At 40.0% G+C, this 257,378-nt stretch overlaps 8 protein-coding genes across 10 annotated transcripts; 3 read left to right on the forward strand and 5 right to left on the reverse strand.

Annotated features, from left to right (window-relative positions):
* Positions 1-1,269: 1,269 nt before the first annotated feature.
* Positions 1,270-45,182, reverse strand: LOC135466375 (E3 ubiquitin-protein ligase MARCHF5-like). The gene is made up of 7 exons (XM_064743817.1): positions 45,170-45,182; positions 43,980-44,132; positions 39,136-39,341; positions 37,975-38,105; positions 24,550-24,736; positions 2,328-2,491; positions 1,270-1,416 (listed from the first exon to the last, which is right to left on the reverse strand). The coding sequence occupies exons 2-7, from the start codon at positions 44,018-44,020 to the stop codon at positions 1,270-1,272; spliced, it is 876 nt and encodes a 291-aa protein (XP_064599887.1). The 5' UTR covers positions 44,021-44,132; positions 45,170-45,182.
* A 13,049-nt stretch (positions 45,183-58,231) lies between these two features.
* On the forward strand, positions 58,232-74,305 carry LOC135469331 (cytoplasmic polyadenylation element-binding protein 2-like). Of its 2 annotated transcripts, XM_064747955.1 has the most exons (9): positions 58,232-59,262; positions 61,124-61,223; positions 61,953-61,976; positions 66,614-66,799; positions 67,300-67,389; positions 67,788-67,906; positions 68,422-68,536; positions 68,765-68,946; positions 69,714-74,305. In XM_064747955.1, exons 1-9 carry the CDS (start codon positions 58,309-58,311, stop codon positions 69,939-69,941), a joined length of 1,998 nt encoding a protein of 665 aa, XP_064604025.1. In that variant the 5' UTR covers positions 58,232-58,308; the 3' UTR covers positions 69,942-74,305. The 2 variants fall into 2 exon arrangements, with proteins under 2 accessions (XP_064604025.1, XP_064604027.1); XM_064747957.1 differs by lacking the exon at positions 61,953-61,976.
* Positions 74,306-95,243: 20,938 nt separating this feature from the next.
* LOC135467949 (transmembrane protein 128-like) lies at positions 95,244-156,427 on the reverse strand. Its single transcript, XM_064745894.1, has 4 exons — positions 156,332-156,427; positions 153,629-153,824; positions 136,205-136,372; positions 95,244-96,978 (listed from the first exon to the last, which is right to left on the reverse strand). Exons 1-4 carry the CDS (start codon positions 156,423-156,425, stop codon positions 96,873-96,875), a joined length of 564 nt encoding a protein of 187 aa, XP_064601964.1. The 5' UTR covers positions 156,426-156,427; the 3' UTR covers positions 95,244-96,872.
* Positions 156,232-174,166, forward strand: LOC135467947 (sideroflexin-1-like). 2 transcript variants are annotated; one of them, XM_064745891.1, is made up of 11 exons: positions 156,232-156,250; positions 159,197-159,382; positions 163,384-163,554; positions 164,303-164,401; positions 165,041-165,116; positions 165,502-165,587; positions 165,778-165,905; positions 169,347-169,396; positions 169,849-169,898; positions 170,209-170,256; positions 170,658-174,166. In XM_064745891.1, the coding sequence occupies exons 2-11, from the start codon at positions 159,225-159,227 to the stop codon at positions 170,752-170,754; spliced, it is 963 nt and encodes a 320-aa protein (XP_064601961.1). In that variant the 5' UTR covers positions 156,232-156,250; positions 159,197-159,224; the 3' UTR covers positions 170,755-174,166. The 2 variants fall into 2 exon arrangements, with proteins under 2 accessions (XP_064601961.1, XP_064601960.1); XM_064745890.1 differs by lacking the exon at positions 156,232-156,250 and adding an exon at positions 156,525-156,571.
* LOC135467584 (uncharacterized) lies at positions 174,163-202,282 on the reverse strand. The gene is made up of 20 exons (XM_064745357.1): positions 202,209-202,282; positions 197,645-197,741; positions 195,770-196,162; positions 193,484-195,235; positions 192,854-193,004; positions 188,869-192,277; positions 186,261-186,377; positions 185,967-186,034; positions 185,439-185,571; positions 184,603-184,700; positions 182,138-182,298; positions 180,739-181,806; positions 180,446-180,483; positions 179,917-180,000; positions 177,807-179,446; positions 177,285-177,535; positions 176,540-176,714; positions 176,210-176,273; positions 175,854-175,953; positions 174,163-175,622 (listed from the first exon to the last, which is right to left on the reverse strand). Exons 1-20 carry the CDS (start codon positions 202,250-202,252, stop codon positions 175,575-175,577), a joined length of 9,891 nt encoding a protein of 3,296 aa, XP_064601427.1. The 5' UTR covers positions 202,253-202,282; the 3' UTR covers positions 174,163-175,574.
* A 34-nt stretch (positions 202,283-202,316) lies between these two features.
* On the forward strand, positions 202,317-208,182 carry LOC135467948 (protein D1-like). The gene is made up of 4 exons (XM_064745892.1): positions 202,317-202,647; positions 204,200-204,298; positions 205,754-205,832; positions 207,243-208,182. Exons 1-4 carry the CDS (start codon positions 202,432-202,434, stop codon positions 207,449-207,451), a joined length of 603 nt encoding a protein of 200 aa, XP_064601962.1. The 5' UTR covers positions 202,317-202,431; the 3' UTR covers positions 207,452-208,182.
* A 1,112-nt stretch (positions 208,183-209,294) lies between these two features.
* LOC135467965 (probable chitinase 10) lies at positions 209,295-227,921 on the reverse strand. Its single transcript, XM_064745923.1, has 14 exons — positions 227,843-227,921; positions 227,602-227,684; positions 219,487-219,896; positions 219,077-219,201; positions 218,392-218,521; positions 217,691-217,876; positions 216,277-216,399; positions 215,058-215,256; positions 214,199-214,650; positions 213,866-213,990; positions 213,000-213,117; positions 212,048-212,233; positions 211,543-211,662; positions 209,295-211,072 (listed from the first exon to the last, which is right to left on the reverse strand). Exons 2-14 carry the CDS (start codon positions 227,675-227,677, stop codon positions 210,698-210,700), a joined length of 2,625 nt encoding a protein of 874 aa, XP_064601993.1. The 5' UTR covers positions 227,678-227,684; positions 227,843-227,921; the 3' UTR covers positions 209,295-210,697.
* A 23,362-nt stretch (positions 227,922-251,283) lies between these two features.
* LOC135467585 (uncharacterized) lies at positions 251,284-254,313 on the reverse strand. The gene is made up of 2 exons (XM_064745358.1): positions 253,141-254,313; positions 251,284-252,936 (listed from the first exon to the last, which is right to left on the reverse strand). The coding sequence occupies exons 1-2, from the start codon at positions 254,311-254,313 to the stop codon at positions 251,284-251,286; spliced, it is 2,826 nt and encodes a 941-aa protein (XP_064601428.1).
* Between the last annotated feature and the right edge of the window lie 3,065 nt (positions 254,314-257,378).

The raw sequence follows: 257,378 nt of genomic DNA on the forward strand, positions 1-257,378 counted from the left end.
CCTCTGACATGTGTTAGAGGAAGGTATGATTTCAGTCACAGGTTAACCACACCGGGTGAATAGTTTACCTGGCTGTGGAATGTCCCCCAGAATGTAGGTCTCCTCAGGGTCACACAAAACCCACATGTATGAAAGACCAATCTTTGTCACATAGCCAATATGTGCAGCCCTATCAGGGACTGCACAGTAAGGCCTAAAGAGTCACGCATGAACACCTGACAAGTCACAGGAAGGCCAGGTGTTTTAAATTTGCCCACCTGCTTCCATCTCATCAACACTGAGGATGACTTAACATTAAAAGTTTGCCTTAATCTGAGAATTCCTTTTGTTGTTTGTAAGGTAGGATGATGTCCTACTGGAAAGTGTAAGTTTCAGTACCAAAACTAACATTTTATGACCTTCATTTGTTAAGTGGGCAAATGTTCTGGGTAAATACTGTAACTACATGTATGTTATAATAAAAGTTGGAATTTTAAGTCCTACTTTTTGCTTCACCCTTATCAACACCATATATCTCTTAACTCTTACTACTGAAGGGGAAAATGAAATCTGAAGTACCGTCTCCCCAACTCCAATTAACAGATCTGTTTATAAATAAATGTACATTCACAATACCAGTGTGAAAGTTAACAGACACTATGAACGAAGGATGACGTAAGACTAAGGGCATAGGCTGAATATCTGTACACAGCATGCAGCCATCACAACCCTCTAACTGTACTGCTCTGGTCAACTAAAACCCCTGGCAAGTTTGAGCTTCATGACCATAACCCTGCAAACACTTGAAATCATACTGCATTAATACATATACTAAATACAAGTATTAAAACAAACCCCAAAGAAACAACCTAGTCTTCTTTTTTCCCTGCTAGGTTAATCCTGCTGATCTACAATAATTTCATCACACATGCACACTTATAAAGTACAAAGTCTTACAAGCCTTTTTTTTCTGTGCATTTTCTCATTTATGAACATTTTCTCACTTATTAACATTCCCCCAAAAAGCACTCTCAAAAATAACTCACTTGCTCAACTGAAATTCAGACCACCTGATGTTCTGTCAACCTGACTTTATCACAAAATCATAACAATGCAACTACCTTTCAAAAGGTTTATTAAGAATACAAAAAATTTGTGGTCTGGCAAATCATGGTCGACATTAGCAATTTCACAATTTAAGACCACAGGAAGATAACACATATCTGGGATTTGGTTTTATAGCTGAAAGGCAGCCAAAGTTGTCTCCCCTCCATGCCGAGTTGTCTTTCATTACTGGTGTGAACTTGGCTGAGCCTGCTGACCACCAGCCTCCTCCTCTGGGAAATCCAAAACAACACGGTTTATCTGTCGTAAGTACTGTTGTTGTTTATAATACACCTTCAGCACACCCTTTATGGTTATAAAAGCAATTCCACCCTGGTGAGAAATAAATTCAAACGATAATTACATGTCTTAAAGGGAAGCAAAGCACTCAACGTCTAAGTTCACAGACACAAATTTGATTATTTATTTATTTGTTTAATGCCATACTCAAGAATTAAAAAAAAAAAACAGTCTAAACAATGCATTTGATATAGTTGGCAGTTAGTTGCCATGAAGTATATTTCATATTAAATGCTGATTTATGCCACAGTAATATGGGCACAGAGGTTATAATCTATTTTATTTATTTATTTGATTGGTGTTTTACGCCATACTCAAGAATATTTCACCTATACGACAGTGGCCAGCATTATGGTGGGAGGAAACCGGGCAGAGCCCAGGGGAACCCCACAACCATCCGCAGGTTACTGACACACCTTCCCACATACAGCCTATAATTTATTTTACTTGCTGGAGTGATATGAGCAGAGGGAATAATTTATTTTTTTCTTGCCAGAGTAATAAGGGCACAGAGGGTATAATTTATTTTACTTGCCCGAGTACTATGGGCACAGAGAGTATAATTTATTTTACTTGTCAGAGTACTATGGGCACAGAGGGTATAATTTATTTTACTTTTCAGAGTAATAAGGGCACAGAGGGTATAATTTATTTTACTTGTCAGAGTAATAAGGGCACAGAGGGTATAATTTATTTTACTTTTCAGAGTAATAAGGGCACAGAGGGTATAATTTATTTTACTTGCCGGAGTACTATGGGCACAGAGGGTATAATTTATTTTACTTAGTTATATTATTAGTACAAAATACACTATACTCCAAAAATTTTCACTTCATTGATGGTGGCGAGGTTTATGGGCAGGAGGAACTGGAGAGTCTGCAGTAAAGCATCGCCTTTCCTCAGGTAGTGTGTAGTATTAAGGTTCAAACCCAACCAACACTTACCAGTAGTGTTCTCTGGAAATTGGACTGGACATTGCCATACATGAGTTTTCCTACAATGGTAGCTATAGTGGGCAGAATTAGCGCCCCACAGAGCACCCTGGTGGCTGACATAGGATCAGAGACATTAGAGACTTCTGCTGGTGTCCTGACATTACGGGATAAGTCTGAAAACAAAAAAACCCTGTTATATGCAAACACTCAGCCAACAAAAACAATGCAGTATGCTCTTCAATCAGCAGGGCATGTTCAGGAATACAGCTACTGTAAAATCTTCAACCTTTTTAACTACTAAATTACTTTTTCAGTGGAATTTATGCCTATTATGAAAATGATGCCGAAAATGACTTGTTTGTGTCATTACAGATGTAAGTTTCATAGAACTGGGCAAATTGTACTTCTACATCCAATAGCTCCCTCAGAATATTTCAAAATATTGGCTGCAGAGGTGGTTGAAATGGTTGAAGAATTAGGGAAGTTAAAAATGTACCTTCCAAAGTAGTCTCCCCTTGTTCATTCAGCAAACACAACCAGTCCTATTCTATGGAAATCTTAGTATCATCAGGCATAGCAATAACTATGAGCTACAGAAAGATAATTACTATTCTGTATGAAAACAGAATAAGGCTCTTTCTGATAAATCAAATCTTCTTGAGTACGTCGTAAAAGACCAATCAAATAAATAAATAAATAGATGTAGATTTACATGTACATGCACAATGTAGTTCAATCCATTCTGGAGCAGGCAGTAACAGGCTCACACTATGATGGAAATTTCAAGCCATTCAACCTGACATTACTCATTAATAAAATATGCAAGTTACAAAAAATGGCATAGGTGGTCATATTCTGACCCAAAAAAACCTCCCCCGAAAAACAGTCCAGGTACCACATGTGCTGTTATTCTACTGAAATTTCAGAGAACGATTGCTCTAGAAAAGAAGTGGCAACACTTGTACTATAATTCCAGCAAAGAGGCATGATTGACATTTAATGTGCATACAGTTAAAACAGACTAGTTACAGCCACCCACATCATACAGTCATACAGTACTCAGCACACGGGGAATATTACATGTGCATACAGTTACAGCTGACTAGTTACAGCCACCCACATCCCACAGTCATACAGTACTCAGCACACAAGGGATATTACATGTGCATACATTTACAGCAGACTAGTTACAGCCACCCACATCACACAGTCATACAGTACTCAGCACACAGGGGATATTACATATGCATACAGTTACACCACACTAGTTACAGCCACCCACATCACACAGTCATACAGTACTCACCACACAGGGGATATTACATGTGCATACAGCTACAGCAGACTAGTTACAGCCACTCACATCCCACAGCCATACAGTACTCAGCACACAAGGGATATTACATGTGCATACAGTTACAGCAGACTAGTTACAGCCACTCACAACACACAGTCATACAGTACTCAGCACACAGGGGATATTACATGTGCATACAGTTACAGCACACTAGTTACAGCCACTCACATCACACAGTCATACAGTACTCAGCACACAGGGGATATTACATGTGTATACAGTTACACCACACTAGTTACAGCCACCCACATCACACAGTCATACAGTACTCAGCACACAGGGGATATTACATATGCATACAGTTACAGCAGACTAGTTACAGCCACCCACATCACACAGTCATACAGTACTCAGCACACAGGGGATATTACATGTGCATACAGTTACACCACACTAGTTACAGCCACCCACATCACACAGTCATACAGTACTCAGCACACAAGAGATATTACATATGCATACAGTTACAGCTGACTAGTTACAGCCACCCACATCACACAGTCATACAGTACTCAGCACACAGGGGATATTACATATGCATACAGCTACAGCTGACTAGTTACAGCCACCCACATCACACAGTCATACAGTACTCAGCACACAAGGGATATTACATATGCATACAGTTACAGCTGACTAGTTACAGCCACCCACATCACACAGTCATACAGTACTCAGCACACAAGGGATATTACATATGCATACAGCTACAGCTGACTAGTTACAGCCACCCACATCCCACAGTCATACAGTACTCAGCACACAAGGGATATTACATGTGCATACAGTTACAGCTGACTAGTTACAGCCACCCACATCCCACAGTCATACAGTACTCAGCACACAAGGGATATTACATGTGCATACAGTTACAGCTGACTTGTTACAGCCACCCACATCACACAGTCATACAGTACTCAGCACACAGGAGATATTACATGTGTATGCAGTTATTATACATATATGTGATTTCACCTATATTCATTGGGTCAAAAAGCAAGTACAAATTTTCCTGCTAAATGGCCACAGGCAAAACAGAGAATAGTGAAATGGCAGCAGGCACACGTATGCATACATACGTAATTATGTAGTAGCTTGGGACTACCACTGCTGAAGTAAGGTGCTAAATAATTAATTTAGCATATTAACTCTGTTTTCTTTGTTAATGAACTTGCAGTACATTTACCAAGGTTGATCTTCAAGGAAGTTGTGAATTTTTTTTATTCCTTTTGGATACTGCGAAGCATGGAAAGTTGTACAACTTTTGTTCAGTCTCTCTTCTGAAAGATTACATAAACTAAGTCCAAGGTTATTTTGAAAGCTAAATGTAATATAACAGTATCTTAAATTACGTGCAATTGAGCTGTGGATCAATACATCCTAGTGCTGTTGCCATGCCTCATGTTGATAAACTAATGTGGGATATATGATACTGGAGTCAGATGTAACAGTGAGATGGACTGACTGAGTTTCACAGACAGAAAACATACATATCAAATGTCCCCCGGCAAGGACACAATTGGGTACAGTCAAAACAAAGAATGTGCACCTAACTGAAGACATAAACTTTTAGGGTTAAATAAATGTAGAAAATGTGACCCTTATTATTAAATAAAGCTCCAAAAAGCTGCTTGCAATGAAGTGGATTAGTTTCCAGTTCATATAAAGGAGGGTACTCCAAAGGTCTCAGCTCCTTTACTCCAAAAGTCTCAGCACTATTAAAGCACTGCTGACAATATTTTTTATGACATTATTCAAGAGGTTATTGTGGTCATAGAGAGTTTCATCTTAGTTTCCGCATTCATTTGACAGAGAGAGGTTACAGCTGAACATTATTACCTGTGCAAAACCATTCAATGCGTTTTTCCAAAGAAGGTTTCCACCAGTCATTTGGAGATTGTTCCTTTCAGTGAGAATGAAGAAGACTTAAGCAATCGGATCATTACATGCCTACATCCAGATACGCTCTGCTGAAACTGATGGGAAAAGCCTGACAAAACATTTGGCTGCTCCGTGTATACACATGGGCATTTTGTTAGGAGTATAAAAAATGAGCTACAAGCAAACATCGAAGAAAAAAATCCAGAAGTGAAATACCCAATGACATGGCCTATGCCCATATATGATGAATTTTTATATAGATATAATGTTTCAATTTCAATACATTTCTGTACTGTATCCACAGAATTTGTACCAGTGTAACTGTATATGTCTGGTCCAAGTATGGAATGAACTGTTCCACTTTAGCCAATGAATACTCTAGTATCTGCCCAGATAAGTGTTGAACAAACTCTTCCACCTTAACACTGTGCCCAAAGTGTTGTCTGACTTCAGAAATTTAATCATGTACTCCTGCATCTACCCCCAAAAATTGTTCTACCTTAGGCAAATGTATATTTCTGTGGTACAAATTCTTTAATTGTAGCAAATGCATACATGTGCATGTACATGTATCTGTCTGAAGTGTGGTACAACATGATCTACGTGTATGTATGATTACAGGATGTATCTGTCTGAAGTGTGGTACAACATGATCTACGTGTATGTATGATTACAGGATGTATCTGTCTGAAGTGTGGTACAACGTGATATACGCGTATGTATGATTACAGGATGTACATGTTTGAAGTGTGGTACAACATGATCTACGTGTATGTATGATTACAGGATGTATCTGTCTGAAGTGTGGTACAACATGATCTACGCGTATGTATGATTACAGGATGTACATGTTTGAAGTGTGGTACAACGTGATATACGCGTATGTATGATTACAGGACGTACATGTTTGAAGTGTGGTACAACATGATCTACGTGTATGTATGATTACAGGATGTATCTGTCTGAAGTGTGGTACAACATGATCTACGCGTATGTATGATTACAGGATGTACATGTTTGAAGTGTGGTACAACGTGATCTACGTGTATGTACCATCACAGGATGTATCTGCCTGAAGTGTGGTACAACATGATCTACGTGTATGTATGATTACAGACATTGTCTTAAGGCGCAAGAGTTCATTCGCTTCACTTCTGACTTCCATGATCAATTTCATGACGAAACACGAGCCCAGTGACATCTCTGGGTTACAGTCCTCAATATGAGTGAGCATTTAGAAGATTGCTATTGGAGATGGACTAATTATTGTGACAACAAAAACAAGTCTCTCCTCTATGAAAAGTGACACTGTAAACAAAAAGACAACATCATCAGCCTAAGTACCCTAGCACACACCATTAGCTAAGTCCTTCAAACACCCCAAAATGAATGAGATATTAACAGCTGGCATTATTGATACTGAAACCAAACACTTTTTTGTCCAGAAATGCTTCATGACAACAAATGGAGATGAAGACCTCAGCTGAAAACCACAGTCCAGATGACTGCTCCAGCCATCCATGGTCATTCTCACTGGTCAATCAGCCAAAGTCTGGCCAGTACATTATTCATATTTAAAATATGGTCTAGCTAACTAGTTTAGTATTCTATCCTAATGACCTGAACAGATGGCCTGGGGGGCTCAAATCCACACTGACCAGTACACAAAGGTCAGTGGACAGTGTCCAGTCTGAGTGACCCTAATTCAAGGACAGCTGCACTGATCAGTGTGACAGGGAATACATGCAGGCTTCTGCCAGAACAAAGGGTGGGGTTTTGGCTAGTAAACAGCAGTGCAGTGGTCCATAAAGTCAATTAACACATATGAGAGGGCAATACCCCAAATGACTGCCCTGGCTCTTAAAATTTAACAAGGTCACTACAGGCTTATTTAGAGGAAACAATGTAAAGAATGAAATGGATAACCATGGATACCCACAGCGATTAAGACAGAAATATAACTCAGAAACAGACTCTACAAAAAATCATGTCAATTTCTGTCTGAAATCAATGGGAATGCTTTCAAAACACAAAAGAACCAGGTAAATTCTCAGAGTAAGAAAGCAAAACAACTCCATGAAGAAAAAGTAACTGAGAAAAAAGAATCTGGAAATGTTGGGAGTAAGTTCTGGTGGAAACTCACCTAATCTCACCTAAAAAATAGCCACACGAATGTTAGTCCAATCCCTCCTCTGGTCACAGAAAATAACACCTGTGAATATGATCATGTGAATAAGGCAAACTTACTGAATGACTTCTTTTCTAGTGTATGCTCTCTGTATGACTCAGATGTGGAACCCCCCAAAATTGCATCTGAGATCAGTAACGAATTAGTAGGTATTACCGTTGAACTCCGTTATGTACTTGAGGTGCTGAAGTCAACTGATACAAACAAGGCTACTGGACCAGACGGGATCAGCCCCAAAATGTTTTCTGAAGCCAGGCTGGAAATTTCTCCAATCTTGACGACCCTTTTTAACCTGTCGTTAACTACAGGAAAATATCCTCCCTCCTGGAAAATTGCTAGCGTTACATCTATATTCAAAACGGGAGATCCATCGAAAGTCGTAAACTATAGACCAATTTCTTTGCTTAGCTGCATTAGCAAGGTATTTGAACGCATTGTGTTTCGAGCAGTTTTTAGCCATCTTCGTCCTGAGATATCTCCAAATCAGTGTGGCTTCTTACAATCAAAGTCAACAACAGCACAACTCGCTGACCTTTATTTTGACATTGTTATAGCTCTAGACGATGGGAAAGAAGTATTTTTCACATTTTTTGACATTTCCAAGGCTTTTGATCAAGTCTGGCACAAAGGCATCTTAGCTAAGCTGAAGTCACTTGGAACAAAAGGTGGAATGTTCAACTGGTTTGTGGACTATTTACAACATCGACAACAAAGTGTTGTACTGAACGGTTTACGGTCAGATCTCAGAGCATTGGGAGCTGGAGTCCCACAGGGCTCTGTACTAGGCCTTTACTGTTTCCTGTTTTTATTAATGACCTTCCGCATGAAATTATTAATAGTATTAAGTTATTTGCTGACGACACTTGTCTTTACGTTATATCCGACGAACTGACATCAGAATACATCAATAGCTCTATAAATGATGACCTAGAAAAAATTGTTGTTTGGGCCAAAACTTGGCATGTTGAGCTCAATGTGAAAAGGACCGTATCGCTTACTGTTTCAAGATGCAGACAACCGTCACAGTTAATATTTAATTTTTCAGGTGAAAGTATAACCCATTCTACATCACATAAACATTTAGGACTAGTTTTTAGTAATAATGGAAACTGGACCTATCACATAGGCAAACTCATAGAAGCTGCAAATAAAAAACTATCCATGTTAGGAGCGCTTAAATATCGTCTGAATCGAAAGTGTCAAGAAATTATGTAGAAAAGTTTTATAAGACCATCATTTGAATATGCAGATATAGTTTGGGACAATATTACTGAAGGTTAAATAAGTACCATAGAAAACATGCAAAAGGACACACTACGCATCTATTGGTTTAACCAAAAGTGTTGTCTCTAGCCTGCTCTACGAAGATTTGGGATTTATACAGCTGCATAAGAGATGCTACATGCATCGCCCGGTGTTCTCCAGGAAGCATCTAGCAATGTATTTGAAAACAAGCTTCCGCTACCAACACACCAGCGTAATCTGTACCAAATTAGATCAATGGGCCAATTAACAACTTTTCGATGTAGAAAAGCCACCTTTAGTAAATCTTTTTTTTCCACAAACTGTGCATGACTGGAACAGCTTGCCATATTCGATTAGAAGAATTAAGAATTATCAAGAATTCAAAATAGCTCTAGAAAAGATATTAGATCGGTCAATTCCAACACCATGCTATTATACTGGAAGCCGATGTTTAAATATTATCTTGTGTAGATTAAGAAATGGATGTAGCTCGCTAAATGCCGATTTGTATAAAAATTTTATTACTCACTCTCCTAAATGTATCTGTGGCAAGCCGCTAGAAATGGCAGCTCATTTCTTTTTAGAGTGTAGCAGATATGTTGTCCAGAGGGAGAACATGCTTAGAAATATCAGACAATCTGGTTATTTGGACAACATTTCTGCTACCACTCTCCTTTATGGCTGTAGTCTTCTATCAACTGAACTGAATATAATGATTTGTTTAGAAGTCTGCTTCTACATTAGCAATACCAAAAGGCTCTAATGTTTAAATTTTTCACCCTGTTTCTTCTATTTGTACATAATATATATATATATATATATGTGTGTATATATTACATAATACATATTATATTATACCTATACTTATGGGATAGCTACTTTGTTATATACAGTTACATTGTAAAAGCTCTTGATTAGACCTTGTAGCACGTCAAGACGGCCACCAAGCTACGGCTGTGTATATACGTTCGTGCATACACGTGGCTGCGCACGTGCACATATATACATGCTTTTATATGTATATGTGCTTATTTGTGAGTATATACACGGAGGCACGTCCAAACGTGCATGTGCGTGTATGTACGGGTTTATTTATAAATGTTCATATATGCGTATGAGTTTATGATTTGTGCACATGTATACACAGATCGGTATTCTGTATGTATATATAAATACAATGTTTGTGCATGATCTTGTAAACAATTCCTGTCAATTTTCATAAAAATAACAAAATGCAATTTTGCCTCTTTACAAAACTTACAATGTACATAATATTACGATTATTACAGAATATAAGCCTATGGCTTCCTGTGTAAACAACTGAAATAAATACCTTAAAACCAAGGTATGAAAGGTAATACACAAAGAATCACCAGACTGTACCATAACCATATAACACCAACTTGAAAACAAAAATGTAAATTCTTCACTGAACATTTGTACATGTTTTTGCTAGTTTTGTTCATAGAAACAGTTATTTTATAAATGCGCTGCATCCGTTCCGTAGTATCAGATATAAAATATATATGTCACATAAATATACATGTACATGCACGATTTGAGTACATATTTTTTGCAGAACAAAAACTTAATACTATATTTTAGCTGAAGCTTAGCCTTTATCCAAATTAAACATGTTGCATGATTTTGACGGATTCATCAATTTTAAAAGGCCCTGTGAATGTCTGATTAGTTTCTATCAGTAAAACTTAAGTACATCACTTCTAGTAAAGTAGAAGTAGAAGCTGATCAGTTACATAATTTGATGTACTAACTTATGCCACCCTTACACTAGCTCTAGACTACAGCACAGCTATGATTTTCTTCTTTACCTAGATTATTCTTAACCCTTACATAATATATGCAGTTTGAACAAGCAAATATCTGATTTGGATTCCACTAAAACCGCCCTATAAATCTATATTTAACGCTTTGTAGGCCAGCAGGCAATACCCCCATTACCCATTTAGCCTTATCAGAGCCTGGTACAATGCCACATACATTCTGAGGGGCCTGGTCAAGCTAGCCAGAGACTTTACCCTTCAACTCATTTATCAGCAAACTAGGCTGGAGCCAGGACTTACAACACTGGCTGTAACAGCCTGTGGCTAACTTACCCCCTACAGTACAGAAATACATCCCCTCTCTAATACTCATATATCATCCCACTGTGTCAAAGAGTTCCTTCAGAAGCCATTAAATACTTGAAAACACTTCCTTGGATACAATCTCCCTAGTATCTTGCTACTAGAGAAAAAAAAACGCCTATTGAGAAGATTGAAAACTGTTGGTCATTAGTGTTCCATGAGGTAGGGGAGAGATGCTTCAGCTGTGACAATGTGGGCTGGTTCTCCTAGAATCTGACAAAAAGCCTGATCTCATGACAGGGTTTGTCCACTATGCCCTCACTATATTGGCCTCCATGACCAAATCATGTTAACATGGCAATATCACACAAGCAGTATATATTAACATAGGACATGGGACTAGCAATGCTCGATCCAAAGACTACCACTTGGCAAAAATATGACAAATGCAATTTGTATTCAATCTTAATCAAACTGTGATTTCAGTGCTGTTTCACATATGTTTTAATACAAAGAAAATAACTCATTGTGATTCAGTCAATCAGAGATCAAGCTGGTTAATGAAATGTACAAAAGACCTTTCTAAATCTCAGCATAGCTTTGATAAAATCATATGATGGGGGGATATTTCTTACAGTACTTAAAATACAGTAATATTGGTGCAGATAACTACACGGTTGCAATCTGATCTGCGTGTACAAAGATAAAAAACACCCACAGAATGTCCAATACAGTTCGTGAATACAGATAAGGCTCTCCAGCCAAATTGGCAACTCCACTTGATTCCTGTAAAATCCTTATAATCAGGCAGTCAAATTACATGTAATCATTAATTATTTTTTCTGACCTATGATAATACTGAGATAGAGTACCCAGAGTGTACAACACAAAGGTCATACGGAAAGTGATAAGAAATTCCCCCAACATGTGGCAGTAATTCATGGTAAAAAACATTGCAATTAGGATCGTAAATGTAGAACAGTCATTTCAACTGGTTAAATGCACTACTACTCCATAATGCACCACAACGAGCACGTATAAAAATGCTGCAGTGTGACAACAACACACATCCTTTACATGAGCACCCAATCCATGTCTAATGGATGAATCTATCACCAGCACATTTGACAGTCCAATCACGTGCCTCACACCAATTACAAACTCGGTTACCTCCCCTGTGAGTTGGGTTTCTTCATACATTTTCAATTGGCAATTTCAAATTGGCATTATCACTTATTGCCATCCTGGTCTTCCCAATGGAGACCTGTACAACGTATTTGGCTACACATACACATGGTACATGTAAAACAATGCACAACTATTACTTACATGTATACAGTATACAGCGACATAATAGCCAAAAACATTCCATATTTCACTCTGGTTTGTCTGCTGCCTTAAACCAGGGGTTAGTCAGGTACTAGCAACATCTAACAGGCATGTTATACTTTAGTCAGGGGTTAGTCAGGTACTAGCAACATTTAACAGGCATGCTGTACTTTAGTCAGGTACTAGCAACATTTAACAGGCATGCTGTACTTTAGTCAGGGTTAGTCAGGTACTAGCAACATTTAACAGGCATGCTGTACTTTAATCACATAATGCGAATCCAGGTTTGAAAGTGAACACTACATGTAGCCAACATATATACATGTAAAAACAAAATTTTTCTATCAAACATTGAAAACCTGGCTGACATTAGACAGGTAAAATATTTCAGAATTATTTATTTGGTCACATTAGACCAAAAATAGTACTCAGCCATCATTCATTGTAGTTGTCACATATGTTAGGTTGCTTCTACTTGGCTGTCTGAAAGCAAGCCTCAGTGGCTGCAAGTTAATGCAAGCAGGTCTCAACATCATTAATTATCATGATACTGATATTTTTTCTATTGCTATCAGTGGACCATTCCCCCATGCTCCCCCAAAAGTGATGCACACAGGACCTGATCTATACAAGGTTGAATTGGCACAACTGTTGTGTATTATCACACGATGTTAATCAGTTTTCCTGTGGCCAGCCCACTGCATACATCACCAAATGTATTGATGCTTTGGGCTACATAAATGCTCATGATTAGCAGCGCCTCCAAATGGCACAGCAATTAGGCACTCTATGGTAACCACAGAGCTAATGAAGGGAAAGGCGACATTGGAGGGGCATCATGGTCAGGAGGGGTGAGCAGGAACGGAGAGGGGGGGGGGGGAGGGAGAGAAATGTGGAGCATGATAGATTGAACAGGAGCAAACAAATCGGAGGTTTTCAGAGACAGGCTCAGTCTGTGTAGAGCATTACACAGTAATTAAAGAACAATGAAGAGCACTTTAACTGCACCTAGCAGTACCTGGATTCTGCCATAATGGCCTGCACCTATCAGATTTCTACCTCTGATTGGCAAAAAGTCACAATAACTGATGGAGCAAAATAAAAAAATCTTCTACAATGCACAATGCCTGGTGGATATGATCGCTTGTGGTGACATCCCTGCCTCGCCTGCCATTGGCAGTGTGCCTGTAGGCAAGGTGGCAGGATAATGGCAGAAACTTCCACATGGCCACAACTGATGGATAGAGTACTTTTTCATGTAAACAAGTCATATTAACCAGGCTCAGATATGCTTCAGCCAGGTCGCTTGACTTGATTCACCTCTTTGACCAGCCTTGCACCACTTTCTAGACCAACTCCACACCAAAAAGGCCATAGGCCTCCAGTAAAATACAACCATGTGTCAGATCCCTCTTTGATCACAATGGCACAGCATATTGTACCCTAAACAGCTGATACATCTACAATGATCCCTGCTGTCCATGTGAATCTGGTCCAGTAATATCAGAATCCTGAAGTTATTAACAGATGTAAACTTCTGCCTACACTACCCAGAACAGATCTGTCAACTGTCAGCTGTCAACTGTACACCATAAGTACACCAATTCCTCCAATTTACTCTCAGCCTCTCATGCAAACACAAATAAGTTGTTCATATAAAAAAAATCAAAACAGCTTTCAATTAAAACTTAATAATGCATGTAACACAAAACTGCGAAAACTTGGCAGGACAATTTTTTCTTCTTAATTCTGTCAAAATTAAATTATTACAATTAATACACTAGATGTGAAGCTGTTTTGTATTACTGCTGTCAATCCACAAGAAGTAATTAATGCAGACTGATCTATTAACACAGCTATTTAGTAACGAGGCCACGAGCTGATGGAGAGATAGAAGCTAAACAATATATTTATTACAGGCCTTTCCTTACCCACATGATGTCAAATGTATGGATGGTTTTAAAGGAGGAGAAAACATAAAAATGATGCCAAAATCAGATGAAAGAGCATCGAAATTTATTTACAAATATGACCTTTAATATTTTTTTGAATTTTTTTTTTCAAGAGAAAAGGGTATTTGAAAACATTTTGTATGGTGGGTATTTCGGACCAGCTTTTGGTATTTATCATTGTTGCATAATAATGTTCTAAATAAGAATGTGATGCTTGTGTAATTTATTTGAATGTAAATTTGTTGTTTATATTGAAACATATGCATTTAACCTAAATTATGATCAAATTTATGAACACATTAAAAATATAAATTTGATCCAAATTGAGGTTTAATACATTTGTTAGCTGAAAAGAACAAATTCTAGTTATTAAACCTGTGTTACATCCTCATTTACAACATTATTAAACAAAGACTATAAATACTAAAAGGTGGTCCGAAATACCCACGATATAAAAATTATTTTCAAGTGTCTTTTTATCCTTTAGGAAAAATCAGAAAAAATACTGAAGACCACATTCAGGAATAACTTTTCGCACTCTTTCACCTAAACTTTATGTCATTTTCATGTTTTCTCCACCTTTAAGTCAAGTTTCTATAAATACAAAAGACTGCTGGAGAAAAAATATGCCAAAAGGAAATGGGGTAAACTGCATGTGTGTGTGTAAGTGCTGGCCACATGTAACATGGAACAGACATGGGATGACAGCTATTCATTAATGGGAGTAATCAGGGAAATTGTTCTGGACCTGGAGGTCATAAGCTTCCTGTGGCGTGAGGATGAATGACGTCAGTATCTGTCACACACACACCTGCCCCACACTGAGTTAGCCACACAGAACAGGTGTGCTGACAAAGCCTGCATACAGGTACATGTACATCACACTTATCCATCTATGTTAGACTCAGCTGGACACTGATCCACATAAGCTGACCCTTAATTATCACACATGTCTACTGTCACCACAATAAGCTCGCTGAAACATACACTGGAAAAATTAACAATAATAAAAGAGGATTCAAACCCCTAAATCCCTGGAGCACCACTATTAACTAAACACTGCCAACATTAATAGTCTGAGAGTCTGAGAGAAAATATCTAACCTTTTCAATTCGTTGTAGTAATATATTTAATTTTGCGGACTAATGCAAATACTTCCATGCTCATATTGCTTTTGTAGGTTTTTTTTTCTTCTGAATAAATAAAAATAAAAATAAAATACATAACACGGTATCCTAATTGTTTGGTTTTGGACATCACACTGCATTGCCTAATAGGAAACTTGTAAAACTCCTTCCCACTTGTATCAAGACGGTTCCCCAGTCGTGAACTCATTAATTCTTCCCTTTATTACGTCACAATTATGGGTGCATGTGCGCTCATAAAGCTCCTTCCCACTTGTATCAAGACCGTCCAAAGCTGAGAACTCATTAATTTTTCCCTTCATTACATCACAATTATGGGTGTATGTGTGCTCATAAAACTCCTTCCCACTTGTATCAAGACCGTCCAAAGCTGAGAACTCATTAATTTTTCCCTGCATTACATCACAATTATGGGTGCATGTGCGCTCATAAAACTCCTTCCCACTTGTATCAAGACCGTCCAAAGCTGAGAACTCATTAATTTTTCCCTGCATTACATCACAATTATGGGTGCATGTGCGCTCATAAAACTCCTTCCCACTTGTATCAAGACCGTCCAAAGCTGAGAACTCATTAATTTTTCCCTTCATTACATCACAATTATGGGTGTATGTGTGCTCATAAAACTCCTTCCCACTTGTATCAAGACCGTCCAAAGCTGAGAACTCATCAATTTTTCCCTGCATTACATCACAATTATGGGTGCATGTGCGCTCATAAAACTCCTTCCCACTTGTATCAAGACCGTCCAAAGCTGAGAACTCATTAATTTTCCCCTGCATTACATCACAATTATGGGTGCATGTGCGCTCATAAAACTCCTTCCCACTTGTATCAAGACCGTCCAAAGCTGAGAACTCATTAATTTTTCCCTTCATTACATCACAATTATGGGTGTATGTGCGTTCATAAAACTCCTTCCCACTTGTATCAAGACCGTCCAAAGCTGAGAACTCATTAATTTTTCCCTTCATTACATCACAATTATGGGTGTATGTGTGCTCGTAAAACATAGATATAAAAATGTGTTATAGAACAAGGTAAATCATCTTCATGCAATGTTTCCGGTGCAAAAAAATTACACTACAGTAATTGCATTACTGTTACATCCGACAGAAACCTAACCCTAAAGTACATTGTTCTTTACCTTCCGTACAGGTATGTCATGAACATTACACACCTGCTAAACTTACACACTGTCCATAGAAATGTGTAAAATCCATGAACTTGTGTGTCGCCCCAGCCTTGCTAAATCACAGGATGGCTACAGACATTCACTGCATCCTCCCAGAGATTTCCACAAATCATTAAACCCTTCATCATCTATTCGGACAGCATAAGGTGAGCTAATGATTCTGACCACAACTGCACCATTTGGATTCCTGTACTGCAGATAGAACAACAAACACGCTCGCGCAGCGTAATGGCCCAGGAGTCTCTCACCAATGCGGTCACTGTGAGTTCAAGTCCAGCTCATGCTGGCTTCCTCTCCGGCCGTACGTGGGAAGGTCTTCCAGCTGTGCCCGGTTTCCACCCATCATAATGCTGGCTGCCGTCGTATAAGTGAAATATTCTTGAGTATAGCGTAAAACACTAATCAAATAAATAAATAAATAAATAAACAACAAACATGGCTAATTACATGTACGAGTATAGAACACAAACCCCAACTAGGTATGGGCAATGGAGATTTCAAACAATAAAGTTACATGTACATAATGGAACAGGATGCACAATTCATAGAACTTGCAAAATTGCCAAATCTGCATGATTCTAAGTAAGACGATGTAGATGTATTCAACTTAATGTCCAGTTTCATCCAATCTGGAGATAAAACAGTGTGGCAAACCTAAGGCAAACAACCAAGGTTATAATACTCTTGAAAAAGTATTCTCACATACAGTTACACATTGTAGATCAACATTTTTATGTAGATATAATCTGAAACAAACTTAACATATTTTTAAATGTTCACTCATATTTTTCAAGTCATTTTCCAACAAGGGGTGGGCAGTGTAAAATAATTAGTGCTTTAACAAATACATTTTGTTGTCATTGTAATGCTGTTTTTGTACATAGCCTTTTCTGGAAACATGAATTGGAAAAATAAACAAAATAATTAAAACCTGCATCATTATATTGAAGTTTTTTTATGTTTCATCATAACAACAGGAAATTGAGGGAGTTGTTGATATTTTTAAGGCTTGCGAGGTGGATGAAAAACCTCTAATAAAACCTGCTGTGCATAGAAATAGAGTGGTTAATGAGGGAAATAGCAGTGTATTATTGGGTTATTTGTTGTAATTAATTACAACTATTCACACTGTTTCAACAAAAAAGCTGTCAAGCTGGGTATTAAGTATCAAAAGGTCAGAAAAGTAAAGAGGAAAAATGCTTGAACAAAAAGTCAGATTCCAGGCAGAAATAACTCTCAAATATCCAATTTCAGCTGATCGATTTTTGCACGCAAACAGCAGACTTCAATATGCTGGGCATTGAAAAGCAAATGTGAATGGAGCCTATCTAAACTGTTTAAAGCAATGAGGCGTAAAGCACTGCAGCATAATAAAGGCTCTTGTGTGCCAATCAAAAAGCTTTTGTGGGTTTATTTGAAGGCATGTTATTTTTCCTTTATTGTGGCTAAAGGCAGCTGTAAGCCAGAGCATGTTAGTTGGATGAGGCAGGGGATTAAATCAATTGTTTTGACACGTCTTCATATCAGTGGTGCTCCAATTCCTCCTGCTGCCTTATTTCCTCTCTACAGCACAGCCAGCAACAGATTTGTGACGTTAAGCTCTAGCGACCTTGACGGAATCTTCACCCTGACTGAGACACTGGTGCACCTACAAACAATCGCTACAGTCCAGGTCGGGGGCAGCTACAGAAGCTGCATAAACAGCAGATTACAGTTAGAATCTCTCACAAACAAATTGTTGCCTTGTTACCACAGGCATATCAATACATAGCTTTTCTGCAACAAACCACAGATTTGTAAAGCAGAACTCAACCATCAGAAACTAAAAACAAAAAAACCTGTAAACCGTTTTGCTGACAACCAATAGTACAAAAACAATTGTATTTCTGAGCAAAAAATAACTTTATGGTGGATGGAAAACTGCAACACTTAATGAAACTGTAGGTGGAAATATTCTGAGCAACATGGATCACCTTACAATGTGGTTATGATTATTAAATCATAAAATTTGCTGATCTACTGCTGAGGATTATTACGAAAATGACCTTCTATCTACGGGCAATAGTTGAGGTTTCTACTGAAGACTGGAAATGATTTGTCACACCCAAAACTCTTCACTGACTGGCCCTCTCAATGTAGCACTTCTGCTTTTCGTCCTTTAGCCACATGTCGCGTTGCGACATCATATTTCTGGTTCATATAACATGCATGGCGAATTTCCCCATATTTATAGATCAGTTACCAGGCAAAGCCTAATGGCTCTGACCATTTAGGTTTCTTTCCACACCCTCTTTTGAAATAACTAAGCTTATATTATTTATTGTCTTGCAAGCTTTGCACTTAAAAAACAGCCACCTTGCACTTTCTGTGAACGTGTGACCAAGTAGATACTTGGTGTAACCATACATGAATGCCTAAAACCTCAATTTGGCTTCAACTGGAACACTGTAAATGCTGACTGGCAGGCAGTGAAAATCTTAGGTACACATCAGGGAGAAAACAAAGAATAAACCAACACAAATCCATGGAAATTTTGCTATTATTTTTAAATGGCTCAAATATATTTACCTTTCACAAAGTATCAGCACCACCTGGGCAAGAGTTAACATTCAAAATTAATAATAAAGTTCGTAAGATATATCACGCAGATTGCATTATTACTTTTTAAAACTTTTGAATCATTTCAACACTGTATTAATATAGTGCAGGTACATTATAAGAGTCTGATATTTACTGAAAGGCAATAATTTGAGCTAATGTTGGTAAATACAGAAAATTTTATCTGACGAATGTGTTTTTTTTGTTTGTTTTTTTTTAGGCCAAAAATCTCCAGTATAACCTCTTTAACCACCAAATGAATATAGATGTTTTAAAAGACTGCTTCCTGTACATGTAGGTCTGACTACATCTATCTTTAATGCAGAGCTAAAAGATATTTATCTGTCCTGGGTGACTGTTAGACATATTAGAATCATCATAATACAATGTACAAGTGTACTTTCACCAATGCCAAACAGCATCCGTAGTTATTAAACTACATCCTTTGTCTTATACATAGCACCACTAAAAAAACTACACCTTTGGCCTTGTAAACAGCACAAGTCAAACTATACCCCTTTGTCTTACAAACTGCACCACTAAAACTACACCTTTTGCCTTATAAATAGCACCATTAAAACTACATCTTCTGCCTTACAAATTGCACCACTAAAACTACACCTATTGTCTCATAAATAGCACCACTAAAACTACACCTTTGGCCTTGTAAACAGCACCAATTAAACTAGACCCATTTGTCTTACACACTGCATCACTAAAACTACACCTTTTGCCTCACAAATTGTACAATTAAAACTACACCTTTTGCCTTACAAATTGTACCACTGAAACTATACCTTTTGCCTTACAAATTGTACCACTAAAACTATACCTTTTACCTTACAAATAGCACCACTAAAACTAAACCTTTGGCCTTGTAAACAGCACCAGTTAAACTAGATCCCTTTGTCTTACACACTGCATCACTAAAACTACACCTTTTGCCTTACAAAATGTACCATTAAAACTACACCTTTTGCCTTACAAACTGTACCATTAAAACTACACCTTTTGCCTTACAAATAGCACCAGTTAAACTATATCTTTTGCCCTATGAAGTACATGTAAGTGTAACAAGATTTTGAATGGCAAAGCCCAGAGCTTAATATGCACCCAGTTGTGAATAGGACAGGTAGGCATTCAGGTGTTCCATGTCACTCCTGCAGCTAATCCTTGGGTGTCAGGAATACCATCGTAAAGGGGCAGGCTGGCAAACACTCTACTGTGGCCTCAACACTGTGGGATGGATTTCCATTATTGATTGATATCCCAGGTATAAATATAATCAACACCTGAATAGAAAGAACACACCATTAATGCAGTCGCAAATGTATAGTGTGTTCAGTTCTCATTTATCATTCTGCTCTATATCAGAGATTGAAAGATTGCTGAAAAAAACTTTGCTTGTTGGCATCTTCCAGGTATAGAACTACCCGAAGCCATGTCGCAAAATCATGAGTTCAGCCAGATATTAAACCAAACAGATTTGGTTTATATTGAACACATGCACATATATTAAATCCTACAATTTGTGCTGGTAGTCAGGCATATGAAGTATCTACATTTTCATTTCTTAATAACTGTGAGATAATACTGTATTTGTTTGGTGATGAAAAAAAAATCCCAATTTATTTCTGAAATAGAAAAAGAACCCTCTAAGTTATCTGTTGTTTAACACTGATCTGATGTAAATTGGTTTGTAACTGGCTTGTAAACTGAAAATGATGGAAATGGATAAATTTCACAAATTTTAAATTGGTATCAGCATCAGAAACCAGAGTACTGGTATTTAGAAGGGCTGCTCATCATAGCAGAGATATCCAACATGCAGAATAACTGCACAACCAGGCTATTTGGAAAAATTACACAAACATTTTAAGTCTACAAGTACTGGTATTTAATACGAGAGAAAGCAGACATAAGCTAACTTTCCATAATTCTTTACTTCCTGAAAATTTCTCTGACATTTGACAAGTGCTAAAAATCCTGTTTTGGTAATGAACCAGGCACCTTTGTGCAGCAAGCATACCAATGACTTGATTACTTTCACTAAAGGTCATCACATGGTGTTGTTTAATCTTTCAACCTGAAATGTTGAATGTTTGTACTGACTTAAGTCAGACATTCATAAAATTCAAAATACCAAATGATTACCACGAGACAAAAGACAACAAGGCATCATTTTTTCCACTGCTGTATAGGCATCATTTTTTTCCACTGCTGTATATCTAAATGTTAGTTGAACCTTAGCTTAATATGAAGATGATCTTTCATAATCTTTTTCATTCGCATCTTTTGTTAATTCCAAAAATTTCATACATACTTATTTCTTTAACTGAGCATACATGACTGTATAATGTGAAATAAACAGTCAGTCTCATATTTACTTTTCTGACTGGTGTTTTATCCTGACTGTACTTAAGAATATTTGAGTTCAAGGATAAAAGTTTGGGCACCCATACAAACCATTCAAGTGCTCAGTAGGGTTGACAAGAGAGTTCCACATGTCTGCTGGATCTAATATCAAGCCACACTGTTATGTCTGCTGGATCTAATATCAAGCCACAATGTTATGTCTGCTGGATCTAATATCAAGCCACACTGCTATGTCTACTGGAAATAATATCAAACCAAACTGTTATGTCTGCTGGACGTAATATCAAGCCACACTGTTATGTCTGCTGGATCTAATATCAAGCCACACTGTTATGTCTGCTGGATATAATATCAAGCCACATTGCTATGTCTGCTGGATCTAATATCAAGCCACACTGTTATGTCTGCTGGATCTAATATCAAGCCACACTGTTTTGTCTGCTGGATCTAATATCAAGCCACACTGTTTTGTCTGCTGGATCTAACATCAAGCCACAATATTATGTCTACTGGAAATAATATCAAGCCAAACTGTTATGTCTGCTGGACATACTATCAAGCCACACTGTTTTGTCTGCTGGATCTAATATCAAGCCACAATGTTATGTCTGCTGGATCTAATATCAAGCCACACTGCTATGTCTACTGGAAATAATATCAAACCAAACTGTTTTGTCTGCTGGACGTAATATCAAGCCAAACTGTTTTGTCAGCTGGATCTAACATCAAGCCACAATATTATGTCTACTGGAAATAATATCAAGCCAAATTGTTATGTCTGCTGGACGTAATATCAAGCCACACTGTTTTGTCTGCTGGATCTAATATCAAGCCACAATGTTATGTCTGCTGGATCTAATATCAAGCCACACTGCTATGTCTACTGGAAATAATATCAAACCAAACTGTTTTGTCTGCTGGACGTAATATCAAGCCAAACTGTTTTGTCAGCTGGATCTAACATCAAGCCACAATATTATGTCTACTGGAAATAATATCAAGCCAAATTGTTATGTCTGCTGGACGTAATATCAAGCCACACTGTTTTGTCTGCTGGATCTAATATCAAGCCACAATGTTATGTCTGCTGGATCTAATATCAAGCCACACTGTTTTGTCTGCTGGATCTAATATCAAGCCACAATGTTATGTCTGCTGGATCTAATATCAAGCCACACTGCTATGTCTACTGGAAATAATATCAAGCCAAACTGTTATGTCTGCTGGACGTAATATCAAGCCACACTGTTTTGTCTGCTGGATCTAATATCAAGCCACAATATTATGTCTACTGGAAATAATATCAAGCCAAACTGTTATGTCTGCTGGACGTAATATCAAGCCACATTGTTATGTCTGCTGGATCTAATATCAAGCCACACTGTTATGTCTGCTGGATCTAATATCAAGCCACATTGTTACATAAATGTATACACATTCCTATGAAGGTTTTCTAAAACAATTTCATGCAAAACGAACGAATTATTTTCAATTTATCTTTTCATCCTGAATTTTAATTTCTTTTTCAACCTTGTTAGGCACCCAAACTATAATGTAGACATGTAGTTTAAATCCTCTTTGTCAGGTTCAAAATCATCCTAGGCCCTATACCTGTACGAGAAGGTAAGAAGCCAAGTTTGTGGAAGGAGCAAAATCAACCCACAAGAAATCACCGCAGGATGCCAGCTCCTGACAAACCTCCTGACCAGCCTCCTAACAATCCTCCCAACAAGCCTCCTGACAAACCTCCTGACAAGCATCCTGACAAACCTCCTGACAAGCATCCTGACAAACCTCCTGACAAGCCTCCTGACAAACCTCCTGACAAACCTCCTGACAAGCATCCTCACAAACCTCCTGACAAGCCTCCTCACAAACCTCCTGACAAGCCTCCTCACAAACCTCCTTACAAACCCCTGACAAGCCTCCTCACAAACCTCCTGACACAGAGCCACAGCCAAACCAGCAGGCACTCGCATGAGCTCATTTCCAGCTGTATATATAAGTTTAAGTTACACAAATAAGCCAGTAAGGGCCAGCTGTTTAGCAGACAAACACACAAATGAATGGACAGACCTGCCTGTCATACATGACATAAACAATATCAATCAGTCTTTCACACTAATGGCCAAAAAGTTTTCAAGGCTACTTTTACTTAAAGGTCACTTGATGAAGAGCCAACATAAATATAATGTACTAGTGTGTGTTCAATACTGACGTTTTATGGAGTTTTAAACCTTACTTTATGTAATACAATGATCACTTCATTTGATTACAAGAAATCTTCCCAGTAAATCCTTTCCTACTTTATTTAATTAAATTATTCAATTCCCCCATAAAATAAGTAATAAAACTTTGAAATAAGATTCTTTTTCTGGCTGGTCATCACACATACAGGTTTTTAGAGACTGGATAGCTTATTTTATTTTATGAATTTTTATACCACTCTTTATAGCCAGAAATGTAGCTATCACCTTTTAAAAATTCCCGAAGTTTATAATCAAAGTCGGGAAAGTTGAAGAATAAAGAGAAAAACCATCACTATAAAATGAACAGTACTTAAAAAAAGGTGACATTAAATCTGGGGAAAAAGAATAATACTCAACATATAAATATGCTCCCCCAGCAAGTGGCTGAAGGGGGAAAAAAAAGCTCACCCAATAGACTAAGATGTATCTCATGGCAGCATTTTTATCCCTTGAATAGCTCAATTAGAAAGAATCTAAAATAAATGAAATTGCCCAATTGCAAAAGATTAATGAACGAACTTGGATCAAGGGTGCCAATAATTAATGGCAGGGGATGGAGAGATGAAGCTCTTGATGCATAAAGACAGGTCACAATTTATTGGGAAAGCGGAAAAAGATATTGCACCAACCTTCAGAGAAGAGGTAATTGAGGAGGGGAAGCTTGGATGAGTGCTTCCTCCAGAGTCGAAGAATGTAGTCCTCCCAGCGGACCATTTTGCCCAGGATCAGCATGATGGGAATTGTCGGCAAGCCAATCAGCAGAAACAATGGGTCAGCTCGCTCCATTACATTCAACCCCTCTTTGTGCCCCAGAACCTGCATGATGAAAACAAGGCATTAATTGAAGACTATATTAGGATTTAATTACAGCACCACAGAAGAGTCACCCAGGAAACCTGCAATGGGATAGCTGGGTGTGTGAGGGCTGCAGTCACCAGAGAATGTTGGGGGATGCCATGATGTGTTCTCCCCAAAGTTACCATAAAGATTCAATTACAGGTCTCTTGCCTCAACCAGATGCTCAGCAATAATGACATATTGTTACGAATCCAATTTCATTGTGCTATAAACCAATGAGCAAAGCAGCCAACTCCAGGCCTTAGAGTCAACCAGTTGGCTCAGCATGGTTGGGTATGGTTGGTTACTGCTGGGTCATGGCTTACAGATATACATCAATCACTCAGAACTCATAAATCAAGGTCCTTCGAGATAACTAGAGACAATTCCAGACATCACAAGTTATTACAGTCACATCCACTATCCATCATCATATCAGCTTGCCTCACTACCCATAGAAAAACAATTTTCACATTGCTCCAAAAATAATTTTCCGATATTCCTCTGATGTGATTAGGCAGTCTTTCCATCTCTGTTTAATATTTAATGAACAATGATAAACTAAACAATTTTAGTGAACTCCATCTGAATGATGAAATTCCAGAAAAATACCAATACACTATTTTTTTACATCCTCATGCAAAATGAAACTTTTTCATCAATGACAAAGTTCAAAATGTTTTCTTTCCAGAAAATTTTCCAAAAGTGCATTACTTGGTTATCCGAACACCTTTTACACAGAAGCACTTGTGCAGTTGCCAAGCAACCTCAAATACAGATCCCAAGTCAAGTGGCACTTAAAGAGAAAGCCATGACTCAGAGTCGTCAATACTTTACTATAACCACAGGGTATTTTTTGTTCTGTGTCTTTTCTCTTTCATTTTCTGAAAAAACGAAGTCAGTATCCATTCTACTGAGAAAAAACATTCATACTCTTTGAAAAAAGTCAGCTTACAAGTCATATGAAAAAATTTAAAAAATTACAAAACCAACCAAAAATATACATCCACATACTGACTAACTGATTTTGCCAGAGTCATTCTCAAGACGAGGCTGCCCAGAGAAACCGGAGTGCCAAGAGAGGTGCTAGTATAAAAAAAATTTTCATGTTATTTGTTAACTTTCCTAAATGTGACATACAGACTTGCACACTGCAGACTTGTGATGTCTGAGATTCACAAACGTAAGACTGTGCAAACAACCATACAAGTACAACTAGGGCAAGGAGAGCCAGGATTTTCCAATTTCCGGTTTATGACCAGGACTGAATTAAGTCACACCTCATGTGCCTGGTGGTTAACAGTCGGACACCTAACACTGACCTACTTGTACATGTACATCCAGCTCCCATCAATTTACAACAGAGAGAGATAAAACTACATGTAGTTCTTTTATTGCATTAAATCTTCCAAACTGGACTTCAAACTTGCCCTTCATATTGATTTAGTTACTTTGTGTTTGATTGGTGTTTGATGCTACATTATTCTGAACTTATCAGATTGTGGTCATCTCTGGCTCACTAAAATGGTGCAGAGCGAAACATAATCCACATCACAAACCTGCATGTAAAACCAATGTCATGCCAGCATATGCTTGACCTAAACATGTCATATACTGAACTGGTCAAGGCACAATGGTCTGATGGTAGAACACAAAGCCAAGAAATGACAAAACCCTAAAACTGTATACATGTACAATTGTGTTTCCATTATAGTCAGTGAAGAACATGTAGTTACACAAATACAAAAATGTATTTCAATAAAAACAGGTCAGCCAAATGTCAGTATATGATGAGTTGGTGTGTGGTATCTTTTTGCCATGACATTTCAGTGTGGCAGTAACTGTGCTCTTTGCATTTGCTACTTTATGATATTATACAGACTGAGACTATTGGGAAAACCCAATATTACTTCAATAAAAAACTCAGTTTGTAATATGGGTGTAAATCATGTTAACTATGAAAACATTCTGAGCTTGACCTACAGGTAAATCAATAAAATCTGTAGATGATGTAAGAAGAGACCACTCAGGCCAAACACAATCACAGCAAAGGAGACCACTTTCTCTTTCCAAAGAATAACCATTACTTTAATAGTCCATAGTACTGCTGAACTTGAGCTTGCTAGCTTCTCTACGCCACAAGAATGCCATGAAATACTGCAGCCTTTGACCCCATTTAGGGACAGTGTTGCATATTTAGCCCAGAAAGTGAAGTGATCTTTTGTTCACTCCCACACTACTCGTTCACTAACTTCACCATGTTCTAAGATGGGTCTAGTCCAGGTCAGAAATATGCAATCACAAAAGCATCCAGAGCTGGTTGTCATTAAGAAGAACCACATTTTATCAATAGCAGGCTTGATTGCTCATGGTGGAAATCCATTTAATGGAAGCTGAAGCGTGGCTGCTGGGCGTGGAGTGGTGGCACAAGCATTGAGCAGCGCTAAGCACCAATGAGCCGGCATGGCACAGCATGACCACCTGTGACGTGGGGTTCTGATCTTTGCTGACCCATAATAAATCAATCCCTCAACAAAACCCCTACGCTTGCTCAAGACAAAGCGCCTCCTGGCAAGCATTTGCTGCCCTGAGACTATGGGACGCTACCAGCCATGATCAAACCTTTAAAACCAGTGTAGGAATGTTGAGCTCAACTCCAGACAGTTTAACCCAGAGGGCTGCGGCCGTGGCAAGCAGATTCATTGATTGGTTTGTATCTGGGTATAAAGTAGACGACTTGCAGGGCTCATCTCTGCAGTGTCCTATATGTGGATGAACTGTGCGTAGTACTGATTACATGCCCATATATCTGAGGCTTAATCAGACACAGGCAGCATAACCCACATCACATAAACATCGCACACTGGCCATAACATATACACTGTGCTATTATTCCATGAGTGCAGAACGATTTCTATGTGCATCATATGCACATAGAACCATTCATTTATTCCTTGTACATCTTGTCACTATATGTGTATCATTGTAATGTGTAGAGAGCGGCCAGAACCATTCATTTATTCTTTGCACATCTTTCCATGATATGGCTGTAATGTGTAGAGGGAGGCCAGAACCATTCATTTATTCCTTGTACATCTTGTAACTACATGTGTATCATTGCAATGTGTAGAGGGAGGCCAAAACCAGTTATTTGTTCCTTGTACATCTTGCCATTATATGGTTGGAATGTGTAGCAGGAGGCCAGAACCATTCATTTATTCTTTGTACATCTTGAAATTATATGGTTGGAATGTGTAGAGGGAGGCCAGAACCATTCATTTATTCTTTGTACATCTTGTCACTACATGTGTATCATTGTAATGTGTAGAGGGAGGACAAAACCATTCGTTTATTCCTTGCACATCTTTCCACTATATGGCTGTAATGTGTAGAGGGAGGCCAGAACCATTCATTTATTCCTTATACATCTTGTCACTACATGTGCATCATTGTAATGTGTAGAGGGAGGCCAGAACCATTCATTTATTCTTTGTACATCTTGCCATTATATGGTTGGAATGTGTAGAGGGAGGCCAGAACCATTCATTTACTTTTTTTACATCTTGTCACTACATGTGTACCATTGTAATGTCTAGAGGGAGGCCAAAACTACTCATTTATTCCTTGCACATCTTTCCACTATATGGCTGTAATGTAAATGTAATTCATTTATTCTTTGTACATCTTGCCACCATAATCATTCATTCCTTTCAAATCTTGTCACAATATGGCTGTACGGTGTAGTGGAAAGCCATAATCATTCATTCATTCCTTTCAAATCTTGTCACAATATGGCTGTACTGTGTAGTGGAAAGCCATAATCATTCATTCATTCCTTTCAAATCTTGTCACAATATGGCTGTACTGTGTAGTGGAAGGCCATAATCATTCATTCAAATCTTGTCACAATATGGCTGTACTGTGTAGTGGAAAGCCATAATCATTCATTCAAATCTTGTCACAATATGGCTGTACTGTGTAGTGGAAAGCCATAATCATTCATTCATTCCTTTCAAATCTTGTCACAATATGGCTGTACTGTGTAGTGGAAAGCTATAATCATTCATTCATTCACTCCCTCCTAATCTGCAGATGTTGTAATCAAGGATGAAATGAAAAGGAGAATCACAATTCATGATGTGCTCATTTAAAACTGCACACTGCAAACTGTGTACAAGTAGATACACTGTACCACGCACACTTTGAGTACAACTACATACACTGTATCACGCACACTTTGAGTACAACTACATACACTGTATCAGGCAAACTCTGAGTACTATCAGATACTAATTTTCTGAACAATAATTATGTCCAAGTGCAACTTTTATCTTCCACTTCACTGTGCAAAGCCTCAAATATCTGAACCACAGACACAATTCATCATGAGTCCAAAAACTGTACCTCTTCACATTTTTTGTCAAGGCATAACTGAGACTCTATATTTGAATCGCTCAATACATGTTTACTGTCTGACACCAGTCCGGTTCAATCAATACGGTGATGTCACTCACACAGAAGATGGTTCATACACGTTAGATATGGGCTGCAGCAAACTCCAGCAGCTTACCCAGTAACACCACGGGGGTTATCATCACTGGAACATGGAGGAGAGTAAACAGGAACATTACATAATACATAACATACATTTAACACCATGGGGGCTATCATCACTGGAACACGGAGGAGAATAAACAGGAACATTACATAATACATAACATACATTTAACACCATGGGGGCTATCATCACTGGAACATGGAGGAGAGTAAACAGGAACATTACATAACACATAACATACATTTAACACCACGTGGGCTATCATCACTGGAACATGGAGGAGAATAAACAGGAACATTACATAATACATAACATACATTTAACACCACAGGGGCTATCATCACTGGAACACGGAGGAGAATAAACAGGAACATTACATAATACATTATACACCACAGGGGCTATCATCACTGGAACATGGCGGAGAATAAACAGGAACATTACATAATACATAACATACATTTAACACCATGGGGGCTATCATCACTGGAACATGGCAGAGAGTAAACAGGAACATTACATAATACATAACATACATTTAACACCATGGGGGCTATCATCACTGGAACATGGAGGAGAATAAAAAGGAACATTACATAATACATAACATACATTTAACACCATGGGGGCTATCATCACTGGAACATGGAGGAGAATAAACAGGAACATTACAAAATACATAACATACATTTAACACCACGGGGGTTATCATCACTGGAACATGGAGGAGAATAAACAGGAACATTACATAATACATAACATACATTTAACACCACAGGAGCTATCATCACTGGAACATGGAGGAGAATAAACAGGAACATTACATAATACATAACATACATTACATAATATCCCACTCGCACTGAACATAAAGTTATCACCATGAAGTATCTCATGTTCCAACTTAGACAAGACAAATTTGTTAGCAGGGTCCAATCATGCTCTGGTTATCCTGATGAATTTGTATGGCATAATCTGAAACCAACTTTATGCGGACCTTACCAGGTACATATACCTTTCAACTCTCAACAGGCAGATCAATTAATGAGCAGAAGGCTTGTTCAGTTATGATTTGAGATATCATTAATTTCAGATCTTCAACCACGCCTATCACACTTCCACGCCTATCACACTCCCATGCCTATCTCATTCCCATGCCTATCACACACCCCACACCTATTACACTTCTACGCCTATCACACCCCCACACCTATCACACTCCTGCGCCTAACACATTCCCATGCCCATCACACTCCCATGCCTATCACACTCCCATGCCTATCAAATTCCCATACCTATCACACTCCTGCGCCTATCACACTCCCATGCCTATCGCACTCCCATGCCTAGCACACTCCAATGCCTATCAAATTCCCATACCTATCACACTCCTGGGCCTATCACATTCACATGCCTATCACACTCCCATGCCTATCACACTCCCGTACCTATCACACTCCCATGCCTATCACATCCGCATGCCTATCACACTCCCACACCTATCACACTTCTACACCTATCACACCCCATGTCTATCACACTCCTGAACATAACACCTAATGCCTGAGACCACAAAAATGTATGATGATTTCTGGGTGGGGGAGACTGGGTAGAAGCCAGAGGAAACCACTGCACCAATACCAGTCCTCTACCAGATTTAATGCTTAGATGAACTGAGAAAACCCAGACACAGAGCTACCCATGTAACAATAACCTCGTCTTAACCAGTGATTCCTTGCCAATTACCTACAAATGTTCTTGCAACAACAAGGCATTCAGAGAATCCCACCAGCTTGCCTGCTATAGCAGTCAACTAGACAATGAAAACAGAATAAAAGTTGTTGTGGTGCTATTGTTGGGAGTTCATGCACAAAATGGAGGCAGTGGCCTATGATTTGTAAATTGTAAAATGCATGTGGCAATCCACGAACAATTCCAATGCTGTGAATGGCTGAGCAAATGTTGAGCTATGGTAGTAAATAAACTTCATTGTGGGGTGTTCAAGGTCCAATTCACTGGAGTAGTCTTTGATATGCAAATCCCATCCCATGCTTTCTACAGATACTGTGTATACCATGATAAACTGGTATACTACAAGGTAAATTCTTGTACTTTTTGTAAAGGTACAAAAAGCTTATCTAGGTACGTGATTGCATAGGAAACTGTATCCCTACAGCTTGTCGAAATCCATGTAACAGGAGAACAGAATGAAGTCAATCTGAATGTGTGCATGATGTCCACAAAACAGGAAAATGGTAAAATCATCACAGGAACCCAATACTCTTCTTGTTCTCCTTCATGCAGGTAGTCATGTGCATAAAACTTGATTACAAACATGGTAAATCTGGCAAAGTCCATAAATCTCATTTCTACAAAACATGTTTACTACAGAAAACAAATTGAAGTTTATATAACTGGTAAATCTTTTAATTGAAAGTCTATCAATTAAAATCATTAAAATATCATTCACAAAGCTTATAAAACTAAACCCTTGTAGATGTACACAGATGAAAAGAAATATAAAAAAAAAACATAACCTTCTATTGCTGTGCACTGGAGATCCACGTATGATTTCCATTATACAGGAGCTAAAAAACAAAAAAAGCTTAACCTGCCATCTGGGAGTGTGCATTTAAACACCATACCTTAAACTACAAATTGGGGCCTCCGTGGCTCAGTTGGTTAGCGCGCTAGCGCAGCGTAATGACCCAGTAATCTCTCACCAATGCAGTCGCTGAGAGTTCAAGTCCAGCTCATGCTGGCTTCCTCTCCGGCCGTACATGGGAAGGTCTGCCAGCAACCTGCGGATGGTCGTGGGTTTCCCCCGGGCTGTGCCCGGTTTCCACCCACCATAATGCTGGCCGCCGTTGTATAAGTGAAATATTCTTGAGTACGGCATAAAACATCAATCAAATAAATAAATAAATTAAACCACAAAGTAAAAAATGATGCCTCACCTTTAATCCAAGTGCGATAGCCCAATATACAACAGCTAAAAGAAAGCTTCACCTTTCATCAAGAATGTGCATTTACACACCAGACATTAGACTGGGGTGCAAAAAAGAAAGGCCTAACCTTCAATACATGTATGACAGCCCGATATACAAGCGCTAAAAAAAGGCTTAACCTTCCAACCGAGCACGTGCATTTACACACTATACCTTAAACTAGAGATCCAAACAAAACAGCTTAATCTTCAATCAATGAATGAGAGCCAACTCACTTGACTTTAATAGAGTTTAGTGTTTACTTAGCACCTCTCACAATACCTCACCTTACTTCATACAGGTGAGCTAAAAATTCCAAAATAAAGTTAATGTTGCAATATCTCAGACACACTGATCCTGAAAAAAATAGCTCTGAAATCTACTTGAAATCTACAAAATGCTAAATATGGCCCTTGACGAAGATCAGGGGCAGGTTTCATGAAAAATTTTTAAGTGGGATTTTACACTTAGCTTCCCAAAACCGGCCCCTGATCTTCGTCAAGGGCCATATTCAGGATTTTGTAGATTTTATGTAGATTTCAGAGCTATTTTTTTCAGGATCATTGTGTCCGAGATATTGTAACATTAAATTTATTTTGGAATTTTTAGCTCACCTGTATGAAGTAAGGTGAGGTATTGTGAGAGGGGCTAAGTAAACACTAAACTCTATTAAAGTCAAGTGAGTTTCATCAAAGTTTACTAAGTTCAAAACGCACGAAACTCTCAGTTAGCTTGAACGCAGATGTAAAGTTGGCTTAGAAACAAAATGGCAGCAATTCCTTCAGTGTACTTAAAAGAGAGGCTCACTGTTGACTTTGGCCATCAGTCAGCTGAATGTAACGTGCGTTAGTCGGTCTTCTCATCCAAGTAAATTAGAAGGTGAATTGAGGCGTCACAAACAGGTAAATGTCACATCAAGTGAGAAATACATCCTTTGAGAACAAGTTTTCCGTTGTCCTTCAAACAATTAATTACTGTTTCCACCAATTAGTTTAATTATTCCCCCAAAAGAATGTAATTTTCAGAATTACAATCCAAGTTATTTCAATACAACAGCGCAACAACACAGGCATTTTTCCCTCTTAATGTAGAAGAGTTCTGTGAAGGCCCCATCTAAGATTAAAAATAATTTCACTTAGCTAAGTTTACTTGATAATGTTTGGTGGAATGCAATTTCTCTGACTTAAAAGTACACTTCGGTAAGTAAGCTTAGAAGCCACTTGATCTAAGCAAACTTCCATTAATACAGTAAATAAGGCAGAAACATTCTGAAAGTGCATTTTTATGTACCGGTACCAAACTTCGGGTGAAATAAACAATTTAATAGGTGTGAAGAGATTTAAGCCTAACACATGCAGACTTTGCAACTGGCAGCTAGTCTGTAGTTTTGGCAATTGGAAGCTCATCTTGGTGTCTGATCAAATTAGTAGTCGACCAGAGCACTCCTGCGGACTTGAAGTGGTGGGGTGAGGAGCTCTTGCTCAGAATTGAACACAGTCTTCTTTCCTCTGATTCTATTTTAATAAGCATTCAACTACATGTACCCAAGAATCTGTTGACTTAGACTGTGCATGCTGTTTTCACCGACAAAGTGCACATACGTGTTCTCAACTGATGCCATACAAGTGTCAAACAAACTAGGCCAATGACACCAGAACTTATCAAATTTGTTCCTCTGTTCCAGACGACTTTGTTCCTCTGTACCTGAAGACTTACCAGCAGTAACTGTAGGACCAACAATATGATAGTATTTACAAGTTATTCATATATTACTCCTCCTCATGTTCAAACAGATATGATATTTTATTGGTACTCAGTGACTACAAATTATTCCATCAGTTGAGGCTGTATTTAATATTCTCCCAATGAAAGTGGGACTCATTAAACCCCTCTAGTCATTAATGCTGTTGACATATTTCTGTTATAGCTAACCACTGCTGTTGCTGAGACCAAACACTGTAGGGTTAAAACACATGTAGCAGAACAACAAGACAACAAGGGTGATGTATCCCTTGAGTAATCCTGTATTTCTGGGCTCAAACCAGCAAAAAGTAATATACTTTAAATGCTGTCAAAGATGTTTACTAAGCTTTATGCACCATTATGTATTTCATAGTTGACATGTCACATGAGCCTGCTCAGATACGAGCTGACGGTAAATCTCCCACCAGCGCAATCTGACTGAATGCCCATCTTTACCACCTCATGATTAGCAGCTATGAACTTTTGACACCCTGAATCAATACAAAAGCTTCATCTAAGACGATACTAATGAGGACTATCCATCGTGTCCAGCCACCACCAATAACAATGGATTATTCTGGATTAGTCCCATGTAACTGATAAAATTAACCTAACTAATTAAGCAATTCAATAAGGATGTCTCCTACAACGCTGAAGGAAATGGACCGCTAGCTGTGAAAACACTACCACCTAGGCCCCAATGTACTTGACAACACCATCCTCCTTCTTCCTCCTGCCCCTCTGGGAAGGTTGATGGAGTGAAGCATTAAGCAAGGTTGAGGGTATCTAAGCTCCACAAGCGATGTCCCTTCCATGGGTGGGGACCAAAGCACTCTAGAGCAACCCCTCACATTTTATTGATTGATTGATTTGTACTTAACACTGTCACCGGCTCTTGTACCTGGGGCAACAATGATTGTATGTGTGTCCTTGTTTGTGGAGCGTAGAGGCCCCACCCTAGCATTAATCACCTCCCCAGCTACCTATGGATGGCAGCGCCCACAATTTGGTTCTGTCATCAATTTTCAGTGTGATCATGTTCACACCGCATCAGACAAACCATGTCGGCATGACCTGGTCTCATCAAGAATTAATTTGGAAAATAAAAGAACATGAAAACCACTGCCTTTTACATGCCATGCAAAACATGCATAATTAGCCATTGGTCTTCAATGGTGTTACTGCAGATGGCTGCTGGAAGGTGCATCAGTGATAGTTTGTCATGTTACCTGACAGCAGCGACATTTCAGTAAACTGATACAATTATACACGCAGTTTTGTCTTTTCCTGAGTCAATTTAAATTTTTGCAAATTTAGTGGTAAAAATGCAATATACATATACCTCCAGGCTTATGACGTCTACACAGTATTTATGTATTTATTTGATTGGTGTTTTACTCAAGAATATTTCAGTTATATGACGGCGGCCAGCATTATGGTGGGAGAAAATCAGGCAGAGCCATGAGCATCTACACAGTACTAATTGTTTTGTAAATCCTATTTCAGAAGGACACTGTCATAAATAGATTATGCTTCCAAGGAGTGGTTTAAATACTTTTGTTGACAAAATTCATAGGAGAAACGCAGTGAGCTGCCATGAACACAACAGCCCAGTCTACACTGGTTCTCATGTGTAATTACATGTACATATTCTACACCATCAACAAAAGTACTACATACACAAGCACATATTACACACCATCCACAAAAGTACTACATACACATGTACATATTCTACACCATCCACAAAAGTACTACATACACATGTACATATTCTACACCATCCACAAAAGTACTACATATACATGTACATATTCTACACCATCCACAAAAGTACTACATATACATGTACATATTCTACACCATCCATAAAAGTACTGCATACACATGTACATATTCTACACCATCCACAAAAGTACTACATACACATGTACATATTCTACACCATCCATAAAAGTACTACATATACATGTACATATTCTACACCATCCACAAAAGTACCACAGATACATGTACATATTCTACACCATCTATAAAAGTACCACAGATACATATGTACATATTCTACACCATCCACAAAAGTACTACATACACATGTACATATTCTACACCATCCACAAAAGTACTGCATACACATGTACATATTCTACACCATCCACAAAAGTACTACATACACATGTACATATTCTACACCATCCATAAAAGTACTACATATACATGTACATATTCTACACCATCCACAAAAGTACCACAGATACATGTACATATTCTACACCATCTATAAAAGTACCACAGATACACATGTACATATTCTACACCATCCACAAAAGTACTACATATACATGTACATATTCTACACCATCCACAAAAGTACTACATACACATGTACATATTCTACACCATCCACAAAAGTACTGCATACACATGTACATATTCTACACCATCCACAAAAGTAATACATACACATGTACATATTCTACACCATCCACAAAAGTACTACATATACATGTACATATTCTACAACATCCACAAAAGTACTACATACACATGTACATATTCTACACCATCCACAAAAGTAATACATACACATGTACATATTCTACACCATCCACAAAAGTACTGCATATACATGTACATATTCTACACCATCCACAAAAGTACTACATACACATGTACATCTCCTGACTTTTGTTTCTTTGGGTTCAGTTTTCTGTCATTTTTAAGACTCGAGTTCAAGGGCTGTGAAATGGGCCTATTGCTCTTCTTTTATTTTCATTTTTCTTGTAACTAGAAGACCAATGGTCTTCTAGTACAATTCATTGGTCTTCTCCATCCACAAAGGACGTATCAGTTATTTCTGTCTGTAATAGAGGGCCCGGCCTCAAATCATTATGACATGACTTTAAAGAGAACGCAATGCACCAGAACACCATATTATGATAAACTGTAAGACTGTACACATTTTCCCAAAATTGTTTTTTGCAACTAAGTCATTTACATTTCTATTTGTTCGGTTAGTATGAGCATGAAAAATCTTCATTATTTGTGCCACTACCGTATGTGGCTACAGATCAAGGCAACAAACCATAATACAATACATGATTAGGTTCTTACATTGTATAGTTGTATTCTTTATTTTCACCATTCTGGTGACTAAAAAAGCGCTCAATTGCTGTAAGATAGGTCTAAATATTACTTGGAGCTGTTAAATATATGCCTACCTTACATGGTGTAAATCTTTTCGCTACATATGCCATCAAAGGCAATCAAGGTATGTGACATTTACCGTTACATTCCTCAAAATAGCCAAGCACATTCGATAACCTTTTGTGGCACGAAAATAAACGAATAATAAATGAAAGCCCGACTCCAAACAAAATTAAAATTTTTGTTCAATGTAAAATCGTACCATATAAATCCCAACAAAACAATGAAGAAAACATCCTGAAAGGAAGTTAATATTTGACCATAACATTTTGTTAAGTACACTGACATGTAGTACTTGGGGCAAACTACTTCCGGCAATTTCTTCACATTTTTTCATGCCTCTATAATGAGCCTCTGCCGATTCTCACCAACAGACCCACGTGCAATATCTTCAACACAAAGAAAAGAGCCGAAAATCCCTGTGCCAAATGGATGTCTTTCTTATTAAACTATTAATAAAAGTGAAAAAGAGACAGGAATAAACATCAGTGTTTGATGCTACATCACCTCGTACTAACAGCACATACAACATGTAACTACATATACAACATTAGTGGCAACAGCAGTTTGCAGGAGAGGTCTGCATCAAGCAGTGCCTATGCATGTACACATAGCTGTGGGACAAGGGTCTATTTTCTGGAACTTGCTCACTTTCCAACATCCTCATTTGAATGTACATGCATACACCAGAGAACAAAAGGAGAAAAACTGTTCACATATACCTGCATGACTGTCACAGCTCCGTATGTGACTGCTGTCCAGTAAACTGACCCAATAAATATTCCTCCAGCCACAAATGGACACATCTTGTAAATAATACGGTCCACAACATCCATCACATACAGAACTGGTCCTGTAACAATCAATCGTGGTGTCAATTAAGAGGGTTTTACATGCAAGAGGGTCTAACTTCTAACTGTTCACTAAAGATTCAGTATTTGATGATGTTGGTGAATCTCAAGAAAGAAAAATGTGGATCACTTTAGCATAAAGGAGGACCCAAAATATGTATTTATTTGATAGGTCTTTTACATCATACTAAAGAATATCATGTATACATGTACATTATGGTGGGAGGAAACCAAGCACAGCCCTGGAGAGCTAGAATATTCAACCTTCACAACTACAAAACTACAAGTACATTTATTCTGAAACTATATAACAAGTCCAGTTTTCCTAGCATGACCTTCCATGGCTTTGTATCAGAATTTGTTCCAGAACTCTAATCAACCTGTACAGACTGTGACTGTCAAATTAAATAAGGAATGTTATTAATAACTGACATAGCCTACTGTGAATGTTGAATATTTCTGGGTATATATAAAATAACAATGATAAAACTAATTTAAAGCATACACATAATTCAAGGTATGGTTATAAGTGGTATCAAACATATCCAGCCCTAACCTAGTACTGTTCTTTTAAAAGAAAAGACAACAAATAATAGAACTCATATTATTTCGGAAGAGGGACAGAAAACAACCTAAACAGCCAGAGGCTTTCTTTTCTGATGCGCTTTGTAATTCTATAAATCAACATTTAATCTAGGATTCTTACCAGGCAATCGGATATACCATGTTTATAGACCAACCTGAAACACATTCCTGCATCACTCAATCACGTGACCAGAAACAGCTGCATGTTCCAGTTTTAGAAATAACGAATAGAAACAATGGGTTACAACTGATAACGTGAAGGTGATTATGACTATCTCAATGCGCAAAATTTTCCTCACTATATCAGAAAAAAAATCATTAAGGTATCCTGTGCTTTTTAAACTTTCTGTGGCAACATTTTATGCTTGCTTAAATACATATGATGTAGTGTTGTTTCTTAAAATGGTTTCAAGAATGATAAATTAAGATGTACAGCATAAAATTTACCTAAAGTTGGAAAGACAATTAAATACTCTGTGTTACACTGTGGACAGCTGACTTTGGTAGTTGTGTTTCCCTTTTGTTTCTCATCGATCCATCGCTGTAAACAACACTGATGAACCCATTTGGTTGTGCCACGACACCTACAGGGGCGTGTCCACGGGAGATCACGATCATCTTCCTCAGTAGCAAAACAAACCCAGCAGGACCTCCTAACACAGAAATCCATTCAAATGTATCAAATACTGTACTAAAACTGCACCAAATAAATGTCTATATATGTAATGTTTGATGACCACTTCATACATAATGATTTAAGAGAAAACAATAATATCAGTTTGTGGATACAAGCAAGACCAGAGCAAAATTCAAATGTCATGGATATTATCACATTTTTGGGGTCGTCTTAAACATAAACAAGAGTTTCATCTATAAATATAACCTGCATTCCTAAATGAAAATAGCATGTTCTTAAATTGGACTGGCACAAAAATTATTTTCTTAAATCTTCTTAAACGTTAAGACAGTTTAAGAAAAGTTTCATGAAAATTAAAAATTCTTGTGTGACCCCCTTTTAAGAAAATCTTGTTTGTATATAAATATGGGGATACAAAAGTGACTGTATTGGACATCCCACAAAAATACAACACATTATCTCAGTTCACAGAAAATTTGAGACTTGATTGGCCAATCCACATTGGATAAATTACCGCATTCGCTGAACTGGCGAGGAACAGAGCCTCAAGAGTTGAACATGAACACTTTCTCTGTATGGAAATTTTATGTTCTGCAGTCACGCATTCACGTGCCAGCAAACAGCAATGCTTGTCGACAATGTACCAGTCAACAACTTTCCCTGCCTTCATTTTCAAAAGAGTTCTCATATGATTCAACAGCTAACACCAACAACATGTGGAAAAACTTCTCGAACCATTGTTTTGAGACAATTTAATTGCATACCCTTGCAAATCGAATCATAAATGACTACCTAGCAGAACACAAAAGTAATTTCTTACACCTCAATACAGAGTGTACACATCTGCTACAACACAGACGAACATACAAAACATACAGATCTGCTATGGCACAGGGGTACAATACAGAACGTACAGATCTGCTATGACACAGGGGTACATACAGAGTGTACACATCTGCTACAACACAGACGAACAAACAAAACGTACAGATCTGCTATGACACAGGTGTACATACAGAGTGTACAGATCTGCTACTACACAGGGGTACATACAGAGTGTCCAGATCTGCTATTACACAGGGGTACATACAGAGTGTCCAGATCTACTATGAAACAGGGGTACAGTACAGAGTGTACAGATCTGCTATTACACAGGGGTACATACAGAGTGTCCAGGTCTGCTATTACACAGGGGTACATACAGAGTGTCCAGATCTGCTACGACACAGAGGAACGTACAGAGTGTACAGAGCTGCTACGACACAGGTGTACATACAGAGTGTACAGATCTGCTACGACACAGAGGAACGTACAGAGTGTACAGATCTGCTATTACACAGGGGTACATACAGAGTGTACAGATCTGCTACGACACAGAGGAACGTACAGAGTGTACAGATCTGCTACGACACAGAGGAACGTACAGAGTGTACAGATCTGCTATTACACAGGGGTACATATAGAGTGTACAGATCTGCTATTACACAGGGGTACATACAGAATGTCCAGATCTACTATGACACAGGAGTACATACAGAGTGTACACATCTGTTATGACACAATTGTACATACAGAGTGTACACATCTGCTACGACACAGAGGAACATACAAAGTGTACAGATCTGCTACGACACAGATGCACATACAGAGTGTACAGAGCTGCTACGACACAGGTGTACATACAGAGTGTGCACATCTGCTATAACACAATTGTACATACACAAAGTACAGATCTGCTACAACACAGATGAACATACAGAGTGTACAGAGCTGCTACGACACAGGCGTACATACAGAGTGTACAGATCTGCTATGACACAGATGCACATACAGAGTGTACAGAGCTGCTACGACACAGATGAACTTACAAAGTGTACAGATCTGCTACGACACAGATGCACATACAGAGTGTACAGATCTGCTATGACACAGGTGTACATACAGAGTGTACAGATCTGCTATGACACGATTGTACATACAGAGTGTACAGATCTGCTACGACACAGATGAACTTACAAAGTGTACAGATCTGCTACGACACAGATGCACATACAGAGTGTACAGATCTGCTATGACACAGGTGTACATACAGAGTGTACAGATCTGCTATGACACAGATGTACATACAGGGTGTACAGAGCTGCTACGACACAGGTGTACATACAGAGTGTACACATCTGCTATGACACAATTGTACATACACAGTTTACAGATCTGCTACAACACAGATGAACATACAAAGTGTACAGATCTGCTACGACACAGATGCACATACAGAGTGTACAGATCTGCTATGACACAGATGCACATACAGAGTGTACAGAGCTGCTACGACACAGGTGTACATACAGAGTGTACACATCTGCCGTGACACAATTGTACATACTGAGTGTACAGATCTGCTATGACACAGATGCACATACAGAGTGTACAGATCTCCTACAACACAGACGAACATACAAAACATACAGATCTGCTGTGTCAAAGGTGCACAATACAGAGTGTACAAATCTGCCATGACACAGAGGAACTTACAAAGTGTACAGATCTGCTACGACATAGCTGTACATACAGAGTGTATATACCTGCTATGACACAGGTGGACACACAAAGTGTACAGGTCTGCTACGACACAGATGTACATACAGAGTGCACAGATCTGATACGACACAGGTGTACATACAGAGTATCTGTCACAACACAGGTGTACATACAAAGTGCACACATCTGCTATGACACAATTGTACATACAGAGTGTACAGATCTGCTATGACACAGGTGTACATACAGAGTATCTGTTACAACACAGGTGTACATACAGAGTGTATAGATCTGCTATGACACAGATAAACATACAGAGTGTACACATCTGCTATGACACAGATGTACATACAGAGTGTACAGATCTGCTATGACACAATTGTACATACAGAGTGTACAGATCTGCTATGACACAGGTGTACATACAGAGTATCTGTTACAACACAGGTGTACATACAGAGTGCACACATCTGTTACGACACAGGTGTACATACAGAGTGTACAGGTCTGCTATGACACAATTGTACATACAGAGTGTACAGATCTGCTATGACACAGATGTACATACAGAGTGTACAGATCTGCTATGACACAGATGTACATACAGAGTGTACAGATCTGCTATGACACAAGTGTACATGTACATACAGAGTGTACACATCTGCTATGACACGATTGTACATCAGAGTGTACATATCTGCTATGACATAAGTGTACATACAGAGTGTACAGATCTGCTATGGCACAATTGTACATACAGAGTGTAAAGAGCTACTATGACACAGGTGTACATACAGAGTGTACACATCTGCTATGACACAATTGTACATACTGAGTGTACAGATCTGCTACGACAAAGAGGAACATACAAAGTGTACAGATCTGCTACGACACAGATGAACATACAGAGTGTACAGAGCTGCTATGACACAGATGTACATACAGAGTGTACAGATCTGCTATGACACAGATGTACATACAAAGTGTACAGAGCTGCTACGACACAGATGCACATACAGAGTGTACACATCTGCTATGACACAAGTATACATACAGAGTGTACAGAGCTGCTATGACACAGTGGTACAATACAGAGTGTACAGATCTCCTACAACACAGACGAACATACAAAACATACAGATCTGCTATGACACAGGTGCAAAACACAGAGTGTACAAATCTGCCATGACACAGAGGAACATACAAAGCGTACAGATCTGCTACAACACAGATGAACATACAGAGTGTACATATCTGCTATGACAAAGGTGTACATACAGAGTATCTGTTACAACACAGGTGTACATACAGAGTGCACAGATCCGCTATGACACAGGTGTACATACAGAGTGTACAGATCTGCTATGACACAATTGTACATACAGAGTGTATAGATCTACTATGAGACAGGTGTACATACAGAGTGTACAGATCTGCTATGACACAATTGTACATACAGAGTGTACAGATCTGCTATGACACAATTGTACATACAGAGTGTACAGATCTGCTATGACACGACTGTACATACAGGGTGTACAGATCTGCTATGACACGATTGTACATACAGAGTGTACAGATCTGCTATGACACAGGTGTACATACAGAGTGTACACATCTGCTATGACACAGGTGTACATACAGAGTGTACAGATCTGCTACGACACAGAGGAACGTACAGAGTGTACAGATCTGCTATTACACAGGGGTACATACAGAGTTTACAGATCTGCTATTACACAGGGGTACATACAGAGTGTCCAGATCTACTATGAAACAGGAGTACATACAGAGTGTACAGATCTGCTATGACACAGAGGAACATACAAAGTGTACAGATCTGCTATGACACAGAGGAACATACAAAGTGTACAGATCTGCTATGACACAATTGTACATACAGAGTGTACAGGATCTGCTATGACACAGGTGTACATACAGAGTATCTGTTAGAACACAGGTGTACATACAGAGTGTACAGATCTGCTATGACACAAGTGTACATACAGAGTGTACAGATCTGCTATGACACAGATGTACATACAGAGTGTACAGATCTAGTATGACACAATTGTACATACAGACTGTAATTACAGAGAGCTAAAACGAGTACCTGTTTTCTTCATCCTGAGAATGTGCTCGACTCATCGCCATGATGAACTGGCTATTTACACCAACTGGTGATCAGAACAAACAGCTCCAGAGCACCATCCACATCCAGATCCACTGCTGTATAGAAATATTAAGACTCTTGCTGCAGGTGATCCTCAGGAAAAAATACAAAGGCTGTGATTTTAGTCACTCTTGTCAAAATCTTATTAACTTAATTTCTCATACCAGGGCATAGTATAAATATTTCACCAAAATTGTACTACTTAAACTGTGGCATAAATAGCTATCATTACAGACATACAAAATGTACTTCAGTTAGATCATTACCTGTGCTGAGGTAAAGAATGCCAGAAAACCATCATTCTCAGTCATATGTCAACCAGAGATAGGAATAGATATTTAAATATTGAAAATCTGTTTTACCCTTGTGATCTCTGTCAGCAAGATGCACAGTTTTGCCACCATCATGTGTTTTTCAATTCAGATTTTTGTCTCGATCATTAATAAATCTGATTGGTGTTGAGTGCCATAACCAAGAATAGTTTAGTGTTATGGGTGGATGAGGCCCAGTGCCCAGAGTAAACCAGTCATTTACAAGCCACCAGACAAACCTGCCATAAAGCTGCTATAAAGCTGTTGTGAGAACTATACTCTGTTGGATTTCTATTACAGAATTGTGTGCAGTGATGGGAAGGCAAGATGTTACAACATGGATTTGATCATCTAGAGAAAAGTTGAGTGGTTATTCACGCTTCAATATGTTTCTCAACACTGTCATCACAAGTCTCTGACTAGAGATTGAGCAGCCATGGTTATGATGTATCCAAATATTTCTCAACCCACAAGACAGTCAGACTATGTAAATTGTAAGTTTTGAAACTGTGCCACTCGTAGAACATTTAACATTGGGTAAGGTCTAGATGACAGTCAAAAAGACGTATGGGAATAGAGCCATTCGCCAAGCATGTCATCGGAATAAAAATATGAGCCAAAACTTATGTGCCAAGGTCAGAAGTCTAGTGAATTACATTTCCCGGTCTTATGGATAATTTTTATCCAATTCTGTGGCGTAAATGAGTGGTAATTCCATGATCTCTAACTTTTGTGCCCAACTCACAAATGTGACAATGCCGTCATTTGACAAGTGTAGCTTTTGTTTTCATGCACAATGCATGCACACATGTTACTGACCTTTCGTTCCACAGCAAATCAAATCTGTCAAATAGACAATTTCTTGTCAACTTGAAAACATCTGACACTACATACTTCTACTTCACTCTAAAATAAGCTTTCAAAACAACATTGCTGTCCACCTTTGCATGATGAGTTGGTCTACACAATGGAATACTTAAAGACAGTTGTGACATATTGTTAGATGATGTCAGTTTCTCAGCATGACTGAAGTGCCATTTCAAACGGGTAGACATGGTTTCTCTTGACAAGAAACTCAAAACTAATCTTAGTTTTGAGTGTGGCTGAGATTTTTGGAGGAAATATCCGATAAAGGACAGTCGATTGTTGCAAAAGGTGCATACATGTAAATGTCTTAGCTTGCGGATAGAGCATGTACTATTAAAGTGGATTTGGATATTAAGTATCGTGTTTGCAGCGAGCTTTGCCAATAGGATAACTAAATACAAATACAATCTGATAATATGGTGCACACACAGTCTGTCTAAGGATGGCAGCAGACTCCGCGTATCAGTAAATGTAAGCCACCCTTAGGCCGGTTTTTCGGGCAAAGCCAGTCGAATCAGAATTACATATTTACAACTAAGAAAGGGGTCAATGACTAACAATGTACAGTAACCTCAGATTTACAGCACACCCTGCACTTGCTAAAAAGATGAAAGCTAGTGCGTAGGAGAGTAGCAGGATGTCATTCTGATGAGATTCTCTTGCAAACTTCTTCATGACAAACTGTCGTTGTTGTTGTTTAGCTGTGACATTCTGAACTAACATCATCGTCTATAGAATACCCTATTCTCCAATTGTTCGCTCTCACATGTAGCAATAATGTCCAAACATTTTCTTTAACTTCTGCTGTACTAACGTAGCTTGGATAAGTGAAAGTGAAAATGATAAAACAGATTTAATTAAAATGCCGAGAAATAAATACCTGACACCGGATGCGATACACTCTTCAGCGTGGAGGTCGATTTAGTCTTATAAGATTTTGGCCACTTGGTGTCTTGACGCAAACAGCCGCATTGGGGAGAAAACCAACACTGTACTGGTAGTTTAACTCACAATACAGTACAAAAAAGGCTTAGACCATAGAGTAAAACCAAAGCAACGACGACAGTGTGATAATAAAAAACAATGGCAAATAGTCACGCGCAATCAATGAAGCATGGCCTCCTGTCACTTTACCTCAGTTAGGGTTATATTCTAACTCTTCATGTAAATGTCTGAATAAAATACATGTAGACCTAGCAGCAATTTCCACGCACCCAGCACCTGGTTTAAGCAACATAGGCAAAAAAATAATAATAATAATAATAATAATCCGGGTGTGTTATTTGTAATATATTAGACGTCACTAGTCTAGAATTAATCAGAAAGCTGTATTGTCATCATATTTAATATGCAAACTAAATTAAAACAATGCCTCGAGGCAGATAGGCCTCGGGGATGCTCAGTCCACCAGCAGATTCCTGGTTTAGGCCCTATGTAGCTCTAGTTGCAATATATGTAACTCATTTATCTATCGAGTAACACAGTGGCAACGCGACAGCCTTCCTAAAATGTCGACTTTCTGATTGAAGACACTTATGAATTTTTCTTTACCCTAGCTCAGAACAATGGCTTATTTTTGAAGATATTTAGCCTACGCATAAATATCCTCGATCATAAAGTCGACAATTTAGGAACGCTTTCGCGTCACTAACACAGCGGGGTAGTGTTAGTGAAGATGTAGGGCTGTCTAGAGCTAGTTTAGTAATATCGTACGATATAATCATAAAGACTTACAGTTATACAGATTAAAACCAGAGCAGCGACGACAGTGTGGTGCTTGGCAAATAGTCACACGTAACTGGTGAATTTGTGGGAATCACATGGATTATGTTCCAGCGCGTACAAAGGTCTATTTCTTCCACTTTCACTTTTATTATAATTTATTTCCTTGTAAACTCCATAATAAATGATGTTCGTTCACAAGTAATAGATTGCTATTGTTTTTCGACATAGGCTTATTTGCTAGTGAGAATATCTAACAACCCTAATTGGAATTTAGGAGCTTTCATGGGAGCTGGCCGTACGTCCAAGCATGGCCAAGGTGCTGGCTCTTAACTCGCGAAGTCACCCGTCTAGATGGGCCTAGGTGGGTTCAATTCCATCCGGACCTGCAAACTTTGGACTTACATGACGTTCTCTCGAGGCATCTTCAACTGCATTTCTCCAAATGACCGAATATTCGCCATTAATTTGTCAACGATTGGTGGTTTTAAACGGGTATGGCGTTCAACAACTACTTCTGTATCAAATAAAATATAATTTCACTTGTTCACTTTACCTTTTTATTACTTGTATAGTTATGGTGTCACACGTGTACCTGCTGTAAACGTTCCATTCTTCTTGCTTCTAGTAAAAATGTTAATAAAATTTTCATAAAATTACAGATGCTGTAATCAGTAGTTCATGTGGTTATTGACGGTATTAATTCGTGTCACAGCCTGTGTTGACGAAATCTACATGTGTAGTCCGAGATTAAGTAAAACTATGCATGTGATGATGGAATTATATTTGCTATGTCATATGTTAATAAGTGGCAAGCTTAAGTAAAGTCATAGGCTATAAATAGTACTTCAAAATGTAAGGTTCATATATCAGGAGCCAGGTTATGTCCGGTCTAAAGCCTAATCAATTAACGTTGTGTTTTTAAATGAAAACTTGTTTTCCTGATCCTTTTTGAACTTCGATGAGAATAATAAAAAGAACATAAAAAAACAATGCATGCAGGCACACCCGAAATCTATTTGTATAAAAAAAGTTTTGACAATACAAGTAAACACAAAAACGCCTGGTAAATTCAGTGAACACGTAGTATCAGTCTGGTTAAGAACTGCAAACTGGTTTCAAATCTGTTCAGGTGTATTTTTCATTATTTTTTTTTCTGTATTGAGCCAAAATGCATGGTGAACACTGAGTGTTGCACGGCTGAAGTTCAAATCCACGTGAAGCCTGTGTTGTCGAAAGTCACATGACTTAGTGCGTGGATGAGGTCAGAAGATAGAGAGAGAAATTAAGGGATCAATCATGGAGTATACACAACTGCAGGAAAAACTGGTATAGCGGATAAATGAAATGCTGTCTTGCGAGAATGGTATATAGTATACCACGAATGTATAGAGATTTCCTATATTGTGGGAGCTTAACTGTGCGACACGACCTCAAATCTTGGAAAATGTAGACACTACAAAGCCACCCAACACGTGTATAGGCTATAGATTCAAATCTATCAGATAATACTTTTTAACCTGACAGATGTATAGAAACTCAAGAAAGCCTTTAATTTTGCTACAGTAAAATATAGTTTAAATTATTGACAGCTTCACCGCTATATACACCCATTGCCGCTGTGACGAAGAAGTGGAAAGATAACGGTTTTCTACAGCTAAGGCCATATGTCTACGATTTACCCAAAGAAGCGTATAACGTGTGTGTAGGTATGTGTGTATACATATCAGGTATATACATGTATATGATATGACATAGGTTCAATGTTTCGCGACGATGCCATCTGATGATGGATCTTGTGCGGTAGACTGGAGTGGGTGTATAGGCCTCTACTATGCGTCTGATCATCATACCATTCAGAAAAGACACGAAGTTCTGTTTTATCGACCGTCTATCGAACATGCAATCCCATGGCATGCATGTACACATGGTCCGTTCATTCACTTAATGCCCTTGGCTCCTCTTACTATAGAAACCAGCACTGATCTTATGAAATATTCATCTCAAGAGCCCCCCCATCCCAGCAGCCATACACCTAAGGCTGGGGGCGGAATTTTATATAGCTATACCTGTATACACGCTATAGAATACAATCCTGAGGAATTAAAGTGAAAGAAAGCTCATCAGATAGTCAGCAGGCTGAAAACGACTTGTAAAAAAAAAAGTATGCATATATAAATATATACATATTTTTTTAAGAGAGTTAAATTCATTCAATTCTCTAAATTTGATAATAAAGACATCTTTAATGTTACAATTCAGAGATCAGATTTCAATTAATTCAATGGAAAAAAGACCTAAAAAATTAGTAAACCCATTTTTAGAGACAGTTTTCAATGGCCTTACTCCTGTTGCCCACTTCATTTTTCTGCGCTCTTACAGAACACGCACGTGTATGTATATAGATATTAAGCTAAATTTCGTCGTTCGTTTTAACCCAGCACCCTATTTCACAACGTGAATGCATATGTGTCTGAGCATATATGTTTACTAGCGATAGGCAAAATACATTTCCTCTCCCTTTTAAACTTCGACACAGGTACATTAGTGTAGCGGAATTACTTACCACCTATATATGTACAAACACAACTATAGACTATATTGTACCCTCATAAACACATAATTATACATACTGTATATACATATATATTCTCTTTAGCTCGAAACGACATCAAGGCGAAATACAGAGATTATATAGGAGTAAATTTATACTCATCTAGTTTAGCCGACATACTGGATGGATACAAAGAAATCATTCAGTTGGATTACATCTATCTTTTCCTTATGCTAAAATACTGAGACACCTTGCATTTATTTATTTATTTGATTCGTGTTTCACGCCGAACTCAAGAATATTAGGCACCTTGTATGCCATACTAACTGTAAATACATGTATTAATGTGTAATCATTACACACGGCCGACATCATGGCGATGCATGTAGTCACACACCTTATCGATTATCCAGATTACGTCATTGTCTCCATAAAAGTATTTCGTTTGCAGTATATATGTATATGTAATGTAGATTATCGTGTTTTCGCTTAAAAAAAAATTCATACGCGATTAAAAATCGAGACATACATGCTGTATTTATAATGACAAGTATTTACGATGTCATGAAGACAAATGCCTTGAAATCGTCCTGTCACATTACCAGATTATAAATGCCATGTTATAAACTATATATATGTTCCAACTGGAGTTTCAAATTAGAAGAAACAGAGAAAGATCCCCTGGTGATAATAAAACACCTCCTCAACTTTCAATATAACAGAATGTAGAAAGTTGAGAAGGCATTTTATTGTTTTTTTTCCTGTGTAAATTCTGCTCACATGGGGATCTTTCTCTATTTCTTCAAGAAAGAATATAACAGAATGTGAAAAGTTCGGAGGGCGTTTTTAATATATTTTATATAACTTCTATTTTCTTTTGTTATGACCCCGTAACATTTGACATAAACAGCTCTGCATGCACCTGCCAAGGGTAAGATGATTTAGTTTAAACAATTTATGTGCTGAAATATTGAAATACAATGACTACCCGCGTACATATACAAAAACAATACAGGAATATATCGACGTATTAGAAACAATATATTGTATATTTACTAGACTGCTCATGAAGTTTTCACTTGTGTATCGCGTCGGTAAGATTTATCGGTGGAGGAAAGCAAAGATTTTCGTTGTATATCTGACAAACCTCGTGAATTCATGCCACAGCCGAATCACGTATATGCGGCCATTAATTCTAGAGCCACCTATATAGACTGCTATAGTTGAATTCAGTCATCCTGCGTGTTTGTTAATAATTAGGCAACTATACTTTCAGTCCTCGAGACTACGTTACTTTGAGTCCTCGTGACTATGTTACTTTGGATGCTCGTGATTATGTTACTTTCACTCTTCATGATTGTTACTTTGAATACTTCTGATAATGTTACTCTGTGTCCTCCTGACTATCTTACTTTGGATGCTCATGACTATGTTAATTTCACTCTTCACGACTGTTACTTTGAGTCCTCCTAAGTTACCTTGTGTTCTCGTGACTGTTACTATGAGTCCTCTTGACTATGTTACTTTGAGTCCTCCTGACTATGTTACTTTCAGGCCTCCTGACTATTTTACTTTGAGTCCTCCTGACTATGTTACTTTCAGACCTCCTGACTATGTTACTTTGAGTCCTCCTGACTATGTTACTTTGAGTCCTCCTGACTATGTTACTTTCAGACCTCCTGACTATGTTACTTTCAGATCTCCTGACTATGTTACTTTCAGACCTCCTGACTATGTTACTTTCAGACCTCCTGACAATGTTACTTTCAGACCTCCTGACTATTTTACTTTCAGAAATCCTGACTATGTTACTTTCAGTCCTTTTGAATATGTTTACCTACGGCGAGTCAGTCCTCCACTGACCGCCACTCACATATCCACACATTGTCATGATCACATGCATGGACTGAGAGGCAAAATATCTCGTAATTCCACCGGCTCCAATATATATATATATATATATATATATATATATATATATATATATATATATATATATATATATATATATATATATATATATATATAGACAGCCTTTCGAATCCAAAACACGATGAAACTCCAGCCAGCTCACAAGTATCCCACTGGATATTATATGACCAAAGATCCCACGAAAGATCTTCGCTGCAAAATGCACTACTCACACGCCGTCTAAATAATATAAAATTATAGTCTTCTCCAAATTTACATATTCTAGAACACTGGCTATACGGTGACTAACAGGCCGGTTGGCTAGGCCTTGCTTTCGCGATGAAATCAACAAACCAGTTACCAAATATATACATTTAAATTTACAATGAAATAAACCTCAGTATTTAACATGACTTAATTTGTTAAGAAAAGGGTTCGTCCCGTGATTACACATATTCGAAGTATGAATGATGACATCTTGATGAGATACATAAATACAATGGACATAAGTATAAATACTTCAGTACGACATCTGTTTATACCACTGTCCTAAAACGCCCCACTTTAGCTAATGATGTGTACACCACTGTCATTCACACACACTGGCCATGAAACCATGCGGCATTAGTATAAGGGCCAACTTCACACAGATAAGAGGTATATTTAGGGTATATGTCGGTAAAGGAGTACGTGTATAGGTGACAGAAGGCACGCAAATGTTCCATATGTAACATACACGTTAACTGTCTTCACAAGAAACAAGTCAACCAGAAACATATGTCACAGAAATCGATAGTTAACACATTTAAATCAGCCTGTTGTTAAGGCTCAGTAATTTAATCCACCCTAAAGCTCCTAACCTCTTTTTTAGACGATATGACCGACAGATTAGCGCCCAGCATCTGTCCTTGCAACAGCTGACGTGTAATATAGCAGCTAGCACACGCACGATGCATACACACCTCATGGCTGGTGGAAAATGCCCTTTTTTCCTTACCGTTTGGAATTTAATATTACCTTGGCAATATATGTAGCAATATATGCAAGTATACAGTATACTCTATAGACACATACATATATCGTGCATGCAGCACGTGTTGGCATCTGCCGTATGTAATCACCATACAGATTTGACGTTTGTATCCTAAACTCTATGCATTTTTACAGCTTGAATGAAACACGACTTTATTTCACAACTAAACCTGGTATGTACTATCAGTCATGGTGGGAGGAAGCCGGACAGAGCCCGGGCGAAACCCACGATCATCCGCAGGTTGCTGACAGACCTCGTGGATTATAATGTATTTGGTCCACACCATGACAAGTAAAAGTAAGTTTGAAATTTAATTTAAAATTTCTGCCCAATGCATCAGATTCGTCTTTTATCATAAATTACTTCCCACAGTTTAACTTCTAAATATATATTACGGAATGGATTCCACACCATCATTTTTGACTATCGAGTTAACATTTAAAAACTTTTAAAACAACATATTTCGTGGCCAGCAACGGAAGACGAAATTCCGACAGATTTTGCCTCAGTGTTATTCACTTATTTTCAGTATTTACAATAAACGCAAAAGCAGAAGAGCTAAGGATTTGGGACAGTTTACAGATTTGACTTACATCTATAACCATGCATATAAAGAGGGCTAGTGTTAGGAAATCACATCCACAGTTTCTTCGACTTTGCAATGACAGCATACAGATCGGATTTACAGCATCCATGACAGCACTAGTTCACGGTACAGTGGCATCTGGTCACACATCAAACCATGCAGTATTTGGTCCCACATTCTGCAATGCAGTATCTGTTCACACGTTACCAATATCTGTTCACACATTATATCATGCAGTATTTGGTCACACGTTACCAGTATCTGGTCCCACATTATACCATGCAGTATTTGGTCACCTGTTATACAGTGCCATGCAGTATATGGTCACACGTTACCAGAATCTGGTCCCACACTAAACCATGCAGTGTCCGGCCACCCATTATAAAGTACCATGCAGTATCTGGTCACATGTTACCAGTATCTGGTCACACATTATACCATGCCATGCAGTATCTGGTCACACGTTATACCATGCAGCACATTACCACGAGTTACCAGTATCTGGTCACACATTATGCCATGCACTACCTTACCACGAGTTACCAGAGTCTGCATGCATTGTCACACATTACTTGCATCTAGTCACAATTCACCAGTATCTTCTGACATATTATCATATACAATGTGGTGATGCATTACCATGCGGTGTCTGGTCACACATTACCATGCAGAATCTTACTTCACATTATACCAGTATCTGGACACACATTAGCTATATCTGGTCACATGTTATACCAGTGTCTGGTAACTCATAATACTAGTATCTCGTTACACAGTACACCATACAGTATCTGGTCACATATTATACCGGTACATGGCCAGCATCTGATCACGTGTCCATTACAGGTATATCAGCTCCCACTTCACCAGAATCTAGTCACATCATGTCCATTACCCGTATATCTGCTACTAAATGATCTGTACCTGTTCACACCTTAACTGTATATCTGGTCACACCTTCCCCGTACATATCTGGTCAAACATAACCCGTATATCTGGTAACACATTACCCATATTCGTTCCTACATCACCAGTATCTGCTCTCACATCACCAGTATCAGTTACAACAGTATGCGCTCTCACATCACCCGTATCTGCTCTCACATCACCAGTATCTGCTCTCACATTACCAGTATTTGCTCCCGCATCACCACTATCTGCTCTCATATCACCAGTATCTGCTTTCACGTCACCAGTATCTGCTCTCACATTACCGGTATCTACTCTCATATCTGCTCCCACATCACCAGTGTCTAATCCCTCATCACCAGTATCTGCTCTCATATCACCAGTATCTGCTCTCACGTCACCAGTATCTGCTCTCATATCACCAATATCTGCTCTCATATCTGCTCACACATCACCAGTATCTGTCCCCACATCACCAGTAACTGCTCCAACATCACCAGTATCTGCTCCCACATCACCAGTATCTGCTCCCACATCACCAGTATCTGCTCCCATATCACCAGTGTCTGCTCTCATATCACCAGTATCTGATCTCACATTACCAGTATCTTCTCCCACATCACCAATATCGGCTCCTATATCTGCTCCCACATCACCAGTATCTGTTTCACATCAACAGTATCTGCTCTCACATCACCAGTATCTGATCTCACATCACCAGTAGCTGCTCCCACATCACCAATATCTGCTCCCATATCACCAGTATCTGCTCTCATATCACCAGTATCTGCTCTCACATTACCAGTATCTGCTCCCACATCACCAGTATCGGCTCCTATATCTGTTCCCACATCACCAGTATCTGTTTCACATCACCAGTATCTGCTCTCACATCACCAGTATCGGCTCCTGTATCTGCTCTCACATCACCAGTATCTGATCTCACATCACCAGTAACTGCTCCCATATCACCAGTATCTGCTCTCACTTCAGCAGTATTTACATACATGGTCACATTAATCCAAGGCTCTTACCAGTATTAATTAACATATTTTCACGTCGGTAATTCAGACTTTTATTACACATGAGATGTTATTTTCATAACAGGTATAAATGCCTGCCTGCGCCATACATACCGTTTATATAAATATAATAGTCAAATGTATATATCACGCCATTGGACGGTATATAAAAATTGTCAAGTGCATGTAATCCTCTGTGTGAGAAATTCTATTCTACAACACTGTGGTATCATGGTTGTTTTAGCTACTTCTCTTTGACTATTTGTTGAAGGACCGTTGGTCTATTGTAGGAGTATCATAACCAGTTCGCCCAGAGTATTGTCACATTGGTATATGAAGCATATATATGCCAAACTCACAAATCAGATGTGAGACCACACAAACCAGAGTAAACTATATACACAGGATCAAACTGTCTGATGATAGTACATGGTGATGTGAAACCACCAAAGATAAGTTAAATACATGGATATATCAATGTAACATTCCAAACCGTCAAGCGCGCAGGTAGAGAATACACGAATGCAGTGAGCTTTGGTTGACATCTCCACATGCAGTATATTTTACCTTACATTGCTGATTGTTAATGTCCATTGCTTTAAGATGAGTCATGTATGTATAAACGCTATACCAGATGACACTCTCAAAGTACATTAGTGTTGTTCATTTAGAAATCATTCATATATTTTCCTTCCAAAGAGCCACGTGTCTCTTGGTTCTCCCGTTTTTTCCATGACACTCATGTAGGAATGATAAATGATACGTACGTAGGTCTACCAAGCAACTTGCCAAATACATGTACAACCCCAGTATAATGCTTGCAGGCAATGAACATGGTAGAATCCGCTATGGTATCGTCATTTTGTCACCATATATTATAAGATACATGCATGGTGGGTGTATTATGGTACCCTGATATAGTCAATTACCGTGTCGGATGAATGGGTTTAGACATGAGCTGTCGCGTGCCAGAAACATACAACTCTCTGGCGGCACGTGCTTCCCCTACACGCGACAATGACGCGGGTATTTTTTTTTCGTGTCATGCATTGTAGCGTGAGCACGTGCGAGGGAGGCTGGCAGGCGGGTTTGCCAGCCGGCTGTGGCAGGCAGGGCCTCAACCGAGAGCCGGAGATGACCACCACCACATGGCTAGTACAGATGACCGTGGGATACCGGGTGAGGTCAGTGACAATCAGCTGGGCTGGGGCCACACAGCAGCTGATGGGGGCACAAATGCAGACCAGTGGACAAAGAGATGAGTCATTCCGACCGGACATATAATGCAAGAATGAACCATCAATAAATTCTCTCTTTTCTCCAATTCATTAGGCCTGCAGAAAGCACACATGCATACCATAACAGCTGCATGGATGCGCAAACATGCAGTTGCGCGGACATGCACGTCACGTGATCTGATATGAATTTTATATGCATTTTCCCAGAGCCTGTGATTTCTGACCATTTTTTATAGGCCATATCATGTTTTATGAATTATCGGGGAACCTACATGGTCCGTTTTATAAATAATCAACACATTTATGAAAATAATAGTTGCAGACCCATTTTTTGTTTGTTTTTTTGTTGGCTTTTTAACTTATTTTTTCAAAGTAGGCCTATATGTATTTAGGGTGGGCGGGGGTGGAGGGTGCTGACTATAATACACTACATATGTTTGTGCTTTGTTCCGTGCGCAGATCAGTACATACAGAGATTAATATAATTATTTGCATGTTTGTTTTGTGGATTTGACTAGGTGGAAAACACTTCGGTTGAGTTCAATTGTTGAAACTGTTCAAATAATTATCCTTAAATATTGTATCTAATTCTTAATAGGCCTGTATTTTAAATATCCCAGATAAAAACGCAAGGTTTTTTTATGTTCCTTTCTTATTTTTTTCGTGATTTTTTTTTTTTTTTTTTTATCAATATCAATATTTTTTTCTTCTTCTGCGTCGTCTTCTTCTAGGGGTCTAGATATTCTCAGATTAATTATGAAGCTTTCCTCTGGCAAAAGGCCTAAACTCTTCCACACTAATCATTGCCAGATGTCCAAATTTATGTGCGAAATTTGATTGGGTCAAGCCTTGGGTACAGACGAGGTTTGACAATACTAACAAGGTTATGTAATCTTTCACCTGGCACGCGCCACCAGCACGAGGCCATTCACTATAGTCAGACACTATGTAAACCGTTAAACAGGCATCTCGTTACAACGGTCAGCTGTTTCATCTTTTATACAATACAGAGCGTAACGGAAAGTCATTATTTTACACATGGACCGGACAAAGGCTTATACGTCTCTACATGGCTAGTCTGAATGGGCATTAAATTTTAACGCTTTGAAAACCTACTTACGGTAAATTTCTTGCATGAGCTGATGTAAGCCTACACGCTGCATTTATATTACAGAGGGCGCACAGTCAAAAAGAAATAATCATAACATGTCTTATGAAAAAAGGCAAAACTAAAGTAATGCTTGATTAGTAAAATGAAGGTGTAAGAAAATTTACGAACAGGGGGAATATACAAAAGAAAAGAAATTTTCCCGTATAAAACAAAGAAAAAAAAATGAAATGTGTAAGGGAAAATAACATAAAATTATTTATATATTTTTAAGCATAGATAACAGACCAATAAAGACAGCGAAAAGTATAATGTCCCCATCTTTCAACAGAAACTTATCTAGCTATGTTCTGTACACATGTAGTGGCAGGCGTGTTTAACATGTAGGCTACAAATTTAATCAATACGAAACATCGATCAACTTGCTGTTGAACATTTACTGATTATCATAATAAATTGCTAAAGCTTTAGATACACACTTATGTACAGCTTCGTTGTTGCATGGTAATTTTCTGAGGCAGACAACATATTAAATATGACATTTGGCTCTTGCTCCATCAGGTTACAGCTAAGGATATTATTATTTCATCAATGGCATTTGGGGAACATGCCGCAATGTTGTGTCAGTGGGCCCGGGAACGAGCACTGCTCTGGTCGGTTTCTTGTGTCCCATTTTAATTGACAGGTATTGCTATAATTCTCTTGATTATCGTGTATGGGATCTTATAATAGAACACAACGATGTTAATAAATAGTAGGAAAATATGTCAGACAACTTTGATCAATTGGGAGGGAAATAATGTATTTCCTGTGGCTACACATACACAGTTAGAGTTCTCACGCGGGGCTCTAGAAACCGCTGCGAGAACGAGGACAAAAGCATCTGGGCTCGCGAGTGCAGTTCGTTCGTTGCAGCTGTGGAGCAGACGTGGCAGAGCAGTGTCGGTACAAGCGGTCTGCTGGAGATCGTTCCCCCTGAAAAAGAAACTATAAGTGCTGCATATTCTGATGGGGGATTACGGATTTGGACTGAACACGAACATAAGAGCACTTTCTCCTGTAGACTTTGATCAGTTGTCCAACAACCAGTCGTTATTTTCACCCGATTTTGATTCTCCGCGTACGATGCAAGATGAAACACTGCTCGAGAAACCTGCTGCTAAGCAGTCGCAGCAGCTGTCACCGAATACAACCAGCAATGGCTCCCACCAGATCTTGATAGAGGACTCGGTGTCGAAGAGAGGTAAGACAGAGAATTCTAGTCCTGTGAATGACGAGAAAAAATCCGAACCTTTGAGCTCGGTGTCCTCTCCGTTACAGTTAGGTCTGTCAGAGCACGGCACCTCAATCAACACATCTTTAGCTTCTGCTCCTGCAAATTTTTGGCCTACTGCCACCCCAGCGGGGCCAGATGATACATTTTTACAGGGATTCCAGGCCTTGAACGGAACAGTTACCTTTCAACATTTTCCTCCTGCTCCAAATACTGTTTTCAACACCAATTTACCACCACATATGGGAATGAATGTACCCCAGCAGCAGCCGCATCAGCCAAGGAGAGCCATTACTGGCCACCACAACTTCCCTCAGAACCAGAGACAGCATCAGCAATCTAACATGATTTTGAATAATTCCAAATCATATCCAACATGGAGTAGTGCTCCTCAGCAAACACCATCATGGACAGGGCAACAGAACCAGGCTACCTTGTCGCCGTGGGGAGGCATTCAGCAGCAGCACAGGAGATCAGCCCCCAACCTGCAGGGTAATCCCATGGCTTCTTTGAAAAAGAATTTCCCTCAGAATCTGAATCATCATCATTCATCCATCATAGCCCCGTCCAAGTTTCGTCGGAGTACCTCATATCCTGGGCATATTCAGCAAGGACAAGTTGGTTCGAAACAGTCTTATGAAATTTCAGGAATTGATGACTTTCATAGAGACGGAATTCCCTCTTTCCAGGTAAATAACCTTCTGATATGTAACATTCATAACATGGTTATGTAAGTGATATTGAGCATGTTCAGGAAATCACATCATTGTACATGTATCACTGTTTTTGTTGTTACCTGATTATATAATGTTAACAATATTCAGTCATTGTATAAAAAATTTGCTGCTAACTGGTATTGGATAATTCAGCTTAACATGTTAAGGCATTAATACATGTCTTCCATGGTAACAGTTTCATAGGCTGTGTGGAATTCAGGCTCCTGGGGGTTTGACGTTATTTTTAGATCACAACATTCATTACATTGCTGAAATTATCTTAGGAAGAAGAACTGTAAATTATCTGACAATCAGATGGTGCGTTTGTAATAGTGTAATCGTATAAGTTTATGGATAACTGGTAATGGCAATATGGTAGGCTGTGTTCATCTGTGCACTTCAGTACACCATCCACTGTTTGTAGTGTCACATATAACACGCATGTACATTTACAGATGTGATCAGAGCTTCTGGACTTCATAATTTTCCAGTCATTCAACAAACTGAGCACATTGTGAGCATTAGGCATTTAGCCTAGGTTAAACAGTGTTGATAAATGTTCACTTGTCATGTGATTTAAACATGTGAGTTGCTGGGTGAACAAGGGTCAGTGTAACAGTTTTTCAGGTTACACAGTGTTAGGGAGTAGAGCCAGTACTGGTGCTCTTCAGTACATATATGTTCCCTTGCCTATATTGATCCTCATGCCAGTGTGTAGCTGTAACATAAGGAGGGTGGGTGGAAATGGGGGAGTGTGTGAGACTTACTGCTAGCATGTATAAATGGAGGTGTGTATGCAAGAGCAGCTCTCCTGGTGTAGTTTGAAAACCACCAGCTGGTTGAGTCTCAATAGGTGAACAGCCTACAATGGTTACTCAGTATTGTCGCACTGAACTATTTCTCTAATTGGGCTTTCTGTTCATTAATACTTTAATACCTTGAAACCTGAAGTTTATGGAGCAGCTGCCACAATGGGCATGCCTCTCATAAAGTCATACCCATGAATCGATTAGCACTGTGCTCTACATAGCATAATATACTGATAAGTTTGCAGTAAACTGCACCCTCTCCTACTGTAATACTTTATAATTTGTTATTTTGTTCACATAGTTTTCCTTTATTGTTAATGTATGCTACAGTACAGTTTTCAATACATAGGTCATTTGTTGCTGTAAGTTAACATATTCACTACTGGTTTATGGTAATGTTGAGAACCTATTTGTAATGAACTTTTTGTTACACATAACGTGAAAACTGTAGAGTTCATATGACATACATGCAATAAGACACTTATCTCTTTTCTTAGCCGTAAGAGGCGGCTTTTATGGCTTCAAGGGGCACTAGGTTGTATGTTGTGGTGTTTGTAACAGCATGCAGCATGAAATATGAATGCGGCTTGTAGCATTGGTTTAAGCAATAACTATAACTATTTATGATTTGAGTATGATGGTTGCAAGTACATAATTTTGCAGTAATTGTTGAAGTGTACATGGGAAAGTTGATGAATGGATTTTGGTAATCCAAAAACATTTAATGAGTGTATTGATAACAACCGAAGTAGAGGTGAAGTTGAGTTTAAATTTGGTTCATCTATTTAGGTATGTATTAGAGCCCTATCTATCATTGAGATTAGTCTTACATCTGTCGCATTCTGCTGTGGTAACACAGTTTGATCAGGTGGCTCAGGTGGGAAAGGTTGATCATGATGGCAACACCTTTAACAATACATCCTAGTTGTTGAACATTAGGATTATTAGTTCTGTATATTTTGTGGTGACATTTATAAGGGAATAGAGTTATAATATTACATATGTATTTTCATATTTTTGAACAGGACCGCAGTGGCACATATGACACCATGCGATTTCCATCTTTGGAAAGCCATCTTCTAGACATTATGCGCTCAACAGCTGATTCCTCAGAACACATGAAGGGTAAGATCTCAGTGTATAAGTTTTGTTTTGAGGAGTTTAAGGTAGTAGTTCCTTTACATGTAGTTTGTATTAATAATTTGTACAAGTTGCAGAATACAACGTTTGCCTTCAGACTGAAATTTATAATTGGAGTACCCGCTATAGCTTATGTTTGAACTAAAACTTAATTCTGTTTGCCATACTGGGTTTGTGATGAAATTCACAATAGTTCCCTAGTTTCAACATATAAAGTTTGCATTGCAAGTTGTACGTGTATGTCTCTTTCCCCTTTTGTGATGTCTGTGATTTGTGGATTTCAGTACTCAGCATTCATGGAACTGATATACAGTATGTTCATGAAGATGTAGACGTGTGAAAATTCCTTGTTTTGTGAAAACTTGCAATACTGTAAAGGACATGAATGAAATGTATTTCAAATAAACTCACTCTTCACTACTTCGTGGTGATGCAGCAAATACCAGGATTAATGATACTCATGCCCATGATGTGGTATGGGTAAGATGTAGAGCAGTCTGTTTCTAGTTTATTTTGTACATTGAAGTGACCCAGGAACATTTACTTCTCCACATGATGTGTCATACAGTTTGAATTACAGATACATATACACATTTGATTCCTTGCATGTCTCTGGCAATGTTCACTGACGGCTCTAATGGAAAGTTACACACAAACTACATGTGAAAACTCTCACTCTTGCTTACAAATATCTGTTGTGCTTCATTCAAGCAGCCCGGACTTATGGAAGAAGACAAGGTATTTAATACACCAGATCAATTACATCTTTCACCTCAAGTTACTCTTTTTTTTGGTGTTCAAACTGTTGTTGTTTTTACAGCCCTCAGTTGTATAGGGTCTCCATTTAAAGCTTTGTTGAGGTCAAGAACTAAAGCACATGTACCAAATGCACAACTGATCTGTTTCTAGTTCAGATGAATTGTTTGTTAGTGGATCTGTTAAGGTTATGTGGAAATGGTCTACATTATTTTACAAGTCTATGAAATAAATATACCATATCAAAATTGTTCTGAAACAAGCAATTGGTAATTTAATAAAGGAAACATTTGAGATATGGCGTTAGGGGTATTGAGATATTTCAGCCCACTCTGGTAGGGCAGATGATAGGTTCTAGTTGAAGTTCTGCAGGAGATTTCTTTCTTCCATGCTTACCCAAACCAGATAATAGTGAAACTGTTGAGGTTCACATGCTGAAATAAACATCGTATAATCCTTCAGGTGGCAAACATACGTAAGAGACCTTTAAAGGCTGAGGAGCATACATTTCCTTCTCTGTTTTCTTTATTGCATCATATAACAACCACCATATTTGTATTGTGTTGTTTAAATAATAATACTGCTATCGTGCATTAAGAGAAAAATTCTTGAGACGCTAAACAATTATCAGAAATAGAATAAATAGTAACATCTGTAAAATGTAATGTTTACCAATGGTGTATTTGTATCACTGTAAAAATTAAATGGAAGTACATGTGGTTATGATATGAAGGGCAAAACTTATTATCTCATGGTTTGGAATTCTTCTGTACTGGTACCTGTAATTTCCTAAATGTAAATGCTTATGTAGAAATATAGCTATCGGGGTCTAGTTACAGTATTCGTACATGTAGGTGTGTTTATCATGTATTATATTAGTCCCAGGTATCATACACAATACAGGTATCGTGTACAGTATTGACCCTTTTTTGTCCTCTTTGCCTAATTTCACTGCTCTTCTGACTTTATTTATTCATTCAAGCAGTAAAGGCAACTTACTTTTCATCATGTACGTACTAATGTTCTGCAACACAGTTGCCTAGTTTGTAGAAATTATAGCATCTTGTGATTGTTATTTTTAGACCCAGAGGCATAATTATTTGACTACCCTTGTAGAACTGCTAACAGAGAAATGATGAATGTGTAAAAAAATGTCCTTTCTATGCATTAAATGAGCAGAAATGGAAAAAGAATCAATACTTTGCCTCTACACGTGTTGGGAATTACATATTTGCCCTGAACAACTTCTGCCCCACCCACCAGCTTTCCCATATATGTTAATGCAGCTGTTGCAGTAGTGAAATTGACTAACTGTACAAAGTAAAGCTGAAATACACTTTATATTCTCCATTTCATATGCATGCAAATGTGAAAATGGTAATTTCTTAACAGCTTTATAATGGTATGGGTTCTATGCCATATACACACACAATAGTTCTAAAAGATCTCCAGATAATCTGCAAGAATTTTTGTCATAAAAGTAATCTTTGGCCCCAATTTTCAGTTTTTTGCAGCTGTAGAATTTACTAATACTTGCCTTTATATGTATGGCCATCACACTAGTGATGTTAGTTTTCTTTGATATGAGTGACTTCAGTGTTAGTATTTACGTTAATCTGGGGACGGACCATCCATTGATCTCACCATCCAGTGTCTGTAGGCATGCAGCCATACCATGTTGCTGGGTACCCTTGTAAGGCAGTGTAAATGCTTGCCTGGTATAGCAATCAATATGCTGGCCAGGATAGAAACATTCTCTGGGGGCGTGATCAATATTCCAGGCTACAGATTGGGTCAGAAAATCAGCTGCATGTTCAGTGCTCCTGCCTCTGCACAAGTAGTCTTGATTCTAAATGAGAGCTGCATTGCCCTATAATCTGGTACCAGGATTAGGTGTACATTTATTTATAAGAGAAACGAAAAGAAGTCTCTGGTCTCTGATTTACAGTGTACAAATGTGTGCAGAATTTTGAGATATTAGATGTAGCTGTGTTATGTCTTTACAACAAGTCAAGAGTGTTGCCGTATGGTTTATTAAATGTGGAATGTGATATGATTACAACAATACCACAGCTATTCTGAGAAACTCCTCTTACAGCTCAAAGGTAATTTGCATTTCTTGTGTTGCCTGTTACCTTAACAATACAACAACCATGTAACATTTTTTATTATTGTACACGTTTTTTTCTTATAGTGTATGATCAAAGGGAATTGAAATTAAGTTCATCTTGTTACTGTTCATACTACATGTATATGGGTTAAAATTCATGTACAATTTTAACCATGGCCATTTATTTATTGTTTATTTTTTTCTTGAGGGCTTGATTTTGAGGACTCCAGTGGTGTATATGCATCAAAAGTGCTAACCACCTTGTTATCGCAGTGGGACAAAGAGGAATTGCAATGCCAATACATTAATTTATGCATTGATGGACAGTGCTACATGTACTTTACAAAGGAATAGCTGAGAACCTGTGACCTTCTGTTGTGTTCAAAAACACTTGATTTGTGCTTTAAAATGTCATTTAAAACATCAAATTATGACTTACCTATTATATTTCAATGGGAATGGTTTGTGTGAATGCTTCATGCAAGTGTACTTTACACGTACTCATGACTGCAACTACAAAAAACATTGTGTGCATACATGGCAGTGCTTTGGTAATAGACATGTAAAGTCAAGGTGCACATTTAATTGCAAAATTATTGTATGTAGTATATAAAAGGATCTTGTAGTTTCTTAAAAAAAAAGATTTTTATGGCAGTCTTTATTTCTGCAGTCGGTCTTTATGTTATTCTGGTGATTTGACCACAATAACTTAATTTGAATTGCATGTGTACTGATGGTTGTCAAGAGACTGGAACTCTCAGTTGCTTGAATGAGAAAACCATATGGCTATCAATGTTGGGATCACATTGCAGCAGGCATTTGGTGTCATATTCATGCACAATTATCACACATCACGTGTTTCATTTTCTTATAAACTTAGCCCAGGAAGTTTTAAATAGTACTGGTTGAGAAAAATCTTGTTCTTGTGTGTGTTCACTCCTCCTAGGACTCAAAACAGTCTGACCTAAAAACTCATAATCATGTTTTTGTGTAGTTCTGTAGATCTAGGGCATGATATCGGTTTGTGGAAATGTAGGTCATATACATACTTACCTACATACATCTGCCATTAGCAGTACAAGTGGCACCTCACTTCTGGGGAATTGTTGCAGATGTATTTGCATGGTATTTATGGGATCTGACACTAATAAACTTTGATATGGCTGTTCTAAAAATGCACAGATATATTTGTTTTGTTCCGATTTAATTAACTTGAATTTGTTATATTTTGGCTTAGAAAGATGGGTGTTTTGAAGAAGTTAATATTGTGAATGAAAAAATAAACCCTTTTATCAAAATTTATTATAGGGCTTATTTTGCAGGGTGAGTTGGGTTATGCCTAGAACATATTTTTATTTTCTTTCTTTCATTGATTTTTTATGCTGTACTCCAGAATATTTCTCTTATATGAGGATGGCCAACATTATGGTAGGAAGAAAGAGGGCAGAGTCCAACTTAAAGCTATGATTATCCATATGTTGATGGCAGACCTTCCCATATGTATGTATGACCATACAATTTCCATGTATATTTGAATTCACAGCGATTAGTGAACATAATTTAATGATAGCCTTGTGGTGGTTTAATTCCTGTCAATGGTTTGAAAAGTCACATGCTTTTTCTCCTTGGGTAGTTAATCTTAGCTGTCATAATTTCATCTCATCTTTCACCTCTTTTCTTACATAAGAATATAGAGTTATGTTTAGATACAATCTATTCATCTTCACTATTTGGTTTTGGTGGTCTACTATGTTGACTGTGTTGGCTGTCTATAGGGCACTGCCATTTTAGCGAGAGAGTTGTCTTCAAAGAATGTATATTAGAAATGAAACAGCATATTTGAAGATGTGCAGATGGTGAAAGAGGGTGTAGTGTTCATCTCATTCTAAGCACATTTGTTGTACTTTCTACTGCGAGGAATAATGGTGGCACATTGTTCATTTCAAGATCAGCTGGAAGTTAGTGTTATAATGTACGTACCTATAGATCATATTGTGATATATGTAATTTGTGTCCAATTCTATTTTGGTTATACATTATTCTTTATTATTAAATATACTTTAATAGTTTTAGTATTTAGCACACACAAAAAAAATGTTATATACATACATCAACCTGTATGTACATACGCTGAAGTAATAATTTTACAGAAAAGAGAAGTTGTTATTCCTATAGCTTGGTCAAATTATCACAGAGCAGTTGTATACAGACCTGTATCTGTGTTCATGTATATAAACTGTATGCTGGATTTTAAGTGTGCAGCATTGTATTGAAAAGTTAATTTGTCAGTGTCAGTGCAGTGATGCCAACAGTTTTAATAAGTGGTAGGATGCTTAGGTGTTTTTATGGCTTATCGTACTTTGGCTATTTGTTGTAGCCCTGAGTGAACATTAATGCTACTGATATCAACAGAACCAGAAAAGTATCCAGCTGTGACTCCTAAAGATGAATCATAAACTGTTTTTTTTTTAAACTGTAATGTGCTAAAAATGTTTTCTTATCTTTGCAGGAAAGTTTCCATTCACTTGTAATGCTTTCACTGAGGAGAATACAATACTTGATGACAGCTGTTTGGATCAGACAGTACCCAACCTGTCTCCTCGTGGCTCCCCCAGTTCTCAGCCTGGAATGGAAAGAGTAGAGCGGTTTTCTCGTAAAGTTTTTGTTGGGGGGCTGCCACCTGATATTGATGAGGGTAAGTTTGGTTACATTGAAAATAGTTACATGTTTATAGTAAGTTATGAAGATCATTGACGTAAGCACAAACATATATGAGCATGACAGAATTGATGGGGCTCAATGTTAGTGGATAATCAACAATATTCCCATGCACATGTATACAAGATGTCAGCTAGCACTGTTGTTAAATTCTGATTCATGCCTCCTTTGACATTCATTTTTAGTACTGTGTGTACATGTACACGTCACAGGTACAAATGTAAGGCTTCTGTTTTCAGCATTTTTCCTGAACATTTTTTTTTAGTGATTTCCATCTTGTCAGTTTGATGAAGGTTTCTGCGAACAGCACCATATGACTCATGTGTTAATGAAATAAACCAACTACTGAGCTGATTGTGGTATTATACCACTGTTATTACTTGCCTTTGTGAGTCCTCCAGTATGCCTGCACATGTTGCATGTCTGTTTGTATTTGATATTACTTGCATATAAGCTTCTTTGCTGTTCTGATTGCAGAAGAAATTACAGCAGCTTTTAGAAGATTTGGGCCTCTTGTGGTAGATTGGCCACACAAGGCTGAGAGCAAGTCATATTTTCCCCCTAAAGGTGAGCCCAGGAAGTTTGCTGGAAAGAAAGACTTAATTACAGGAAACTGATGCTGTTGCTGCACTATTGATTTGTGAAGCTGAAAGGTGTATCCATTATCCCTTATCAGAAATGTGGTTATCACATGTTCTTACGCAGTGTATTGATTTGTTCGTTGTGGCAGGTCATTCTAGATAAATTGATTGTAAAACTTCATGTTTATTGACCTGGGAGATTTTGCTGACTACCAAAGGCTAAAAGTCCTTGTTGCGTAGAGTAGATCATTGGGCCATTGTCGGGGTGTAACCACAACTCAGACTGCTTGGTTGCTGAAACAGAACTGAAGAACAGAAAGCTCTGCTGCTTCCATATTAGTCTGCATCCAGCAAGTATGAGAAAGATGTGGTCTTATTTTACAGGTTACTGTTTCCTGTTGTTCCAAGATGAAATGTCTGTCCAAGCCTTGATAGAGTCCTGCATTCTTGATGATGACAAGCTGTACTGGTGTGTCTCCAGTCCCACAATGAAAGACAAACCAGTAAGTAAAACTGATAATGATACTTCATATACAATAACATTTATCATACACCGAAAAGTCAGTCATTATGCATTGTAGTTTGAACATAATCATTGCATTCATAATTTATCATAAGTAGTATTTTTCCTCAATATATGAGGCAACTGTAAGGTTAGAGAGAAAGTGTACATTGGCACACTAGTTCAGAAATGGGAAGGAGGGCATTTTTTAATGTCGATTCTGACAGATTCATTCAGAATGTGGATATGGGTGAAGTTTGTGTGAAGTCTGACTCATGAAGCCATTTTCATGTCAGAATTTGAAAAGTTATTGAATTGCTCAGCTTTTGGCGCTAAGAGATCAGATCTTGAACTTCTGGAAATGCCCTACTGAAACAGGCTAACTATAGGCCTTGGGGTCTCTTTGGGTTTTCTTCGTTACCGGTATGTTATCAGTGCATAAACAGCTGCTACTGGATGGCATCAGTAAAGTATTTTCTAATGTTCGCTTTTCTTTTTTTTCCCTCTTGTAAATAGGTTCAGATACGACCATGGAGCCTCAGTGATTCTGATTTTGTGATGGATGGTTCCCAACCTCTTGATCCCAGAAAGACAATATTTGTTGGAGGAGTTCCAAGACCTTTGAGAGCTGGTAAGGAGTCTTCTCAAATTTACACTGTCAGAATACAGTTACATGTACCAACTAGTATGCAGGCTTAAGTATAAAGCACGCCTGAAATTATCTTTTCCTAAAGTTTTAGCCAATGTTGATACACTTGGCTTCATCTTGTCAGTATGGATAAAACCCATACTTTATTTTCATATAGTTAAACATCTAATATATAAACCAAAAAGCTTATTGTTAGCCTGTGTGTTTCAGTGGAGTTGGCAATGATAATGGACCGTCTGTACGGTGGGGTGTGTTATGCTGGTATCGACACAGATCCAGAGCTGAAGTATCCTAAGGGGGCAGGGAGAGTGGCCTTCTCCAATCAGCAAAGCTACATAGCTGCAATCAGTGCTCGCTTTGTTCAGCTGCAGCATGGTGATATAGATAAACGGGTAAGGAGGATGCATCACAAATTCAGTTTTCTGTTCTTCTTATGAGTGTCAGGAAACTTATCACATCCATTACTCTGCACAGATACCATTTCCATGATCAGGGGTTGACAAGTGTCAGATTTAATTCAGCCATTTGAAATGATTTGTTGGTTATGTGTGAATATTAGTGCACTTGATATCGGGGGTATAAACTGACTATAATTTGTGCAGTTTCTCTCATTTTAGCTTGTGTTTTCTGTTAACAAGCCTTTATGCATAGTCTCCTACACATGGAATATATATAGGCCTTCAAAGTGTTTTAACATTAGGCATTTCTTGATAGTTAAATGTAGGACTGCTTTGTTGGCCTTTATTTTCTTGTATGAGAACATCTGCAGTATGCTGAATGTACACGTAGAGTTTACTTAAATGAAGTTGCTAGAACTTTAGGTTTTTCTTAGTGTAGGTCAAAAAAGTACTGATATATATTTATGGGTCAAAAAGCTGCAATCTTTTTAATTTCATTTTTGATCACATTATGCTGGTTATATAATATTTATTATTTAATTTGCCTTTCAGGTAGCATTACTCTTAGTAAGTAAACACTAATGTTTATGCAAGGTTGTGTGTCATTGTTTCTGCAGAGGAACAGAGCTTTTTGATTAATGAACATTCCCTGAAGAAATGTCTACAGAAAGAAAGTTTATGGTAATAAATAAGCTTTTGAGATATGATGGTTGACTCCTTTCTGGCTGCTTTGTAACATCTTTTCTCTGTTCTTTTTTTAGGTTGAAGTAAAGCCTTATGTTCTGGATGACCAGATGTGTGATGAGTGTCAAGGGGCTCGCTGTGGAGGGAAATTTGCACCATTCTTCTGTGCTAATGTAACTTGCCTGCAGTATTACTGTGAACACTGCTGGGCCCAGATTCATTCTCGCCCAGGACGGGAGTTCCACAAACCTCTAGTCAAGGAGGGGGCAGATAGACCCCGAGCAGTTCCTTTTCGCTGGTGCTAGAAGTCTTTTCAAGTCAGCTTATTACTGGTGATGATAATTATTACATATATTAACTAGTCCTCTTACCTCACTAGCCTATTTTCACATACCAAAGCAATTACTACGGTGATTATTAATATATATGTTGATCCAGTGGTTTCTCTTGGTGTTTGTGCCATTCGGGTGTAAGCAAATTTCTTAAATGTTGTTATTGATTGTCTGAGTCAGAGATGTTGCAAAGTGCAGCTGTATTTTTATTATTCGTATTTATCATCTTCGTCACATTTGTTCGTATTGGCTGTTCCAAGTAAAACACCTGCTTATGCTTTGTCTGATCTAGAGAACAAGCCAGAATTTAGACTTTATTTTTCTGACCACATTGCTTGCCTATGTTTACTATTTGTTGACTGGTGTATTGTCTTGATCTCACTATACCAAAGACTGTTTGTGGTACTGTGTTCAAGCAGATGATTCTTTTTTTATCTAGTCAGAATCTGAAGTTATGGATGCACTTTGTGCCACTTGGTTGATGAGTATCTACTATCTTTCAGTTCTATTTCGTTGCCTTAGTTGTAGCTCTGGCATCACGGTATTAATTTGTTTTAAGTCTGACACTCATGGCTACATTTTAATATAGCTCTGAAAGAGGGTATATCAAATGTAAGAAAAACAGAAAAAAATATATAAAAATATTTATAAGTATTGCTTTATTAATATATATTATAAATTAGACAATCAATTATATTTTTGTTTCATTATTCTCATACAAGTATTTATAGTAAAGTTGTATTTTATGTGAATGATTGCACATTGGAAGTTATTTCTAAGGATGAGTGAGTTCTGTCTAGTCAGAAATTTTCAAATCAGTGAAGTGTATGTTTTTGTAGAGAGGTTGGTCAAAGACATACCGTTGTGGGATTATAGTATGTTGATGGCTTTCTGCTTTCAGTTGGTGTATATACATTTGTGACCATGGCTGCTTTCAGCAGTCCTCACAGCAGTAGTATTTAATATCCATTCATTGTTATATGACATAAATTAATCTGAATTTCTAACTTTATGAGATACCTAGTTTTTACTGATGTTAACCAAATCTTCCACAGTTTTGCAAGCGTTTTTTAATCTTCATTAAATTATCACAAATTTTGACTAAATGTTTATTCCGTATAAATGTTGTGGATTGTTTGCATTTGTATCTGCATACTGGTCGTGTATGTGGTGGTAAATCTAGGCTACGTAAAAACACCCGAAAGGTTCAGTTTTCATATAGTGATGGGCAAGAAATGGATATATGGATATGTCTACATACTTCTCATTGTTAGAATATGACCTTTCTTTTATACTACAGTTTTGGTCAGTTTCTTGATGTATATCACCAGTAGAAAGTGTCTTTTTTTCTGTTGCCAAAACATGTGGTTGTAGGTTAAAGATGTGTTGTATTACAGGTGAAGACAGTTCATTTTTCGATCCAATAAGTTGGAATGTTTGTATAACACTTCTTGTCCTTCTTTTATGTTTGAAGGTGATATAACAGTATGTGTGAAAGAGAAATCCTTCAACACAAAGTTTATGTTTAAAGTTGCTCAATGGCTTATTTTATTATGATACATAGTGATAGTGTCCAGTTTGTTAAACAGAATCACCATGGTAGTGTCCTACCATGTATATTTATTATACTTATTTTCTTGTTGTATATCTGTTACTTAGTGAAGAATCTTCTTCGTAGCCTCTACATATCAATATAGGCGTGCAAGTTGTTCCTGTGTGGCTGGTATATGTGTTGTGCAGTTGATGATAGCAGAGTAAGGTGTGCAGAGTTGTAGGATAAGAAATTGTGTATTTTTACTGGTATCTGTAATTTCACTTCAAAGGTGTATATGTGAAAGGTAGAAGAATATTGTGCAACGGTTTGATGTTGACATAACTTGTCTTTGTTAATATTAGGGCTGTTTGGAAAAGGTGATTTGCTTTTGTAATACAGGTGGTTTTGAAATCTGGAATTCCAGTTCCCTACTTTCTATAAATATTCCACATGATGTTCTTCAATGGTGTAGTTTGAAAAGAATCCCAAACTAAGTGTTGAGAGTAAGAAATGTACAAAAAACAAAAAAAAAAATTTAAAACAAGATTGAGGAAAATGGAAAAGTTATGAGGAGAAAACTGAGAAAAGAACTACAATTTATGAATAAATTAGCGCTTTTTATTTTTCATCCCACATTTTGCATACAACAGTGAAACAGTTTCAGCTTTTATGAATTTTTTATTGTTGAATACCAATTTCAAAGTTTGATAATACTTGACAGTTTGTAATTTATGAAGTTCCATTTTTCAAACGTTTGTAATATTCCACAATTTTGTACTTCAGCATTTTGGATTTCTGGTGAAAAAAGAAAAATACATAAAGGAAAAAAAAGTGTTATGAAATTGCCACGTTTGACAGGAATTTTTAGCATTATTAAATTATTGTATTGAATTCTTTGGTATATGGTGCTATTTTGTTGGTAAAGTAAGAAAAAGACTTGGCCCATTTATGACAATTTTCAGTCCTCATGGAATGTATGTAGAAAGTTTATGTTGTACTCCTTTATTTTTGTACTATTTGACTTGAAGATTTGCCTATGCCATGATGAGAATATTTGAACTGATCTGTGATTACTTATGTCAAAATGCTGACCTTTGCTCCAGGCCTCGGCATATCACCCTCAGTTTTTTTCCCATTTGTATGATGGTGATGGGTCACGAACTATCACAAAAATCCCCTTGGCATGTTGCAAGACCACTTTCTGTAGAACTTTCTTGGGTAAACCTTTCAAGTGTAATGTGATGTTCCTAGTCTGTGATTGCAGCAGGATGGCCTCAGTTTATTGTATGTTAGTAAATGTTTGTTCTGGACCCCTACTGATGTGTGCTGATGCAGTCCTGTCAGCATTTATTGTAGCCTGTCCAGACAAAACTTACGAAATCTTTCGATTTCAAATGTAGTGATAGATGGAAGGTATTCATGCCTTTATTAGGTTTCCTTTTCATTGTATTATGATTATCTAAACTATACTTGTGATGCGTGGCTCTCCATGGTGTTCGCTGTCTGCAGTAATCTGACTGTACTGAGCAGAGACAGTGTTGTGCCTACTTCCCTAACTCCATGTGGCCATTCGTTGCACAACCACAAGTGTGCGCTCCATCGAAATCCCCAGGTCCAGAAAATGGGCCAGGTCCTTCATGTACTGTTGTGCAATACAATTTACCACAGTCAGCAAGTATACTAGTTTTGTACTAAAAGATGAAACGAAAACAATTCCAAGTCTTGTGCAAAACAGACAGTCCAGTGCTGGTGTGCAACCGAGCATTTAACAAATCCAGTCTTGCATGTTGATTTTTTTAATATTTGCCCAGACATGCGACTTATGCCTTTTCATTGTTCTGATGATAAAGACAATGCTGCCACCTTTTAATAGTGGTTGGTTCATTAATGTTCCACTTATTTTTGGTATTGACTGTAAATACATAGATTTTTCCAAGAAATTTTGTCCCACTTAATATTTTTTGGTATACTTTTCATCAGTTGTATCATTATTACTTATTCTGGTCAGTGACGTGTTTGTTTACTGATGTGAGAAGTCAACATTTTTTTGTGACGCCTTTGTCTCTTCAGTAGTTAATCCATGCAGTTAAAACTAACTTTTGAAGTTAAGATTTGATACAGTATTAGTATTATGTCATGTTTTCTGGGATACATTGTATATGATTGTGTTGATAAAGCTGAGTTTATTTTCTGTTCTAACTTGAATTATTTTTGGAGTCATGATTTTTTTAACATTTAATGGTTAAGCAAATGCTTTCCTGTTAATAATTAGCATTTATAGTCAGATTTGTGGTAATGTGTTATTCTGAATATGAAAGTTGGTCTATGGATCACATCCATAAATTCACACTAAAGCACAGGTTATTCTTGTCCATTCATCTGCATGCTTGAATAATATATCACAGTTTATTGACCAATTTTCATACCAGTTGTGTTTTGTATATGGGAAGTTTTCTTAGTTATTTTCCGTTGTATGCAGTTAATGATATCCCAAAGTTTCTATGTTTTTTAAAATAATAAAAGCAGTCATTCTTTTATAATGGATATCACTGGTGTCTTTGGTGGTTTATTTTGGACATTTACCATGATTTTCTATGGAAGTACATATATATATAAGTTGAACTAGTCAATGGTCAAACCATGTTGGTACCGTGGTGTGGTATTTCCATGGTCAAGTTGATGGTGGTTTCATGTTCTCCAGCTGCCATGTTATTTATACTTTCAATTAATTTTTAATATCTTTCTAACACTTACGTTTTGTGTAATGGATTCTTTGGATTAATAAAGCGTTTCATCTGCAAGATTCCCATTAGTCGGCTTTAATCACTAACCCTAAGCCAGTGAGAGTTTAGTGCTTCATCTCCCTCCTCACTGGTGCATGGATACCTGTGTGCTTCTGACTTACTAATCTCAATGTCTACATATACATAAGCCAGCATGCAAATCGTGTAGGGAAAAGGCTCGGCTGTGCTGATCCCATCACCGTCTATCCTTGCTACATGTACCTCCGAGATTGGGTGTTATATTAGTCTCGGCTATCTTACTGTCTCTGGTTATGCTTGTTAACTCGATGGTGGTGTGTGCATGCAATCTGACACTGTGATAACCGACCTGTAAGCTTACATTCCATGACAGTTTGGCCCTCCCTTCACCCTATATGCGCACATCTCTCCTTAAACATTCTACAGGTGAGTTATATAGACACCTGAGCCCGTCACTAATGTCAGAACCAATACAGCTGTTGTATAATGCAATTTTCAGTGTTGACAATCTTCTCCACACAGAAGTGCTTTAATACCTGCTTGGTTATATTGTCATATAATACAGGATCTTGTTTGCTTTTAAAATTCAGTTGTTCAAGAAGCCTTGTAAGATCGATTTTTACTCCTGAAGTACTTTGTTAAAGACAGACTCGTCGCTGATTCGCCTATACACGTGACTAAAGTTAAATCCTTTTCACTGGTAATGCTGTACATGGAAATACACATATTTTTGTTAATTTGGGACAAACCGACAGCATCGATGTATTTTTTTTTTTTTTTTACCAACATGTGCAGCAAGGTAGCCTATTTGAGTTGGAAACAGTCTGTGTATATAATTACTTACGTTTTCAAGTTGTACTCCAATTAAGGTTCCCTTTCCGACTAAAAACGGTTAATGACTTGACTTCATATCTGATTTGGTGCTGCACTGAAAGGTTTCTCTTCCTGTCGAAGGAAAATTGATCATTACTGTTGGACCGGAGATGAAGACATACAAAGTGCTACACTGGAACCGGCTACAGAAAAACAGCACTCCGACTGGCGGATGAAAATTGCCAGCGCGACTACTTTCCCAGGCCGTAAAAGAGATAAAATGCCGACTCAATCTAAAACGAAACTTCTGTACGACTTAAAAACGAATTTCCGGACTGTTGCAAATTATTACCTGGAAAGATCGATACACGGGGGTATTAAACTCACTTCTTTCTTATTTGTATTAAAATCAAACTTGAGGCTGATATCACGTGACCTCAAAATAAAGTTCGGTAAATGTCAAGTGTAATAATCTTAAGTGGCCTTTGAGGGATATGTTGGCTGGGAGGGGGGGGGGGGGGGGTGGAGTGGATACGCCAATGTGCCGTGTGCGGAGACGAGTGTGAGAAATATCATGATAAAAAAATATCAGAAATCAATATATCAGAATTAAAATGAGATGGGTTAAACACATATCAAGTCGCGATATATGTTTAAGTGGCCTTATGTAGAAAATAAAGTTTTACATAGTTTCTTGTTACGTGACACGTTTTAATCCATTTCGATAAAATGTCTGTGTGATCAAGATGAGTCAAAACGATATAAAACTTAAAAAAAACAACAACATATTATATGCATAGTAAGGTAGTTAAACCGAACAGTGACGTCATGCTTGTCGTTCGACATCCGCTAATCTGTGACATTACCTGTGAAAACAAGAATATGGATGCTAATTATCTTTACAGCGAGTTTTGAATGCATGGCTAAACGATTGATTTAGATATAATTGCAAGTTAGGATGGTGGCGGGTGGACAGTTTCGGTGTGGAGGTGACAAGCAAAGTAATTAAGAAAAAAGACTGCGAATTAGTGCATAGCCTAACTACATGCACATTATTATCAAAACCACTGCGCTGGCTACCGGAGTGCCGGTTGCCGAGTTGAAGTATGTAATGAAAATGGTTTACGGAAAACTGATTCACCAAGATTTGCAACCATAGATCTAGGTTCATTGAAGTAGGCCTATGAAATCAAAAACGTCTTTCCGAAAAAAAACGGTCAAATACACTTAGTGCACCCGGATATGAAGTAATATATCCATAAGCATTATCATGAGCATTATCATGCCACCAAGAATAGAACTTTGAAACATAACCCATGTATTTTACAATGTTGACTCACGTAAAAAAACAGGAGTATATATACCACCTGTTAATTTCTACAGAACTACCAACGGTTCCTTCTTACTAAATGCGTTTGACTTCGGTCTAACCGTAATCTTATAAAGGCATATACTCCATGCCCGTTTACGCTCTCATACACTCCATTTACTGCTGACTTAAACGACTTAATCAATACAGATTACTCGTGGAATGATATACCATATGTGTACACCATAGACGGTGATTTCAGACTACCACATTGATTTTCGGATTTCACGGTATGGGCTATACAGCCATAGGTCCGTGACAGTAAACGTGTATAGCGTTCGCCTGAAGCCCGTGTACAAGTACGTACTCACGTGTTGTAACCGTGAACATATTGCGTGGGATCCTACCGTGACGGGTCTAATTAGAGACAGTCTATATGTTAACAAGAAAATGTAGAGATGGTGCACATGTAGGCTATCTGTAACGCGCTATCGACATCAATGTTATAATAAATGATCTGTATATTTAAGTAATACATTTACCTAATTGCCAATTGCAAACTTAACTATAAACCATCGACAAATGCAAACATCACAGTATTTATCAAGTAGAAAAGACAATACTGCAAACAATGCGTAAGAGAGTAGAATTGAATGGTAATGATTTGGTTCTATTACAGGAAGTTCCCTTTGGTCTATTTGCAAAGGTTGTTGGTTCAAACCCCAACATGGTCGCCCGTCACAAATTAAAATAGTTTACTACACCCTCAGTGAAGTTCGATACATGCACTTGTCGAAGTACTTTTCAGTTTTTTCGAACGGTACATACATATATTTACAAATTAGCTTTCAGGTTTCACTATTGTGGCTTTAACGCTGGCAGCGTTCACTTTTTATGAACGTCCATATATGGTTTATTTGGGGGGACATGTTTTGTTGCAAGCATCCAAGATATTGTCAATCGACTTGAAGTATTCACCTGAAATGTGCAATATGAAATGTTTAAATGTTCAAATCAAAAGGACGTGGCTTGCACCTAAATTGCAGTAACCCATCTGAGTTGTAAACATAAATGATAAAAACAGCAGAGCGATGTTACAAATTTGTTAGGTCGTCCCCCCCCCCCCCCCCCCCTCAAAAAAAACAAAAAAAAACAAAAAAAACAGAGACGCTTGCTGAACCACTTGGAGATTATTCCTAGGTCGGCTAATTCCCTCCCAAAATAATGGGATGTTTTCCCCTTTTTATTCAGAAAGATAACAAACCGTATAGCGGTTACAAACGAGATGTTAGTCTTCAGGAACGAGTCCGCCGTCTGCATAACCGCTCTTTCTGCCACGGCCTGAAAACATATTCACAAAAGACAAATTAAATCTGCTGTCAGTGAATGTGATTTTTGTCCGCCAGATTTCAATCAATAAGCCCAAGTAAGCAACGTGTATTCCTCTCACTATGGCAGTTACTCTGTCATTACTGATAATGAAATGAATCAACCAACTTTTTCATTTAATTCCGATTTTCCGTTAGCACAGAATGATCATTAACACAAACTGCAGCCTTCTCTGATCGATTATAACTGTAGCGCATTACAAACATATAAGAAAAATCTCATTGTGGCTGTCTCTTTATAATGACTAATGCTGTGCAGTAGCCGGGGAGGGAATTTTTCCAAACAGCGACAACATGTTATCAGATATACCTCAAACCCAGCCTGACATTTATATTGAAAACAAGTTAGTGCAAAAAAGTTACACCTCTTTTTTTTCAAAGTTGCCCCGTTCTTCAAAAAGCAAAAAAATAAGTTAAAATTGGTGATTAAAATCGGTAATCGTTGTTGACTGTGGCCGAATAGAGTGGCCTGTTTGTTCTCAGATAAACTGTGGCTGACTTGTGAAGGCTGTCACCACAGAGTGCATTCTCCACAGAGTATATTCTCTACCAAGTAGACAGCCTGGACACGTCGAGTCAGACGAGTTATAGTTAGTGTCATTAGGCTAACAATGCCGAAATGCAAATGTAAACGCACATCTATGATCTTAGACTGTAGTAGTATATCTAGTATACGCAACAATGCGAATATACAGTTCCAGGCATGCATAATAACTTTCATTTTCCTTGTTGTTGGGACATCCATCTTGTGTTCGTGGCGATACGATTTTACTCAATTTCTGTCTCACAAGACGTTGATAAGATGTTTAACACGCTATACTCAATACCTTTGCACTAATACAACGTTCAGTTTCACGAATGAAGAACACCGAAGTGCGCAGATACTATCCCATTCTCAAAAAGGAGAGTAATACCATAGGCAAATGATACAATGCTCATGCAAGCTAACATTGTGAGCTTGTCAAATTTAGCATAGCAAGCATGTCGCCTTTGACCCACAGCTTGTCACCTTTTGAATTGCGAGCTTGTCACCTTTAGCATCGTAAGCTTGTCACCTCTAACTCATAGTTTGTCATCTTTATCATCGCACGCTCGTCACTTCTAATTCATAGATTGTCATCTCTAACCCATAGCTTGCCATCTTTATGATCGCATGCTTCTCACCTCTCAGTCACAGCTTTTCAGCTTTAGCATCGCAAGCTTGTCACCTTTAGCATCACAAGCTTGTTACTTCTGACTCATAGCTTGCCACATCTGGCATGCGAAGCTTGTCACCCTTAGCATCGCAAGCTTGTCACCTTTAGCATCGCAAACTTGTTTCCCTAAGGCATAGCAAGCTCCTCAGCTGTAAATCAGCTCCTTGAAATGTTTCAGCTTTCTCCGATTGGCCTCCAGATTTCAGCATAAAAAAACAAGTAAAGAAATCATTAGACAAAAGATCAGTCTCAGATCTATCTTATGTATATCCGTCTATACTGTAGCTGGATAAAATTTTGTTCGTCTTATTCGTGAATTATTTGAGTGAGTGAGTGAGTGCATGAGGTTTATCGTCGTACTTAACAGTTTTTCAGTCATATGACGATGAAGGAATCCTTAGTGAATGATTCAGACAACACTTCTCAATACGTAACACCCATTGGTTAAACGCACAAACTCTTCCTATGAAAGGTCACAATTTTGCGTGAAACTACCAGAACACTGTCCTTCATTACCGACGTCAGACCTATCCAATCAGGACACCATCCTTCCTCACTGACTTTATACCAAGCGTACCAGAACACGATCCTTCATTACTGACTTTATATCTAGCGTACCAGAACACGATCCTTCATTACTGACTTTATATCTAGCGTACCAGAACACCATTCTCCATTACTGACTTTATACCCAGCATACCAGAACACCATACTTCATTACTGACTTTATACCTAACGAACCAGAGCACGATCCTTCCTCACTGACTTTATACCAAGCGTACCAGAACACGATCCTTCATTACTGACTTTATATCTAGCGTACCAGAACACGATCCTTCATTACTGACTTTATATCTAGCGTACCAGAACACCATTCTCCATTACTGACTTTATACCCAGCATACCAGAACACCATACTTCATTACTGACTTTATACCTAACGAACCAGAGCACGATCCTTCATTACTGACTTTATACCTAGCGTTCCAGAACACGATCCTTCATTACTGACTTTATATCTAGCGTACCAGAACACGATCCTTCATTACTGACTTCATAACCAGCGTAGCGTTTATTACAAACTTCATACCTAGTGTCGCACAACACTATGCTCTATTACTAACTCCATACCGGAACCACCGAATTTACATGCAGGTCTCTAAACGTTCCACCATTACTAATTATGAGTTACATTCTACAACGCAAAGGCACCACTGAGCTGTGTACATTTATACGTCAGCAAACGTGTTCAGCCGGCGGTTGTGACTCCAAACTCTCTTCTCTTTTGTGATTCCCTGAAGACAACAAATGTTTTAAAGATTTGAATGTTTTTCTCTTTCCAACGTATAGTATGTTTTTATGCTACACCTCTGCAGGTCCGACCAGGCAACGGCCTTGCGATAAAGCGGTCCACATCGGCACAAACAACAAGTGCAATAATGCGTTTACGGGACACTTCTACATGGTAATGGACTCCATAAAAAGCGACTTTAAATTCCATTAGATAAAATGTCACTAAACTCAACCGCTAACTCCCCATCTATTCTGTATACAGTGGCAATGGACGAGTTCTCTATCGCCATAAAGAAACAGCTAAAACGGAATTAAGCCCAAGTAGTTCTATTTCCATGCAAATTTTTCCATTAAAGACACAAGTGGGCAAATATGTAAGTCGAAAAAAATATTCCACATGGTTGGCAAGTGTGAAGGACTTGGATGGGATTTTTGTGTACAAGCCAAAGTGTCTTTGTGATGTGCTTGTGAGGAGGAAACGAAAACACTTTGTCATTGACGAATCAGATATGTGACCATGGTTTGGGGTCACGTGATGCCGTTCTCAGCCATACAGTCACCACTGTACTCAGTAAATCGCCATACTTTAGCTGTCCATAAGCAATTCTACACACAGGCCTTCATGGTGCGAAATGCTTTATCACCTTTATTGCTCACAGAATTACAGAGTCCATATAAAAAAGATGAAGGGTAATATCACAGACCTACGACTTTCTCTCCTGCAATATACGGTGCCACTAATCAAGTATATGGCAGCATGAAAAGATAGATATGGAATGTTGAATGAAATTTTTAAGATATACAAAATATATTTTCTCAAGCGCATCGAAGAAGGCTTATAAGCAAAGCTCGACGTCTTGGAGCTACACGACTTTATATGCTCACTGCATTGCGGTCTCTACTATACATATAATCTTCTCTAACCATGAGAGTGACAGTATAGTGACATTGCTGATGAGTGAGACACGATAAGCCCATGGCAGCTGGACCTGGTTCCCACCAGACTAATTTAACGACGGTTTCACTATACTGGTATCCCACCACGTTGAGTGTGTGACTATATTTCATTATTTCCAAGTCCCATCAGACTAAGATATGGTGGCATCACCATGCTGGTATCCCACCACATTGAGTGGCTGACTATGTGTGCCTCAGGGTTCCACCAGACTAAGTTAATGACGGCATTGCTATACTGATATCCCACCACATTAAGTGTGTGGCTATATTTCATTATTTCAGACTCCCATAAGACTAACTTAATGACGGCATTACTATACTTGTATCCCACCCCACTGAATGGGTGAATACATATGCCTCAAGGTCCCACTAAACTAAATTAATTGGAGGCCTCATTATACTGATATCCCACCACATTAAGTGAGTGACTATATGTACATATATACTTCATTATTCCTTGAGGTTTCACTACACTAATTCTCGATAACTTTTTCATTACGAATCCTGTGATGTCGTCGATGTCGGCTTCATTATATTGGAAGAGCAAGTCACACTAATTCTTGACAGATTCAGTGCTTTAGGATCCCGCCACAATAAGTCCGCTATATTTTGTCTGCCAAGTCCATAAGTCCATAACAGCTCAACCATTTCGAGGATATCTAAAATCGCAAAAAATTATGAGTCAGAAATGAAAATTCAAAGTACCGTGCTAGGTTTTAGGATATACTTTGTATGCAGTATTACAAGGGATAGGGTCCTACACATGGATTCAGTCGCATCCCCGCAGCAATTTTCCCTCAAGATAATGAACCATCCGGACGTCTTGACAAAATTCATGCAGCTCAAGTTATTTTCCACGACAGATAATTCACAATTACTGAATGCTAAAGAGGCTACCGTCATCACCTTATGTGGATATGCCATGGTAAATCTGTCTATATATCTGACCTACCTCAGTTTCAATAAGTCGTCAGCACTCACCATCTACCCTCTATCAAAGATAATTTATAATTCCAGACTAAGAAAGCATAACTCTCCACCACAATGACTGAATGTCAAAGCGATTGGCATCGAACCGTAGATACGAGTATGATGTCAGTTTCTGTGAATTGTCCGCCATGACATTATCCGGAGTACAAGAGACAAGAAGACCACAGAAACAAGGTATAAGAAATTCCAGGGCTATAGAATTCAGTTTGAGCCGAAATGTACTATTGTCCAGGACTCAAAAAGTTCATCCAAGATGAAGAAGCACATGTGATTCCACAAATACTTCCCGTGATTCATTAATTCATTTATTTATTTGATTGGTGTTTTACGCCGTACTCAAGAATATTTCACTTATACGACGGCGGCCAGCATTATGGTGGGAAGAAAGAAGATGGTATTGTCTATGTGAGTTGGATCATCACCCGAAGTCCAGTTTTACTCATCACAGATGGCGAGATTCACACACGTGTGTTAAACCTAACTTAGAACAGACGTCTGCATATAATGCGTCCGCCATTGTCAACCATTCTGACAAAATGTCTAAATTGTTCTTAGAGGAGTCCGCGAGTTAGATTGTTTTTCAAACGCTATTTGAAGGACATAACCATCAGTGCTTAAAAAAACACAATGTTTAAATGACAGTGGATACGCATCTCTTAAAATGTGAAAGAACGAAGGATCAGAAATAATCATAAATCAAAAAGCTGACATTCAAACGTTGATTTCTGACATCAGAAAATCTTCACAACTTACATATAATTATCAAAAACGCGCTTGAAATAATTTACACTTTGTATGTTTTGTCTCACTATACCAGTAATACACCACATACAATTACAAACATTTTCAACTTCATGACAGCCACAAGAACAAACTTTGGCGAATGATAACGCCCATGAATTCAGATAAAGCTGTCAAATAGGGATGGGGATACGGATATGTTTACATTTTACACCGTGTATTGGACATCCGTGAATATACATTTACAGTTATCCGTGATATGATCAGATAACTGTAAATATAAAGACTACAGAAAACATTAACTGAGGATTACATCAGGATTACTAAGATCTGTGCGTGGTATTCCTATATTTGTCATAGCAGTAGTAGATATACAAAAGTACTGTTGTTAGGTCTGTCTAACATAAACCCCACAGTGGTCGTTGCTTCGTGATAAATGTAGCCCAAGACAAAAAAAAATCACCACGTCAGCAGCGAAAAAAATGGCTGCAAGAATCAGACAGTAGAGTCAGAGAGCATTGGAAATCAGTTTAACAGGATGATAACGAGATACATGTACATGCCATTGACAGAAAGAGGTACAATCAAGGCATATAAAGACGCACTTATGAAGAAAACCTGACGTGTTCCAAACTTTGCTTATTGTGTTACGTAACAACACACCGCCTTACTCTGCGAGCAACTCGTATAGCGGTGCAGAGCGTGATTAATTTACAGGGAGTGAGATGAATGTAGGGTAGCGACTGTGGACGGACATAAGGCATTGAGAACATTTGTCAGATCGGAGAGTTGTAATCTGACAGGCTGTATGGAGAAATCATAGTACTGTAGCGGCTAATCTTCACCATACCGTGCCCATGGAAGATGGATGTCACGGAAATGTCCAAGAAATAATCTTCAAAGGCGTTAATACGCGGGTATTGCTACGGCTTCCGGTCCTCTAACTTCCGTTTTAAGCTTATAGACAACAGGAAGTGTTGCGAGAAAAACGGGATTTTCTTCCAAGCAGATTAAGTTACAGAAAGCGATTTTTTGTTCTCAAAAACTTTTGCCACATTTGATGTAAAAAAAATCCGGCAAAAACAATGCAAATGGATAAGAATTTCAAACTGAGACGATTCGAAGGGAAACAATAGCATATGCCATTCCCGTGCAGATTGATGCTAAATCGATCAGGTGGATATGGTTAAAAACACACCTGACAGCTATCCCTCAATGATCACTGAGGATAATGGCATTAGCGTTCATTAATCTCAAAGAAAAGTGAGTCCTAATCTGAAAGTGATATTGTCAGCAAACCGCCCAAGTTGCTCAGGGGTTAACTGGAGATCAGTCCGGGACTCAGTTATTTAAGTACTCTACGGTAATACGAGATCGTTTATTGTTTAGTACGATGAGAACTCCGATCGAAAAAGGAACATTTGGCAAGGAGACAACCAATTAAGAGCTCCGCTTTAACGGCTGCGTTTCATTTCAGTCAGGTAATGACTACCCTCGGAAGTTCGACACGTTCTGGCGGGGTTTTTTCCTCAAGTTATCTTCCTTGGCGTGCTTGTATCGGCGTGTTTAGGGAGTTCAGATCGAAGACTATGGGCTTTTCCTAATTTAGTTGGTCACACGGACTGATTAATCTGGTTACGTTCTTATAAATTTTGAGGCATCTTTTAAAGCAGCGCAATGCTTCCACAGTAGAGGCATGGTTACCAAGGCTCGGCACTATTGTGACGAAGCACACTCCTCAGCGTGGCCAACGGAATCCAGCTAAAGTAATAAGATGTAACCTGGCAATACACTCCTCCACTCCGTGCTTTCAGTTGTGGGAAATAAAAAAAAATACCTCGTCTAGATGAGTTTCGTACAGAGTGGAGTCAAGGACAGAATATCAGCTGACGAGATGGGGAGAAATATACAAAGAACAGGACAATGTGGTAGACATTGAAGTGCTGGGCAGATACACGGACGTCCGCAAACCGACAAGAAGCAACGTAAAAGTTAAAAAACAAACAGATAGTGCATTATTCTCTTGATACATGTATATGTATATGTACTGTGCCTTGAATTATACCTGAGCTGTTGTTGTTAAGTAAAACATGGACATGCATCACCTTCATCGTTGAGCCAAATGTAACGCCTCTCTTCGAATCCAGAAAAGCCCACCATAACCTGTGCGGAATACACTGCACATTATTCAATGTCTAAAATACCCTAAAACACAGAACATAGGAATTCATTATCTCTACACCCTGTCAAGTGCCTAATGAACTCACCGAACACAGCCAAGAGGAATCTATCACACATCATCATGTGCCTGAGGAACTCACTGAACCGATCCAAGACAAATCTATCACACCTTAAGGTACCTGGGGAACTCACCGGACAGAGCCAAGACGAATCCACCGCACCTCGTCATGTACCTGAGGAACTCACCGAACACAGCCAAGACGAATCCACCGCACCTCGTCATGTACCTGAGGAACTCACCGAACACAGCCAAGACGAATTCACCGCACCTCGTCATGTACCTGAGGAACTCACTGAACAGAGCCAAGACGAATCCACCGCACCTCGTCATGTACCTGACGAACTCACTGAACAGAGCCAAGAGGAATCCATCACACATCGTCATGTACCTGACGAACTCAATGAACAGGGCCAAGAGGAATTCACCTCACCTCGTCATGTACCTGAGGAACTCACCGAACAAAGCCAAGAGGAATCCACCGCACATCGTCATGTACCTGACGAACTCACTGAACAAAGCCAAGAGGAATCCACCGCACATCGTCATGTACCTGACGAACTCACTGAACAGAGCCAAGAGGAATCCATCACACATCGTCATGTACCTGAGGAGCTCACTGAACAGATCCAAGAGAAATCCATCACACCTCGTCATGTACCTGAGGAACTCAATGAACAGGGCCAAGAGGAATCCACCACACCTCGTCATGCACCTGAGGAACTCACTGAACAGAGCCAAGACGAATCCACCTCACCTCGTCATGTACCTGAGGAACTCACCGAACAAAGCCAAGAGGAATCCACCGCACATCGTCATGTACCAGAGGAACTCACCGAACGGAGCCAAGAAGAATCTATCACACATCGTCATGTGCCTGAGGCACTCAATGAACAGATCCAAGAGAAATCTATCACACATCATGATGTGCCTGAGGAACTCACTGAACAGAGCAAAGACGAATCCACCGCACCTCGTCATGTACCAGAGGAACTCAATGAACAGAGCCAAGAAGAATCCATCACACATCGTCATGTACCTGAGGAGCTCACTGAACAGATCCAAGAGGAATCCATCACACCTTGAGGTACCTGGGGAACTCACCGGACAGAGCCAAGAGGAATCCACCGCACATCGTCATGTACCAGAGGAACTCACCGAACAGAGCCAAGAAGAATCTATCACACATCGTCATGTCCCTGAGGCATTCAATGAACAGATCCAAGAGAAATCTATCACACATCATGATGTGCCTGAGGAACTCACTGAACAGAGCAAAGACGAATCCACCACACCTCGTCATGTACCTGAGGAACTCAATGAACAGAGCCAAGAAGAATCCATCACACATCGTCATGTACCTGAGGAGCTCACTTAACAGATCCAAGAGAAATCCATCACACCTTGAGGTACCTGGGGAACTCACCGGACAGAGCCAAGACGAATCCACCGCACCTCGTCATGTACCTGAGGAACTCACCGAACAGAGCCAAGAGGAATCCATCATACATCGTCATGTGCCTGAGGAAATCACTGAAAAGAGCCAAGAGGAATCCAATACACCTTGAGGCACCTGAGGAACTCACTGAACAGAGAAAAGACGAATCCATCACACCTCGTAATATACCTGAGGATATCACTGAAAAGAGCCAAGAGGAATCCTCCGCACCTCGTTATGTACATGGGGAACTCACTGAACAGAGCCAAGTAGAATCCATCACACCTCGCCATGTACCTGAGGAACTCACTGAACAGAGCCAAGACGAATCCACCACACCTCGTCATGTACCTGAGGAACTCGCTGAACAGAGCCAAGAGGAATCCACCGCACATCGTCATGTACCAGAGGAACTCACCGAACGGAGCCAAGAAGAATCTATCACACATCGTCATGTGCCTGAGGCACTCAATGAACAGATCCAAGAGAAATCTATCACACATCATGATGTGCCTGAGGAACTCACTGAACAGAGCAAAGACGAATCCACCGCACCTCGTCATGTACCAGAGGAACTCAATGAACAGAGCCAAGAAGAATCCATCACACATCGTCATGTACCTGAGGAGCTCACTGAACAGATCCAAGAGGAATCCATCACACCTTGAGGTACCTGGGGAACTCACCGGACAGAGCCAAGAGGAATCCACCGCACATCGTCATGTACCAGAGGAACTCACCGAACAGAGCCAAGAAGAATCTATCACACATCGTCATGTCCCTGAGGCACTCAATGAACAGATCCAAGAGAAATCTATCACACATCATGATGTGCCTGAGGAACTCACTGAACAGAGCAAAGACGAATCCACCGCACCTCGTCATGTACCAGAGGAACTCAATGAACAGAGCCAAGAAGAATCCATCACACATCGTCATGTACCTCAGGAGCTCACTTAACAGATCCAAGAGAAATCCATCACACCTTGAGGTACCTGGGGAACTCACCGGACAGAGCCAAGACGAATCCACCGCACCTCGTCATGTACCTGAGGAACTCACCGAACAGAGCCAAGAGGAATCCATCATACATCGTCATGTGCCTGAGGAAATCACTGAAAAGAGCCAAGAGGAATCCAATACACCTTGAGGTACCTGAGGAACTCACTGAACAGAGAAAAGACGAATCCATCACACCTCGTAATATACCTGAGGATATCACTGAAAAGAGCCAAGAGGAATCCTCCCCACCTCGTTATGTACATGGGGAACTCACTGAACAGAGCCAAGTAGAATCCATCACACCTCGCCATGTACCTGACGAACTCACTGAACAGAGCCAAGACGAATCCACCACACCTCGTCATGTACCTGAGGAACTCGCTGAACAGAGCCAAAAAGAATCCATCACACCTCGTCATGTACCTGAGGAACTCACTGAACAGAACCAAGAGGAATCCACCACTCCTCGTCATGTACCTGAGGAACTCAATGAAGAGAGCCAAGAGGAATCCACCACACCTTGTCATGTACCTGAGGAACTCACTGAACAGAGCCAAGTAGAATCCATCACACCTCGCCATGTACCTGACGAACTCACTGAACACAGCCAAGAAGAATCCACCACACCTCGTCATGTACCTGAGGCACCCAATGAACAGGGCCAAGACGAATCCACCACACCTCGTCATGTACTTGAAGAACTCCCCGAACAGAGCGAAGAAGAATCCACCTCACCTCGTTATGTACCTGAGGAACTCAAAGAGCTGAAAAGAGCCAAGAATAATCCATCACACCTCGCCATGTACCTGAGGAACTCACTGAACAAAGCCAAGAGGAATCCACCACACCTCGTCATATACCTGAGGGACTCACTGAACAGAGCCAAGACGAATCCATCACATCTCGTCATGTACCTGAGGAACTCGCTGAACAGAGCCAAAAAGAATCCATCACACCTCGGCATGTACCTGAGGAACTCACTGAACAGAGCCAGGTAGAATCCATCACACCTCGCCATGTACCTGAGGAACTCAATGAACAAAGCCAAGAGGAATCCATCACACCTCGTCATGTACCTGAGGAACTCACTGAACAGAGCCAAGAGGAATCCACCACACCTCGTCATGTACCTGAGGAGCTCACTGAACAGAGCCAGGTAGAATCCATCACACTTCGCCATGTACCTGAGGAACTCACTGAAGAGAGCCAAGAGGAATCCACCACACCTCACTATGTACCTGAGGAACTCACGGAAAAGAGCCAAGAGGAATCCACCACACCTCGTCATGTACCTGAGGAACTCACTGAAAAGAGCCAAGAGGAATCCACCACACCTTGTCATGTACTTGAGGAACTCACTGAAGAGAGAAAAGACGAATCCATCACACCTCGTAATATACCTGAGGATATCACTGAAAAGAGCCAAGAGGAATCCTCCGCACCTCGTTATGTACATGGGGAACTCACTGAACAGAGCCAAGTAGAATCCATCACACTCCGTCATGTACCTGAGGAACTTACCAGATAGAGCCAAGAGGTATCCACCACACCTTGTCATGTACCTGAGGAACTCACCGATTAGAGCCAAGACGAATCCACCTTACCTCGTCATGTACCCGAGAAACTCAATGAACACAGCCAAGAGGAGTCCACCACAACTCGTTATGTACCTGAGGAACTCACCGAACAGAGTCAAGAAGATTCCACCGCACCTGGTCATGTACCTGGGGATCTCACCGTACAGATTCAGCTAATTTATTGATATTTCTCATAGGCCTACAATCAACGCGGGGGACTTCTTGAGGACATTAACTCTTACACAGTTCATGTGGATTACCAAATACTAGTATTAAATGAATAAAAATTTACATAGCAGTTTTGCAGCCTTTAAAGTGCTGAGACAACAATAAAGCACAGCGTGAGGGGAATATGTGTGACACGAATCACGACTGCTGGCGAGGACGAGTCACAGTCCAGCACATAAAAGCTATAGGCAGATAACGAGTATAAAACTTGGTCTCCCCACCTTTCGGCTTCCTAACAGGCTCTTTGTTGAATGCTTTAGACATTTCCCACAAGCCTTCTGGTCTGAACTCAAGGTCGTTCTAAGAAACATCGCTATGATGCTGCGAATATCAAACGAAACTCCACAGGCGTGCTGATATCGAATCTCATTCTGGGTGCTGTTAGTTAAGACCAGACCCATTTTTATCCCGCAAATGTATAATTTGCCAGACGACATCTTCGCAGAAATCCAAACTATGCGCCAAGGACAAAGAATGATTATATGAACACATTCTTCAATCTACTTATCCCGCTATAACGAAGAAAGACAGCGGATCTCCGCAGCACGCAATCATTTGCCAGTGCTTTGCTTTTATTGAATGCCACGAAGCCTTTCCACCGGAGACCAATATGAAAAATTATGGCGGCTAGCTCATATTCTTAAAATTGGAGTTTTGCACGAAAACAGTTTTATCTTATCAAGTTTTGTAATTTTGTACAAAAACATATTCCAACATAGGACAGAGTTTAAAAATACGTTTATGCAAATGTATTGCTGAAACATGTATATGCAATTATACTGAGTATATGTATATGGCATTCCACCACACATTACTTATATGTAGATAGCTATGTCATACCTTGCACAATGGAAAACACTAACGAGCTCATGATTACAATAGCTGTACAAGTGCAGGGAGACAACAACAATGTTTCATGATAATCTTTTTATAAAACAGGTAAACGGGACCATCATGGAATTCCCATTCATGGAAGAAATGTGGCGGGGTGGGTAAAGAGTTATCTTATAGAATTGGATGTTTGCTGAGAGCAAAGGAATAACAAGGAGAAAAATGTGCTTTAACACAACATTATGTGAACCCACAAATGAGGTCTAGTGCGCGAATGAAGACGACAGTATTCCACAAATCTTGAACAGTACCGGTAGGTATACAAACATATACATGTATGCTGGGTACAGTCTCATCCCTGAACGCATTTATCAGGAGAGATACCTCGTTTAGTAGCACATATTGTAGATGACAAATACGTATTGAGCGGGTTAAAGCGTGACTGATTTCGTCCTGCTGACTGGAAGGCCAACTGATGGGTGGGTATATCAGGATGGAGGGAGCATACGCCGGTATAAATCATCCACCTTTACCAACCTTCCTTCCGGGAACACCAGCTTTTCGCCATCTTTAAACCACCGTATGTGTTTATGACGCTTGTGCACGCTAGTGTTTCTATGGAAATTTTGAATGGAGAAGGTCTATTTGCTTACCAAGGTCTAACAAGATAACTGGCCAGCTGCACACTTGAGATGATATAATCATAAAAAATGTCAAAATCAGAAATCAGATTTTCTCTACTTTAAAATAACTTGTTGCTTTTCAGAAAATATCAGACTCGTAATTGCTCTATATATAGTGTTAAAATAATTCTTAAGTATGGAAAAGTTATAAAGTGGCCCGCGCCGTAAATTTTACTAAATGAATTACCGATTTTGAACGGAAACATGAGCACAGACGAATCTATGGTTGAAACAGACATTCCTATACCAGTCGTCAACCAATATGGACTTTTCAGGTCTATAATCAAGGCCAATTAACAAAACGACGTTTAGCACAAATCACCAAAGAACTAAACAGTACCGTATATAAAATATACCGTAAAGGCTGCTCTTTGTACAATTTAATTTTGTGGGCTATTGTAAAATATTATCAGAAATTCATTCAGATTTCCTCTGATCCATTTTTGCTCAAAATCTCTGATATAGTCACTTTAACCAAGTGAATAAGAAAAAGTAATCATGAAAAACTACGTTGGGAACCAGTCATTAGCCGGGGACCTGATAAACTTCATTATTTATTTATTTTTTAAATTTCTTTTATGTTTCTTTATTCAAATTACTCTGTTATGTTCATCATAATTTTGATTGACGTTGTACGCCTCAAGGATTCACACAAATGTTCTAAGAAATATTTTCAACCTAAATTACGTCCACTAATGAATCTGATCGAAAAGTTCTCTGTAAATAAATTTCTGTCTTCTCAGTCTTCATCGATCAGGGGAGTGCATGTTTTACGTAGTCGTACCACTACACCAAGCGTATTTACATAGTGATGTATCTCTTAGCATATATGTTTACAAGGAAGTTATGTCATGATCACTTTGTGACCTGTTTAGTAAAACCGGCTTCTAACAAATATAAATTCATGTACCAATCGTCAGTAACGATGGAAGTTCAATGTCAATATGTTGAGCATGACTTTAAACCCCAAGCACTCACTCACTCACTCAATGTCAAGAATAGGCCAATTTCAAGGCCAATTTCAAAACCAATGTTTAACACAGATCACCAAAGACATCATGAAAGAATGTAGTAAGAGATTATAAGACGGGTTCAAACAAAAACAAGCAGTAAACAAGGATTGTGGATGATTGTAATATATGGGTTTTAGTTCATCAAAATTATTTACCTCATACAGTTGCTCTTTGATTGAAATTGTTCACATACCCAACGTAGTGATTTTAGTCCGCACAATACATACATGGAACCCCCAGTCAAGAGAAATTAGACACAATCATGAAGCAATGCGCCAAAACTTCTGGACATTTCGTCCATATTACTCACGAGAGAATTACACTCACTGTAAAATTTAAAGAACTTAAGATGAATGTATGTACATCAGTGAGTATCCCGGACACAGTAGTTTTTAAAGTATACTAAATAAAGGAGTTGGTTGAAATTGTTACACATCACAGGCCCTAGCAAACACTTCAAAGTGAGAAGTGTACACGCCATATTCTGGACCTTGCGATTACTATAATCCAAGTAAGGAAAAAGTAAACTGAAACAATCCATCTTGTAATCCGGTGTGACAGGCAACCGCTGTCGTATTTGTGCAAATAAAAGTCTCTGTGTAAACAGATGCCCAACTTAATATATCACCTGAATCTATCTCTACTTCTTAGTTTTTATTTCTGAATGAATTATAAACCGTAAGTATTTTGCCAGACTAGAGGAAGAAATAAGCATAGATCGCTAATATGATAAGCACAGACCGCTTATATGGCAAGCATAGGCGGCTGGAATGACAAGCACAGACCGCTGATATGACAAGCATAGGTCAGTGATATGACAAGCTTAGACCGCTGATATAACAGGCATAGACCGCTGATATAACAAGCATAGACCGCTGTTATGACAAGCATAGACCTTTAATATGACAAGCACAGGCCACTGATATGACAAGCACAGGCCACTGATATGACAAGCATAAATCAGTGATAAGACAAGTACAGATCAGTGATATGACAAGCATGGGATGCTGATATGACAAGCGTAGACCGCTGATATGACAAGCATAGACGAAATACAGAAAATCTACCTCTACCATACGTATATACATGCTGTTGTAAGCTTATTTCATACAGAGCTATGGTTTTCCATTTCATACAGCTAGTTTTCTATTTCACACAGAGCTAGTTTTCTATTTCTTACAGAGCTAGTTTTCTATTTCACAGAGCCAGTTTTCTATTTTACATAGAGCTAGTTTTCTATTTTGTACGGAGCTAGTTTTCTATTTCATACACAGCCAGTTTTCTTGTTTCAAGCAGAGCTGGTTTTCTGTTTCAAGCAGAGCTAGTTTTTCAGTCTTGTTTTATTGAACAATAGGTCAGGAAGACTGGGACCTTCTCTCAACACGTGCTCACAGCTGTCCTATACTTGTCTCCACGCTATTCGGTTACAAGGTTTCATGCTGGCCGTAAGTCCACTGGGAGTAATCTTTGAAATAATGCAAGTTTTCACACATACTATTTGCTATACGAGACAGTTTTCTGAAAGAGTTGGCTGTGAAGTCGTATTGCTGTAGTCAACTGACTTTCCCTCCGCCACCCCCTCCACCCACCATACATCTGTAGGAATGTATGTCTTGATAGCCAGCAACGTTCCCGGCTTAGTAGTTTCCTTATATCCTTAAAGAAGATTAGCTTGTCTAAACCCACTTTAACAAAAAGCGATTATTCGTAGCCGAAAGAAAATTCGAATGATAATCTAATCCCACCATTCCCCAAAGCGACTACACAAGGAAGTATGTGGCCGACAGATAGTGTGACTTAAACCGTGCATGGGAGTATTTGTGTCCACGGCATAATTCACTGTGATTTGCCATCTTGACAGTTGCCGATACCCCATCAGCAGCTCTCATCAGCTCCACGCACACATCCATGTGTACAGAAAATAATAGTACACATCTAGTGTTCGCCGCCACTCAAGGTTTGCACATAATACTCGGTCTCATTATAGCCAGTATATATTAATGATACGAGACTGCTCTTAACCGCCAGAGTTGGGTGAAAGAAGTTTTGCACCTCATTAGGAATCATTCCACATGAGCAATTTGTGACATCATTCTGCACCATTTTAGTCGTTAGTAAAGACGTTGCTGCTATACGTAACACAGATGTGAGACAGAGGGTTCTACACTGACAGGAAGCAATCTACATGCTACTGGTACTCATTTATTTGGTAGAGGTTTAACTTCGTACTTAAGAATATACATATATGACGATGGTCAGGTTTATATGTGGAGGGAAGTTGGAAATGTCCGCAGAGACTACCTGCCATGCTTAAGCACGGAACAAATCTCCTAAATTAACACTTGTAGCGGTGTGAAAGATGGTTCTCTACGATAAAGAATCATTTTGCATATTGTGATGAGCATCACCACTTCCAAGGTTCCTGGCCTTCCGTCTGTTCACAAATATGGAGGCGTATCTAACCAATGCCTCTGCTCATAAAGAAGGGATATCAGCGTGAGGCATTTGGGAAACACTGTCTAACTAGCTGAATAAGTCTAGCAGATGACAATCACAAGCCTTCTGTGATGGAATGCCTGCAAGTAACTGTCAGGAGAATTCCCTAAGAAATGTCAAAGCGATTTACACCCGTCTTTCGCTCATAGCAGATTTTCCCGCCCGGAAAGGTCAGAGTTTGCCTCCTGAAACTGTACAGAACGGTCCAGGCACCTGGTGGAAATAGCCAGCGATGACCAAGTGATTGTGCCCCAGACATCGGGGTATGAAGAATCCTGTTAGTCAAAGGCTGTCTCGTTCCGGTGTGTGTAATAGCTCGCGATGGACCTCTAATGCTTCTACGTTCACATCACCATGTAGTAAAGCCAACTGATGTTATATAGCCAAGGAAATTTTAGGGTGTAATTAGCACAGAAAAACAATGAACCAAGGACGTTCCTCAACCTCCCTACAGTTCCAGCAAAAAATATTATGAACATGCCCATTTATAGGTAAAAAAGCTACATTTAATTCAATCTATCTTCGTCTATTATTCCCTCTTTAGAACTAAAGACATATGAATAGCGGGATACTTTTTCTGAGAGGTCTTTGGATTCCCATGGTGGATATGTTTTGAAAAGACTCTTTACAGTGTTCAAAGTTAACAAACCATAACGTTGCCAATGGGGTCTGTCATGGTGGAACCCACATGAAAAAATGCCTTTTATAAGGCCTAATAAAGACAGTGAAAACCCTTTCAACAACTGAACTAGTAAGGAATAAAAAATGAAAGAGGCTTTGATGTTCATAAAATAAATGAAAAAAAACAACATCTTTATTCATTACTGCACAGAAATGTATCACAGACACAAGTCAATAACAAGGCAAACAGACTGGTGATTGTAAGAAACATATCTCATCTCAACATTTATTTACATTGCACAGTGAAACTTAAGGAACAACCAGTTATCTTGACCTTTCATATGTTGTGTTTACAAGGTACAGTAAAACTTCAGTAACAACGTAACCTTTCTGTGAAGGATGTTAGGCAACGCGCAACTAGAACACAAATACAAATTCTCATTCTGAAGCTTCAAAAAAGGATAAAGAGGCTTCGCACAGAGTATGAAGAAGAGCAATACTTAATGCATAAATCAAAGGACTTTGCAACCTTATCAAAGTTGTTCAGGTTGGGAGTAATGCTCCAAGCTACAAACAAAATTGAAATTGATTTTCCTTGGATCTGGTAAGGGTGATAGTGTCTGTGCGCTCCACACTCCACTTCGACACAGTCAAAGAGATATATGTGTATGATATATCACTGTTTCAAATACAGATATTCCATAAATCAATCTGCCATTTTAGGTTCTCCTTTATATCAATGAGAACATTTACTCTTCTATGCAAGCTTAGCTTATTACATTATACACACTTGGCTCGGCTGCATGCGCCACCTTAAGCCACCAGCTCATACGTCTTGGGTAAAACAACGACATCCGTGACCAAAATGAAATAGAAGATTAGTATTTTCTCCATGCTTATATCAAGGCCACCACAAGAATAGCAATAGGCTAGGTTAGTTAACTTTGTCAGGAAGGGAAACTAGCTGAAGATGGCTTTGCATTAGCTGAGCACACAGTGACGGACAATTTGAGAATAAAGCACTGATAAGTATAATGCTTAGAAAGAGGTCGATCAAGAACTGATTGAGGGGACACCTGATCAAGGGCAGAGAGTTTATTGTCAGATATACAAATAATTTCTTCACTGCCTTCTCTGAGCTACAGACAGAGTGATGGACTGACAAATTAACTAGATTCAGCCACAGATTTCACATAGCCACTTGCACATAATGGCACTCTCCTGAACACCGTGGGTGGCGGGTCTCAATGAGCAAGTGAATCTACAGCCTCTGGGAATGCTAAGACAGAAACAATCCACGTCCTAAAATCACTGAATCAGTGCAAATGGGGGATACAGAATAACTCTTGGAATCTCTTGGCCACTTTGTCCCAACTTCATCAAGGCTGTGTTTAAACCACAAAACGGCCATCAGTTAGTGAGAGTTCTCATCTAGCTTAACAGAGGATTCCTGTAAAGCGTTCTCCACAGCCATCACAAACAGGGAATTGAAGCAGGTGATATATTACTTTCAGGCTCAGGCCATGAAGAATGCCAGGTCTTTTAGGGCTCCCTTCACACAGCTGAATGTGGGCAGTTCTAACGCAAGACAAACTTGGTTTGGGCCATTGGGGTGCTTTAAAAACAACAGTACTAGCTTGGGAAACATTTTCTGGTATTTCACGGTTGTTCTAACCACCTTTGTTCTGGAAGAGATATGGCAGATGTAATTGTGGCTGGTCCTGGGGTTATGTAGCAGCTTCATCACCCTGTCTGCTGTAGTCCCTTAAAGGCTTGCAGGAAGTGGTTTGGCTTCAGAAGTTGGGGAACATGGCCACTGTCACCACAAATCCCATGAAGAGAACAGCCAGGATAACGGGAGTGAGGATCCTCCATACTGGCCACAGGCCCACAGTCAGTCTGCAAACACAAAAATATGTTTCCATTCTATTTCACTATTTCTGTTTCATTCTCAGATATCATAATTACAGTTAGTTCATATAAGAAGCATTATTTAGGGCCACATGATATGTCAGTATGATAAATGTACAGTGTTTTAATTTTTTTTCTAGCTGTTCCACTGGTCAGTAATATACATAGGTAGTGTAAACATTATGAATGCTTCAATATGATTCGATATTTTTCATTTTTATTTACAAAGCTATTGATGGCAAAAACAAAAGCCACCAAATACATGATGCCTTTGTCTCGTATATACAAAAGCCACCAAATACATGATGCCTTTGTCTCGTATATACAAAAGCCACCAAATACATGACGCCTTTGTCTCATATATACAAAAGCCACCAAATACATGACGCCTTTGTCTCGTATATACAAAAGCCACCAAATACATGACGCCTTTGTCTCGTATATACAAAAGCCACCAAATACATGACGTCTTTGTCTCGTATATACAAAAGCCACCAAATACATGACACCTTTGTCTCGTATATACAAAAGCCACCAAATACATGACACCTTTGTCTCGTATATACAAAAGCCACCAAATACATGACGCCTTTGTCTCGTATATACAAAAGCCACCAAATACATGACGCCTTTGTCTCGTATATACAAAAGCCACCAAATACATGACGCCTTTGTCTCGTATATACAAAAGCCACCAAATACATGACGCCTTTGTCTCGTATATACAAAAGCCACCAAATACATGACGCCTTTGTCTCGTATATACAAAAGCCACCAAATACATGACGCTTTTGTCTTGTATATACAGTACATGTGTAATACTATATTACATGCTGCCTTTCAACAAAACATTGTTTCAATTTACAAGCTGTTCTCGCCCATAAAATCTTACAATAACCATATCATACTCATTTCATTCATCCACTTGATATAAGCAATTCTGTAAATATGGTTTCAATCCAGTCAATGTACACACTACAAACCTTAAGAAATGTTTCACATGGTAACAATGGTTCGTGTATCTACTGTAAACCATCAAGTAGGACACAAGTAAACATACTGCATTTTCTGTAACACTTTCCCTACAAAAAGCATTTAATAAAATACAAGTAAAGATTTTTAAAATAACTTTACCCAGGAGGATATCATCCTATCTTCCAATCAAAGCTCTGAAGTACATGTGTGTCAAGGAATGAGACTGTGTAACATGGCATACATGTACATTACTATTCCTCTTTGAGCTATACTTAAGTCTTCCGAGGGTTTAACACAACTCCAAACTGGAGCTTTTCCCATCGGGTTTGCCATAGGCTAACAACACTATTAACCTCAACTGAAATGCTTCCTCAAACCAAAGTTCAGACGGATTTCCCAAAGTCCTGACAAGGAAAATCAAGCAGTCTCACAAGTTCTGCTTCTGCTTATGCATGTCTTACCAGTTCTACCTGTACCTGTACCTCTAAAGACTAAAAGCTGCACCATGGATGTCAATGGAAAACAATACAGATTTGTGCTTGATCATGGGTCAGTTTGGTAAGAAGGTAATACTGATATAGGAGACCAATAGAGCAGATATCTATACAGCTACCACACTGGCTGTTAAAAAGCAAAAGCCTTAATAGTGCCTTGCTTTCAGTGTCTCCTTGAACAGGTTAACATACCACATTCCTGTCAGTGACAAGTATATTAAAGCGAGTGGCCAACCTTGGAGGACTAGGGCATCAGCAAATCTCAATCTGTGCACATGGTGTATATATTCTACCTAATAGGGGAACGGATCAGTTAGCACTTCTTCCCTCAATCCTTAATCACATCAGAAAAAAGGCAGGCAAATAAATATTTCACCTACACAATCTCTGTTCAGATTGAGATGCCAGCTGTAAAACTGTGCTTTCAACTTGTCAAAAGAGAGAAAGGAGTTTTCATGTCAATTAGCTTTCAGATTGGACAGGTATCTGCTTGGAGCTACACAGAGGTTTAGACCAAATACTATTATCTCAAGCCCAACCACACTGTTCACACACTATCCACTCCTTTATTCATCATCAGCATTTGATTACAATGATGGAAAAGAAATTGTCATGTTACCAGGAAAAATTTGCTGGCAAGATAAACATGTTATTACTGGTGGGATGGGCCCAGTGCACAGGACGCTTTGTCAATCTCATCAGTCTGGTCACCATGGCAATTCTTGTATTTGTATTTACAGCTACACTCTCGAAGACATGATGAACTAGGACATAAAACCTGAATTGTGTAATGTGTATTAAACACACAAATCCTGATCATTCAGCTGACTTGAACAACCTACGTACACAGATGAGCTACATATAAATGTGACCTTCACACATCTATATTCTCCTCTTCATCAACTCGAAAATGTGGTCAGGTGTGACACAAAATTATCCTGCTAAATCACTCAAACTTAATCGCTAAACAGCCAAACACCTGCGATCAGTGTTAAGCCAGCCTACAGCATTACTTCATTTACATGTAGCTTATGTGTCCATGTGCCTTGTATTTTTGTACAAGACATGAACACATCCAAAGTAGATACATAATTTTGAGCACAAATCACTTATTCTTATTATTCATATTAAAATAACATTGTTTACACACATCTCAAAGAACACAAAGGAAAAGGTAGGTAGCAAAAGGAGCAAATGCTGTCATTAAGGTGTGGTGGATTTAAAGGCAGTGCATAAACATACATTCCACATTTGGAGTGAGCACTTAAACTGTTACAATTATACATCCACTAAAACCCGACCTTTACTTTCAAATGTCTGTGAACTGCATGTCAATTCTGGGTGGTTATTAAAGATGGCAACTGATAGATCAGTTGAGAGAGTTACTGTTGTTGTTAGCTAATGTACACGTATCTGAGCAGACTTGTGCAGAGGGAAGGTGTGTGTCACCCAGACTCACACTTTTACCAAGTCAAGTAAAATACATGTACCTTAATTCATGAAGCGCAATCCTCCATACAATCCTCCATAGTTGTCATCCAAACAATGGCTCAACAATACCCAGTTCCCCAGAATAAATAAACGCCAGAAAACATTGCCTCATATGGACATCATTTCAGGTTTACAACGTGAAATTCAGTGAAATCTTAAGTTTTGCCAGCTGACACAATACAGCATAGTGATAATGAATTTGTGAATTGCTTGTAGATGTTTTCACTTTAAGGACTGGAGTTGCAACATGATCATTAGTGAAACAGGGGCTAGATATGAGTTAGGTGTTAATTAATCTATTCACGGCCAAACTGTGGCATCTCCTCCCTTACAAGTTAACTGATCCAACCAGCATTCAGCCATACCCAACAACACAAGTGGTGTCTACTCCCTCACAAGTTACCTGATCCAACCAACAGGAGTTCAGCCATACCTCACAAAACTGTGGCGTCTCCTCCCTTACAAGTTAACTGATCCAGCCAGCCAGGTGTTCAGCCATATATACCAAAACTGTGATATCTACTCCCTCAGAAGTTAACCGATCCAACCAGCTAGGCGTTCCGTAATATATACCAAAACTGTGGTGTCTACTCCCTCACAAGTTAACTGATCCAGCCAGCCAGGTGTTCAGCCATATCTAGCAAAACCGTGGGGTCTACACCGTTAATACAAGTAATCTGAGCCAACTAGCCAGGTGTTCAGACATACCCAGGCAAAACTGTGGCGTCTACTCCCTTACAATTCATCTGATCCAACCCGTTAGGTGTTCAGCCATACCTTACAAAACACTGTGATATCTACTCCCTTACAAGCTAACTGAGCCAACTAGCCAGGTGTTCAGTCATACCCAGACAAAACTGTGGCGTCTACTCCCATACAATTCATCTGATCCAACCAGTTAGGTGTTCAGCCATACCTCACAAAACTATGGTGTCTACCCTCTTACAAGTTATCTGACCCGACCTAACCCCCTACAAGTTTTCTGATCCAACCAGCTAGGCATTCAGCCATATCTACCGAAACTGTGGTGTCTACTCCCTTACAAGTTGAATAATCCAATCAACCAGATGTTCAGCTGTACCCCACAAAACTGTGGTGTGTACTCCCTTACAAGTCATCTGATCCAACCAACCAGGTGTTCAGCCAAACCTCACAAAATTGATGTCTACTCCACAAGTTAACTGATCCAGTCAGCCAGGTGTTTACCCATATCCAGCAAAACGGTGGACTCCATTTCCAGTTATAAGACCCATACAATGAGCCTGGTGTTCTGTCGTTTCATGCAAAACTGTGTTATGTTTTCAATTACTAGTTATTCTACCTAACCAGCTAGGTGTTCAGCCATGTAGTTAACATACACCCTGACCTGACCAGCCAATTCATCCTATTTACGGGTGTATTTGGCCCCATCAGCAATGTGTTTAATATGAGTAAAACATATGGCTTATACACGTAAACCAGTGTCCAATCTGTGAGCTGCATGGTGTTCAATTAAATCTGGCCAAAGTTTCAATACTGCATGGTTTATGTCATACATGTTTTGTGGTATAATCACAAGCTCAAAAATACAGAAAAGGGAACAGAAAAAATGATGTAAAACATTTCTCACACTCAAATAGTATAGTGGATGTCATGTACATGTAATTTGTGCAGATTAAACTGAGCACAAGGGGTGTAAGGATACCCAAGAAAGGTGTGTTAGTAACAAGGCAGTAGGACAACCTTGTACATGTAGCACAGAGCTTTGTACATGTAGCACTGATCCTTGTAGATCTAACACTGATCTCAGTACATGTAGCACTGATCCCTGTACATGTAACTCTGATCCCTGTACATGTAGCACTGATCCCTGTACATGTAACACTGATGCCTATATGTAACACTGATCTCTGTATTTGTAGCACTGATCCTTGTATATGTAACACTGACCCTTGTACATGTAACACTGATCCCTATACATGTAGCACTGATCCCTGTACATGTAACATTGATCCCTGTACATGTAACACTGATCCCTGTATATGTAGCACTGATCCTTGTACATGTAACACTGATCCCTGTACACGTACCACTGATCCCTGTACATGTACCACTGATCCTTGTACATGTAACACTGATCCTTGTACATGTAACATGGATCTCTGTGAATGTAGCACTGATCCTTGTACATGTAACACTGACCCTTGTACATGTAGCACTGATCCCTGTACATGTAACAATGGTTTAGCTCTGCCACACTAGTCCTCTAACAAGTCCAGGACCAGCAGGTGGTTTATGTTATCGTCAGATAATGACACAATTACCTTTCCACCTGCAATACAACAACCAGACCACAAGCTATAATGATGAAACAGTTTAATTTCCAGTCAAACATTAAATTCACCATGTTTCTATGGGAGCTGTTTGGTATTCCAATCACGTCCAAGTACACTGAAGTACCGTACTAACAACAGGAAAGTTCTGAGTGTGTGAATGACCAACAGCGGTGTTCTGGGTGTGTGAACTACCAACAGGAGGGTTCTGAGTGTGTGAATGACCAACAGGAGTGATCTAAAGTGTGAACTACCAACATGGGTGATCTGGTGTGTGAACTACCAACAGCAGTGTTCTGGGTGTGTGAACTATCAACAGGGGTGTTCTGGGTGAGTGACCTACCAACAGGGGTGTTCTGGGTGTGTGTAGTACCAACAGGGGTATTCTGGTGTGTAAACTACAAGCAGGAGTGTGCTGGTGTGTGAACTACCAACAGGAGTGATCTAAAGTGTGAACTACCAACAGGAGTATTCTGAATGTGTCAACTACCAACAAAAGTGATCTGGTGTGTGAGGTACCAACAGGAGTGTTCTGGTGTGTGAACTACCAACATGGGTGATCTGGTGTGTGAACTACCAACACAGGTGTTCTGGGTGTGGGTAGTACCAACAGGGGTGTTCTGGGTGTGTGAACCACCAACAGGAGTGATCTGGTGTGTAACCTACAAGCAGGAGTGTGCTCGTGTGTGAACTACCAACAGAATTGTTCTGGGTGTGTGAACTACCAACAGGGGTGTTCTGGGTGTGTGAAGTAACAACAAGGATGTTCTGGTGTGTGAACTACCAACAGGGGTGTTCTGGGTGTTTGAACTATCAAAAGGGGTGTTTTGTGTGTGTGAACTACCAAAGTGAGTGTTCTGGGTGTGTCAACTACAAACAGGAGTGTTATGGGTGTGAGAACTGCCAACATGGGTGATTTGGTGTGTGAAATACAAACAGGAGTGTTCTAAGTGTGGAAACTACCAACAGGAGTGTTATGAGTGTGTGGACTACCAACAGGAATGTTCTTAGTGTGGGAACTACCAACTGGAGTGTTGTAAGTGTGGAAACTACCAACAGGGGTGTTCGGAGTGTGTGAATTACCAACAAGAGTGTTATGAGTGTGTAATCTACCAACAGGAGTGTTCTGAGCGTGTGGACTATCAACAGGAGTGTTATGAGTGTGTGGACTACCAACAGGAGTGTTCTGAGTGTGTGGACTATCAACAGGAGTGTTATGAGTGTGTAATCTACCAACAGGAGTGTTCTGAGTGTGTAATCTACCAACATGAGTGATCTGGCTTTGTGAACTACCAACACAAGTGTCATGAATATGTGAACTACCAGCTGGAGTGTTTTGAGTCTGTGAAGTACCAACAGGAGTGTTCTGAGTGTGTGGACCGTCAACAGGAGGGTTTCAACTACCAATAAGAGTGTTATGAGTGTATGGGCTACCAACAGGAGTGTTTTGAGTGTGTGAACTACCAACAGGGATAGAATGAGTGTGTGGACTACCTACAGGAGTATTCTGAGCGCATGGGCTACCAACAGGAGTGTTCTGAGTGTATGGGCTACCAACATGAGTGTTTTTAGTGTGTGAACGACCAACAGGGATGATATGAGAGTGTGGATTACCAACAGGAGTGTTCTGAGTGAATGGGCTACCAACAGGAGTGTTTTGAGTGCGTGAACGACCAACAGGGATGATATGAGAGTGTGGATTAACAACAGGAGTGTTTTGAGTGTGTGAACCACAAACATGAGTGTTCTGAGTGTGTGGACTATTAACAGGAATGTTTTGAGTGTGTGAACTACCAACAGAAGTGTTCTGAGTGCATGGACTACCAACAGGAGTGTTTTGAATGTGTGAACTACCAACAGGGGTGGTATGAGTGTATATGAACGGACAATAGGTATGTGTGTGTGTTCACAAAGTGGATATGTGACACTGAACATATCTTCTCAATCTGAAATGGCACATTTAATTAACATGTCTGCTGCAGATGTGCATGCCTTCCAGCACTGATATTCCAGTTGTATACATAATTGTTGTTGGAGGATGTATCGACCATACTTGTGGCACAGGTTGGGTGAGTAAGGCCACCTGAATGTGGTGAGACTATGTGAGAAAAGCCACACATGTACAGTGACATTACATAATCCGTTATCTACTACCAAACCCTCACTTAACAGTTGAGACCATTACACCATTAAATTCAGACTCCATTATATGCCTATGGGTTTCCTGAACTGCTCATACAACACAATATAGACATTCACACACTCAGTCTATTGTATGATTTTTGGCACAATAGGGGGAATGAGTATCCTTTTTTTAAGAGGCTATACCAGAGATTTTGGCCAAAAATGACTTTGGGAACTGTACTGTACATTTAGGAACTAGTGAGTCTACTCACAGAACTTGAGGAAACTTCGGAGGCAGTAAGTTCACACTCTGGTCTCCTATTTTAAGACACAGGAGCTTATTTCAAATATATTTTCTGACTTGTTCTGACAGTACCAAAACAAAGAGGGATGAAAAATAAACAGAGGATATACAATCAATGACCCAGTGTATCAATTTTATTAAAGGAGTGGTGTAATTTTCATTTGTTCTGAGCCTTACAGAGTTTAATTACATCATGAGTTTAATAAATTTGATATAATGGGTCACGAATTGCAAATCCTGTTCATCCCATAATTTGTTTGGAACGGTTTTAGGTGATTGATAGAGATGACAGCCTCTGTTTGTTTTCACAAGTATGTAAATGATTTGTGTACTGATATCAATATACGTCAAGCGGTTGGAGCCAAAGTTCACATTTAACTGAAAACAGTTCTAGAAACCAGGGGAAATCTGTGATTTCTGTGAAGAGATAGCACAATACAGTCCATTAGTGTGCTATTAGAGGATGAGCTTTGATTTTTTTTCTCTTGAAAATATCAGCATTCATAACTGCTCATTTATTGAAACATTTGGTTCCAAAACTGTGACCTACATTGTAATTCTAGGTCATATCTCAATGCCGTCATGCGATGACTTGCAGGGTGCGAAAAACAGTGTTTTCGAAATCATACTGAGGGAAATATTCAAATATATGCTTTCAACTTGAACAATTCGCCTCAAAACTTATTTGTAGCAAATAGAATGGACTAGACCTAAGAATAATCTTGAGTTATATCAGTTGCAGACCAGTTCATACACGAGACAACTCTTTTGTGCTCTACAAAGTTGTAAGGTAAGTTTGTAGGTGTTTAATTTCGTGAAAATCTGATACCGAGGCATACTGCTTTCGTTGATGGTTGAACTTCAGTTCACTGTTTGTGAGTACTGGTGCCTTGCATAGGCTTACAGCGTCAAGTGCCTCATTTCCTTTCACCAAGCTTTGCTATTTTTGACATTTCATGAAGATAAATTTTATGGCTATCTGGCGTCCAAAAACTTAACTGTTTGGTACCAAGAACTGCTGTCCCAGTGCAGTAAGTGAAAGCTAACCTGGCTTTTATTCCCCACTGCAACAAATAACAGAAGTAGTCCGGGATGCAGTTGTACTTTTTCATTGGATAAGCTTGTCAATGAAAGTTCAGGTGACCAATCAAAACTTTGGGTTATTTATATTTATGTGGAGTATTGAAATTTACATCACTGCTGTTATATCACTGACACAGGCAAATAATGGGATAAACAAAAATACCATACATCATATTCTTACATTTGATGTTTGTATGAATGTTACCAATTAATCTTCATCTCTTCTGCCAAACAATATGCAAAACCAAATGAAACCAGTACTGAACAAGCTTAGTAGCTGGCTGGTTCCTCGCTACTCGCCAGGAAATCCAACAGCAGCCAGACTAGATTACGTAAGTGATTGATGAAAATCAATCCAAACCATCCCAACAATTTCATTCTGATGAAATTCAATATGATCATCCAAACCAGACATGGCTTCAGCCATTCACAAAGAAAATCTTTGTCATTTATGACATTTCCATCATACAAATGAACCAAGAAGAATACATTGTTTGAGGTTCTTGCCTTCATGCGGTCAGAATTTAAATGTAGAGTATTTATATCAGGTATTGAATTGCAATTTTCTGGTAGAATAAGTTCTACTTGATTCAAGTGGGCAGGCTGACATACTCATGTCCAGGCAGTCCTAAGATGACTGGAAACTTGAACAAAAAAAAAGCCCTGGAAATTCTTCCCACTTTTGCATTGATCAATGTCAATTGGTATAATCATTGGAGAGAAACATTACATTCTGAACATGTCGCTGGGAAATGGTGAGAAAGGGTGAACACATGGGATGAGGGAAAGGCAGAAATGGCCGGCTGATTAGATCAGGGAGACAGATGAAGACAGAGGAAATAAAAGCTCTCTTCAATTAATGTCCTCCCAGAAGCCAGACTGACCAGTGTCCAGCACTCTTCGATTTCCCAGCAGTCAGTCTACCCAGATTGTCGACCAGTGGTCACAATTTGACAGGTTTCTATAATTATACAAGTGCAGTAGTCGTGGATCTTCATTTACTGGCTGACTGGACTTGTTGGTGTCTGCCTGTACAGCATGTATAGAAACACGCCGTCTCAGCACCGATGCTGCACAAGCCTAGTCTTAATCACACATTCATACTCTCACGGTGGATGAACCAAGTCACAACAGGCTACAGTACACAGGCTACACAGGCTACATTACACAGGCTACAGTACACAAATGACACTCAAGGCAAGATATCCATGGAATATTTGCAAATATTGCACTGGTAAACTACACGTATACATGTATATGCTGATCACAGCTAGCACATAATGAGATGTAGACAAGGAATCCCAGCTGATGTGCATGGATATTGATATGGGACCATAGGCAATGAAATGGGACCATAGGCAATGAAATGGGACCATAGGCAATGAAATGGGATTATCAGTTGCATGGCAAATATGAGACAAAGGACATGAAAATTGAACTCTTGAGCTCATCAACCTGTATCCAAGCCTTCTCATTCTATCCACATAGCATTACAGATCAAAGGCTTGAGGACTACAATGTATCTAGTACAGGTGTCTGTACGTACTTGTAAATGTAGAGGTGCAGGTTATACACAGGGATGATACAAACACAAGAAAACAGCACTTCCCTTGTTCAGACTTGTGTGTGTCCGTGTAGCTGGTCCTCGACTCTCCCATTGTTCAGACTTGTGTGTGTCCGTGTAGCTGGTCCTCGACTCTCCCATTGTTCAGACCTGTGTTTGTCTGGGTAGCTGGTCCTCGGGTCTCCCACTGTACAGACCTTGTCTGTGTCTGTGTAGCTGGTCCTAGAGTCTCCCATTGTTCAGACCTGTGTTTGTCTGGGTAGCTGGTCCTCGGGTCTCCCATTGTACAGACCCTGTCTGTGTCTGTGAATGGGAGACCTCAAGTCTCCCATTGTTCAGACCTGTGTGTATCTGTGTAGCTGGTCCTAGAGTCTCCCATTGTTCAGACGTGTGTGTGTCTGTGTAGCTGGTCCTCAAGTCTCCCATTGTTCAGACCTGTGTTTGTCTGGGTAGCTGGTCCTCGAGTCTCCCACTGTACAGACCCTGTCTGTGTCTGTGTAGCTGGTCCTAGAGTCTCCCATTGTTCAGACTTGTGTGTGTCTGTGTAGCTGGTCCTCAAGTCTCCCACTGTTCAGACGTGTGTGTTTCTGTGTAGCTGGTCCTCAAGTCTCCCATTGTTCAGACCTGTGTTTGTCTGGGTAGCTAGTCCTCGAGTCTCCCATTGTACAGACCCTGTCTGTGTCTGTGTAGCTGGTCCTAGAGTCTCCCATTGTTCAGACTTGTGTGTGCTGTGTAGCTGGTCCTAGAGTCTCTGATTGTTTAGACCTGTGTGTGTCTGTGTAGCTGGTCCTCAAGTCTCCCATTCTTCAGACCTGTGTGTGTCTGTGTAGCTGGTCCTCAAGTCTCCCATTGTTTAGACCTGTGTGTGCTGTGTAGCTGGTCCTCAAGTCTCCCATTCTTCACACCTGTGTGTGCTGTGTAGCTGGTCCTAGAGCCTCCCATTGTTTAGACCTGTGTGTGTCTGTGTAGCTGGTCCTCAAGTCTCCCATTCTTCACACCTGTGTGTGTCTGTGAAGCTGATCCTAGAGTCTCCCATTGTACAGACCCTGTCTGTGTCTGTGTAGCTGGTCCTCAAGTCTCCCATTGTTCAGACCTGTGTGTGTCTGTGTAGCTGGTCCTCGACTCTCCCATTGTTTAGACCTGTGCGTGTCTGTGTGGCTGGTCCTCGAGCCTCCCATTGTTCAGACGTGTGTGTGTCTGTGTAGCTGGTCCTCAAGTCTCCCATTGTTCAGACCTGTGTTTGTCTGGGTAGCTGGTCCTCGAGTCTCCCACTGTACAGACCCTGTCTGTGTCTGTGTAGCTGGTCCTAGAGTCTCCCATTGTTCAGACTTGTGTGTGTCTGTGTAGCTGGTCCTCAAGTCTCCCACTGTTCAGACGTGTGTGTTTCTGTGTAGCTGGTCCTCAAGTCTCCCATTGTTCAGACCTGTGTTTGTCTGGGTAGCTAGTCCTCGAGTCTCCCATTGTACAGACCCTGTCTGTGTCTGTGTAGCTGGTCCTAGAGTCTCCCATTGTTCAGACTTGTGTGTGCTGTGTAGCTGGTCCTAGAGTCTCTGATTGTTTAGACCTGTGTGTGTCTGTGTAGCTGGTCCTCAAGTCTCCCATTCTTCAGACCTGTGTGTGTCTGTGTAGCTGGTCCTCAAGTCTCCCATTGTTTAGACCTGTGTGTGCTGTGTAGCTGGTCCTCAAGTCTCCCATTCTTCACACCTGTGTGTGCTGTGTAGCTGGTCCTAGAGCCTCCCATTGTTTAGACCTGTGTGTGTCTGTGTAGCTGGTCCTCAAGTCTCCCATTCTTCAGACCTGTGTGTGTCTGTGAAGCTGATCCTAGAGTCTCCCATTGTTCAAACCCTGTCTGTGTCTGTGTAGCTGGTCCTCAAGTCTCCCATTCTTCACACCTGTGTGTGTCTGTGAAGCTGATCCTAGAGTCTCCCATTGTACAGACCCTGTCTGTGTCTGTGAAGCTGGTCCTCAAGTCTCCCATTGTTCAGACCTGTGTGTGTCTGTGTAGCTGGTCCTCGACTCTCCCATTGTTTAGACCTGTGCGTGTCTGTGTGGCTGGTCCTCGAGCCTCCCATTGTTCAGACCCTGTGTGTGTCTGTGTAGCTGGTCCTCAAGTCTCCCACTGTACAGACCTTGTCTGTGTCTGTGTAGCTGGTCCTAGAGTCTCCCATTGTTCAGACGTGTGTGTGTCTGTGTAGCTGGTCCTCAAGTCTCCCATTGTTTAGACCTGTGTGTGTCTGTGTAGCTGGTCCTAGAGTCTCCCATTGTACAGACCCTGTCTGTGTCTGTGTAGCTGGTCCTAGAGTCTCCCATTGTTCAGACTTGTGTGTGTCTGTGTAGCTGGTCCTCAAGTCTCCCATTGTTCAGACGTGTGTGTTTCTGTGTAGCTGGTCCTCAAGTCTCCCATTGTTTAGACCTGTGTTTGTCTGGGTAGCTAGTCTTCGAGTCTCCCATTGTACAGACCCTGTCTGTGTCTGTGTAGCTGGTCCTAGAGTCTCCCATTGTTCAGACTTGTGTGTGCTGTGTATCTGGTCCTAGAGTCTCTGATTGTTTAGACCTGTGTGTGTCTGTGTAGCTGGTCCTCAAGTCTCCCATTCTTCACACCTGTGTGTGCTGTGTAGCTGGTCCTAGAGTCTCCCATTGTTTAGACCTGTGCATGTCTGTGTGGCTGGTCCTCGAGCCTCCCATTGTTCAGACCCTGTGTGTGTCTGTGTAGCTGGTCCTAGAGTCTCCCATTGTACAGACCCTGTCTGTGTCTGTGTAGCTGGTCCTAGAGTCTCCCATTGTTCAGACTTGTGTGTGTCTGTGTAGCTGGTCCTCAAGTCTCCCATTGTTCAGACGTGTGTGTGTTTCTGTGTAGCTGGTCCTCAAGTCTCCCATTGTTTAGACCTGTGTTTGTCTGGGTAGCTAGTCTTCGAGTCTCCCATTGTACAGACCCTGTCTGTGTCTGTGTAGCTGGTCCTAGAGTCTCCCATTGTTCAGACTTGTGTGTGCTGTGTATCTGGTCCTAGAGTCTCTGATTGTTTAGACCTGTGTGTGTCTGTGTAGCTGGTCCTCAAGTCTCCCATTCTTCACACCTGTGTGTGCTGTGTAGCTGGTCCTAGAGTCTCCCATTGTTTAGACCTGTGCGTGTCTGTGTGGCTGGTCCTCGAGCCTCCCATTGTTCAGACCCTGTGTGTGTCTGTGTAGCTGGTCCTAGAGTCTCCCATTGTTCAGACCTGTTTGTGTCTGTGTAGCTGGTCCTGGAGTTTCCCATTGTTCAGACCTGTTTGTGTCTGTGTAGCTGGTCCTGGAGTCTCCCATTGTTTAGACCTGTGTGTGTCTTCTTGTTTTTGCTTTCTTCTTCAGGATTACATGTATATACATGTAGCTGTGTCAATGTTATATCTATCCACAAAGTTTTTAAACTGCATTTCAGGAATGCAAGGAAGAACTCTGTTTCTAATGATGCAGAATGCTACTCTGATGCATATAAATGATGTGTATAGTGATAGTCAGTAATACAGCATATGTATACATGTAGATGGTAACCATCAGCGTGCAGCTAGGACAGACAGGCAGGTAACAGAGATCTATAATGTACATATACATGATAACCAGAAGCCTGCAGCTGGGACAAACAGGCAGGTAACAGAGATCTATCATGTACATTTACATGGTAACCTAGCAACCTGCGGATGGTCGTGGGTTTCCCCCGGGCTCTGCCCGGTTTCCTCCCACCATAATGCTGGCCGTCGTCATATAAGTGAAATATTCTTGAGTACGGCGTAAAACACCAATCAAATAAATAAATAAATACATGGTAACCATCAGCTTACAGCAGGGGGACAGACAGGCTGGCAACAGAGATCTATAATGTGCATGTACATGGTAACCAGCAGCCTGCAGCTGGGACAGACAGGCAGGCAACAGAGATCTATAATGTACATGTACAAGGTAACCAGCAGCCTGTAGCTAGGACAGACAGGCAGGCAACAGAGATCTATAATGTACATGTACATGGTAACCAACAGCCTGCAGCTGGGACAAACAGGCAGGCAACAGAGATCTATAATGTACATGTACATGGTAACCAGCAGCCTGCAGCTGGGACAAACAGGCAGGCAACAGACATCTATAATGTACATGTAGATACATGTATAATATGCTCAACACGGGATTTATACACGACAGCAGTTAGACCAAAGTATCTGTGATCTCTCCGCAAGCCGCACTGAGCATTCTGCCCATCAACGATGGTATCTTGGACAAAGAACACCACTAGCTAGCATTCATATATATCTAGTTTCAACATTTTGACACAAAACATGTTATCACGCAATTAACAAAGATAAGCACTTTTCTCGGCTAACAAGTATTAAGTATGCATCACAAGAATACAGAAACTAGGCCCTAGACAGGGAATTTGTAGATTCCCTCTCCTTTTTGTGGGAACTAGGGGTCAATAACTTGTTGACGACACTCATGTGGCCGATGGTTTGTGCGGTTTGATGTTTACTGAAAAACCACAATTATGATGTGCATATCTTTATGATACATGCCAGTAACTTGGCAAGGGTTGTTGGTTTATGCCAGGCACTCTGTTTTGACTATAATACATGAACAGGCATATATTCATATAGAGCATGCCATATGAATAAATGCACTTGTGTCTGCATATATACATAAGTGTGTGCATATATACAAGAAGCAACAGAGACTTATCTAAAACTGTTACATGTAACAGTTACTAAAGAAACAGTCGCATTACTCAGCTATTCATAAAGAAAAAGAGCAAATGGGAAGCCACACATAAGAAATCAATACAGTCTGTGCCTGTTTAATAGGAACAAGGTGCCACAAGGGAAATAACCCAAGGTATGCGCATGTTTGCGATCAGTTCTACAGGCCTGTGGAGACATGGCTGGATGCACAAGGCTGCACAACACTGTTCCATCAGCACGATGGAGTTAGAGGGGTTGTCTGGAGACAGTTGCTGGTCCCACAGCCAAGCAGTTTTTGAGGGGGTGGAAATCAATAGAGTGGTTGGGTCCATACTATGCAATCCTGGCCATCAGTTGTCTACCACTGCATGAAATCCTCCAGGAATGTGAAGCTTTCAATGCGTCAGCATGCAAGCTACCGTGCACCTCCAGCACTGAAAACCTGCAACACACTGCTGCATGATTGGACGCACGTGTCGTGTCCTTTTATCTAAGCAAATTAATTATCTAACTCAGAAGCAAACTAAAACCTAAAATGGAAAATTCTCATGCAAAAAAAGATTTCGTGACTACAGTAAATTTTCTTCACTTTATTCAAAAATAGCTAGATGGCAATTCACCGGGACACATTAACATTCATATGAATATGCATATCAAAATGTAACACGCTAACTTAATTCAACGAACATCAAAATTTCTAGCGGTTGGCTGGTCAGAATAAATCAACCATCCTGCCAAAAACTGCAAGTACATAAAATATATTTCTTTCCTAAGCACATTAAACTGTGCACATTACAGTGTGAATTGTTTATAGTGGAACCATAAAGCACATTATATCACCAAAGCCACAATTAGTTGTGTATCGCTCATGAAGTAGGAGTGAACTGCTTCAGTTCGGCATGACAAAGTCAACTGTAGCCATCCATATTTTTCATACTGACATAGCAGTTTTCACTGCAATTTATCCACATTTTTACTTCTGACTTAATTTGAGACAAAACTACATTGGCTGAATTGGCCACTTTCTGTCAACACAGAATAATGCCTTCAGAATATGCCTGAATAAACACCTTGCAAACAAGCAAAAAGGTTAAAGAATTACAGTAATAGTAAAAGCCATATACTAGCTATGTAGTTTTAGAAATGTTCAGCATCAACAGGATGTATTTGTACTCAGTATTTAAAAATGCTACATTAAAGGAATCAAATGACTTCTTGCGCAATATGGACTTCCAAGGTGGGAGATAACAATGAAAGGCTGGAATCTCATGATTTCTCATGGAGCCATGAATGAACAATGTTATATAGGTGTATTAGATAGAAGAGTGGTCTGCAGGACAAACCAGCAGGACATCTTGCTTTCTGAGTTAGGTAAAAAGTCCTCCATTACAGGCAGTTATTAAAGACACAGGCAATGACACTGCTACACTAATATCAGCTGGTCTATGACATTGTTATGCTAATATCAGCTGGTCTATGACACTGCTACACTAATATCAGCTGGTCTATGACATTGTTATGCTAATATCAGCTGGTCTATGACATTGCTATGCTAATATCAGCTGGTCTATGACATTGCTATGCTAATATCAGCTGGTCTATGATATTGCTTTGTTAATAACATAATAACAGCTGGTCTATGACATTGCTATGCTAATATCAGCTGGTCTATGACATTGCTATGCTAATAACAGCTGGTCTATGGCATTGCTATGCTAATATCAGTTGGTCTATGACATTGCTATTCTAATATCAGTTGGTCTATGACATTGCTATGCTAATATCAGCTGGTCTATGATATTGCTATGCTAATAACAGCTGGTCTATGACATTGCTATGCTAATATCAGCTGGTCTATGACATTGCTATGCTAATAACAACTGGTCTATGACATTGCTATGCTAATAGCAGCTGGTCTATGACACTGCTATGCTAATATCAGCTAGTCTATGATATTGCTATGCTAATAACAACTGGTCTATGACATTGCTATGCTAATATCAGCTGGTCTATGACATTGCTATGCTAATAACAGCTGGTCTATGACACTGCTATGCTAATAACAGCTAGTCTATGGAACTCAGTCTTCAAGCAACATGCAAAGATGTACAACCTTGGTGATGACAATATCATGTACTTAAATATATGTGAAGCCATCAATAATGATGAAATGAAGAAGTTGTCATTGATATTTTAGTATTCTTATTTTTTTTCTTTCTTCCTCTTGCTTGAGAAGGGTTCAGTATATAGTGTTTATCAACATTTATCAGGTTCATATCTGGAGCCGTTTCTAACAAGAACAGTCATGTAGGTACAAAAATAAGATGATTTACCAATAAAAACTGTTTTCATATAACTTTCTTTCACAGACTTAAAAGCTCTCAGAAAGCATCATTTTAATTAGCATTTTATTCCACAGTCACTATGTCACCTTTAAAGTCTGGTATCACAACCTTCAATTTTTTTTCTAGACATGGCTTACATAGAGTATACATGTATGACATCCAAACAGACGGAGCAAAGTGCTTTTCTGATATGGCTTAATCTCTCATGCCTTTCAACTTTAAATATTCAACACTGCATACCCTCATCTCTGCAGATTCACTGGTTATGGTTGAATAAACATGTAAATAATTTAATTAGTATGAATTCTACTATGAGTGTGGACAAGGCCACTTCAGTGTGCAGCCAGAGCTCAGTGGATACCTATGTATCAACTGTACACAACGCCAGGCGCTCTGCTAAGTGCAAAGTGAAAAAGCCGCAGCGTAATCAAAAAACACAGAAGTAGGGGTTATTTAACAAAGGGGAGAAATATTGCTCCAGGCAGCTGTTCCCATCATAAACATTGCAGACATAAAGTCAATAATCTGAACTGAAGGCCTACAGTCTCCTTCCTCCTGGCTGATTGAACCTAGTCCCTGCCACATGGTCAATGTCAATCAATTCAGGCAGAAACCTGATTATCAACTCCATATGCTCAGGTGAAAACCTCCTGTCCAGTTCAGCCTCACCTAGCTGTGCTAGCAGGGAGCAGCTGACACATGGTCAATACCTGGCTTCCACCTTTACAGCGTGAAAATGGACACTTGACCAAATGTACGCTGACTACTTTATTGTTTCCTCTAGCTTTCAACCGCATCAACCTACAGTGTATGGCTGTACAATTATAGGAACAACTCAGAAAAATATTTATTGCCTATGCCGTCAAAGTTGGTATATGGCACTGCTTCAACAGAAGTAATTTGGGGGCAACTGGTCACTACACATATTGACGACCCCAGCATAGCTTGCCCACCAGATAATGTTTAATTGAGAATAACATTTTAACAATAAATCAGGACGCAAATCCAGTTAGTCATTACAAGTTCCCAAACTAATTATTCTGATTGGTTGATAGAAAAAGCTATTAACCAATACAGCTTTGGTGTATATTACAGCTGTATCTGCACACTGAAAACACTTCTTTAGGTACTAAACTCCAGCCTCTCAGAAAAACAAACAGGGACAATCTGTTAAAAACTGTGTCCTTGTAATGATGCCTTAGGCAGAAAAGCTAGAAGCAAAGCCAGAGCTGATTTCCCATGTGGAGCAAACTCACAATCACTGGCTGCAGCATAGTCATAAAACCTCTGAACATAGAAGTAAGGGAAAGGCTGTGATCAGAGATGACAAAGACAAACAGCATCCTTTGATCTTCTGCTTCATTCCTCACCAGGCCTTGCCACACTCAACCCCCACACACTCTAAAAGCATACTTAAATACTGTACATGTGAGGTAAAATGGCCAAAATGTTTAATGCTGCGAAATAAAATTGAGTTTATTATTGGAAGTTAAATCATTTATCCTTAGCAAGGATGCTGAGTTCCTTAGATAATGCTTCACTGAAAGACTAAAGTGTAGATGAAATGGCTTGTAATCAGATTATTGACAATTTACTTTGTCTATGAATTGCATATTGCATAACAGAATTGCAGTAATCCATGTCAGTTTGTTATGCTTTTGAAGTGTATGTGTAAGTGGATTATTACTGTGTGCAAACTGTACATACATGCATGTACAGATGTAATTTCAGTTGTATCACTCAGGGCATTACTGTGTGCTCATGGCTAACTGCTGTCATGCACAGTTGTCCAGCCTACAGTGGACACTGGCCAATCTGTGTGGATGGTAGGTCTCCTAGACATGGGTGTAGGCAGTTGGAGTACCAACTGAATGGAATCGGTGGGGCACTTCACCACCCCACTAACGGTTGTGCAGGAAAGCCTGCTAATGATTGGTAATCAATATGACATGTGTTCAATAATACAGGTGATAATCCACTCAAACACCACCTGGCTGCTCTCTACGCTATAAATACATACATGGACATTTAGGTCTTATACAAAAGGGTACATGTGTATCAAACATATAACTGTTAAACAGTTACTGGAGATGTTCAGTATTTCACCAAATAATACAGAAATGAAGAAAAATGTTGGGATCTACATATATATGTTTGCCTGGTGTAACCTGTACAGGTATAAACCGATGCAAAGTCTTAGTAGTCCTAGCTTCCTCCACTCTAATATATGTATTACCATGTACATGTATAATGTAGTTGTTTTATCATACTCTCAACCTACATGTGTGTCACGGACAGTGGCTGCAAGCATATAGCTCATTAACTATTAGGCTGACAGCTAAGAGGCAACTGATGAAGCCATCTCAGCATAGTATACAGAATTTCTTGTTCTGTCCTTATTCGCTTCTTGGGAAGAAAAATTTAATCAGAATGCACTGGAAAAATACAGGTTTCACTAACAGCACTACAAAGATTTCAAAGAGGCAAAGTTTGTGTCTTTACCTTTATGTACAGCACCTTTCCAAAACTGGATCATCTGGTGCTAACAGCTGGTATTGCATGTACATGTATTTGTGTCTTTACCTTTATGTACAGCACCTTTCCAAAACTGGATCATCTGGTGCTAACAGCTGGTATTGCATGTACATGTATTTGTGTCTTTACCTTTATGTACAGCACCTTTCCAAACTGGATCATCTGGTGCTAACAGCTGGTATTGCATGTACATGTATTTGTTTCTTTACCTTTATGTACAAGCACCTTTCCAAACTGGATCATCTGGTGCTAACAGCTGGTATTGCATGTACATGTATTTGTGTCTTTACCTTTATGTACAGCACCTTTCCAAACTGGATCATCTGGTGCTAACAGCTGGTATTGCATGTACATGTATTTGTGTCTTTACCTTTATGTACAGCACCTTTCCAAAACTGGATCATCTGGTGCTAACAGCTGGTATTGCATGTACATGTATTTGTGTCTTTACCTTTATGTACAGCACCTTTCCAAACTGGATCATCTGGTGCTAACAGCTGGTATTGCATGTACATGTATTTGTGTCTTTACCTTTATGTACAGCACCTTTCCAAACTGGATCATCTGGTGCTAACAGCTGGTATTGCATGTACATGTGTTTGTGTCTTTACCTTTATGTACAGCACCTTTCCAAACTGGATCATCTGGTGCTAACAGCTGGTATTGCATGTACATGTATTTGTGTCTTTACCTTTATGTACAGCACCTTTCCAAAACTGGATCATCTGGTGCTAACAGCTGGTATTGCATATACATGTATTTGTGGCTTTACCTTATCTACAGCTCATGCTGGCTTCCTCTCTGGCCATAAGTGGGAAGGTCTGCCAGCAACCTACGGATGGTCGTGGGTTTCCCCCAGGCTGTGCCTGGTTTCCTCCCACCGTAATGGTGGATGCAAATATTCTTGAGTACGTCATATAAAACACCAATTAAATAAATCAAATAAATTTATGTATAGCACCTTTCCAAAACTGGATCATCTGGTGCTAACAGCTGGTATTGGATGTACATGTATTTGTGTCTTTACCTTTATGTACAGAACCTTTCCAAAACTTTTGTAATCAGTCAGAAGTGAAAAAAAATCATATTTGGTAGCAAGGCTAGGAGACACATGAATTCAAAACATCAGCTTAATACATAAAGAACACAATGAAGGGTATAAATGATGGACCATCCCTCTCAAGTTATTGTGCTTTAATGTATGCGAAACCTATTGTGTTTTAATGTATGCAAAACCTAAACTCAATACCTGTAGTACTATTTGAGATACCACACTAATCATAAGAGATCCCACAGAATGCTGACCGCCGTTGCGTAAGTGAAATATTCTTGACTACGGCGTAAAACACCAATCAATTAAATAAATAAATCATAAGAAAGCATGCAAATGGTGAATTTGTAATTTACAGTAATTATCAAAGATACATGAAGGGCATCAATGATGGAACATCCCTCTCATGTTATTGTGTTTTAATGTGCACAAACCCTGAGCTCAATACATGTAGTACTTTTTGAGATACCACACTTGACAATGAGTGATACTAAAGTTGGGGACACACCAGGCAGATTTTTTTTCTTGTTTGTAGGGACAAACTTAATCACCTGCAAAATATGATATTTTCAGCTTAGTTGCAGACACACAAGGTGGATTTTTCTGTTGATCGTGGTAAGTAGGTTATGTCATGTGATGTGGTGACCCATGTAAGGCCATGTGATGGTACATGTAAATTTGCAATTTACAGTAATTAGCATCCACATCGAGCACTAATGATGAAACATCCCTTCATGTTATTATGCTATACACGTACATGTATGCAAACCTGAGCTCAGTACATGCATGCTATTGGAGATGTCCCATCTCTAACATTTACCTTAACAACATTGATTCTGATACAACAGAGGCAAAGTCATGATGTTGACACTCGCAGTATGACAACATAAGCTCCTTGCACAGTTTACAAAATATGTGGTGAACATTCTGTTTAAACGTACATATGCCATTTCATCAAGATTCTCACAATTTTTAATCAAGCGGTAAGAAACACAGCAAAAATTGAAGCACTTCAATTCAACTAAAGTGATGAATAAAACATAGAACACACCTAAAGTGTAATTTTGCCAAAATTACCATAATGCATATCCATGAATGTATCCCTATATTCAACCTGATGACCACAATAAAACTACACTGCCTGTAAAACATACCAGCTACCTTGACCAGATCTAGTTCCACGTATGAGGGAAGTGAGCCTGAACTTTATTATTTCTGGAAGCCATGGTCTCACAGCTGTTTATCACAAAGGTGGTAATTGAGAGCCACAGTGAATCACCCACCAAAGGAAATATGAGAAATCTACCAACAGACTGATATGAAACTTCATATCAGGGTACAATTTCTAATATTCACCAACACAAATATGACAGATGTAGTTTTAAACAGAGTGATTAGAGTTTGAGATGAAGTTCCAAAATGTGAGTGTGTGAAAAAAATAAACATACAAGTAGCATATGCTTTTAAATTTGACGATCACCTGTGTATCTGCTCATATATGCAATAACGAATGAATTTTGTTGAACACAATACTCACTTTTTTTTTTGGTAGGGGAGAGGAAGGGAAGCTTTTACATACAGGTAAATGCACAAAGAAACATTCTTGCATATGCACAAACACGGTACAGCTAATTAACAAACAGCTGAATGAACTTGGACATCACACTTGCTCTTTTCTTTACATTCTACATGTTCAAACAAACATGCATTCTGAAAGTACTATGAAGATATTCCCTACTGAAGTACTTAACCGAATTGTCAGACTAATACATGTATCTAAATTTAAATCTGATCAAAAGTTATATTGTCTTGGAGAAGCCATGTACCAAATTTCAAATCAGAATTTGAGAACCATTTTGTAAAAAGTTTTGGACACTGTCAATGAAGTCCCAAAAAGGACATAAACGACCATACTTTTGTTGGAACAATGAGAACCTCACACTTGATCTGTAAGACCCATGTACCAAATTTCCATTCAATACAACAAACCACTATGAAAAAAAAAGTCTGAGAAACTTTCAAATCCCAGGCGAGGTGTACACTATACAGGCCCTGCCCTCCACCCTACTCTTGTAGGGGATTAATACCACCACAGCTAAACCAGTCCAAATACAAACACATATACCTCTTTTATTCTTTAACTAATTCTATATTTTCCATAACATGTATTGTCCACCTCAAAAGCATGCCATGCGATGTAGGAGATAGCATCATTCTGTATAAGATCTAATGACATTAGACAGTTCACACCCATGACCATGTGCAAATGGCAGGGAGTGTTTCAATACTGCTAAATAATCCTTTATTAATTCTCCTTCAGCATTCGTTTCAACTGTCAATTATAGACGGCAGGGCTGTGTACATTTCACAAAGGGACATGGACAGAGAAACTAGGGATTGGGCCAGCGGTCAGAGGCAGTATAATCCCTCAGAGTGGGCATGAACATGCACTGCTGCAGATCATGAGCAGGAAATCTGCGGCCACGTGGTCAGTGCTTGTCTCCCGTCTGCATGATCGACCAGCAGAGTGACAGAAGAATGAAATCCCGAACAGTATTCATCCTCTAACTGATTGCCCAGGAATTAACAGAGGTCTGCAGTAACATGCTAATATGACAGAGGCTGGAGTCTGTGAGCTAGTCTGTGAAGGACTGAAAACTGCCTCAGGGTCAGGTGTCATGTCCCATGAGCTCCAGGCCAGGGGCACTCTTACTGGACAACCACACAGCCTGACAAACCCTCTTAAGAGTCTTTCCTCTGCCACTAGGAGATGATCTCATCCAGATGAATGAGAAAGCCACAGTGATGGCAAATAAATCTGAATTCCAATGCTCTTAATTAGAGAGCCAAGTACTCCAAAACGGTTGCAGGTTCTCCACAGTCAACCAGGCTGGGCCTATTGTATTGTGATGGATGACTATCACTTCTAAACACATATGCAGTCCCGTTGCTTATGCTTTGAACACTGCATTCATTCCTCAAGAACAAAAAGCAAGCATTAGTCTGATGTTTAATTGAATTAGTCTTACATGTAAGTGACATTTAATGTACATGTCCATATTAGGAAATCCTGCAATGACACAGCAAACTGTCAGAACAAAAATGTATATCCATGTACATGGAGAGACAGACGAATACACAGTGGTAAATTCTCATCTGGGCCACACTACATCGCATAATGATAGTAACATATGTCAGCTATAGCAAATCTGATGTACATGTAGAGACAGACGAACACACAGTGGTAAATTCTCATCTGGGCCACACTACATCACATAACGATAATAGCATATGTCAGCTATAGCAAATCTGATGTACATGTAGAGACAGATAAACACACAGTGGTAAATTCTCATCTGGGCCACACTACATCACATAATGATAATAGCATATGTCAGCTATAGCAAATCTGATGTACATGTAGAGACAGACGAATGCACAGTGGTAAATTCTCATCTGGGGTACATTACATCACATAACGATAATAGCATATGTCAGCTATGGCAAATCTGATGTACATGTAGAGACAGACGAACACACAGTGGTAAATTCTCATCTGGGCCACACTACATCACATAACGATAATAGCATATGTCAGCTATAGCAAATCTGATGTACGTGTAGAGACAGACAAACACACAGTGGTAAATTCTCATCTGGGCCACACTACATCGCATAATGATAATAGCATATGTCAGCTATAGCAAATCTGATGTACATGTAGAGACAGACGAACACACAGTGGAAAATTCTCATCTGGGCCACACTACATCACATAACGATAATAGCATATGTCAGCTATAGCAAATCTGATGTACATGTAGAGACAGACGAACCCACAGTGGTGAATTCTCATCTGGGCCACACTACATCACATAACAATAATAGCATATGTCAGCTATAGCAAATCTGATGTACATGTAGAGACAGACAAACACACAGTGGTAAATTCTCATCTGGGCCACACTACATCGCATAATGATAATAGCATATGTCAGCTATAGCAAATCTGATGTACATGTAGAGACAGACGAACACACAGTGGTAAATTCTCATCTGGGCCACACTACATCACATAACGATAATAGCATATGTCAGCTATAGCAAATCTGATGTACATGTAGAGACAGACAAACACACAGTGGTAAATTCTCATCTGGGCCACACTACATCACATAACGATAATAGCATATGTCAGCTATAGCAAATCTGATGTACATGTAGAGACAGATAAACACACAGTGGTAAATTCTCATCTGGGCCACACTACATCACATAACGATAATAGCATATGTCAGCTATGGCAAATCTGATGTACATGTAGAGACAGATAAACACACAGTGGTAAATTCTCATCTGGGCCACACTACATCACATAATGATAATAGCATATGTCAGCTATGGCAAATCTGATGTACATGTAGAGACAGACGAACACACAGTGGTAAATTCTCATCTGGGCCACACTACATCACATAATGATAATAGCATATGTCAGCTATAGCAAATCTGATGTACATGTAGAGACAGACGAACCCACAGTGGTAAATTCTCATCTGAGCCACACTACATCGCATAATGATAATACCATATGTCAGCTATGGCAAATCTGATGTACATGTAGAGACAGACGAACACACAGTGGTAAATTCTCATCTGGGCCACACTACATTGCATAATGATAATAGCATATGTCAGCTACAGCAAATCTGATGTACATGTAGAGACAGACGAACCCACAGTGGTGAATTCTCATCTGGGCCACACTACATCGCATAATGATAATAGCATATGTCAGCTATAGCAAATCTGATGTACATGTAGAGACAGACGAATGCACAGTGGTAAATTCTCATCTGGGGTACACTACATCGCATAACGATAATTAATAGCATATGTCAGCTATGGCAAATCTGATGTACATGTAGAGACAGACGAACACACAGTGGTAAATTCTCATCTGGGCCACACTACATCACATAACGATAATAGCATATGTCAGCTATAGCAAATCTGATGTACATGTAGAGACAGACGAACCCACAGTGGTGAATTCTCATCTGGGCCACACTACATCGCATAATGATAATAGCATATGTCAGCTATAGCAAATCTGATGTACATGTAGAGACAGACGAATGCACAGTGGTAAATTCTCATCTGGGGTACACTACATCGCATAACGATAATAGCATATGTCAGCTATGGCAAATCTGATGGACATGTAGAGACAGACGAACACACAGTGGTAAATTCTCATCTGGGCCACACTACATCGCATAATGATAACAGCATATGTCAGCTATAGCAAATCTGATGTACATGTAGAGACAGACGAACACACAGTGGTAAATTCTCATCTGGGCCACACTACATCACATAATGATAATAGCATATGTCAGCTATAGCAAATCTGATGTACATGTAGAGACAGACGAACCCACAGTGGTAAATTCTCATCTGGGCCACACTACATCACATAACAATAATAGCATATGTCAGCTATAGCAAATCTGATGTACATGTAGAGACAGACAAACACACAGTGGTAAATTCTCATCTGGGCCACACTACATCGCATAATGATAATAGCATATGTCAGCTATAGCAAATCTGATGTACATGTAGAGACAGACGAACACACAGTGGTAAATTCTCATCTGGGCCACACTACATCACATAACGATAACAGCATATGTCAGCTATAGCAAATCTGATGTACATGTAGAGACAGACGAACACACAGTGGTAAATTCTCATCTGGGCCACACTACATCGCATAATGATAATAGCATATGTCAGCTATAGCAAATCTGATGTACATGTAGAGACAGATAAACACACAGTGGTAAATTCTCATCTGGGCCACACTACATCACATAACGATAATAGCATATGTCAGCTATGGCAAATCTGATGTACATGTAGAGACAGACGAACCCACAGTGGTAAATTCTCATCTGAGCCACACTACATCGCATAATGATAATAGCATATGTCAGCTATAGCAAATCTGATGTACATGTAGAGACAGACGAACACACAGTGGTAAATTCTCATCTGGGCCACACTACATTGCATAATGATAATAGCATATGTCAGCTACAGCAAATCTGATGTACATGTAGAGACAGACGAACCCACAGTGGTGAATTCTCATCTGGGCCACACTACATCACATAACAATAATAGCATAAGTCAGCTATAGCAAATCTGATGTACATGAAGTTGTCAAATCATATATGCAAATGCTATATTCCATGTGATGACAATGACCACAAACAGTGTTCTGAAAACTAATTTGTCAACCAGGCCCCAGGTACTTAAATTGTTTACGAGAGCTGGTAACAAAATTAAGCAGGCCTTTCCTATTTGATGTGATCCCCGAAGGACAGAAATCAGAAACAATCAGTGAGTATGGGTCTCACCATAAAATCACATTTTTGGTGGTTTCTAAGTAATTCAGTGTTGGAAATCCAATAAATTCAATGCCTTTTTCTACTAAACTGAAAAAACTTATTTCTTATTAGTACATCTACATGTCACAAGACGTACATGCTTACCACTAACTTAAACAATGTTTCATCATCACAGCTCTGTAAAGGTTAGACTGACTGGTATTCAAATAAAAAACACAACATAAACTGTTAATTCCAGTATAGCTTAAATTAACGCAAGAACTATATGTTGATGTAGAAACAAAACCAAAAGTGGCCTACATGTTGTGTTCCTTGTCAGTGACCATTCAGGCCAATATGGATAGGTCAGCTGGCCCCTCGGACAACCATGCCAGTCACGTCCTCTAATTTAAGCCCCGAATCAGCTGTCAATTTCTGATATTGTATCTAAAATGGGACATCATACAGTTAGATCGTTAACAATCTGATTCCAGCATTCCAGCATGTCCTAATTGGCAACCTTCTCCACTGCTGACGGAAATCATACAAGAATACACATGTGGTAACTGGGACAAGTATTACAGTGAGGCTTCACAAACGACTGTCATGAAACAGACCCAGCTAGACCATGAGCTAGTTTATGCGACATGTCACCCAGACAGTTTATGAGCCAGGTTTATTTGACAGTCCCGGCCAGCAAAAGAGCCAGTTTATGTGAAAGATGGTGTGACATACCCAGTCAGACCATGAACTATATCTGACAGACTCAGCCAGACCTAATATGGCAAACCCAGCCAGGCCATGAGCCAGGTAAAATGACACACCCAGCCAGACCATGAGCCAGGTAATATGACATTCCCAGCCAGACCACGAGCCAGGTAATATGACAGACGCAGCCAGACCATGAGCCAGGTAAAATAACAGACCCAGCCAGACCATGAGCCAGGTAAAATAACAGACCCAGCCAAACCCTGAGCCAGGTAATATGATAGACCCAGCCAGGCCATGAGCCAGGTAATATGACAGACCCAGCCAGACCACGAGCCAGGTAAAATAACAGACCAAGCCAGACCATGAGCCAGGTAAAATAACAGACCCAGCCAAACCCTGAGCCAGGTAATATGACAGACCCAGCCAGGCCATGAGCCAGGTAATATGACAGGCCCAGCCAGGCCACGAGCCAGGTAATATGACAGGCCCAGGCAGACCATGTGCCAGATCATATGACAGACCCAGCCTGACCATGAGCCAGGTAATATGACAGGCCCAGCCAGACCATGTGCCAGATCATATGACAGACCCAGCCTGACCATGAGCCAGGTAATATGACAGGCCCAGCCAGGCCATGTGCCAGGTAATATGACAGGCCCAGCCAGGCCATGTGCCAGGTAATATGACAGGCCCAGCCAGGCCATGTGCCAGGTAATATGACAGGCCCAGCCAGGCCATGTGCCAGGTCATATGACAGACCCAGCCAGACCATGAGCCAGGTAAAATAACAGACCCAGCCAAACCCTGAGCCAGGTAATATGATAGACCCAGCCAGGCCACGAGCCAGGTAATATGACAGGCCCAGCCAGGCCATGTGCCAGGTTATGTCAGAGATCCAGCAGGTATATGTGCAAGATTATGTCACAACTATAGCCAGGTTATGAGACAAATTGTTTGACAGACAAGGGTTGTAGATCAGTCAAGTTGTGTGACAGCTACAACACCCATAGAGTGCATGAGCCAGGCTGTAGATGAATGTGACAGCTACAACACCCACATAGTACATGAGCCAGGCTATAGATGAGTGTGACAGCTACAACACCCATAGTGTACATGAGCCAGGCTGTAGATGAGTGTGACAGCTACAACACCCATAGAGTACATGAGCCAGGCTGTAGATGTGTGTGACAGCTACAAAACCCATAGAGTACATGAGCCAGGCTGTAGATTAATTGTAGTTAATTTTTTAACTCTATCAAAAAATAAAATGTGGCATGTTGTCATAAATGTAAATTATGTTATAAATATCTAAATACATACATGTTTATTTACATAAAATCATGTTCTCGTGCTGACTTTTGAATCTGACTGAGCAGTCCCAAACTGTATGCCTTATTTAAGCTCCTATTTCATAAATGGTAAATCTGTGGTGGAGGACTGACTGTTATGAAACATCATCAGGAAGAATCAATTTAAGCATGAAGGATGGATTCGCGGAAATGGAAGAGGTAGGCAGTATGGGCCGATGGATTGTCAGTGTGATAAGCGACTCGTCATCACCAGGTGAACAGCTTCATATTTAACCTGCTTCACTCTCTATCGGTCAACCCTCAAGGGTACAGTAGTCAATATCATGGTGGATGCTATTACAGGAACTGTGCACACCACTTCTCCCACACCTATCAAAATTCATCCACGCCACCTTGCTTCGCTGGTTTTATGCAAATACCAAGATAGATTCAATTCACATGGCGAGTGTGTTGGATAAGCGTTCACACTGCTCTCATATCTTTCAATGTTAATATTCCCTAAACTCACCATCCTACACGCATTAAGGTTCCATAGAGACAAACTGCTGACTTTACCAAGACCCAAACACAAGATGCACTATGTAATTGTAAGCATTTACACGTATAGCAGTAGTGACAGTTGCCTGAAGGTCGCACACACAATGTTCAAAGACAAACATCATGCCAGCCTGGGTCTATGGCTCATCGGCTCACACAATAACTTCATATAGTATTCTCCTTCATCATATTTAAAGTTTTTCACACTAGTTTTCTTTTCAGGTTGCAGCTTTCATAACTTTGATCATTGCGACCTAGCAGACCATTTATTATGGATCTCAAGTACCTTGGATGGCTAAGATAGCAAAAAATCAAATGAATAATAGAAAAAAATTATAAAAAATAAAAAGGTCATATAAATGTATAAGGATATTAGATGTGAAACAGGCAAGAAAAAACAATGAGGTGAACAGTAAATTGATGGCATTCCATCATGCGACAAAATCATTAACATGACTGATATTTATTACTTGAACTGCATGGCTGCATGCATGTTAATACACTCTTAAACTTATCAAATACATGAAATGAAACAATTTCCAAAAACTAACTGCAATTAGTGTGAATAAATTCACTTCAACTTCTGTTTAAAACGGTGTTAAGCTCCTAAAACAAAGAAGATCAAAGCTTGATTAAAAGCTGTGAAATAAACTTTAAAATTGTATAGCAACTGTGAAGACTTGTTTACAGACTCTTTTTAAGGGATGGAGTGTGTCATTTGCAAACAAAATCCGCTGAATGTGAAAAATGGCTGGTGATGCCAGCACACACACACAAGACACCCACTGAGATAAGAGGGAAGCATGTTATTAAGGGGAGGTAATCTGATGGGAGCCATCAAGACAAACAACAACCTCACCCTATTTCTCTGAGTGGGTGTGCACACATATCTAAGAGAGCAAATGTATTCTGCAGCATGCACAGACACCCCTTAGGCAACAGTAAACCATAAGCATTTCAAAACCTAATTATTGGTGGCTAGGTACAGGTCAATATCGCTGAGGTCTAAGCCTGTTTAGTGATGGCTGCGTGCTGGATTTGGCAGACCAATCAGATGGAGTTCTGAGGCTGTAGTCCCATGCTGGCAATCCAGCTCTCAAACAGAGGCTTCGTAAATAGTGGTTGCCATTAACACCTGATTATATTTGAACACGGAACCAAGCAAAGTCAGTTAACAGAGTCAATAGTGTTGCGGCAAACTAGGAATTATCGCCCGCTAATCATGATTGCCAACTGATGAGGTTGGCGGTTCCGCCCTCATTGGATGGACACATTGCGATTTTATCTTGTTTCGGACATTGTGAAGCCAGCGGTGCCTGTACTCTTCTATCCATGGTTCATTTGTACATTTTCAAACCAAGCATAGTTGGACTGCAGTCATCCTTACACCAATCCATCAGGTTAACATTGGCACTATTACACAAACATCAATTCTCCAGCATATATCAATCTTAATGTTCCCTCCACAGCATGAGACTCCTTACAACCCCGCTAAAAGAACACTGGCTATACTGTCTTCCATCTCAGACCAGCCACAAAGCACACATTTGGTGATAAGTAAAGATTGTAATGGTGACATTTTTTCCCCTAGCAGAATGCAAAGAAGATGTTCACAGTTCACCATTACAGTTATATCATCAGTTCCAAACTCCTACAGTACCCATCATGGATTTCCATGGGTGAACTACTCACTTTCTCTAGTGTCTGGAGAGATCAACCCTTGGAGAATAAGCTATTTCTTGTATCACCTGTGTTGTTGTGAAGAAAGCTATTTAATGTAGTTCTGAAACCATTTGAAATACTGACATGAAAGACATGAAATGACACTATACACAGTATGTCCAGGGCTCTTTGAGAAAAGCTTGCAGCCAGGTCAACAACTGGCTAACAAAACTTGCTCTGAAAAATATAACATGGAAATCAAAGAAATATCTTTCAAGCATATGAGGATTTTGAATGGTTTTCAAATGTCACTTTTAGAAAGAGTAATTAACGTCTCTGTGTAAATGCATCAATAACAATGAATGTGAATATGCCTCTGCCTTGAAATATATAATTATGTGCCTTTCTTGTCATGATTGTTCTGTGTGACGCCATCTCAAGATAATTTCCTTTCAAAAGATAATGCATCACGTTAACTAAGACCTATAAATATAACACATTAAACACATCCAAAACTGCTAAAATCAAATAGGCTTTGTTGTCTCTGTTAAACACTGATAAAACGATGGTCTTATAAAAGGCACCATAACTATAAAACATATCTAGTAGTCACAGGTGATTGATCTCAAACTTAAGACAATGTTTACACGTATCCTGGATTTGGCCACCCTATATAAAAGTGTTTTGAAATCACTGCAAACAATATACATGTATACATCTGCAGGCTGTAAAACATGAAATGAACATCATGTGCGCACATATTAAATGGAAAAATACATTCACGAATAGCAATTTCAGAATTTGATCTCGCCTAGACATACATGCAAGTGTACTAATGCAAATTAATGAAAAACAAATACCTTTTGATATCATTCACTTAAAATTAAAAGTCTAAATAATCACAGGCTATTAGATTTCATGGTGTCCAAGAAAATGTTTGGTGGTCCAAACATAAAAGTACAGTCAGAGAGCAGTGTGAGTAGCGGGTCTAAGGTTCCTATAGTCTATTAACCCAGAGAATTCAAGAAAACCAAGAAGTTGTACTTTGTGACAATGGCTGATGGCTTTGCACAGAGCTTAACACTTGTAATTCCTTATCCCCTGAATCTTTCCTTTCTGAACTCAGAATATTCAAGAACCACAACAGCAAAAAATCATTCTTGTTTTCTTTCGTACTACTTAATCTGTAAGTTGTCATGGTGAAGCCACATTCCAAGTTACAACTCTGTCTGAAAAACTTTATATCACTGTTTATAACTTATCACTGAGTTCACAACACAAGATCACTTCTTCTGTTCACAGATTTAATACTCCATTTGCCACAGCAAAATACAACTGTTCACTTCCCGCCTACTTCCTACCACTTGCGTGATTTTACGTTGGTCTCCTAACTCTCCTGTGTTGAAGGTATTAAAGTAACCATTAAACCCAGAATGTTATCATTTTAGATATCCAAAACAGGATAAAAATGCTCATAACTATGTTAAAAATGGATGAAAAAGGCCCCAACTCAAACTTCATCTCTAACTTGTCATGGCCAAGCCAAGTATGCAGCTTCAATTCAATACAATGAACCATTTTGAAAAAGAGTATTGAAGACTTATTCATGACAGACTGACAGAGGATGTGTCACGTCAGTACCAGTGGGAAGTCAATCACTCAATCATCCAGATTTACATCTGTTTTCCTGTCATCAAGGAAGGCATAATATAATTTTTGAATATGCATTTTTTTTCTTCCTTTTAGAGTATTATCCTGAGAGATGGGATCAAACAACATCAACCAAATGAGACTTCATCAAATTTTGTCCAGTGAAAGCTGGTCATACTGTTCATCCAATGGAACTCAACGTCTCTGCTTTGTATTGGTGTGGAGAGGTCCTAATTTGGGTTCGTCCATCAGCGGATATGGCTACACTTCACAGCTCTGCGCCAAATCCAAGTGACAGGGCCAGAAAGGAAACGCGCAGTATAATCATGGTGAATTGAAATCATCTGAGGTGGTCTGGCCGAGGAGTTATTACCACTCAAGTGCTCCTCAGAATGACTAGCTTTAGTCTGATTAGGTATAGCAGTCAGGAATAGAGATAATACTTTAACCACACGTTCCAAACACAAATATCTGATAGAAAGACCCATGATTAAAAAAAAAAAAAAAGTTACAACTGTTATGAGCTTAATGATATTTTCAAAAAGATGAGTTACATTTAAACTTAGTTTTGGTTCCGTGTAGAAAGTGCTAATCAAACTCAGCGTGTACATGTAGCTTCTATGAAGGGGAACTATCCTTGCAATATCCCCCTGGGACTGGTCAAGTTACAGCACTGAAGCCATAATGTAACAACAGGGAAGGTTTTATTCTCAAACCATTGTTTGTCAGCCACATTTGAGCAAGCCACTCTACATCCTTCCACACTGTGTACTGTACAGTTCTCAAGGTGATACACAAGTCAGTCAACAAACATCCTCTTCAACATAGTTCATAAACACAGATTCAGTGGTGTTACACAACAGACACATGCATGTGTAGGTCACTGCCAAACAACCATACTTATCAATTTGAAGATTTTTAACCCTATACTCAAGGATTATTCACTTCTATGATATGGTGATCCATTTTTATGGGTAGAAGAAGTACATGGTGTAAAACATCAACCGTCTGTACAATACTGATGAACTTCCCCATGTTTCACCTACTGTAGGAAGACAGTCTTCCATGAACATACATGTACATAAAACAATTATTGTCACCAAGGCCCAAATAACAATAAAAATTCCTTGATGAAGACAAGTATTGAACCAGCTCCTTGTTTGCCAGAGGTTTGGTGCCTTAATTATCACTAATTATGTCTACTCCCCATACACACAATAATAATAAATCAGATACGAGTTATCCTTTAATGAAAATATTTTCTTTAGCAGAAAGTAACATTATTTTGGGAATTCTTGAATACATTCTCACGCTCTCTGCGTTAACAGTGAAAAAGCTGATTGAGACCAAAGCTGTACTGATATTATACTAGTATCTAGGGAAGTATACATGCATGTACTGGCCACTGAAGTTCATATCTACCAATTCACTGAAGTTTATAGATACCAATTCACTGAAGTTCATAGCTACCAATTCACTGAAATTCACAGCTACCAATTCACTGAAGTTCATAGATACCAATTCACTGAAATTCATAGCTACCAATTCACTGAAGTTCATAGCTACCAATTCACTGAAGTTCATAGATACCAATTCACTGAAGTTCATATCTACCAATTCACTGAAGTTCATAGATACCAATTCACTGAAGTTCATAGCTACCAATTCACTGAAATTCATAGCTACCAATTCACTGAAGTTCATAGATACCAATTCACTGAAGTTCATAGCTACCAATTCACTGACATTCATATCTACCAATTCACTGAAGTTCATAGCTACCAATTCACTGAAATTCATAGCTACCAATTCACTGAAGTTCATAGATACCAATTCACTGAAGTTCATAGCTACCAATTCACTGAAATTCATAGCTACCAATTCACTGAAGTTCATAGATACCAATTCACTGAAGTTCATAGATACCAATTCACTGAAGTTCATAGCTACCAATTCACTGAAATTCATAGCTACCAATTCACTGAAGTTCATAGATACCAATTCACTGAAGTTCATAGATACCAATTCACTGAAGTTCACTACCAATGCCAAAGTTGGGGCAAAAAAGCAAAATACAAACTATGCTCTCCACATGAAGTTGATAGCTGAAGTCTACTTAATAGTAAAGAATTTGTACACAGACTCAAGCTTGTGTGATAGGCAGTTTTCCTGTATGCATCAGTTACAGTTATATGTATATATACCTGTTGAAAACTATCAAGGCTGTCAGTTGGGGAATTTCAGAAATACATAAGTCAGGTACATAAATTTGGACAGTTTTTTTTATATTTCTTAAATACACAACTTGAATTCCAGCCCAGAACTGAATACTATTTCCTGTGCCCTCCCTTCAGTTCTCTTGGAACTCCTGAATGATTGGGCATGGCTTGGTTGACTTCTGATTGCAGCCTTCAACCGAGAACTACAGCTTTATGTAATATGTTTCTGAATTTATAATCTGTCTGAAGATACCTAAACATCCAAAGTTTCCGACTTTCCACAGAGTTTTGTAAATGACGTCTGTTCCTAACAACATCTATGAAGCACAACATTTAATAGTGAGGTTGTCATACATGTACATGTACATGTCCATTTACTACACTACAGGAACAAAACACTGCAGTGCAAGATAAATCTAAAAGCTGAAAAAAAGAAGAAAAAAAAATAAAATAAAGTAAAATAAACCCAGGCATACCCTGATACAGAGAAATTTAGAACTAATGGTTCTGCACATTTAACCAATCTGCTGTCAAATATAACAACACAGAGTTACAGCAATCCCTGATTAAATTACTAACAACAAATTGTTGCAATTTAATCACCACAGAAATGGATTTTTTGTGTTTGCAGACCACATATATGCATTGTCACAGAACTACCAAAATTTGAGGTTAGTGAGCTAACACATGGGTGGTGGGGTAAACCATTTAGCGCTTCCGGAAAGGACAAGCAGACCAAGAACTGTCAAGCAGTAAGTACACAAGGCGAATCCAGGACAAAGCCCCAGTGGACAGAAACCCCATGGACAAAAGCTCTGTCGTATAAATTAACCCAAAAAAATTTTTGACAGTCTAACAAACATGATGTTAAATATCTGTTGACGGGAATTCATATAGTGACTTTATTTTCCATCTAAAAATTTGCCATCAAAGTGCATCCCGGTCTGTCACTTGGTTTTGTCATCAAAGCTTAATCCAGTCTGTCACTCAGCTTTGTCATCAAAGTGTATCCCAGTCTGTCACTCGGTTTTGTCATCAAAGTGTATCCCACTCTGTCACTTGGTTTTGTCATCAAAGCTTAATCCAGTCTGTCACTCAGCTTTGTCATCAAAGTGTATCCCACTCTGTCACTTGGTTTTGTCATCAAAGTGTATTCCAGTTTGTCACTCGGTTTTGTCATCAAAGTGTATCCCGGTCTGTCACTTGGTTTTGTCATCAAAGCTTAATCCAGTCTGTCACTCGGTTTTGTCATCAAAGTGTATCCCACTCTGTCACTTGGTTTTGTCATCAAAGCTTAATCCAGTCTGTCACTCAGCTTTGTCATCAAAGTGTATCCCAGTCTGTCACTCGGTTTTGTCATCAAAGTGTATCCCAGTTTGTCACTCGGTTTTGTCATCAAAGCGTAGCCCAGTCTGTCACTCAGTTTTGTCATCAAAGTGTATCCCAGTCTGTCACTCGGTTTGTCATCAAAGCGTAGCCCAGTCTGTCACTCGGTTTGTCATCAAAGTGTATCCCAGTCTGTCACTCGGTTTGTCATCAAAGTGTATCCCAGTCTGTCACTCGGTTTTGTCATCAAAGTGTATTCCAGTCTGTCACTCGGTTTTGTCATCAAAGTGTATCCCACTCTGTCACTCGGTTTGTCATCAAAGTGTATCCCAGTCTGTCACTCGGTTTTGTCATCAAAGTGTATCCCAGTCTGTCACTCGGTTTTGTCATCAAAGTGTATCCCAGTCTGTCACTCGGTTTGTCATCAAAGTGTATCCCAGTCTGTCACGCGGTTTGTCATCAAAGCGTATCCCAGTCTGTCACTCGGTTTTGTCATCAAAGTGTAGCTCAGTCTGTCACTCGGTTTTGTCATCAAAGTGTATCCCAGTCTGTCACTCAGTTTTGTCATCAAAGCGTATCCCAGTCTGTCACTCGGTTTGTCATCAAAGTCTATCCCAGTCTGTCACTCGGTTTGTCATCAAAGCATATCCCAGTCTGTCACTCGGTTTGTCATCAAAGTGTATCCCAGTCTGTCACTCAGTTTGTCAACAAACCGTAACTTAGTCTGTCACTCGGTTTGTCAACAAACCGTATCCCAGTCTGTCACTCGGTTTGTCATCAAACCGTATGCCAGTATGTCACTCGGTTTGTCATCAAAGTGTATCCCAGTCTGTCACTCAGTTTGTCAACAAACCGTAACCCAGTCTGTCACTTGGTTTGTCAACAAACCGTATCCCAGTCTGTCACTCGGTTTGTCATCAAACCGTATGCCAGTATGTCACTCGGTTTGTCATCAAAGTGTAGCCCAGTCTGTCACTCGGTTTTGTCATCAAAGTGTATCCCAGTCTGTCACTCGGTTTTGTCATCAAAGTGTATCCCAGTCTGTCACTCGGTTTGTCAACAAACCGTATCCCAGTCTGTCACTCGGTTTGTCATCAAACCGTATGCCAGTATGTCACTCGGTTTGTCATCAAAGTGTATCCCAGCCTGTCACTCGGTTTGTCATCAAAGTGTATCCCAGTCTGTCACTCGGTTTGTCAACAAACCGTTACCCAGTCTGTCACTCAGGTTCAACTGTTTTCCTCTCATCAACGTTGTATGCACGTTTTGAAAACAATATCACCAAAAATGATGGTGATGTCTCTTCATCTTCTTGTTTTATTCCACCACTATAATCTGTCCGCACTACACTCAATTTGTTTGGCTGTGGTATTTCAGCATGGTATACAGGTTATAACTTGCTATAACATATTTATCTAAAAATTTTGATTCTTTAGAAATTTAAACCAAGTCATATTACAGTTCACAAGAAAAATATTATTTTTGAATACTCTTAAATAGAATTTTAAAAAAATTATCTTTATACTGTGTATTTTTTTCTATTTTATATGCCCTACATGGATGTACATGATAAAAGGAATCAGTGATCTTAATGTTATCTTAATTGGCAGCATTCTATAATAATTGCATAATTAAAATTTATATATTATTCCCCGAAATTGGAAAAAAATTAATGTTGGCTGCATGTTTCTGAAGATCTACACTCTGAAAGATCAAAAGAGGCATGTTTTCTGAGGTTAAAATCATCACTGCTACACGTTTTTTGCCATCCCCCATTTTCCTTAGAGGTGTTAGGCCATAGCGTGTAAATTATATATCCGGGATAGGAATAACTGACACATATATATGTAAGATTTGTGTTCTTAGAATAGGAAAAAAGTCTAACACAAGCTGCAATACAGCAATTGCTTACCATACTTGTAGACTTTAGTTTTCAGTTAAGCCTGGAATGAAGGTCGAGCATTATGTGCACTGCTGAGAAATATATAGCTCTTGCCGATGTCATCAAAAATGGTTACCATACATGCACAAGATAGAACGAGTAAGATGGGTTTCTACTCATTGCAAACCTATATTGAAATCTGAAATCTTCAGGGAGAATGTTTCAACTTTTCTCAAACAACTTATGTCATTTACCATATACACTTAATACTGATCGAGGGGCTCCTTTGCGCCGGGGATTTTGCCCATCAGGGCTTTAGACCATCCCCCAACCAAGGCACTGAGCAAATACTGTTTTTATTGACCTGCCAAAGAATCAAAGAGCTGTTGTGATTGGCTGATTACTGTCCACTGATGCCAATAATGGTGAGATAATTCTGTGTACCCGTGAGCGCCATGATGTAAAGGCTTCTTAAGAGCTTGTCTGCTTCACTCAAAAGGAAAATTAAAAACAGAGTGACATAATCACCACTTGTACTTACAAAATCCCACCCAAGATGAAACATGCAGTTGCTATGGGGATGGCAGCCGGGTACCTCTTCTCCCATTGGTCAGTGGTCAGTTTCTTCACATAATTCAGCCAGAGGATAAGGAACAAGGCAATGGACACATTAACCCCAATCAGCAGCAGACCAATATTGAGCCAGAATCTGAAAATACACATAAAAACACTGATAATTAACAGCTGTTTGCAAAGCAGTCCAAACAGAGAATAAAAAGCAACAGCCTTGGTGTAATTAATAACGAGAATGAAAACAACAAGGTTTGTTTGAATGCAGAGTCTGTGGTCTGCCATTTTCTCCTGAACACACGGCTCCAAAGCGTACTGCATGAATCACGTCTGTTGAGACACTGCTCAATACTGCCTGGGTCAAGATCTGCACATGTTAGGTACACCCATACTGCACATGTCGCTCCATTCAGCGCAGAGGGATGTTTAATTTTATACAACACGATTGCAATAATACGTTTTCCGACATATTTACTTTAAAGAAATCTTGAACTTAACTCTCTGGGAGAAAAAATCATACGTCACAAAACCTGTCTTATGGTAAATATTTACTTAACTTGAAGAATGTGGGGATATGCATACAGTATACTTTTCCAGAACATCTGTAATTTGCTGACAAGAAAAATGTATATTGTTAGGTCTGTCCATGTACATACCTTGTAAAATGTTTGTCAATTAAGCCAGAATAGCACACAAATTATGAACATATGGCATAAAGACCTGGGCCCAATTTGTTAAAATTGTATTACCTAATACTTGTATTAAAGTCATATTTTATATTTAAAATTCCAGCCAAACTCAGCATGCAATGTAGTTGCTCAGTCAAAGTATAACAGCAGTAATTTTAGTTTATATGTAATATTTATTTATTTATTTGATTGGTGTTTCATGCCGTACTTGAGAATATTTCCCTTATACCACAGCAGCCAGCATTATGGTGGGTGGAAACCAGGCAGAGCTCGGGGGAAACCCACGCCCATCCGCAGGTTGTTGACAGACCTTCCCACGTATGGCCGGAGAGGAAGCCAGCATGAGCTGGACTCGGACTCAAGTTTATATGTAATACAATGTTATACAATTTTTTAGTGTCACAAAGTATTTCAAACTTATTCCAAAATATTTTAAATCCTTACCCAGCTATGACATCCTCAACGACAACTGATTACCACAAAGTTACATCAGGTTTCATTTCATATTTCTGTTTTTACAGCAATGAAAATTAGCTGGAATGCACATAAATGTATGTTAGGTATCAGAACTCTTTATTTTTTAAACATAACATATCTGAAGCACATATAAAAACTTTAAGTACTTATATCCACTAGTGTAAGTCTGTCAGAAGGGATGTTTACATATTAATTAGCAGACCTTTGTGGGGGTGCACCTGTACCCTAGAATAATGTGGGCATTACCCTAACTCTTGTGTGAGAGGACAGAGGAAAAGAACATAAAAGCCATGGCACCCTGTACATGTACTGTCTTCGTTCTTTTTTTTTATCACCCTAACTGTGTGCAGATGGTTATAGACTGGTGGGCACGCCATGGCTTTCTGTCGTCCTAACTGTGTGCAGATGGTTACAGACTGGTAGGCATGCCATGGCTTTGTCGACCTAACTGTGTGCAGATGGTTATAGACTGGTGGGCACGCCATGGCTTTCTGTCGTCCTAACTGTGTGCAGATGGTTATAGACTAGTGGGCACGCCATGGCTTTCTGTCGTCCCAACTGTGTGCAGATGGTTATAGACTGGTGGGCACGCCATGGCTTTCTGTCGTCCTAACTGTGTGCAGATGGTTATAGACTGGTGGGCATGCCATGGCTTTCTGTCGTCCTAACTGTGTGCAGATGGCTATAGACTGGTGGTCACGCCATGGCTTTCTGTCGTCCTAACTGTGTGCAGATGGTTATAGACTGGTGGGCACCCCATGGCTTTCTGTCGTCCTAACTGTGTGCAGATGGTTATAGACTGGTGGGCACCCCACGGCTTTCTGTCATCCTAACTGTGTGCAGATGGTTATAGACTGGTGGGCACGCCATGGCTTTCTGTCGTCGTAACTGTGTGCAGATGGTTATAGACTGGTGGGCACGCCATGGCTTTCTGTCGTCCTAACTGTGTGCAGATGGTTATAGACTGGTGGGCACCCCACGGCTTTCTGTCGTCCTAACTGTGTGCAGATGGTTATAGACTGGTGGGCACGCCATGGCTTTCTGTCGTCCTAACTGTGTGCAGATGGTTATAGACTGGTGGGCACAACATGGCTTTCTGACTGACTTGCCCTGATGAGAATAGACAAACAGGCCTAGCTAGCAGAGGAATTCTGGGAACTTTACCACAGGTCCATTGCTATCATATATATATATTTGTAGTATATGTATACACTTGCTGCTTACACAAGTTGCTCTTGCCTACAGCTAACAGAACATGTACCCTTGTATATGTAGTTGGGGAGGGGGGGAGAAAAAAAAAGAGGCAGTGTGTCAGTGGAGGTTGCATTCAGGCCCGGCTTACTCATTTGAATGCACACCTGATAAGGCAGCAGAAGAATGCAATGAACACAAGAGGTGCATGGCAGTTGGTACCCCACACCCAATATGCAGAGCGACTGAGCTAATTTGGATGGTGGCCAGTCTGAGAATGCTGTATGCTTCACCTTTCTATATGTCCCTTGTTACCAGAAACTACAATCAGCCATATGGATCGAGAACCTGATCAGTTATGTGCTAGCTTCTACAGGCTGGGTATGGATACACCGTGTGGTTAATGATGGAGTCTCCTATTGCACAATAACAGACCAGGGCCACTCCCCCTCCCATCCGCCATGGTATTTCTCAAACCCAGTGGCATTTGATAAATCTGGGAAATGCAGCCTGCCAATGGCAGCTACAGAGCAGATTAATGTATTAATAAGAACATTCAAAGCTAATCATGATAACGCTTGCATACATGTAGTGCGGCCTTCAAGACAGACCAGATCAACCTACATGTGCATGATAGCATCAACAGTGCACTTTATGCATTTGGTAACATCAACTAGAATCTAGAGCTCAATACATCAATGCTGCAGATGAGGCATGGGCAGTGCCTGGGAACAAACATCTTTTATTATTACATGTACACCGGGTGTCGCGTATGATTTATGACCAGCAAACTAAATCATAAAGATTGTGAGTCATTATCATTAACTGTAAGAAATTTCTCCATTTAATGTCAACACATTACATATATTCAAGTAGGATTTTTAGATTATACAGTTTACCCAAAAAGTACTTTCTCTTGCCATAATGCTGATCACCATCATATAAGCGAAATATTCTAGAGTACGGTGTAAAATATCAATCAAATAAATAAATAAATCAATATATCAAAAAAAGTATAGAATTACATAAAATTCAGATGGGATATCTAAATTAAAACTTTGTGTCTACAGATGCATTTTAGGTTTTTCTTTAAATTACATATTATTTTAATTAGTTGCAATAATCACCCTGTAAAGTGTTGCCGTAGAGAAACATTATGTGAAGGACACCCATCATGACACTTTGCCAAGACATCTAGGGAACATCAGACATGACACCTTACTAAGTTACTAAGTCTATCTACAGTATAATGTCTCAGGCATTTAGTGATGGGAAGTGGAATTCTCACTTTCTGTTTACAGTATAATGTGAGAAAGTACATGTATGTCAGGTATTCATAGGGGAGATGGAATTATCACTGTCTGTCTACAGTATAATGTGAAAAAGTTGGCCAGGTATTCAATGAGGTGCAGTGACATTTTCACTGTACATTTACAGTATAATGACAAAAAGTTTGTTAGGTATTCAGTGAGGGGCAGTGCTATTCTCCAAATCAACATGCTCAGTAACTGAGTTATGCTTAAAGCTTGATCATATTTTGAACAATCTGAGATATAAATTTGTTTCATTTAAAATACAATTTGCGTGCATTTAAGCAGGTGCAAACTACTGGCTGGCTTGTTACACAAACATGTGACAGGTAGACTGTGAACAACACAGAATTGAGTTCATACTGCATCACGTTTATCACACTTCCCAGCTGATGACTGCAGTACATTATTAAAGCATATAATCAATAAATTCAGGGAATTATCTAATAACTCCAATATATATTAACTGACAGGCTGGATGTCATAAATGATACACTGTGTGGTCTTAAAGCAAATGGTCACATTCATAACGGGAATTCTGCAAATTGAAATTTTATCACGTAGTGACGATAAGCAAGTTAATTCATGAAATAAATATCACTTTCTGTCACATTTTTGATGATGAAGAACGTAATTTGGAAGCAAAAATGAGCCATGTGGTTATCAAGGCTTTTCCACATGGACCGATTTTATAGGCAAAAGCACTCAAAAAATCCCTCCATGAAAGGCAATTCATGAATTCCCAAATGCAAGTGGGCATTGAGAACAAAATGAAACTATCAGAAAGCTGTGATATAAATTTCATATTCAAGTATCAAATTTGTTATAAATTCTAGCTTAGATGGTTTTGACTACAGCACAGGCATCATGAACAAGACAACAGATTTCAGTGTAAAACCATCTTGGGTGGCATCAGGGACCTACCAACGTCCGCATGTCTATATGGGTGCTTGCTAAGTAATATAAAGGAGACAAGGTGATAAAGCATTCTTCATGGCCACCAACTGAATTCAGCTTTGATAATAAAGGCCACACTGATCCATCATGAATGAGATGAAAACAGCAGCAGAAATTTTTTAGAGCCATGGGCATGCTACATAAAATATAGTGAGGACGCTAATCAGGTAATTTGCACAAATATACAGGAGGGGCTGAAGTCAATAGCGGGAACAGTTGGCCGCATGCCCAACCCCATGCCGACGGGGTACGAGAGTTACGTGAGAACAGTGCAGTATTTCCCTGAAGACAGCATGGCTGATTGGCACAGCAATACCGGACCAATACATGCTCAGAGACAAGTTAGTAGACTCGAGTATTGTGCAGACAAACATATACCACATAGAGCCTTGATGACCCTGTCCATGTAATGTGGAAACCATTTTGCCCCCAGCACGTTCCATGTTGGAGGCCCCCAGCAGCACTCATTGAAAACTGGGAGATGGGTAATTTGGATGTGGGCAATGACAATATGCCAGTGTTATTCCTGTCAGTCGTACATGAAACTTAGGGAAATTTCTGATTGGCACCTCTCCAATGCCATACCTTTATTTACCCTATGGACGGCATGCTAATGGATTTAGCCTGCAGCTGGTTGTTACTATATACATAACAAGTCTGAACGTCATAATCCAAGGTTAGTACCTTGTAGAAAGACTCAATAATTGACAATTACATATACATGACTCTTTTTAAACAGAAACCTGTAATCCATGGCCAATAAACCAATGATCAACATCGTTTTTTTTTTCTTATTTCATCTCGTCGTCATGGTTACAGTTCACAGGGGTTACATATACACATCAACGTCATGAAAGTAAAACCACATGTGTATTTCACTACATACATGTAAATGTCCACCTTATATTCATACACATATGAGAATTACCTAAAAATACTGTATATGATATGTCTGTATGAAGTGCAGATCTGCTTCATGGTATGATGAAGAAAAATCACACAGATAAACATCAAACCATGCTTCAAAATGAACGTGAGCATTTCCCCTATAAACTGTCAAAAGAACTTTTCTAACATGACCATGCAAGCATTCCCAAAATATGCATGTACTTTATCTTACTTAAAACTTTGATTACCTGCAGACACATAAAGATATACAGTGTCACTTCAATATAAGACAGAAACATCAATCCAGCAGGGGTTTGTATCATGCGTAACTTGGCTGAATGTCCAATACTGTGGTCGTTACACACGCCTGGTCATACTTAAATTCTGATAATCACTAACTACACAGGTAAGTATACATGAATATATACATTTCTACAGGGAGAAGCGTGTTGCCCACAGGTTAACCTTTCAACTATTGCTAAGAAACACCAGGCAAGAGTTCAATACTAGCCTTGGACAGGGGATTTTTAATTTTCCTACTCCCATCATTCATGGCATATTTCTGTGGCAATATAAGCTGACAGCACTTTGGTGGCCATCTTCATATTCAAAAGATATTTCTAAGACAAAGACAACTTGTCCTTCATGAGCTTTGTTGGTAATTTGCCAAAGGTCAGCTAATTATCCTTTGGAAAAATGTGTGAGTATGCAAACCATATTAACTGTCAAATACCTAAACATAACAAGTATAATATACATACACCCTTAAAACTTGTCAACATGTTCACATTCTTATTTTGTCCAGACATTTTTTAAAACACGTTACATGTCATTGGCATGAGGATCGGTGGTTGTGTCTGCATAAGGATCGGTGGTTGTGTCTGCATGAGGATCAGTGGTTGTATCTGCATGAGGATCGGTGGTTGTATCTGCATAAGGATTGGTGGTTGTGTATGCATGAGGATCGGTGGTTGTGTCTGCATGAGGATCGGTGGTTGTGTCTGCATGAGGATCAGTGGTTGTATCTGCATGAGGATTGGTGGTTGTATCTGCATCAAGAATATTTCGCCTACAGTTCATGCATGTACAGCCACCCAATTTTACACCAGAAGGAAGCCTGGCTGAAACAGGGAATGAAACTACGTCTAGTTGCTACCAGTATAGGACATCTAGCAAAAGGTAAAGGCTGAGCTGCAGTAAACTGTATTTTACTAAAACACACATTGTATGTATTGGTACATGTAATTTAATCTTAACTGTCAGACGAACAGACAAACGTTTCCTACTTTTAGTTTATAAACCAAAGTATACAGTATGAGGGGTACCTCAACCATGGCAGATCATGATAAATCAAGTTAATTATAATTGTAGCAAAGTGTGTGGTTGGCTGGCTGGCTGGCTGTTCATCATTAACATTTGGCATAATGCTTAATCTACGGGTCTCACTCACTGCTATATTCATTTCCCCTGATCAATTACATGAGCACTGTAGAACAAGACATATGGAATTACAGCCTGACTCTACCAATGCCCAAATGTCAGATGTAATTTACACTTAATCAGCCTGTTTACCACACTATAACTAGGTTAGGGGATATCTTTACACTTCACTCTGCCTAAATGGTGTTGAGTTTCCACTGGTTTTTATGGCTTCTCTTAATTACATGGAGGTTGGTAATTTAAAAACCGTGTATGTAAAAGTTTACTTGTAGTCTATGACAAAACTGTAATGAAAACACAATGGGTTAACCTTCCCCATGTTGTACATTCAAAAGAATTCAATTCTCGGATCATCATGCAGATACATATTGTATGTTAACAGTCACCAAGTCTTACAATGGGTATATATATCTCCCTAGCTACAACAGACCTACGCATACATGTACCAGCATGTATAACATAAAATATATACCGCCTACATCAGTGCTCTAAACACTCACTCAATGGAAACCAAACAACACATGTACCAGTTAGTACTTTCTATATCTGACTGACGTAAAGATAGAAAAAATACAATCAAAACATAAACAATATGGCAATCATAAATTTCATGTGACAGTCCTATATACATGTATATTAATGTGTGCATGTATACTGTATATATTCGTAAGTGTGAAATTATCATATGGCCATTAAGTGACTTAACATCACTGTCTTCAGCTGTGTCCTTGGGGCCTTATATATGTTAGTACATGTACAAGATCATCAGGCTACATGTATGTGGCATAGAGATCTTAGTACACCCGCCTAAATCCTACACAGAGGTCATGCTGTGTATTTCATCAGAACTGAATTTAAAATGAGAACAGCATCAGGCTTAAAACAAAAAAGTACAAACTTGGTGATCTAGCTATGGGACAGTAGGGACCAGATACTTGTACAACCATAATTCTGAGTAGCTGTTGACAGGAGAAAGCCAGTATAAATTCATCTTAACCCAGCAGACAAATGGTGGAGGGAATAGACCAATTTGCAGGTGGTACTCTGGGAGTTGGATAATCTGACTGTGCGGAGACCAACATGGCTGTCAACAAGACAGCTGACCTAGAGAATTGGAGGGGAACACTGTTGACAGGTGGCTGGAGGTCTGAGCCCCGGACTGGACCCTCTGATCTGAATATAACCACAGCAGAGATCCCCAGTGAGAGACACCATGATATCACATCTCAGATATCCCCAGATTACAGGAGCATATGGCTAACAGTTGATATTAGAAGTTAATCAGCTTGTTTGTCACCAGTGTGTTTGTCTCTGAGCTTGTTACAGAGCTAATCACTCACAGCATGCAATAACTCTGACAGTTTGAGGACCTTTTTAAGTTCCTGTAACTGCCACACTGCTTATCAAGTCACGTAATTTGTCAGGCTGTCCCTGAAGAACCAAACACCTGTTGCTGAATAACAACCTTAAAATAGAAACCAATGGTGTGGATCTTAATTTACTTGTCACTTCTTATAGGAGTCTGGTGCTCGCCACCGTTAAGGAAACATATTCTTTCTGAAGTCAATATCTTTAGCACACAATCATTAATACATATTCCTCAAGGCCATCACAATGTTAGCATTTCATTTTTAAAAAAGGTGTACATGTTTACTGTTACCTCAAAAATGTCTGTTTTCTATGAACTGTTATTTTATGCTACATATACATGTATATGTTTCATGTAAATCCAAATAAAAAGCATTCAAACACTGATCTGATCAAATCTTAGAAGACAACTACAATCAGAATCATTTTTTAATGATTTTGAAGATGACCAGGTTTTGATAATGAAGCAATTTGTTCCACTAATCTAAAGGCTCATCATTGAGTAAGTTCATTAAAATGATAAAACCAATAAAATGTTTTTCGATCGGTTGATCTGAGCCCAATTTAACATTCTTGTACTAAATGGTACACGTAGTCAATGTAGTCAATGTCAGCAATATAATCTCATTCTGTGGAGATAAAGGCTATGGAGATTCCACCCCATAGAACAAATCCATTTTTCCACATGCTAGTTCAATCCCACCCCCCCCCCCCCCTCTCCCTTTGCACAATTTAGAACCATGTTCTTCCCAGCATAATACTGTACTAGTATACAAGAAGGATGAAGCACTTAAAAGTCCCAACCACCAAAACCTGTGTGGAAACTCTTTTCAAGAATTGGTATCCAGAACAGTACAGGTACAGAGGAATCTTGCCGGCTCTACTCCACAATACAGGACACGTACAACATACCGGCTCTACTCCACAATACAGAACATGTACAACATACCAGCTGTACACCACAACACAGGACATGTACAACATATCGGCTCTACTCCACAATGTAGGACATGTACAACATACCGACTCTACTCCACAATACAGGACATGTACAACATATCGGCTCTACTCCACAATACAGGACATGTGCAACATACCTGCTCTACTCCACAATGTAGGACATGTACGACATATCAGCTCTACTCCACAATGTAGGACATGTACGACATACCGGCTCTACTCCACAATACAGGACATGTACAACATACGGGCCCTACTCCACAATACAGGACATGTACGACATACCGGCTCTACTCCACAATACAGGACACGTACAACATACCAGCTCTACAACACAATACAGGACATGTACAACATACGGGCTCTACTCCACAATACAGAGCCCGCTACTGGCTCTACTCCACAATACAGGACATGTACAACTTACCTGCTCTACTCCATAATACAGGACATGTACAACATACCGGCTCTACTCCACAATACAGGACAAGTACAACATACCGGCTCTACTCCACAATACAGGACATGTACAACATACCGGCTCTACTCCACAATTCAGGACATGTACAACATACCTGCTCTACTCCACAATACAGGACATGTACAACATACCGGCTCTACTCCACAATACAGGACCCGCTACCGGCTATACTCCACAATACAGGACATGTACAACATACATTACATTCATGAATGTAATGTGCTTATAAGGGCACTGGTTAAAGTGTTAACAACAAAATGACATAGAAAAAAAGGAAAAAAGGTGCTACATTAGTATTTAAATGATGAGGATGTTCTTTACATGTGTACATCTACAGTCAACACATTGTCACACAATTTTTTCCTTCCCTTCTTGATCATTCTATATGGGATAGACTTCCACTCAGAATTCAGCTAGCAAGATTTATCAAGAGTAAAGCAGATTCACTAAATTCAGCTTTACATAGCTTTCCATGCATCTTACTTTCTAGGCCCTTGAAGACAGGAGACAATGCAGGGATCAAACCCTAGTTGAGTCATACCAAAGACTGAAAAAATGGCACTTGCTGCTGAGAGGTTAGAGCAAGGAAACAAGAATTTCTGGCCTGATATAATGTTACTGAGTGGGGTGGTGTGTGGTGTCTTTGGACACCATTCTTGCCCTGCCACAAGAACACACACCTCGTCATCATGTGCATGAAAAATTGTACGATGTAACACACCACGCATACATCCATCCGTCCACCATCTATCCGTCCACCCGTCCATCCATCCATCCGTTCATCCGTCCATCCATCTATCCCTCCATCCATCCATCTATCCCTCCATCAATCCATCCGTCCATCCATCCATCCGTCCAACATCCATCCATCCACACTTTCTAGGCCTTACTATCTCCTGCTACAGTAATTTATGTTATGTCTACATCAATAAGCAGACTCCTGATGTAGCACATACACTGAACAGAAATGCGAATATCACATGTGTTACTTTGTGTCCCAAACATACCCATACGGAATAAAGTGTTTTCCTGGTGGATAAATCTGGTTTATGGACAGAATGAGTGTACCCTTAAACAGGATTTCACATTAAGGTGCACTTGGTGGACCCGTCACAATAAAGTGTTGCCAGTTTTTGATTTCACAGGGACTAACCATCTCCATCCACACTGGAGCTGTTCAGTACTGTGTATGCCTCCCTCTCACATTCAAAACAGCAAGGCAACGTTGTCTCAATGACTGCCTAACACCCATGAACACAGCATTAGGCAACCAACACCAAGCTCTTGAACATTCTGGGGTTAACATCTCAAGGTATGAAGACTTCTTTCAAGAAAATCCCATACATGTTCCAAGCAAATTAAGGACCCTATTCCATTTGTCTTGCACATTCATTACGGTTTACCGGAGTCAGAATCGGCCCAACATAAAGGCGCCAGGCCTCAAGTTGGGCAGCTCGCATGTGGTTTTGAATGATCTGTGAAGTTATGTGACCCCTAAACAGTGCATTACTGGTTGTTGTTGCAGTCGTAAAACAATTACGCAAATGACGTAGCCGAATTTGACTATCCTTAGCACATGTATCCGTTTGATGCACACGTCATCAGGTCATGAACTGTCTGTCTACTGCATCTCACGCCATGTGCATGCCAACTGCACAGTCAAGTTCAACATTAACAATGCGTGGCATGTGTTTATCTCTCAAGGATAATAATGTTAGCTTGTTTTTTTCTGATCACCAGCACATTCTGCACACGTCTTGGTGCTCAGACCACATGAAATTGTGGTCACATGACCTTGCACAAGTGCAGTTCATCTATTCACAAAAGAGTTCACTGCATGCACCCTGCATGCAAAGGTCGGGTGTGTCTGGTTTAAGACCTAGCCTAGACCTAGTCTTGTACCACTCATTTTCAATATAATTGAAAATGTGAATATTGTTTTTTGTTCAGTCTATGTTAGCATCAAACACTTCAGCAAGGGCATCCCTAATCGAGCATCTCAAACATAACAATTGCAATGCATGAAGCCTTGATATTTACCATCACTTTCACCATTATTTTCAGGGACAGATGATGGTATCCCTGTAGCAAGATAGTCTTAATCAGGTGTCAGTGCTTATCCAGACTGTGTGTTAGATGTATGCCACACCCATGTCAACAGGGCAGCCTGTGAGTACTTGTGCTACATGCAGCTCTCTGTGCTGGACATCACCTGAACACAGTAGGTGTACCAACAAACACCGCCCTCATGCCTACCAGGCACATGATTCAAGGCACCACAGTCTGGAGTAAAGCTGAACGATGTAACAGACTCAAATAAAAAAGAAAAAATAAAGCAGTTTTTTTTAAATGAGCCTCATTTAATGATATGGTCCAATAAACACACAGAAAATGTATAGTGTTTCATTTATGCACACATACTTGTAGTAAAGTGGTTCTGGACAAAGTCTGAAATTTGCATTAAGTGTGTGTGCTTGTGTGTTTTCTGTGACTCCTGCAATATTGTATGACAACATCGGATAGCCAGCCCTATGGTGGCTATCCTGGCTGGGGCCGTCTTCAGAATCGCTGTTGTGGTTAGTGCTTTTACTACATGTAGATCTACCTCTAAGATAACCGCCGTTCCCAGATTTCAACATCTGCTATAAATGTACATGTAAACTGTATGTAAATATGTAAGAATCACAATAAACACAGAAAAACAGTACGCACATAATAACCAATAATATCCTTCTGTTATTACATGTAGCAATTCCCTTGACAGAATCCAATCAAACATGTAAAATTCACGGCTAAGTTAATTAACTTGAGTACATGTAGATTAAAAGCAGCCCATGTGCATGTACATGTATGTGATGTAGCCCTGTCACTGTGTAGCCAGCCCAAATAAACGTGATAATATCATTGAAATTTTAACTCATGCCCAAGATCCTGGTCGTCACATTAGTAGTCTTCCACCAATGATGGGTATGTGGTATACCTGTATATTAGTGGACACCACAACATGTACATTTTGACAAATACACCTACATTACAAACTTGGAGAAGAGGCTACACAGGCCAGAAGGAGCTGGATTTGAACTTGTGACCTTAGCAACCAGTTAATGTGAGTTAAGTTAATGGGATACATTATCTTACAAAACGAAATGTATAACATGTATCACTTGGATTCATACTGTCCACATTATATAGTAGTACATGTACCTGTTAACAATATGAATCTCTGACAGCTGGGCATGGCTACAATGTGATACATTATCTTACAAAACGAAATGTATAACATGTATCACTTGGATTCATACTGTCCACATTATATAGTAGTACATGTACCTGTTAACAATATGAATCTCTGACAGCTGAGCATGGCTACAATGTGATACATTATCTTACAAAACAAAATGTATAACATGTATCACTTGGATTCATACTGTCCACATTATATAGTAGTGCATGTACCTGTTAACAATATGAATCTCTGACAGCTGAGCATGGCTACAATGTGATACATTATCTTACAAAACAAAATGTATAACATGTATCACTTGGATTCATACTGTCCACATTATATAGTAGTACATGTACCTGTTAACAATATGAATCTCTGACAGCTGGCTACAATGTGATCAGTAATCCTGTAAGACCTCTGATATCATCTCACTCTGTGGTAAACCTTACACTGTCATTGTCTTGCACAGAGCCAGACTTATTTACATGTAACTTTAAAACTGTGAACAAAAACATTGTGCACTGATCAGCAAATTTAGATATATATACTGAGGTACAATCCAGTTGATATTATTGTACGGATTAAACTGGCACTATACGGTACAATACATACACATAACAATGAAGAATTATACAATGGTGGTCTGCTTTAAGGTCATAATACAGTCATACACACACACATACATAACTACTGCACATACACATAAATAAATAAAAGATGGAAAAGATAAGATAAATGAAAACATATAAATCAAAGTGAAGAATAAAAACTTCTTGGTAATGCTTTAATAGGGTTACACATGCAAGTAATTTAGTAATAGGTATTACTTATACATTGTGTGTACATTAAAGTTACAAGCATGCAGCTTGTCACATGTTCAGGTATAAGGAAGAACGCACATATAGAATTTAAACAAAACATGTATGTGCTATGCAAATGTTGCCGCTGCATACTTCCATAAAATTTTCCATGCGTGTACATATATTTCATCCAGAAAAACAAATTTATACAGGAAGCATACATGTATGTACTGACCCTGACAAGTTCACACAAAATCTCAGGCACCACGAGCACTGACAGATAAAATGGCCCTCTGAAAAGTGATTTGTAATCCACTGATAATAGCAGGATGCATGCAGTATGTAGACATGTACAAGGGCATCTAAGCAATGTGGCAAAGTATGGAATAAATGACCATGTATACAAATACATATGCCCTGATACCCTGCATTTCTACTATAGTCTTTATTTATATGTAGCAATAATTCTCCTACATTAAAAGCTGATTCAATTTTTTCTGTCAATTTTGAACAACACCTAAGTATACAACTAGTACAAGTATACATGTAACACATTTGCTAGGTGGATGTCTGTTGTAAAGCATGGTAATGTCCAGGCATGTGGTGTGGTACACAACAGCAGGTTCAGTACAAATCTGTATTGAAACAGGAATGCGTGAAGGAGCACCTGCCACCCTATCAACCATGAGAATACTTGTACACTGTACTCACACAGCAGCAAATACATGTATACCCTAAGTGTATGTCTACTAGGCTCTTGTGAAGTAATGCTTCACCTTAAGCACATGGCAGATTTTTTTATAACGCTGGAATGATGTTGCTACATGATGAACCCAGGGTTACATTTCATTCGAAGCACATACTGTAACCTGATTACTTATTCCATGTTATCAGAATAAATCTTTTGAAAGCATCAATTTACAATGAATTACATTATTAATTATTAGTGGATCAGTCAGTTATGAGGCATGCATGTAGAGATTCGCTGACTGTGCCCACCAGAACCTCAGCAAATTGCATGTCCACCTTTAGCAAGTATGCATGTGCATGTCTTCATGAACTCAAATATATCATATTTGTATAGTATATATCATATCACTTTTAAAAAAACATTTCAACGACAGTCATGTCTTAAAGTGAAAGGCAGCACCTGACTAATGTTTATGTCCACCTCAAAAAGTCTTAAACCGGCATTAAATATTTTATAAGATTTTTTTCAACCCAGCAAAAGTTTAGAGAAACTTCGCCTTAACACATGTCAGCATGTCTCCACTGTCGAAGGCCAGGTGACGTCACCTTTACTCTAACTCTCTAACGTAGAGGGTATTTTCCATATAGTAGTCTAAGCAGTAGCCTATGGCAGATAAAAGTTGTGGACATCAGGGACGAAGGCCCATGTGATCAATACAGTTTTCTCAGAAATCAGACATACTGGCAGAACATTTCTTCCACTGCTTGAACTGTTGATACAGTAGGCCTACCATGTCATTACCAGGAACAGCGACCCTGTTTAAATAGCCTAGCTGCAGGTGCGCAGGTATTCCTTGTTCCGATCGTAGCCTCTGAAGGGGTTGTGCTGATGATTTGGACCATTATTAAATGTTTACAAAATTACAATAGGATCGTTGTACAGGTAGATTAATGCTCAATTCTAAAGCAAATAGAAATAAATCTAAGCATCTCTGAGGCTGATCTAGGCACTTGATTGTCGCTGGATTTTATGCTTTAATTTTTGTAGAGGTGGTTTCTAGGATGAAAGCAGTGGTGACATGGACGACAGAGAAAGCACCTTGGCTTCAAAAATAATTTTACTGTATTTTATAAAAAAAAACAGAAAAAAAATATCCCGAAAGACAAAGGAGCAAAATTTAAATTCTTCAGTTGTAGTAAATTCAAATTTAAATATTAAATATAAAAAATTATATACTAAGATTTCATTAATTTTAAGTGTTGTCCAGTGAGATGCCATCTTCTCATTCCCATAAACCTTCAGCATCCCTAATGAATTTTGCACTGACTCTGATATTTGTTATTTAGAAACTGCTGACTAAACGCTAACATGAATGACAAGTAATGTATTTGGGGAGATGAATGCGGTTTGGGCCGAGACGGTTACTACTATCTGACATAATTTTAGACACTGTAATTGTAAATCAATTGATTTTACGCCTGTGGTGGTCCATGAATGATACAGACCTGCCCCACAACACTTTGTGAAATGGCCCGTCGGCTACACGTGACTAAATCATTGTACACGATCCCAAAATTATGTCTAATGCAGTAGTTCTGTGTTACCATATGTCACTTCATGGAGTGAAGGGGCAAGGGCTACATCACAGCTTACGCCCTGCAATCTGATAGCAATGTGTCCGCATGATTGGATAAAATTCTCAAGATTTGATTCACACCAGCCATTTCTGCATTTTGTTTTACATGTCATTCGGTGAAATCTCATTAATATACTTAAGTATGATACTTTTAGAAAGCTTGAACATCCTGCTTTCAAATGAAAAATGTTTTAGCTTGGTGCTTTTTTGTCCTTAAAGGTGAAATCTGTTCAAACATTATGGACAGTGACAGTGTGTTAAACTTGTATTCGTATCAAATGAAAACACTCAACAGTCAAAGGGGTATAACTCTATCCGCATAAAAACCATACAAAAAACATGGTACCAGGCACAGATGTAAAAATACTGAGTCCATAGCCCACATTTGGGTGTATGTATAACAGAAAATCAATTTCCCTGCCTGCCATTCTTTCTTAGATAGCTGCTGGTTCTCTTTCCAGCCTTACAAGGGCCATAATCAAATGCTATATTAAGTATAAATATCTGTAGATACATCATTACATGTAATTCACATTCACAACTCAGTTTTGTTCTTTGTTGTTTTTCGGTTACTATTAAAAAAAACCTTCAGATAAACCTAGTTACAATATCATAAGAGGATGTGAAGTTTGCAATGCTTAGATGTATGAATGCTTATATTTGTACAGATGTGCCAAGCAAATGAACATGTATAATACACTGTATATAAAACAATACGCACAATATGAAGTTTTTAATGACCCGTAATTATTAGTTCAAATACACTTTTGGTACACTTAGAATAATTAGTGTAAGTGTTTATATGTATTCAAATGACATTTGTTCCACTTTTTAAAAATCAAATATAAAACAAAACTGGCATGTGTAGTTGAAGTCTTACATGAGTGAAGTAAAAGTATCAATCCTGTTATGTACACATAACATTAAATAATTCTTTACTTTGAAAAGTTTAGGGAAACTGATAAATATTGTTGTGGTGTTTCATAATTGACACAAAGCTGTCAATCCTGACTGGTAAAACAAACAATGCAAAGGAGGAGGTTCCAATCATAAATTTGGAGCATAAATATGTACATGTAGTTTCAACAGAAATCTGAAAATTAGTCCATGATGTGAGACACCACTCCATTGTCCAAGGCTCTGAAGTTTATACCCTGACCAATGAGGTTGTAGCTTCAGAATTAGATCTCACATCAAGGATTTATTTTCAACAGATAATGCAGATACATGACTACATATGTATACATGGCTGAATAGCTATACTAAACAAGTAATACTCACCTATTAACTTTTGGATCATAGCGTAAAACCAGGTAAAAATCTGTGTAATAAAAAACAGCCATCGACACGATCAGCCAACATACATTTTGTATTGTGTATGGAGAGCTAGTGAGATTCCTCTTATATTTTCCATATTTGTCTTCAAACCTCCTCCTTGTTTCTGAGTCCATTTTAAGTTTATCCTCTGGAGCCTCATCTGAAATAAACAAACTAATAAATAAAATAAAGTACATGTAACAAATCTGACTCTGTTCAGCGGCTTCAGTTATAACCATTGCATTATTGTATTTAACCATATGTACTAGCTAATACCAAAGCCATCCTTCAAAAAATCTTAGCCTACGCAATGAAAAAGGTAAGGATTTTTAGGTGGCAAAGAAACCACAACCTTGAGAAAAACAGAAAGCACAAAGGAAATCATTTTTTGTTTTAGGGTCGTGTGGGTTACCTCTTACTCCTAGAGAACATGTTTTTAATAATGGCATGACTGATTTCTTAAATGAGAATTTTTGCATCTCCTGTACATGTAAATTATCTTTGGAAGTTGAAGACTGATGATGAAATCTGCAAGACTTGCGAGGGCTGTAACCATATATTACTGCACAGTGCTATCTTCTTCCTGACGCTGTTGCATGTTATAGATTACAATGTGTGAAACTGAATATCTTTTACACACAACTACAAATGCTGTTTCATGATATCAGTGAGCTACAAGGTTTATACAACAATCTTATCATAGCTTATCCTAGGCATCACCCCTATCCATTACTGAATCTGTCATTCCAAAAGCTGTACATTTAGTTAGCTAATTAATTAGCAGGATATAACATCCCACTTAAGAACATTTCACTTTATATGGTTTAAGGGTAGAAAATTCTGGAGAAAATCAATGCCCTTGAACTAGGTACAATGTACATGTACTTCACACACTCCCTGACTTTAAGCAACAACCAAACACAGATAGCCAGGGGTTGTATTCCAGTATGCAAACTCACTGGTTGAGACCTCCATAGTTGCAATGAGAACCTTAAGGAGTGAGCGAGGGATTGATGATGATGACATTAATGTCCATGCATGTGTATGTGTGACAATTTCCATGTCATTATGAGTTCAGAAGAAGATTTCACTTGCTCTATTCCTGAAACGGTTTGGGTATTTTTAACATTTATGTGATCACTATACACAAACCAGAACACCTTCTCAACAGTACTCTTCCACTGTTGCATTGCACTACTATAAATGTAATACATACTTGGAAATCTAGATACAGGTCACAGCACATCACTCCTGGACATTAAGTACATTGGATGATTGCAGTTTGAGTTTTTAACTGAACACCTGATAAGTGTCATGCATGATGGTGTTGTAAACAGATAAGGGTAAACACTCGAGGTATGCCACATTCAGCAACCGAATACTGTGGTATGATTTGTCAAAACAGGGATGTCATTAACAGTCAACATGCCTTTGTTAATGCATCTGTGCATGCTTGGGGTTTAACGTTGTACAATTAAATTTGACAATTTTTCAGTTATATGACCCCGAAAGAACAGTTTCATTACAAAATTAACCAGACATATTTTGACAGCTTAATCTTGATGACAGACTCGTGTCGTTCGTGTCTGTTTTCTTAGGGCCGAAGGTTGAAATTTAAACACTTTGGTCATATAAGGACAGTGTTTCCCTGGAGTGAAATGAAATTATCTCCAATGTTTGAATAAAAATTACCCCACAACCAACCCGTAGTACTAGAAGAGCTACTTCAATGGAATGACATGCCAATGACACCACATAGACAGCACTCTCCAGCAAGTCATCATAATGACGCCAGGACTGAACTGACCAGTACTTGGTGACATTGGTATATCTTTTTTCTTCTTTACACTGTGCGTCAAGCCAAGGATTTAACAAGATTGCTGATTTTACAGTTTTAGCTTTAATAAACCATACTAAAGAAGTTCCACTTTATCAGTTTTATGGTCTATAAAATCTATAGGAGCACCACATTGTTAGAAGACGAGTGGTCTTCAAGGAATGTGCAATGAAAGTGCAAATATAAGCACAAGAGAATCACTGAATGCTTTTCATCACTAAGGCGCCACAAGCAGTGCCAGTGTCTTGGGTGGGGGGGGGGGGGGGGTTAGGGGTGGTGGATTGTGATCTCCAAATTCCACTTCCAACTTAGAACATGGATCTTATGTGTCTAAATGAATGAAATGCAAGTGGATACATCTATGTAACCACTAGTAATAAGCGTTAGACTACAGTATGTATCTACAGTTTTAGAAGTTCAGTTGGCTTGACTCGAAATGGTTCCCATTAACTTTGAGGACAACAATTCTGACATTAGTCCTGATGCAACAAACATAGCCTGGAGATCAAGTTAGCACTGCTGAACTGGTAAATACGCTTGCATAGGCTAAGACGCTGAAGCATTCTGTAAAGGGCAGAGTGGGCTATTCGTTGGCAGATAGTCAAAACACGATCTGATGAAACAGGTGTGTCGGGGGTGTGCCGTAATACTTCACTTCTATTGGCTGCCAGACAAGATTGAGCTATCCTGCCAGTTGTGTGGTGTATAGCGTCGTCGTTGTTGTTGTTTTGTGACAGACAGGAAGAAAGGTGGGTCTGACTTATTCAGCTAATAAGTTGATCAGGCAAAGCATATGTTTAACTTGCACATTATATTAGTCACTTAGTTACCTGGCTGCATTGCTTTGAGGTAATGACCTGCAATCTTGTGCTGAACTCGTCTGTGGAGTTCATTTTGATAATCACCGCCGTCGCTAGCCGCCATCTTAAAACATTCCTTGAATGACGGCTGAGAATTTTAACCAATGGAATCAAGTGAAAATTGACGTTTCTCACACCACTTGTGACCTAGTTTTAGGTCGCACGTTGAGGCAGGATTGTGACGTGAAAAGCTGAGGGCAGAAAATAGAGGTCAGTTATGTTTCAAGGATTCTCGTTTTTATCTGAGAATAATCAGCAATGTGCATATAGGCCATATTTTGATACTGAATCCGTATATTGATACATCTCTGTCGACAACCACTTTTATACTTTTGTCAATGGCCTGCGATCAAGTGTTAATCTCACGATTAAGAGACACCCAGCATGTAGGTAGTCTACAGCAAGCACAGTTGCCAACGAAATATAGTTATGAAAATGTTATATAATATCTAGTATGGCTGAATAATTATTACATCATATCCAGACCTAAAAGTTTATTCAAAGGAGTCTGGAGTTTACTCACAATATTTTACAACATCTCGAAGTACATGTATGAGTTTCAGAATTATTTCTGGTAGAACCAGCTGTGGTGTTCATTGTATTACTACAACATCTGCCATTTACATGTAATTAGTAAAGGTAAGATTTATGATGAATAAGCTGACAGTTTCAGTTATTAGTTTGCATGTTCATTTTCAGACTAGGTGGGATATATCTGAGGCTATTATGTATAGGTCTGCATACACCTTAGCATAAGCAAATATATAGTGTATCATTCTCTGATAAAATCAAGTAAAGTGTGTGTTGGCTGGGGGTGCTTTGTTGGGGGCCGGGGTATGGCCACAGGGTTACGGTGCTTGCAAGTCAGTATAGGTCGCCCTGTATGGCCGGGTTCAATTTTATTGGATAAGGACATTTTCAAGATTTACGCCGAAATATGTCAGGTATCAATATGAACACTTCACCAGTAACATGCCATCGAGTTGCTACTCTGGCCCCTGTGGTTTCCTTCACCCATAAAACTCTCTGCAAACGTCAGATGCTTGTAAGTGAAAACTTGTTGAGTACTGTACAGTATGCTGTAAACAACAACCAAATGTAAATTGTTTGATTGAATGATTTTTTTATATACGAAAAACCATATATATCATACAGAGGTGTTTCGATATAGGACAGTATTGGCGGGAATAAAGCTCCACACAGCTTGCTATATCCCAACGTTGTTATTAACTTATAATGATGACAGTAATTGCTAATCATATAGTGCAAATGATCCATATGTGGTAGTGAGCCAACTCTACATAAATAACATCTGTTGCAGGAGATCAGATTTTAGGTTTGTTATAAACATGTAGAAGTCTGACTCCTGGTTTGTGTTAATAATATTATTCCATGAATAACTATTAAGAATAGAGTAGGATGCCCTGTTTTGATATATTTACATATCATATGTATAAATAGTCCTAATATGAAAAAATTAGGTGGTCTCTGATTATATGACATTTAGAACAATTGAAATCTGCATGTATCAAGAAAATAATCACTAAAATTATAGGTGGTGACCGATGTCGTAGCTGAGTTTTAGAGGTTGTAGGCTATACAGTGTGCCACACTCATTAAAATAACACTTTTTCATTTTCACATCAAACACATCTCGTCTGATGTCTGCAAAGAAGGAGGGATATGATGATAATGGGAGTGGTTGTGTCATGGAAAAGATTGGACATGATAGTAGTGTAGAAATGGCGACTCAGTTTCGCAGCTTAAGACTGTGGTATTTAAGTATGACTGGAGAACGCACTAATTGTGAGCAGCGTCTTACTCCATTTCATTTCAATTCTGGATGAAATTTATAGCAGTAGAGAGATTCTTCAGTGAGTGGTTATATTGACTCAGAGACCTTGAAGGTTGAGACTCATCATGAGGTTATAGTCAGAACTACAAGAGCACAGCCCTGACATGTAGATGTACCTCATCGTGTACAGCAGGCACAAGGTGGAACATTGTCATGGGTTGATAATGTACATGTAACATTTTGTGTATATGTAGGTTTGTGTATATGTTATCACACTACTTTCTGTAGATTGTGTTCAGGGGAGATAACTATAGTCAGTCAGCAGGTGGCAGGCTCTCAGTCAGGGTGACAGCTGGTGACTTTATTTGATAGCTTACAGGTACAGGTGTATAGGTGGGTCACACACGTGCTTGTATGAAGGAAAATGTATTAAGATGAAAACATGTACTAGGAGCTGTACAGATGCTTGTTTCATCATCAGACAACTAACAACGTTACCTGTGTATTACTGAATGATGACACCTATATCTAGAGAAAGAACACATTATGTCTTATAGTTAATATTTATTTTTTTACTTGATTGGTGTTTTATGCTGTACTCAAGAATATTTCACTGATATGATGGCAGCCACATTATGGTGGGAGGAAACTAAGGAGAGCCTGGGGGAATCCACGACCATCTGCAGGTTGCTGATAGACCTTCCCATGCATGGCCAGAGAGGAAGCCAGCATAATCTGGATATAGCCTATGTAGTGAAGTTACAAAATGAAAAAGATGTTGCGATGAACATGTGTTCTAATCATTTTTCATGATGACATACTTTTTGTGACATATTTTTTAACTGTTCTTCAATTAAAGTACAACAAATTTGTCTAACAATGAATGTGAGCCCATAGTGCTATGGGCCACTAAGTGGCTATTTACTTTGCCATTGTGGAGTGATGTGATCTTTCTGTTGTAACTGCATGGAGAAAATGTATCCTGGTCATATGAGTGTATAAATATCCTTATTTGGTTTGCTCTCATTCTTTACTTACAGTAAACGGTCCAGGAAATAATCAGGGAATATGGCGTCTTCTCAGCGTATTAATCTTGATCAACCTCGTTATGATCAGGGGACATTTGAAGGCCGTGCCAAACATTTCTTCATCACAACTAACCCTCTGAACCTGTTTGTGTCTGGATCAAAGCTGGATGAGGCCAAGTCCATAGTGGAGCGTTACAGGTGGGTCTGACACCATAAGCCCATAGTGGAGAGTTACAGATGGGTCTGACACCATTAGTCCACAGTGGAGTGTTACAGGTGGGTCTGACATCACAAATCCATAGTAGAGCATTACAGGTGGGTCTGACACCATATGTCGATAGTGGAGCGTTACAGGTGGGTCTGACAGCACAAATCCATAGTGGAGCATTACAGGTGGGTCTGACACCACAAGTCCATAGTGGAGCGTTACAGGTGAGTCTGACACCACAAGTCCATAGTAGAGCATTACAGGTGGGTCTGACATCACAAATCCATTGTGGAGCATTACAGGTGGGTCTGACTCCATATGTCCATAGTGGAGCGTTACAGGTGGGTCCGACACCACAGATCCATAGTGGAGCGTTACAGGTGGGTCTGACACCATCAGTCCATAGTGGAGTGTTACAGGTGGGTATAACACCACAAATCCATTGTGGAGCGTTACAAGTGGGTCTGACACCATAAGTCCATAGTGGAGCGTTACAGGTGGGTCTGACACCACAAATCCATAGTGGAGCGTTACAGGTAGGTCTGACACCACAAGTCCATAGTGGAGCGTTACAGGTGAGTCTGACGCCACAAGTCCATTGTGGAGCGTTACAGGTGGGTCTGACACCATAAGTCCATTGTGGAGCGTTACAGGTGGGTCTGACACCACAAATCCATAGTGGAGCATTACAGATGGGTCTGACACCACAAGTCCATAGTGGAGCATTGCAGGTGGGTGTGACACCACAAGTCCATAGTGGAGCATTACAGGTGGGTCTGACATCACAAATCCATTGTGGAGCATTACAGGTGGGTCTGACACCATAAGTCCATAGTGGAGCGTTACAGGTGGGTCTGACACCACAAATCCATAGTGGAGCGTTACAGGTGGGTCTGACACCATAAGTCCATAGTGGAAGATTACAGGTGGGCCTGACACCACAAATCCATATTGGAGTGTTACAGGTGGGTCTGACACACAAGTCCATAGTGGAGTGTTACAGGTGGGTCTAATGCCACAAGTCAATAGTGGAGAGTTACAGGTGGGTCTGACACCACTGGTCAATAGTAGAGCGTTACAGGTGGGTCTGACACTAAATGTTTATATTAGAGTGTTACAGGTGGGTAGGGTTAGGACACCAGAAGTCAATAGTGGGGCATTACAGGTGTGTCTGACACCACAAGTTGTAGTGGAGAATTACAGGTAGGTCTGACACCACAAGTTCATAATGGACTGTTACAGGTGGATATAACACCATAGTGCATAGTGGATCGAGTGTTACATGTGGGTCTGACACCATAAGCCTGTAGTGGAGAATTACAGATAGGTCTGATACCACAAGCCCATAGTGGAGTGTTACAGGTGGATATAACACCATAGTGCATAGTGGATGGAGCGTTACATGTGGGTCTGACACCATAAGCCTGTAGTGGAGAGTTACAGATGAGTCTGACACCACAAGTCCATAGTGGAGCATTACAGGTGGGTCTGACACCATCAGTCCATAGTGGAGCGTTACAGGTGGGTCTGACACCACAAATCCATTGTGGAGCGTTACAAGTGGGTCTGACACCATAAGTCCATAGTGGAGCGTTACAGGTGGGTCTGACACCACAAATCCATAGTGGAGCGTTACAGGTAGGTCTGACACCACAAGTCCATAGTGGAGCGTTACAGGTGAGTCTGAGGCCACAAGTCCATTGTGGAGCGTTACAGGTGGGTCTGACACCATAAGTTCATAGTGGAGTGTTACATGTGGGTCTGACACCACAAGTCCATAGTGGAGCGTTACAGGTGTGTCTGACACCACAAGCCCATAGTGGAGTGTTACAGATGGGTCTGACACCATTAGTCCATAGTGGAGTGTTACAGGTGGGTCTGACATCACAAATCCATTGTGGAGCATCACAGGTGGGTCTGACACCACTGGTCAATAGTAGAGCATTACAGGTGGGTCTGACACTAAATGTTTATATTAGAGTGTTACAGGTGGGTAGGGGTAGGACACCAGAAGTCAATAGTGGGGCATTACAGGTGTGTCTGACACCACAAGTTGTAGTGGAGAATTACAGGTAGGTCTGACACCACAAGTTCATAATGGACTGTTACAGGTGGATATAACACCATAGTGCATAGTGGATCAAGTGTTACATGCGGGTCTGACACCATAAGTCTGTAGTGGAGAATTACAGGTAGGTCTGATACCACAAGCCCATAGTGGAGTGTTACAGGTGGATATAACACCATAGTGCATAGTGGATGGAGCGTTACATGTGGGTCTGACACCATAAGCCTGTAGTGGAGAGTTACAGATGAGTCTGACACCACAAGTCCATAGTGGAGTGTTACAGATGGGTCTGACACCATTAGTCCATAATAAAGCATTGCAGGTGGGTCTGACACCACAAATCCATAGTGGAGCATTACAGGTGGGTCTGACACCACAAATCCATAGTGGAGCATTACAGGTGGGTCTGACACCACAAGTCCATAGTGGAGCGTTACAGGTGAGTCTGACACCACAAGTCCATAGTGGAGAGTTACAGATGGGTCTGACACCATTAGTCCATAGTGGAGCATTACAGGTGGGTCTGACATCACAAATCCATTGTGGAGCATTACAGGTGGGCCTGACTCCATATGTCGATAGTGGAGCGTTGCAGGTGGGTCTGACACCACAAATCCATAGTGGAGCATTACAGGTGGGTCTGACACCACAAATCCATAGTGGAACATTACAGGTGGGTCTGACACCACAAGTCCATAGTGGAGTGTTACATGTGGGTCTGACGCCATAAGTCCATAGTGGAGAGTTACAGGTGGGTCTGACACCATAAGTCTATAGTGAAGTGTTACAGGTGGGTCTGACACCATAAGTCCATAGTGGAGCATTACAGGTGGGTCTGACACCACAAATCCATAGTGGAGCGTTACAGGTGGGCCAGATACCACAAGTCCATAGTGGAGTGTTACAGGTGGGTCTGACACCACAAGTCCATAGTGGAGCGTTACAGGTGGGTCTGACACCGTATGTCTATTGTGGAGCATTACAGGTGGGTCTGACACCACAAATCCATAGTGGAGCATTACAGGTGGGTCTGACACCATATGTCCATAGTGGAGCATTACAGGTGGGTCCGACACCACAAATCCATATTGGAGCATTACAGGTTGGCCTGACACCATAAGTCCATAGTGAAGCATTACAGGGTCTGACACCACAAATCCATATTGGAGTGTTACAGGTGGATCTAATGTCACAAGTCAGTATTGGAGAGTTACAGGTGGGTCTGACACACAAGTCCATTGTGGAGTGTTACAGGTGGGTCTAATGCCACAAGTCAATAGTGGAGAGTTACAGGTGGGTCTGACACCACTGATCAATAGTAGAGCGTTACAGGTAGGTCCTGACACTAAATGTTTATATTGGAGTGTTACAGGTGGGCAGGGGTAGGACACCAGAAGTCAACAGTAGGGCATTACAGGTGTGTCTGACACCACAAGTCTGTAGTGGAGAATTACAGGTAGGTCTGACACCACAAGTTCATGATGGACTGTTACAGGTGGATATAACACCATAGTGCATAGTGGATCGAGTGTTACATGCGGGTCTGACACCATAAGTTTGTAGTGGAGAATTACAGGTAGATCTGACACTATAAGTTCATAATGGACTGTTATGGGTGGATACAACACCATGGTGCATAGTGGATCGAGTGTTTTATGTGGGTCTGACACCATAAGTCTGTAGTGGAGAATTACAGGAGGGTGTGACACCACAAGTCCAGGGTGGAGCATTACAGGGTACAATGCCCACATACTGTAAGTGAAGTACAAGTGTTAAGTATGATGTATTTGAAGTTGTGTGTAATATGTAGACCTTTACCTATTACATTTTACTGTTGCATTACTTTTCTAAATAAGTTTGTGGTGGCAAAGTACCTGTATGTGGTATCTGTTCTGTAACTGCTTGATGTTTTGTGTATTATAGAGCTGGAGAGAAGCTGTCACACCTGACAGATGACGAGATCTGGAGAGCTAAACACCTGTACGACTCGGCATTTCATCCTGACACTAAGGAGAAGATGTTTCTGATTGGTCGGATGTCTGCTCAGGTTCCCATGAATATGACCATCACAGGCTGTATGATGACCTTCTACAAGTGGGTGCAAATCTCCATCAACATTGTCATTGAAAAATTTAAAAATTATTAAAAAAGGAACTCACTTGCTTCGATGGTAAAGCTTGGTTGTTTATTTTTGGACGTTCTGGTTTCCTCCACCCATAAACCTAACTGCTGTCAAATACATGCAGCTGAAATGTTCCTGAGTACAGCATTAAACAACAACATGCAGCTGAAATGTTCCTGAGTACAGCATTAAACAACAACATGCAGCTGAAATGTTCCTGAGTACAGCATTAAACAACAGCATGCAGCTGAAATGTTCCTGAGTACAGCATTAAACAACAACATGCAGCTGAAATGTTCCTGAGTACAGCATTAAACAACAATCAATCATTGTATAAAGTAGAATACTGCATGTCAAATAGATCTGTGATTTGGGGTACAATGGTATCATTACTTTTCCTGACATGGGAAGGTCTGACTGCAATCTGTGGATGGCGATGGGTTTCCCTTTGGCTCTGTGTGGTTTCCTCTCACCGTAATGCTGGCTGTCAGCATATTATTGGGTATAGCGTAAAACACCAACCAAATAAATCTATTTTTTCCCCATGAGTATATACACATGTATTCAACGGGAAAATGCCAGGTAAGTATATTCGCAGCAAAGTCAAAATATGAAGGTTCAAACTTCAGTAATCAGTGTGCATTTTTGGTTCTGATAGAATGCGCAGTAATTTGATTGATGTTTACAGTATGACTCCTCAGACTCTGTGTTTGTTTACAGAACTACCCCTCAGGTTATATTCTGGCAATGGATAAACCAGTCATTCAATGCTGTTGTCAACTACACCAACAGAAGTGGCGACTCGCCTATACCTGTGAGGTAAGCAACACCTCGCTGTAAGTCTCATTAGAGTTCTGCAATAAAACAATGACGGCAGTACTTATCAATCTGGCTCCCAAACAGAAAGAAATGTTTATATACAAATGTGACATGTTTTGCTATATTTTCAGTCTCCTGTCTACATTGAGTACATGTAGCTGTGGTGCGCTACTCTGTAAACGTACCAAAACATTTTCGGTTGCTCACAGTTCCTGTTCCTCAAGTTTTGTGTGTGTTAGCAGGATTTGCGTCATGTACATATTTTGTGTTTACGAGGTTGAAAATCAGTGTGTGAAATTTTGTTTTGGAAATCAAATTTTACGAAGAGAAAATTTACATCCATGCAAGTTTTTTTACAAGTGAGTTGATAAATGAGGGTACTCCTTAAAAGAAATGGGCTATGTGTGTAACAAGTGGATGTGGTCTGGGCATTCTTTTCAAACAATCCCTGAGAAAGTATTAAATATGTGATAAAAATAAAAAAGGAACTCCTATTTTTCACAAGTATGGAATATTCATGTAGATAATGTAGCTGGCCATGTGCTGTGTTGTTTCCATGTGTCATATATTACTTGGGTGCTGTATGTTGTCATATTCTTGCCCGTGTTTGGAATTCTGTTGATATTGTTCTTCTGACAGACAGCTGGGAATGTCGTATGTTTTGGCTACGAGTGGAGCTGTGGGCACAGCCCTGGGTATAAACAGTATGATTAAGGTGAGCTTCAAAATACATACATGTAATAGTCACCTGTAACTTAACGAGGAACGTATGCCAGATGGGTCTGTCATGTCTGCTGTGAATTTGTATTATTGAGTTCAGATGAAATAATTGTATTATTGTGTACACGTTAAATTTTATCCTCAACTATACAATACAACATTTATTGTTGTTTTTTGGACAGAATAAAATAAGTCCATGAAAATTAATATTTTAACTAAAAACTCTGAAGTACAAAATAGTTGTAATAAATAATTTTGTTTCGATTTCACAAAACTTTAATAATAAGAACAAATATGGCTACTATATGTTGTCTAGTCAGAGTCTGTCAGTGTCTAATGAGGAAGCCTATAGTGATATTTGCCTTTACTTGTGTTTTCAGAAATTCCCCCCAATTTTAGCTAGATTTGTCCCTTTCACTGCTGTAGCTGCTGCAAATTGTATCAATATTCCATTCATGAGGAGCAGGTAAGAAATACTAAGTACTTGTAGAAGAATGGCAAGTAGTGGAAAATAAAAATGAATATAAAGTCAAAATTAAGTACGGTTTATGAAACAGATAACCATGGTCATGTTAGTAATATTCTGTTTGTTTGAAATACATGTATATATTTAAGTTGACTACTTCCATTTCATTTTTCTCACGTTTTAACTACAGAGAACTGACTGAAGGCATTCCAGTATTTGATGAAAATGGTAACAGATTAGGAAATTCTACAAAAGCTGCCTCCAAAGCTATTGGTCAGGTTGTGTTTTCACGTATTGCCATGGCAACACCAGGAATGAGTAAGTTACATTTGTTATTATCTGCATGAGTTAGCCTCTAAACCTGGTATTAACTGGAGAATCTTGGAGAGATTAATGAAGGTTGTAAAACTGAACAAACTTTAATACAGTGGCACTTTTTTGCGATGACAGTTTAAAGTCTCAAAAATGTTTTTGTGGCTTTGTGTCATAGCTCATAATGTTTTTGTTCTTCTTTACCCCCGCCCCCAAAATACATATAAAATTAAAATTCAGATATTGCTGGCCAAACATCAGTTATAAATTAAACTTACAGCTGTTGTCCAACAGCTTTGCCAGGGTCCAAGCTACTGGTCTTTTACCACCTCTGGTAGCCTTATGACTACAAAGGTCATGATAACAGGAAAAAACACGAAAAAAATGGAAAAGAATGTACGGATTTGAACCCAAGACTGCCTTATTTACAATTGGCCAAGTAGTGAAGACTAGTGTAGTCTTCTGCTGATAGCCATGGACAAAAGACAGAAAGAATACATGGTTGCAGAGTTGATGCCTGTTCCTTGCATTGTTTCATGCAGTCTAGCCGGAAGCTCACATGTTAGTTACAAAGGACGGTTTGTCAAATTTTTGTTGGTTTTTTGGTCATAACAGGAAGGCAACACAAAGTACAGAAATAATTCTTGCAGATTTGTAATTGTGACATCTAAGGTCACTAGGTGGTGTGTTTGTTTTTAAGCAGTTTTAAAAATTGATCTACTTTTGAGCCAAGTTCATAGGTTAGTTTTTGGCATTATTTGCATATCAAACTAAAAGATTTTTACAATATGGGTAGGGTGATGCGCCTAAAAACTGTAAACAAAAAGTTTATCTTTCTCGATAGGTTTAGCTGTTTTGGAGACGAAATTTTTAGCTTATCAATAAAATTCAAAATGGCTGTGATTTAATTCATGCGAATCATGGGACTCCTAAAAGAGCACAAAACGTCAAAACTTGCTTTGTGCGTTCCTCATTACGACTTGGTTTTTCTACCTTTACCGGTTTTCGAGATAGTGCAATAGTACCAGTTGTCTGAGAGTAATAATAATAATAATAATCCGAGTGATTTCAAGAGGTGTCGTGCAAGGGTACTAGAGTGGACCAATGACACGCACAAAATAACAAAACTACCTACAACGACCATGCGTACCAAAGTTTGTGTCAGAGATCAAAAAAGTTTCAGTAAATTAATCATTTAAAATATCATGGCCTTTTGCCCTTTGACTTTGGAACATCATAATAGTTATGGTTGTAATGCTTCTGTTGATCAGTTTGTTCACGCACATTGTTTAAACAATGTACATATTCTGTACACAAAATCCATGTAAGTGGCACGAATGAAAAGATTTAAGTGAAAGGAACATGAGTGAGCGTGTTTGAAAACAGCAGTTGTGCAAATGTTAATGGCTTTCATTTAACTTTTCATATTCAGAGTAATGAAATTTACCATGATTAACACTACAATAGATCATAACAGCAGTCTTACACATACATGTCAGTTTCATGGTGTCAGTGGTGGATCCTGGCTCGAACACACAGCATGAAATGGTTTATTCTGAAAATTTCATTAGAAATTTTGAACTTTTTCAGCTTCTCTCACTTCCTGTTTTTGCCGTGTTCTGGTTGTCAGTCATCAGCACCATGAAGGCATTAAGATCTTCTTACATGAAGTTCCTGAGAGATCTATTTATTTATGTATTTATTTGATGGGTGTTTTACGCCAGACTTAAGAATATTTCACTCATAAGACAGCAGCCAGCATTATGGTGGGAGAAAGGCAGGCAGAGCCCAGGAGAAACCATCGGCCATCTGCAGGTTGCTGACAGACCTTCCCACTTCCCATGGCCGGAGAGGAAGCCAGATGAGCTGGACTTGAACTCACAGAGACAGCATTGGGGGAGGTTCCTGAGTGATTGAGGAGGACCCCTTCTGAGAAATGATTTGCTGTCCACCAGTATGTCACTGTAGCTGGCCTTCAAATGAGGATATCTGCTCCACATGTGAGGAAGTTTGTTTCACATGAGAAACTTTGTCTGTTCCTTGCCAAATGGACATGGTTTACTTCACCTATAAAACTGACCATGGCTGTTCTTGTTATGGTGTTAAACACCAGTAATTCTGACCTGTCCGTTTTGTTCTGTTATGGTCCGTGGGCAGGGCTCACATGGTGCCTTGAAAAGCCTGGAATTTGAAAGTAAATTCTTCAACACCCAAAAAGCCTGGAAAATCAGGCTTTTCTTTACACTAAGTAGCCTAGATGAATGTTGGGCTTCACAAAGCATGGGAATTTGAAGTCCAGGTTATAAGTTGACTACAGATGAACCTTGTTCCTTTTGTCTATTATCCAGGTTACAAGTTAACAATAGATGGGTTCTCTTCCTCTTGTCTACTATCCAGGTTACAAGTTGACTACAGATGGGTTTTCTTCCTTGTGTCTACTATCCAGGTTACAAGTTAACTACAGATGGATTTTATTCCTTGTGTCTACTATCCAGGTTAAAAGTTAACAATAGATGGACTTTCTTCCCTTTGTTTACTATCCAGGTTACAAGTTGACAACAGATGGGTTTTATTCCTTGTGTCTACTATCCAGGTTACAAGTTAACAACAGATGGACCTTCTTCCTTTTGTCTACTATCCAGGTTACAAGTTAACAATAGATGGACCTTCTTTCCTTTGTCTACTATCCAGGTTACAAGTTAACAATAGATGGACCTTCTTCCTTGTGTCTACTGTCCAGGTTACAAGTTAACAATAGATGGACCTTCTTTCCTTTGTCTACTATCCAGGTTGCAAGTTAACAATAGATGGACCTTCTTTCCTTTGTCTACTGTCCAGGTTACAAGTTAACAACAGATGGACCTTCTTTCCTTGTGTCTACTTTCCAGGTTATAAGTTGACAATAGATGGGTCTTCTTCCTTTTGTCTACTATCCAGGTTACAAGTTAACAACAGATGGGTCTTCTTCCTTGTGTCTACTGTCCAGGTTACAAGTTAACAACAGATGGACCTTCTTCCTTGTGTCTACTATCCAGGTTACAAGTTAACAACGGATAGATGGACCTTTTTTCCTTGTGTCTACTTTCCAGGTTACAAGTTGACAATAGATGGGTCTTCTTCCTTGTGTCTACTGTCCAGGTTACAAGTTAACAATAGATGAACCTTCTTCCTTGTGTCTACTTTCCAGGTTACAAGTTGACAATAGATGGGTTTTCTTCCTTGTGTCTACTGTCCAGGTTACAAGTTAACAATAGATGGACCTTCTTTCCTTTGTCTACTATCCAGGTTACAAGTTGACAATAGATGGGCCTTTTTCCTTTTCTCTACTGTCTAGGTTACAAGCTGACAATAGATGGACCTTCTTCCTTGTGTGTACTATCCAGGTTACAAGTTAACAACAGATGGGTCTTCTTCCTTTAATATTCATGCTTCTTTCCTTTCTTCCAGTGATTCCTCCTATAATAATGCAGAGTTTGGAGAAGAAATCTTTCTTGATGGTGAGTTATGAAGTTATGAATGGGAATTCATTCATACTGTAAAGTTGTATATCTGACAAATCTTTTGGAAAATGACTTGTCTAGTTTGTAAAACTGTAAAGTGATGTGCATTGTAAACATTTTGTGAAAGGGGCCAAGTACTCTTTCCGTCTGCCCTGGCTTCTCTTCTTGGCTCTTCCCTGCCATCTCTGCATGACTTTTCCCTTCCTTCTCCGCTTGACTTTTCCCTGCCTTCTTCGCTTGACTTTTCCTTGCCTGCTCTGCTTGACTTTTCCCTGCCTACTTCGCTTGACTTCGCAGTGGCTTGTGCGCTTAACTTTGCCATGTCTTCCATGCTTGACTTTTCCCTGATGTCTCCACCCAAAATAGCTGGAGGATCGCTGTGACAAAAGTAAACTAATCTTGGGTTTGGTTTACTTCACCTTGAAGTGTTTCATGTCTGATTTCTTCAGAAATACCCATGGATGAATGCTCCAATTCAAGTTGGCCTTGTGGGACTTTTGTAAGTATGAGCAATTTTGTCCTTCCTTCTGTAATGTAGTAAATAATGCTATACTAACATTGTTATTATTAGAATTGTTATAACCATGATCATGTTTGTTAGTTTCATGTAGGGCTTCTGTAATGTAGTAAATAATGCTGTACTAACATTGTTATTATTAGAATTGTTATAACCAGTTGTTCTTTTTTTTTAACTTCCTTCAGATGGAATACAGTATGCTATGGTCCTGACTTTCAATTCACAGAACAATGATCTCCTTGGTAATCATACTTTGTAATCAATTCTATCACTTATATGTGTATTTTTTCAGCCTGGTTTTCGCCACGCCCTTGTGCTGTGCACTTTTCCCTCAGAAAAGGTAAGTTTTTGATAACTTTCCCTCAGAAAAGGTGAGTTTTTGATAACTTTCCCTCAGAAAAGGTGAGTTGTTGACAAATTTTCCCTCAGAAAAGGTGAGTTTTTGATGAACTTTCATGTTGGTTTGATCAGATTTGTTGATTATTGTGGTTTGTTATTGCAGCCATATTTTATAGCTAAGATTTGTCATAGCATTTTTAGTTCATAAAATGTGAAACCAACTCTTGTATATGTAGTACATGTGTGTGAGGTAAGAAATAATGTGAAAAAAATATTGTTATAAATTGTAAGATATTTGTTGAATAAGTATACATTGAAAAACAGTGACAAGTAGCTGACATTAGGTTCTCTGATATGAGGTGAAGTTTGTTTTATGAGTTTGACAACCATTTCAACTTTCAGCTCAATCTCAGTGTCACATTTGGAACCAGAAATTCGGGAGAAAATTCAAGCTCTTCCCAACTCGCCATTGACTGTCTACTTCAACAAAGGCTTGTAGGAGACCACCCTAGGACTAACAGAGATTCCCATCTACATGAATATGCACAGAGCAAGAGTTATTCATCCTTTATGTTACTCAGCATTTTTCTTCCTTTGATTGTTACCTGGTTGCTTTGCTTCCCCAAAACACTCAGGCATTACAGAGACAATAGATGCAATTTTTCATTCATGACTTCTTAGTATATAGTACAAAAATTCTAATACTGGTTCGTATGTACAAGGTTATTGAAGGTGATTTTTAATTTTGAATCAATCTGTAATCTCTTGTGGCAATGTAACTTATATTTCATCTTTATTTATTAATACATTTCTAAACACATGCGGAGAATTTCTTAAGTTGAGATATTGTCATGAAACCTTTTGAGGCAATTTTAGTATTACAGTAGTACTAATATTTTTATCTTATTAAGATATATTTTTATTTTATTAAGATCTGATAAAGATTATTCTTGTCCTGTTGAACGAATAAGTAGATGGTAACTGTTCACTTTTTCCAGTTTCGGTTGTTAATTTTTGTTTTTCTGAACCTGGGGCCAGTCTTACGCACTTTCGTAACATGTGTCTGGTACAGTATCCCTAATGGCACACAGCGAACAGGGCCTTAGCAAGGAAGGGTTCTAGGGTTCAGACATCACCATTCACGCAAAGTTCCACCTTAATTCAGAAAGTTTTAGGCTTTGATTGGTCCATAAAGCGACCCCCCCCCCCTTCTCTCCCCTTTAGAAAGCTACAGGTGTGATGAAGACATACAGGTATGTTATCATGGTACATACACTGGATACAGCATTGTACCTTGTAAATCTTGCTCCAGACCCATTTTTGTGTTATTTATAGCAGTTTGATGCGTGTCAAATATTAGTATGTTTGAATCAGTGTGTATAAAGTGTAAAGATATAAACTCACTTTTATTGTTACACATCACACTTCAATATTGTTATGCAGGTTTGTCAACCTCCCATAAACCTAGTGCTTACCATATTTAAAACTGGTCATTTTTCTTTCCATTGTTTTTTTTTTCAGCAAGACCATATATCCCAGAAAAGGCGAAAAGATATATAGCCGATACCTTTCTAGACAACATCAGATATTGTTAATTACCTCTGAAAGTGTCATGCAGCTTCATTGGACTTTTACAGTATCTTTGCAAAGCGGAGATATACAGTGATGTATGTGCACGAGTGCTACTCTGATCAGATTCTGTAATTTGTACATGTATTTGTAGATATGATAGCTGAAGCTTTTTGTGAGCTTATGATGCTCCGTTGTGAGCTTATGGTGCTCTCTTGTGAGCCTATGGTGCTCTCTTGTGAGCTTATGATGCTCCGTTGTGAGCTTATGGTGCTCTCTTGTGAGCCTATGGTTCTCTTTTGTGAGCCTTTGCTGCTCTTGTGAGCTTATGATCTCGTCAGCTTGTATGATGGATCTCTGATGATCTCTATAATGACGTGTAAATATGTACATGTAATATAGTGCATTAATCAGTATTACACCGTTTACCTACTTTACTGCTATCTCGTCTTGCATGAACGTATCTGAATTCTCATACAGACTCACTGTAAATGCTGTATGTATATGATTTCTGCTAGGAAATCCGGCTGAACTGTACTACCAGGAGTAGCAATAAGGTGTACAATGGTATGTATAGCACATGTGCATGTGTCGACGTGTTTATAAAATTTAAGACTGTCTGCTGACCATGAATACGTTGAGCAGATATCTGCCAGGATGTTGTCATTTGTTTGTGTGGTACATAATGTGACCTGTTTGTGCCATGGGCAGTTGCATAGTTTATAGTGCTAGGGGCAAGAAACTAAGCAAAAAATTCTGAGATTTGTGTCTTAATCTTCACTACAAGTACATTCATTGAAATCAGGCTGCACTGTACATGTTGTGTTGGGTCTAGCGTTGTCACAGGTAAAGCAGTGTTCAGGCGATGTGTTTAGTTCTGTTGACTCATCAGATTCAGATAGGACAAGTCTGTTCATGAGCTGCATTCAGCCAGTGTGATTGGTGTGAAAGTGTTTGTCCAATTGTCTATGACTAGTTTGATTCGACACTCTCACCATGTGACCACACCTTTATAATCATAGTGCTTTCTGGTTGTCCATAGCATTGATTTTTATAGTGCTGTCAGGCATTATAAGCAGGGACTGGTTGGAGGCTCTTGTCCCTAGTATTGATGTTTGAAGTGCTGTCAGGCATTATAAGCAGGAACTGGTTGGAGGCTCCCGTCCCTAGCATTGATGTTTGTAGTGCTGTCAGGCATTATTAGTACGGGTAATAATAACTTGCCAGAGTCCGCTAGTCAAGGTATAGTAGAAGATTGAGCATAACTGTGCACAGTTTTACAAAACCTGAATGAGCTGTTAGTTGTGGTAAATCATGTATGCTTGTGTTTGCATAAAGGGAGTTGCTTTTTTCACGAAACCGTATGATTGTGAGTGCAAATAACTAGCCATGCATTTTTAAAATGTTATTCTAATGTATGCCTAGAGAGTCAAATGTCCTGTGTGAGGTGAACTAAAGATAGAGACTGGAAGTGAAAGCAAGTTTATTGTACAGTTGTGTATTCTCTTTTATCAGATATCATTAAATCTATTCTAAATCTTTATGGAATCTGTTGAGTCAGCCTCTGAAATGATCTTAATGCAATGCGTGCTAAAAGTCAGTCACATAAACATGCAGGTGAAAGATGTCAGAGTTGCGAGTCATATTGTGCAGGTTGCATCAAAACTCCTGTTTACTGTTCATGTTCAGCCAATAATCTGACACTGGTATTAGAAGGCATACTGGAGTTCTGTATGTACAACAGGCAGTTGCTTTAAGTGAAAGCCATGATATCAAAAAAGGTTTCATTAACTTAACTGTACACTAGTTAGAAATCTGAAGATCTCTGTATTTTCCATTTTTGTGAATACATGTAAAAAGATATTGCTACATGATTATACCAAGACCAGCCTCATCAGTGGTTCATCTCAACACTTCTCTCCATTACACCATGTGAATAATGAATAAATGGTTAGGGAATTGCGGCATACAACTTTTATCTCCTCATGTCTCTTTTATACATGTAGTTGTCTATATTTTTTGGTTTTGTTTTCTGGGACCGGAGTTTAGAACCCAAGTTTGAATTACAATCCTGGTGACAAGCAAATGTAATCTTCTTTATTGTGTTAAAGTCCGGGGTTCTGAAGAAAATCCATCACGGATGATGGATTGTAGACCACTGCCAAACACCTGTGGGTGAAAACTCAAATTGAGAGCCAAGGCAGTGTATGCATCAGGCCTAATCGGAACGTGAATCCATACCTTTTTGGTCAAAGTCTGAAGATAATCCACTGACATCAGGAATTTAATAGTATTCATGGTAACATGTCCGTGTACATGTCACAGGCTGGAATCCCCAACATCTACAGACTGTCTGCCTGGTACAGGTACACAGTTAGCCAACAGGTGACCAAGAGAGACGGCTTTTACTGTGTGAATATAATCTCCGTTCTACGTATATGTTAATATTCTGGCAGGGTCGGAAACTGGTACTGTGCGTGAATTGGAAAGGAATAGAAACACCTGGGTTACCAGTAATACAAAAGTATTTACTTACAAGAAATAGTATCATCCTATGCTTGACCATGGCATATTACTCTCCCTAATACTTAGCTCAAATTGGCAAATATTTACATTGTGTTACTAACTATACATACAACTGAAGTTGTATTATCACAGACAGATAATTGCTAAACTAATACACCCTTATTACATAAAGAGGTCTATATATATAAGTGGACATAGGTAAGTAACATTGTGTGACTTCAGTGAATTCAGCCAAGAGCAGGACATTCACACCCTGGTTATTCATCAGGACTTGATAACAGAAGCACATAGTTAAACATCAGAAAAAAAGGCAAAGGGATACTGAAAAAACACTCTTGTTTTTATGAAGATTTTATCATTATACAATGAACTTTCAACAAACTTTTAGGATCCTGAAAATGTTACAAAAGGAGGAGGACTCTTTTTGTCACCATGGTGATTGGTTCTGCTGACATGAGAGTGGCTACCTTCCCCGTGGCCACAGAGTAGGAAATGGCAAGAGATGACTGCAATTTACTGTTGTCAGTTAACAAGTCAGTCAGCTGAAACTACATGTATTAATTATAATAGCGAAGAAAAGTGCTTAATGCTGTGAAACTGAGGGGTAATTTCAGGAGCTGATTATTACAACGATGGTCACAACTGGACAAAAAAGCCAGACCTTAAAGAATGATCATTGGTGAAAGCCTACACTGGAAGAAAACACAACTGCTCATTGGACAGAAAGCTCCACCTTGTGACTGCAAATTTAGCAGGACATATAGCCATGTTTCTCTGAAGTCTTTGCTAGTCAGATTACAATGTACACATAAGTACAGACTCACTTCATACATCTAAATGTAGCAGGTGCTCTGTGTACATTTTATGCCTAGACACACAGTGCTGCTGTGTAGATATTATGCCTGGACACACAGTACTGTTGTGTACATTTTATGCCTAGACACACAATACTGCTCTACCTACAAGATCCGGCTTACATGTACCTTACATGAACACCAAATGTATGTACAGTAGACTCAGACATCCACATGCTTGTAGGACCAAGCGATCTCCTAGCTACTGATTATAACATAATAAATTATTTATATTTAAATTCATAATCTTAGCACAGTTCAGCACTTTCATAAATAATACTTGTCCTAACCCAGATTTCATGTACTGACTGTATACTGGGCCTATCTTCCTAACACTGGGTGTATGCAGCAGGGTCTTGTGGAAGCCCTCTCATGCGTACCAAGGCGTGGGCTTTCCCAGGACACTGCGCTGGATTTTCTGTGATAAACATGGACAAAAGATGAAAAGTTAACATGGTCATATGGAGGTAACAATACATACATTCAAACTGAAATGGCTAGATTTTAATTGTATTAAGTATTTTACTATACAAAACGTAAAGCTTAAGAAATCTCATGTTAGAAAGCCATCATGTTGAGAAATTATCATAGGCCTGCAAATGTGAAGATTTTACAGAAGCCTTTGGGTGAACGACACGACTGTACTTACCTTATTGAACATCTTAGCCCGTATCCTGTTCACCTTGTACTCGGCCAGTCTCTTCTCCTCAAGTCTCTTCTGTACCACCTCAGGCAGTCTGTTGTACAGCCTACAAACAACAGACACATATGTGAATGTGAGTACAAGACAGCTGGCTAGGATATGTACAGGAACACAAGTATTGGATAGCTGGCTACAATACATCATTAGTGCATTACAGGAACATAATGAAAGGTGGACTGAACTAAATTTATCTTACAGGGTGCTACTGTTGTCATAGGAATTCCAATCTAGGTATGAGCTACACATAAATAGCTTACCTCACAATTACTATTCCATACTTTTGTCCACTCCTATCCACTCACCTTGCTGTTAATTCTTTCATTTCTGACTTCGACATGGACCTTTTTCTGGGCTTGAACAGATTTTCTACAAAAAAGACATACAAAATACATGTATTAAATTAAATCAAGAACTGGAGAACGTAAATACTTTACCAGCCAAACAGGTGGATCAAAAAATGACATTTAGGGAAAAAACTCTGTAAAAGTACAGAATGTCCCGAACAGATTACTTCAACACTTTCTGTAAGTTCCATGCACTTGTACACTTGCTACAAATACATGTATGGACAAAATACAGTTATTTAAGACTGGAGGAACATATTATGTACAGAGACTGTCCTATAAGCGTACCACTGAGAGGATGGTACTGCATGATGACATCCTGGTAACGCTGATCCATGAACAACTGCGCACGCTCTGCACCCAGCATCTCCTCCAATTGCCTCTCCTTCGATGCTAGCGCTATGCGCCTCTGACGGGCTTTGGACCGCGATACAACATCAGCCTTAAACTTCAGGAAAGCTTCCTGCAATGTAGAAAAACAAGGCATTCATAGAATTATGAAAACTAAACCTTTCACAGTATGATGAACTTTTTAAAAGTGTGGCCTTACAGGCTGCATGTGACAAATTGTGGGCAAATGATCAGCAGATCTGAACACGTAGTACCTGTTCATCTGTATGTAATACCGTTAGTACAACAACATCAACAAGTAGGGCGTTGAGAAGTTCTCCTACATCCTGATGTGTTCTTATTATCAGTAGATGCTTCATCAGGGTACTGACCAACACGGCCAAATACACAGGCTTAATTTGTGCATCATTTGGAATTTAAACTTTCCGGCTAAGTTAAAAAAATATTATCTATTTTATGCCACATATAAAACTTAATAATGGCAAAGAATTAATAATCAATATTTGTCACACTTTTTAAGACCAAACTGATCAAAGTAAACACATTTTAAATCATTTTGACCATCATCTTGATTTGGGTGGTACCAACAAATTAATTTCACCTTGACAAGAAAACCTTCCACCAGCTGCATATTTTATCTACAGTTTAATGTTTGATGGTCTGTGGTGACCATGTGCCTTACCTGAAGTGTCATTTTGGAAAGGGGTTTCTCTTCCTCATGATCTTCACTGGGCTCTTGGTCAGATGAAGACTTCCTGGACTTTGTCAGGTACATCTCCATGAAGCTCTCCACCTCTGAGCAGTCATTCTCTGGGAGTGGGCGGGGCAGGTCAGGGTATTGGGACAACGCCAGGGCTTGTCGCTCTCGGAGGGGCTTCCTCCATGGCCGAGGGTCATCCATGGGCACAAACCAGGCCACTCCGGGGCTTCCAGCTGCGAGTGTAGACAAAAGACACAGTGACACTCGGCTGGAGTGGACAGACACCAACTAGCATGGTGGATCAGCCTACATATCTCTGCTTATACATGTAATATTGTGGATGGGCCGTGTTGCTGAGATGACACGAACATATTTCTCAAACAAAGACTATTTCAACTGTACCAGGAATGGATGAGGGGCTTAACACCACACTAGCAGTATTTCAGCCAAACCCTACAGCATGAACTTCAGTGCTTGTAACTGGACAATAAAGTGTCACTTTACCTGGTAAACTGCGTCTGGTTTTTCTTGGTGGTTTGTTCTCTCGACTGTTAGACCTATGAGGTTTGGGGGAGGAACTCCTGTGACGAGGTTTCTCTCTCCTCCGTTCCTTACTGGGCATCCTTTCGCTTCTGACCGGATACCGTGAGGGAGATGGGGACCCTGACCTTGATCTCTGCCTCTGGTTCAGGTGTGGTGTAGTCTGTACACTGGAAGACACCATCTCTGGTCGCCTGGACTTCCTGGGCGAGGGAATCATGACAGAGACATCTCTGGTGGAACGCCAGCTCATATCCTTCTCCACCTCTCTATGTGAGCGCTCTGCTTTCCTGCCATGGCGATCCTTGCTGGGAGATTTACCTCCTCTAGACGGGGAGGGAGAGGCCACGCGCTCATACTGGACCTTCTGAGTGACAAATGGAGGCTCATCCATTACAGCTTTCTTTTTCCTGCTTGGAGACTTTCCTTCCACCCTTCCATTCCGTACGGGACTTTTATACTTATCTTTCCTTGTCTTCACTTGTTCCACAGCCTGTGTCTTGTCATGCCTAGGTTGCCTCCCTTGCTTGTCCTCTGTTCTTTCGCTGCCCTTGCGGTAAGAGGAGATCCAGGCCAGATGTTCCATGGTGCTGTCTTCCGAGGTACTCCGTGGTGTGAGAGTGGCTGAGGACTGGTCACTACTCATCTGTGACGACACAGCCGTGAAGTCTGTGCTTCTCGGAGATGCTTCCGAAGACATCTCACTTGAAGATGCCTGCACAGTGCTGGAAGATAAGTTGGCAACTTCTTTCTCAAAAGCTTTGTTTGAAATTTTTCCAGATTTCTTAGCTCTCAGCAATTCTTCAAGTCGTTGAATCTTTGCCAGTCTCTGAACCTCCTTTCGCTTTTGCTTCTCATATTTGAGCCTCTGTTTGGAGATTTTGCTTTTGAGTTTCTGCATGTGTGGGTCAATAACATTTCTCTGTCTGCGTGTGGGCCTATGTACTGATTGGAATGTGTCTGAGGAAGTAGATGGGGAATGCCCCATGTCCATGGATGGGTCTTCAGGTATAGAATACAAGGTGTCTATCACAGAGCTATCGTATGACAATTCTCGCTGGTATGGCTTTAGCGATGAATCATCCAGCTTTCTGACTCCACGCTCATCTCGGCTACGCTCTGAGGAATATCCGTTACTCTCCTCCAAAGTCTCCGAGTAGCTGCCGTCTACAATCTTCTGCCTCTTGATGGCATTTGCATGCCTCTTCCTCTCGTTCTCCTCCCTTCGTCGCTCACCCCTTTCCTTCTCCACCCAGGCCTCCCTGTGTTTCCTCTCACTCTCCTCCCTGCGTCGCTCGCCCCTCTCCTTCTCCACCCACGCCTCCCTATGCTTCCTCTCACTCTCTCGATCCTGCAGGTACTGCTTGACCACGTGTCTGGACGGGTTTCTGATGAGGTCAGCCAGTGCTCCCAGCCTCTCACTGCTCATACTGCTGTCAGAGTCCGTGTGTAACTCCTGGAACCTCTCCCAGTATGTGTTAACATCCTGGCTGAGCCCAGAGGCCAAGCTCTCATTCTGGTGTAGGGAGTCCTGTAACAGTCTGGCCACTCTGCTGATGGGAGCCTTGTCACAGTCTACCAGCTCAGAGCTCACATCCATTCCACTGTACAAGGGTAACAAAGGTAGAACCCAATATAACTGGAGCTACGACAATCAATGATGTAGTGGTAGAATTCATCAGAGGGGTATTGCCTAGCCTTATATACACTGGGACAACTGGACAACTCTTTTATAGTCTAAATTGATGAAAAACTTAAATCACTGAATACATCTCAATTAACTTAGGGGTGTCTTATGCATATGCAAAGGAACGACGGGGCTTATTCATCGCATGGAAGACAGGAACACTCATGGTGACAACTTTTGACCTGTCTATGCTGGTTTGATTTGGGTGTTTTCACAGCTGGCAGCCCCGAAATGAAAACATATTTGAACCAATTAATCTTAATATTATGTTTGATTTTCTAAACAATAGATCTCATCTAATGTTTTTGAATGACTTTATTTCAGAAATCAAAAATTTCACTTTGAGATTCACTCTCATTGATGGTAAATACTGTATAAAGTGCATACCTCTCATCTCTCTGCCTATCTCTCTGAGAGCACTGCTTAGGTAGATTCCCCATATACGTGTGCTGTGGTGGTGAGGCACTACAACTAAACAATTACATTGGCTCTAATTTCTACAAGATAGTGTTTATTTATTTATTTATTTGATTGGTGTTTTATGCCGTACTCAAGAATATTTCACTTATGCGACGGCGGCCAGCATTATGGTGGGAGGAAACCAGACAGAGCCCGGGGGAAACCAACGACCGTCCACAGGTTGTTGCAGGCCTTCCCACATACGGCCGGAGAGGAAGCCAGCATGAGCTGGACTTGAACTCACAGCAACCGCATTGGTGAGAGGCTCCTGGGTCATTACGCTGCGCTAGTGCGCTTACCAAGTGAGCCACAGGGGTCCCCTATAATATAGTGATCTCAATTACTGAAGAATGAATCAAAATACTGCTAATGTATCAAACATGATGTGCTGGCTGAAATCTTTGATGTCTAAGCTTATAGAACACTATGCATTCCTGGCAGTCAGTGGTTAACCTACCTTCTCCGGGGCTCCTTCAGGATGGGCTCTCTCAAGAACTGCACACAAAAAATGCGAACTGTTACAAAGCATGAGCAAATCAACAGCTATCAACAAGCAAAAGGGATAAATGACACAAGAGATTCACGATCTAAACACAAAACCCAACAAAATAAACAAGGATTATTGCAGAAAAATGAGCTGAAATTATTCATAGACCTGACAAACTTTGAGAGACAGTCAACCTGGAATATGGCTTATGGCTAAGTTATGCTAATTCAAATTAAGAATATAGACAGATTAAAATTTCTTACCCTGTCAATATCCACAGGAAGGGGAGACAACCCTGTCAGCTTGTTCCTCTCAGCCACACTGACATACTCGGGTAAGGCATGACCTGAGGTGGGGAGTAGGTGTTCTTGTCTACCCAGTGACCTGGCATCAGTCCTGGATGGGGAGTGGTAGTCTGAGGACTGGGGCAAGATAGGGGAGTGATGAGGGGAGGGTGGGGAGATGGCATGGGAAGCTAAGGATGAGGAGCCCCGTCCCCTGTCCTGGGAGGTGAAGGATAAATCCTCTAGGGAGCGGGAGATAACTCTGTCTGCCGGATAGCGGGGCTTATGGTACAATTGTTCGGAGCTTGACCTGTACTCGGAGAGGGGACTACCTGGCCCTGTCACCCTGACCTCATCTTCCCAGCAGCGTGTGCGGCAAGTAGAGCTTGCATTTTCTCCCAGTGGGCAGTTATGGGTGTGAGCTCCCCTGGGACCCTGCCCCAACCTATCCTCTGGTAAAGGCCTGCGGCCAGGTAAATGACTACTACTACTGGATTTGGCCTTCCCCAGGTCAGAACCGTACGTCTCCTGTCCCACCATTCTGGTTGTGCTCACAGAAGAACTGACATGGACATCTGACACCGAGTTTGTTGTCAACCCTCGCCTGATTTCACCATTACGTAAGTCAGTCTGACTATCCCTTCCTTTTAGTGATTTGTCCTCTCTGGAGTTAATTGTGGGTAACCTGTCATCAGGTGGCACCCTGGAATTTGTGGTGGGTAACTTGTCTCCTATGGGTAACCTGGGGTTAGCACCCGCCTGCCCTAAGGGATCTCTGCCTCCTTTTCGACTGTTCCTCCTGTCATTGTCATCATCTCCATTGTCAAATTCAGGATTATCTCCCTTCACTCTCAGCTGACGTATTTCCTGGGTCTTGTCCTCAGTTTGTGCGTTCTGCTGGAGGGTGTGATCCATGTGGTCCAGCAACTCCCGAGTCCTGGGGGAGGGGCCTGCCTGTGGCTCCGCCCCACGACTGTTAGCACACCGTCTGACTTTCTCACTCTCACACTCTAATGGCTTCCTATAAGGGGGATGCTCCTTATCATCCTGACAAACACAAAAACAGCAAAGTTATTTACATGGAAACTATTACAGATTAAACTTTACTACCACTAGCACAAAAAAATCAAATCAGTTTGAAAGCAAACATAATTTACACATAAAAATGATCTCACATGTAGGTGTTAGATGGCATCATGCTCAATCATTCATTACTTAATGGTGATACATTTAGGATGCTTAAGAGTTACAATCCTTAGATTTGTCACTAACTTTACCACTGACTTTTAAAATATTGTTCATAAAACTTCAAATAATTAAAATATGTATCTGATTTTCGTGGATAGAGAAGACTTGTAGTCTGCAGTCCTTTACTCACTGCCTGTGACTTTTCCTCTATTGTGGACAGACTTGTGGCACGTTCGACATCTTTCATGGGTCCAGTTTTACGATTGCCATACACACCCTGGCTGTTGACACCGTCCGGTCTACTGCCCAGGACATGCGCCGGGAATTCAGGGCCTCTCGCATCATCAGAACCTGCACCAATCAACAACACCACAACTATGTGAAATCAGGTATTCATCATGCACAAACGATGTCTTAGGAAATGTGTGGTGTCAGTAACCAATATGAAGGTTACTGACACCATATATTTCTGTATCCTGCCACTGAGTAATAATGTAACAAATTTATCCTTCAAAAGGCGAATCGCTTCAGCAATGTGACCGTTCTTTTCACAACCGAACAAAGGGAGATAACCTAATAAGCAGACACATATCATGGGAATATCCACGTCCCCACATGACTATTGCTGTCCAGTGAAACTTGCACCATTTTGTCTGATGTGAGATACTGGGATATACAGGTAATATGTAGATGTGCATACCTGGATGATTACTCTCTACAGAAGTCACACTGTATGTTCCTCACAAGATGAAAAGTGGGGTATTTTGTCTGATGTGAGATAAAGGGATATACAGGTAATATGTAGATGTGCAAACCTGGATGATTACTCTCTACAGAAGTCACACTGTCTGTCCCTCACAAGATGAAAAGCAGGGTATTTTGTCTGATGTGAGATAAAGGGATATACAGGTAATATGTAGATGTGCATACCTGGATGATTACTCTCTACAGAAGTCACACTGTCTGTCCCTAACAAGATGAAAAGCGGGGTATTTTGTCTGATGTGAGATAAAGGGATATACAGGTAATATGTTGATGTGCATACCTGGATGATTACTCTCTACAGAAGTCACACTGTATGTCCCTCACAAGATGAAAAGTGGGGTATTTTGTCTGATGTGAGATAAAGGGATATACAGGTAATATGTTGATGTGCATACCTGGATGATTACTCTCTACAGAAGTCACACTGTATGTCCCTCACAAGATGAAAAGTGGGGTATTTTGTCTGATGTGAGATAAAGGGATATACAGGTAATATGTAGATGTGCATACCTGGATGATTACTCTCTACAGAAGTCACACTGTCTGTCCCTCACAAGATGAAAAGCGGGGTATTTTGTCTGATGTGAGATAAAGGGATATACGGGTAATATGTAGATGTGCATACCTGGATAATTACTCTCTACAGAAGTCACACTGTATGTCCCTAACAAGATGAAAAGCGGGGTATTTTGTCTGATGTGAGATAAAGGGATATACAGGTAATATGTAGATGTGCATACCTGGATGATTACTCTCTACAGAAGTCACACTGTATGTTCCTCACAAGATGAAAAGCAGGGTATTTTGTCTGATGTGAGATAAAGGGATATACAGGTAATATGTAGATGTGCATACCTGGATGATTACTCTCTACAGAAGTCACACTGTATGTCCCTCACAAGATGAAAAGCGGGGTATTTTGTCTGATGTGAGATAAATCGATATACAGGTAATATGTAGATGTGCATACCTGGATGATTACTCTCTACAGAAGTCACACTGTCTGTCCCTCACAAGATGAAAAGCAGGGTATTTTGTCTGATGTGAGATAAAGGGATATACAGGTAATATGTAGATGTGCATACCTGGATGATTACTCTCTACAGAAGTCACACTGTCTGTCCCTCACAAGATGAAAAGTGGGGTATTTTGTCTGAGGTGAGATAAAGGGATATACAGGTAATATGTTGATGTGCATACCTGGATGATTACTCTCTACAGAAGTCACACTGTCTGTCCCTCACAAGATGAAAAGCGGGGTATTTTGTCTGATGTGAGATAAAGGGATATACAGGTAATATGTAGATGTGCATACCTGGATGATTACTCTCTACAGAAGTCACACTGTCTGTCCCTAACAAGATGAAAAGCGGGGTATTTTGTCTGATGTGAGATACTGGGATATACAGGTAATATGTTGATGTGCATACCTGGATGATTACTCTCTACAGAAGTCACACTGTCTGTCCCTCACAAGATGAAAAGCGGGGTATTTTGTCTGATGTGAGATAAAGGGGTATACAGGTAATATGTAGATGTGCATACCTGTATGATTACTCTCTACAGAAGTCACACTGTATGTCCCTCACAAGATGAAAAGCGGGGTATTTTGTCTGAGGTGAGATAAAGGGATATACAGGTAATATGTAGATGTGCATACCTGGATGATTACTCTCTACAGAAGTCACACTGTCTGTCCCTAACAAGATGAAAAGCGGGGTATTTTGTCTGATGTGAGATACTGGGATATACAGGTAATATGTTGATGTGCATACCTGAGTGATTACTCTCTACAGAAGTCACACTGTCTGTCCCTGACAAGGGGAAAAGCGGGGTATTTTGTCTGATGTGAGATAAAGGGATAACCCGGTAAAGTGTAGACATGCATACCTGGATGAGTACTCTCTACTGTGGTCACACTATCTGTCCCTGACATTTTGTCATCAGTCTCACTCTCAGTGTAATACACCTCATGGCTGCCAGCTGGTCTACAATTATCAGGGAGAAAGAAAAATCTTGTCAACATCATGCAAGATGGAACATACTCATATATATGTAGGTCGCATAAAACTGGTTACCTTTGGATCTGACATAAAACATTATCAGAATTTTCATTATCACAAATCAGACAATCTACAACTTCTTCACCTTACATAACATTTTGTTTTATATTAAAAGTTTAAATACAATGGTCTCTTCCTCAATATGGCAGTGCCAATTCCTACAGAACACAATAATCATTCCACATAGCTTGTATGTAAAACTAACCCTAAGCATCCATCATATAATTAATTTGTTTTCAATCAATTTTTTGTTATGTTGTTTTCTTTTTCTATTTTTTTTTTCTCTTTTTTTTTTCAGAAATAAACCATTGACATTTGTACACTATCAAGGTTCTCATTACACGTTTGGCAAAAATTCTCCCCCAGTAGAAAAATGATCACTCAAACAAGGTACATGTATCTAGGCCGTTTATACCTATTTTTGGAATCATAATATGAAATGGTGTTTCAGAAAAACTGCATAATTTTACTTTTAGCATCTTTGCTTCACCTTAACACTTCACTTTTCTAAAAAAAAGACACATTTTTCCCAAATGCTGGAGAGAACCCTCTGTTTAGTGCAATATACATGTATAAGATTCAGGCTGGCAGTAAATCTGGCTATTGAGTTCTGACATCTAGATACTGTATAATAAGAACAGCCTTGTTCATGATGTTCCTTACTTGTACGGTCTGTATCTGGTGGTGACGGGGTGTCTGCAAGCAGCGTTGTAGTCTGTATTTGATGGAGATGTGCTGCTGACCTCGCTGAGGCTGCTGGCCGTGGAGCTGGTGGCAGGGGAGGCCTTCAGGTCAGCTAAGCAGAGGAGACCAGAAAGGAGGGTAACCACAGCCAGAATACAAGTGTTTTCGAGATACCAAACATACAAATGTTAAATGGCTCAAAATAAAATCTGACCGTATTGAGCAGTGATGAGGTCTGACAAACTCCATGAAGCCCTTGTCTTTCACGTACCAGAATGATGCTTATAGCCTGTACACTTTGAACAGACCTACACCCACATGTATAAGGGTAACATGGTAAACTTATGTAGGTAAATTCAGTACACTTTTATAATTTACATATCATACAATCAAATTTACCTAATCATATAAGCACTTCAATGCTTTCTTTACACAATTTTTCTTTTCAATCATAAGTTCCAATCTGGAATAAGTAGCTAAGTTCTTAATAAATTACACCTGACTTACCCGGGTGAAATCTTCTCAATGCCTGTTGTGGAGTATGATACTCCTGCAGAGATTTGGTCTCCTCTCTCCTGTAATCATAATACAGTTTTACATGACACGCTCACAAGAAAATACTGATAGATACTTTATTAGGACAGGCTTGAACCCCAGTCTCCTGTGGACAAGGCAGATCTATGCTCTACTCTCTAGGACCCTAATGACATGTACATGTACTTACACTAGAGTATAAACAGTTGTGCCTGTATCTGGACTCCTAATAGCAAACTTTTACTGAAATCAGTTAGTAAAACTCACAGAGACCGTGTATCTGTGATGACCCCTAATGAAGATGAGGATGCTGGGGCGTGGGTGACTTCAGATGGCTGTTGGGGGACTGGTCGGCTATCTGACAAATCCCTCTCCTCCTCCCACCTGATCAAACATCAGTACAACGAAGAGGCTAACAGTAGAATTTTATATGGGGATAAGTGCAGTAGTCTGATAGTTTATCATGTATTTCACAGCATATATGGCCACATAACTATTTTACTACTGGCTCAAGAAAGTAATGCATGTACAGTGGTAAAATTACAATTTCTTTGCTACATTTTGAACAGTTCAATTCAAGCAATGTACGTAGAAATATATGTAAATGTACAGATACATACACTCCCCAATTGTAAAATGTTCCACTACCAGAATAGATACATGCTTACATACCCTGCAAAACCTCTGTATAAAGAGTCTAATCTCCTCTGTATCAGCTATAACTTTAAAACATGTATCCATGTACACAACATCTCATGGAGAACTTACTGTGGATGAAGCCCAGCAGTCTGACAGTAAGGCAGCCCTGGCAGATGGTGGCAATTACACTCACCATATAATGTATTAGGTGCACTACAGCCAAGCAGATCACAGCAGCACTGTCAGCTCCAGCTGTGTGTAGTCTGACAATGCCACATGATTACATGCAGTATGAATGAAGTAGAGTACACATATGGGCACTGTAGGAATACAGGGTCTTATATCTGAATGAACTACAGTACATTATATGGCTTGGGAAGGTCATGTCTAAGTTGAGGTCATGTATTCAAGGCGGCTATGACACATGAAAGGGTTCCCAAAATAATAATCAACTATGGTGCACACACAGAACAAGCTTAAATCTATCCTTTTAGATATACTCAATGTATTAACCTACTGTGGGTAAGAATCAATAAAATTACTTGTTTGTGACTGTATTACCACATTTCCTCTTTCCTCACAAAAATATTCCATGATCTGATAAAGTTACACCTTTCAAAGAAAGCAAGGTGGCAATTTCCACTACCTATCCATTAACACTGTGCCTGACTAAAGAGGGCCAGGATGGCTATTCCCACTGCCTATTCATTAACACTGTGCCTGACTAAAGAGGGCCAGGATGGCTATTCCCACTACCTATCCATTAACACTGTGCCTGACTAAAGAGGGCCAGGATGGCTATTCCCACTACCTATCCATTAACACTCTGCCTGACTAAAGAGGGCCAGGATGGCTATTCCCACTGCCTATTCATTAACACTATGCCTGACTAAAGAGGGCCAGGATGGCTATTCCCACTACCTATCCATTAACACTATGCCTGACTAAAGAGGGCCAGGATGGCTATTCCCACTGCCTATTCATTAACACTATGCCTGACTAAAGAGGGCCAGGATGGCTATTCCCACTACCTATCCATTAACACTATGCCTGACTAAAGAGGGCCAGGATGGCTATTCCCACTGCCTATTCATTAACACTATGCCTGACTAAAGAGGGCCAGGATGGCTATTCCCACTACCTATCCATTAACACTATGCCTGACTAAAGAGGGCCAGGATGGCTATTCCCACTGCCTATTCATTAACACTGTGCCTGACAAAAAAGGGGCAGAGTGCTGCACCATTCTAAAATAGCCTAGCTAGGGAAATAACTAATAATGGTAAATAACTTTAACTGATGTCCTTCGAAACTCTGATCTACAGACTGATTACCTGGTAAACCATTGAGTTACTTATGAACTATTAATAACATTAAGTAAGTCATCAACCTTAAATGGAATAAAACAAGATGCGTCATCAATTTCAGATCATATACACTGCTGGAAGCTGACTATGATCTAGCACACTACGTGTAGCTAAGCCCTGTCCAGTCAGTCAGTATAGCTCTTTCAATCACAAGTTAGCAATCATGAACAGGGATAACGCTTTGAGAGGAGGTGAGACTAACATCAGTATAAAGACAAGGGAACAAAAATCATGGATTTGAGAACAAACTATATATAAGAGAATGTTTCATACAGTTTGGTAGTTTTGTTTCCACTGGAAAGTTGCTGCAGACCAACAAATCTACTGTATATCTCCAGGATAAAACTTCATCAAAAGGAAGCAATAATTTTTCTTCGGATGTCAGTCATGTTGTCGAGCAATGCTATTAATGCCAAGGGAAATTAAGAACTTCGCTTTTATTTTGACTCTTACTGTTATGAGCAACAAAGAGCACTTCAAAAAGGCTAGGTATAACTTGTGAGTTAAATTGTAGGCATGATCTGTCTGTCACCTTCTAGCATTACAACCATGTTGTCACTAACACACGAGGATAATTGTATGATAATACTTAAGGCTGAATGGAACTGCTGATTAGGATCCTACCCACAGATACTGAACCTGATCCATCAATACTACACTACACTACATTGGGTGAGGCCGCATAGATTATCATGTGCAGACGAATGTTGAATGTGTATGAAGTATTGGTGGGAGGCACCCATTGCTGTTACACGCCACTTACTTGTACTTGTACTTTGATTAGATACATAAACATTAATAATATAAACAGCTCTAATGATTTCACTCAGGGAGGATTTGTAGTTTACTTCAATTTAAAGTTTCCTCACCTTAACTGCTGCCTGTCGTTATCTGCCTTGGACTGGGCCTCCTCAGGCGTATCCCCTTCCTGCCCTGCCTGCTTCAGTTGTGTCCCTTCCTCTGCCCTCTCCTGTGAGGTTTCAGTTCTGTCTGATTCTGTCCTGTACAGCGGGTAACAATCAATCACACGTCTCACTGGACTCCTCAACTCAATGCTCTGATCAAACTGCCGTGAGGACATCTTGTTTAACTGGTCAGAGAGGAAGGTTTTAGCATTGCTGAATGCAGAGCTGCTGGAACCGTGGCCTCTCAGGGATGATATGTATTCATAGGAGCTTGATAGATTCCTGGGTAACTCTTGATCAGACCCTGCATGCTTCTCCAGAATCCGTTGCAGGATTGGGGAAGGGCTGTACCTTTCCGAGGAGAAACTGCGGCTCATTCTAGGGCTGACCTCTATACCCTTCCTGCTAGAGATTTTGGGCGAGTGAATACTACTGATATCAGGCTCGCTACCCGCCGCTCCTCTGCGCTCAGCACTGATCTGTCTCAGGAAGTCTTTCTCCTCAGCTGAAACGTCTCGCAAGATACTGACAGCCTGTTTGTTTGGGTCTTCTCTCTCCAGCAACTGGCTTACCCTGATGGCCATACCCCCTGAAGGTGTCAGTGACCTTCTCTCTCTTATCTCAGTCAGGCTTTTAGACCTTGTTGCACAGATTAATGGTTTCTGTACTTCAGGTAAATACTGGCTCTGAGGGGAAAAGTCAACCTCACCCTCCTTCTCACTGATGGTTTCATCAACATTCAGCACACTTTGAGAGCACAGTGACATTTCACCAAAAACGTCCTCCTGGTCAGTCAATGTTTGATTGGCTGAGTCCAGATTCTGCATGGGTGTCGCACTTCTAGAGGAGTAGTTGGAGAGCCTTTCTCTGCTGTGAGGCCCAGACACGTTGTTCTCTGTACCAGTGATATCCTTAATATGACCAATAAATCGGCCCTGCCCGTCATCATATCCAATGTCTGCTCCATAATCCCACAGAAACTTTCTCCTGGAGGTGTCCAGATCTGAGCTAGGGCTACCAGTCCCACCGTTACTTCTGAAGGACAGCTTAGGAGGAGTTGTGTTCACGGTGCTATTGGCCAGGTCAGCACGGTCCAGCCCTAGCAAGCCCGGCACAGTGCTGGATGTCTTCAAACTGTCCTGTATTATATCCAGGTCTTGGTGTAAAGAGTCATAATCCAGGTCTTGGGGAGAGTCTCTGTGCTCTCCAATATGCCTACCGAGATTTGATGTAGGCGGTGACGTCTCACTGTGCTCAGCCAAATGTGCTGTGTTACTCAGTAAATACTCCACCTTTCTTGACAAGTCATCACTGCTCTTGTATTCCTCATCAGATCCATTATCAGACATCAGTCTTGAGTCTCTGGTCATGATGTGACTTTCTGGGTAACTTTCTTCATCAACACGTTTTGGGATTGTCTGCTGCTTGTCAGGGTAACTGATGCCAATTCTCTGGTCTAGTCTAGCTGGTGCACTGTGCTGAGGCATACCGGCTGCCCAGGTGTCATCTCTCTTGTACACTTCACTTTCCTGAGACAACGTTGCTGTCGTGTGGTCCCTCTTGTACAGTTCAGAGTGGGAAGACTCACCCATACGTTCGCTCAACTCTCTCCTCTCTCCGGATAGCAGGGGGAAGGAACTACTGGACTTGGCTGACAACAGTGAGGGTGGGGTTAAGCTCTGGAAGTCAGGAAGCTGGCTAGCCTCACCGGTGGGGGTGCTCGCTCTATCGCTGATGTCCCGGAATCGTGAAGCAAGTGTGTCAGCATGAGGGTCAAAGTCTCTCAATGTTCCCCTACTGTCACAGACATCAGAAAGTGCATGTTGGCTATCGGAAGCTACAGCCATGTGGTTAGGTCTCTGCCTGTTATCTATGCCCACATCCATTCCACTATCTAGAGAGCTCTGTGTCCTGTCTCTCAGTAATGACTCGTTGCTGACAGGTTGCTCCTTTAAGCTTTCACCATTTGAAGAGACTGACAGTCTAACAACATCATGTGAAAAGCTTGGCAGCAGGGCTTGATAACTTTTCTCACTTGTAATCATGAATTCAGAATCATCGGCTGGGACTAAATAACTCGGCCTTGACACATCAGTAATGCCAGACATGTCCATTGTTGAGGATTCTTCTCTGTTTGACAATGGTCTGTCATCTGGAACAACACTGCCTGATTTCCTGGGATGTGACTGAAAAGACTGTTCATACTGCCCACAACTATCATCCCCATGATACTCAGAATTTCTGGTTTCATTCATGGGAGCAAAGGCCTCCGTAGACATATTGCTCACTAAGCTGTTCCTGCCTTCTGTTTTGGAATCATCTTGTCCAACAATCAATCTAACATGGTCTTCTGTAGAATTAGACGAAACTCCAGCCAATGTTTCTGGTGACATCACAGTAAGATCAGTGCTTTCAGAAACTGATGTACTAACAGGTTCCTTCTCGTCGTCTTTTGTATCAGTCTCTGTGTATGGCTTCCCATCTGTGCTGAGAACATCAGACACATTAGAGTTTTCCCTAGAGTACTCAGAGTATGTAAAACTCGTCTCGTCATGCTTGGTTAAGTTGTAATCCTCTGACAAACTGGCAGACTTGGAGCCACTTCCTCTCCCAGACTCAGAACTGGTGGAATCATTAGCATCAGCTCTTGCTTCAAGGATCACAATCTTGGGGTCCTTCATCTCGGAATTTCCTTCTGCAGCAGTATTAAACTCTGATGGTCCAGTAACAGCTATTGGAATGGATTCTTCAGCATTAGGAGTGACTGACTGATTTTGGGCTTTTAAATCAAGTACATCACCTAGTGTGGTGTAGGGAGCACAGGTTCTTGTCTCATTTTCTGAGTGCTGGCTAGTTGTTGCACTTTCATCCTCTAGTGTACTTTGGCCCCTCTCAATTGTCGTAATGTCTCTAGGGGCCAGAGAACCAACCCCATCCTGTATATCTTGGTCATCTGTGACTTCATATGGCCGTCGTGTATCATGGCTTATTGACAGATCCCCTCCAACTGGCAGTTCCCTCTGCCCAGAACTGGCAGCTGATCTGGGAGTGATGTTATTGTCCGACTCATTGGAGGTGTAAATATTCCAGTCCACGTCTGACAACCCACCGTAGGACTCTGGATAGAGCCCTGATATGGACCCTCTAAACTCTCTCTCAATACCAGCCTCGTCCTTGTCAGAGGACAGCTGAGAGCTGTCACTTGAGCGTCTCCCGTCCATGGAAAGATTACCGGACACAAAGTCACTGGAGATCTCGGACACTACTGTCTGCACAGCCTGCTCTTGCAGGATCCCTGACAAGGCTTCATGCACAGCCTGCTCTGATATACCCATCAACACATCACTGAAGGCTTGCTGAGAGGGGCTTTCAACTGGGGACAGAAAAAACATACAGACTGTATGCAGTCATTCTGAAAACTTCAACGTAAAATTCAACTGTGACACTATTTTCTGAATTTGTATGCATTTATTGTAACCAGAAAAACTCTACACGAGTTTCTATCCACGACTAAGCAAACAATTCTCTCTAGTGCCTCACTAGACAATCTTCACCATCACTAGACAATGCCATCACATCATCACCATCTGTGTTAAGGCTGAAAGAGCTTTTCCTGACTTCCCGTTTCCAGAAAAACTTATCTTCACTTATCTTTTCAATTTTGCATGTCATTGTAAAGAAAATTGAAAGTTTCCTCAACAGTGATTTGACAATGATCTGATCAGTTCATCAATTTATTTCACCAAAGCACTTGGTTATTTAAGCTATATGTGGATATCTCTCCGCGTAAGATGATTTGTGAAAAACTACTCCAACATAAATAGAAAGGCACTCAAGGTAATGAAAAAAATCCCAGGCTTTTGTTTCCATGACCTTTTTTGACATGAAGATTAAACATCTGTGAGGATAACTTCAGCAAGGTTACAAAAAGGTTGGTGGGATAACTCACCTGCATCTATACCATCAGCTTCTGAGACGACACCATCTGTCTCTGACCTCCAGTCTTCATCTGAGGAGGTGTACCTGTGAGATGCTTGAGGGGAAAACATGGGCAGAGACGTACTGTCTTTACTGCTGTCATTAAAGGATAAGTTAGGAACCTGAAAATAAAAACACATGTATGTATAAACACAGGACTAGAAAAAGTAAAAAGCAATAGTGATTTAAGATTCACATTAATTTAAAATTACATGTATTTCCACATGCAGATCTGATGTTAAGTTCAGCGCTGCCATTGTTCATTATTGACACGCTTCTCATAAGTTCAAGATGACCAGCATATTCTTCAACAAACTCATGTCATATCCTCAACCACATTATCAAAACTCAACCTGAACCACATTATCAAACCTCAACCTGAACCACATTATCAAACCACGAACTACCTGCATGCACACTAACCTATCATTAATGTAACACATTTTCTAAGAAATTCAATCTGTAATATGAAACAACAGAATACGCCAAAAACTATTCCAGTTAGTGACTTTAATTTTAAAACCTTTTTACAATCTTTCAGATGATTAATTTAACAGTGAAAAAGTGAGAGAGTGTGAGTATTAATAGAGATTAGGCCTACCTGGGACTGAGAGAGATCTGCAGGCTCCTGATCCCCCTGGTCTACCGCCCTCTCAGGGGAACTCATCTTCCAGCTGCTACTGCTGTTCTGTGAGGAGCATGTATCTTCTGTCAGCGGACAGAAGGAAGAGCCTGACAGGTGTGACACGTTTACGGACACCTGCTCTGTCTCTGTGGACACGCCCAGGCCACTCTCACCGCTACTCTTGGGATCACGGCCCTCTTGACCAGACTTATCACACTGATGGGTGGCGGGCTCCACACCCAGTTCTACATCAGGCACTTCAGCAGGCAGACTTACTGAAGAAGCAGACCCTCCGTTTCCTTTATCCTCAGGGACTGGCATCCACTCAGATTCATTGAATGTGATCTTTGACAAGGAACCCTGATCTGATTGCTGAGTGATGTTTGGTTCTGAGGACTTTTCATATAAGGCACATATACTGACAGTTTGTCTTGAGGCCTCCCCACTGCATGTATGTTGTAACACCAGCCCGGAATCACGAAATCCTGGCTCTTTAGTTGAACCTTCGGATGATTTATATGTACATGTAGCCTCAGAGGTTTCACTAGCACCATCAGAAGAGTCACTTCTGCGAAAAAAATGGGAATTTAAAACAAGCCTTTGACTTTGGGAATGTGAAGGTATGTCAGATTTACACCTCTGACTTTCTAGTGGGGAAGTGCGTGATGTACATGGTGATGTGGGAGTGACACATGGGGCCTTGGGTGTGACACATGAAGATGTGCATGTGGCATGCAAAGATTTGAGCTGTGAAACAAAAGTATTCGACTCGTGCAGTGGGAGTGACGATGTTTGCTGTCCGGTTTGTTGACAGCTAGTCAGACGTGAAGATGGCGTGTAGAAAGCTGACGATGGACTTCTACCCACAACAACGTCATTTGCTGTAGTCCTTGTTGATTGCTTTAAACCCAGTTCACCTGTGCTTGAGCTAAATGTGCTGCCAACCCCTGATGTTCTACAGGAAGCAGACTGAGAGACTGGTGTGGAATTCTGCCCTTGGCTTTCCAACTGGTGGAATATTTCACTTTGCTCTCCTACTGCAGAGCTTAATGATGATACCGGTGCGTCATGTCTATAGAAGCTAGGCACACCACATGATTTTCCTGCAGAAGCTTCTGGGGACTGAGAGCACTGAGAAGAGCCTGGTACAGAATGGTGTCCAGATGAGTACTGAGTCAGGTTACTATCAGAGAGTCTTTCTCCTGGGTTTGTATGGGCTCCCAAAGTTGACAAACTCAAGGACTGCTGTGTCGTGTACTGGGTTGGATCGGCATAAACCAGTGACAGTTCACTATCTTGGCTGGCTCGACCAGAATAATTTGAATGTTGAGTAATGTCAGTAGATTGAGTCAATCTCCATGGATACTGCGTAAGATCCCTGCTGTCAGATCTAGAGCCCTTCAGGGAGTCACTAGGTAATGGGATAACAGGGGGCTGTGTGAGCTCCCCTACAGGTGAGGACCTGACAGAAAACTCCCTGTGTTCTGTTGTAGAATGTGCCTGATACTGAGTCAGATCCCTCTCTCCAGTAGCCAGGGCAGTATGAACACATCCAGTCGGAGGTGTCCTGGAATCCTGAAGCCGTGAGTCGGTAACGTGCTGTGTCAGCTCTGGTGTCTGCAGAAAGGATGCTGAATGCTGGGTGAGGTCACTTGATGAGCTGGATACTCGTTGTGAAACTTCAGAATCTGATTCACAGTCTTCACTCAAGACAAACCACACCTTCTTCTGCAATGTTGAGTTATGAGAAACATTTAGAAACTACATGTATGTAAATGCAATATATGACAAACAACACTGCAACAGTCAAATGTTATGAAATACTGTTTTGCTACATTTGCTACATTTGTCTGGGACATGCATGCATATGTATACATGGACTGATTATGGCTTGATACCATTTTCAAGTGAGGCAATAGTGTGAAACGGTGTTGTGCCACAACTACTCAAATAGCTGGAAGATGTTGTACAAGGTTCTGGAATAAACTAAAATCCTGCTATGACATCTATGATTTATACATGTTTATTTTTCTGGTGAGAAGTACATCCACCACGTTGTTAGCGAGATGGGATGACTTCCCCTTGCCAGTTTCCTGGACCCATAAACCTGACTTCTGTCATTTTAGTGAAGTACCTTCGCTGCAGGCATAAAACACCCAAAAATTCAGAGGAAATCAAATTATATTTGGGTCTTACGTTACACAGCTGCTTTTGCTTCTTTTTTTTTTTTTTGTTTGTTTTTTGTTTGCATTATACACATACCTGCGTGTGAAGGCCACAAGAGCTCCGGGAAGCGTTGGAGAGTTGGGAGGAGGATGGGCTGGTGGGGGTTGACCTTAACCTGGAGTCATGCACACTAGAAGAGCGTGACGTCACCCAGGACACACTGGCTGAGGAATTACGAGACTGAAGGTCAGAACTCCAACTCGGCTGTAAGTCTACCAAATCAGGTTCTCCAAACAGGCGTCGCGGTAAGTCTGAATCACTCTGGCTTCTTGTTGTGATGTTTGAGCGGGACTCATGAACAGACCTGAGGCGACTGATAGTGGAGAGTTGGTCAGTGTGCTGATCAGCAATGGAAGAAGCTGATAAGTTCCTGTGATACTGGCTATCTTCAGCCTCGAAATCTTCATACAGCTTAAACCAAGCTGTTTTCTGGAGAAAGACAAAAAAAAAATACACAAATACACGTAATTAACTTCAACTCAAAGTACTGCAGTTTGTGCACATGTAAAATTGGATTAGAGCTGACACATTGTCCATCATTTATGATTAGCGTTGGTGTGGTGGTACATGGAGCATATATATATACATGTATACTGTGCATACTAGGATATGACTACGTCTAGACGAGGGTATTAATAATGTATTTCAATCTATAATATCGTCTAATCCAAGTCATTAGATTTAATTATCTAATACATAGGCCAGCTCTTCTAACATAGGATTACATTAGATTCTTTATCACTTTTTGTAGACTATGTCTGTGCTGCTCTTTAATTTTAAAGGAAATATTTGCCTTGGGACTAAAAAATACTTGGTTACTGGAATGTTTGTTCTGCATTTGCCTTCGCAAAGTCATGCCCCTTGAAAAGAAGTTGAAATCACCAGCCGGTGATTACCCAGTACCCTATTTCTTCAACATTTCAGCATTTTAACTTTTTGCCTCATTTTTATGCACATTTTTAATTTGATTTTGGAGACAAAACTACACTGGTTGGGTTGGCCAATTCCACGACTTCACAAAAGGTAGAATTGTATTAGTCTACACAGAATAATGCCCTCAGAATACACTTAAATAAACATCTGGCAAACATGGGAAAAGGTTGAAGAGTTAGAGCAGGCCTGAACACTTTTCTGCTGTCCATCAAATACCATCATATGTTCATTCTTTTGTGTTAAAGTCTTTTTGTGTATGTTATTTATGTTTTTTAAATGCAAAATAAAAACCTGTTTTTCTTTTCCAGTGTTGCATCATCACAGTAGTAGGCTATGACATGGTCAGCATAGCAATGGAACGAGAGACAGTTACCAACCTTTCAGTGTGCTGTGCATTTAGTCTACACTATTAGACTATTCAGTTGGTATTCTGACAGTGTATACAAACAGTCACGTCGTTTAGGTCTATAAAAATCTTGTGCTTTCATAGAAACCACTCATCAGATATTCTACAATGAACATGAAAATCAATCTGTATCAATCTCTCAAGAATAACTTCAGCCACAGTATAACTGTATAATGAGATGATACAGCCTGAAACACAACAAATATTATCACATATAAACATTTGATGAAGAAAAATGCCATGATCTCCAATCGATGGACGATACATTATAATGAAATGACGATATTTGACACACTGATTCACTTCCATTTACTCATCTACTTACCTGAGATTTGCATTAACTAGCGTTAACAGACGTCAAGTAAATTCCAGGAAGAATAAGTTTATAACATTTTGATATCCAGCGTCAGTGAATCCAAAACCTTATCAATCTGTCACATTACGTGCATAGCTGTTCAACCGCAATGGCATGTCGTTAGTTCCATTCTTAGCGTTTTGCAGTGATGAATTGCAAGAAAAAACTTCGAGGTATGTCACCAAGACTAATGACAGTGACTGTAAAACTGACCCACTGAGCTTAGTTTTCCAGGACATGTTCGATCTTGTCCCTGTGTCCAGGCACCCGTAACATGTTTGCAGATGACGGGGTTCGTCAGTGTGTTCTCTCCGCTACAAACAAAGCGTCGATTATCGAACAGCAAGGCATAATCTTTCCATAATCAGTTATGACAAAAGACTTTTTATTCATATAACCAGTTTACCTCATGATCCATTTTCACTGATTCAGATATGCCAAAAATTCCAGAAATACTGAACGGATTTCATGTCAAAACAAGTTTGCCGCTTCGATTTTAAAACGGCAGCCATCTTTACTACACAAGGAAATATATGACTAGATTATTGTTCCGAAAAAGGACTAAGCATTTAGCGACAACATTCGAAAAAGGACTTCCGCTTATATTTTGATACTGTGCTTACACTTGCTGGAGTATAGGTCTACTATTCATTATATAAATGTTTATTTTTAACTGGGATTAATATGTTAGTTATATTTGTCCCAGCTTTCAGAAATGAGTTTGTTTCATAAAGGCACGAAACCAGCCTGGGCAACTAAGTTAATTATATAAGTTCACGCTTTACATACTGACCTGCAGGTCTACATTGGACCTGGGATTAAGATAATTATTGCACCCGTTGAGAATTACATCAGCATGTACATTTGTGTATTTGTGTGTGATTTGATTTGATTTATTTATTTATTTAAATGGGGTTTTACGCCGCACTCAAGCATATTTCATGTAGGCCTATATATGCGATGACAGCCCAGCATAATAGTGCTACGAGAATGGACCTGCGAATGTATGGAAATCTATAGACCTACTTTATTTCTGGAAATCGCATCGGGCGAAACATTTGTCAAGCAGTTATGTAAAGTGCTGACCTGGTGGGCACGATTTCACAAAACTTTGTAAATCAACTTTTGTTACCATATCTCGCAAATCAGGTCGCTTTATAGCGCTATGTAAGGTCATTTACAGGAAAAGAAAAGTGAAATTCGACTCACGATGTTTTGCGAAGTTTTGCAAATGTTGCTCTGAAAGTTGAAAGGTCTCCTTTCACGCAGTCTTTATGGGTATAAATGGGATAATCTCGTTTTGAAATTGTAAATTATCCGTATTTGGATGTTGTAATAATATACCAATAAATGGGTACATGTGTAAACCCCCAGGTCAGATCTGCCCAAACCTGCAGGCCAGATCTGCTCTGGGTGTTCACCAGTAAGCTAGTCACATCAGTAACCAAGCCTTATGCTTGTGGGGGAGTGCCCATGGCCTGAGACGGGGTGGGAGGTCACATGACCTCCACACCCCAGCCTTGCCATGCGGCCCTTTGTTTTAGCCCCATTCCCTCCAAGACAGCCGAGCAGTCAAGACGTGTTTTACCAAGATCACAGCCAGTCTTCATTCATACATTTCACCCAGGTAAGAATTTAACCCTTGTGGTCTCAGAACACTTCCATAAATTGATATATGTAATTGTTGTTACATATGCACTTATCTGACTGTGCCATATAGGATATATTATGCACATCTTTTTGAGTAATTTAAGTTATTACTTTGGTTAGCCATTCACAAGTTAGTGTGATCTCTGCAAAGAGATACACACATTCTAAAAGGATTGGCTGAATAGATTTCAGGAATTTACACTAAGAAACAGGTGGGATAACTGCTTCTCCCATCAACCTGTTTACAGTGAAAATATTTGGTTAGCTGTGTTAGTTTGGGATAAACCTCCACATTGGAACTATTAACCCACTTAAGTCCACTAGTTTTAAAAGTGACCACTGTTTACTTGAATTAATCTGGAATTTAAGGATTATATGTATCAATTACTAGCTTTTGCCTAAACTTAACTCGATCTCCTAACTTCCAGAACAGATAGTTCCTTTTACACTGGTTAACACATGGTCAAGCTTAATTCCTTTGTTTGAGCTGACCATGCCAGCCTCCAGTAGCTACAGACATGTGTATTACCCCAGTGTATGTAAGCAAGGTGGCAGCACATCTGGAAGGGATTAATTTCTCCTTGGCATCTATTGCCCCTGATGACCCCTGCTGGTTAATCTCATCCTATCAGCCCAGCCTTTATCAAGTTGCTAAACAAGATGGCTGCACCAGCAGTACGCAAGCCAAATGAAAATTCAGTACAACAGCAACCACTTGTAACTGTTCTGAGTTTTTGTATTTAGTTATGCCTGTGATTGTCCTAACACAACACAATCCTCAGAAATTATATATCACTGCAGATGCACATATACTGGAATTTATCATGCTTTTGGACTTTGACATTTTGAGTCCAGTGTACATGTTCTCTATGGCCAGTCAGTAAGCATTTGTTATTATTGTTGATAGATACATATATATAGATATTAACTTTGTGTATACAGTTAATATGCATATAGGCTATCGCATGGTAATATTGTATTTAGTTTATAGATATTATCAAAATACCCTGCGTGACCTGTATCATTGTTCCTCATGCGGTAACTGTTCTGGGTTGTACAATATGTATACAGCCCCTAGCATAAAAATGTACCGCTCAGATTATTATTGCATGCAGTAGTCTACACTATTGATTTGTAACCTGTATGTTAAATGATCAAAAGAGTAACTTACGAATGTTATGTTTTGGTTGAAGGTGAAGGTCAGCTGGCATAGACCAGTATGTCTTGTTATATATGAGATATGACCTGGCATCATAAAATGCACTTGTACCCATCATGTGGATACACTGAGTCATCTAAATTTCTAATGCGAGCCTGGCCCCTTATAAGCCTGGCAACGTTCTCGACATTATGTTTAGATGCCTCTCTTAAACAGGATACCGGTAACCCTGTGACCCTTGGCCTCTCTAGTATTGACTATATTGCAATCATTGTTAGCATGATGTCACTTGGTTTCTAGATGCCATGCTTAAACGTTACATGCATTATGGCCTGACTGTCAGACTGACCTCTCAACTTCAACCTACCTTGACCTACATGTATGTGTACAGGTCGCTGTGTATACATGTGGACACACATGTAACATGTATATTATATAATTGGGTTAATAATCATGTCCAACATCTTAACTTGTTTAACCTACCTGTTATGACAATATGGCACTTCTATTAAGTCTTTGAAAGCTAAGTTCTAAATTATTTACTCATTAATACTTGAAAGCTCTAGTAGCTCCCCCATTCCCTCCAAGACAGCCGAGCAGTCAAGACGTGTTTTACCAAGATCACAGCCAGTCTTCATTCATACATTTCACCCAGGTGCTGTACCGTCTTGACTGCCAGACGTTACCCTCCAGGCTGCTTCCCCTTGTGAAACTATCCAAACTCAGAAGGAAGGAAGGAAGGGAAAGGAACATATTTACAGATACCCCTACTCTCATACTGATTACCTCTGTCTTAAATAATAAATTCTCAGGCTGTGGCACTTGTGAAAACCCAGCAGAGCATTTGCGTTCTTTGTCCAGCATATATTTAACACTTGTTTCCCCAAAAGCCAGTCACGTGTCCACCCGACAACGTAAGATAGTCTCGCAGGTGATTCGACCGCAGACAAACAGGTCTTACACATGCATAACATTAACATATATAGGCTATCTCGCTTGAAGTATTTGTTAGATCCCGTGGAAATGTTATGATTTCAACTGAGTCATTCATAAAACAAACAAAAAAACTAGTCCGTTAAAAAGGAAACTTCATCACAGCCTTCACTTTAAGTTTCTTAAAATCTTCTGTGACGATCTGTATGGCTTAACCTGAGGCAAAGTGCTGCATAGGCACCATGTTTATTAAATCAACCATGAGCGTTGTGCTTTCATTTATTTTGATTGGTCTTTACGGCGTTCTCAAGAATATTTCACTCATGCGACGGTGGCCAGTATTATGGTGGGAGGAAACCGGACAGAATTTGCATGAAACCCACGACCATCCCCATTTAACCGACACATCTTAATTCCGGATGGGTGAGAGGCTCTTAGGTCATTAAGCACGCTGGTACGCTATAAGTCACTTTCGCATTTCAGAAAGCCGCCATTTTTAAACAGAAATGTCGCGGATCTAGCATTACACGGGAGCTGGGTGCTAATTGTCACTCAACAGCCTATGTTTTAACCTAGAGGCAGCATGCTTGCTACATTAAATATCTGTTTCATTGAAATTTCATAGACCATAGTCCTCGAATGGGTGCCAATTTGATCACGGCTGCTCTGTTGTGGCGAGTGTAGGCCTACCTCGAAATGCGAGTGTCGCTTACACGCCCTATAACCACCCACCCGTAATTCTGGGAACTAGTTGAATGTTGTAGATTGTTTTGGAAGCCTTGCGATTATCGACCTCAAGCGCCTCTCGACTGACTTCTTAGTCAGCATGTGAAAGTTTAGGTTGGTGAAGTTTTGGCCTCATATCTTTTCTATAGGGGCCTGGTCAGAAGTAAGTTAGGCCTACATATGAACTGCACAAGAATAACTTGTCTTGTACAAACAAATATGATTTGTACACAATATATTTTAAATCGAACGTAGGCCTGCTCAGTGCATTACTATGCAGACTACAGCCAGAACACAAGCCCCGATCTGTTACCGTATTGTATTCATGGTGACCGAAAGGCCAGTGAAATCAGGCATAAGACACACGTGTCACAGGAGAACTATACCCAAACTGTCAGTCTATATCGACTATCCATTCTTAGGTCGTCTCTCCGTCACCTGAAGAAGGTAAACACACGACTGATTGGCACAGACAGGGGCACACCCGGAGTTGTTATGTACACGCGTCTGTGAGTGTTCCTGAACTGAACGTAACGATGATGATGTCTTCCTTGGCGGCTGCCTGCACCGTTAGCCTTATCCTGATGGCACTACCCAAAGCAACCATCTCAAACCCAGGCGCACCCTGTAACATAGGTAAACTGTCTTTTGCCATCGAGAGTGAGGACGTGTCTGAGGACTGTGGAGTAGAGCTAGTGCTAGAGAGCGTGCAGTCAATGCCAGTCTATCTCAGATACGACGATGCTGATCCGGTAATTATCTTGATCATATGTCGCATGTCATACGTAACTTGTTTATATAGCTGGTATCTGATATGTTTTGCTGGACTATATAGGTACCTCAGATGTTCTAAATGTTGGCCTATATATGTATCTCAGATATCTTGTTGGCCTTTAATTATTTATCTTATTTTATTGGTGTTCTACGCCGTACTCAAGAATATTTCACCTATACAACGACGGACAGCATTCTGGTGGGAGGAAATCTGACAGAGCCCGGGGGAAACCCAAGACCGTCAGCAGGTTGCTGGAAAACCTTAACTCACCGCGAACGCATTGGTGAGAGGCTCCTGGGTAATTGCACCGCGCCGGCACCCTTACCACCTTAGCCACAGATACCGCTGTTGGCCTTTATACATATCTCAAATGTCGTTTGCCTATATACATGTACTTATCTCAGATGTTCTGTTGGTCTATATATTTATCTTAGATGTTCGATTGGCATATATTGGCATCTCAGATGTTATGTGCATCAGTATAAGTATCTCACTTTTTATATTATCTTATATTTATATAAGCATATTTGACGAATTCTGTTGACATGTGAATTAGGGTATATCGGGTATATAGACAAACCGTTTTCTTCGTCTATATAAGCATCACAGATAACAATCCATGTGTGTGCAGATCGCAGTAGCTTTAATTGTCAATGCTGACGCATGGTCGATTTTAATATCATTGATTTCTAAGTTATACATGTAAGTAGGCCTATGCATATAGACACAGGGCAGTATGGTCACCTCATGGCGATACTTGTCAGACTGGGACAATGCAGATACAAAATAACGTTATGATACTGTGTTAGGCTAAGCTGGCCCGCGTGTGACGACATGACGTCTGCAGCTGTCGACAGAAGTGTGGCCATTTGTCGTACACGTCTTTGTCACAGGACCAATGTATCAACAATTGGGTGCATATTGACGAGTAGGTCTAACGGTATTATCTATCTATAAGCCTCCTCATTGTATAATAGGTTATCAGAAACTTTGTTTTGTAACGAAGGTAGTTATGACAAAGCAATGATAAAGACACAATGTATCATTTTGACAACTGGCCACACTAAATCCAAAAATCATTAAAGCTTAACGGGCTCCTTAAGTGCTTGTTTATAAGCCCCGATGACGTACAGGTTTTGAACAGGACGTTGCAGTTTTAAATAACATTGCATGCCCGTTATGAATTTTGCTCTTGGGTTAAACGAGAATTTTAATCATATTTATATTTTTTAAATATTCATAAATCCATATTTACACTCAAATAAACTTTACATAATTGCCAATGCAGTAGTAATGTGACATTTGAACTGGGTATATGATACTATTTATACAACTGGTTACCAGAAACAAATGCCTCCATGCATGTGTTATGTTGGGCATAATCTTAATTCTGTATACTTCATTTAGTGGATATATATTTTCAAACGAAAACTATGCACTTTCCCTGGTTTCTGCGTGTTATTGAACAATTACACTAGTGTATGGGTATCATATGTTCTCTATCATCACAAGTATCTCTTTCATTACAGTCAAAGAAGTACACGTTGTTAATGGTTGACCCAGATGCCGCAAGCAGCAAGGCACCCGAGAAGACTTACTTTCTACACTGGCTACTGGAACAAGTGCCGGTAAAGTTGCCCAATTTTGTCATGAACAATAACAATTACATGCCTGCAAAACATGGAAAACTATTTTTACAACATTAAAGCGCTATATGTATGTTTGTCAGCAGTGTTGGTGACTTAAGGTGATGTCTGATCTGGCCAAGTAGACATGATGACATACCATTGCCCATTGTAACTCTCTAGAAGGCTTGTCACATGGTAATGGCTACACATAGCTTCTAGTCAGTTTGGATTCGCATTTGATGCCAGAAAAAAACAGCTATTTTTGCTAAACGGCGTGATGCGCAATATAGATATATCGATGAACCAAAATCTGCATTGTGAGGGTTTCTCTTTCTCATTCTGCAGCAGTTAGTAATACATAAGCCGAAGCATTAAGGGCTCTAATCAGGCACTAGGATATTCTAACCAGACATTGGGAGGTTCTATCCAGGCATTAGGGGTTTTTAACCAGGCATCAAGAGGTTCTATCCAGGCATTAGGGGTTTCTAACCAGGCGTTAGGAGGTTGTATCCAGGCATTAGGGGTTTCTAACCAGGCATTAGGATATTCTATCCAGGCATTAGGAGTTTCTAACCAGGCATTAGGGGGCTCTATCCAGGCATCGGGGAGGCTCTATCCAGGTATCTATCCAGGCATTAAGAAGTTCTAACCAGACATTATGAGGCTCTATCCAGCCATGAGGAAGCTTTATCGTTCTATTCAGACAATAAGAAGTCCTAAGCAGGCATTATGAGGCTCCATCCAGGTATTATTGGGCTCTATCCAGGCATTAAAAAGTTCTAACCGGACATTAGGAGGCTCTTTCCAGGCAGTAGGAGGCTCTATCCAGGTATTAGGGGGCCATGTCCAGGCATTAAAGGCTCTGTCGAGGCATTAAAGGCTCTATCGAGGCTTTAAAGGTTCTTTCCAGGCATTAGGAGGTTGTATACAGGCACTTGGAGGTTATCTCCAGGCATGAGGAGGTTCTATCCAGGCACTAGGAGGTTCTATCCACGTACTAGGAGGTTCTATCCAGGTACTAGGAGGTTCTATCCAGGCAGCAAAGCCCGTTGGCTCTATTCAGGGATTGGCAGGTTCTATCCAGGCATGAGAATGTTCCATCCAGGCACTAGGAGGTTCTGTCCTGGCATTAGGAGGTTCTATCCAGGCATTAGGAGGTTCTAAGTATAAGGACTATCCCTCTGGTGCTTGACGGACATTTTGCCAGTGTATAACCAGCATGAGATTGTTACTGTGCACCATATATTCCGTAAATTCTATAATTTGTATTTTTTAACTGTATTCCAAGACCCACACCAGCGCAGTTAGATAAATGCACATATTATTATGACATAAACCTGAGGTAGATGCTTTTAAAGGTAAGTACCTTAGAAAATTTTTTCTAAATTTCAAGTATTATGATTGTTCTTTTATTTTCTCTACAAGTTTAACTGGGTAATTTTAATTCACTTGCAGGGCAAGGAACTGCAATCGGGAAAGTTTAAAAACAGCGAAGAAGACGAGCCTGTGGAAACAACATACGTGGAGAAAATAAGTAAGTAAATCACGCCACAGATAAATACTGCCCAGAGAGAATCAGTAAGTAAATCACGCCACAGATAAATACTGCTCAGAGAGAATCAGTAAGTAAATCACGCCACAGATAAATACTGCTCAGAGAGAATCAGTAAGTAAATCACGCCACAGATAAATACTGCTCAGAGAGAATCAGTAAGTAAATCATGCCACAGATAAACACTGCTCAGAGAGAATCAGTAAGTAAATCACGCCACAGATAAATACTGCTCAGAGAGAATCAGTAAGTAAATCACGCCACAGATAAATACTGCTCAGAGAGAATCAGTAAGTAAATCACGCCACAGATAAATACTGCTCAGAGAGAAAGAGTAAGTAAATCACGCCACAGATAAATACTGCTCAGAGAGAATCAGTAAGTAAATCACGCCACAGATAAATACTGCTCAGAGAGAATCAGTAAGTAAATCACGCCACAGATAAATACTGCTCAGAGAGAATCAGTAAGTAAATCGTGCCACAGATAAATACTGCTCAGAGAAAAAGAGTAAGTAAAACACGCCACAGATAAATACTGCTCAGAGAGAATCAGTAAGTAAATCATGCCACAGATAAATACTGCTCAGAGAGAATCAGTAAGTAAATCATGCCACAGATAAATACTGCTCAGAGAGAATCAGTAAGTAAATCATGCCACAGATAAATACTGCTCAGAGACAATCAGTAAGTAAATCACGCCACAGATGAATACTGCTCGGAGAGAATCAGTAAGTAAATCATGCCACAGATGAATACTGCTCAGAGAGAATCAGTAAGTAAATCACGCCACAGATAAATACTGCTCGGAGAGAATCAGTAAGTAAATCATGCCACAGATGAATACTGCTCAGAGAGAATCAGTAAGTAAATCACGCCACAGATAAATACTGCTCAGAGAGAATCAGTAAGTAAATCACGCCACAGATAAATACTGCTCAGAGAGAATCAGTAAGTAAATCACGCCACAGATAAATACTGCTCAGAGAGAATCAGTAAGTAAATCATGCCACAGATAAATACTGCTCAGAGAGAATCAGTAAGTAAATCACGCCACAGATAAATACTGCTCAGAGAGAATCAGTAAGTAAATCATGCCACAGATAAATACTGCTCAGAGAGAATCAGTAAGTAAATCACGAAACAAGTAATAGAGGATAGACTGTTCAGGGAGGAAGTAAGTCGTGCTACGGGTAATATTGCTTCGAGAGAAAAAGTAACTAGATCTTTGCCAAAAAATAAATATTGCTTAGAGAGGATAAGTAAGTAAATCATGCTACATGTTTCATACGACGAAGTTCAGTTTCTGGGATGTAACTATCGTAAAAACCTCCATGTGTCACCCTGCCCTTAATCCCCAATGCCCAAATGCTCAATTTTCTATTTTCCTTAGGTTATATGCCTCCTAATCCGCCAGCAGGCTCTGGTCCTCACAGGTACCAGTTTTACCTGTACGAGCAGTCTGTCCCGACACTGAACGGCATCCCTGGCAAAACTCGCGGCGGCTTTGATATGGAGGATTTTGTCTCCATCAATTCGCTTGGATCACCCGTGGCAGCCTTCGAGTTCGTAGCGGAGAATCTCTCAAGCGGAGACCTCTAAAGTGTTGGTGTTATGTCACTATTATCTCGGGAACTGCTCTGGAGTGTTAGTTTCAGTCCAGAGTAATTACCAATAAAATAAAGTTACAGAGAAATAAAGCAAATTAAGAACTAAAATGGGCGTGGGATACATTAAAGTGGTGAGATGAACTTGTACAAGAACTACCTGTATGTAATACTATACATGTAATCTTGGCATGAGGAAGAGGCAATGCTAAGTACATTTATGATGATAGAACATTTAATTTAACAATCCGGAATGTTTTGCAGTGGTTGGATAAGCGTATTATTACAATAAGAAATGCTACGCAATTTTGATATGCGATAAATTGAAATAGATGTTGGCATCGGGAAATACAGAAACCGTCATCATATATTGGGAACAAATTAGCTGTATGATATTAGGTATGTTGTTGTGAGGAATGGAATAGAGAATGCGGGATGGGGGATAATAAATGAAATGTAGACTACAGTGTTGTACCTGACAGCTGTTAGCTCTGTGTAGAAAAATTCAAATGAGAACTCCACAATGAATTATAAACTTCTGATTAACTATAAAATCGACGGTGAAGTTATATGTGTAATGTATGATCTATAGGTTTAAAATTCTGTTCTACGGACATCCCCGGGAGATTGAGATTTCTGTTACTGTAAGAGGATTTTTGCAAATTAGATCGACGAGCAATCACATCGATTATGTGTCTTCGTTTTATTGATTATGAAAATGAACAAAATGGCATAACAGAACTTTGTCCGGTTTTCCACATTTTTAATTTGCGTATTTCTGATTGTCTTTTTGAAAACCGCCCAGTAAGAAGCCTATAGTATATTGTCAAGTTGCTGACAACTAAGTGATGGATGGAAGTCTCCCAGACTGCTGTCTGAAGACTTGTATTATGGAAGATGATATCGGACATGCGTGTGTAACTTTCATTGTAGATTTTAGCCCAAGCAGAAATTATTGGCAATACTGGCAAGGAAGACGCCCATATGTCGCTGGCAGGGCGAACCTCATAGTGACGAATGGCTGGGGTAAAAGCGAATTTTGACTGATTGTATAATATTTCACTTAAATACGACGAAGTTCAGTTTCTGGGATGGGGAAACCAGAGTGTCCAGTTTATACCATGCACTGGTCGTATACAAGTAACTCATGAAGTCCACCCAACCAAGCATTGCAATGGTCGTTTACAATTAACTCATGAAGTCCACCTATGACCCAGGAGTCTCTCACCAATGCGGTCGCTGTGAGTTCAAGTCCAGTTCATGCTGGCTTTCTCTCCGGCCGTATGTGGGAAGGTATGTCAGCTACCTGCGGATGGTCGTGGGTTTCCCCCGGGTTCTGCCCGGTTTCCACCCACCATAATGCTGGCCGCCGTCATATAAGTGAAATATTCTTGAGTACGGCGTAAAACACCAATCAAAAAAAAAAAAGTCCACCTATGCACGCAATGCACCGATTTTGACCTCCAGAGGGAGTTCAACGTGTAGGCCTATGCCTATCACGTGATCTCCGAAGAATTCCATATACGAAGTATGAGCGTTGCCCACAGCTTATCAACAACAAAACAAAATGAATCCTGGTTAATGAATCCATGCAGAATATCCTCTGTCGGAGGTTGAACTGAAGCAACACCCGCTGAATAGGCACCTTGTGCTCGTGGTTTGTTCGAAAAGTTTGGACTAGACTTTCCTACGGGACAACGTAAATCAGCAAGGACATGTATCATCACAGAAACAAAGATGCGATGTCTCCGTCCAGATAAACCATTCATCTAGATTGTACCGTGATGTCTAAGAACCATTTCTTTCTGTAAGTAATGAATAAAGTCTCAGTTGGTGCAAATCAAATATTTATTTGAAGACACATGCCTATACGGGTAAATATAAATCAACAGGTGGGTTAATTAAAATTACGATTTCACGTGACCAGCACGTGATGAATGGCATGTGAACGACCATGCCATCCTGAACATGATCGGTGAGATTTTCCAGGGAATACAATTTATACGAAAAACAAATCACAAATATTGATGTCGAGAATGGGTCGTACCTACGATGAGATAACAGTAAATTTAGGGTATTGGAACTTAGGTGGTTACTTAGCATATTGACATCAAAATAATACAATGCCTTTGAACATTGCCGGACGGTTTCAGTGGCACAGGGGTTAGAGCGTCCGCCTCGAAGCCGGGAGACCTGCAATCAAAGCCGGGTCGGGTCATACCAAAGACTTTAAAAATGGCACCTGTTGCTGCTTCGCTTGGCACTCAGCACTGGTAAGCTAGAGCAAGGAAACAGTACTGGTTTGCCCGGTGTCAGCATAACGAGGCTTTGTGAGGTGTCATGCCTGGTGTTTCCACATCATGCTTCAGTGGGGGCAGGACTTTGGATTGGCCGACTCGCATCGTCATTTGACTGAACAATTGCTCAGTACGACGTAAAACCCAAACGTACACACATGCATACATTCGAACACCGATGTGACGGTTACAAAGCAGGACATCGGTACACATTTCTTCACGTCACAGAATCAGGGATTTCTTAAGAGACTAACAATCAAGGTTAGATTGTTCTCCAATCAGTAAAGCAGCGCCCAGCATTTCAACAGTTACATTGTGATCCGATGTATGTTTGAAACATAGATTTAAAGAGACTGACCAAAATAGGATTCACAAATATACACGCATGTGTGCTGGAAATTGTATGTTATCACTTGTTCAGCGTTTGTTTCTGGAAAACTGAAAAACTGGCTCTTTGTTTTTCAAGCTCCATATCATTTATAATAAAACAATCGATGTCCGGACACATTTATATCATGGAAATGATGCATATTGATCGATGTTAATGAAATAACTCACTATGTAGGTAATAAGTGCGCTCAAACCTTTGAGATACGACTGCCTCATGTGGCAAAACACTATGACTAGCATGTAGGCGTAGCTTAATTAATCTGACTCTGGAAAATATTAAAGAAAACTTTTACCATCTCAGTTAACAATGGCGCTTTCTAGAATTCTGTCATGAACTCGCAACAGTAGCACTATTCAGCAAAACAAAACTGACTTTTTAATGGCGTCTCCCACAGATGCTATTCTTTATCCTAATGAATAATTAAACGTTGTATTCTAACGGTATCCTCATCGTGCGACTTTTAATTCATTAGGCTAGCTATTCTTTTACAATTTGGCACAAAGCTGAATAAAAAACACATATACACATCATTTTCTGACAAAAATCATATTTTCTACCTATTGAAATATAACATTTGGAAAAGAACCAAAACTATGAGAGACGTTATAGATAGTGAAATGTTATTGGCTCCGTCCCGGACGATTATGAGTCTCTTGCTGGGCTTTGGTGTTTTTGGTTTCTCTGGTGTGGTGATAGGTTTCAGTTCTGGGGGTGGAGTTCTGATGGGAGCCTCAGTTACTCCTGGTGACGCTTCATTAGTAGGAGAGGTCTGCCCACCAAAGCAGCTGACCAGACGGCCTTTGGCCGTCTGGTAGGCGGTGGTTAACATTGGAAACGGGCCGCAGTTACAATGTCTTCCCGTGAAGTCGTCGTAGTCTAGCGACCAGAATGAGAACCCAGCGAGACCTTTGGATTTTAGCCACTTCACCTGAAGTTACACAAACACATACGTGATTAAGGGGATGACTATAGTATGGAGGCTCTTCGCAAGAATAAACATTACACCCGCATGGGGGTTAAGAAAATATAATTAGTATAGTAACCACTAAGGTAAATTTACACTATTCATTTAAGGATCCACTCTTTATTTTTGCCGAATATTTTTTCTTCAGGGTTTTCTCCAGACAAGGCCTTAATGGGAGTTTGATCCGAAATTACATTACTGCATATAGTATCGTCAGTACGTGGGAGGTATACGCTACCGTTTCGATACATGACATGGAATTAAAAATCAGCTTATAAAGCTAGGCAACCAAATGGCGATATTATATGATTCAAATAATCAAGATCAAAAGAGTAAAATATCAGGCCAACCCGAAAACATGCAAACCAGACGCACAAACGGCGCACATGTATGAAATTAAGACAGGCACTACGATTAATGAATGAGAAATCTACCTTTTCAATAATGCTCTTCCCATTCTCGTAGCTGACCCAAATGTCATTGAAGTGGGCATAGGCTGCCACTTGTTCAGAACTGAACGATTCCTCAGCACCTCTGTTTATAAAATCACAAATCTGAGGAAAGAAAAAACAGCAAATATAAATATATTTCGTGTACTTAACTAGGATAACATAGTATTTCAGTTTTAGAGTTCGTTTCTCATGGTTATGTTATATAATGTTTAACACTTGGAGACTTTGCCAGGATATCTGTCAGCTTCTTGGGGATAATGTTAACCACTGTTCAGTTTCGATACATGACATGCTATACCTAATTTTGGTATGATATTGCGTTTGTTAATTGAAGCCCCCGCCATCTACTTCACCTGACCACCACTACCTATACCCGTCTCATTAAACTGATTGGAGACGTTTTGTCACAGAACGTCAATGAACGCAGTTGCTACAGAGTTCTGACGATTTGTGCATTGCGTGTGGACGTTGAGGTGTTTGGTCGTACCTCATATTGTACCATGATTCCCTTCTCGCCAAGTATCGTACTGGTTACATTCTGGTCGATGAACGCTGATCCTGGTGCAGTCTGTTGGTTGGACTCCAGACGAAAGCTTCGCCCCATACCCGTCAACCCTAATAAAAGCTTCTCCGGAGGCGCTCCACCGTTAATCCATTGTTCTACTGACCATTCCTAAGAAACACAGAGTTTTCGTCAATGGTCAAATAAAATCAGGCCTACTCATGTCAAACAAGCAGGTAAATCTCTTGATTTTCCAATACAAGTAGAATATATGTCGGGATCTATCAGATATATTAATATTAGAAATGGCCACTTAAGAGAAAAGCGTTTCAGCTTTTCCAACTATGAACAGGTGAAAAACAAAAATGAGGTAAACATCGTCAAAAAGTTCATAGAAAACTGTACCTAACAAAATGTGTACTAATGTTTTAAGCCTTGTCATGCAGAAAATTACAGATAATTGTCCAGATTGTATATTGATGGGATTTACGGAGCTTATTTTGGTATAATAATTTTTGCAACAGATCATCGATTTTGTTAGTGTAATCTTCATATAAAATCAGATACGCTGTTTTATAGGATTAGTTATGTTTAATATTACCAGATGTCACAAAACTGCAGAGGGGAAATATTTCCCATACCTGAGCATGTCATACAGTAGGAACATTTAACTGCAATATTTTCGGTAATAAAAATTAATAAAGAGTCTTAAAAAGATCACAAGGCCTCCAAATGTTTAGATGCAGTTAATTCTCCATGGTTTACCCCCCACCCCTTTAGTTTAGGAATGGAGACAACAAACAGGCTCATCTTCCTTTCACACTACATATGCTTTATCCTCTCTGAATATCACTAATTTACAAGCTCCAGGGTATTCAAAAGACGACGTTATCATCTGAAGAAAACTCAGACTGGTAAGTAACGGTTGTTGACTGACCTGATTCAGCTGTGAAGTCGCCGCGTCGTTTCTCGAATTCCGCAGTGGAGACACGAAGTAAGTCCTGTTATCTTTACGCTGGTACGTATACGCCAAAACGTTTAGGAAGTCTACATGTCTGCTCAACAAAATGGATGAAAAAAATTTTTTTATGACATGACTTAATTCTCGTAGACATCAGAAACGTCAGTTCCAGGAGCATCAACAGAATTAGACCTATAAATATATATCTAATGTTTCTAGATTAAACGTTTTTTTTTAATATGTAGTAAACCGGTGATAAATTGCTGTTTTTTTCCTGACCTCCCATAGAGCACACTATACATATCCACGCTCCTTGAAAGTCTCCAGTTCTGGCCAAGTCAGTTTTTAATTCGCAAGTTCATTATGCATTCGACACACTTTAGGTCAGGAGTGGAGATCAACTACTATTTACCTTATTATAATGCAAATTATAGCTGTGAAAAATGATGAATTCTGCATTCAAAGAACTTCTGCATGTAAGCAAATTGAAATTATTTTGAGCAGATATATGTATCCTCTATATATCGTTTTTATATATGTGGTTACCTCTGTGTGAGGGACCAAATAATGTAATAACAAATAATGTAGTAACAAATAATGTAATAACAAACAACATGTAATTGAGAATTCTCCACATTAATAAATCATTTATCGATATCGATTTCAAAAATGGTGGTGTTTATCGAAATCGATAAACACCTGATACCAATAAATATTTATCGATATCGATATGCTGATTTTCCACTGAATGTACACCTTTCCTGTACAGGTATGGCGAAGAGTGTAACTCCACGAATTACAATGGCAAAGGCCAAGTCAGAAGACTTGGACAGAAAACTTACTTAGATATCTCCCTGATCTCGTAGCTATCATTGATCTGCGGATTCTCAGCTGATACAGAGGCAGTAAGGGTTGTCTTGACGCCATTGTTCTCTGCCCCGTACTTGTCAAACTCTTCTCTCATTGCCTTCAAAACGAAGAAAACACTTCGTTAATTCTGCAGGTATAAGGCAATAATTCACCAGTCGGTCTTGGTGCTTTCGCACCCTGAGAGCTTTATAACACGAAATGCAATAACGCTAACTTTACCAACAGCAGTTTACCTTGTGAAAAAGTAAATCGTTAAAAATGTTTGAACACTAGAACTTCGCATTAACACTGAAGCTATCACTCACCTGCAGTAGAAGAGTGAACTGATTCCGGAAATTCCCTGGGTAAATCCACACTATGTCTACACCATCAAAACCCCAGGTATCCAGGTATTCGATGATATTACGTGCGAAGCGTCTCCTGCTGGTGTCGTCTTTGGAGACAATCTGAAAGGCCTTGGTCCCTGCTGTGGATCCGCCGACAGACAGCAGGGTTCTGAGGGACGGGTTATAACGTTTGATCGAGTTAAACTTCTCCATCAATCCTGCGTCAGCCGGAGCATCCGACTTACTCTCCTCGTTAGGGTATAAAGGCAATACCGAGTAGCTGACCTCATCGATGAAGGCGAATGCATAGACCAGGTGAGTACATGTGTCAGGGTTGACATCACTCAGTGTAAACAAGCCATCCCCCGCATTCCGTAAAGTTGACCAATTCGCGAAGTAACACATCCTCTTGTATCTATCAGCGTTTTCAGCTGTAACAAAAATCCGTGAGTTTGAGTTATTCATACATACATTCATTCAGTAGCTATTCTTCCACAATTTATCACTTTTCATTGATACTGATAACATATGATCTGGAATTATTCCGAAGTAATACATGTTTCTCTAATTATCTGCGTAAAATACTTCAAACCGTAGTATTAAGATTTTAATACACCCATCTATCCAATGATTATCGTCACACAGCATTTTCAGCAGTCTTAATCAGATCATGACAACAGTAACCATTAGTAATATAAGTGCCCGGGGACAGTAGATAGAGAATAAAGACAGGAGAGGTTTACTAAACAAAAAGCATCACTCAGAAAACAGACTTCCTGTTAAAATTAACAGATTATTTTTCAAGGGTAGATACAGCCTAAAGGCAATCGTGTATTACCTGGTTTAGGTAGTTCCAGAAACGGTTCGTAAGGTCTCAGAGGACCCGATGGAATTAACCGTGTGTTCCCCGCCACAGTATTTTTCACAGCTTTTATCAAAGGGAATGTTCCCAATCCGCAATGGTTGCCGCTGACATCATCGTAGTCTAACGTCCAGAGCAACACACCACCAAGTCGCTCCTGAATGGCGTACTGAGTCTATCAGAGAATAGCAGTACAGAGATGATGATGATGGAGAAATTGTCTCAGTATGGTGGTTACCATATATTAAATGATACGACAGTTTGATTGGTGTCAGATGATCGGAGAAATGATAAGCTTAGATGCCCAATACAATAGGATATGTCGGCAGTGTCGGCCACCAGGCAATACTACTATGACGTACCCACAGTAGCACCTATCAGGCAATGTCAATATCATCATATGACGACGTCTCTGTTACAATCCAATGTCAGTATTATCATATGGCGACAGCCTCTGCTACCAGACCATAACAATATTATTATATGACGACAGTGTCTGCTACCAGACAATATCAGTGTTGTCATATTCCGAGAGTCGTACGTACCATGCATTGTCGATATTATCATACGGCCACAGTCGCACCTAAAAGGCAATGCCGATATTATCGTATGACGACAGTCGCACCTAGCAGGCAATGACGATATAGTATATGACGACAGCCTCTGATACCAGCCATGTCAATATCATCACATGGCGACAGTCTCTCCTACCAGACATTGTCAGGTTTATCACATGACGACAGTCTCTGCTACTAGGCAATGTCGATATTATCATAACAAAACGGGCTTTTCTATCAGGCAAGGTGGATGTTGTCACACTGTCATTGTGGATATTGTTTAACTATACTCCGTCATTATCAGAAATGCTTCGTGGGTATGAATGATCAACAAAATAACAAACTATAATTATAACTGTCGGAAAATAAATGAGTTTGATTTTGATGTTAGACACAGAAACAATGACAATACCGGGTAGACAGACTTTCGGCCTGGTATGAGGATTATAGGTCTACGCCGGGGGAAGACACCGTCTTCAGGGGAAGTGCTCGTTTGTTAGAGTCTTCTTGTATACACTGGGTAATCATTCACTATGTCACAAGGCATATTTTTGTGTCTAATCACAGCTTTGATGCTGATTGCAATCATCTCTAAAAAAAAATATCGCTTGTATTTCAGTTAACGTCACTTAGTATACCTTGGTGTGGAAAGCTTTAGGGCCGTCGTAGCCGATCCAAAAGTCAATCGTGTACACAAAGGACGATTTCTGCTTCTCGTCGAACATATAACGGGCTCTGTTCTCCGTGATGAAGTCACACACCTGTAAACAAAATTTACATGTTTGAGACAATTTTCACAAACAGCCAGCTATAACCAGCTATATGTATCCAACTCACCAATTTTAGAGACGTACATTTCAGACAATGTTGTCAGTTGTGATTTGTTTGTTACTTTGTTTGCTTCAATTTACGTAATTGTAGTGTAAAATCGTTTAAAGCATTATTTCATTCGTATCATGAGAGTATCTGGTTGTACATGTAGCAGGCCGCTACAAATACCGACATGTTTGGGGCTGCCTCACTGGAACAATGTGCTGAAGGCTCCAGATAAGACGTGGTTATTTTAGTGATTTTCGCACTAAGATTTAAAGATGTTCCCTGCAACACTTCGTGTTTCGTCTGTTGTGATGAAGCATGACAGAAAACTACTTTCTCTGGCTGGCCTTAATAGTATGTGGGGATTCCCTATCTGTAGAAATATCCGAATCCACAGGTTACACAAATAACCTCTCCTCACTGTGACAAAAATACCCGACTCTAAAGGGCGTCACACAAATAACCTGTCTTCATTGTGACAAAAATACCCGACTCTACATGACCCACCCAAATAACCTTATTATTACACAATACACGACTCTACAGGGCGTCACACAAATAACCTATCCTCATTGTTACACAATAACCGACTCTACAGGGCGTCACACAGATAACCTGAACTCATTATTACACAATACCCGACTCTACAGCGCGTCACACAAATAACCTGTCATCATTATTACACAATACCCGATTCCACAGGGCGTCACACAAACAACCTATCCTCATTGCTACACAACACCCGAATCCACAGGGCGTCACACAAATAACCTGTCATCATTGTTATGCAATATTCGATTCCACCGGGCATCACACAAATAACCTGTCCTCACTGTTACACAACATCCGATTCCACAGGGCGTCATACAGATAACCGGTCCTCATTATGATACAATAACCGACTCCACAGGACCTACGCAAATAACCTGTCTTCATTATTACACAATACCCCCACTTCACAGGGCGTCACACAAATAACCTGTCCTCATTGTTTGACAATAACCGACTCCACATCGCGTCACACAAATTACCTGTCCTCAATGCGACACAATACCCGACTTGATGTAACCAGTGTTTGCCTAATCCTCACCTAACCAGCACAAGCCCATTTTCATGTTCAACAATATCACTAAGTCAATCATTGATATTGCATAAGCATCCATATTTATATACAAGAATGATCGATGTTTCTATGTTAATTTCTCCCGCTCCCCGCCTCATCCCACCCGAATTTACCTCCGGGTACATCCGGAACTCCTCCTCTTCTAACACGGGCCCCTTCCTGGCGGACCTCTCTATGGGTGCCCCTACACCATGCTGGGTCCTGTCCGTCAGCTGGTATGCCCGTCCGTACGAGGCAAGGCCCAGAATGATCTTAGATCGACTGGCACCTTTCTGGATGTACCGTTTGACAGCCCAGTCCTGCCAAAATAATAGCAAGTTTTAAGTTAAAAAGCGGAAGCAACTGAAGAGTGAAAATAATAATAATAGTTAATTTAATGTGACAGTGGGAAGTAATTGCACAAGGAAAATAACCATAAGTAATATTAACATGACAGGACTAAGCGTTTTCACATTAAAATTATAATAATAACGATAACCAACTTTAATAGGATAAACGATCATGTTGGAATTGTTTCACTGTCATCACGGCTTTAGTTGCTCTCTTTAATACGTTCGTCTATTTGTATTTAATCTTTTTTCAGTAGAAATAAAAAGCGGAGGCAAGTACTGATGTTTTGGTGCTTTTTAAACCACGGATTTGATTAACTGTTGACTGATTGATCGATTGCTGGATGGTTGCTGACTGGCTGGACTTTCACTGATTGGCTGATAGCTCCATGGTTGCTGACTGGCTGGACTTTCACTGATTGACTGATAGCTCCATGGTTGCATGCTGATTGACTGAACATTGGCTGAATTTTTGATATACGTACCGCATTATATTGCTCACTATTCTCTATTCTTGGATTGAAGGTACGGGCAAACAGTGGGGTATTGAACGCCGCCACTCCATGCCAACTTCCGTGGAAGTCATATGCCATAACATTAAAGAAATCCAGGGCGCTGAAAATTAAGCATTATAGCATTTACATTTCTTCAAGTAACTGCATACCTTCCCGAGCCTAAAATAACACGAGTAGTAATTGATTACGCAGTGCAAAGGCTGTGGTGTGTCGTGAAGTCATGATATAATACGTCTTTACAGACAGACGTGCTTAATATGTGCGGCGGTATAGTACGTTTTACTGACAGTGGTACTTCATGCGTGTAATGTGTATAGCGTGTAGAAATACGTCTTTATTGACAGAGGTGCTTTTCGCCAGGGAAATGTGCTCGACAATGCTTGGAACGGTATCACCAGGGGCCATTCTGGGCTTAAATGCAAAACTGTCTTTTTTACAAACAGAATATTTGGAACCGGATGCTCAAACTTGGTTAAATCCCTACCTGAAAGCGGCCCCAGTACTACACTTTTGTACAGTCTGTCAAGAGCGTAGGATTTCACTAAGCCACAGAGAGTGAGTCTTTCCAAGAATACTAGATACTGGGTTTTCAACTTGTCCCACTGACAGTCATCTGATGGTATTACACATGCTCTGCTTCTGATCAATCACTCACTTGTTCAAAGCCGGGATGTCATAGATGGTGTCTATCTTCTTACTGGCTACCGAGACTGCGGCAGTTAGCAGTAGTCGTTTTTTCCCCACAGGGACTATTTCCTCATCAAACGCTTTCCTCAGAGCCTATAGCGGAACAGAACAACAAGCACATATAACGTTTGCTACGTTCCCAACGTTTTTTGAGTGGTATTATGACTGACATGCATTTTATAAATACGGAAATACGTATTTAGGTATCCTTTAGGATACCGGTACGCAATATTACACGATTTCCCCTGGTTGGTAAGACTATACATGTGCACTGCACTGATATACATAAGGTTGACATCATACCAAGATGGAATTTGTAGCAATATAGTTTTATGTCCACTTTCAGCATTTAAATTGCAAATATGTAAATGCTTATACCTTCATAAAAAGTGTGAAGCTGGTCCCATTTGTCGGATATTCCCAGTCAATGTCAACGCCATCGAAACCTTTCTCTCTGCAGAATAAGACGGTGTTCTGAGCGAACTGGACACGGGATGAGTCATTGGCTGCGGGTTTCAGGAAAGCCTCCGGTCCTTTAGAAGCGCCCCCCAATGAGATCAGGGTTATCAGTTCTGGGTTCTCCGTTTTCAAGTTGTTAATTTCTCTGACAGACCGAGGAGCCGCTGGGTACGCGTCCTCTTCCAGACCTATCGTCAACCCAGGGGCCACGATACCAAAGGCGTAGATCAGGTGACTGCAGAGGTTGGGGTCAATTTTGCTGGGTTTCAGGCCGTAATCCCCTGGGCGCCCCTGTGACCAGACTGTCCAGTAGCACAGTGTGTTGAAGCCTGCGGAAACAGGAGTTCTATCAGGTATGTCACTATCCAGAGAATGAATGAATGAATGATTATGGCTTAACGCCACATCGGCAATATTTCAGCCATATCGTGGCGAGAACAAGGTGAAAACGCGAGACGGTTAAGGTTTTCGACATGATAATATGAACATCAAAAGTAAAACAAAAAGTGCAGACATGTTTAAAATCGCATAGAAGAAAAATAAGAGTTAAAACTCGAAAACCAGGATTATATTCTATATGTATATAACTGTTTATCTTTAAATATTTATGACAATTAAAATTTATATTTTATGATATAGGCCAATGACCGTCAACTAATTTATGACAACATCGCCAGCGATGCTGTCAAATAAATCATATATAGATTTGACTGTGTAGAATCTTTGCCGAACATGGGCAAAGTCTACACAGTCAACCAGAATATGTTTGATGCCATATTGAGCATCACATCCAACACACTCGGGAGCACTGCTCCCATCTAAGATGAAATTGTGTGTTAGACGAGAATGTCCAATACGGCATCTCGTTAAAACGACTTGGTCTCTACATGCAGTTTATTATGGACCTGCAAGTTCCATTCACCCTGCCAAAGGCAACGAATATATTTAAGAATATTCGACTTCATGTCAGTATAAGGGATTTTTATCTTAGATATGGGCTTATTTAGGGCAGCTTTCGCCTCCATGTCTGCGACTGTGTTTCCATGAATACCAATGTGACTTGGTATCCAGCAGAATATAATATCTTTACCTCTTCTAATTAGTTTCCTATGTATAGCTAAAATTCGAAGGATCAAGGGATTTTTAAATTTATTATTCTGTATTGCCAATAAGCAAGACAACGAGTCAGTGCATATCATTGCCCTCTGGGCACACCCAGAAGAAACATATGATAAGGCCAGGGGTATAGCTCTGACCTCCGCAGAGAATATTGAAGAAGAGGATGGAAGACGAAAGGAACGAGGCCCGCTGCTCCATAACAGCCGCAGTCGCAACCCTGTCCCCATCCTTCGACCCGTCAGTATATATAAATTTATAATCCATATAATTAGCTTTTATTTCAGCAAAACCTTGCTGAATTATAAGAGGATTTATATTCGATTTATTACATTTACGTAGATCAAATATTAGTTTAGGTTGTGGGAGAAGCCATGGAGGAGACTCCGGAAAAGACACCGGAGCTATATCTTCCAGCTTGATGTTAGCTCCCACAATATGGTCCCGTATACGAAGACCGAACGAAGGGATCTTGTTAGGACATTTAGTATATTTGTCTACATACAATGGATTGAAAACACAGTCGTAGGCAGGGTTTGTTGGATGAGCTTTAAGCTTTGTAGCATATTGAAGGCTAAGTTTTATACGTCGGTTATATAAAGAAGGTTCATTTGCCTCCACGTATAAACTTTCTACTGGTGAGGTTCAGTAAGGCTGAGCCTCAAACCTTGGTGATGAACAGGATCCAATATTTTAATGTACGACTTCCTAGCGGAACCGTAAATGATGGATCCATAGTCCAATTTAGACCTCACCAGAGAACGATATATTTTAAGTAAAACTGATCGGTCAGCACCCCAATCGGTGCTAGACACGACCTTAATTATATCGAGAGCCTTTGTACATTTAGCTTTAAGCATTTTAATATGACGTATAAAAGATAGTTTACTATCAAATATTATACCTAAAAATTTTGTTTCTCCAACAATTTTAACCTGTTCACCATAAAAATTAAGCTCAGGGTCAAGATGAAGTTTCCGTTTATTACAAAAATGCATACCGACGGTTTTAGACCTTGAAAATCTAAAACCGTTTTCACTTCCCCATTTCTCGATCTTATTGAGACAAAGCTGCAACTGACGTTCGATATTGTTCATATTCTTAGTTTGGTAGCATATATGGAAATCATCCACGTATAAAGAACCCTCTGTGCCAGATGTTAATGTTTTTGCTAGGCTATTTATTTTTATACTAAACAGAGTTGGTGATAGAATGCTGCCTTGGGGTACACCCATTTCCTGCTCATAAGAGTCAGAAAGAGTGGAACCCACCAGTACCTTAAACTGACGATCAGATAAAAATTCGGATATAAATATAGGTAAGCGACCTTTTAGACCCATATTCGCGAGATCTTTTAAAATACCATATTTCCATGTGGTGTCGTAGGCCTTTTCAAGGTCAAAAAATATGGACACCACATGTTCATTATTAATGAAGCCATCGCGAATAAAGGTTTCGAATCGAACAAGGTGATCCATGGTAGATCTACCTTGCCGAAAACCGCATTGAATATTAGATAAAAGCTTGTTGGTTTCAAGAAACCAAACAAGTCTATCATTAATCATCCGTTCCATAGTCTTACAGACACAGCTGGTAAGAGCTATGGGACGGTAATTATTTGGACCAGTATGATCCTTTTCCGGTTTGGGAACCGGAATAATACACGCCTCCCTCCATGATGGAGGAAAATTGCCAGTTATCCAAATATCATTAAGCAAGTCCAGGAGAGTCTCCAGTGGCTCAGGTGGTATATGGTTCAGAAACTTATAATATACATTATCAGGACCACAAGCAGTATCGTGGGCCTTTTTTAATGCAGTTTTAAGTTCCTCGATATTAAAAGGATGATTATAATCTTCTAAATTCTTAGAAGAAAAGGGCAATTTAATTTTCTCCTTCTGGTTTTTAATACGTTGAAATTCTTTAGAATAATTCTCAGAAGAAGATTTGTTTGAAATTGTTTCAGCTAGTTTATTTGCTATATCGGGTGGAGAAGTTAATATATTATCTCCATCTTTTAAATGCTGAACTTTTGCTTTATTATTTTTGCCCTTAAGTTTCTGAACCATGTTCCAGACCTTACGCATGGGTGTTTTTGACGTAATGCCTGAAACAAAGTTCCGCCAACAAGATCGTCTCTTGGGCTTGAGTAATCGACGAGCCTAAGCTCTAAAAATACGAACCTGGTTTAAGTTATTATCAGTAGGACATATATTAAAATTCCGCTCGGCCTTTTTGCGGTCTTTAATGACTTTGCGACAGTCCTTATCATACCAGGGTTTGCTTTTGGATTGTGGATTTGTCGAGGTTTTAGGGATAGTTCTATCGGCAGCTCGTAATACAAGCTCGTTAAATTTTAATATAGGATCATTTGTTGCATTGAGAGTCTCTGGAGAGATATCAGCCTCGCAGAACATCTCAAATGCGATCCAATCTGCTTGATCGAATTTCCACCTAGCTACACGTTCTAAAGAATTAGAAGTGATATGCTCTAGGATAATAGGAAAATGGTCACTACCACAAAGATCGTCATGCACCTTCCAAGAAAAATGTGGGAGAAGTGATGGATCCGTGATAGTGAGATCGATAGCAGAATAAGTGCCATTACCCGGATGTAAATAGGTATTAGAACCATCATTGAAATAACACAGTTCTTCCTTACATAAGAAGTCTTCGACTATCTTGCCCTTATTATTTATGTTATTACTGCCCCATAGAGGGTTATGGGAATTAAAATCTAAACGGTTTAGGTAATTGTTCAGTAAGATTATGTAACTGAGAAGCTGACAAAGAAGTGTTCGGAGGTATATACATCGAACATAATGTGACTGTTTCATATAATGAAACACGAACGGCCACAGCCTGAAGCTCTGTATGCAGAGCAACAGGGCTGTGGATAATACTGTTATTTATGAATATCGAGGAGCCGCCTGCAGCTCGCTCTTCTTCATTTGAATAAGTACTATATAATGAATAATTTTTAAGGGCTACTGTGTCTTTGTCAGATGTCTTCAGGTGAGTTTCCTGAAGACACAGGGCTACTGGATTTAAAGATTGAACTAGCTGTGTTATTTCAATAAAATTTACCTTAAGACCTCGACAATTCCATTGCATAATTTTATCATATATCGCCATTATGGAGGAAGACGTATTGGGGATTTATGTCTTGACCGAGGACGACCCTTTTTGGGAGATCTACTAGGAGACCTCCCAGGTGCAGATGATGTATCCATCAGGTCTGCACATGAAGTTGAAGGATCGACATCCTCCAACGATCCAAACTTATTATAAGTTTGGATTGGGTCCCTAGTGGCCTTAGAGGGACGCTCCAGGGGGCCACTAGATTTATCCTTTTTATGATTTTTCTCAGATTTATTTTTGTCACCCGTTGTTTTCTGTGAAGAAGGTTTATTAAATTTAGATTTATTATCACATGATGCGTTGTCAGATAAAGAAAGTGCTGGATACTCAGGTAAAGTATTAGGTATTTTAGATGGGTTGATATCAGTCTGAGATGATGAGCTGGCTGTCTTATTTATGGGTTTCGTGACGAGTTTCTGTGGCTGTTCTTTGCCAATGGGCCAAGTAAAAGTCGTTTGGACCCCCACAGAAACAGTGGTTTTCCTGACAACATTGGCAAATGTAGATGTTGTAAGGCCATTCGTGACAGAGACCATACGCTTCGCTTCCTGATAGGATATATTATTTTTACATTTTAAGGTTATAATTTCTTTTTCTTTTTTGAAAAGAGGGCAGTCCTTGGAAGAGGCCATGTGGGCTCCACTACAATTGAAACATTTTATTGTTTTTGTGCAGTCAAATCCCTCGTGTCCTGCTTCCGCACATCTAAAGCAAACCAGTGTGTTGCGGCATTGACTCCTGCCATGGCCAAACCGCTGGCAGGAGAAACACCGGGTGGGGTTAGGTATAAACAACTCCACCCTCACACTATATGGCCCGATAAATATAGATGACGGAAGGGAAGGTCTGTTAAAAGTTATCATATGAGTGTTCGTTTTTATCAGGTTTCCATCTCTTTTAATTATGAAGCGTTTGACCTTAATCACTCCTTGATGTTTTCGTTCTTCAGTTATTTCTTGCTCTGTCATTTCAGTAAGGTCCTGGTCTCTGTCACGAATTATGCCATGACAGCAGTTTAATGTATATATTATGTGGAGAAACAGAAACCGGCTGCTCTCCTATATTTTGAATTTTTAATAAATTTATATATTGCTGTTTTCTGGAAACTTCCAACAAAATGTTCCCAGATTTCATTTTTTTGACTTGTTTCAGAGTTCCAGCATAACTTTCTAATGTTTTTTTAAGTACAAATGGATTTATTTTCATTTTGCCTTCATTTTTATTAGAAATTACTAAGAAGGTAGGAAAATAAGTATTTTCTCTTTCAATATCTAATGGAACTTCATTTTTTCTTTTCTTAGAAACGACTGTTGTAATTTCAGAAGAAGCCATGTTATATTTTATTTAATTTCACCCTGCGTGTCTCCCGCCCGCCACGGAGTGCCAACAAGGGCGAATCTACCTCTGCGGATGACCAGCAGAGAATAAAAACAGGGAATCCACGCAAGGTATACTCGAACAGATTGAGATTATACCAAAAGGTTAAAAATTCAATCTACTCGATTGACCCATTAGCCACCGCCTTCTACATTGACCCCAAAGGAAGTGCTTCTGAAGAAGAGCCAACTTGACATCTCGGTAAGACAAAGAATAACAAACGGGATCAAGTGTAGGGCTAGACATGACCAGCCGATTGATCGGACCGGGCCCATGCGACCTCCCGTCTCTCTCCAAGTAAGGGCCAAAGTGACGTGTTGGGCGTGAGGATCTCGCAAGACCAACACACCCTCAGCCACCAGGATCCCGTCTTCGGAGACTACGGGTCGCAACCCACGGCAAACAGGTCGCTTCCCGGTTGCCTCTCACACAACCGCGAAGATGTGAGCCTATTATATTCACCGGGCTCACACAGGAGAGCTCTAGGTCAGTCGTCTTTTACGACAAGCTTGCCCAGAGGGCTGAGGTCCTATTCTTATCACCCCGGAAACCCCACGGGGGCACTATCCAGAGAGAAGTATGCCACAACATTATATGGTTACGGTAGTTCTCGTGTCTGTACTTCACGTCCATTATGCATGGAGGCATACACGATGTCACTAAAGTGGAGACTTCGTGAGCTGACATCATTCGCCAGAGAAAAGTTTTCATAGGAAGTTTAGTAGAAAGTAGATGTAGACTGATCTGTTTTCTAGAGGGCATGGCACCTAAAGTTATTCCAGCGTTCACCGAACAGACCGGAGCGGATAAGGGACATGATGTCCTCATATCCGGATGTTGTCTGGCTGGAATAAGATATGTAAGGATAGTAAGACAGCGCTTTGCATGTACATGGATTGTAAAACAGCGCCTTGTGTGTGAGTGGATAGTATTTATTTGTTTATTTGATTGGTGTTTTACGCCGTATTCAAGAATATTTCACTTATACGACAGCGGCCAACATTATGGTGGGAGGAAACCGAGCAGAGCCCGGGGAAAACCCACGACCATCCGCAGGTTGCTGACAGACCTTCCCCGTACGGCCGGAGAGGAAGCAAGCATGAGCTGGACTTGAACTCACAGCGACCGCATTGGGCGTGGATAGTAAGACAGCGCCTTGTGTGTACGTGGATAGTAAGACAGCGCCTTGTATGTACATGGATAGTAAGACAGCGCCTTGTATGTACATGGATAGTAAGACAGCGCCTTGTGTGTACATGGATAGTAAGACAGCGCCTTGTGTGTACGTGGATAGTAAGATAGCGCCTTGTGTGTACGTGGATAGTAAGACAGCGCCTTGTGTGTACGTGGATAGTAAGACAGCGCCTTGTGTGTACATGGATAGTAAGACAGCGCCTTGTGTGTACGTGGATAGTAAGACAGCGCCTTGTGTGTACATGGATAGTAAGATAGCGCCTTGTGTATACGTGGATAGTAAGACAGCGCCTTGTGTGTACGTGGATAGTAAGATAGCGCCTTGTGTGTACGTGGATAGTAAGACAGCGCCTTGTGTGTACGTGGATAGTAAGATAGCGCCTTGTGTGTACGTGGATAGTAAGACAGCGCCTTGTATGTACATGGATAGTAAGACAGCGCCTTGTGTGTACGTGGATAGTAAGACAGCGCCTTGTGTGTACGTGGATAATAAGACAGCGCCTTGTGTGTACGTGGATAGTAAGACAGTGCCTTGTGTGTACGTGGATAGTAAGACAGCGCCTTGTGTGTACATGGATAGTAAGACAGTGCCTCGTGTGTACGTGGATAGTAAGACAGCGCCTTGTATGTACATGGATAGTAAGATAGCGCCTTGTATGTAAGTGGATAGTAAGACAGCGCCTTGTGTGTACATGGATAGTAAGACAGCGCCTTGTGTGTACGTGGATAGTAAGATAGCGCCTTGTATTTACGTGGATAGTAAGATAGCGCCTTGTGTGTACGTGGATAGTCAGATAGCGCCTTGTTGACATTACAAATATTTGAAGTGTTCGAATGCCTAGTAATTAGGCTTATTATATAGGCATGAAACAATGGGGATATTATATACTGCAGTGATGGGCTAGCATTTCCAGATGGTTAAAGCACTTGATCGTTGCAACTGTCACTCCATGGACCAATGAAGCTGCGTGTTCGAATCCAGCTCTCGCTGCTCTGTCTGCAGTTTTAAGTAAGACGTTTGTCCTGTATTTGGGAAACTACATTTCGATATCCTCCAATCATAAATGTGACCACTGTGTATGCATCAACAGTTCTGGAGAATGTAGTGAAACACAAGTGACAGGAGTAAATACAAGCCAAACTTTAATTTCACTGTTGTTTAGAGTATAGCGTCAGGTATGGCAGTGCCCAGACGTTAGTACTTACCTTGGACATACACGGAGATCGTCACCAGTCCAGTTATAACCCAAGCCAGACGGGGATAAGCCGGCTGGACGTTCATAGTGAATCTGAAACAATTGTGACATGGAATTAGTCAAGGTTAAGAAAAATGGTTACATGATTACGTGACACAAGGGATCATCTACCTGTATAACCTGGATCTACAGGTAGGAATGAGCCTGTTTAGCGCACGCAGCACATAGAGATAAAGTTTATTCAAACTCACATTGACAGGAACGTTGATTTATGTGGGTTGATACACGGGTGGTTGGTTGGCTGATGAAGACTTAGGAAGAGTTTTTCTTGAGACTATATAGAGTCAAAACATGCATATGTCACAACTACTTTTACCCAGTGTGTCGTACACATTGTATAGCTCTAAGATCAGTTATCTACAGACAGTTACAAGTATCCTACTGGAAGTTAACAAACGATGGTACAGTTTATTTATGGCATTTCTGTAGACCTTGTAGCTCATGTAGACATAAACTCTGGGGAGCCTAGTTCCTTGAATCAATATTTGAACCCCTGACAAAGCAGCTAGGTGTGGTAAGTTTGGCCCTCACATCAGACGGACGTGAACATATGTACAACTATGACACATCAGACGAGTGTATTATACGGATTAAGGCGCTCATTGGTGCACGTCCTGATGAGTTCTGTTTGGAAAGCGGGTAAAATGACCCAGGGAACTTTAGAGTAGGCAGTATGGGATGTTCGTTAGGGTAAAATGACCCAGGGAACTTTGGAGTAGCCAATATGGGGAGTTCGTTAGGGTAAAATGACCTACGTATCATTGGAGTAGCCAATATGGGGAGTTCGTTAGGGTAAAATGACCCAGGGAACTTTGGAGTAGCCAATATGGGGAGTTCGTTAGAGTAAAATGACCCACGGATCATTGGAGTAGCCAATATGGGATGTTCGTTAGTCCTACAAAACTCAAATGGGTGCTGTATGGGTAGTTGGCTAGGGTAAAATGCAGATCTACAAAACTCAAATGGGTACTGTATGGGTAGTTGGCTAGGTAAAATGCAGACCTACAAAACTCAAATGGGTACTGTACGGGTAGTTGGCTAGATAAAATGCAGATCTACAAAACTCAAATGGGTACTGTATGGGTAGTTTGCTGGGGTAAAATACAGATCTACAAAACTAAAAGGGCACTGTATGGGTAGTTGGCTTGGGTAAAATGCAGATCTGCAAAACTTAAATGGGTACTGTATGAGTAGTTTGGCTAGGGTAAAATACAGATCTACAAAACTCAAGTGGGTACTGTGTGGGTAGTTGGGTAGGGTAAAATGCAGATCTACAAAACTCAAGTGGGTACTGTATGGGTAGTTGGCTAGGTAAAATGCAGATCTATAAAAGCAAGGTCGTAAGGAGTGAGATGAACAAATGTGACAAGAGAAGCTTTGAAACAGACCACAACGCGCATACACGACGATTGTCATACTCATGAAATATGAACTATGTTTGTTCTTTTTAAATATTCTCACAGAAAAGATGTGCGATGTGTACATAGTAAATTCACCGAGGCGCTATCAATGGCAACACTGGCGTTGATAAAAGCTTTGAGTTCATACAACAGAAGTTAAAGTACACAGCCTGTACTGTTCCTTCGTGGGATACAGGCGAATAAAGGGTAACGGTTTCGGAGTGAATATCTCAAGATGATTAAATAAAGATGCAAAACATTCGGTGTGTTTCAAATAAGAAGGTGAAATACACTGATATATCTCAACAGTGCAACCTGAGCATTTGCACATGTAGACCTGAATATCTGAATCACCATCCAAGTGTGAACATGTGAAAATGATGACACTATACCCTGAATCCCGACCCATGCTAGAACATATGAATAGGAAACATCCCCGAATCAGGACCCACGCATTAAAACATGAAAATCACACATTCATGAGTTATGAATTTGTGAAAATCATGGAAGATGATACTCTGAATGACGGTACAAATGCCACACTAACTGTACCCTGAATTATTACCTTTGACAGAATATGTGAAAATGAAGAACATACCACGAGCAACCAAACCCTCACAGTCCTTATTAAATGGAGTTCCCTACAAAATAATGAAACGTGCCACATTGCCTACAGCAAAATTACCTCTGTCTAGTACACATTTTTTTCATTTAATATTTATACAACCTCAGGCGGTAGTCTAAACTGCCACATTTTAAAAACGGCTCAAGTTCTATTAAAGCCCAAGGCTTAACTTTATATGCAGAAACAAATGCGATAACAAGACGTGTGAAGTAATGATGTAGTGCCGTTATTCTGCTGGCCTGTTGGTCGTCACGGAACAATGGTCTGCCCAAGGCCAGAAAACTCAACTTATCATATTAAATACCTCTACAAAAGACGCACGTGATGTTTTATACACGCACAATGAGGAAGAAAACGCCTAATTGCTTTGTCCCCAAAATATCCATTATAAACATGTGCGATGTAAACTTTGACAAATTATGCAACGCTTATGGACAAATGTTCAAATAAATCCCCTTTATTCTCATTTGGCAGGCATGTACGATGATCGCCAAAGTTTTGGATTGGACTGATAATATGGTGGTTTGGAAACGAGATAAAGTATATGTCAAGATATTTGGGTTAAAAAGGGACATTCAGTTTAACGTTATGTGATTGTGTGGCCAATCCATGAGCAGTCTATGCAATAACATACAACGGAGATCTTGGGTGTTTTCAACATATTAATAATAATTAAAATTTAAAGATTTTATCCTAGATATAGATATCAAACTAATATACAATGACCAGCCTCATATCCACTACATTTCGTATTTGTGTGTGATTTCCACCATAATATATCGGCAGTTCGGTATGGGTAAACAGGCATTCACCTCTGTGTAAATATCTGTGATATATAGATTTGTGAATCACGGAATGAGCCTATAAAGGCCTGTAGGTAGAGATATATATTCACCTGAACATGTAAAAGCTGTATATGCATAGATGGCCGCACCCATGTCTTATAGGAGGTTTGTGTATGTGTCTTTGCATGTGTGGTGGGGTTGGGTGGGGGGAAATCTAACCACTTGTATGTTTGTATCGCTAGCAGTATCACTGCGATGAGCAAGACGGAAATACACAAATTGGGTTGAATTTATGTACATGTGGGATTTAGTTTAATGTAACTAAAACCTCAGTCTTAACTTACACTCACTATCCACACAGAGGAAGGTCTAAGTAAATGACTCACTCATATCGTCATACGTGTATAAAAATATCTACATTACTTACCTGTATACAGGTGTGGTATATATCCCAACCTCGCGGGGTATACAACTGAACTTAATGCAGTTTTAATTACACGGGTATATCGCAGTAGACTGTACATATGATTTAGCGGCGTACGAGGCAATACTGTCCCCGTTTAGAATGTCTGAATAGTCAGGGCGTTAGAAAACTCTTTACATTTTGTAATACATGCGAAAATGGCAGTGTGACAAGATCAGACGTGTTACATACATATGTATATTTTATACCTGTATGGACAAATTCTAAGTAGTGGTCTGGGGCTTGTAAAGTGCTATTTTAACTTTAAGCCTGCTTACCTTATACTACTCTTGTTGGGTGTTGGAAAAGCACCTTACTAAAACCTTGTCCGTGGAGGTGAAATCTCTGGAAACCTCCGAACGTACCCCTGCCGTCGAGCTACTGTTGTCAGTCTTAAGTCGACCCGGCCCCAAAAACTTTTTATCAGCTGTCACAAAAGCGGAGATACAAAAAACGTAGCTGCCTAACGGGAAAAGGCGTATTCTGAATTTCAGGCTAATAATAAAGTTAAAGTCTATACATGTTTACGCTTCACCGATCATCCCAAGGATGGCTGGGCTGAGGAGGAAGTGAACCGTGTCGGTGGTGACGCTGAACAGGGTGAGGGGGGCGTCCACGGCACAAGGCCAGACGTATATCCCTACATACGTCAACGGTGGCATCCTGGGGACTCAGAGCACTCATGTAGCCTCATTAAGCACATGCATACAGCATCCTCCACGCATCACTGGTACTTGTCAGTGTGATTGACATCGCTCAGTCTCGTCACTTGCTGATTGTATTGGTACTCCCATGAAACCACATACGTACGGCTTCGTTCAGTAGACATTGATCATGTGCACATATATGATACATGCACTGTCAAACTGAAATGTAATGGATGTAAATTCAATGGATCCGGAAGAGATCGTTTCATTTTTATGGGGGAGAACTTGTGTTTACAGAATTTGTATCGTACCATTATATATATATTACATGGAATTAATGTTATTTCATAACCTCCAAATGAAGGGGTATTTGTTGTAGACCATCTGTCCGTCTCAACAGTCGATGTACCGCTGCGTGCTACACTAGCTTGTGGCTGACCACAGGGCCATGTGTATCTATATCTATGTATAGATTAGAGCCACAGTTTACCTCATCGACCGGGAAAACAAGTCCCATCTCAACTTCCTGAAGACGTATTTGATTGATGGATGTACCAAGAATCCCATTAAAATAATAATAAAAAAACCAAGCACATATACTTGAAGGGCAGTTATACGAAAATGTAGTTAATAAGCAGTTTATAATGATGGTAAAAAGGCGTGTTCAGATCGAATATTGTAGGTCTATCGGCTGACATTCGTGTGACTTTACCTGTGACCTTACCTTTTCACGAAACTACTATCTTTTGCCTAAATTGGAATAATTTAGTCTGGGTGGTCCATTGATCCATCAATGCTTGATCTGTATATATAGACCAACTTTCAAACGGAGTTGTGACCGTTTAGTGGATTACGTCTAAGTTGTGATATTATAGTAGGCTATATTACATCTGGGTTCTTGCATTAGTCTACTACGATTGGGTTCTGACACTAGTTTACAACACCTGTGTTATAATATTAGTCTGTAGTATACATCTGAGCTTTGATAGGCCTATCAGTCTCCTAGACATCAGACTAGTATCGATATTGGGTAACATAAATGTTATAAGCGTATGAACAATTATAAAGTATAAAACATTTATCAGTTAAATTAAAACTAAATTTCGTGTACACGTGTGTTAATTTTGTCTCAATTTCCTTACGATTTCATTTGCTTCTTTTGTTCTACATGTAGCAAACCGTGAGCATCTGCAGACTGGTCACTATGACTGGTCACTATGTTGACTGGTCACTGTGTAGTAATTCACTTAGGATTTGAACTAGCCCCCTTATTACATATATCTGCCAAATTTGTCAGGTTCAGAAAACCCTGTTTGATGCATGTCGATTTTTTTTGTTCAGCACAAGCCTTATACAAACACATAAACGTTCTTTAATACAATGCAAACACAGTGCATTTTCCCGTCAGCCTTCGGTCAATATGCGAAATTCTGTGACGATAGTTTTCTGAATCATCCTCAGATGCAGGCCGTGGTGGGGTGTGTAGAAGAAGAAGCGACTTCCTTGGGTGTTGCCTCAATTTCAATTTTTGCCTCGTACGATATGGTGAAATCGGCCAAAGGGCCTTAATTTTCGCGTTCTCATCACATGCTGTGAGTCCGAGTGCGCATGTGTTAAATCTTTATGTACATCTGTCTCCTGTATATACATAAACAAGTCATAAAAGCATGTATGTGTTGAAGCCGCAGTGGCACAAGAGAAAGTGCATGGCTTGTTTTCAGTTCCTTTTTACATTTTTAATTTTTAAAAAAAATCAATGTATGCCCACACAATACATTTTGTGTTAATACTTGCGTTGAATCTGTGATGTGCTGGTTTATGACAGCGATATTTACACCAGAAAGTTGTTACCCTCCTCACTATCACAGTAACATATATGTCGTCAGATTGCTAAAATCATCAAATAAGCTTCTGCCTCCTGCTCATTATTAAGCAGTTTACTTTTGTGTATGACGCTTTTTATTTTTCACAATTTTTATTTGTTCGGCATATTTTCTTTTACAAAGTATGCATTTTGACTAATTATTGCTTATGTGTCACGGTGGAAATATAGGCCAGAGTTGTTGACAGTATGTTTATTTTTACTTTTCTTCATTTGTTAATGCACAACGAAATTATGATTATGTATGGGTAACAAATAACCAATCACAAAAATCATGCGTCAGGCTTGTAAGAATAACCTAATACATGTATCTCGTCTGACAAGTGTTCTAAATATCACCTCTCCCCATGCATATTGAAGTCATGTAACACAATGAAAGAATAATTCAAATCCAGTCAGGAACAAAATATGTCAGAGAAAAATATTGCAATACATTTTGTTTGGTGAAAAGGTTTTTATTGTTGCAAGATGATGGGATTGTGGCCTTACTTGCCTGGATTTAAATACAGAAAAGCTGTAAACTGTATGGGTTACTTACTTAGATCAGGGTCAGAAAATGATACTGAGCAGTTCTTAGAGAAAAAAATGTCCCCTATCAATATACATTAAATTAATTATTATTGGCAAATAATTTCTGTGCGTGCTAAGCTTTCTCGTTATCTGTACAAATTTCAATGGCTTGAAAACTGTCCAGGAAAGTCTTTAAACAAGTGATAACTTAATACGCAGTCTGTGATATTTATCATGAATGTGACTTTCTGCCAAAAACTGTGGACGGTTTTGATATGGCATTTATAGGTCGACCACATCTGTAAAGTATCTTAATGTTATCAATGTTGAGTACAGTTCTGAACAAGTTGGAGGAAATGATAAACCTTGGCACGATTTTAAAGACGATTCACCACCTGTATACACAGTAACAATATCTCACTTCCTGGGAATTTAGCAAACATAGGTCTGCACACATGGGCTTTGTTTGTGTGTGTGTGTGTCTATATATATATATATATATATATATATATATATATATATATATATATATATATATATATATATATATATATATATATATATATATATATATATATACGTGTTAATATCTAAAAAACGAAAACACGTCTGATGTGAGTTGGATGTCATGTGCTAGTGGTCTGGCTTGATTATTGTGTGGTTTTACATCTTATATTACAACTGTCCCAGATATAAACGTAACCGGCTTGTAAACAGAAGAAAAAACTGACGAACGTGCATCACAGGAAAAAGTAGCAGACAATCTGTAGACAAGACTGACAATGATTAGACATGTGAACACAAACCTACAGGGGAACTGTTCTGAAACAATGTAAATCTGTTCATATGCTGTAAAAATGAGTATGGTATGGATAATAAACGTACAAAACACAAACCTTTTCAGATGATGTCAAAGGTAAGGACATAGAACGCATTACACCTCCATAGGAATGGTACTCTCCATCACTTGTGTTCATGTGTGTTTTGATACAGTACTAAGCTACTGCCTGTGGTCCGGATGTCTGGTTCGACGTCTGCCCAGGTGATGGAGAGCTTGTGACGGATTGCGTACTATCTCACACATGCCGGACCCAACCACAAAAAGCGTTTGATACAAGTGTGCGCCCGAACAATATTTACCATCAGAAAAATATCCAAACAAGTTTTCTCAGCCGCTAGCTGTCATTCAGCCAGCAAGCTTGCGCCCAAATCAAGATCCTGGACAAGTAGGGTGTTTATATGTTCGAGATTCTGGACAAAGGCCAAATATGTCTAAACAAAGCGGACTCATTCACACGACCGCAACCAAGTTTACCTCTATCCAAAAGGGTTTCTGTTGCAAATTTGAGAGTTTGTGGTAAACATTTGAAAAACAAAAGCGGGATAAAAACGTTGATAAAATCCGCTTCGAATTTTATCAAGCCTCATATTGTACACATTCATGATGCGAGTTCGGGAAAATAAATGAGTTCTTTAAGCAATTAATCTATCAGTCAATCGATCACTCACATCAGGTAAAGTTTTTGATGGTTGACTGATATGACAAGTTGGTTAACTGTCGCCTAATAAGGAGAAATAACTATGAATCGATGTAGTTGAACTTATTTCTGTCCGGGCTCTCACAATGCCACAACAAGATGAACAAAATTTATTTCTGTCCGGGCTCTCACAATGCCACAACAAGATGAACGAAATTTATTTCTATCCGGGCTCTCACAATGCCACAGCAAGATGAATGAAATTTAATTCTGTTCCTGCTCTCACAATGCCACAGCAAGATAAATGAAATTATATTCTGTCGGTGCTCTCACAATGCCACAGCAAGATGAGTGAGATTTAATTCTGTCTGGGCTCTTACAATGCCACAGTAAGATGAATGAAAGTTAATTTTTTCCGGGCTCTTAACAAAGATGAGCTTTGCCAGTGATCCTCGCTTAGTATCACAGATAGATGAACATTATTTTGTCCGGGCTCTCATCGTACTACACTGAGTTGAACTTAATTCTGCCAGGGGTTGTCGGTGGGTGTCAGAGACCTTAATTCTGCCATGGGCTCTCGGTGTGTATCAGAGACCTTTATTCTGCCATGGGTTCTCAGTGTGTTTCAGAGACCTTAATTCTGCCAGGGGCTCTCGGTGTGTGTCAGAGAGCGTAATTCTGCCATGGGCTCTCGGTGTGTTTCAGAGACCTTAATTCTGCCATGGGCTCTCGGTGTGTTTCAGAGACCTTAATTCTGCCATGGGCTCTCAGTGTGTTTCAGAGACCTTAATTCTGCCATGGGCTCTCAGTGTGTGTCAGAGACCTTAATTCTGCCATGGGCTCTCAGTGTGTTTCAGACACCTTAATTCTGCCATGGGCTCTCAGTGTGTTTCAGAGACCTTAATTCTGCCATGGGCTCTCGGTGTGTTTCAGAGACCTTAATTCTGCCATGGGCTCTCGGTGTGTTTTAGAGACCTTAATTCTGCCATGGGCTCTCGGTGTGTTTCAGAGACCTTAATTCTGCCATGGGCTCTCGGTGTGTTTCAGAGACCTTAATTCTGCCATGGGCTCTCAGTGTGTTTCAGAGACCTTAATTCTGCCAGAGGCTGTCCGTGGGTGTCAGAGACCTTAATTCTACCATGGGCTCTCAGTGTGTTTCAGAGACCTTAATTCTGCCATGGGCTCTCAGTGTGTTTCAGAGACCTTAAGTCTGCCATGGGCTCTCGGTGTGTTTCAGAGACCTTAATTCTGCCATGGGCTCTCGGTGTGTTTCAGAGACTTTAATTCTGCCATGGGCTCTCGGTGTGTTTCAGAGACCTTAATTCTGCCAGAGGCTGTCCGTGGGTGTCAGAGACCTTAATTCTGCCAGGGGAACTCGGTGGGTGTCAGAGAGCTTAATTCTGCCAGGTGAACTCGGTGAGTGTCAGAGATCTTAATTCTGACCACGGCACTCGTTGTGTATCGCAGTGAGTTTATCTTATTTGCGGCCTCGCGTTGAAATTTTAACCGTCGCTCGTCGCTAATTGTGTATCATAATTATTTGAGTTGATTTTGATCCTGTCCGGTGCTCTAGTTGTGTACCATACTGAGTTGAAATTATTTTTTTCCGGGACACAAGCTGTATACCACACTAAACTAATGTGTAACACTGATTCTTTTTTCACAGGGAGTTGATCTTCACTGAGTCTAGATCTCTCGTTGTGAATAAGTCAACTTGACATAATTCGTTGGTAACAAGGTATTGCCATTGATTTGATTTTATTTTTTATTTAATTTATTTGATTGGTCTTTCACATCGTACTAAAGAATATTTCACTTATACTACGGCTGTCAGGATTATGGTCTAAGGAAATTAGGTAGAGCTCCACCTAAACCCACGACCATCCAGGTTGCTGGAAGATCTCCCCACGTACGACAGAGGTAGCATGAGCTGGATTTAAACTCAGTGATCGCATTGGGAAGAGGAATCTGTCATTGTGCCGCTTGTCATTTATAAGTGTCTCATTTTTCTCTGTTAAGAAAGATTTCCAAGACGATTACAGTTCCTTAGCTTTACACCTTATTTACTAAAATATACATGTTTGCGTGTGGCCCTGAATGGACACCTGACACAAACATTTTTCTGTCGGAGATATCATTCTACATAATCCGTACATTCTTTGCGCCTTTGCGATATCATGAAAAACTGTTCACTGCTTCTCTTTACATCAGCATACTTTGTATAGTTATCAATTCCTATTACTTGGGTGCTGGGTTATGTTTAACCGTCTTTTGGAAACCTTTACTGCCAGTTTTGTAGTTGACGACTTGTGTACAAATTCTGTGATGACGACTTCATTCAAGAGTCTTTTCGCCTTCAAGCATATCCCAGATCCCATCTTGTGTAAACGCAGTACTGGAAGCCTTGTTAGGAAATGTACGATCTGGGCAATGACCTGCAACAGAAGCCGATTGTAGCTGATTGTGGCACGTATCATTGCAACTAATCACACTCTGCTTTTGAATGAGAGTCCATGTGTACGCATATCTAGTAGATTTGCTTTCTATATAAGTAAATATATTTTGAGAACTGTCTTTCTGAGTTAATAACAAAAGCACAAAGGCGTCTCTAAATCGTTATTAGCGCGTACTTGTAAAGGCACAATTGTATGCTCTTGTTCTATGTACACCAACCTTGTCTAAACCCTGGCTGAAATTCATACCTACACAACTGATGACAAGTGGACATGAACAAATAGTAAATATTTATTCACCTCATTTATGTTTGACGCAGTACTCAGGAATTTTCATACATATGACGGCGGCCAGGTCTATGGCTACAGGAAACGGGACAGAGCGCGGAAAGCAGCGTTCCACGTCAGATAAATGGCAAACCCCTTGATTTACTGATGTTTCTGGCTGGACAATTGTGTAAGTTGTTAACATGCTTTTATTACAATGGCTATAGGACAGACGAGGCTTTGGCTCAGTATTAGCCTCGGGCCCAGGTTCCTGGAGATTCCCATCCTCGCCTTCTACTAGTACGAGTCCGGTAATTTGTCAGTCAAATGTGGGTGAACATTCCTCGCGTCTTTCAGGCATCATTTAAAACTTGGTATATTTTCTTATGATTTTGGTGGTTTATGTACAACGGTGTCTTGGAAACCGGTCTTGCGATTAGTGATCTTGAACTTCCATTATGGTTGACGACGCCCATCATGATTTCCGCCATCCTTAACCCTAACTGCTGTCATATAAGTGATATATTCTTGATTATGGCATTAAACCCATGTAGTTAAATAAAGAACATATACAATTGTTCTTGAAGAGAGATAAATATAATTTAAGAACACTTACGTAAAAAGAAATTTTGAAAGCAATCAACAATTTAGTATAATTACTTTTTATTGAGCATTCCACTCACCATTCTGAGATTCCTAATTTTTCGAATTGTAAATGTTTTTAACTGGTGTAAAGTGACTGCCACGAAAAAGACATGCATGTATTACAATGCCAGCCTGGAATATTCGTTTCACCACGCATGCGCAAAACAACTTAGCATGTCTGAATATTTATGACAGAATTTCTTGATCACATATATATACTGTTGGAGGACGAAAATAACCAATGTTTGTGAACACATGTGCCTTGGGTACAAAACTACTTCCACGCACTGTGTGGTAGTGACACGCACATGTTTGTCAAACCAGAGGAGCGTGGCTGATGGGTCGGAAATAAGTGGAGGAGAGGCCAGAATCTTGAACCTCCGTGGTTAGTCATGGCTATCATGCCTGTATGTCGAAGTTCATGGTAAACCTTGAGGACTATCTTCATACTCTCTGAAGGTAAGCAAACTATTGAAGCCAGTAACGGCCATTCCTGATGTAGTCCGTCCTGTTGTTTATTTCGACAAGAAAAAATTGGAAAAGATGAAACAAGGAAAGAACAAGGCGAAATGCGAGGTAAAGGTATGGGAAAGGCCGAAAGGGTGAAACGAAAGCCTTGCGAAGCTAAAAACAACCCCCAGGTTTTGCCACCTTGCACGTTCGTACTTTCGCCTGATTATAATTTATATTAACTTAAGTCGTGTTTCATCAACGTCTTTATTTAATGACATCTTATATATACCGTATGTTTTCAGATTTACATTCTTGTACTACTCTGTAACAACGATTTTCGTATCGGCCATGTGTTCACCACTACAACCATAGATGCAACTTATACACCGTGACATCAACTGTATACCCGCTGTTCAAGCGACTTTATAATGACGGCATCTGCATGGTGAGTAGTAATCGCAGTAGCAGCTATTATATACAATGTTATATCAGTTACAGCCACTTCATCATAGCAGCAACTGCATTGTCCACCGTAATCCCACTGACGAAGACTATAACGTCTGCTGTTATCGCAATGCCCTCCGTTACCCCAATCGTGCTGTTTTACATTTACGCCGTAACATTAGCTATGCACAGTACGCTTTCCCGCCGGACTGTTCATCAGTTTACGGACGGAGGATGACCGACTTTTTGCAAACATATGAGCTTTTTATATTAGAAACCTTTTGGGTAAATTACATTTAGTTTCATCTCCTACTACATATATACCAAAATGAAAGATGCTGTGATCAGAGGCTACTTTCACTAAGCTTCAACGGAAATAAATCATTCACTTCTGACCGTTTTTCATTAGAACTGACATGGACAGATGATGGTGGGAAATGTGCATTTATTGGGCAATAACTGTCACGTGCATCGCTCTGATTGGATGATTTATTTCCCACCCATTCCATTGGCATGGACTTGCCCAAAATCATAATAACACAGCCTAAACCGTTACATATTAACAAAAAGGAGAGAAAGGTTGTTTTCGGTGATATTTTTCCTCCAATGCCCCCATTATTTCATAATGGTATGATAGAATTTGAATATGGCAAACTACGTTTTATGTAAGGGATAGCATGAGAAATGTTTATCTATCAAAGATTGTTAGCGTGTTTTTTTCTAATTACCAGCGAATTCTACACCCGGTTCACTTGGTGCTCAGCCACATGAAATTGTGGTCATGTGACCTCGATCGTGTACAGGTTCGCGTTTTCAAAAAAGAGCCTGCTGTATACCTCCGGCGTGGTTCACCACAATTGCAATGGTCGGATGTGTCAGGTTTAACCTGGCCATAATGGTATTCGCCCAAATTAACTACCTTGTACTAACCATTTTTTAAAATAATTCGTTTCTCCAAAAGTGTAGTTTCTTTTTTTGTTCAGTCTGCTTTTCCCAAACACCGATGAGAGGGAAAGGAGACATTTCAGAACACTTTTCGGTTCTGCGTTGTACGTAACTATTGGCTTTTCACAGACGAATGAAATTAGTTCTGTACACGTGCTGGTTTTCCAGAGCTGGGAGCGTCTCGTGACCTTCACACAGTTCTTGTCCCCAACTACTACAAACACAAATCGATATCTTAAAAAATTACATGGGCGAAATTGTCTTTCATTTAAACTTAGGACGAGCAGATCATTGATTTAAAATATTGTAGAATATGACTGGTTCCCTATAGACACAGAGCATCAGACAGGGAGGATTAGACAGGCAATATATGCCTTGTGCATTTTTTTCTTTTTCTAAACCAATCACGGCTGCCATTATAATTATTATATTTCCTCTATGAAAGCTGTCACAGTATTTCACTGCGTGGTGTTCATTTATCCTTCGGGGTCCAGATTTCACGGCCAGAACTTACACTGCAGATAGACTGGTACATTCGGAGAATCGCAGATGAACATACTATGTATTCATTGTTCTAATACATTTATGTCTTTACGTTGATACATGTTAACTACAGCTGTTTACTCATAGGTCAAGGCTGTCGCGGTTCATGTAATGTTCCGTTAACTGCATCTTATCGTCGCTGTCCAGTACCATTAGGTGCTCTCCTGTCGCCTTACATATGTTATCAGCTGTATTCCACGTTAGGCCTACCTTATTACTGTGGTAAGTCAGGGCATACTTCACCGAGGTTCCACGGATAAGCTGAAAAACTAATGGTTCGTACAATTCTAAGGCACTGGAATTGTATGACATTATGCATCTTATGGAGAGTTGAAGAAAAATTCTGTAAGAACATAACTTTTCATGTCGTTCTATATTGTAGTTTCTAACTATAATCAGGTCATCGCCCTAATATCAAATAAACAAATCTATTGCAGATACTCATTAAAAACTAATCTTCATTAGAAAGAACGATTTAGCCTACTTTATATGCCACTGCTTTGGCCTCAAGATGCCAGACTATAAAATCGCCTATAGATCGCATGTTCATTCTGTAGTTTATAGAATGTTGATAAAGCAATGTCTGTTTCTTGTAGAAAAAGGCTGTCATGTATCAGGAAGGTATCATCCTGTCGTGACCACATGTATCAGGAAGGTATCATCCTGTCGTGACCTCATGTATCAGGAAGGTATCATCCTGAGTCTGTGTGACCTTAGCTATGGAGCCAGACGAGCTGAAACCTGTCACAGAGACATCCGGCGACTGGGAGGAAACAACAGTAGAGTATAGAACACTGCTCAAAGAGCGACGTTGTTCTTCAGACGGCCTCTGTCCTGCATCACGTGAGATGTGTGCCGTCATCGAGCACTAGCTGTTCACCCCCAGTGCATGCTTGTAATATCAGCAACCCGCCGTTTTGGACGAGTTAATAGTGAGAGGACGCTTAAAAAACGCATTGTCCAGTCTAATAAGCAATTAAGAGGTACAGCACAGCGAGTAAAACCAGAGTATCGACGGCAGTGTGATAACTGGCAAATGGTTACACATAACCGGTGAAATACAGCCTCTTGTCAGTTTACCTCTTTTAGAATTTTATTCTGACTGTTCATGTACATGCTTAAATATTAGCAAATTACACGCCTCCTAGGACCATCGTTTAAGCAGAATTCGATAAAAAAGTTAGCTATGATGTTAAGTGTAAATTATTAGACGTCACTGATCTAGAATGACTCAATAACTGAGAGGACACGAGTGCATCAAACGTGTACAAATCTGATCACCCCAGATCACGATGGCCACTTACGACAACGAATACAATCGTCATTTGCGTAATCGTTTTACGACCGGAATGTCAACCAGTAACGAACTGTTTAGCTCGCGTAATTGCCTAGATCATACGAAACCGCTTGCGCGCTGCCCATGCATCTTCGTTGTGGATGTCCCCATGTTGGGCTGATTTAGACACGGGTAAGCATCTACGCTGGACGCAATTTCACCTGCACTTGAACGAGGAACATTAGAATAGGGTTGTGCTTAGCTGGTACTGACGTCATGGACTGGCCATCGAGATCACCTCACCTCTATCCCATCGATCACAAATGAGGTGCTCTTGTGAGAAGCCTTTATATCTTGGGACGTCATCTCCAGAATGTTCAAGAGCCGGGATCATGTTGGCACAGCAATGGCGCAGGTTGCATAATGCTGTGTCGTGGGTAGGTCCGCCAGCAAACTGCGGATGGCCCTGGGTTTCGCCTAGGTTTTTTTTCATCATAATGCTGGCCGACATGATGTCAGTGAAATATTGTTGAATACGGCATAAAACACCAATCAAATTACTTATTGTTAATCACACGTCAAGAGGTGCCTGGCAAACCACCCACCTCTTTAGGTGCCTGACAAACCACCCACCTCATTAGGCGCCTGGCAAACCACCCACCTCACCAGGTACCTGACAAACCACCCACCTCATTAGGTGCCTGACAAACTATAACACCTCAATGGGTACCTGACAAACCATAACACCTCATTAGGTACCTGACAAACCATAACACCTCATTAGGCACCTAACAAACCACCACACCTCACCATGCACCTAACAAACCACCCAACCTAACCAGGTACCTGACAAACTACCCAACTTCAACAGGTACCTGACAAACCACCGCACCTCCCCAGATATCAGACAAACCACATCACCTGCCCAGGTACCTGACAAACCACCGCACTTCACTTAATAACTGACAAACCACCGCACCTCACCCGACAGCTGGCAAACCACCGCACCTCACCCGACAGCTGGCAAATCGCCACACCTCACCCGACATCTGACAAACCACCGCACCTCACCCGACATCTGGCAAACCATCGCACCTCACCCGACAGCTGGCAAACCACCGCACCTCACGAGGTACCTGGCAAACCACCACACCTTACCAGGTACGTGACAAACCCCCGCACCTCACCAGGTACGTGACAAAACAACGCACCTCACCAGGTACGTGACAAACCACCGACCCCTCAAGAGGTACTTCAAAACCACCCATTTCACTATGTAGGCTATTCCAACCATCAGCCACAGCCAAGTCCGTAATCCAGTCTTTAGAGAAAGAGACCCTTCAGTCCTCACTCTTCCCTGGCCCAGTCCTATTAATTTTTGCTGAAAGTCATTTGTCACCCATCAATTAAGATGGTGTGCAGGTGGAATATTCCCACACTATGTCGCTACTTCCGGTTTCCTCCTTCCATCATATCCATAACAATGACCACCACTAAGCTATGTGCATGTCTCATTAGTTTCACTATGCAGCATGAGAAACAGAGCTAGGTAGTGAGAGTCCAGTTCATTTTAAGATCCGTGTTTTGGATTTGTGCTGCAACCATACGTAAACCACCACCTGGCCATGTTGAAATTGCAATGCTCTTTTGGAGACTATTTCAGTTTTTTTGAGCAGAATGTACCTTCGAAATAATCAGTGGAACTGGATATTTACCACTGATATTACGCGAGTACTGTACGTCGGTACATGAGTGTACGGCGAAGTGTGCCGAGCCGGTGGAGAGTGGGAATAGCAAATGCTGGGCGATGACTTATGATTCCGGCCAGTGCATTCTCCAGCTCGCGGACATCCCGGTTAAGTTCTTCAACACTAAGTATCCAAGAACAGCTACATCAGGTTTGAAGAGATGTTACGAAGGTAAGAGTAAAACCAATGAGACGATGTCTAATGTTTGGTCTAAGACACTGTTGTTACATGCTTGCTGGACTAAGAGACCTTTGTTACCTAATGCTTACAGCAACAGACCGTTGTTACATAATGCCTGGACTAAGAAACCGTTGTTACCTAATGCTTAGAGTAACAGACCATTGTCACACAATGCCTGGGCTAAGAAATCGTTATTACCCAATGCTTGACCTTAGAGTCATTACTACATAAAATAATTTTTTACTACATAACATAATTTGCATAATTTACTTCTTTAGCGATTAGCGAAACACTAGTATTTCAGCACTGTCTTATTACCCAGCACTAACGTGATAGCGATGGCCAGGGGGTCTCGAGGAATCCTGATCGGTGCTGAACCGCTGCAGACACCCCGAATATCTCCAGCATCCAGCGTCATCAAGCCGAAATCTGACAATGGTTACAACCGCAAATATCCACACCTAAGCTATGGTGAAATCTCTACTGGTAATAATCCGGGAGACGGAAATTGGGTCTTGTATGATATCTCAGCAGTGTAAACTGAAGGAAGCCAAACGGCTTCATTATATCCGAAAATCCTTATCAGTTACCCGGCACTGCCTTTAACAGACGCGTCGACGTTCTCGTCTAATAAAAACGCCGATCTCAGGAGCGGCACTACTTCCGCTTTAATCGATTTATATTTGGAACCAACTGACTGGTCAGGTGGTGTAGTATGGATGCTAAATACAACCCAGCTATTGATGTTAGCCACAGGTAAGGTTTAATATTTGGTTGATAGGGCAACTTTAATGTAATTTTGTTGTGCCGTAATTTTAATACATACATCTGCTTACAAACATTAAACAATGCACTGTCAGATATAGCTTTTATCTGTCGTTCTTGCGACCCGTTCCATGCCTTTCAGTGTATGAGAGGTATTTTCTTCACGAATGTGGAAGTACAAAACAATGAGCTGCATCAACACTATCTCTAGTATAGGTCATAAACAGCATGGAAATAGGCCGTGGACTGCTCAGTAAAAGCACTTGCCTAAAGCATATACTTCTGTAAATTTAGTCCTGTTAAATGCAGTTTACCGCAGCGAACTTCCCATACATCCATACACATCCGTGTTGTGTAGCTCTGTAGTTAACCCCAGCGAACTTCTCATACATCAGTACACATCCGTGTTCTGTAGCTCTGCAGTTTACCCCAGCGAACTTCTCAAAGATCAGTACACATCCGTGTTCTGTAGCTCTGCAGTTTACCGCAGCGAAGTTCTCACACATCAGTACACATCCGTGTTCTGTAGCTCTGCAGTTTACCCCAGCGAACTTCTCAAAGATCAGTACACATCCGTGTTCTGTAGCTCTGCAGTTTACCGCAGCCAAGTTCTCACACATCAGTACACATCCGTGTGCTATAGCTGTGCAGTTTACCCCCAGCAAACTTCTCATACACCAATGCACATTCGTGTTTTGTAGCTCTGTAGTTTACAACAGCGAACTTCTCATACATCCATACACATCCTTGTTCTGTAGCTCTGCAGTTTACCCCAGCGAACTTCTCAAAGATCAGTACACATCTGTGTTCTGTAGCTCAGCAGTTTACCCCAGCGAAGTTCTCATACATCAGTACACATTCGTGTTCTGTAGCTCTGCAGTTTACCGCAGCGAACTTCTCAAAGATCAGTACACATCTGTGTTCTGTAGCTCTGCAGTTTACTCCAGCGAACTTCTCATACATCAATACACATTCGTGTTCTGTAGCTCTGTAGTTTACCGCAGCGAAGTCCTCATACATCAGTACACATCCGTGTGCTATAGCTGTGCAGTTTACCCCCAGCAAACTTCTCCTACACCAATACACATTCGTGTTCTGTAGCTTTGTAGTTTACCGCAGTAAACTTCTCATACATCCATACACATCCTTGTTCTGTAGCTCTGCAGTTTACTCCAGCGAACTTCTCATACATCCATACACATCCGTGTTCTGTAGCTCTGCAGTTTACCCCAGCGAACTTCTCATACATCAGTACACATCCGTGTTCTGTAGCTCTGCAGTTTACCCCAGCGAATTTCTCATTCATCAATACACATCCGTATTCTGTTGCTCTCCAGTTTACCGCAGTTAACTTCTCGTACATCAGTACACATCCGTGTTCTGTAGCTCTGCAGTTTACCCCAGCGAACTTCTCAAAGATCAGTACACATCCGTGTTCTGTAACTCTGCAGTTTACCCCATCGAACTTCTTGTACATCAGTAGACATCCGTGTTCTGTAGCTCTGCAGTTTACCGCAGCCAACTTCTCATACATCAGTACACATCCGTGTTCTGTAGCTCTGCAGTTTACCGCAGCGAAGTTCCCACACATCAGTACACATCCGTGTTCTGTAGCTCTGCAGTTTACCACAGCCAACTTCTTGTACATCAGTACACATCCGTGTTCTGTAGATCTGCAGTTTACCCCAGCGAATTTCTCATTCATCAATACACATCCGTTTTCTGTAGCTCTGCAGTTTACCCCATCGAAGTTTTCATACATCAATACACATCCATGTTCTGTAGCGCTGTAGTTTACCGCAGCGAACTTCTCGTACATCAGTACACGTCCGTGTTCTGTAGCACAGCAGTTTACTGCAGCGAACTTCTCCTACATCGGTACACATCCGTGTTCTGTAGCTCTGCAGTTTACCGCATCGGACCTTTCATACATCAGTACACATCCGTGTTCTGTGGATCTGCAGTTTACCTCAGCAAACTTCTCATACATCAATACACATTCGTGTTCTGTAGCTCTATAGTTTGCCGCAGCGAACTTCTCATACATCAATACACATTCGTGTTCTGTAGTTCTGCAGTTCACCGCATCGGACCTTTCATACATCAGTACACATCTGTGTTCTGTAGCTCTGCAGTTTACCGCAGCGAACTTCTCGTACATCAATACGCATCCGTGTTCTGTAGATCTGCAGTTTACCCCATCGAAGTTCTCATACATCAATACACATCCGTGTTCTGTAGCTCAGGAGTTTACCGCAGCGAACTTCTCGTACATCAGTACACATCCGTGTTCTGTAGCACAGCACTTTACAGCAGCGAACTTCTCCTACATCAATACACATCCGTGTTCTGTAGCTCTGCAGTTTACCCCATCGAAGTTCTCATACATCAATACACATCCGTTTTCTGTAGCTCAGAAGTTTACCCCATCGAAGTTCTCATACATCAGTACACATCCGTGTTCTCTAGCTCTGTAGTTTACCCCAGCGAATTTCTGATACATTAATACACATCCGTGTTCTGTAGCTCTATAGTTTACCGCAGCGAAGTCCTCATACATCAATACACATTCGTGTTCTGTAGTTCTGCAGTTTACCTTAGCGAAGTTCTCATACATCAATGCACATCCGTGTTCTGTAGCTCTGCAGTTGACCGCATCGGACCTCTCATACATCAGTACACATCCGTGTTCTGTAACTCTGCGATTTACCCCAGCGAACTTCTCATACATCAATACACATCTGTGTTCTGTAGCTCTGCAGTTTACCGTGGCGATGTTCTCATACATCAGTACACATCCGTGTTCTGTAGCTCTGCAGTTTACCGTGGCGATGTTCTCATACATCAATACACATCCGTGTTCTGTAACTCTGCAGTTTACCGCAGCGCACTTCTCATACATCAGTACACATCCGTGTTCTGTAACTCTGCAGTTTACCGCAGCGAACTTCTCGTACATCAATACACATCCGTGTTCTGTATAGCTCTGTTGTCTACTCTTACGATTTTCTCTCACAGTACACGTCCGTTTTCTGTAACTCCGGTTTCCTCGTCAACTTTCATACATTAAGCTGAAGTTCTTCACTACGGCGTTAAACACCAATCAGGCAACAAAATAAATAAATAAATGAAAATATTAATAATTTACGAAGTAATCAGAGTGAACAAAGATCACTTTATCTTGTTTTTCAGGCGATGTGAGCCCTAAATCTGAGGAATCTTGTATCTGTACGTCTTCTGTGACGATTTCACGGGGTGTGACAGAGTCACCGTGGAGTCCTGGTGATGTTTTGACCCTGAACAAGACAGCTGTATCACTGTGGAGGCGGAAGTTCATTAGTATTCCATATTATCGATCGAGCGCCATGGGGAATGGCAACTGCAGTATGGTTGCTTGCAGTGTGAAGTTATTGGTTCTAATTTGGTTGGACCTTTAGAAGCTGCTTCTGGATATGAAGACCTTTTCCCAAAATCTTTGAATAAACCCTAACTGTAGACCAGATGTAATCTGAACTTTATTATCTTCAGTTTCACGGCGAGTTGTTAAGCCATTTGTCATCACTAGATGACTGTAATGTATGTGTGTTGGCATCTTTGCAGAAAAAGTGTATGCACGGATTTTGATGAAACAAATTTTAGCTGTGGCGTGGGTTTGCGCTCTGCTTGTGCTGCTAGTATTACACATCCATTTGTTGTTGTAGTTGAGAGACTTCAAATCTTAACACGGAGAATATGAAGAATCGGTGTAGTCTGCACAACTAAAAATTGCGCGACAAATCCTCTGCTAACAAAAACGTGTGATAAAATAAACACATTTGATTTGACCATAGATTAGTGGCCATAGGACATCCAATCTCCGATAGATGTCGACATCCAGAAGCACTTAACTCATCTGGATTTTGTTCTTTCTCGCTCATGTCTCAAATTATATTCAATTTGTAGATATATTCTGAATAAAAAAATGTTTGTTATACTTGGTTTGACTTCATACAGTATTGCTTCACAATTTATTCCTGAAATTCGTACAATTAATAAAAACTGTGTGAAGAAATAATGAATAAAAAGCAAATAAAATCAAGCTTACATTTTCATGATATGGCGATCGAGGATAAGTTACAATAACAGTGGTGTGATATTTCCCCTTGACCTTGTTACACAAAGTACACATATAGAGCGAGATGTTTACCACTCAGAGATAAGCGATATATACGGTAGTCGATACTGTATTCTCCCCGATGTACACATGTCGCAAATGGCGACAGGAATGGAATCCTGGGTGACTTCCAACTTTCATATTGACGTTAGTGCTGGATCCGTCTTTGTGGTGAACTAGGTTCTGCGAACAGGACGTACTTAGAAAAATGTGACGAGTGTAGTCTAAGTTTAAACTGTACGAGATTATAACTAAATTATCCATGTTGTAACCTCAAATACAAGTTATAGTTTTCAAACTCGACTTAAAAGACAAAATAGCATTAACACCATAAGGATGGACCCTAATTGTAGCAAGTATGCGAGCAACTGCACTCTTAAATTAAGACCGTTTATGTGGTATTATATGGATTTCGCCGGAGTTCTAGCACATGCTTTTCATCAGCATTAAAACGGACTGAGCTTAGATAGGCTCTTCAGTTACTTGCGAAGTCCAAACGTCGTGCGACTTACGTACACCACTTGTAAAGTGTAAAGAAACGTTCGAAGTCGAATATCGCAAGACCCATTTTCAAAAAAATCTAAAACTCCAGTCCCACAGGAATATGTAAGAAATAATTATTTAAATAATAAATAAAGCTGGTAACTTGTAAGACAACCGTATACACGTAGTTTATTCCGGTCAGTTCGGTTTTCTCCACTCATAAAGCTGACCGCCGTCAAATAGTAAGTGAACTATTCCTGAGAATGCAGCTTGATTCGCCAATCAACAAGTCATGATAACAGACTGCAAACCCCTTTCGGCTCACAAAATCTTTCGATTTATTTATTCATTTATTTGTTGTTTGTTTAACGCCACACTCAAAATTTTTTCACATACGATGGCAATCAGTTTTATGGGTGGAGGAAACCGGAGTGCTATGAAGCACCGACGATTGACAAGTTACTGGCGAACCTTGCCACGTGTGACGCTCAGTTATGTAAATCATTTTGATGGAAGACAAGTGGTCTTTAAAGAACGTTAGGCAGCTCAGACAGCCAGCCGAGCCATGTCGACCGCTCATTGTAACCACAGACAGGTAGAACCGGAGAATCAACAAATACTCTGCCCAAGGCCGGGTTTGAACCCACAACTCATGTGTCCTAGTGATTGAAGGACAAGAACCTTTAACCACTGGGCCAGGACAAGTTACCTCTAACTGTGAAATTGTCTTGTTATATGTACATCTTTGACTTGAAGTACATGATAACAAAATGTGACAAGCACTATATCGGGCCCGTGAGCACTGTGTAGGCCTACACTGTCACTGGATGACTATCATGTTGGGACCGTTGTCTCTACACCGTGATGTGGTAGGGTGTCATGTCAGGACCTCTGTCTGTACATCGTGACAGGGTGAGGTGTCATGTTGGGACCGTTTTATGTACCCTGTGATAGGGTGAAGTGTCCTGTTATTACTGTTGTCTGTTCACCGTGGCAGGGTGAGGTGTCATGTTGGGACCGTTTTATGTACCCCATGATAGGGTGAAGTGTACTATCGGGACATTGGGACCGGCATGCGAAAAAAGTTAAAAACGTCAAAAACAAACTCTGAGTTACAAAGTTTTGTCATTTAGACTCAAAATGATCAAACCATTCTAGTACTGTTAAAAACTAAGCACACTTTGACTGGTTTTGCTTAAATGACAAGACCGGTATTAGTCATTGATTTCAAACATGGGCACGTTTACCTCAGCAGCGTCGTCTTCAGTTTAGTTCGTTCGGGGAAAATTACGCCTCATCTTTGCAGGCTATCAACAAAAGGGGGATAACTCTAATATGCCTGATCTATCGGCTATGAGAACATCAGGATTCTGCATTGCATATGCCGGGGTATATATCGCCTATTTCCATACATGAGTTGCTTCCTTCTGGAAATTAAAGTCTGTCACCTTTTTCACAGGACTCCTCACTCGCATCGTTGCATCTGCCTAGAGCATTGATGACATCGTACTGATGGACGTCCCGCTTGACGTGTGTGACATCGACTTCTTTGCTGGAGCAATTTGTTCAAACTTTTCCTTCAGCATCTCCCATGTTTGATCGTTAACACAGAATGAGACGAAGGCAAAAATGCCTTGAGCCGCATTCAGTATGACGAAGATGTACCACAGGACGTGAGACTGAAATGCGGCGGCAAAACTTCCGAATAGCCAGGCAACTGACAGCAAAACTGCTAACTTCAGGTAAACCATGACTAGTGCTTTCTTTGTCTTGTTCGAAACCTGGACAGCATCTGGTATCTGTGACAATACTCCAACAGTTTGAATGAAGAAGTATACAGCGCAAGCTAAAGCTACCCCAAGAGGCCCACCAAAGTATAACCCAATGTCCCCCAACTTGCTGAGGAAACAAACAGCGTTACCATAACCGATGACCGTCCCATGAGAGTTAGCCAAGTTGTAAGCAATGCACAGAATTATGGTGACGACAGGCAAGCCATTTGAGATTAACACATTTCGCATCATGACACTTCTCAAGTCAGTCGTGTCGTCTTTATTCTCGAGAATCTTCCTCAGATCTGCGTAGACATGATGAATACAGACAGTCAACCAGAAAAATGATGACGTCCAGAAATAGTGGATCAAAATACCGATAGTTTTACAAGCGCCAATATTTTCGGTGGCTCCGATTCCGGACAGGAAAAATAACTGGGCAAAGAAAAGGTGGAAAATCACAAACATGTTGTTTTTACCGGGAGCTGTTCGTAACTCTGGTAGGTAACAGTAGAGAAGGAAGGCGAACAGGAGTGCTGCTAAAGACACACTAACACACACGGTAGATGTTATCGTCAGTGCCATGGGTTCTACCTGCTTCATTTCCACCTGAGATTTGTTTTCGGCCGGCACTGACTCAAAAACAGCCACTCTCTGCAGATTATCCAACGTTCCTATGCATATCTGTAGAGTATCACGGCACACAGTCAGTGTGGAGTCATTTAACAACAATCCCTCATCATCGGAAACGAGGGTGGAATTTTCCTTGATGTAGCGTAACTTAGATTTCAGAATATCAACCTCAATGTAGGGGCAGTCCAAGGACACGTCAACAGTTGTATATTCTATGTGACTGACACACGTCTGGTCACACTGACTGGTAATGGCGTCCAGTGAGTCATGAAGTAGCTGTTCTCTGATGTGATCAAAGGTAATCTCTTCACGTGGGGAGGAACAGGTGCGCGGTGCTGATGTGATCAGCGTGTCCTCTCCGGCCCCCATGAACGCCCATGACAAAACCTGCAGATTTTGCAGTATCTCCTCTGTATCCCTAAGGGAGATATCCTGCATAACTAAAATCTCAGCCGTCACCGACGTGCCCTCAAACGTTTCTTTGCCCACACCGTCAACGGCCGTGAAGATTTGAAATTCCATTCGCCGTATGAAATAAGGGAGTAACGGTTCGAGGAGTTTTCTGACCAGAACTTCGTATTGTGTTATAAGCGAATCCCAATTTGGTATTCCGTGAGTTGGTTTCATGATGTAGAATACGGAGAATCCTAACCCCTTAGCTGTTGTAAACACGGGCTCGCATCGTCCTCGGATGAAGGTGCGTCTTTCCTGGCACAGAGGTGAGATACATTGGTTCTGCAATGATACAATGACGGTGAAAATTGTTGACATTTACCCGAGTTAGTACTGATATGCAAAAAATCGCAGAAACTGTACATCCAATTTTCATTTCAAAATATTGTTTACATGTGACATAGTCATTTCAGGAAACATTTATTACGCAGAGACGTATACGATTAGATCAGAGAATATTGTAAAGGTATTTAGCAGGGTAATTACCTCAAAAGGGTCATAAACCCTGCCCAATTCACACAGCCGGTTAACCTCAAGTTCATCGTCATTCACTTCCGGTTCAAACATGGGGTCAAAGTTCATAAAAGCGTTGAGGGGTCTTTGAGTCAGTTGTATATTACCCTTTGGATCAGATGGAGGAAAACACAGTTGGTTTTTAGCCAAGACAATTCCATTACAAGCAGCACAGAATATATTCTTGTAAATGACACCGTTATGTATTATCGGATTGGCGAACTGCTCACAGATTGTGCTGGCAATGCTGTTGCCAGTTGGACAAGTATCAACTAGTCCTGCGGGGCAATATCTAGGAGTAACCTCGTTTGGGGGACTGAAATTCACGGAGCAGCCGTGCTTTGATAGTTCCTCTGGGCCCCACTGCTCTCTGGCAGCTGATACATTGTTCTTGCACGTGATCTCGTGTCTCCACGGCTCAAGATCGTGTTCGAAATGTCCATTACACATTGCACAAAACCGGTTCCTGTAGGTGATTTGTGACCTAACAACACTGACAGGTTTGGCCTGCTCAATCTTGGATGTGTCTGGACTTTCACACAGGTTAAGATCCGCATACTCTTTGTCGTTGGTTTTGAGGTTCGAGCAACCAGTTACCATAAAAACGGACATGTCGCCGATAAGGACGCACTTGGTTTTGGGCTGTGCTAGAGTTCCCGATGCGTTGTAGACTCGGTCAGCACAGCAGTCTCCGTACAAATGACAGCCCGTCTCACAGGAACACGGAAACTGGCAAGCGAAACAGTCCGAACTCTCCGTATCCTCCCAAGTCTCACCTGAGTCACAGAGATATGACTTCCCACACACGAAGGCCGTGGCCTCCAGCACAGTCTGGTGAGCGGACAGAGAGATGTCAAATGTATACTCATTGACGGCCTCATCCAGAAAACCCTGGACCGTAAACGCAGCTGTTGTTGTTTTAGTGTCGGTTGTTGTTGTTATCGGTACCTCGTTGAATCCTGGAAGACGTGGGTTCTCCGTAGATGACACCGTCGGAAGTCTGTTGGGCGTTGTGGAATGACCAGTCTCATTGCCAGACGTAAGTCCGGATATTAAGATGAATACCAGCCATGGACGAAGAATGGTCCACAAGGTCACTGGCTCACCTTGCAGTGCCACTATAGTCCTGTGTGATGGCACGGACATGACGAATCCTGATAGCGAACGAACAACTGACCTGGTTCTTTAAATTCACTGGCTGTCTGGAAACAAAAGAAATGTTTGGGTTTTGAATAAGCTTAACCAATCAGATTTGAACCATAATTTGCCATATATATATATATATATATATGTGTGTGTGTGTGTGTGTGTGTGTGTGTGTTCATGACAGGCGACGCTGACCATATATGAAGCTTAAACCATACATGTACAGGCATTGATGCATTCCTTGGAGAAGAGGGACAGAAGTTACGTTCTCACAACTAAACTCATCTAGACATCGAAGACTACAGGGTTTCTATCATCCATTACAAAAAAGTGTTTTATGTTGCACACGTCACACTATGCACTGGTTTCATTGTCATTAAGTAGATCCACGACTTCACACTCTTCTCATGTCTTACACAGCTGCCCGGAGAAATAGCGCCTGCAAAACTGTCTACACTGTAAAGCCTATATATGAGATAAATATACTGTTTAGAAAGTTTTAGAGTATACAGACTAACCGACTTACAGTATACATACTCACCCACATAGGCTACAGTATACAGACTCACCGACTTACAGTATACAGACTCACCGACTTACAGTATACAGACTCACCGACTTACAGTATACAGATTCACTCACTTACAGTGTACAGACTCACCGACTGTCCATACGAAAACAATATCTTTATCATACTGTTTTCATCTGGCGAGATACGGCTTTGTTACAGAGTTTGCATGATCTTGGTGTTTTTTATGTTTTTAGACAAAGGCTGGTATATACTCATGTACAATATAAGCCTATGTCACGGCAAAATGTTTGGTAGGCTAATCATAAAAGTTTCAGTTTGCATACCGATGTCAAAAACGTGACTGCGATGTCAGCTCAAATGTTTATTTGTATAAATTGTGGCATTTTTGAGAAATCTGTCGCGTACCTGAGGCAGGTGAAGGTGGATGAATGCATACGCCTGTGCATAGGAACCAATTTATGTAGTAATTCCAAAGTAACCAGTGGTTGCTTGGGATGAAGAGATTCCATGAACAGCTTTCGGCATATGACTGTGACACCCAGCAACTTAGTAAATGTGGTGAGACATATGACGGTGACACCCAACAACTTAGTAAATGTGGTGAGACATGTGACGGTGACACCCAACCAATTAGTAAATGTGGTGAGACATGTGACGGTGACACCCAACCAATTAGTAAATGTGGTCAGACATGTGACTGTGACACCCAACAACTTAGTAAATGTGGTGAGACATGTGACGGTGACGCCCAACCAATTAGTAAATGTGGTGAGACCTATGACGGTGTCATCCAACAACTTAGTAAGTGTGGTCAGACATGTCACACCCAACAACTTAGTAAATGTGGTCAGACATGTGACTGTGACACCCAACAACTTAGTAAATGTGGTGAGACATATGACGGTGTCATCCAACAATTTAGTAAATGTGGTGAGGCATGTGCCTATGACACCCAACAACTTAGTAAATGTGGTGAGACGTATGACGGTGTCATCCAACAACTTAGTAAATGTGGTGTGACGTGACTGTGACACCCAACAACTTAGTAAATGTGGTGAGACATATGACGGTGTCATCCAACAATTTAGTAAATGTGGTGAGGCATGTGCCTATGACACCCAACAACTTAGTAAATGTGGTGAGACGTATGACGGTGTCATCCAACAACTTAGTAAATGTGGTGTGACGTGACTGTGACACCCAACAACTTAGTAAATGTGGTGAGACATATGACGGTGACACCCAACAACTTAGTGAATGTGGTCAGACATGTGGCGGGGGGCACCTTACATCTTAGTAAATGTGGTGAAACATGTGACTGTGACACCTAACAACTTAGTAAATGTGGTGAGACATGTTACAGTGACACCTAACACTTAGTAAATGTGTTTTCAACACCGTTAGCAGTGGCCGAGAAATAAATGTAGTAGTGTTAAATGAAGCGGACGTTTCCTTCTGTATTATCAGGCATTCGGGTGATCCAGACCTTAATAAGAGCGGAAGAGGAACAGCTGGCAAAAAATGACCTTTATCATCGAGAAAAACAGTCACTATGTCACCATTTCCATCCGGGCTCTTAACTCCTAATACACCGTCCTCAGCACGAGCTCTGATCCAAAAATCTGACAATATTTCTCTGTTAATAGGTTACCCGGAATTAACCACATGGAGATATTTAAATTGAATGTACGACGATTGCGCTGGTTTAATATCAGTTAAGTATAATAATACTCTGTGTACACTGAATGATCAATGATACTCTGTGTACACTGAATGATTAATGATACTCTGTGTACACTGAATGATCAATGATACTCTTTGTACACTGAATGATCAATGATACTCTGTGTACACTGAATTATCAATGATACTCTTTGTACACTGAATGATCAATGATACTCTGTGTACACTGAATGATCAATGATACTCTGTGTACACTGAATGATCAATGATACTCTGTGTACACTGAATGATCAATGATACTCTGTGTACACTGAATGATCAATGATACTCTGTGTACACTGAATGATCAATGATACTCTGTGTACACTGAATGATCAATGATACTCTGTGTACACTGAATTATCAATGATACTCTGTGTACACTAAATTATCAATGATACTCTGTGTACACTGAATTAGCAGTGGGGGAACAAAGTAGCTAGTATTCTAGGTACATCCTAAACATTGTTTTTGCCAAGATATCTAATATGCAGTAAACCTCATGCACATGCTCTTGCCGAAGGGAAACATTTATGGTTCCTGTGAAATGTGGTCATTGTGAACAAAGGCAGTCATGACCGAGTACAATTAAGTGTTTATCAAGCATAAATAGTCAGGAAACGCTGGAAACGCTTCTGCCAGTCAAATGAAAATTGACCAAAGATGTATTTTAGTTGCTTGAAAAGTACATTCATGGTGACGTTTGGTTAGTTATTGTTCATCATGCCATATATATATACACACAGATATATACACACAGATATATACACACAGATATATACCCACACAAATATATACACACAGATATATA

This window comes from Liolophura sinensis, chromosome 6 (genome assembly GCF_032854445.1).
Source record: "Liolophura sinensis isolate JHLJ2023 chromosome 6, CUHK_Ljap_v2, whole genome shotgun sequence".
In the NCBI taxonomy this organism is placed as follows: Eukaryota; Metazoa; Mollusca; class Polyplacophora; order Chitonida; family Chitonidae; genus Liolophura; species Liolophura sinensis.

Coding starts and splice junctions, on each gene's coding strand:
- LOC135466375 (XM_064743817.1), bottom strand. CDS start 44,020: ATGGCGATGAGTCGAGCACATTCTCAGGATGAAGAAAACAG. Junction 38,106..39,135: donor AATTGTCTTTCCAACTTTAG/GTAAATTTTATG, acceptor TGATTGTTACAG/GACCAGTTCTGTATGTGATG. Junction 24,737..37,974: donor GAGCTGTGACAGTCATGCAG/GTATATGTGAAC, acceptor TTCATCATGCAG/GTTCTGGGGCACAAAGAGGG.
- LOC135469331 (XM_064747955.1), top strand. CDS start 58,309: ATGGGGGATTACGGATTTGGACTGAACACGAACATAAGAGCACTTTCT. Junction 68,537..68,764: donor TCCAAGACCTTTGAGAGCTG/GTAAGGAGTCTT, acceptor TGTGTGTTTCAG/TGGAGTTGGCAATGATAATG. Junction 68,947..69,713: donor ATGGTGATATAGATAAACGG/GTAAGGAGGATG, acceptor TTCTTTTTTTAG/GTTGAAGTAAAGCCTTATGT.
- LOC135467949 (XM_064745894.1), bottom strand. CDS start 156,425: ATGGCGGCTAGCGACGGCGGTGATTATCAAAATGAACTCCACAGACGA. Junction 153,825..156,331: donor CCTCAAAGCAATGCAGCCAG/GTAACTAAGTGA, acceptor TGTTTATTTCAG/ATGAGGCTCCAGAGGATAAA. Junction 96,979..136,204: donor TTCATCTTGGGTGGGATTTT/GTAAGTACAAGT, acceptor TTGTGTTTGCAG/ACTGACTGTGGGCCTGTGGC.
- LOC135467947 (XM_064745891.1), top strand. CDS start 159,225: ATGGCGTCTTCTCAGCGTATTAATCTTGATCAACCTCGTTATGATCAG. Junction 164,402..165,040: donor GACTCGCCTATACCTGTGAG/GTAAGCAACACC, acceptor TTCTTCTGACAG/ACAGCTGGGAATGTCGTATG. Junction 165,117..165,501: donor GTATAAACAGTATGATTAAG/GTGAGCTTCAAA, acceptor TTGTGTTTTCAG/AAATTCCCCCCAATTTTAGC.
- LOC135467584 (XM_064745357.1), bottom strand. CDS start 202,252: ATGCCTGATTTCACTGGCCTTTCGGTCACCATGAATACAATACG. Junction 196,163..197,644: donor GTCCTGGAAAACTAAGCTCA/GTGGGTCAGTTT, acceptor GTCTTTCTCCAG/AAAACAGCTTGGTTTAAGCT. Junction 180,001..180,445: donor CTGAAGGAGCCCCGGAGAAG/GTAGGTTAACCA, acceptor GTAATTGTTTAG/TTGTAGTGCCTCACCACCAC.
- LOC135467948 (XM_064745892.1), top strand. CDS start 202,432: ATGATGATGTCTTCCTTGGCGGCTGCCTGCACCGTTAGCCTTATCCTG. Junction 202,648..204,199: donor GATACGACGATGCTGATCCG/GTAATTATCTTG, acceptor CTTTCATTACAG/TCAAAGAAGTACACGTTGTT. Junction 204,299..205,753: donor GGCTACTGGAACAAGTGCCG/GTAAAGTTGCCC, acceptor ATTCACTTGCAG/GGCAAGGAACTGCAATCGGG.
- LOC135467965 (XM_064745923.1), bottom strand. CDS start 227,677: ATGAACGTCCAGCCGGCTTATCCCCGTCTGGCTTGGGTTATAACTGGA. Junction 219,897..227,601: donor GATCTCCGTGTATGTCCAAG/GTAAGTACTAAC, acceptor CTGTTTCCGCAG/GCTTCAACACACTGTGCTAC. Junction 213,118..213,865: donor GAGATCAGGGAGATATCTAA/GTAAGTTTTCTG, acceptor TTTGTTGAGCAG/ACATGTAGACTTCCTAAACG.
- LOC135467585 (XM_064745358.1), bottom strand. CDS start 254,313: ATGTCCGTGCCATCACACAGGACTATAGTGGCACTGCAAGGTGAGCCA. Junction 252,937..253,140: donor GGGTTTATGACCCTTTTGAG/GTAATTACCCTG, acceptor GTATCATTGCAG/AACCAATGTATCTCACCTCT.